The sequence below is a fragment of the Eschrichtius robustus genome, chromosome 5 (assembly GCF_028021215.1).
Source record: "Eschrichtius robustus isolate mEscRob2 chromosome 5, mEscRob2.pri, whole genome shotgun sequence".
In the NCBI taxonomy this organism is placed as follows: domain Eukaryota; kingdom Metazoa; phylum Chordata; class Mammalia; order Artiodactyla; family Eschrichtiidae; genus Eschrichtius; species Eschrichtius robustus.
This window is the reverse complement of record NC_090828.1, coordinates 56,936,055-57,224,412: the sequence shown is the minus strand read 5'-3', so window position 1 is coordinate 57,224,412 and position 288,358 is coordinate 56,936,055. Positions and strand designations below refer to the sequence as shown.

The following is a 288,358-nucleotide window of genomic DNA, read 5'->3' as shown; positions in this document are numbered from 1 at the left end:
TATCAATAAGAAATACAAATAAAAAAGAACCCATCTTGTTATCCGTTTCATTATACTTGATTCCCTCCCCTTTTCCCTTTTGAAATTACAGCTGGTAAACAGATGGCAGGCACAACAGTTGCACAAATAAGCAGACGCACACACACACACACACACACACACACACACACACACACACACATGCTTCTAATGGGGAGACCTGTTTGTCGGGGTGTCCAGTGAGGACTCCTGGCTGAAGAGGACCCGGTTGTCAGTTCTGTCAGAGCTGTTGTGGAAAGGGAAGCGTTTGGGGATATATTAGTTCTGCATGTGTGTCCCACAGCAAACAGCCAGTTGGTAAGTCACACATCCTAGGTCCCAACATAGTGGAGCCTTTTCTCAGTTCCTGTGTTCTTGAATTTTTCTTCAAGTCCCTGGGAGACAGAAAAGGTCCTGAGGCATTTTGAGCAGGAGAGTGATATGATCAGATTTAAAACACTGTTCTGGCTGCAGTGAGGAGAAAGTACTTTGCAGGCACAGGGAGGAGGTGGGGAGAGATGGAGGAAGGAAGTGGGGAGTGGGGGACGGAGACGAAGCAGGAGATTAATAGCTGGTTCTTGCAGTGGTTCATGTGAGGGCGATAGAACCTGGGCTAGAGAAGTGCCCAGATTCCAGAAAAATGGAGTTGAATCACTAGGGCATGGTAACAAATTGGCAGTAGGAGTGAGGGAGAGGGAGGTATCAAGGAAAACTTGTAGGTTTCTGGCTTAAACATCTGGTTGGGTGGTGGAGCCATTTGCAGAAATGGGAAAGTTGGAGTAGGTAGAAATTTGTAGAGGTCCATTTCAGACTTGTTTGAGATGTCAGTAGAACATTCAGGTACAAATCTCAAATAGACCACCCCGAGCTCAGAAGAAAGGTGTGGAGGGCTGGAGACTAACATTTCAGGACACGTAATGTCTTTCAAAGCACCTATACAAAGTTTATCTCATTTAATCACATAACAATCCCTGTATGAAGTCAGCAGAGCAGATATTGTTGTCCTTTATTTCATAGGTGGGGAAACTGAAACAAAAAAGATGTTCAGAGACTTGGCCAAATTCATGTCTCCAAACCCAAAGGCATCCTCTGGGACATGGTCATTTGGTCCTGTTCGTCCATCTCAAAGCCTTCCTGAGTGTTTTATCCTGATTAAGGCTTGTTTTCTAATTTTCTACACATGGGCAAGAAGTAGGTTTTTTTCTCTATACAGAGAGTCCCAGACTCCACAAGTATTGACAGAACACATCAACTTCATTGATATCTCTTGTCTTGAGGTACAGTGATAAAAGAAAGAGGATGATCTCTGGTCAAAAGGGGAGTTTAGGGCCATGGTTCCCATCAATCCAGACAGAGTGGGCACAGCAGAAAGGGTGGTAGAGGTACAGCCTGTGGGTTCTGAAGAAAACTGGTCCTTCCATGTCTGGCCCAGTGGAGGGAGAGTTCTATCATCCATTGGGTCCCAGCAGGACAATATCTGCCCAGCAGACTAAGAGTCTGTCCTGCTTCCTTAGGCAGTCCTAGAGGGAAGGTCCTCAGGCCCACCATCTCACAGGGGAGATAACTTACTGAGTGTCTGGGCATCCAGGAGTTCCACTACCGAGGCACATCTAGCTAAAAGCCAGTCACATTTCAAACCTATCTTTGGTGCCTGTAAGACACCTCTGTTATAATCAAGGTGCAATAGCTTAGATTTTTGAGGGAACGTCTGGTGACCAAAGAAAGAGTCTCATAAAACTTTTGTTTGCTAAGTGAGACACCTGCCCCAGGGAGCTGTGTGTCTCAGGAACCACTACCAAGACTTCAGATTCTCTTTTCTCTACCAAAGCCCTCTAGCTTTTAAATACTTTTCTGTGTGTATTCAAATGCCCCATCCTCCTTTCAGCTGCAACATACCTTTTTCTCCTTTTATTAGCTTGACATTAAACATGTCTCCCCTCAGCTGCTACACACACTCTATTTTCAGTAGGAGAAGGTGGCGTGGTTGCACTTTGGGTTCATCTAACATCTTGAACTATTTTTCAGATGTTGTGGGTAAAGCCAAACCCTAAATAACTTTAGCCGAACACTTTCCCTTAATTTCTAGCCTCACATGTATTTAAAGGGAAATATATTCCACATGTTTCTGATTTCATTTATCCCTAATTCCTCAAGAGGTTCTTTTCTGAGACGTGGTTGAGGTCCCAGAAGCCTCATGAACACTTTTTCTCCCACTCAGTTAAACCCTCTTTCTCAGGCTTAGAAGACCACTTTGAACCAAGAGTCGGTAACTTAATCATCGAAGTTTCCTCCTGATATATGTCTGCTTCAGAAATTATGGTCAAAAAGTGTCCACAGTTCTCTTCCAATCTCCAATTTTCTAAGTCTTTGGTCTATGGATTTAGGGTTTTAAAAACTGCATATGCGCTGGAATGGCGAACCCGAAAAAAAAAACAAAACTGCATATGCATGGCAAGATTTTCTTTTGAGTTAAATTCTCTGATTTCAATCACCCAACAAAGACTTATTCAGTATCTCTTGGAGACCCATTGCTGAGAAAGGTCCTTGGGGGATGTGGCATGTTATAACATTAATTTTGAACGAGATGCCTTTCATGACATCTGGATGGTTAAGGGAGCGTGTCCCTGGCTACAGAGCAGGTGCGAGAACAAGAGGGCAAGTTAGAAGTCCTGAGACCAAGTGTGCGCGCAGGGGGTTTAGAGAGAGAGGAGGAGGAAGAGGAGAAGAAGGGGGCATGCTAGCGGGGCACCACGGGTTGGAAAGGAACCTCAGAGATGAAACCTAGGAGGGCACATCTGTGCTGTGTGGTGAGAGTGGGATCCTGGCACCCTGAATCCGGGCATCTGTCTTCAGAGATTATAGATCATTGTGGCAACAGGAAGTGTTCACTGATGGAAGTCATTTTTCAACCACAAGTTTATTCTCTCACCAAAGGAAAAAGTGGGTAGGGCATGTACTCAGAACTCACGTCCTCACAGGTCACTTGGGACTTGGGACATGCTCTGTGAAAAAGTAACAGGAACTAGTTTTTTTTTCTTTCAAAAATATATTTATAAAAGAACAAACAAACTCCAGCAACAGCACCAGGGCCACTAATGACCCAAACACCAGCTATTTCAAATGCACAAATACCTAAGAAGCTTGGGGGAAACAAGAGGAAATTCCAGCGAGAGAAAAGGAGAACACTTGACAATAGGTGGGGTTCATTTCCTCCCTGCGTGGAGTTTTCTCCAACCCTTGCTTCAAGGCTCAGTGTTTCTGGTATTACTAATTCACAGGAAAAGGTAATGAAGTAAGCCCAGCCTAGTCAGGACCGGAAGTGATTTAGAGCCTAAATGTAGGACAGAACTTCCAGGGAGTTTTCGCCCTGGCCCCGTTAGGCATCCCCAACACACTCTCTGGGGTTTGTTCTAACTGACTCAGGTGTGGTTTCATTGATGATATACAATAGATTAGTGTTTGGCAAAAGAATTACCACCTCAAGCTTGGGACAGCTGACTATAGATCAATTCCTTTCCCACAGCCAATTTCTGTTGAGCAAGATCATCTGAAGGCAGCTCTTGGCTCATGTATACCATTAGCAGGGTTAAATGAAGATTTAATGACCCAGGATTCAGCTGTTTAGTTTTCAGTACACCTATAATTTCCACCTGATCATTTTAAAGCACCTTACCTTGGAGGGAGCAGAGCATCTCGGACCTGTTTTTGTGGACACAGTTTGGGGACCCAAGGGCCAGTGATGGTGCCATCCTAGAGGAAGTGACCCAAGAGCTGATGAAGTGAAGGCGGCAGGGTTATTCCCACTCAGAATTTCCCCAGAATAGTGAGCGTGGACTTAGTGCTATTATTAAAGGTCTGTATTTCTCAGCCATTATCCTGGTCCCCCATGGTAGAAATGAGAGAGCCAGGACCTGCCACCTGTCCAAACCAAGAAAGTAAGTTCACAGCCAGAAGAGGTGAACTCTCTCAGCACTCCGTGTCCAGCTTGCTGGTTATTTCACTGCCTCAGCCTCGCCTTTTGGCTCCTGATATTCACAGAGCAAACCGATCTGCCTTCTTCTGCAGTTAACAGTCATCTTAGTAGAGGGTGACTGCTTTCTCCCATGTCCCCCCAACAATGATAGCATCCCTGTGAAAGCAGCCGGAGATGCTCCCCGCTCCCGCCCTCTCCTGGGGCCTCTGTGTAATGTTACTTGACTTATACATATTTTTTTTGGCTGTTGGTGATATTTATTTGAAAATTATTTCCAGATTATAATAAAGGCTGCCCTCTATTAAGGGAGTGCAGTTGGATCACTGACCATATTAAAATCCTCAAAACTGGGGACTATATATCAAAGCATCGAGGAAGCAGGGGTTTCAAAGGCTGGGGGGATGACACAGGGAACCCTACAACCCACACATAGTGTTCTTGGCTTAAAGGAACTGCTGAACCTTGGGAAAGATTTATACCACATTTATTCTGATGCCACAACATCACCAAGGATATAAACCAGTCACTGGCACTCTCTCAAAGAGTACATCATTGTAACTCGTTATAACAATACTGCTGTGATATGTGCTTGTAATATTTATAAAGGCTAAGCTATGAAAACAGTACATGCCAACTGTCAGCGGTGATGTATCATTTTGAAAAAAGAGAAGGTACATGACATAATGGTTTAAACGAACTCGGTAAAAATATGCTGCTCTGCTGAGGCCGCTTGGCCGTCTGGACCTCCGCTGTCAGGCATCGCTTTCCAGGATTCGCTGCAGCTTGGCCTCTGGGAGCCCTCTCCCTTTCCTGGAGCTCCGCTGGCTATTTTCAGAAATTCTGCAGTGTTCTTAGCAACTTTACCTGATCCTGTATCTGGTTCCTTAGTGCCTAGCGGAGTGCTTTGCTAAGAACACTTACGATTGATAGATGTGGGTGATTTCATGTTTATACAAAAGTAGGATACTTGTTGGCTGGTCAGAGGATTAGACAGATGGTTTTGCTTCCTTGTGGAAAGAAAAGTGACTGAGGCCATGTTGAAGGGGTGGTCACGGGGTCTAGCTGATGATTTGGCTCCTGACTTTGGGCCTGCTCTGTGAAGATGCTCATGGAGCATTTTAGAAACTGGTGTGATGTGCTGAAACTCCAGCCAGACGGCTGCTGGACAGTTGAAACCACAGCTGCAACCACGGAACATGGAAGAGAAGGAACATTTAATAGTCAACCCAGGCACCAACCGTGGGGGACTGACTTCTGAGGGGCAGGCAAGGTGCTTAGCCCATCAATTATTCTATCTGGTAAAAAGCCGAGATAGTTGGTAAAACCCCTCCTGTCCCTGCAGGAGAGAGGCAGGAGGAGACAGAGGGGGACATGGAGAGAGGAGAGGGTGACTGCTCTGTAAAGTACGCGCTCTGAACATGTGGACACAGACAGAACGTTTTGTAATTAGCAGATCAGCAATAAAACTTGGAAGGGAACTGTCCTTTAATGACGGTAGAAGGTGAGCAAGACAGACACGTTTCCTTCAGCCCGTCTGTGCTAAAGGTTCCCAACAGATTTGGAGGTAGTTGAGAGCCAAACCATGGGGACAACCCAGCTGAACATTACTTGGAGCTTTTATGTGCATTTATGAACACATGCATGTACGTGTAAATTACCTATTTAGCAAGCTCTGTATTGGTCATTCCATAATGAGAGTTTATTTGTCTCAATACTCCTTTATTCTTTTTGCTGTCCGTAAAAGTTTTGAGTTAAAAACGAATTCTGGAATTTTGAAGAAGTGATGCTTAAATGATTTGGAGTCAATAAACGTTTACAGTCACATGACTTTCCCCAGCTTTATAAACTGCTCCTCCGGAATGATGACGACCAGCCAGTCCTACTTTACAGTGCCAACCGGCCTTAGGTGTAGCAATCACACAAATGAGATGCAAATGTACGTAGAAGGGCAGTGAGGAAAAGAAATGGAGGAAGGGGAAAGAGCTAAAGAGGGGCCAGGAGGCCCAGGCCAGCAGAGGGGGGGGGGGGGGGGCTGTGGTCCGTGCGAGAACACGGCAGGGAGGGGAGGGAAATCACAGGAGGGAGATGGCTGACCTAGGGGATCAAGGTGCTCAGAGAACACATTTCACAGGCTTCTTCCGGAAGGGTTAGCCATGGTGAGAGCCGTGCGGGCTTCAGGCCGATCAGACGGCAATGCCCTGGTGGCCCTAGTTTCAGGAAGGTGTCATTCCACTACAAAGTCCCTGCAGAAGTTCCCACCCTTGCCAGAGGCCTCAGTAGGGAAGGCAGCTGGGATCCAGGCTCACAGAACTCTGCAAGTTAAGACGTTGTCTGGGAATGTCCATGTCTCTCTGGAGAAAGAAGGGTCCTGTTTCTCACGAAGTAATAATTCTTGGAAGCTGACTCGCTTTATCCATGCTCTATCAATCTGCCACCTTTTAGGAAAACTAAATCTAGTCCAAAAATTTTTATAACGCTCTTGGATAATCTGAAACCAAGTCGTATTTTATCAGACTCACATTGTCATAGTTCCAACAGAGAGGCGAAAGGGCTGCCTCCAAACGTGAAGTTTAAAAAAGAAGTCTGTGTTCCTCATTAGCTCCTCACAGACTTTAAATTTCACTGTTGGAACCATCTCAGCTTAAGAAAATGTTAGGTGAAACAGCCTTAATCACGGACATTCTCACAACTGTGATAATTTGACGTGCATACTGAGAAATGTTCTTGCTGCAAAGTTGGATTCGGATCTCTCTGTTGTCCCCAAACCCCCAAACTGAAACAACAAGGAGAAGAGGACAAAACGTGAATTAAAGAATTAGATGCTCTGAAAAATCAGCTACATCTTGCCAGGGTTTGGTACTGAATACCCAAGGATTCTAAAGTCTGAGTGATGATCCTTTCCTGAGTGGAAGAAAATGGTTTCCTGCTGAACAGCAGACTGTCTTGCTCATAGGTCTTCCTGGTTGATTTCCTCATCGGGTCTCAGAGGGGATATGTCTTCTCACGAAGGAGCATTAATTATTTTTATCAATAGATATGACCTCATATAACAGTAAATTATCAACATTAGAAATGCAAAATTTGGAAATGGAGATTTAGCTGGAGAAAATGCTGTGCTACCTCATTTTCTCCTTCTGAAACGTTGTCTTTCATGTTCTTCATTCCAGGACTGCATTGTACATTTAAATAAGGAAAGTTCCTCTGCAAATACCTAAATAGACATAACTTTTCTTCGAATTTTGGAGCTGGAAGACAACTTGATCCAACCTCTCAATTTTACTGACGAAGGAAAGAAGGCCAGGAAAAGACCACTTGACTCACGCATGCTCATATTTTAAAAATGAGTTATTTTAGGAGTTAAAGGGCTCATCTTCCACAATGAAATGCCATGAGCTAACCAAGCACCTGTTCTGTTTCCTGTTGTACCCTGGGTGGAGTTTAAAATTCAAAGCCGGTATTTAAACCCGCATGGCTACACTTCTATTGCTCTTCCTCTTCTTCTAGACTAAGGAAGTAGGTCTAAAGATGTTCCTTGTGACCTTTATTCCCAGGGTCACATTCAGTCTTTCCCTCTTGGTGGCATCGGCAAATGGGTCACAAGTCCACAGGAATACCAGACAGGCAGACTGGCTGAAATGGAGAAGGAAGAGTGACAAGGCGAGAAAGTGGCCATGGTCCCAGGAAGTGGTTCTGAGTTGCTAGCTGGAAAAGAACTTGTGTTTTTATCACTCTTCCCTGACCCTTACATCATAGAACCTCTTCTGGGAGAGCCTGACACTCCCCAGAGAAGCTGCTGTGACTCTGAGGGCCTCTTTGGCCCCCTTCTCTAGGAAGGAGGATCCCTGAGAAGACTGGGGCATCTCTTGTCCTGTTCCTTACACCTCTAAACCGATTCTGTCTTCTATGGAAAGATTTGTTCGCTCTTCTGTCTCCCCCACGAGCACCCAATGGCAGGTTCCCCCGAAGGACGCGTGCCTCTCCTTGGGGACAGCATTCGCCTTTGCACTCAGGAACTTGTTGGGTTGAGTCTTTTTTTTGTCTCTGTCCCCCTTGCCCTTCATCTGTTCTCTCTCCCACGCACACCGCTCCCCGGCCTTTAAGTCGTCCTCACGCTTTGTTTGGGCTGTTCCCGCCCGCGTCTGTCGGCGCCCGCGGGGTGTCTGTCCCTGTCCCCCCCGGGCGCGGGGCGGGGGCTGGCGGGACGCGAGCGCGTTGCGGGCCCTGCAGTGGCTTTTCGATCGGATCGTCGAAGGCCGGAGAGGCGGGGAGGGAGAGGCTTACGGCCCCAAGCACCCGCCGAAAAGCCTGACTGCGATCCCGGTCGCCGAGATGCCGGCTACTCCCACTGTCCCACTGCAAAGGGATGGATGACTCTTCGCGCCCCTCCCCGCAGCGGCCCCCGCAGCCCCCGCCAGGCGCCAGCCCAGGCGCACCCACACAAAGGCCGCTCTCCCGGCGCGCGGCGCGCCCCCTGGCGGCGGGTCCCCAGACAGCAGCCCCGGGCGCGCCCCGCCTCCCAGGACCTCCCGGCGGCCGCGCCGGAACGCGGGTCGTGAGGCAGAGGACGAGTCCCGAGCCTGGGGCTGCGCTTTCTCCCTCGGGCCCTCTCAGGCTGTGACCATTTTGACGTTCCTGTAATCCAGTCAGAAAAGGAGCCATTCACAAGACCAGATCTTTTCCTCCACGAAACAAAGAAGCAAGTGATTGTTCCCTCCACTTAGAGGGTGAGAAGGGGTTCAGAGTTCACACTTCCGTCCTTGGGTTTCGGCCCTAAGGATGGAGGCTGACTTCGTCAATTATTTGCTCCAGCTGGAAGCAGGGGCTCAAAGCAAAACCCTTGAAGAAAATTTTTCTGGGAATGTGTATGAACCTACTGGATTTGGGGACGGGTCCCAGTTATCAGAGTGGTCTGCGATAGCCACACACAAGAAGAACCCAAGAGATCATAAATGAAAACAAACAAACAAACAAAACCCCAAACAACAATAAAACCTACCATCCAGTAGCCCCTGTGAAAATACTGACCACTTTTATCAACTCAAATGTGGAGTCTCCTCCTGACTAGAAAGGGACAGCTCAGGGACCATTCAGAAATGGGCGGGAGCCAAATGTGGGTGTCAGTCTCTGCGGACATCTGATGTTACTTGGTTACTCCCCAAGCAACCATAGGCAGAGGAAGAACAGAACCTCCATCGGAGGGGTTCTGGCTTGTGAAAATAACTCAACTTGTTTGGGGGGTGAACTTGAAAGTGTGCAGCCCAGATGTAACGTTTAAGATCCATGCTGCCTGACACAGCTGTGCTCTCCAAGTTGCTTTTGGATTGAGTTGGGGCCACACCCACAGCTGCAGCCAAGCGGTGCTATCTGAAACTCCCCTAGGGCCAACTGCTGTGAAAAGAACAGTGTATTACACAAAATAAAACAAAATGCCAACTCATCTTCACAGTTTCATGGTCTGCCTTGGGGAAAAGAAAAGGAGTTTTAGTTTTCACCCCTTGTGCACCAAGTGCATTGTCCTGAGGCCAGTTCTGGAAAGCTCTGGAAAGTTCTCTGTTATGCTGTTGACTCACAATCTGACCGTGGACCTAACATTTAACTTGACCAGCCTCCACCTCTCTTTTTGGGAAATGGGGAGAATGATTGCCATTTACCTCACGGGGATGCTATAAAGGGCTCTGGTGATGAGACTAGATTCAAATGACATGCTCAATATAATCACTTCCTCCATCATTTTAAACAACGTAGCTGAGTTTGCGCCAAGTGTTTGCCCTGATAATAACTTTAGGAAGGTCATTCAACAGGATGTCTGGTTTTCAAGAGCAGGTTTTAAGAGAAAAGGATGTACCTGGAAGACTTTATAAGTATTGGAATATTGAGGTAAATGTTTTTCTACTCTCAATACAACACAGATAAGAGACAGTGAAAGAATCTTGTCAAATGAAGCATCAGAACAAGTGGACTAAAGATAAGTTCTCACCCCATAATATTTAGCATATGGGTTAAATGCTACTTCTTTAGTGTTAAGGGGAAAACAGCCCCCTTGTCCCTATATTATCTCTCAGGCCCTTGCTATACTGAATTAGACTCTTTGAACCTAGAAAAACAACTAATTTGTACTCTACAAAGGAGAATCCAGCCTGTGAGTGGGTATGAGAGTGTTTCTATGGTACTCAAACATCTGAAAGAAACATGAACTAATTTGATCAACCAGATGTTTTGTCTACACAATAGTAAGCATTAAGATGTTTCCCTGTATGTGGATACTTGGTGTCGTATAGATGAAACACTTGGATGGATAGTTGAGATTCTTTTCTCTTTTCCTTCAGATATGTATGATATACTGAAACAGGTGAAGAGGTATTCAGTTCAAAGTTCAGAGGGAGGAAACAAAGAAACAGGAGACAAGAAAGTAAATAAAAGCAACAAGGACTTCCTCTGTGGGATCACAGCCCTCTGGGTGCACAAGCAGAAGGCACCTTTGTATGAAGCAAAAGGCACTGTTTCCTTATGACAGCAACCCCATTCCAGGGTGTGTGACTTGGCTGTCAGAGTGTGGACTACCTCCGTTCTTCCCTCAGCGAGAAGCTTTTGTGCAGTGTGCTAACCATACAACTGTACGTGGGTGGCCCTGGAAAGTCATCAAAAGGAGTAGGAGAAATGTTCATAAGAAGGTAGAAATGGATATGAAGAAAGAGGGACAGAGTTTTACTTTGTTGACAGGCTTCCCCAAGGAATGTACACAATCCAGAGGATACTCCTGCTAATGTCTCTGTTTGGCCCAACCAGAAAAATATTTGCCTTTTTTCCCTCAAGTGTGAGTACCATCCATTTATTTATTTATATATTTAGTTTTTATTTTTAACTTAAGGAAAGGCTCACTGTTAATTCCAGTCATGTATTTACTGCCTTTTCTCTTTGGTGCTGTGTCTGTCAAGTTTTCACTTCCCTGGAATTGTGACTCTCCATCTCCGTTGTCCCCACCCTCCTCTCCCTTCTGTAACACAAATGGCTTTTAAAATTTTTGCTAGTTTAATTAGCGTGTGAATTCATTTTGATTGATGAATTGATGTGGCTTATTGGCATGAAGATTTTCCTTCCCTCCCAACACTGTATGTAATAGAAACGGCTTGTGTGAGGGTGACACCTTCTTTGATGCTGCAGACATTTTGTTTGATGCGGAAAGGCCAGCCATTCAGCTGTGATGCTCTGGTCTCGGGGGAGATAGTTTTTCACTGCTGCTGGTGGAGTGGGGGGAGGTCGGTGGGGAATAGGAGGAGAGAGCGGTCTGGAAAATTATGGCTGAGAAACAACATAGCTAAGGATTTAATGTTTATATTTTATTGGACTGATTTTGAAATAGTCATTGTTCACACCCTGGACCCAGGAGGGAAGGAGACCTTGACTTTCTGCCATCAGTAGTAAGGCATTGTGAATTAGTGCAGCCAGTTGAAAATGTCCACCTCTTGCCAAAGAATTAAGCTGAAATTAGCACACAGTTGGTAACAATTTGATTTCTGGTTTCGCTTTAATCAGTGAGGATTAATGGCTAAAATTTTTATTTCTAATCTCTCTTTAGCCTGACTAACAAAAGCTGTCACTTTCTTGAAAACTGCTAAATGAAGAGGGATTTATAAGCTCTCTGAGAGAATAAAAGCTAAAGTGCTAAGGCCCACTTATCAGACCATAAAATTTTCAAATTCCCCCAATAGTCCCTCATATACTGCTGGAAGAGCTGACTGCCGCTGGGTTCAGTAATGTTTATTGCTGGACAAAGGTGGTGGAAGGACTTGAGTGCATTCTTAATGGTTTCAAAACTCTAGATGAAATGCAATCATCTTCCTGGCGAAAATTAATATTACAGAACAGAGTAGGAAGTAGGATTTGAATTATGAGTATAGCATTGCCTAGCTTATATATATTTTTACCCCTTTTCCATTTCCTGTTGCCACCTGAGCTAGACCTTTCTATGACCTGCCAATTGATCCACAGCAAAGTTGTGAAACTGGTGAAATCTGTCCCCACCCTACCAAGGTTTTCTCTAAGTGTCCTTTGAACAGTTTCTCATTGACTCCCACCCCCAGGGAGTGGGCTAGAACCTTGGCCAGATGCTACAGCAGACATAGGAGGATGGACCTGCCTGCAGGAACCCACGGTGGCATCTGCTGCAGGGATGCTCTTGGGCATCAGCCTGCATCCTCTTCACAAGAAGCCGCCGGAAACATGCTTCCACGTCTCAGTTCCAGGAAGTGTGATTCTCCTGAACATCTGATTTGTTTTGGTCTTGTTGACATGCTGAATCTTAAAAATGACTCTGTTTCCCTTTTTATTTTGGCTTTTATGAAGCTTAGGAGTAAGTCTGTTAGCATATGGTCTACATTCCTCTCAGATAATGACTCTTGGAGTTAGTATATTCTTATCTAAAATTTTTATTCAGATTACTTCAATTTCTAAAAGTACTTTTCTATTAAATTACTGTAAGCCACCTCAAAGCTTGGTAGAAATGAGGCAGAGGATTAAAATAAGTAAAATAAAAATTAAAAAATGCCTAAACCTCTCACCATCACCCAACCAAACCCCTTTCATCCTGCTCCCGGTTTCACCAAAGTTTGAATTTTAAAAACTTTATTTCTTTTCCTCATCAAGAGTGCCCCTGGGGGCTTCCCTGGTGGTCCAGTTGTTAAGAATCCGCCTTCCATTGCAGGGGACGTGAGTTCGATCCCTGGTTGGGGAACTAAGATTCCACATGCCGCGGGACAACTAAGTCCGCTCACTGCACCTACTGAGCCCACGCACTGCAGAGCCTGTGCGCCACGACTAGAGAGAAGCCTGCGTGCCACAACGAAGATCCCATGTGCCGCAACTAAGACCCGATGGAGACAAATAAATAAATAAATAAATAAATAATTTAATTTAATTTAATTTAAAAAAAAGAGAGAAAAGTGCCCCTGAAATTTATTTTAATCTGGTTTCATCTGTATAAAAATGTTCTCAGTTGGAACTTGGCTGACTGTATCCCAAAAAGTAATTGTTTCTGGGTCTCCACCCTCAAAGGATGGCCTCAATCCTTCATGGGGGCACTTTGCTTTTGGAATTGAAAGAGATTAAAACCTAGGGAATTAGACATTCAGTTTACACTAATAGAGTCACTCAGCAAAGAGTGTAATAGGTGTTGTTAGAGAATGGTTGTGTTTGCCTTCCATGGTTTCTCCCTGGGTTTATGGTTTCAAGGAGCTGTTTATAATTAAAAGGAAAGCAGCTGCTGTAGCAGTTCACAGTGAGACAAAGAACCAGAAAGCAGTCCTTATTTCATTTCATTTTATTTTATTTCATTTCACAAAGACAGCACTTAGGCTTTGATTTTCACTGTTGTCCACTATCAGTTATTTGTTTCCCAGACATGCTCTAGATAGCTACAACCCATTTGTAAGTCACTTATTTTGTGCATTATGGTCTAGTGTCTGGCAAAGTATTTCCAAGTTGCCTATTATTGTAAAAGTTAAGAACTCTGACAGAGATATTAGGAATCATAATGATACAATATTTATGAGGCAGACTACCAGGTAATATCTAGTGATGGGAAAGAGCTGGCAAGCACTTTCAAAATAAGTTTGCTATTAGTCAGCCATTGTTAACTCATGTAGAGGTAGAAACAAGTCAGACGTCCAGGATTAATTTCTAAGCACTTGCTGTGCATCTTTGGGGAACACACCTAACCTTTCTGGATTCCAGAGTGCAAGGAGGACAGTTAAAATGACATGGGCATTTTAAGGTTGTTTAGTATTCTGAGTTAGAAAGGATAATTAACAGCAGATGGCAGATTCTTCTGCTGTTGACTGAGGTGCTAATAAGAATATTGCCCAGAGGGGAGGACCTTTCTTGAGTGGCCCACAGGATCCCCTGTTTCTCTTCCTTCTCTTTAAAAACATTAGCAAGTAAAAAAGGACAGGTCTGGACAGAAGGGAGGCATGGATTCCATCTTTTTCTTCCTCAATTTTCCCACCTCTCAACTACCACCTTTTATATGTGTTTTTTTTTGGGGGGGGCATTAGGGGTGAAAAATTTGGTTCCAATGCCCCCCACCTGTGTTATTTATTTATTTATTTATTTATTTATTTATTTATTTATTTATTTATATCATGGAAGACCCTGTAGAGAAGAACTTTGCAATAGTAAAATTTTGGCCTTCAAGGTGTGAAATCATGCCATAAAAACTGTAGAAATCTCCAAACTATAGCACTGTGACCATGGCCTCTGTGTGAATTTGATTCCTAGCTTTCAGGGTAAGGACTATCTCTTGCAAAATTTTGCCTATCCCTATCGTCCTCTCTGGTAAGTAGCAATATTTGTGTCGAGTATTGCAGCTTCCCGTTGCCTGAGAGTTCTGTCAAGAGGAAAAATGATAATTGTTATAACTGAAGTTATTGCATTTTTGTGACACTAGCAAAATTACTTGCAGAATAATCAAAACTAAGAAGGGAAAGAGATACTTTGCAGTCAGAGATCCCACCCAGCTCCACATAAAATTTTTCAATTGCAATGTGATGTCCTCATAGTAATTTGGCAGCAAAATCTCGATGAGATTTTTATGTTGCATTTTTCCCACACCGTGAACCCAGGGAACGCGGGGAGACTTCAACTTAAGTAAAAAGACTCCTCTACTCAGGCTCCATCCTCTCGCCCCTCCTCTTGCCCAGCGCTGCAGGCATCTAGTTTTATGTATTAAGGAACCCAGGAGACTCAGAGTTTCCAGTGAGGTTGCCTAGATGATAGATGTACAGAGACCACCCCTCTCCATTTCCCCCTTCTCCGTGCTGGGTTAATTCTGTCTCGGGGCACATGTGACTCTGCTAGTCGCTGAGACAAGCTGCAGGCCCCAGACACCCTAGCTTACTTCTGGACACACAGAAACAGTAGGGAGACAGGATGGCCCCTCAGCTTCCCTAGCCTCATCAGGAAGCATGCAGTGTATGGTGTGAGGTTTGAAGTGTGCTCTGGAAGAACTCAGGGCGAGGGCTAGTTACAACAGAGAGAGGAATTACACCACAGCTGGAAGCGGTCAAATGATTCTCTCCTGCAGATGTTGGCACAGGGTGCTGCCTGGATTCCTCTGATGGGAAGTGAGAATAGCACTAACCAACCAACATGTCCTGGAACCCACAGTCTCCTTTGATTTAACTTGAACACCTTGGGGATTTTTAGTTATGAAGATTTGTCCTTTCTACAGTTGACGATGGCCCCAGCCACCAAGGTCACTGGAGCATCTGAATCTATTTCCTGAGCACCATTGCATGGTAGTTGTGAACGTGGACTCAGAGCCAAACGTCACAAATGTGAGTTCTGGAACTGGGAGGTGAGGGCAAACTGTGTGGTGTGAGAGTGAGGGAGGAGTAGCTCCCCAAAAGAAAAACTGAGGTGTCCCAGAGAGGAAGGAGTAGCAGTTCTGGAGCAAGTTAGACCAGTTCTCCCACATTTTAGCCCTGTAGACCTGACCACATTCTAGAGCCTCAGTACACTTTAACCACTAAATAGGGTTAGTAGTATCTTTTGGCGTGTGTTCTTGAAAGGACTCAATGAGATTAAATTGTAAAACTGTGTGTAAAGTATCTGGGACATAGCAGGCTCATAAAAAGGAATTTGAAAACTTAGATCTAGCCTATCTATTGCTCTCTCTTTGTATTAGACATTCTCTAAGGTTCTTTGGACTTGGTTACTCTTTTTATCATTCCCTTAGCCTCTGAGTTTTCCTAAACTCAACATAAAGAACCCCTTCTAGTTACAGCTTTGAATCTGGCCTTCTGTATCCCCTGGGAATGAAACTATTTTTTGTATGTGTTTATCGTGGTGGTCATGATTATTAATTTGTCATCAAAAGAAAGTGTATCCTTAATCAGTTAGTTTCTGCATCTCATCTCACACATTTCTAAAATCAAAGCCCTGAAATGCAGAACTCAGCCTGCTGGTGAAGCAGGCTTTTTAGTTTGTGTATCTCATGCAAAAAATGTTCCCTGCGACCTGCCTCCCTAATAATTCTTGAGGGTTGAACTTATGCTCAGATAGTTACATCTGGTTCTACAGTTAACAAATGGGTCAGAAGGAAAAGAAGGAGTGAAAAAAACCATTCACCCCCCGCCCCCCCATTTTTTTCTCAGTGTGAAGTCATTTGCTTTTCTTTCTAGCCCATACCAAGTCTTCAGAAGTTGAGCCAGGCAGATGGTGAGGTTACAGCTTGGGCAAAATGTGTTCTAATGTTATCAGCTTTCAAGGAGCACATGGAGCATAGAGGAAAGATGGTTTGTGGTATTTTTGTTTATTAAATTTGATGGTTGGATTATGACATTTATATTTATTAAATGTACAGAATCTCATCCATCACTGTTGACAGTCAGAACATGTCCTCTGCGGTTGGCATAGCTTGTCTCTTCCGGCAAAGAGATCTAACATTTATTCTTATTTGGGAGACTAAGAAGAGGTGGAAAAAAAAGGAGATCCACTCTCAGTGCCACCACCCTGGGGAAATGGGAGTATGAGATAAGTGTGATTGTGTTTGATTCTGTCATGTTAAAAAACATTTTCCTTGTTTGGGTTGTGAGTCGGTTTGATGGTGCTGTGGAGGGAATACTCAGCGGCATGGGAGCAGTGTAGCCAATGAACCCAGCGCAGGAAAAATATATAGAAAGAGGGCTCTCAGCTTTGCCCCATTAAAATCCTGGCATTGGCTATTGTTGAAATAATGTCGCGATGGCTTTGTCTAGTGGCTAGAGCACTTCAGCAGCCAGGCGTCTTCTGTATGCTCTGGATTTTATTACCTACCAGATGTGGACCTCTTGGATGTTTTATTAGAGCACCAGGTGAGCTGATGAAAGGACAGCACTCCAACTGCCTTCCAAATGACGGCCGGGTTCACTTGAGCTTTGTTTACGTGTAAGGGGAGACAAGGGCTGGCAAGGCTTAGGGACAAGAAGGCACTATCCCCCATAAAGTTTCTCAGTGGATCTTAAGGTGAAAGAGACGGTATGCTTGCTTAAGGTTTACGGATCTTTTCCAGAGTATAACTTAAAGATGTTTTTATAGCCAATGTACAAATGAATGAACCCAAATGTGGCTGGGTTCAATCTCTCCAGCCACGTAAGATTCCAAAAATAAAAGGTTCGTGTTGGTTTGAGCAAACCCAGTACATTTGGAAACCAGTTAACCCAACGTATTGCCTGCACGGTCTGGAAACCTTTGAATTATAAGTATTTAAGTTACTAACCTGGAGAAGAGAGTAAGTTCTTTTCCTTCCCGCATCCCACCTCCCTGGCCTCCCTTTTAGGGCTAATGATGGGTTCTAACTTCAATCATTAGTGTCCTAGTTGACACTTTCTAAAGCAGCAGCCCACGTGCAGCTGCTGTGTCTAAGGAATGTTTCGAGCAGTACCGAGCATTTATGTAGGCTTCACACAGATTTTGACTGCCAGGTACTGCCTTCTTTTAGGTTTACTTAGGACGTGGGAAATAGTTTACAAGAGTCCCATATACTAACCTCATTCTTTTTTAAAATTGGGGCAATAACTGTGCATAGTACTATAAGTCATTAATCGAGCATCTTTTGGGTACAGCTCTAGTCTATGTATTATGAGGGCTATTAAACAAAGGTAAATGGCGGTTTATCTCTAGAGAGCTTAAACAAAACATACCAAAAGCCAGACCTCTATGAAGAGGCACAATTTCCTGCTAGATAGTGTGTGTGTGTGTGTGTGTGTGTGCATCAGATTACATAAATGGACTGTAAACATTTCCAGGGGCGGGAGAGAGTGCAGGTCCTGGGTGTTAACAAGGCAGAGGTCATGAGTGCACTCCCCACATGGTCCAGTTGGCTCTGCTCCATCCCACTGTCACAGAGGCCCCCTCGGAGGTAATCCACCCTGACTATTCCGTAGTTCACATGAGTGAAGCCAGGACTCATTTATGGCGGGGAGGATGGATACTCTTAAGTCTTCTTTGTCTCTTCTTGACTAAAAGCAATTCTATGCAAGATATTATAATTTTAATTCTACACACAATATAGTTACTGCAATTCTCATCTGCTACTTGAATGAATGAATATTTGTGAGCACATACTATATGCAAGACTATATATAATATATATATAATATATTATATATTATATATATTATATATATTTAAATATATGTATAATACATAAAAATATATAAAACTTATATTTTATATACATTATATATATATATTCCTCATTTGATTCTCACAACAACTTTCTGTGGTAGGGATTTAGGACCACCGTTTAACTGCTAAAAAATCTAAAGATCAGAGCCTGGTATGTAGTAGATGCTTAATAAATATGTGTTAATGACTAAATGAATGAAACTCAGATTAAAAATCTTGCTTTTGCTCATGGTCGTAAAGCAAGTAAGAGGCAATGCTTGGAACCCAATTCACGTGGCTCCAAAGCTTGCTCTTTTCTTAACAGTGCATGTGAGGTACAACACAGTTAAGTCACTGCCCATTCCTCAGGTGGGTGTGGTTCAGGAAAGAGTAGCACACCTGAGAAGATGTCTCCATCTCTGCACCTGAGGGCTGTGTTGCGGACACAGCCATAGTTGCGGATCTCCCAGCTTTTCCTTCTTTGTTCTTTGGAACCCCAGCTATGGAACAGAGAACAGAAGAGTATTGGGCTTGGAGCTGCTCATCTCCCTGGAAAGATGTGCAGCCAATGCAAGGTGAGAGGACCAGTGGTGCTGAGGGCGTGGCAGCAGAGGTAAGCCTCCTAGACCCAGAAGCAATCCTGAAATTTTTGATCTGTGTTTGCCTCTGGTAGTCACTAGACCCCTGAAAAACAGATTTCAGGGTTCCGTAGGTTGAAACAACCAATTCCACACTCAGGAGAGAACTGCTATTTTATTGCCCCAATTAACTGCTTTATTTGTTTATAAATTCTTCCCTTTTCTGTTTTATGATGCAGTTGTGGTGTGTTTAATGGAACTGAAAGATTAAAACTGGCAAGATGACTGCATGTTACGTTTCCAAAGCTAATAAATGGTTCGAATCCAGAATGTTTGTGGCCCTTTCCAAAAATATTTGGTTTCTCTAAAAAGCAACAGCTGTTGGGAAATGAATGGAAGTTTTTACTGTAGTGTGTATAGCATTCTATTTAATGCTTTTATTCCTTTGGGGAATTTGCCTGCCTGATAACAGATAAAACAACAGGGACTTAGTAAAATATAAAAACTCATGATGTTAAAATCAGCAAGTTGGATGTTAAATTTAAAGTCACACAAGAAAACCAAGAATCTCTTTCTAAAAATACTTCTTGCTGAGTGGAAATTTTTTGCTTCTGTGAAAATAGGTATAAGTTTAGAAAAAATCACTTTTCACTAATATTTCTATTGTATTTTTCAGTTTACAAAGCACACAGATATTTAAAATTTGGATTTCACTACAATTCTTGATATTCTAGAATGTGCATCCCATTGCTTTTTCTTAAAAAATAAATTTATTTATTTGTTTGTTTGTTTATTTTTGGCTGTGTTGGGTCTTTGTTGCTGCCCGCGGGCTTTCTCTAGTTGCGGCGAGCTGGAGCTACTCTTCGTTGTGGTGTGCGGGCTTTTCATTGCGGTGGCTTCTCTTGTTGCGGAGCACGGGATCTAGAGCGTGCACGGGCTTGGTAGTTGTGGAGTGTGGGCTCAGTAGTTGAGGCGCATGGGCTCTAGGGCACACAGGCTTCAGTAGTTGTGCCTCGCGGGCTCTAGAGCGCAGGCTCAGTAGCTGTGGCTCACGGGCCTAGTTGCTCCGCGGCATGTGGGATCTTCCCAGACCAGGGCTCGAACCCGTGTCCCCTGCATCGGCAGGCAGATTCTCAACCACTGCGCCACCAGGGAAGCCCCATCCCATTGCTTTTTAAAAACAAACACAACGGTATGAGGCTGGTGTCCCAAAGCCTGTCACCCCTGCTTTTGGCAAGCTGCTAAAATCCTAAGTCTGGAGTGGGACTCAGCAATCTGAGTTTTTAATAGTCCCTTAGGTGATTCTGACACAGGTGGTCTACAGACTTCATTTTGAGAATCCTGGACTAACAAGGCAGAAGGTTCACAGGAGACAATTATGGTTAGTTGACAGGCAGAGAAATCACAGTGCAACTCAGCTCTGGCCCCCGCCTCTGTGCTCTATTAAATGGACTTAATCTCACCCCTGAATTGCAGGTTTTGCCTCCACTTGTTGCTTCTGAGCCTCTGCAGGGTGGCTTCCCCCCACATCTGCACCGTCAGCTGATTAGCCCCTGCCTTGGCTCCCGATGGCATCAGCGGTCACCAGGGCAAGGGATAGACAAGATGTGCTCCAGTGGAAAGGGAGCTGGACTCTAAGTGAGGAAGTTTAGTGCTTTGAGTTTTATGTGTGAACCCTGCCACTCCTTTGCCATGTGAGAGATTGAAGGATTGGTGAGAAAAAAGAGGAAAAGAGAGAAATAAGAGTAAGATAATGAAATTCTATCTTTCCTTACTTTATGATTTCTACAGAGCTTTCTGTCCATCGAAGAGCTTCTAGAAAAAGATAGATGTGAGCTGAAAGGTCCTAAGCACGAAAGGGAGAGATGGAGGACAAATGGGGGAGTGGATGAAACCATAAGAGGCAAGGAAACATGCGTGGGTTACACAAAGTGGTGCGTCCCATCCTGAGAGTCTCCATGGCAGGGAGAGAAAATGGTGATGCCCTCAGCTCCCAGAGGAGAAAAATTGTAATATCAGATAATGGTAGATTGTCAGAAGTACAGGGAGTCTTCGGAACCGATTATGAAATGTGAGTCCAGAACTGTTTGGTCTGTAACAGTTTAACATTTTGCACAATTTTTATTATCATGGCAAATAAGAACCAAAAGCTACCGTATAACCTTGCTCCCACCCTCTCTCCGCTCCCCACTTGATTCATGCTATGCCTCCCAACACTGGTTTCTCTTAAAAAACCTTTCTAGTTGTTCTGGCATGAGTTAGAAAGCGGTGGGCTGGGCTCCAGGCCCTGTGCCCGCCTCCTGGGCTTGACTGCCAGCTTGCAGGGTGACTTTGGAAGGCTCGGCTCACCGCTTTGGGTTCCAGTTTCCTCATCTGTAAAAACAAGGGGCCGAGATGGTAATCTCTACACCCCTTCTATGTCTAACAGTCTGGATTCCCTTAACATATTCAGGGTACTTCCTAAAGAACTTGCTAACCTTTTCCTGAAAGACAAAATAAAAGGCCACTCTTTAGAGCAAGTGTGACTTTTATTAGACATAAGGATAATTTTCCTAACAGTAAATAGACTAAAAGGTTTGGTCTCTATTAGTCTGCAAGGGCTGCCGTAAAAAAGGTCCACTGAGTGGGTCGTTTAGACAGAAATTTCTTGTCTCATAATTCTGGAGGCTAGAAGTCCGAGGTCGAAGTGTCACAGGGTTGATTTCTTCTGAGGCCTCTCTCCTTGGTTTGGAGATGGCCGTCTGCCCACTATGTCTTCACATGGTCTTCCTCCTCTGTGTGTTTGTTTCCTAATCTTTTCTTATAAGAACACTAGACAGATTAGGACTCACTCTAATCACCTCATATGAATTTAGTTACCTCTTTAAAGATCCTTTCTCCAAATACAGTCACACTGTAGGTCCTGGGGTTAGGATTTCAATGTATGAATTTGGGGTGGGGCACAATTCAGCCTATAACAATCCCCAAGTCGGGCAGTCTTTTGGAGTGTGGAAAACATCTTATGCCTCAGCTTGCTTGGGCAAAGCGCCAGATTAGAGGAGCAAAGAGGAGGATTAGATGAACTCTTGAAGACCTCACCAGTTCTAGGGGTTTGTGATACTGTGTAAAGCTCCTCAAACCCAACATCTCATCGCCGGGAACATGAACAAGAAAGGGGTGCAAAGAGCAGAGCTGCAGGAAAATAAAAGAGCAAATGACTTGTACTTCAGGGAAAGCAAAGATGGAAAAGAACTCTGAAGCGAACTCTGAAGCATTTGCGTTTGGGGCAGTTTCATTACATCATAAGGGCAGAGGTACTTTATCACACAGCTATTTGTTTGATCTGTGCCTGAAGGTGAACTTTTAGAGAGGCTAAGAGTCTATTTCACATAAATCCCACTTTTAGCAAACGAAAGGCAGGATCCTGCAGAGGACAAAGGAAAAATTCATGATGCAATTCCACATATCCTCATGGGTGTCTTTTTATGGCTAAGAAGGGGGAAGAAGAATTCCTTTCCAATGTCACTGTGAAAGCATACTTACAGATTACTCTTTCTGATTATTTGGACAGTAAAAACAAGTAATGAGTCTCACACCACATACCTCTGGTTTTTATTGCCCCAACAACCTATTTGTCTTCTTAGGTACATTCTCAGCAACACCGAGTACTCAGAAGAGAATGAACGTGTAGGTTCTGGTGCTCAGGCCTGCATCCCTCCCTATGGCTTCTCATGGCCAACAGTCCACTGATGGTCAATCACCACCTTTGTTTTCCCTTTGGGAGAAGATGTACATGGTATTCACAGTGAATTACTCAGACTCTCAAGGCCAGCCACCAACATCTGCAGAAAATTATACATCTTCCTCCCTGCAATGAAATACATTTCTTTAGTAACTAAAATAGCCTTCTGTATCCAGCCTTACACACACACACACACACACACACACACACACACACACCCCAGTTTAGATGGTCATCTTTGACATTAGCTTATTTGTAGGTCATTAACTTCTGGAAACTATTTCTTAACCACATTTTCAGCTCACACTAGTGAGGAGTCACAGGCTTTATATTAGTTTTCTATCGCCGCTGTGACAAATTACCACAAACGTAGCAGCTTAAACAACACAAATTTATCTCCTTACAATTCTGTAGGTCATCAGTCCAACACAGGTCTCACTGGACTAAAATCAAGGTGTTGGCAGGGTTAGGGGAGAATCCTTCCCTCTCCTGCTTCTAGAGGCTGCCCGCATTTCTTGGCTCATACCTCCGCCTCCTCCCTCTTCAAAGCCAGAAAGGCTGTATCTCTCTGACTACTTCCTCTGTAGTCACACTTCCTTCTGCATCTCTGACTTCCTCTTCTACTTTTAAGGAGATTGGTTCCACCTTCATAATCCAGGGTACTCTCCCTATTTCAAGGTCCTTAACCTTAGTGACATTTGCAAAATCACTTTTGCCGACTAAGGTTACATATTCACAGGTTCTGGGGATTAGGATGTGGACATCTTGGAGGGCCATTATTCTGCCGACCAAAATTTAGCTACTCATTTTGATCTCTTCATTTGCAAAATCACAGAAAAAGATGCATGCCATTTCAAGGCAGAGATTCTTGTTCTGGAACAACCCAGTTTTCTTTTTCTGTCTCCTCAGGGTGCACTGGTGTTTCTTTTAAATCACAGGGAGATGAGGAGGGGCCTACATTTAGAGCCCACAGGGGAGGGGTGTAGGGTCTGTCAGGAGATCTCTTCCTGACCACCCAACCATGCAAACTAGTGGAAATCTTGATGCCACTTTGGTTAGTCATGACCTCTGTTGTAAACCAAACATGTAATATTTATATGCATTTATTTAGGCAAAGCCTTACCTGAGCCCCCTTGGCCTGCTATGACTGTTCAGGTGTCTCTCGGGTCTTGCATCACACAGTCAGAACTCCTCCCTCAGAACGCTCTTCGTGCTCCGTTGTGTTTGTCCGTGTTCTCATCTGTCGATGCAGGACAACTTGGAAGGTGAGAACCCTACCTTGTTTCTGTCGTGCTCCCAATACCTAGCACAAGGCCTGGCGCATGAGCAGTGTAATAAACACTTGTTGAATTAATGATAACTCTACATAAAAGCTCCTACTCATAGCTTTTCAAGCCCAACCTCTGAGGTAAGTGGGTGGCCTGGCAGACATACTAGAGATAGAGTAGGAATCTGAAGACAATGAATTTTTCCAGTTTTAATATTAGATGAAATTGGGGAAATTCAGGGAGTTGTTGTTGGTTCTTTTTTTAAATAAACTAATCAGGCAGAAAAATTATATATATTCAATAATTAAATTTCCAACACAATATTAAAACCTACCAATGGTGAACCAGGGATGTAATGAAGTATTCAGGAAAGCACTCTGATCTAGGAAACAGAATACTTGAGTTCTGTTTAAGTAGCTGGGTAATTTGGGACAAGTCAGTTGCTATTTCTGAGATCCTGTCCTTATCGCTAAATGATTCTATTTGACACTTAACATAGGCAATAGCCAAGGGCCTTCTCAAGGCTGAAATGCTGTCATTTCCATGGTCTTCTTATTCTAATGTGACGTGACTCAGTCTTTCTCAAAGTATAGAATGGGGAATGTGGATCACTGGGGGAATGTAACATGATTTTAGGGGGTACATGAATTAATATTTCTAATTTTAACAATTTACTGAATGGACTGAACATCATAAGGTACAATCAGGAAACAGCATTGTTTTGATTCCCTGCTGCCTTCCCACTTGCTCTGTCATATCTTCATCCTGCTTCTGGATAATATTCTAGGCCAGTTTCATAACTTTTCTAATCACTTTTGGGTAATTAGTTTTTCTCATTGACAGATGAAAAAAGTTTCATGTTCAGGTATTGAAAATAATAGTAAAATGAAAATCAAAATTTTAATCTTTTATCCAATTCAGAGTTTCTACCCTCTACCATCTGACCCCTGATACTGAAGACCAATGGTAGGAAAAGGGAGTGATATTTAATTTTGCTTTCCTTGCTTCACAGATTCCAATTCACTATGTTGCCTCTGGTTCTCCCAGAGTCAAAACCAGGAGGAAGATTAGAGGAAAACAGAAAGACTGGCTTGCCTGGAGCTGTTGTAAGCTTGTGGTCATTGCCTTCCTTGTGACAGAGGCTGGCTCTCTCTGGAAGTGTTTTTATGGTTCCTTTGGAGCTGCTTCCACCATTCTACTAAAGACCACTCCCCAATGAGCTAGTGGACTCTCTGACTTTGTATGATACCCCTTTGGATCCTATCTTTTGGCAGTTTATCTCCATCAGCCTTTTTCTGCTGGGGTTCTGACCCCAGCATATAGATCTTAGGCAGCATCCTTTCAAGATGGCACTAACCCCTCTATCTTCTGGGGCATCATCCATGTGGCTCATAGGAGCTCACATACCTTGCTCTGTCTGTCATTTACAGAAGTGCATCTTGTTCCACTGTCTTCCAAGGTTCTCGTTAAAAGTGAAAAGATGCTAATTTCTAAGTTATAAGAGAACAATCTGTTTATCAGGATGAGGAATTATCATAAAATATAAAATAAGTGCTAAATATGGCGGTCACATACAGAATTATAAAGACCTCTATAAATAATTTAACCATAGTTAAAAATAATTGATAAAAATGGTCTGTCTTTTTTCTTGATTACTTAAGGTAGTGTAAAACAACATATTGAAAATATCAAGGAAAGAATTAAAAGCATGGATTTCCATGAAAAAGAGGTTTTATAGATGAAAGAGCATTAAATTTAGAATAAAGACTTCCAACTCTGCAATTTACCTACAAATAGTATGATCTTGGGCAAGTTCCTTAGCCTCCCTGACCCTGTCTTTGTAGAATCGTCCCTCAGAACCATTCTGGAAGTGTTCAAGAATCAAGTAAGGTAATGTATGTGAAATGGAGAACAATCTAAAGAGCACTGTACAGTGCTTTATCAGTCAATACATACTAGCTATTGTTTTTAAATTTTTTCATTGAGGTGTAATATACCTACAATAAAATGTATCAATTTTAAGGTACAATTTGATGTGTTTTGACAAGTGTATATAGTCATATCACTGACACCACAGTGATGTTATAGAACATTTCCCTTACCTCAGAGTATTCTATTGTGCCTTGTTGCCAACAATTCCTTCCCATATCCCTGGTTTAATCTTTTGTAGAATTTTATATAAATGGAATCATGCAGTGTGTAGTCTTTTGTGTCTGGCTTCTTTCACTTGTCATAATGCTTTTAATATTCATCTGTGATGTTGCATTTATCAGTAGTTCCTTTTTATTGCTGACTAATATTTCATTTTGTGGATATACAGCATTTTGATTAGCCATTGACTAGTTGGTGGGCATTTGGTTGTTTCCAGTTTCTGGTTATTATGAACAAAGTTACTATTATCATTTGAGTATAAATCTTTGTATGGATATGTTTTCATTTTTGTTGGGTAAATACCTAAAAGTGAGGTTGCTGAGTTGTATAGTAAGTCCATGTTTAATTATTTAATAAGAAACTGCCAAATTGCTTTCCAAAGTGGCTGCATCATTTTGCATTTCCACTAGTCATGTATGAAATTCCCAGTTGTTCCACATCCTCAGTAACACTCAGTATTGTCAATCTTTGTAATTTTGTTAATCTAGTGAGTGTGAAGTGATATCTCATTGTTTTGATTTGCATTTCTCTAATGATGAATGATGTTCATCATATTTTCATATGACTATTTGTCATTTGTATACCTTCTTTGGTGAAGAATCTGTTCAAATCTTTGCCAGTTTTTAAAGTGGAGTTTGTTTTCTTATTAATTGAGGTGTAAGAGTTCTTTTATATGTTCTAGATAAATGCCCCTTATAGATATGTGTTTGCAAATATTTTCTCCTGGTCTGTCACTTGCCTTTTTATTTTCTTTGTAGTGTCTTTTGAAGTGTGAGAGTTTTTGTGTTGCTATCTCATAGAAACAAGATGTGTTCCTCCCCGCCAAATTTGATTTAGGTGTTGAGACTTTGATACAACACATGCACCAAGAAGGTATGAAAAGGTTTATTGCTCAACAATGAGACTTTCTGGGGCGAGCAGGGCAGGCCCCCTAAACAGGTCCAAAAACGGCTTGAGAAAGCAGGGAAAAGAGACTGGTTTTGTTTTTATTGTAGTTAGGGAATGGGGTTGGAGTGAGGGTTCCTGTGTATGAGAGCCAGGCCTTGCCTGTTTTGAACTTGGCAACAAAGGTGGGAGCACCTGGGCTTTTTTATCAGCTAGCCCAGATGTGGGGCAGAAGGGGAAGGTGGAATTGTGGGGTTTGAAAGATGTCAGCAGTAAAAATGAAACATCAAAATGTCAGGCTCCTTATTATGGTTTAAATTTTTGTAAAGACTAATTTATCATAGTTTTTCTTCTGTGGTTCATTTATTTTTGTGTTTCCTACGAAATATTTCCATAACTTAAATAAAAAGCTTTTTCCTATATTTTCTTTTAGAAGTTTTTATAGCTTTAGATATTTCATTTAAGTGATCCGTTTTGAGTTAACTTCTGTACATGGTGTGAGGTAAGGGTCTAGGATTTTTTTTCATATGATCAATTCTTCAACAACCTTTTTTATTGAAAAAGACTATCCTTTATCCCATTGAATTACCTTGGTACCTTTGTTGAAAATCAATAGGCTTTGGATATCAGGGTCTATTTCTGGACTCTCTATTCTATTTCATTGATCTATATGTCTCTATTCACTCCAATACCACACCATCTTTACTACTATAGTTTTATAAGTCTTGAAATTGGGTAGTGTAATTACTCCAAATTTGCTCTTCTTTTCCGAGTAACTCAACTGTCTAGATCTTCATGTGCACTTCCATATAAGTTTTAAAATCCATTTGTCAATTTCTACAAAAAAGCCTGTTGGGATTTGGTTGAAATTGCATTGAGTCAATAGATCAATCTAGGGAGAATTGACATCTTATCAGTATTGTGTCTTCTGATAAATGAACACAGTTCATTTCTCCATTTATCCAGGTCCACTTTTAATTTCTCTCAAAAATGTTTTGTGATTTTTGGTATACAGGTTTTATCCACATTGTATTAATTTTTCCCTAAGATTTTTTAAACTTTTGATGCTATTGTCAATAATGTATGTTTTTTTTCAGTTTCAGTTTCCAACTGTGGAATTTTTGTTTCCAGCCAAGATGCAGTAACAGGGGCTGGATATAGTCTCCCACTAAAACAACTAAAAAGCTGAACAAAATAGATAAAACAAAGGATTTCAAGTCATGGGACATCAGGCAATGAAAGGCAGTGATTTTTTAGTGATGGAAAAAAAAAAATGAGGCGAGCCCTATGATTGCCTAGCCTATCACCTGGAGAGTGTTTCCAGGCCACAGAAGAGAGGGCAGCCCTATGATTGCCTAGCCTATCACCTGGAGAGTGTTTCCAGGCCACAGAAGAGAGGGCAGCCCTATGATTGCCTAGCCTATCACCTGGAGAGTGTTTCCAGGCCACAGAAGAGAGGGCAGCCCTATGATTGCCTAGCCTATCACCTGGAGAGTGTTTCCAGGCCACAGAAGAGAGGGCAGCAACTCAGGCAGAGCCCAGCAGTCTCTGGAGCTGAGAAAATAGAGGTAGGCATTCAGGGAGGCCAAGCTGGCTAGAGTTTGCAGGTCAGGGTACTAGAGAGAATAGAACTGCACTGAGAGAGAATTCAGAGGTCTGCAGAGAGTCCCCCAAAGTCTTCAGCTGAGTATGGATCAGTGCATGCTGGAGAGGAAACTACCAGAAGCCAGGGAAAGAATCACTCAAAAAGTTTAGAGTGAACAATACTTAGAGCCCACACAGAGCCAAGAATAGTTATTGTTCCTACCAGTGACAGTAGAAAAACCTCAAAAAATTCATAAGCTTTAGGCTAAATGCTGCTTTGGTTCTAACTAACAAAGCTTAACAGCAAGACTCAAATGGATCAAGAGTAAGTGTTTCCAAGTAATGTAAGTGCACCCCATAACTAAACTCAAGAATATTTGGGAATACAAAATCCAGCACTCAAGAAGGTAAAATTCACATTGTCTGGCATCCAATAAAAAAAATTACTGGATATACAAAGAAGCAGAAAAGTGTGATCTATAATTCGGGGGAAATTTCATTCAATTGAAAATGACCCAGAAATGACTCAGATGATAGAATTAGTGGACAAGGACGTTAAGAGAATTCCTATAACTGTATTCCATATGTTTAAGAAACTAGAGGAAAGATGAAAAATGTTAGGTAGTGACATGAACAATATAAAAAAAGACCTAAATTGAACTTCTAGTGATGAAAACTATGATGTTTGGGTAAAGAAATGTATTGCATGGAATTAATGGCAGATTGAACACCAAAGAGGAAAAAAAAAATAGTAGATTTGAAGCAATAGAAACTATCCAAAATGAAACTCAGAGATTAAAAAAAAGACTGGGGATAAAAAGCCCCCAAACAAAAAGAGAGCATGCGTGAGCTATGAGTCCTAATATACGGCCTAAGATGTGTGTCATAGTTTCCTCGAAGGGGAGGGGAGAGAGGGGAGCATAAAAAGTATTTAAAGAAATAATGACTGAACAGATTTTCAAATTTGATGAAAATTATAATCATACAGATCCAGGAAGCTCAAAGCACCCCAAGAAACATGAATGAACCTCAAAATAATGCTGAGTGAAAGAAGCCAGACCAAAAAGAGTACATAGTCTATGATTTCATATATATGAAAATCTAGAAAATGCAAACCAATTTATAGTGACAGAAAACAGATGAGGGTGGAGAAAGGGCATGGAGGGGTGAGAGAGAGGGGTTACAAAGGGTCAAAGAAAACTTTTGAGGGTGATGGATAAGTTCATTTTCTTGATTGTGGTTATGGTTTCATGAGTGTATATATATGTAAAACTTACCAAATTGTACATTTAAATATATGCAGTTTATTATATGCCAACTGTACCTCAACAAAGCTGTTTAAAAGTTCCAATTGTTTGTTGTTAGTATATAGAAATATAATAGATTTTTTCATATGGACCCTGTATCCTGCAACTTTGCTAAACTCACTCGTTCTAATAATGCTTGTTATTGTTACTATTATTGTTGCTGTTGTGATTAAAATCATAAACATTATCACAGGAGACATTTAATCCACATGTCAGAGCTTTGCAAACTGTGAACCGCTCTATAAGTTATTTTATTAACTATAATAGAAAAATCTTTTTATTCTCATGGGTACCTAAGCAGAGGGGGTTTCTCCGTAGAAGATTAAGGCCTGGATATACTGAGATCCTAGCAGTCACATGAGAACAGTAATGCACACAGGACTCTAAATACCCAAGGGCCAGGCCATCATCCTTCTCTAACAATTGCAGGAAATGGACTCAGATCCCTTTTCCTTAGAGCTCGTGTGCCAGCTCCCCTGGTAGGGAAGCCCCTGCATCCTGTCTGCTCAGGATTTGATGGTTGGTGATAAAATAGGCCCGTGCTCTCCAAGAGCTGGGAACTGCTCAGAACAGAAGTATTTATGAGTTCCCTGGAAATGCCTGCTAAACGCACCCTGGAACCTGGCTGGAGAGCTTTCCCCTGCACAAGCATGCTTGCTGCTGCTCAGCTAGTGAGCTCTTGTCAACACCAGCAGAGCAGGGGAGAGAATTTTCTACAGAGTCCAGCTCATGTTCCTGGCTTGCTATCCATAGCCTTCTACAAAAGACCTTCTCCATCCACTGGCCCTGCCACTGCAGTTTTCCAGTTCCGTGCAACAGGAGTTAGTGTTAGAATAACAGATCCTATTTATGCTTTATGAGGAATTAATTATTCAACTCTGGTAAACTTATTAAAAGTTTACTGTGGGCTGCCAACAGCAGAGGATTATACTAGAGAGCAAATTGGATGTGCTGAAATCCATACATTTATATTCCATTGTTTTCCTAGCACTGTGAGCAAATATTATTTCATATGGACATCACATTTCTCTTTAGTCCTGTCAAACATCTGATGTGCACTCAAGTTTTTCCTTGCTCTATGGATGGCAGTGTGACAAGTTAGGCTTCCAGCTATTCCTCAGGGGCCTTAGCTAAATTCACATACCTCCAATTTCTCCTGCAGCTCTGATTTCCCCTCTTATGGAACTCATCTTTGCTCCAAATGTCTTCTTTAGCAACACAGAAACTTCAGCAATGGGTGAACACATTTTCTCCAAGTTCAGAAATTATTCAGACTTCAAGGTTTTTGGAATTTAAAGGGGATTCTTGGTTTCTGCATCAGGTCACCCATAACACAGTGCAACTTCTGTTTTAAAGTGGGATAAAAACCTTTTTAAGAAGCTTATTGAAATGGCTCAGAAGATTTTGTGGACATCAAATAGTTTTTAAAGGACAATATTTTGATGGTTTAATTATAAGGAAATAGGAAACATGCAGATTAAATTGACCCTAAAACACACATGGTTTTAAAAATTAAGGGCAAAGAATTCTGGCAAAATACATGTTTTGAATCTAAAACACATGAACAAAATCAAAAGGCCCAATGGATTCAGATTATAGCACTTGGACTAAGGTGATCTGCCATACAGAATCCTGAGGAGACCACAGGCCACTCTTTCGTGCTGTCTCTGACCTCCTTGTCACCTGGGATTCACTTTCACACCTCAGTTTTTGCCTCTGAAAATGAATAAAGATACTAAATCCCTCCTCTTGTCATTTCTTTTAGATTCTAAAATAAATTATATGCTCTTTGCATTCCAAGTATATAAAGTTTGTTTCTAAGCAGATCCATTTGTTACCTGAAGGAAGTGATGACTTTTACTCTGTTAAGCTTCTTAATTGTCAGGAAGTGGAGTGTCACTCTTGAGTCATGTAATTAAGAAACCCCAGTGTTTATATTTTCCTAAATACCTAAACAGGTATTTCTAACTTTTCTAGCCACAGAAACTTTTTTTTTTTAAAGCCATTCCTTACGTGCTCCCCCCAACTTTTTTTTTAAATTTTTTAATTTTTAAATTTTTATTTATTTATTTATTTTTGTCTGTGTTGGGTCTTCGTTTCTGTGCGAGGGCCTTCTCTAGTTGTGGCAAGCGGGGGCCACTCTTCATCGCGGTGCGCGGGCCTCTCACCATCGCGGCCTCTCTTGTTGCGGAGCACAGGCTCCAGACGCGCAGGCTCAGTAGTTGTGGCTCACGGGCCTAGTTGCTCCGCGGCACGTGGGATCTTCCCAGACCAGGGCTTGAACCCGTGTCCCTGCATTGGCAGGCGGATTCTCAACCACTGCACCACCAGGGAAGCCCTCACAGAAACTTTTAATCACCTATTAAATGGGTTACAGGGCACTTGCTTTGGAGATCTCCTCCAGAAGGTCTCCTTCTCTCCTAGTGATTCTTCTTCCGTGGAGCAGAGTTTAGGGATTCCCAGCAGACAACAAATTTGCTCCTGGTGCCTTGTTTTGGTGCATTTGGTAACTTGTGTGTGTATACTTGTCATTGTCTTTGAAACATTATTTGTGGGAGTCTTTGAGGCTTGTCATGGAGGCATATTCCTCTAGAGAGGTTTTGCTTCTGCCTGGCACTTGTGGGCATTACCACTCCTTGACAACCTTTCGTCAAATTCAGAGTTTGAGGTTCTCTGGAACCTCTAGGCAAGGCAAACCCAGCTGCAAATACACACGAGTGTTGACCTGTGGCTGTTATATCTCAGAGACAGATTTCTTTTTTTCCCCCCTCTTTCCTTCCCTTCTCCACCTATGGGTGTAGTGGAGGCTAGTTTACTTCTGGTTGACACATACTCTGAGGATGTTGTCTCTGGGGTCCATTTAATGTGGAGAAGGTTTTTTCTTAAGCTCCTCTCCTGCATTGGCCCTAAGCCTTGACCTCTGTACACCTCTGCATCAGACCAACAAAACTTAGCAAATACCTTCTGGATAAAAGCATCTGTGGTGCTCAGGTCTTGCTTTCTTCTCTAGCTTCCCTCTTTCCCTTAGATTTTGCCTGGTATTTCCTTACAGCCTTGTCAGCGTTTACCATACACTTATGAGACTTTTTGGTTAATATTTTATCCAATATTTTTAGTTGTTTTCTGCTGGAAATTTGGTCTGAAAAAAAAAACCCTATAGAACTTCCAGAAATAGAACTTCTCTAGATATAAAGTTGAGTTGAAAGTTTCCAAACATCTGATAGTCAACAGATGCTAGCTCAAGGATTTGCATTAAGTCAGGGCTTCAAGGCTTAGAACAAGGAGACCAGTTTCCACTTCTCCTGTACTAGCTGGCAATGCTTGTTCTACCATTTGGCATTTATGAAATCCTGTCTCAGAGATTTTATGAGAATCCTATTTATCTGAGCCCTATACCGGCCCTATACCACATATGGTGGTGGTAAATGGGAGTTCTTTTCATACAATTCTAAGGAATATGGGATGCGACCTATTTTATTTATTTATTTATTTAGGGTTTTTTTTGGCCATGCCGTGTGCGGCATGTGGGATCTTAGTTCCCCTACCAGGGGTCGAACCTGTGCCCGCTGCAGTGGAAGTGCAGAGTCTTAACCACTGGACGGCCAGGGAAGTCCCATCGCCTATATTAAAGGCTAAATTTAATTGGTGTGTCCTTCTGCTTGAGGAAAAAATTGATATGTGTTCTAAGTGAGTTATACGATGTCATAAATTTATCCTCAGTAGAAAGCAAACTGGAAGTTGAGAAAAATAGTCTCAACTCCCCCACTACAGCATTTCCCCACTTTGCCTGAGCTGGTGTTAAACTGGTTTCCATGCTCTATCTCTGTTATCAAAACAAAGAGGGTCCAGCCTGATGCAGAGTGATGCAGGCTCAAGCTCAAAGCCAACCACTGACTCCTTCAGGGTCAAAGGGTGGTCTGAAAGCTGAAAGCAGGAAGCAGAATGCAGTGCTCATGTCAGACCTTTCTGGAAGCAAGGACAGTTTGCTTGTGGCCTCATAGAGAGGAAAATTCGAGTGGAAAAGAAATGCTCTTCTGCACCTGATGATTCTGTTTCTGACAATAGGCTTCTCTCTTGGCTAACCCCTCATTATGCCTGGGCAACACCCCCGCACTCAGAGCAGCAGCAGGGCCTGGCAAACAAAGAAGTGTTTTGTAATAGGTGCTCAGTGGATTTTAAAGAATGAATGAAGGAATGAGTGAATGAACAAACGAACAGAATGTCCTTTTCTTCCAGGTTGGCAATGTTCCTTCTGTTCTTCAGAGAGCGTTTGTCACCCTATAGCTCTGTGAAGTGCTTCTTGACTTACTGGAAATAAATGGTACTTTCTTCACAATTGATGCCCTATCGCAGTAGTTTTTCAAAGTGTGGCCCACAGACCACCTATATCCAAATTACCAGGAGTGTTGGTCAAAATTGCTAACTTCTGGGCCCCATTCCACAACTACTGAATCATAATTTCTGGGGATGGGCTCAGGAATCTGCCCTTTTAACACAACCCCAGATGATTCTTTTGTACAAAGGAGTTTGAGACGTGTTGTATTATGTGGACATTATCATCACATCAATAAACATTTATTAAGCAAACACTCTGTGGATTGCATATTTTAGTCTCCACTCTATGAAAATGACCTGTAGGAAGTCTGTAATCTGTTTTTATGTATTTTATGAGGTTGTTTGAGTCTTTCCAATGTTGGATGCATCTATTTGCCTTATCACCACAATCATCTTTATTAAAAAAATCCATACACATAGTGTGCCATGATGAGGTTTCTATAGAATGAGAAAATATTTCCCTCTAGACTCTAGACAGTTAAAATCTGAACTATGACGTACCATCGAAGACGTACAGTGCAGAACTTAAAGAGTTAGAGAGGAAGGGTGTTCCTTTCAGTTTTCTACAATTTGGAAATTCCTCCAGTCTTGAAATAGTAATTCATTTAAGCAAGTTTGTCTTATCTTTGTCCAATATGGCTTCATATAATTTCCTAATCAGCATTCCTTTCATGAAATGACGCGGGATGAGTCCAGAGTATTTGGCTTGGCTAATTTTCTCTTTGTTAAGGAAAACCCCATGGCTGTAAAAGAAACTGTGTGTTTTTTCTTTCATTTTTTTGAAAGAAAAAATGAATTTCTCAAAATAAGTCCATGTTCCTAAAAAGTAAGCTTGCATAAAAATTGTTCTTTTTGCCAAGTTCAGGAGATTTCTAATGCAGGATAGAAAGGATCAGGTAACACGCTGAAGAGAGAGATTTCCATAGTTAACTCTGCTGCATGTGAACAGAAAGCCTCTCCCCTCTCTAAGTGACATCCTGTGTAAAAGAAATGTGGATTAAAAACACAATGACTTAGGGCACTACATCCTTTGTTGCAGACAGTAGGGAGGTAATTGATCAGTTGCTTTTTTATACAATGAGGCAAATCTCAGCTGAATCGCAAACCTCATGCTAAGAGCAACAAAAATATAAAGCGGTACTCGTTTGCAGACCCTGGCGAAGAAACATGTTGCAGCAGATTTACTCTTTCCTTTATAAAGGCCTCAGATTAGAAATCAGATGAATTGGTAGGTTTTGAGGCCTCATTCGTCATGTGTGGTACTGGCTTGCCAAAGCGAACTGCGTTGCTGCGTAAACACGAGGTCTCCAGGAAAACGGGGTTCTGACACGGGCACACCCAGACCGACCTGGGGACACGCTTGAAGCATGCTTTGCCAAAGAAAAGGAACTGATTAAAAGAAAGGCTGCCAGGAGCCTTGTGAAGAAGAGAGTGTAGAGACATTAAGCCTTCTGGATCGTCTGAGGTTCTGCCACGCTCAGATGAGAAACACGCTGCTCCCTAGGCGGTTGGTACTGTGAAGGAGAGTTCATTACACTTATAAAGATAAAAGCCAATTTTATGACAGCTGAAAGGATTAAAATAAAACATAATATCCTTCAGTTTATGAAGATGCATTGGTGGCCCATTGTCTGGGGTCACCCAGAATCTTGTACCCAGCTATGAGCAATAAGTTTAAATTGTCCAAAAAGAAGACAACATTTTTTTAGAAGATTTGGTTGATTTAGTGATTATTTAATAATTGTGCATTGCAGTAATTACAAAGAGTTTGATTTAGCTTCAACTCTCACCTCTCCAGAGGCAAATAGAGGATAGGTTTTTAATTATTTTAAAATGAAATCTCTGGAGCAATTTACGCGCCCTGTACATTTTAACCAATGAAAGGGAAAATCCAAGGCATTTTCTGCTGCAAGCTTCAATTGTGTAAAGGCAAAAGGGGCTAGGAGTTGTATATAACATGGGTGAGCACAGAGTGTGTACTCAAACCAACCAGGAGTCGATAGGAGACGGGTTCCATTGATTAGGTCTGTTCTCTCACCTGCAGGCATCTGGGGGTTGAAAACTTGAAACATTAAAAAGTCCATCCACCAGCTGGATTCAGCTGCGTGAATATTGTTGCCAGTTCATCTGCAAAACACACAATCTACCTCACTTCTAAAAAAGGGCAAGAAGAGAATCCTTAAACGGGGTAAAACAAATCTCACCATAGATTCAAAAAGGCCAAATCGGTCTTGTTTTTCTCTCTTATCTTTTCCTCCCGGCCCATCTTATGTAAAGATGTTGCCCCTGGTTTATGTCTTTTATATCCTCCTTCATCTAGTGGAATTTGTGCTGTGTTTTAAGAGCTCTTCCGAACCATAAGTAGCATATTAATTAATTATTGGGTTAGTGAAACAAATTGCACATCAGTGTATTTTAGAATTATTCTCCGATTAGATTTGGTTTATTGAGTTAGAGGAGAAGGAGAATGGGATTTCTGGTTAGACTAGAGGGAGCAGCATGCAGGGTTATGTTCTGAATTGAGAAACATTTTGCGCTTTCTGATTAAATAAAATCAAGCAGTGTATGTATGTGCAGCAGCTGGAAGAGGATAAGGGGAGGGTGATTCCGAGAATCAGATACCATATTCCTTCTTTGGAAGATTTCTGCAACTTTCGGAAAGTCTGTAGCTCATGTACAAGGCTGAAATACTGTCTGGGGAAGATATGCTGAAAGAGGAGAGAAAAGGAGTTGACATGTTGCTGGCATGGGGTCAGTAATGCACGGGGTCAGGAATTTAGAGTATTTCAGATGGCATAACAATTTGGGGCCTGGGATATAAAGGAAGGGAAACAGAAATCACAATGGACATTATGTCCAAACTGTCACATGCCACAGAGATCCCATTCAAGAAAAACTTTCCTTCAACATTTGGAAGTAGTACCCCACTTTCATGATTCCCGGTGTTACGTACTCCTGAAATATTTAGTTACTCATTTTGGGCCCTTTTCACTTACAAACTTTTCTTCCCTACATCAGGGATCCCTCCTCAGACAAGGTCCTCTACAGTCCCTGTACAATGTTGTACAGAGGGCATTTGTCAATGCCTTATATAATCTGGCCACTGGCTCCTTTCAAATCACCTTCCCTGTGTTGCCCCCAGAAGCCTCTTCGCAGCCACTCTGGTTTGTTCTCTGAAGATTCCAAATGCCTCCCTGGGCATTTGCTCAGAGCGCAGCTCACTTTCTGCTTCTCCTCTCCACTTACCCAGATTCTACCCAGCCTTGGAGGTCCAGACAAACGCTACTTCTCTCAGGAAGCACACCCCTCCCCTCGCTTTCTCAACCCCTGGAGCCCGTGATGCTTCTTTCTGAGCCGTTAGCTTGGCAATTTGCTGAGTGCCATCATATAGATCACGGGTCCCCAATCCCCGGGTCGCGGACCGCTACTGGTCCTCGGCCTGTTAGGAACCGGCAGCACAGCAGGAGGTGAGCGGCAGGCGAGCCAGCAAAGCTCCATCTGCCGCTCCCCATCCATCGCTCGCATTACCACCTGAACCGTCATCCCCTCCCCCCGCCAGTCCGTGGAAAAACTGTCTGCCACGAAACCGGTCCCTGGTGCCAAAAAGGTTGGGGACCGCTGATATAGGTCATTGTCTTATATTGTTATTGACATCTCAAGGCTCTACTACGCTTTGTCGGTCTTCCTTGACTATTAGTTTCTTGAGCGGAGGGGTTGGGGAATCTAGGACAGTACCCTCTACGTAGTTTGCATCCAAAAAGTGTACAGTGAGGAATTTGTAAACAGCAACAACAAAAAAGTACTGAGAAATGTTTCTTTCATTCCTTCCTATTAATATTAGATCTATTAAATTTAATTCATTAGATACTTAACTAAAAAACGAAAATTATTAGCATTTAAAAACGCATTTAATTTCTATTAAGGAGGCTTTAAGACACATGGACTATTTTATTTCTTGGCATAATACTTGTATTTTCTCATAAAATGAAATAGAATGATATTACTTTAAAGAAATGACATATTTCGTCACATTCTTGTGTCTGTCATTTTCCCTGTTACCTTCTTATTATTGGAGAATAGCAGATGAACTTGCCATGTGGCAAAAAATAAGAAAGGAATGGAGAGACAGATATCACCTTGGCTTTCTGATGCTTTCCTCTGAGAACTGCCCCATGTTTGACCTCATTTCTTCAATCCACACCCACCCACTGCTTCTGTTCTTCTTTTACAGGTTGGGGCTGGGCACGAGTGCAGTGTGATGCTTCATTAAATTACTGACCTGTTGGAATGGGCAGAGCACATCTAGAGGGAGCTAAGTGGTTAATTGCAATTCATGGACCCAGCCAAACTAAAATGCAGCTTGTTCACCAAACCATCCCCCTCCCCCTCCCTTTTCTCTGGATCAATCCCAGCCCTAATTAAAATGTAATATTCTCCTTATGTGACTCTTTGGAAAAGTTTGTGGAATGACCACATAATACAGAGCAGGTTTTCCAGATGTTCCCTGTCTTGGCTGGTATTCACATGCACAGCATCTCCACCCCCAAATTTCTCCACTCTGCACTTACCATATGACCTCCTCTCCCTTCCCACTTCTCCTTTGCTGTCCCTGATATGCTGTGCGTAACTTCCTGAGTCTGATTGCTGGGCCTTCAGTGTATAAGAACCATTACTGAAGTGCAGTGGGCCAAGAAAAAAGTAGTACTTGCCTCCACGGAGCACTTTTATGCTATTTACAATGGAAAAAACAACTTTGAACTGCTTCCAAAACAACCGGCATTAAAATCACTTCTGTTTGCAGTTGAGATGGATTTTGCAGTTGAGATGGATTTTGCAGTAACCTTTCCAAACCTGCTTCCTCTGAATGTTTTTCAGTCCATAGAGTGGCTTTCTCAGTGAGAATTTAAAATGGTGCCCCTATAAACACTTGGCCTACACCTCAAAAGGTCATTTTCCAACACTCACTCACGAGTGCACGTGAAGTCAGGGCCTGCAGCCACAAGATCTCCATGAAGGTTGTATAGGCACGGTGATGTTATGAAACACTGTTCCAAACTGCGAATTAATAAGATTGACCACTATGACACAGCCATCAGGTTTCAGCACATTTTTGATAATGTGATCACTTAGCATAGTTATCTGAGTTCAGCTTCCCATGCCTCTCCCCACACATATTTTCCACATCCCTTCAGCCTTTTGATCCGTGTTCCTTAGCTCTTATGAGAATTTCTCAATGAGAGGTTGCACTACGGCAACCTGTAAGCAAAATCCATGTTCAAAATAATCTATAGATTTTTCAAAATTTATGAATTAGTAGCTAATGTTTTCAAGTTGCAAGATTTCACTCACATATTTGGACTCCTGGCCTCGAGAGAGAGAGAGACAGAGAGACAGAGAGAGAGAGAATTTAGACGTAGCACTGTTCTGTTGGAACTGAGTCCAGTGGCTGCTTGCTTCATGGGGGGAAGGAACCATCCGCTTGTTGGACCTTCTGATTCCAGGCATGATTTCCCATCACCTACCTGGCATTTGACTTTAACATTTTGAGTCATAACTATTTCAGTTCAAATATTTTATAGACAGAAATTCAGCCAAGTAAGACATGTTTGAAGCCAGATGTTGTTAGTTAGCTTAAAAAAAAAAATCTAAGTTCTTCCTCCTGGGTAATATGTCTCATTTATCTATATTCTTGACACTGGTTTCCCAAGTAAACTGAGGTCTCTCACACAGCATACCCTAGTGGTTAATAGCAAGGGCTTTGGAGTCATGTAGCCTTGACTACTTTCTAGCTGCATGGTGCTGGGAAATTGCTTAAACTCTTTGTGCTTCAGTTTTCCTATCTCTAAAATAGAAATACACCTTAAGCCAGTGGTTCTCAACGGTAGTGTGCATCAGAGTCACCTGGAGAGCTTGTTAGATCATGGCGGGCTGGTCCTATCTCCAGTCTCTGATTCAGTAGGTCTGGGATGGGGCCTGAGAATCTGTAACATCTCTAACAAGTTCCCTGCCGCTGCTCCAGCACCCACACTTTTAGAACGACTGCCTAATCCCCTAGGTGAAGATTAAAAGTGATAATTGTAAACAGAAATATAGATCAATGGAACAGGATAGAAAGCCCAGAGATAAACCCATGCACATATGGTCACCTTATTTTTGATAAAGGAGGCAAGAATATGCAATGGAGAAAAGACAGCCTCTTCAATAAGTGGTGCTGGGAAAACTGGACAGCTACATGTAAAAGAGTGAAATTAGAACACTCCCTAACACCATACACACAAATAAACTCAGAATGGATTAAAGACCTAAATGTAAGGCCAGACACTATCAAACTCTTAGAGGAAAACATAGGCAGAACACTCTATGACATAAACCACAGCAAGATCCTTTTTGACCCTCCTCCTAGAGAAATGGAAATAAAAACAAAAATAAACAAATGGGACCTAATGAAACTTCAAAGCTTTTGCACAGCAAAGGAAAATATAAACAAGACAAAAAGACAACCCTCAGAATGGGAGAAAATATTTGCAAATGAAGCAACTGACAAAGGATTAATCTCCAAAATATACAAGCAGCTCATGCAGCTCAATACCAAAAAAACAAACAACCCAATCCAAAAATGGGCAGAAAACCTAAATAGACATTTCTCCAGAGAAGATATACAGACTGCCAACAAACACATGAAAGGATGCTCAACATCACTAATCATTAGAGAAATGCAAATCAAAACTACAATGAAGTATCGCCTCACACCGGTCAGAATGGCCATCATCAAAAAATCTACAAACAGTAAATGCTGGAGAGGGTGTGGAGAAAAGGGAACCCTCTTGCACTGTTGGTGGAAATGTAAATTGATACAGCCACTACGGAGAACAGGATGGAGGTTCCTTAAAAAGCTAAAAATAGAACTACCATACAACCCAGCAATCCCACTACTGGGCATATACCCTGAGAAAACCATAATCCAAAAAGAGTCATGTACCACAATGTTCATTGCAGCACTATTTACAATAGCCAGGACATGGAAGCAACCTAAGTGTCCATCGACAGATGAATGCATAAAGAAGATGTGGCACATATATGCAATGGAATATTACTCAGCCATAAAAAGAAACGAAATTGAGTTACTTGTAGTGAGGTGGATGGACCTAGAGACTGTCATACAGAGTGAAGTAAGTCAGAAAGAGAAAAACAAATACCATATGCTAACACATGTATATGGAATCTAAAAAACAAAATTGGCTCTGAAGAACCTAGGGGCAGGACAGGAATAAAGACGCAGACGTAGAGAATGGACTTGAGGACACGGGGAGGGGGAAGGGTAAGCTGGGACGAAGTGAGAGAATGCATGGACATATATACACTACCAAATATAAAATAGGTATCTAGTGGGAAGCAGCCGCATAGCACAGGGAGATCAGCTGGGTGCTTTGTGACCACCTAGAGGGGTGGGATAGGGAGGGTGGGAGGGAGACACAAGAGGGAGGAGATATGGGGATATATGTATATGTATAGCTGATTCACTTTGTTATAAAGCAGAAACTAACACACCATTGTAAAGCAATTATACTCCAATAAAGATGTTAAAAAAATAATAAAAAAATTTTTTAAAGTGATAATTGTGCAAAACACAGGGTTTAGTGAGTTAGTCATTTGACTGAAATAAAAAGTTATATTTAATTTGTTAGAGGTTCAATGTTTTAACTCTATGCAAAACCTGATGAATCATTGCATTTTGATAAACAGTATAGATTAATGGCGATTCCACATATAACTATACTATTTCATTTCTGAAACCTTTTTATCTTCATACTGCAAAAGGGAAAATCCACACCTTAACCTCATTTTGGTCTTAACCTGGGTTTGTCTCTTGTTCTTCCCCCACTGTAAGGGAAGGATTAATAGATTTGCCCAAAGCATTGAAAGGAAAGGTGAGCAAGAAAGGAATTATCTTAGATTGCCATGAATAAGTCACATTCTCTTCTCCTGTTGGCCCCTGCTTGTTCTGTGCCCTCCTGGAAGCTAGACACAGCAATGGAGGAATCATCTCTCACCTGCATGGAACACAAAGCAATCGTGGCCCACCAGCTGTGTGCTCCTTCCCCTTTCCCTTCTTTGCCTCAGTGATGAGCAGTGAGAAGTGATATGACTTCACATCAGACTTGGGACGCATGGGAGTGAGTTCCATGCAGACTTAAAATCACTGGACAAACACTTTCCCCCCTCCCTCCCCTCCTTCCCTCCCTCCTTTCCTTCCTTCCTTCCCTTCCTCTCTCTCCCCCTTCTTCCTCTCTCCTTTTTTCCTATACTTTGATATTAAATATCATAGGAGTATAGTATGTATTTTGCAGTACTGGCAACTGACACCTATTAAAAAGAGACTCTAGAACTCAATCCATCTTTCCTGATTCTAAAAGAAATAAGTTCTAGTATGGTGATCGGACATATTCCACTCACAAAAATAGCTCTGATGCATATGCAACAAATAGAAGCTGTATAAATAACACCTGGAGTGTAATGCATTATACCTAATTAAAAATTTAAGGACTCCTAATTTTTAAAAAGTTTGACCTATACACTGTACTCCACTTCCTCCTGTGGTAGACCATGTGGGATTTTAATACCCCTTCATTTGGGAGAAATGGGAATGAGTATGAAGGGCAGGGGTTTTGGAGAGGCACTAGGGAATCTTTCCCTAAGGGTCCGGCTTGTTGTATTGTGAATGCTGTTATCCAGGAAGTCTGTGGAACCCCCTTTTCTGAAGATTTTAGGGAATGTTCTAAGTGCAGTTCTCCCCAGAGGCAGCAGACTGGACTGAACGACCTCAAGAGGCTCCTTTCCAGACTGCGATTTTGTGAATATTTTTGTCGTACAAACTATGCCTTGTGTCCTAGCACTCCAGATGCTTATAAAGCACCATGTGTCCTCCACTGCAGGCTGACTGCAGTTCCTAAAAGGAACAATTCCAATAAAACACCCACTCCAGAGAGGCAGAGACCATCGAGTCAAAAATGGCTGTGACTTAGCGTAACCTTTTAGGTAGAAGCTCTCGACTGGTGTTGAAATTTAATACTGCGTTATAATTCAGGATGCTAAATCAGTGTATAAAAAGGGATCAATACCCAGTAAAACTGCAAGCAAGGCTGGCATAGACCACACTTCATTTCCCTCTAAACCCTCCCAACTTGTCTCCAGCTCTGCTTGACACTGTGTCATTTGACATTACTTAGTCCATAAAACTTATAGTGGGCAACAGTAAGACTGGGCAGTTACTGTGGCATAAAATGGGAGAAAAAAGTTACCAGACCATCAAATGTGGACATTGTTTTCTAGCCAAATGCTTTAGTAATGATAAATCAGCGGTCCCAGATTAACACAGATGTGATGAAACGTCTACTCCATTGATCAGTTTTCATTATGAACTATACTTACAGGCTCGATCTGAAAAGACTCAATTATTCCATAAACTACTTCCAATCTGTGAATAAAGTTTCATTTGTGAAATAGAAATAGGAGGCATTTTAGGAACATTTCAATACATTTCATCTGCAGATTTTTCTTAAGTAGACCCAGTTGGGTTGGAAGTCTTAGAAAAATAGATTGAGTTTCCCTGGTGCCATTTACAAGATAGGCCAGAAAGGAAGCCACAAGAAGCACTTTGCTGCTGAGATTTTGAGGATCTTCCATCCTATAGCTTATTTGACATCATCAGATGATGCTGAGTATTAGGAAAGCATAGAAGAATGGAGAGGAATTGAAACTGCAGAAACAAGGGCATATTTGTATCAAAAAACTGGAAGGAAGAGAAAGAATTCTCCCCTTCAAGGCACCATTCACCCCCCTTTCTTCCTGCCTATGAGCCAAGTTAATGAACAGCTCTTTACAAGATGTGGAAGCTTAGAATTGCATTGCTTTAAAGTATGAGGGCTTCAGTGTTCTGGCCTAAGAGCCAGCAAGTATCTTTTTCAACTTGAGATCTGGCAGATCTCTCAAGTTCTAAACTAACTGATCAAAAAAATTCTCTTCTTATTTCAGGTCTTTCCAAGGAAAGAAAGAAATGCAGTCCAACAGTGACAGTGCTGGTAATGGAGAAACACACCCAAGCCCCAATTATAACCTAATTCCAGGAGACTTTTCCTGTATCTTGTAATGATATTTCAAGGTATGTGTTTGACTTGTAGTGGACTCAACTGTACGTAATGAGTCATGGAAGAATAGGATTTTATTTGTTCTTAGAATTAGGTTGAAGCATCTTCCCTACCCTCCACTCCTTCACTCTGAGACATACCCAGGCCCTCTCTACCCTCACCCCAATGTTACCTCAAAGCACCCTTCCCTTAGGAGCAATGTGTGGTGAGTATTCAGCACACCTCCCACTGCTTTGTATCATCTGGGCTTTTGGACAACCCTCCAGACGTAGTTCTGGGTCTTTCTCATGAAGCAGTAGCAGCCTTGCAAGAGTTTTGCCAGGAAAAAAGAAAAACGAACTGGACTTCACAATCAACCAGATAACAAGCGTGAACAGACCCGTTCTCAGACCAAATCAACATTTCTACTCCCGTCCTGACAACTATAAATTCAGAAGTCGTCACCACATAAAGTACCTCATGCACAAATACTTGAACTCTGACTTCCTTTCAACAGCCTTAATGGTACTGCTCACCATATCATTTTAACGTGCTCCGGTGTTGTAATGTCATAAATGACAGTCTCAACTACAATCGTAGCCCCAGTTGCCAAGCCTAACTCTACAACAGCTCTGTCATATAACATGTGGCTCTGATGGGGTACACACAAGGGACCTCCCCTCAAGCCCTCTGCTCTCCCAGGCCTTTCCTTCTCTATTAGAATAAGGAAGCCTGCAATCCACCACTGAAAAGCACAGACACGAAAATAATTAACCATCTCTTCTGTTCAGCTGTAACTTATATTCCCTATGAGGAGGAAAATGGAGGAAAAAAAAATTCAAGGCCCAGAGACCCACGTTTCATTTGGAACACTAGGGGTTCTTGGTGAAGATCATTAAAGTGTGGTTTGAAATATTTTCCTTTTCTCATCAAGTCACTAGCCCTGTAATTGATGTCATAAAAAATATCTGTGTTCAGTTGCAGTGGGTTTCTCGGGTCCTTTCAAGTTATCAATTATTTACTTCCCAATGAAATGAAAAAGTGCTGTAAGCCAGGTCCTGAAATGCCACCAAGGAGTCTGAGGGTGGCATTGTTAATCTTGAGCATTGCACCCACGAAGGGGGCGTTAGTACTCTATTTGGGAAGTTCATTTCTCCTTCTCTGTCATACATTATCTGCGTGGGTTTTATTGCTTCTCCTCATAAATAGTCTCATTGGGCTTTTTGTTTGTTTGTTCACACCCTCCACAATTTATACTCTTAAGGATGAAAGGAAAATCACCAGCTCCTTCAGCCAACACAGACTCCTTTCCTCTGTATATCTGGGGCTTTAACCATTTCTTCCTGTATTCCCGTAGCACCCAGGGAGTTTTCTTCACTTACCAAAGTTCACACGGTCCAGATTTGACAGAAAATTGTGTTAGGGAATGGCAGGATTTCATTGGTGTTCAGAGCCTTTCCCTTCTATTATTTCCTCCTGCTTTAATTTCCCCTCCCCAAACTTTCTTCCCCCACTCATGCGGCAGAGTAACTCCAGCAGGACCAGATCTCATACTATTACTTGTCCTTGCGGAAAGCAGCAGAAAATGTTTGGTGATAAGTCTTAAGACCCAAACTTGGCCATCATTCCTTTAGCGATATATAAAGGCATCTTGGCTAACATACAATCCTCACATATTCTGCTAAAGAACTTTATGGGTATGGCTGGTAAAATGTGATACTACATCTTTTGCCAATTGGTTATTTTCAGGCTTCTTTGGGATTGTCCTTTAATAGGCCTCACTGTCACAACTGGAGACACTTGATGGAATCAGAGTTTCTTCTAAACCTTAGAGTGCAATAGGCTTGCGCTTTTCCATCATTCCAAGGGCAGATTCAAATCTACACAAATCTGTTCCTAATCAACCCATTTCTCTGATCTACAGAGCATAGTTTGTTACAAATGAGGTGGCAGGCAAAAGCCCCAACGTTTTTGAGAGTGGCAGCAAAGTTCTTTCTAGGACTGAGGAAGGCATATATATTATTATTCCCCATGTAGTCAAAAGGGAAGTTTTGAAGATATACAGGGCCATGCTGGTTAGACAGGACTGCAGCTACGGTCCTTTTTAACGCTGCAGTTGTGTGTTCTATATTTACCGTTCCCCAGATAGTTAACCATCTAAACTGGCAGGGCGGGGCTGGGTGTGGACAAATTCTGCCAACATCCGGATCCTGAAAACCTCAGCAACTTGATTAACTTTGGAGACTTACAGTCCCATTTGCCAACCAGCATTATGCCATCCAGAGCTTCACAACACACTGTAACAATAGAGCTAACTAATAGTCCTCTCTCCTTCATTTATTGAAAAGAAAACACTGTTCAGAACATAAGATAATATGTTTATTTAATGCAACTTTAAGGGAAGAGAGAGGGACATTTTTGCAAAGTGATTAAAAGCAACTTATAAAAGTAGGTGCCTGGGATGAAGGACCCAGTGGTGGTGGTGACTTGCGCTCAAAGGTCCAGTGTCCTGTAGGATGGGGGGGCATCCTGTGGCTGAGAATTCTGTGTTTCCTGTTCAGAGGAAGCAGAAGGGAGCTGGAAAAGAGGGAGTGGGGGAAGGAGCAGGTGGGTAGGGGCGGGGGAAAGAAATCCTCTCTAAGCTTTCCCTTGATCTTAACCAGGGGCCAACACTTGACAGTTCTTTTAATAGAATGTGGTTCTGTCAAGGACAAAGCAAGTGCAGCTTAAAGAAGCCGCTGCACCTGATTTCAAAGCTGAAAGAGAATAGGGGTTGCTTATGTGGAGAAACCACTCAAAATGTTCTGAAATGTGGGAAGGGAGGGGCGTGAATTTATAAGGAAGAAAATAGGTGCAAATACACCCCCATTAACCTGATTTGTTCTTAGTGCTACAGGATCTGTATTTTCTATCATAGGTCACGATGAATGCTTTCTTTTAGGTCAAGCTTAATGTTTTTCAAAGCGCGTTCATACACATTGTGTCCCTTGTTCCTCGGGTAGGTGGCCTGACTGGTGTCCTCTTTCCCAGTTTATGGCTAAAAGGGGTAAGTGAGTTGCCTTAGGTCACACAGTCCCAACCTGGAAAGAGATCTCTTGGCTCCTGTTTGCAGCTGCTCAGACTTTGCAGACCCCTCCATCCTCCCTTGCTCAGCAGGGCTCCGTGCTGGTCCCTGTTCTCGGTGGCAACTTGGTAAGCGCTGACTGATGAATTAATTGGCAATGGTGATAATGACTGCTCTCAAGTACCTACAACAAAAGTTGTTGTTTTCCTCAGGGATCTGCCCAGCGCTGATGTACCTAGGGTTGGCATTAGAAAAATAATGAACAATATCAGTGGATATTAGTGACTGAGGAAGCAGACTCCGATTTAGCTCTAGACACCACACTGAGATTCACACAATTAGAAGTTTATAGTCAAGGGTGGGATGATACAGTCCATTAATATTTCTAACAGTTACACAGCTCCATTTGGACCAGGCTCAGCTCTTATAAAACGCGCATTCATTACACTGACTCAGACAGGAGCCAGGGGAACGTATTCAAGGGCAGTGCCACTATTTGCAAGCATACTTGAAGAACTATTTTGGTATCCTAAAGTTGAAATGGAAGTTGGGCAAGTTCGCCGGAAAGTCAGTCCTTGTCCTTTGCTTGCCTTGTTCCTTGCTCCCTGACCTGCTTGTCTTGCCCACGTGGGCTGAAGATTCAAACACAACGAGAAGGAAAGCATCTAGAATCATCTGCTCAGAGAACATGGCTGAGGATTTCACGAAAGTGGATCTGAGATAGGAATTATCCTGTCTGGGACACAGTGGCATAGGCAGCCAGTGTAATTATGGTTACTCAGAGGATGAATTGAGTAATTTGGTCTTTCAAATTCCCTTTGGAGTTTGAAATATCCAGATGGACTATATTAAACAAACCAGCATCCAGTTTTAGAATCTCCAGACTTAGAATAATGAGAAACCTGTTCCACTTACAGCCTTTCTATTACAAAGAAGTACTTCTTGGTACTAAGAACTTCTTGAATATAATTTCATTCCTTATCCCCAATTTTTCTTTTCCAGTGGAGAAACTATGAGAAAGGTAAAATAACTCATCCAAAGTCACACAGCTATGAAGTGAGGGGGCAAGCTTTCCTAAAGGCCATACTCTGAAATCTACCTTGGAGCTCTAGGAGACATCGTGCTATAAGCTATGATGAGTCATTTCAGCCTGGAGATTCAGGGAGAGGAGGGGAGTGAGGGGGGCAAAATGGGGCAGCTGGAAGATGAAGATGATAACATTCACCTATGTCACCATTGGCTGGGACTGGCTGTGCAGTCGGGCTGAGGGGTAACATGGTTCTCTGATGCTTGGGGATGAGAATCAGGACCATTTGAGGAGACCAGTTAGCAAGTAAGCATCTTGATAACTGCTTAAAAATGCATGTGAAGCTGGAATATATACAAGCTCTAGAAGAGCGTGTAGATGTGCTGTAGGACTGGCCAGGCCTAAGCATTAATACTACCCTGCAGTGGTTTTCAATGACCATGGCATTCTGATGCATGCAGTACTGGTCTTGCCAACTAAAGCCACTTTCAAGAGCTTTTCTATTCTCTTCTTGTGTTTCCATAAGCTATAACCACTGTAGTCAATATTTTCTACCAATACATTCTAATCATTGAACACTGAGCCTGGTCTGAGAAGTTGGTTCCTGGAATCCCTAACAGTGATGAAGACAGTTCTTGATCATCTGCATATGGATTGTCCAAGGCCATTTTTTACTGCCGGGCTGATTTCTCCCTGCCACACAGACCCTTCCGAGACAGTTCCTCTCACACTCTGTCACTGGGTGCTCAGGGAGGGCACATTAATTTTAATATTGGCTTTAGTCAAACCTCATTAGGAAGGTCAATATACTGCCCCAGCCCCATTAAATAATATGTTTGAAACACTGAATAAATAACACTTAGATTATCCATAGTTTTGGATCATCAAGGCAGATTTTTCCTTCCAGTATTGCAGCTAATTTAAGACTGCAAGGAAGGAGTTTTAAACATTGCTTTTGGCTTAAGCCCAACAATGTTGCAACGTGATATTTAGAGCTCATGAATCAAGAGACAAACATGTATGGCCAGGTGTGGTTTGACATAAAAATTTCTGTGAGACAGTTGGTCTCTCTGTATGATAAATGGTCAAAAATCCCATTCGTTTCTAATGTCTGTGCTTTAAAAGTTAAGGTAAATATACAGAAGCCTTCCTTTTCTTTGCTTGGCATTTATCTTCTCAAGTGTGGAGGTCCATTTGATTAATGTCTAGTCATTTAAGGGAAAAGATGTCTTCTTTAAGTTGCATGAAATGTGAAATGATTAGGTCATGCTTCTGGGGAGCTTTTATGTTCAGTTACTTAAACTTTTTTAAAAACTTAAGAAAAATTTTTGTGTGTGTTATGTCTGCTCCAAGGAGACCCTCGTAACTTAACAGATGAGTTTGTTTCCTGATGTTGATTCTTCTTTAGCACAAGTCTCCATCTGCTGGCAGTGCTGGCTTTGAAATCTGGCAGTGCCCAAGCCTTTGTGGGTAAGGGTCTCATCTGGTGGGCACCCATACACCAACTGATCACTCATTCATACCTTCATTATGAAATTCTGAAAGAAAAATGTCCATTCTAATTTGAAAATTACATTCCACGTCGTTGGCCATTTATAGCATCAAGGCTATTGCTTTCCATTATATTATGATCTAGTTTGGGTTTTGATTTTTGTTGTGTGTGTGCTGTCGTTTTCCCCTAGTGGACTAACATAGTTTCAAACATTGTATAAATAGCCCAGTTCCATTTGCTAGTTTCCACAATTCTTTAAAATCAAGATACCGGATAGAATAACGTTTTGATGGCTAGAGTCTATTATCAGCATATGACACAAGCCTGGTTTTTGAAAAGGCATAAATCAGATAACAGTTCCAGTGATGCTGCACTCTTTTGATTTTTCAAAGCTTTCTGTCAAGGCTGCCTTTCCCTGCATCTTTTGATAATAAGAGAATTAGATCACTGGCGTCATCACAAGATGCATCTGGCAGCAGCTTTTCTTCATCATTATCGTTACCAGGGGTTGTGGTGTTGGATTTCTTTCAGTTCCATTTGTTTTATGTCTGTATGTTTCTCAGTTCTCACAGCCTCTGTGTGTGTGTGTGTGTGTGTGTGTGTGTGTGTGTGTGTGTGGTGTAAGGAGACAGAGAGACAGACTGAGAGAGATGAGGAGAGAACTGAAAGAAGTTGGGAAAGGAACAGGCAGCAGTGTGCCAAGGATTCCTTCCTGCTCTACTCATATCCCGATTCTTTTTTTTTTTTTTTAATTAATTTATTTATTTATTTATTTATTTTTGGCTGTGTTGGGTCTTCGTTTCTGTGCGAGGGCTTTCTCCAGTTGCGGCGAGCGGGGGCCACTCTTCATCGCGGTGCGCGGGCTTCTTACTGTCGCGGCCTCTCCCGTTGTGGAGCACAAGCTCCAGACGCGCAGGCTCAGTAGTTGTGGCTCACGGGCTTAGTTGCTCCGTGGCATGTGGGATCTTCCCAGACCAGGGCTCGAACCCGTGTCCCCTGCATTGACAGGCAGATTCTTAACCACTGCGCCACCAGGGAAGCCCCCGATTCTTTATGTAGTAAGAATAATTGCCTACCAGGCCTAATTAGCCACTCCTGGCCTTACAATTCTTAGCAGAGGGACACTGAGGTTTCCTCTGGAACCATTCCTGGTTTTTCTATTCCCTCACTCGCCACCTAATCACCCTCTTTAAGGGTCAGAGGCTTTGGCACGTGTGGCATTAACAGATACACACTACTATATATAAAGTAGATAAACAACAAGGACCTGCTGTATAGCACAGGGAACTATAGTCAATATCTTATAATAACCTATAATGGAAAAGAATCTGAAAAAGAATATATATGTATGTATATATATATAATATGTATAACTGAATCACTGTGCTGTACACCTGAAACTAGCACAGCATTGTAAATCAACTATACTCCAATATATGGCCCCACCAGAATGTGTAGCATGCAGGGGGCTGAGTATGTAGTTTCCCTTAAGAAAAACAGGGGACTGCCAACAAAAGAAAGGGGAAGGGATGCTGGACTGCCAAAAAGAGCTCCTCACCAACCCCTACTGTGCTTGGCCACAGACTGAATAGAACTAGTTGGTTATTTTTTCACTTTGGCAGCAGATAAATGGCAAAGAAGATGCTAGGAGGATATGGCATCTTGAAGGAAAGCAAAGACACAGATTTTCTCAATTCTTGGTGACATGTCACAATAACTCCATTAAGTGTTGTTCACCTACTTTATATCTTTAGGCTTGATTCCTGTGTTGAAAATATTGCTTCAGTTTCTAAGAGTTTGCCTGCTACATTTGCTAGGTCTAAAATTCATAGCTGTAGTGTAATATCTGCAGATGCATAGAAACTGGGTGCCGCTGCATAATAGGTGAGTTGCTTGTGACAGGTCACTTAACTCTTTTTCTCATTTTATCAAGTTTTCTCTTTTGTAAATTTTCTCATTAGCATAAAATTAGCATAAAACTCTCTATTTCCGGATTGTTGTGAAGATTAGAGGGGATATATGTATATGTATAGCTGATTCACCTTGTTATAAAGCAGAAACTAACACACCATTGTAAAGCAATTATACTCCAATAAAGATGTTAAAAATAAATAAATTTTAAAAATGAGATTGTAAATGAAGTCCCTTCCTTTACATGTAGTAGATGCTCAGTAAATTGTAGCTATTATTACCATTATGTAGTTATAGAAAACTCTTCCCTACTCTTCTTTGTCTCTCAATTCTGTTGCCCTTAGGCCCTTGTCAACGCTCAACCTCCTACATTTAGGCAAAAGCAGCCTAAACAATGAGATAATTCATCTCAATAATAACTTGAGATCAAAAGAGAAGGTGGGAGTAGGACAATTGTAAAATTAATAAATTCAGCAATTGATTGATGTCATCAAGTCCCCAGCCTCTTTCTTTTGCTCTGCCATTCTCAATGTGTTGGCTTTGTTCCTAGGGTGTGTCCTCTCATAGTTACAAAGTGGCTGCTCCAGCTCCAGCTATCATGTTCCAGCACAACAGCAGCAGGACAAGAGGGAAAGTTTCTTCTCGTGTATTTCTTTTTGTCAAGCAGTAAAATTTTTCCAGAACTCCTGGCCCTGGTGAGACTTTTTCCTTGGGTTCCATCTGGCAGCCACCCCACAGCTCTGAGATCTCCTCTTAGGACAGCCAGTGTTCCCCAGTCTCCAGTTCTCCTCTCCTTCCCGAGCACATAGCTGAGCTATTCTTCCCGCCCCCTGAGAGCTAAGTGAAACCCTGAGACAGAGTTCTGGCTGATGGAATGTGGGCAGAAGCTACATTGGCTACCACCAGGCCTGGCCTTAAAACCTTCTGTCAACCTTCCAGGCTCTCCCCCTCACTGTCCTTGGGGCTGAGAGTGAGATTCTCTGAGAGCCTAGAAGATGGAAGATCCTCGTGAAGGAAGGGGCCTGGACCCTTGACTCACTGCATAGAAGAGGTGGCCCCAGGAGCACTTCCCAGGCAGGGATGTTCACATGGGCCCAGGGTGAGCAAGCGCCTGAGACTTGTAACAGCTGCTAGCATCACACCCTGACTTATTTATTATTATTATTTTTACAAGAGCAATTCTGGTTCTAGTAGTTTTCAAAAGTATGTTTTGATTTACAAGAAAAACTCTAGGAAGTTGCTATCTTTGAAAAGAGAATACATTTGAACAAAGCACTGATAACATCTTCAGAGATAGTATCCAACATTCTGCAGGGTGGTCAATTTTCAGGAGAATATACATTTCCAGTAAAAATCAGGACACTTGCTTTAGCCTCAATTTTGGGAAGAAATTATTATAAGTGGTTCTGTTCCTGCATTAGTGAAATCCCTTATTCCCATCGTGTGCTTGTCATCTAACTGCTCATTTGCAGGTATTCAACATTTCCAATAAGAGTATTCCCTTACCTGCTTTTAAATCATTACTGTTTTTATAGCGGCTTCATTATTTCTTAATTGTCCTAATTTTCTTTCTTACCCATTCTTGTTAAAAGCTGATTAAAATTTGAATAATTTCAGCATTCTGGAAACAAAACGAATTTCAGGTTTACATTCATTTGTCAGTGAAAGCCAGAAAAGGAAGTCAGGGAGGACAATTCCAGATTAACCTCAACTGAATTTGATAAGGCCTTTGTGCACATCCTCATGGCACTCAGAATTTGGTCATGTTAGGGCCAGAAGGGATCTCAGTGATCATTCAGTCCGCACCCCTCAGTTGCTGATGAGGCAACTAAGATCTACAGAGGGCTGCACAGTTAGATAATGTTGAAGGTAGAGTTAGTCCAGGTCCAACAATTTCCATGAAATGAGCTGTGTGGAATTAAACCAGTGCGTTTGAGTGAGGTTTCCCCCTCCCCTGGATTGTCATCTGTCTCTTTGGCTTCCTCCTCTGCCCCTAACCCAGGGTCTACAAGGTAAAGGCACTAACAAGACACCACTGGCTTACCAGTAGGCTGATGTATAGAGGCTTCTGCCAAAACAGTGAGTCCAAATAAACTTTTCACAAAAGACTCTTTTATTCCCACCCCCTCTGTTTTCTGTTCCTGAGTTCACTGCTGTCCTTGCTTGAATTGTCTTAGGGTAAAACAAGACAGGAAGGGATCTTCTATTCCCTACAATTAATGAGATACCCTCTTCCGTAACATTCTTCGAATCCATTAGGAGAGTCACTACCATCCACGATACGTTTTTAGGCATATGAACATTTCTTCCCTCAGCTTGGGAATATTGAACTCTTTATCCCCTGTGACTTTGAGCTAAACTCCTCACCTTTCTGACCCTTAGTTTCTCATCAGTAAAGTTAGGGGTTGGTTCAGACTGCCATTGTCACTTCCATTTGGAATTAATTGATCAATCAATTCAACAGTATTTGACAGCCATAATGGAAAGCTTTGGGATTAAAAAAAGAAAAAGAAATCTCTTCTGCCCTTGAGAAGCTCCTAATCTGGCTTGAAGTCTATGGTTTTTCTAGATGGGGTAAAGGAAATGGATGGGTAAGTGGTTCCCTGGGGAAGATCTGGTTCTCAGAATCACACCGGAAATGTGGAATCCAGGGATATCTCCTGAATCTGGCTGGATTTTTAAGCCTTTATTGACACTTCTCTTTTTATCATTATCGTAGATCATGTTCTTGAGACTTGAATTCTCTCACCTGTGTTAAAAATCTTTCTCTTTATCTTTCATCTGTTCCATGTTCTCCTTTTCAGTTTTCTTTTGAGAATGTCAACATTTAATAATTAGGTTTTAGATTCTTTGCACAGGTCACCCTTTGATGCACTTATCCTTGCCTCCAATTCCTCCTACGCAGAACTTTGGCTTATATTTTTATTTTACAAAGCAGTTCTTTCTTAATATGTTGTTATAAAACTGTACCCAATTGATCAAAGGAGAGGATTTCCTTCTCTCTGCTTTGCTTCCACTTTAAAATTCTGGATATTTGTCAATCATATCAGACAGTGGTCAGAGGAAACTTGAAGGAACGGTGGAAACAACCCAGGGAAGCCTGCCTATCAAAAGCTTCCTGGAAGTTTGTGCTTGGTCTGCAGACATGGAACCTCTATGATCCATTGTGTTCCCTCATCTCAGACTGCTCTGATGCTCTGAAAATCCAAAACATGTCCACCAGCTGGTCTCCATTCCTGTCTTCTCTTTTCTGCATTTGCTGTTGGCAGTGGACACATCAGAGATTACCTGTGTCAATTTGGACTTCAGTTTCTTAATTGAGTCAAATCATCTTAGCCTGGACATGGTTTTTCCCCCATATGAGCATTATAATCCTTCATGGTACCTTTCTACCTGCAGCTGACTCTGGCACATGGACTTAGCAAGTGAAGGGTCTTGGTTCATCTGGGGCACAGATGAGAGCTCTTCTATGACATCTGCCAGAACAACAGACTCAGGCTTTATATTCACTGGCCTACTACAGTGCGTGTTGATTATTTTGGAGCGTATTAGTCAGGACCGTCTCAGTTACAAGGAAAAGAAAACCCACCTCTAAGCTGACTTAGGTTAAAAAAATAATTTAGGAGATCATATAATCATCATCATCATCATCATCATCATAATCATCATCATCATCTAGGCACATTTTAGGCATGGCTGGATCCTGGAGTTCAAATATATTTGGACTCAGTCTCACTCTTACTTACTTTCCCGTTTGTTGGCTTCACGCTTAGATGGATTCTTTTCTTTCGATGTCCCCCAGCAACTTCAGACTTATGTCCTCCTGGGTTCATGTTCAACTCAGCAAAGAGCTTCTGGGCCTGGTTATGACTGGTCAAGATAGAGTCATGTGCCTATCCTTGAGCCAATCATTGTTGCCAGGGGGAGGGAATACGTTCATGATAAATGCTTGGATTACACGTCTACTTCAGTAGTGGCAGTATGCCAATCTCAGGTGCCCTGAGATTAGCGGAAGATGGTTTCCTCCCAGAAATTAAAGGTATGGTTATCAGAAAAAGGGAAAGGAGATTTTGGGCAGGCCAGAACACCAGAGGTCCACTGCATGTGGACACTGCCTGATAACCTGTGTGTTTGATTCATCTCTTTTTCTTTTTTAAGATTATAGTTTGAGCTTATAGTCTCATAAACTTTCCTCTTGCTGTTTTTCTAGTTGCTCATTTTTCTGTTCTAACTCTAAAGCCTGATGCAATGAAGGGTTCCTCATCTTTTTAGTACTTCAGCTTATACTTTCAAAAATCAGAGGTGGCTTATGTTATTTCCATTCTGTGACTCAAAGGGAAAATAATCACCATTGTGCAAGGTTTCAACTCTTTCTCCAATCTAGCATGCACATGGCATGACTTCAGAGGGTTCATTGGTGATGAACACGATATTACATTATATAATACATGTGGCAAAGAGCATATTTTGTACTGTAATTTCATAAACTTTTTTTCCTAACTAATCGATTAATTTATTCTTTGTTCATTTGGGGCTTTTAACATTTAAAGCCTCAGAAAAAGTAGGCATTCCACATCATAAAATTAGCAAGTTTGGTGAAATATGAAAAAAATTTCATTCCCACTTGCAGTTGTCTAGATAATCCACAGGTATACATGAGCTACTGCTAACTATATTTGTTTATTTACTTGATTTATGGGATGGGGTCAATGCAGAAAAACTTCAGAGCCTACATACAGTAAAGTATGTGCCTGCGTTAATCTTCTGGTTCACAGTATCAGGTTTCTGTACTTCAAAATCCCCTTAGTACATCTTTGACACTCAATGTATATTCATTAATAGTGACTCTTCCCTGGAATTTCACATAAACACCAAACAAAAAGAGCAACAGAGAGGGGCAAAACAACCCTATAGAAATATCTTAGAGTATTTGTATTCTTTTCGATCCTTCTCGAGAAGTCAAATGGAGGTGAGTAGGCCTGTCATTCCTTTCCTCTTAAGAGACACAATGGTTCATAAGACCTTATAATTTGGTAAGATTCTAGGTATGGTTTCTAACTGTTACTGATCTTACCATGTCTAATCAAGGATTAACTTTCTAGTTCCAGATTTAGAATCTGAAACAGGTTTTTCTCCTCTTTACCCCAAGCCACAGACTCACAGACATGATAAAGCTCAAAGCGAGTTTTAATGCCACACCCTTCCCTTCCATGACCCAGTGGACAAAGTGGAGAATTCATATTCAAAGAGAAATGTGAAGGATTTCTCACCATCTAGGCAGAGTACCATGAATCTTGATGAGTTATACCCACTGCATGGGTGTCTCCAGAGAAACCAGGCCTTTCCTTTTACGGTCTAGGATGGAAGAACACTTTGGATCTCAGAAGGTGTGACAGTAGCAACATGGGCAGTGCATGTACTGCTTTTGCCTCCTGCCATCCCAGAGATAGCCACCAGTTCCTCTTTTATGGAATCAGCCAGGTGTAGTGCTGACTTATAAAGAGAGGTCAGTCTTTCAGGGCCTAGGCTGCCTAGGCACAAATAGCTATCAAACCCTCTTAAGGAAGAGGGCTAAAACCCCATCACTTGCACACATTGCAAACATAGCATGGTGCATTGCCATATTAAAATTAGGTTGCATCCACCAGTTTTATATTTAAGACCTATGGGATTTAACTAATTTAGAAGACAATCTTATAACTAAAGGAAAAGTCTCATTACAAATGGCCTTCGCTTGGCAGCTTCAAGTCCCTTAAAGGGGATTGTTCTTACCAAGATAGTCTCTTAGACTGAAAAAAAAGAGATCAGTGTTACAAATGTCTCACCCCCGATTCTTTGATTCTATTTCATCAGTTACAGCATTGATATGACAATACTTACCACCAAATGTATTTAAACTCGCAGAAACACTCTGACAACAAATTAAACAATTCCCTAGGTTCCCTGAGTTCTTTGGCATTTCCCTAAAAAGCACCCAGAAATGAAACAATGTCTGAACAGATATAAATTGTACATATCTCCTCTTTGATTGAAAGGACAAGTGAAAAAGGCTTGGAAATACAGAGTATGGCCAAAAGCAGCATCTACTAATCTTTGGGGTATGTTTCTAGGCAACCAGCTTTGCATGATACAGAGATCATTAAATCTGTTCCATTATTTCGCCTACTGTTCCCATGGGGTTCAAAGATGTCAAAACATTCCAAACATTTTCCTTTACCCTAATTAATAGGAACTGAGGACATTTAGGATGCAGGTACATTGCTGGTGTAACTTCACTTAAAATGGCAATCTTACACATTTTTGGCTTAACTAAGAAATTGGCATCGTTGTACAAATGCTATTATCCTATGTCTCTCACGTTCCTGGAGTCTCCAATTGTGTGTGAATGGGTATGCGTGTATGTGTTTTAATTTCAGTCTGGCATTAGAATTCTCTTAGCTCATGATTACAAACTATGAACATCCCTTCCGTGTGGATATTATTTTTTGCCAAGTAGCACAGGTTGTCACACTGACCAGGGACTTCCCCCAGGTGACCTCTGCATCCCTTCATTTAAGTGGCTGACAATTATGAATTCTGGCTTTAGAATGATAAGAATTCCCATCGCAGGACCCAGACCTCTTTTGGCTGAAATTTTGATTTCACACGATTTCTGTTGGAATGCAGGCAGATGTCAGTCTTGTGCATCAGAGGTCTGATGAGTCCAGAAATTCCTTGTATTTCATTGTTTTGGACTCTGATTTACTGCTCTCGGTGGGCCAGCTGTCCAGTGCCCACAGTAAGTAAATGCACATTCTCCCATTTCCCTGGAATACAGTCTGTTGTAATTCCTGGACGTTTTAAATAAGAGACTAGCTATCGCCAGCCAAGGAGAATTTAAGCTGTGGGACAGGATGACCTCTTGAAGTTTCTTCCAACTCTGTGTCTCCTTGATTCTGATTTTCTCTCTGGAACGCAAATATTAATGTTTTACCAGGTTCCATGCTTCTTGGCTTTTTCACCTTTTGTATTTCAAGTGTCTATTGATCGTGCAGTAGTTGCACACTATTCCTTTGTTCTTTACATCTTTATTGATGCAAAGCAGTGCCAGAAACTGCTTTTTAACAGTTATTCAATCCCTGATGCCCTTCATGTATCAGATTTGGGATTTCATTTCTTAGAACTACTGGGCTGGCTACACAATTAATTTCTTCTTATTAATAAGCCATTAGACTCACTTGACCAACCATCAACAGCTGAAGAAAAGCACTTCTCCCCCTCCTTTGCCCATATCTCGTTTTCTTTTGATGTTGAAGCTGTTCTCCTGTGTAATGGGAGATGAGCTGGAGGATCTGGAGGTCTCTGACTCGTTTAAAGTGACAGGAAATGTTATCTCCTGATAATAACCAGGTTTCTGTGGCCATCACTATGACCTTTATCCCTTCACCATCAGAGGGATCCCAGAAGGCAACTGACACTTAACTCTGGGTAATCACATGGCTATTAAAAAAAGGGTGTGTGTGTGTGTGTGTGTGTGTGTGTGTAAATATTCGGCCACTGGCACCAGCAATCTATGTTCAGGAGGACCCATAGCATACAGGGGAGCAGGGCCAGCTCTGTGGATAGCTAGATGTTGGTTTGAAATCCAGCTCCACCACTTACTAAGTTTGTAAGACCTTGGACGAGTTACTTCTCCTCTCTAAGTCTCATTTTCTTCTTCTAAAAAATGGGGTCATAGTACACCAACCCAGCTTGATTGTTTTGAGAATTAAACAAGGTGCTTGCATGTAGAATACATTCCATAAGAATTAGCTATAATTGCTCTCTCTAGCCCACAGCCCACTGACTTATGTTCAGCAAGAGATCTGCATGGCGTAATGGGCAACGAATGTGCTTTAGAGTCATTCCGACCGGGTATGATCCCAAACTGTGCCATTTACTCTGTGACCTTACTCTCTGATCCTTATTTTCCCTTCTGAGGGCTGGCGTGAGGAAGAAAATGAGGTAATAAGTTGTGCCTGGCATGCAGCAGGCTCTCAAAAAACACGGGTTTCTTGACTAGAAACCATCAGGGCCCTTTAGACCTCCCTCTTACGAGAACATGGAGCCTGGTCCAGCCCCAGGCTGATTCACAGCCCCTCGCTGTGACTGCAGGCTCCACATATGCTCCACGAAGGTGGGTGTCCTGCTCAGGCTGGGGTGTGTCTCTGCATCTGTTCTGTGTCAATGGTCCTCACGCTGTCAGGAGTACAGTCCTCTTGGCCCCTCCCACTACAGGCCCACAAGGCTTTACCCAGATCCCTGGGGCCAGATGTGTTTCAGAATGCAGAATTTTCCATATTTCAGGAAGATCACTCAGTGCTGTCTGTTGATAGTGCTTAACACTCCAGTGGGGTCCAGGCGGCCCTCAGTAATCATGAACATTTCTGCAGTGAAACGAATGACTATTCACCTTGAAGTGAAATAATTGTGAATACTTTCACATATTTTCAGATCAGGTTTTGCAGTCAAATGTGTTCAGGTCAAGTTAGAATTAACTGCCAAACGAGTTAGCTCAATTTTCAGAGCTTTTTCAAATTTGGGATTGCCGATCAGAGATCGTGGACCTATAGAAACCCTGGAGCTAGAATCGACTCCTCATTCTTTGTTTGTTTCTGTCCCTCTGATGTCTAAGCCATTTCCAAGTATTCCATTCCCCTTGGCTATAAATATCCTTTCTAATGTGTGCCAAGCTACAGAATTCTCACTTTAAAACCATTTCTTGAGAACTTTCCCCTTGGTAGGTACATTCCATTCTCTAGTTAACTGCCCTCATCTTTTATTACTCCTTTTCCCACCAAGTCTGAACTTGCATCTATACTATGAATAGATTTATATTTCTGGCCTTGGGTGAAATAATGCTTCCTTCATCTGTCCTTAGTGGACACATTTGCTTTTCCCTGTCCCCTTATAACGGATGGCCCACAGAACGGGCATCCTTTTATCTCACTCCTTAATCACTTGCTGTTCACAACAGGAGATTTCCGTGGGTTACCTGGATGCTGATAGGAGAACAAAGAGGGTCAGACAGCAAACCCCAGCTGAAGCTTTAGTCACTTCCATGGCCATCGACTTCACTCCTACCTGTGTTCAACCTTCTTACAAAAGGGATTGAGGGAAAGAGGGTGGATAAATCAACGTCTACATTTATCATCATTGGCATCAAAGCCATTCAGACTCTTCTACCATCAAAGGTGAACATCATCTTCAAAAGACAATGAGGGGACTTCCCTGGTGGCGCAGTGGTTAAGACTCCACGCTCCCAACGCAGGGGGCCTGGGTTCGATCCCTGGTCAGGGAACTAGATCCCACATGCATGCCACAACTAAGAGTTCACATGCCACAACTAAGAAGCCCGTGTGCTGCAACTAAGGACCCTGCCTGCCGCAACTAAGACCCGGTGTAACCAAATAAATAAATAAATAAATAAATAAATAAATAAATAAAAGAGTGAACAAAAATTAATGTTAAAAAAAAAAAGACAATGAAGAACCTACATTAGTGCCCTGAGTAGTGTTACTCTTGATGGTAATAGTGATCTTTATAGAAAAGACTGTAGCGAGGGGAGCTGCTGACCACTACTAATGAATAATAGTGACCGGGTGGGGAGTAGCTGGCAAGGAAATGAGGAGTGGACCATACTTGCTGGCTCCATTTCTCACATGCCAGCCGCTCTTCCACTCAGTCTAATTTGGCTTCTCTCATCTTTGGAAAGAGTTCTCCCCAAAGTCACCAGTGGCCTCCATATGGCTAAATTTACAGGATATTTTTCAGTCCACATTTAACTTAGACTCTCAGAAGTATTTTATGCCATAAGCCAGCCCCTCCAACTTGAAATACTTTCTTCCTGTCGCTTCCATGATACCCCACTCTCCTAGTTTTCTTCTTCATCTTTTACCTTTTCTATTCAGCCTCCTTCCCAGGCTCATCCTTTTCTACCTGATCAAGAAATATTGGTGTTCACAAGGCCCCCTTACTTTTCCCTCAGTAATTTCCCCCAGGTGATCTTTCTTTTCTATATTCAGATGACTGACAAATTTATATTTCCAGTCCAGATTCCTCTTTTCAGCTCCAGACTTGCATATCCAGCTACCTCCTTCAGATCTCTTCATGGGTGTCAACATATCCAAAATGGAGCTCATGACCTCCCCTCCCAAACCTGGTGTTTTTTCTCTCTTCTCTCTCTCCTCTCTGGAAATAGCATCATTATTTATGCTCTTTTGCAGGTCAGACACCTAGGGGTTATGCTGGAGCCCTCTCCCTTCCGCATCCCCTATATCCATCGACCACTAACTCCTGCTGGCTTTACCTCTCAGGCAGCTTTCCTGCTCAATCTATTTCTTTACCTCTACCACTACAATGCTAGTCCAGACTTCCATTATCTCTCACTAAGAACTGAGGTTCCAGTGCTATGGAGGGGAGGAAAGAATGGAAGTTGCAAAGGAAACCAACACTGTCCTTTGCTGGTAGGATAAGTATAAGAGTCAATAAAACGGTACATTTCTCAAGTCTGCATCTTATTGTTTAATACTAGACCATTTAGAAGACCAAGGAAGGGTCTCACCTCTTCAAGGCTTTCGGCAAAGGAGTTCCTAAGTCCTGTGTCTAACAGACCACAGTGGTGGTGGCCCCCTGTCTGTGGGGGAAAGGAACAAGGGCAGCATAATCCACTCTCGAAGCCCCCTTGCCCTCGTTTCTTGAGTCATATAATGGCTCAGGTTAGAGAATTCCCTCAGTTCCTTTGTGATTCAGCCCTGCTCTGGCGGGGGAGGGGACGTTTGGACAAGTTCACCAGCTCTCCTTTCCTGATACTCCCCTGACAGCTGCCCAGCAACAGATATTGCTGGCCCTGGAAGCAGACTTGCAGGAGGAGCTCAACCCAAGCCTGCACTAATCTACCTCCAAGGAGTCTGACTAGAACTGAACTGGTCTCGGTGGTTTCGTCACTTATCCTCGTCACCTACTGAATTTGATGCTTATGACACATCCAAAGTCTCACCTCAGAGAACAGTCTCAGGGTCAGTCTCACGATAAGTCTCCTAGACAGAAACAAAATGCAAGGGCAATTCCAAACAGTGTCTCCCAACTCCCAGCTCTGCTCCTTTGCTAGTCTTTCCCATTTCTGGAAACATCATCTGGGCACTAGTTGTTCATGCCTTGAACCAGAGAGTTATCCTTAGCACAGTGTTCTCTGTAAGCACCTCCCTCCTCATTTATTGAATCACCAAGTCCTTTAGTTTCTACCTACAAAGTACACCCAGAGTCTTTTTACTTCTGTCTACCTTCACAGGCACCACCCTAGTTGAAGCCATCGCCTTCTTGTCCCTTGTCTACAGGGACAGCCTCCTAGCTAGTCTTTCTGCATCAACTCTCCACCTCCCCCCTCATTTATTCTCTAAACAGAAGCTCCAGTGAATTATATTGTGGTCCCTCTCCCTTTGATAGCCGTGCTCAAATTTCATTTACTTCTTTCAGTACTTTGAACATCAGCATCCTCTTTTCTGCTTCAGGGCATTTGCATGTACAGTTTTCTCTGTCCAGAACTTTCTTTCCATCATCTGGCTAATTTTTTGCTCATTTCTAAGGCTCAGATTAAATGTCATTTCCTTGGCTTCCCAGAATAAATTGAATTCCTCTCACACTAATTCAAATTATCCATTAACTTTTTAATTTCATTTGTTATAATTAATAATCCTACACTTATTTTGATGATTAATTTTTATATTTAATTGAATTGTCTGTCACCCCAACTAGACCATAAGCTTCAGTAGGGCAGGGACCACATCTGAGCTGAACACCAGTGTAGACTGATACCCAGTAATATCTTTGACACAGAGTAGGAGCTCGTGTTAGCTCAGGATCCCATAACAAATTACCATAGACTGGATGGTTTAAACAATGGAAATTTAGCTCTCACAATTCTGGAGGCTAAAAGTTCCAGATCAGCGTCCATTTCTGGTGAGGATCTCTTCCTGGCTTGCAGAAGGCCACCTTCTCGTTGTGTCTTCACATGATTTCTCCTCGAAGTATGTGTGGAGAGATAGAGGGAGATCTTATAAGGCCACCAATCTTATCCTATTAGGACCCTATTATGACCTCATTTAACTTTACCTCCTAAAAGACCTATCTCCAGATACAGTTATATTGGGGATTAGGTCTTCAATGTATGAATTTTAGGGGAGGGGCACAATTCAGTCTATATCAGAGTCCAACAATATTTGTTGAAAATATGAATATAAAAAACAGTCATTAATGAAAAAATACTTCCAATAGATTAACAGTTGGTCGCTTGTTGTAGTTAGGTTTCATAAATATGGAAGAATTAATTTTTATGAAACTTTGGCATTCGAGTGCAATTCCCTTAATAAACATCCGTGTTTTACTTTTTTATTTTTCCTTAACCACGGTAGTTTCCCTGGTAATAATGTATAATTGGTATCTGGATATGTACGTGGCAAAGTAAAAGAGAAAACATTTTCCAAAAATCTATCAGAACTTACGGGGGATTTTGAAAGTGAAGTTTCTTTGGTCACTTGAATTGAAGATGGTTTAATCCTAAAGCCCCTTTAATTCTGGTTGTGTAACTAGCTTCCTGGGCAAATCATTGTCAGTGACATGACCCTGGCTCATTAGAAGCACAACAGGAATGAGAAATCTGACAGATGATCTCATTGTTCAGGCTTAGAGTCTGTCGTAAAAGTAATACAAGAAGAAACTCCACAAAATCTTTTGACTGTGCTCTGATATTCGTTTTTAATATCCAGAGCAAATGCTTCCTTTGGGTTTATTTCTTGGGACTGCTGTTCCTGTTTGTTTTTGTTTATTTGGGGGGGGGAGTTATCTACTAATAGTTGTGGCTCCATTCCAACTAAGGAAACTGGCCTCCTCACATCCATTAATGACAAGTTGCCATACTGTTGCTGAACCAGAAGACTATCCATTAGAATCAGTGCTTCTACCAGGGTTATTAGGGAGCACAGTTGTGTTTTCTTTGTCTTTTCCCCTACCCTGAGTCAGTGCCCAAAATCCGTTTTTTGTAGCTTCAGCTATTTTGAGTGTAATTGCACAACTGGCTTGAACTTATTTTGGCAAAAGCTTTGTGTGTAGATGCATCATGGGCATGAAAAACCTTCTGGAAAAGATGTATTTTCTTTTTAAAAAAATTTTTTTTATTGGAGGATAATTGCTTTACAATGTTGTGTTAGTTTCTGCTGTACAATGAAGTGAATCAGCTATATGTATACCTAAATCCCCTCCCTCTTGGACTTCCCTCCCTCCCCAGATCTAGGTCATCCCAGAGCACCGAGTTGAGATTCCTGTGCTTTATAGCATGTTCCCTATTTTACGCATGGTAGTGTTTATATGTGAATCCTAATCTCCCAATTTGTCCCACACTCCCCTTCCCCCTCTGTGGCCACATGTCCGTACTCTACATCTACGTGTGTTTTCATACAAAAGTACCATTACTTGCCCTTTCTGTAAGTCAATCTCATGTACATCACAATGAAAGGATGGTGTGTAGTCTCATACAGCTAGTGGACCCTGACTATACATTATGTGGACATGTGAACATAAGTGGTCAAGAAAGGTGTGTCAAGGGCTTGCTTGCTTCAGGTAGTGTTTGGAGCTGTCAGCACAAGAGGCATGACTCAAGGGCTAGCACATCTTACTCCAGCATGTGTATCCTTTGGTGTAGCACATTCGTCAGAATGTAGAGAGTGGAGAAGTCCCACTGTGCAAACATTTTGTGGGTCTCAGGGTTTAGTATCTTGACTTCGGTGGAAACATTTCACAGGTCACAAATGGGCAAAGGTCTAGTAAGGAGAGACTGGGTGATGCGGGTCAGACCTCCAAGTTTTGGTCCTGATTTTGTTGCTGCCTTGCTGAGTGACCAAAGAGGCAGACTGCCACTTACAGGCTCTGTGACCTTGGGCAAGCTACCCGACCTTTCTGCCTCAGTTTCCTCATCTATCATGGGAATAAAATAGTACCTATTTCATAGCGTGGTTTGACGATTAAATGAGTTAATACCAAGAAAACACTGAGAGTAATACCTAGCATGTGGTTAGCACTCAACATTAGTTGCTTACCTCTTACTTTCTTCATTTTTTTCATTAATTGAATGATTAGCCCACTAACTTGCCTCCAGTGAATGTAGTTCAGAATAAACCACTAACACTGCCCTGAGAAACGTCTAAAGCAGAGGACAGAAACGATCATTTCGTGCATCAATTTATAACATAAATGAACAAGGAAATATTTTCAAGTATGAAAAGTTGGGGGCCATGAGGTTCAACTTCTCTCTCCCCCCAACCCCTTTTAAAAAATTCTCCTCTGGACGCTCATTAGGGGTTTCTACCCCTCATTTGGGCTCTCCCCTCCAATCTACCTTCCACTTCAGCTCCTTGGTTTTCTTAAACTTTTTTTCCGCCCTTCGGAAAGTGAAAGAATAACAGCTCCAGCTAGGGACGCTTGCTTGAAATAGCACTGACACACAGCAGCTTCCTTCTCAGGTCTCTGCCAATGAGCCCAGCCGCCGCAAATGCTGGATACGCCGCTGGGTCCCCGGAAACCGGCCCCTGACCCTGCGGCCTGGCGGCAGGCCCGGGATGTTCTAGAAGGAAAAAAGACGATCCCCCTCCCGAGACCAGCCAGGCACCACCCATCTTGCTATCCTTGGAGCTTTTGCCAAGCACAACACCAGGAAAATCTCTTTTTCATTGTTTGCTTTTCCACGGGCTTTGAACAATTTCCCATTTCTTATAGTGAAGTCCAGAATTAAATTGGACTTCGGCTGACGGTTGCTGGAAAATAAATCCCATTCAGCTTCCTAAGGCTCTTCCTACTGGCTTTGTTTGCAGCCTCACGGATGATGTTTCTGACGTGTTTCGAGAGCTCCTTCCTCAAATCCCCTTCACACACGTGCTGACCCTCTGCTTTGTGACATAATTATTCATCTAATTTCTTCAGCACCAGGCAGACATCGTTGAGGAATGCCTCCCTCTCTGAACGTGAAGTAATTGACGTTTTTCTGTTTCCCTGCTACGTGGTTAGGCAATTATTAAAATGGACTGGTCTTTAATAATCTATTTTTGTTGGGTATTATAGCCCCATCTCCTAAGGTGGTATGATGGCCCCTGAGTATGCAAACACTCCAAGAGCTGTATCTTCATACTTCTCTATTTCCTTTCCACGTCACCCCTCTGAACACAGAAAGGGAGAATGGCAATAATGTGAGAATTTTATGTTCCAGAAAAAAAAAAAAAAATCTCACAACCCCCCAAAATCCTCTGAGATTGCTTTCAATTTCCCCTCCCCCTCCTTACCGCTCACGCAACCACCAACAGTGACACCTAGTGGTCAAATATAAACCAGTCCTTTCATCCCAAGTTAAGCAGCTTTTTACAGAAAATAAAATTTCCTTTAGGGGCAAATAAAGATAATTTACATCTTTTTTTGAATGCACAGAAAGATATATTATTCATAATGCGTAGATAAAATATATTATTTGGGGTACGGGGCAAGTGCGTAATTTTTTCTTATGAACATATTGGAGCTCTAAATCTATTTTCTTTAGTTTTGCAGGCTTGTGCTTGGTTTCTTAGGTAATGGTCACTTTGATTTTATTATAATTTTAAAAGTTGGCAGCTGCTCAGCAATATTTTAAATTTCAACACCTATAATGTATATTTAAAGGTAAAATATTTAAAAATGAGTGATATTACAAATCAGCCATTTGCATAAATCTGTCTCAAACTCTTGGAACCACATTTACAGGCAAAAATAGTTTCCATTTTAATGATAGTATTCTCCAGGAAGAGGTGCGACTCTTTCTCTTAAGAATTTTTCCAAAAAATGAGGAAACATAAAAACATCTACATTTTTAATGAAATCTTCCAGAGGTTACAAAAATATGGGGAAACCGTGAATCCTTTTTAAAAACCTGTTTATTTATTTGTTTGTTTGTTTATTAATTTATAATACAATTTTGAAAGGTTACTTTCCATTTAGTCATTACAAAATATTGGTTGTATTCCCCATGTTGTACAACACGTCCTTGAGCATGTCTTACAACCAGTAGTTTGTACCTCCCACTCCTCCACCCCTAACTTACCCCTCCTCCCCCCACTGGTAATCATTACTTTGTTCTCTATATCTGTGAGTCTACTTCTTTTTTGTTATATTCACTAGTTTGTTGTATTTTTTAGATTCCAAATATAAAATATCATACAGTATTTGTCTTTCTCTGTTGGCTTATTTCACTTAGCATTATGCCCTCCAAGTCCATCCATTGTGCTACAAATGGCAAAATTGTGTTCTTTTTTATGGCTGAGTAGTATTCCACTGTGTGTGTGTGTGTGTGTGTGTGTGTGTGTGTGTGTGTGTGTGTGTGTATACCACATCTTCTTTATCAATTCATCTGTTGATGGACACTTAGGTTTTTTCCATATCTTGGCAATTGTAAATAATGCTGCTATGAACATCAGGGTGCATGTATCTTTTTGAATTAGTGTTTTTGTTTTTTTCAGATATATACCTAGGAGTGGAATTGCTGGGTCATATGGTAGTTCTATTTTTAGTTTTTTGAGAAACCTCCATACTGTTTTCCACAGTGGCTGCACCAATTCATGTTCCCACCAACAGTGTACAAGGGTTCCCTTTTCTCCACATCCTTGCCAACATTTGTTATTTGAAAAAGCTTTTTATTTTTAAATAATTATAAATTCACAGGAAGTTGCAAAAATAGTACAGAGAGGTCCTCTGTACCTTCATCCAGTTTCCCCCAATGGTAACATCTTACCTAACTATAATACAATGTCAAAACCAAGAAATTGACGTTGGTACACTCTACAGAATTTATTTAGATTTCATCTGTTTTACTTGCACTCAGTTATATATATGTGTGAAGTTCTATGCAATTTTGTCACATGTACAAAATGCATGAACCATCACTGCAATCAAGATACAGAACTGTCCCATCACCACAAGAATGCCTCATGCTACCCCTTTATAATATTAAAATAAATTACTGAGCCCAGACACCTTGTCTATGGGAAGAAGAAGGCATATATATATATCATCATCATCATCATCACATGCATTTATTGAAATCTATGCCCTGGTTGTGTTGTTTTATATGAATTATTTCATTTAGTTTTTGCAATAATCTTATGAGGTAAATACTATTTAATTTTTTGAAACAACTGCATTCATTTAAAAGGACACCAAGGGTAAAATTAAACAAAGAAAACTGACAATTCACCTGATGTCTTGTCTTCTAACACACCAGATAGAGTTTGCCCCACGCCCAGTTTTAAATTTGATATAGATTCAATTCATTAAATATTGAGCATTGAGCTAGGTGATGAAGGGATTACAGGTGCTGACAAAGTGCACTGCTCAGTGCCAGTCCTCGCTTTCCCAGGGTCGGGTCTTCTCTTGACCCCTCCAATTACCAAGGCCAGCCTGAGCTCTCCAGAGCTCCAAGGACAAAATTTGTTCCTCTTGAATGGCTAGGCAAGAGTCACTTCTGACAGGGATAGGAGGGCTTGGTTCTTTCAGTTCTTCCTTACTAGTTTTGTTTTTGAGATTTTACTTCTTCAAAATCCATACAGCTATGACATGTTGGGGAAAATGACATGGTAAAATACCAACATGATTTGAATTAGCCACTCTGGAGTAAGGAAAGCTAAAAGGTAATTTAATGGTTGTTTTCATCGGTCCAAGCAGGCCATTTGAGAATAGAGGGTACCTAGAAGAACACTAGACTGGGAGTCAGAGCTTCTCCCTAGTGTTGGCTTTGCCACTACCTCGCTTGTGATATGTGGACTTCCAAGGGTCTTAGATTTCTCAAATAAAGACAAGGGGGTTCAGCAGATGATGGCTGCTATGGATGGAATATTTGTATCTCCCAAATTCATATTTTGAAACCCTAATACGCCATGTGATGGTATTTGGAGGTGGGGTTTTGAGCGGTGATTAAGTCATGAGGGTGGAGCCCTCATGCATGGGATTAGTGCCCTTATGAGAGAGACCTCAGAGAGCTCTCACCCCTTCCACCCTGTGAGGACAGTGAAAAGACAGTTGTTTATGAACAAGGAAGCAGGTTTTCACCAGACACCAAATCTGCTGGTGCCTGGATCTTGGACTTCTCAGCGTCCAGGACAATGAGAATAAATATTTGTGGTTTAAACCACACAGTCTATGGTATATTTTTTTTTTTTTTTTAGAGCAGTCCAAATGGACTAAGACAATGGCCAAGGTCCTTTCCAGTGCTATCTTTATAAAGTAAATATTAAAAGGGTTTCTTGATGGGACAGGCTTCTAATTATTGGGTAGGTGATAAAAGTTAATTAGAAATACTCCATATTGCTTAAAATAGACTTCCAGCTCAAAATGGATGCTTTAGAAGCTGTGAAATCTTGTAAATATGACTTTTAGGGTCTTTATTCAGACTTTCTCATGGAATTCACTTTCAATCTTGAAAATTTAATAAAATCTAGTTATTAGTACATAATGTGAAAATGCCTGGCACTATTCTACTACAACACTTATGGTGAGCAGAAATCTCAGTGATGAAGAAATTGTGATGCCAAATTCCTGATTTAAATATGTCTATTTCCAGCTGCGTGATCTTTGGTAAATCTCTTGACCTTCATGAGTCACATTTCTCCTCAGGTTGCTGTTTATATACTGAAATTTTCTTAGGTATCTTTCAGGAAACTTACTGGAGAAAGCTGAAGATACAGGAAAGCACTTTGTAGTCTATGTCAAGTAAGGTACCACCCCAATACTATATATTAGGGAAAAATAACTCAGACATGTGATTTATTACACACACAAAAGAAAAATAATCTTTAATGACTTTGAAATAATTATCTCTATCCACTGAAACATAGCACTTACTTTTAAATATTAGGATTGGTAGTACCCTACTTTTGGACTTAATACATTTCCAAAAACATGCATGAAATTTAAGAGTGTATAGGTAGAACAACAGATTTCATATTTTAAGGGAGGGGACTGTCCATTTCCAGAAGGTTAATAATTTTAATTGATTTAGTTCATCGTCAACATATTTTTATTGAGCGTATAGTATGTGCAAGAAACTGTTCTAGGCAGGGAACAAAACACATGAAAAAATCTCTGCCTGGATGGCCGTACGTTATGAGGAATGAGTGGAGGAGACAGAAATAGACAAAGTAAAAGATCAGAGTATTTAATTCATGAGAAGGTGATACATGAGAGAAATAAGCTTTGGAGGAGGAAGCATGTATGTTTGTGAAGGATACTAATGGATGTAGTGTCCCCCAGGAAGGCCTCTGTGAAGGGAACCTATGTGTGAGAGCCTGGAAGGCAGAGACGGCTGGCGGATCTCAGTCACCTAATATGCAACTTCATTTCCGTACCAAGAAAGTTCCATCCTGAGAAAGTCCATAGAACTGGACTCAGGAGATGGTACAAATCCTAAGTGTGCTTTTTCACACCATGCCAAAGCTGGTCGGCCAAGGGAGGTTGCTAAAATGGATTTCTCTTGTGAGCAGCAATGGTAGATGCCACAGACCAAGGAATCCATAAAGTCTTATAACTTAGTTAGCAAGGGATTTTTGCAACGTTGGGGGGAATCGAATATTCACTAACTCAGCAATTACCTTCCTCTTAGCTAGCTGGTTTGCTTGCTTGCCTGTTGGCAGATACGCTCACCATTCTCAGTAAATGTCCCCATAGTTCTCTGTCAGGCAGTGGGTCCGTGGTGCCTTCTGTTGCTCCCATCAGCCGTCTCTCCTCAATTTCACTAGGTGTTGGGTTTCCAGGGCTGAATGACTGACCTATCAATGTTAAGAGGGAAAATGTATTATTAGAACTCTGGTTACTTTCTTGTCTTCTTTCCCATATTGCAGAGTCAAATAGTAATACCATTTTGCAGTGCAAGACATAAAAATATTAAATGGCATGAAAGTTCAGCCGGTAAGAGCCATAATCACAGTACTGAATGGTTAGCTCCAGGTATAACATTTTAGAAATATGAGGTCTGCTTATCCACCCTCAACACCTGGGAGCCTAGCCAACGGCACAGAATGATTTAGTCCCTGAATTTGCTCTCCTGCTTAATGTCATAGCCAGGACCAGCATTCTGCAAAGGCAATCTTGTGGTTTTTAGCATGCAGAGAATATATCTCCCTAACCTACTTCCTGAGGCCACTCATTTCATTCCCTAATTACCTAATATTAAAAAAAAAAAATGTCCCCAGAGGGGGAAAAACGGCTTAAAATCATACTTATGTGTAAACGACTGATATTAGGTAAGAGCAGATTGTGCTGGGAAGGAAGGCTAGACGACGGCTCAGTGAGGGCGGGAAGGAAGAGGCTCAGAAGACGGACGCTGGGGCATGGGACACAAACAGTGGCGGGAGGAGGGACAGCACCGCCTCCTTCACTGCTTTGCCCCGTGCCAGCTCTGTTTATGCAAGACAGGAAGGGACTGTAATTAGAGGGAGAAGGTGGCAGATTTGGGAAGGGAATGTGCTGGGGTGGGGAGCAACTTCAGATCAGCTCCGTCCCCTGAAAGCCTCCCAGAGTTTGTAAGCCCCTCGGGGCACCTCAGGGCCGCATAGATAGCAGAGTCAGCGCAGGGTGTGCCCGGAAAGGGGGAGGGGGAAGGCAGGGACCCAGCCAGGCTCTTCAGTGCGTCTGACCATTGGATAAGCAGCGCGAGTTTGCCTGCTAGAGGGACCGAGGGGCGCTGAGCAGGGTCTCACCCAAGCGAACCCAGCTGGCCCCGAGGTCCTGGGTGAGGGGAAGCGGGGGCGGGCGTTTGCTCAAGGCGGCTGCGAAGAGTGCCCTCAGGAGTGTAATCTAGGAGAACGCAGTCAGGGTGAGATGGATTCGGTGTTGTCAAGGTCAAAGAAGGAGGCTAAAAACGGGATGGAGCAGGGGCAAGGCGGAGTCTGGGTAAGACTTCAGAGCTAAAGTTGGTTACAGGAGACCTTGTGAACAGGCTCTGTGGGGAGTCAGGAGGGGGACAGAGTGAGTACCAACACCTCTCCCAAAGCCTCTTCCACAGCGCGCTCGTCCAGTGAGATGAGCTTCTCCAGAAAATGCTCCCGTGCTCCCCCACCAAAAGGAAACTCAGAAGACGGCACACTACACTCTTCTTACAGATTCATTAGCCTACTAAGTGGTTCGAGAAGTCCTACAACAAACAGACCTGTTCAGCTTTACTTAACCCATAATTTTCCCAATTAATTTGACCTTGGACCTTATTCTTACATTATACCTAATCCATTCCTAGAAACACACTTTGAGAAACACCCTTTTTTAGCGCTTTCTCCCAGGCCAGTTACATTGACCACCCACCTGAAGTCTTCCTGGCCACCAGTGTGGTGCCCTACAGAGTCCTTGCTAGGAAGCAGAGGCCTCCTCACCTCCTGATCCCCCATCCACAGGAGGCATGGCCACCGTTCACATCCTCTCCCTGTGCTGTCCCTGAGAACATTTGGCATCTGTTGAAATGTAGCTCAGAGAACATCAACAACTTGCTATATTGACTTGAAAACTTTTTGACTATGCTGTAGGAGCAGCTTTCATGCACTGGGAAGAGTATTTTTCTGCTAGCTGGAGAGAAATACCCTTTTCTCCCTACGTCCCTCCCTGTACTTGTCAAATCTGGAGGTTTGTTAATTATTATTATTTTTATTTTTTTCTGTGATGCTACTTCAAGGCACAGCTGTCAGTTAGCAGCACTTTATTATAAGCCAGTGCTGGCTAACAGACCATGAACCATTGATAGCTAATATCCTTAGTTACACCTCACCCCTACTGAATAAGGAAGCCAAATTGCTAAATTTGTTTTTCCAAAGGACATTGATTAAAAGAGTTGACAAAGCCACTTGGAAGTGAAATTTCCAACTGTCTAAAATGAAAAACTTTCTTGATCTTCGTGTCTTAGGCTGGGGAGAAGGTTTATTTTCCTACTACGTGAAGATAATGGATTTTGCCTTTTCTGGGAATTCTTCATCGAAGAATATGTTGAATACTCAAACAATGGCAGTCTAAATTGTTCTGCAGTGACACTAACTAACTGGAACTAATTCAGAAATGTGCACGGAGCATGATGAGGATAACTTGGTATGTGGGGAAGAAGCAGCACACCTGCCTCCATCATCGCTTATCCTAGGACAGGAGCTGGCTGGGCCAAAGCTGCCCAGAAAATATAGACATTGTTATAAGTTATATCCAGCTTTTTCTTTTCTTTCATTCTTCCTTTCTTTCAAAGAGACTTTTTGTCAGAAAATGTAAAAGCTCAAATACTTTTTACTCATTTTCTTGCTGAGAGCTGCAGTCATAACCAGCAGCAACCGCCAGTAATTAATCATAGCTCTGGAGATGGGAGCACACGTTTAAAGACATCTTCAACCCACTGAAACACGTTGTGGGTTTAAAATTCTGCCATAGAGCAGAATCTCTGGAATGAAGCTGTACATTCTTTCTGATCTTAATGTACCTACTGAGTGTGGCCAAAGGCAGCTCTTGGAAAGTCATCAGGGATGGAAGAATTCCTCCTAAGGGATCCAAGGCAGTCAAGCATCTCTCGACCACACTGGAGACCAGCTGCAAGATGGGCAGAGACAAGCATGTGACACTGGGCAAAATATTAGGTGAGTGTTTTGGTAACGCTCTTTTGTTGCAATGAACAGAGACTCTCAAGTTACGGGAGTGATTTATCACAAGGATACTTGTGGAACAGCATTGGAAATAGACAGTGCTCAGGGCCCAAAACAGTTCTAGAAACCACCTATGCTCTCTGTTGCTCTCAGAGCCACAGGGATGCCTCTGTGGGTTTATCTGCTTGTGTTTGTCATCCGCTCCATTCTACCCTCTCTGTGGACTGGCTTCCATTTCTTGCTCATAACATCCCCCTCCTTATGACTTCACAGGCACAGTTTCCCTCTTGTTTCACCCTCGCTTTAATTCATCCTTTTTGAACTTCAGCTCTTATTACTGACTCATTCTTTTGGCATTTTCCTAGTCCATATTCCCAAGAGAGCAAAGTTAATTGGTCCAGATTATAGTTATGGCCAGGCCACATCACTGGTTGCTGGCCAGCCTGCGGGTGGCCTGCCTTTGGGTCAGGTGCTTACCCTTGGTCTCATCCACTAGGACAGGTGGAGTAGCATTACATTGTTTAACACAAGCTCCTCTAGATCTGTCCCTTTCGCGGGGGCTGTGATTGGACAAGCACAGCGATCGACATCTGAGGTCACTATTGTATTCCTATTCCATAATTAATGAAGTCTCTCAGAGCAGCCCATGCTGTTCTCATGCACCAGCCCACACAGCTACCAGGTGTCAGTTGTACTTCTAAATAAGTCTCTAATCTGTTCAGGTTTTCCCATCCTCACTGTCACTACCCTTGTCCAGGTCATACTTACTCCCACCTGATTTCTCCATAACTCTCTGCTAACACTGCAATGCTCCTCCAATCTTGCATCCATCTTTCTACAATTCAAATCTGATCACACCACACCCTGCTTATAACATTCAATGGCTCCCCATTGCCCAAAGGGTAAAGTCTAAGTCCTTGGTGTGGTTTAGAAGGTTTAAAGTGCTCCATGACTTGCTCTCCACAAACGTCCTCCTACATCATTTCTTCCATCCCCATCCCTACTTTGCTGTCTACCCTCCGGCTTCCTCAACTCAACTCCTGCCTTTTTCTCTCACCTGCTGTGTTCTCTCTTGCCTTGGAGGCTTTGTACCTGCTTTTTTTCCCTTTGCCCATCCTCAGTTCTTCTCCTTCTCAGCTGAAACTTCACTTCCTCTGACTTTTCCTGACTCCCTAGACTATGTAGTGAGGACGGAAAATACATCTGCTATGTTTGCAGTTACCCACCAGCCCCTGGCCCTGGAATTTCTGGTGCTGGAATAAACATTTCTTGTGAGTGGGGGGCTCACAAGAGCCCAGAACTCCAAGAAGCTATCATTTCTGGGTGGAACTCAAAAGTGAAAGGTAAAGAGTGATTTGAGAAAGGAAGAGGGAAAGAGAGTGAAGTGAAATAGAGAAGGACATGGTATAAGAGTTTTTAAAAACACATGGAGTATAGATGGACCTCTGAAGGAAGAAAAAAGATCTATGGACTTTGATTACTGAAAGAAATATGCAGCCCCCAGAGAGCTGGCCGAGATCAAAGGACTTTGCCGAGGGATCCATGTCAAGGATATCTAGCCATTAACAATAAGCAGGATTTAGTCTCTGGATTAATTTCTTTAGCAGAGAGAAGTTCAACTTCCTTCTAAAGCATTTGGAATAGCTGTGGTGCTTCGGATGGGATATGGACCTGGACATCTGTTTCCTGGGGTTTCCTGGGACAGTCTGCATTCTAAGATGTGGCCTACGGCTTCCTGTGTGTTCCCAGGGTCCAGAGCTTTCTAGTGCTTCCTCATAAAGACTCTCAGAGGTTTGCAGAACAGTCTCTTTGCCCTTTAAGACACCTGGGCTAGGCTCTGCCCGCTGTGTCCTGCTCACCCCCACCCCAGGAACTAGAGGGAGAAGGAAGAGCTGGACAAGCCTGACATGCTTCGATGAAGGGTCGTGCTTGTCTCTCTCTGACGGCAGCCTTCTCTAGGAGGGGCCTGGAGGCAAGCAGCCAGAGTTGTTATTTCTACTCTATTGGCATCGGGTAGATATTACGTTTTTTACAATAGTTGCCAGAAGCATGCAAGTGACACCATTCCCCACATCTTTTAAAGTGAGAGGCTAAATTCTTGAGGTGGCAAAATACACTGGAAGCCAAGAGGAGAACAGCCACCTCATGGTGTTCAGCAAGTGGGAGATGGAGCAGGAAAGGGAGAGGGCAAAGGACGAGTCGGTCACTCGGCATCCAGAAACTCATTCTCCTTAGGCACAGATTAGCCACAGCCTCTCATGGAATCAGTTTCCTGCCAGTAGCGGATGGTAACGGAGGAGAGCACAGGAACCCAGGATGGAGAGGATGAGTGAAGTCTACCGGCACTGCAATAACCCGAGGTCTCATCTCCTTTGACCGGGTTCAAAGAAGGAAGAAATTGCTCCTGGCGGCTCATGGCGGCGTCCTGGTATGAATGAGAAAGGTCTGTAGATCACACCTGCACAACCATATCCATCCAGACGTCCAGCCATCCGTAAGACTTGGACCAAGCAACGTTGGTGGGAAGAAGCCCTTCCCCTCACGTCCAAAGGCAGTGGGTGGCCCTATCGCCAAAGCAGAGATCTTAGTTATCTCTTGACAGTTCAGTCTGAAGAGATGTGGGATCTCAACTGCCTGGCCATACAGTCTGAGACTCATACAGTTAAATATTAGCTGCATCATTTAAGTGGTTTTTTTTTTTTTTCCTTTTTCTCCCTCTGCAAAAAGCAAGCAAGTGAACAAAACCAAAGCCAAACAAAAAAGCCCTAAACAAGCTGGGTTACCTTGGTCAAGGCACATAACCTCTCTGAGCTTGTTTTTTTCAGTTGCAAAATGAGGGGATTGAACCGGCTGAAAAGTCCCCTCCATGTCTAAAGTCTATGATATTTCATACAAAATAGTCAGAGACCATAGGAAAGAGGAGGAAACACATTCTTTTCCCTGATGGGCCATCAAATAAGAAGAGTAATGTGTATTTGGGTGCAGGGTTCACAATAAGCCTGACTTACAGACGTAAGATGCTTAATTAAATGATGGCCTCCCCAAGGTCACAGCTTCCTTCCTGTTGGTGTGTCTCTCCGCTCAGCGCCTGGTGCTGCATAATGCTATGCAAAGCATGGGCTCCCTGACAGCTGTTGACTTAACTCCTAACAGACTTTGTTTATCTCCAAGGTGGATCCTAGACATGCACCTAAGGCCCTAGTGGGCGGAGGCACAGGATTGCCGCACAGATTTGCATTTGTTCTTTTCTCCTCACCACTGTTTAGACCAGCGTGGCTGGTGGGAGCGAGATTTATGAAGAGCCGCTCTCGTTTTGGCTGCGTGGCTTCCTTGCTCACAGTTGGGCCGCCTTGGGAAGTTGATTTTTGTTCTTCTGCCCTTTGTTGCCCTGCTCCCTATTTCTGATTTCTTTTTTTCAGAGGCTGACGCAGTTATTTCCACCCAGAGTGCTTGGCTCCACACTCCAGCTCTGGGCTCCGTAACCCATGGCAACAAGAGAAGGGAAGCAGGTGATCACACACCACAAACACGTATTATCCTCTCTCCCCCGTCTCTGGCTCTGGCAGTGTGGGGCACACAAAGGGAGGAGTCTCAACTGGCCGCAGTGCCAATTAGAGACACAGGCCTCACGGCTGGTGCTGAACGCTCGGGGCTTCCGGGTCACGGTGCAGCAGCTGCTGGGGAGCAAAGCGGCCTCTCCTTCTGCTTGCTCCAGCTCCTCGTATTTCTCCAGGGCAGCAAAGTAAAATCTGACCTTGCACACGCAGTTAGAAGTGCCTTCACGATAGTCCATCCCCCGCTAGCCTAGCCGGAAACCCTCTTTTATATTACCGTGGAGATTGGCAGAATTATGCTTATAAAGTGAGAAGAAATTTCTTTCCACGTGGTTTGCTAAATGGAAATCATAATTAAGTCGTTTAACATCTAAACTCTCACCCCCTCTCATATTTTTGAGTTCTAGGAAGCTTCAGCCCAATTCAATGATTTTTTGTTTCTGGCCACATCTCCTAGTTGGGTTGACCTAAGGATTGAAAGAGTCAAGTGATTGACCTGTGCTCAAGTGGTAAAAATCCCCTTTCTGTTCAGGGACTAGCAATACATGGTAGACCCATTCTTAGGAGACTTCGTCAGGACTAGTCATTGTAGGTTAATAAAGAAGTCATTTGAAGCAAGGCATTGTAAAAAGTGATACATACAAACTCATGTAACATTTTATTTTCACTTAAAACTTACAAATATATATTAATCTCCCATTCTTTTTTTTTTTTAAAGATTTGATGAAAGTTCATAATAATGCAATTGACAAGAAAATTAGTTATCTCCCATTAGAATTAGAATTAGAATCTCCCATTCTTTTGATGAGGAACCAAGATCTGGTGCTTGGAGGCCAAGTCAACTTTCTTGTATAAGCTGTACCTATGATGCATCACCTACAGCTTCCAGTGTTAGTTTCTTAGCGCTGTAAGAATTTAAAGACACTTGAAAAGCAATCTGAGCCCAGAATCTGTCTAGATTTTTACGGTTTCCTCCAATATTTTATAACAGTGTCATTCCAACCTCATTTAAAGGCAGAATAACTTGCCTATTCCTTCCAAGTAATTCCACTTATTTTTCAAGGAAAAATTTTCTTTACTTTTGCATTCATAGTGCACTGGTTTACATATTATTCAATAAGATGATGAATTACAAAAACAAATGGCAACTGGCAAGAGCTGGGTTGCGAATAAACCCAAGTGCTCTCGATAAGTTGGATACCCAACTGGTGGGAGGAGAGGTGTGTAGGTGCTTGAGAGAGGGGCACCCAGCATCAAAGGAAAACTGGGAACTTGTAGCCATTCCAGCACGTGACAGCTGAATGTGATTTACTAATATTAGAAATACCAGAATGTGATCTCTTATCCTAGAAAGCTAATATTGGCATGCAACGAGGCAGCTCCTTTCACCAGTCTCTTCCACGCACATGCTCTTGAACCTGTATCTTCATCCCTAAGATCAGCTCTTTGTATTTAACATTTGGACACCTCCACCTGTCCTACTTGCTCTTAAAATTCAGCATGTCTGAAAACAAGTCTTTCTCTTAAGATGGGATAGAACTGGTTTTGCTAGTAGGAGAACCCTTTCATCAAAGGAAAACTTAAGCCAGGTTGAAGCCAAGATGGGACCCAGGGGCCCAAACTCTCTCAGGTCCCTCCAGGAGATCCCAAGGAGCTTCTGAGGATCTGTAGAATTCTTCAGGACACAAATGGAAAACATCTGGAATAGGGAGCCCGATGGAGCTGAGCTCAAATCCTCACTGTTCTACATGCTATCTGTGTGACTGTGGGCAGGTTGGTCATTATCGGAGTCCCAGTTTCCTCAGAAGTAAAGCAGGAATAATATTGTTTCTAATAAAAATTGTTTGTGTATGATGCAATGGTGCATGCAAAGCACTTGACGTGCTGGGACGATCAGCAGTGTCTTCAAACCAGTTCCTTTTCTGAAAGGTTGAAAACTCAGTTGCCACTAGCTCTTCCTTCCTCTTAAACCAACCCACTCCTAGTGCATCACCCAGTCGTTTGGGGAGTTCTGCATTTTCTAGCCCTTTATCATTTAATCCTCACCATAGCTTCCATTTCATTCCCATGTCACCAGCTTAGTTCATGCCTCCATTCTCCCCTAACTTCCTGCTGGTCTGTACCCACAAATTCAACCTACACATGGATGACCAATGACCTTGAATCACAGAACTGATTGGGCAGATCATGCTGAGACCCCCTCAGTGGTGCCCAGTGTCTACCACATAAAGTCTGCGTGGCTGAGCTGGGTACCCAAAGTGTTCCAAGCTCTAGACTGTTTTCTTTTCCAGGCTTATCTTTGACTGCTTCTCCACCAACATCCCATGCAGCCCAAGCGACTCCTCTCTGTTCTTCAAATATTAGAATCTCATTTTCACCAAGTCCATGCCTCTGTCCCTCCCTTTCCTCCGCCTCCAAAGTTCCCCCTCCACACCTCTGGCTGCGTGTAAGTCCTACCACGATTTCAAGCTGAAGTGACACTCTTTATATATTATTATTTCATCTTTCCTGTCTTAAACACCCTCCCCTGACCTCATCCCCCAAAGTTTATACCCATTTCCTGTTTTATTATTATTTGTACATTTACCATTCTCCCATTTGTGAGACTGTCTTCCCCATGAAACTGACTCAGACCTTGCCATTGTAAGCTTCAGGAAATGTGTCTCAGGTGAATATTTTTTGATAGATAAAAATCCCAGTGTAATAGATAAGATCAAGAAGACGAAACAAAGACAAAAATAGATACCAAGCCTTACTGTGGGTTCATAGTGTACTATCTCCTCAGCGGCCTCGCAAAAGACAGCATCGCTACCCTTGAAGTCTCGGTTTTCCTCCCAGAAGGTTGCACAAATAGACAAGGACAGAGATTAATCCAAAGGAAACAGGGTTTTCCTTGACTCTATGTTTTATCGTTACATGTTTATTCATTGTTTTTTAGAGAGAGAAAAGAAAACGTCTGTAAATTACTCCATTACTGTAACAAAGGGAAACCCACATATTCTTACAAGCTCCTCCTGCTGCCGTTTTATTTTCTATCTGCCAAGCTCATAGTGGGGTATCATTGGCCATGATTTTCTGAATGCTCAACTTATAAGAAATTCCTGTAATTATAAGAAATTATGACCCCGATATCAATTTCTGCCTTGTCCACAACAAAATCCTTTCCCTTTTTCACTACAACAAATCTAAAACTTCATACAATATTATTCCATATTATAACCACGAAAAACAGGGAAATTTACAGTGAATAGTACAGGGAGAACTCACTTGGCGTCACAAACTGAGGAAACCCAAATGTCCCTTATCCTTTTGTATTAAGCTGGACAGACTGGCTGACGGAGGTATGGGGCCCTGGGCTCTGACCGCTTGAGGAAGCCACCATTAGCAAACAGACATCTGCTAGCTTCCCTCTGCGATCCCTGCCAGCTGTAGCTGAGGCACAGTAAATTACTCTGCTAATTCTATTGGCTCATTCCTGCATTTCTCAAATGCATAATACTGACTTGTGCTGGGTAACCTGGGCCTGCAAATGGACAAAGCCTGCTATTTTTAACACCAGAAGAAGCTGTGGTATGAGGAACTGTTGCTGAAGTTGAAAGATACCCAGTGACAAGGATTGGAAGGAAAGCTGAGACTGAAAACAATGCTCCAGTTCATTGAAAGGGTCCCCTTTAATGTTAAAACAGTGGGAATCGTATAGAAAAAAGAGGACCCTTTTAGTCATCTTATTGGAAGTCAGGGTGATTTTTTCTTTTAATTAATTAATTTATTTTTGGCTGCATTGGGTCTTCGTTGCTGCGTGCAGGCTTTCTCTAGTTGCGGCGAGAGGGGGCTACTCTTGGTTGCGGTGCACGGGCTTCTCATTGTGGTGGCTTCTCTTATTGCGGAGCACGGGCTCTAGGCGCGCGGGCTTCAGTAGTCGTGGCTCATGGGCTGTAGAGCGCAGGCTCAGTAGTTGTGGCACACGGGCTTAGTTGCTCCGTGGCATTTGGGATCTTCGCGGACCAGGGCTTGAATCCGTGTCCCCTGCATTGGCAGGCGGATTCTTAACCACTGAGCCACCAGGGAAGCCCCAGAGTGAATTTTGACCCATTTTGAAGGATAATGGGAATGAGTTGGAGGATGTAATGAAGAAATATAATCTGACTGATTATTTGATGTGGAAATTCTACTAAAAAAAAAGTCCTCTATATCATGCCTATTCTTAAGCTGTTCTTGGTTTTCAGAAGCACTAGGGTGTACTAGCGAGACGTCAGATCCCAGAATTCCTTCCTACTCAGTAGTGTGAATTTGGTGGGGTTGAACTTGTTTCCTCATCTCTACCTGGCCGTGATACTCCTGCAGACCTGTAAGAATGGAATGAAATATTACTTGGAAACCACTTATCAGAGCCTCGGGCTCATCATCAGACTCACTCTCAGGGCTCAGCATTCCTCAGCCAGAACGCTTATTTATCAGTAGTGGATTCACTCTGCAGGCTGATTTGAGAAAAGCAGAGCGGGTGTTGAGGTCAGGACTCTACTGAGAAAAAACCACCCACTAGCGCCCTCCAGAGTTTTCCCAGCACCTACTTCTCTGGTTGGACCAGGTGTGAGAAAGCTTACCCTGAAAGAAACTAACCCAAACTCTAAGGTCGATGGGAATAATACCATCAGGAATTCAGGAGTTATCAAATTGCTTATGAAGTGTGAGGGGCTTGACATAAACTCCCCACCCACCCTACTTCACAATTTAACAGCTATTGAATTTCAAAGAATTATTCTCTGTGTCTTCCTGGTTATTTTAAATTCTACTGTCCTTGGCAGAGTGAGGTGTGGGAACAAGATTCGGGATATCTTTCAAAGATGAAGCTGACATTAATTCAAAGCAGATGTTCTGGTGGGATGTTCTCACCTATAATGGACAGCTGGCTTGTGTTAGGTGTGGCTTTTCTGGAAGGTGCCCAGAAGCCCAGAACATTTAAAATCTTGGGGCATCTCAAAAGGTTCATTAAAACCCAAAAAATGTCCCTCCTTTCTGAGTTCTAAACTATCGACTTTAAAAATAAATGTATGAGGAATCACCTCTACATTAGGTGGGGACAAAGCCCTGTGCAAGGCACTTTATGTAGGTCACTCATCTAATCCACACAAATCCACACAACGCTCCAAGAATAGACACCAGATGCCTGTTATCTAGGTGGGGACACTACAGGAGAGATAAAAGCATGTAACTTTCCTAAGGGTTCACGGCCAGTAAAGTGGTGGTGGAACTGAGATAGATTCCATACATGTCCCATTTGACTCCAAAAACTATCCTAAATTGTCTACATTGCAACACGTATTACAATACATGAACCACATGAAATTGATAAAGTTCAAACAATTCTGGCCCACAAAATGGCAGATTCATATGGTTCAAACAAATGCTTCATTTGACCCACAACATATATTTCATTTGAACTATAGACTTAATCCAAACTTTTTATATTGATGTCATAAAATTATTCAAAAAGGAATGCAAGTGAATGTGATTGTATTTGAAGACTAATTCAATTCCTCTAATTTTTCTGTGGCAAAGTACCAGAGGAACCTGACTGATCCGACCTTAATGATTCATACATTACTTGACATTTTTCTAATAATTTTGAAATTAATCTTTGTATTTTTTATCAGCTTTATTTTATTCTGACCAACTGAGCTTATAATTGTGTTTCCCTCTCCTTGGCCGCCGATCTTCACTCATTTTGCCATTATGACTTTTGTATTATTTCTCAGTTCTTTCCGTGCCCAGTTCTGCAATATTGCCAGAGTAATTATTGCTCTTTATACCTTCCAAACAGGAGTGTAATTTTTAAAAAAAACCATAAATTATATGAAACTGCATTAGATTCTCTGGGATCTAGAAAATATTCTCAAAAAGGACAAAACCCACCAAAATATATACCTAAGGTGCATATAGTTGACATTTTCCTAGAAAACCCTTTATGATAGCATGAAAATGTATATTTTACATTTATATGTAATATATACATATAGAGATGAATGTTTGGAAATATAAACATTTTGCACAATAATATTTATTATCTGTATTTCAGATTTACAGTTGATTAATATGTGGGTTTTGTAAGCTTTTCTCCCTTCCTCCCCCATAACTCTGTATCTATCATTACGATCAGACCGTCCTTTTTTACGGAATTCCACCCTTTCTCTGCCCCCATAAACGTCCATAAACCTTTTGCCCTTGTTTTAAACGAACTCTTTTGAAAAACTATTTTCTCAACTTGTCTTTGTTTTCAGCGAACTCTTTTGAAAGACTCTTTTCTCAGCTTACAGTTATTAAGACATTAATACGATGAATCCAGTTATCTTTTTTCCAGTTCACCCCAGGAGAACGTTGGTGAAATAACACTCTTAATTGATTTAGCCCTTTTTACTTTTGGAGAGATCTTCCACTGTCATTAGCATTTGACGTGAATGTTACATGTATAGTACCTATGTCTCTGTAGATGCTTTTTTAATTAGAAAAATTGTGTGGGTATTCAGCAATGTCTGAGTTAAACTGTCTAGATTTTTGATTTGGAGGTAATTATCCAGTTCGGGGATCTTTCCTAGTTTTCAGACTTTGAACCTGCTCATGTGAACGTTCTATGTTATGTTTTGCTTGTTAATAACAGCACAGCAGGACCTAGTAAGTCTTCCCCACTGTTTAGGTATTTAGATACTTTGGAACTAAACTTGCTCTGACTAATGTGGACATTTTCCTGTCCTGACAAGGACCCGTGCTACTGCTGTGCTGACCACATTGTCAAGAATGCTTACACCGGGAGCTGTCACTTTCTAAGGGCGCTGGCAAAGCGGGGATGATTTCAGGTGGTCTTCCTCAAGATCATTGAGATTTAGATATTTGCAAAGATCACCCAGAGACAACTTTTTTTTTTTTTTTTTTTAAAGCCAACGTCCTAGATGACAGAGTGGTAGCCAGAGAACTCTTAAAATCACCACAACTGCTGAGACCATTTTCACATCCTGTTTTTGTCTTTCTGCTCCAGCAGCTGCCCCAGTAGTTCCCAGGCACGTTCCTGCAGGCTTATTGCAGGATGCCACAGCAATTTCCTTATTTTGTGCTGATGTTTTTATTAGGTTGTGGACAATGTGCACACAGGTTTGTGAAGGGTTAACACTCAGCTGTGCTGTTGATGTGCCCTTAGTCACAATATGTTTCCTTTGAAGCAAGGGTGCAGTGTTTCAAAAGACAATCACTATAATTCCATGCAGATTTTCCTGATTAATGAATAGGACTTTTCAATTGAATCTTTAAATGAGTTAGAACAGTATAAGAAATGGATGTCATCCTTAAATTTTTTTTTCAAAAGGCAATTCAAATTTGAAAAAAACTTGGGCAGTGTATACATCTCTGATTTATTGCCATATGTGTTTTTGAGTCATAAAGCTGCTGTAAAAGTTATACAGCGCTTGCAAAAAAAACTGTGTGGTCTCTTTGTGAAGCCAAGTGAAATAAAATATAAAGTTTGTGATACATTAAATCACAAACATAAATACATACTTTATGGCCAGCTGTTATTTCTAAATGTGCACATTTCAAAATAGAAACACTTATCCAACATTCTGATTAGCAATTTCCCAGTTCCAAGAAGCCAGATTGCATTTAAGATGCAAAAGATTAAAATGCCTAAGTAGATACAGTTAAATGCTTTTATATGGTTTAGGTCTTATAGTCCCTCCCAACCCTGTGGACTCAAGGGCTGGATCTCCTTTGATGTGGATTTGTGTTTTCAGCACATGCTTTCATTGGAACTGAATCTGCATCTCAGACATCCAGAGAAATGTTCTGCACATGAACGGAGGCCACGTGACCCCACGCTACTTCTCACTGTGTGTTCAGGTTCTTAGAGACAGTGAACTGCTTTTTATTGTCATATCAAAAATATCCAACCTTAATTTTGGCTAAAAATCGTCTCAGTTGCTAATGTTCCATCTCCCAGTGATTCTACTCCTCCCCGGCATAAAAATTGGTCAAGGAGAACATGCAAGATTATGTTGACTCTAAAATGCAATTCCCCGGGGAGACCTCATTTGCTCGTCATGTAGCATCTATGTCTCTGTAGGTAGAGCAGAATTTTTAAATGCCTCTAGCCCTTTAGGATACACTGGCAATTGGCGGTTCAAAAGTTCATATGATGCCATATGTCCTAATAATGTTTATCTACATCTAAAACAATACAGGACTGTCAAATAAAATCCTGCATGCAAACAAATGATGGAATGCAGGGGGACCCTCTGCTCTAGCCTTTTCTTCTTTGTCCGACAAGCTAATGTAATAAGGCCAATAATACAAGGTTGTGTACTAGGCCTAAAGCCTGTGACAGATAAAAAAGAAATGTTGGAAACCAATGAAGCTTTTGCACAATTAGATTTTTTGAGGCTGTGCTGTAAGGATTGCCCAGAGCCTGTTCAGTCCTGATTGATGGTAAAATCATAACTATATCATATTAGCTGTAGAGTTCACTGACAGGTTACTACAGATTAATATTGCCACTGCTGTTCACTTACCATCAAACCAGGGGAAATATGAATTGAGCTGTTCTTCTAACAAACCCTGCATATTAAAAGGTAAGGTGTCCTACTGAACAATCTCCCCTGTCACTGAGGAGAGACACAAACAATGTCTATTTGAGAGATATGCAGATACGTTGCAGCATACTAATTAGTTCTGCTAGGAGAGCCCTATCACAGCCGGCTGGCTAACGATCCTTCATGTGAGCTTGTCCCTTCAGAGCTCTTGGTTATAGGACTGCAAACGACACCCTAAAACGTGGAGCTGCAAACCTCGGTGATTTAAATGCAGGCTGCCAGGCAAATTGCAGTGACATAAATTTGGCCCATGTGTTTTGCATCATGTGAATACGAATCAGGGAAGCCATCCATGGAACCGAGTTTTGTTTGCATCGGTCTCGGGAGGTTTGGTGGACTGTTTTCAGAGATGCCACCCACAGCAAGGTCACCCATCTTTTGCTTTACTTTGAAAATGTTGAAAATGCAAGAAATATACATGTGCTGATGATAATGACATCCTAAAATGAAAGCATTTCATCCTTTTACCACCCCAAACCCAGGGTAAGAAGTCAACTGTGAAACAAAAACAGGGTTCACTCTACAGTGTGTGAAATGAGAGGGTTGGGCCTGATTTGATGTCAGTAAGGAACCACTGGAGTAAGAGAGAGACTTACCTGCCTGCTGTGCTAACAAGAGCCCCAGCCTGGAATCAGGCAGGAGACAGATGCCTTTGGCCCCTCAGTCAAGTTGCTTGTACTCTCGTGATTCCGAATGTTGTATCTGCAAAGTGAAGGGCTGGACTAGGTAATCGCCAAGGTCCCTTCAGCTCTTTTATCCCACTCTGCAGGCCCCAGCTTCTTATATCCTGGGCCACGTCTCCTTACAGACGACTCTTGGACTTTGGTATCAGCCTCCCCGAGGAGCTCGTTAAAGATGCTGAATCTGGGCCCCACCCACGTGGTTTGGGCTCACAGTGAAGTTTAAGTCATGAGGGATGGCAGTGGCTTGGCTGAAGTCACCGTAGATCTTACTGTTGTTTTGCAGAGAATGTGCAAAGAGCTGGAGAGTCAGCCAGAGCCTGGAGAAGAAGATAATAGTATCTTTTTATTTTTAAAGAGAAAATGGTGGTGACCTTGACAACCATAAACTATAAGCTTCATCAACAATGTTAATGGACAGATGACAGACTGGGAGAAGATATTTGCAATGCTTAAAACTGACTCTGAAAAAAAAGTGACACTGGATTAATACCTGGAATATACAGAAGACCCCTGCAAACTGACCAAAGTAGTTAGGAAACCCCATAGACAAATGCACAAAGGTTATGAAGAGGCAATTCACAGGAGAGGAAGCTCAAGTGATGAACTGGTATCAGAAGGGTTACCCCAAATCACTGGTAATCAGACAGCAGAGACCACTTTAGACACATCAGAATGTCGAAATGAGAAAGCTGGAAAATGCCAGGTGTTTGCAAGAATATGGGGTGATGGGAGCTCTATTTGATTGCTGGGGGAAGAGTAAATGACTATAGTCATTTCGGAAGGCGATCTGATAATCTTAGTGAGATTAAGTAAAGTGTGTGTGACAAGAGGTCCCCATGTACCCAGGATAGCAGGGAAAACCCATGCCCCTTTTTCACTTCCCAAAATATTCCTCTTAGGAAAGACAATAAATTATGTAGTCGCAAGCCCACTGCTGAAGATGTATCCCAGAGAACTTTCCCAATGGCACCATGTACGGGGATATCTTTTTAGTGATGTTTGTGGTGATTGGGAGTTGGAACTAACATGGGTGCCCTTTGCTAGGGTGATGCATAAGTAAGTTGGGTGTTTGCATTCTGTGGAATACTATGCAGCAAACAGAGGCAATATTTTAGATGTCTATGGCTATGTGCTGGGGATAAATTTTAAAAGCAAAATTATGCGTGAAAAAGTAAGAAAGAGTGAGATTTAAAGCATAATGCCATTTGTCCAAATTTTAAAAACAAATTCAAATTTGTTAAATACAATACAGCACTAGATATACAAAGGTATATGCACATATCAACAACATGAGAATGCCTATGTGGGGGTGAGAGGAAGGGCGATAAGGATTCTGGGGTAAGGAGGAGAAAATTATGAAATAAGAGAAGCATCTTGCTGGGGGCTTCCCTGGTGGCGCAGTGGTTGAGAATCTGCCTGCCAATGCAGGGGACACGGGTTCAAGCCCTGGTCTGGGAAGATCCCACATGCCGCGGAGCAACTAAGCCCGTGAGCCACAACTGCTGAGCCTGCGCGTCTGGAGCCTGTGCTCCGCAACGGGAGAGGCCACGACAGTGAGAGGCCCGCGCACCGCGATGAAGAGTGGCACCCGCTTGCCACAACTAGAGAAAGCCCTCGCACAGAAACGAAGAACCAACACAGCCAAAAATAAATAAATTAATTAATTAATTAAAAAAAAAAAAGAGAAGCATCTTGCTGGAATGATGAGATGGTGGGCTACAAAATGAGGTGTGGGATTACTACAGACCTCTGCCTTTGAGGTCAAAAATGAAGGATAAGTATAGGGAGGGTGGGAGGGAGACGCAAGAGGGAGGGGATATGGGGATAAATGTATATGTATAGCTGACTCACTTTGTTATACAGCAGAAACTAACACACCATTGTAAAGCAATTATACTCCAATAAAGATGTTACCAAAAAAATGAAGGATAAAGTAGTGACTATAATTTTCGTTTGACTCTGAGAATGTAACGCAAATATTTGCCTTCAAATCAAGTATGATTGTTAGCAAGAAGCCATAGTTCACAGATCAGAAAGCATTTGAGCCTGTCCCATACAACCTAGTCACCAGGAAGGTGGAAACTGTGATCCAGGCAATTTCACTATCTAATAATCTACTCACTGACAATAGAGCCTCTGGCATTGTTATCAATGAGTGACTCAGATTTCGCAGCAAGGAGTGTAGCAAATGGCATTTGCAAGGTACATACTTTGTAATTCTCCCCTACAACTTTCAGTGGTTCCCTATTTCCTTTAATATAAAGCTGGATCTCCTGACCTTGGCAGTAAAGACCTTCTGCCATCTAACATCAAACTACCTCTCCCATTTTATTTCCTGATTTCTCTACATTGATCCTTTACTGTCCTGAAACAGTCCTTCTGCTTCTGTCATTGCTCACACCATCTGTCCTGCCCGGCACGCCCTTCTATTCCTCTTCTTGTCTAAATCTTTATCCACTTTCAGGACTAGTTTGAGGTACAGTTCTTCTGTAGAGCTTTCCTTTACCATCTCAGACCCAAGTGACCTTGACATTCTCCTTCATGCAGCTGTTACAGTGCCTGCTGCTTGGAATCGTAAGTATCTTTTCATACCCGTGTTTTCTCTGCAGGGACACTGTTACACACTCTCAACTCTAGCTTACAGATAGTCTTAAGCTTTTTATAAAGTACTAACAAATAAACATTTATTGACCCCTTGTTTGGATGCTGAGGGAGGATACAGCTATCCTTAGGATACTGTCCCTGACTTTGAAGGAGCTGATAGTCCAAGGAGGAGGCATGTCAATCACCAGAGAGAATTAGGAAGTGAAAGATGTCAGGAGGTATGTTAAGGGATGGGCTGGGGTTGGGGAGAGTGATGCAGGGATGCTGGGTGTGAATCCCAGCAGCCTCCCACTTCAGACTGGACCTTAGCCTTCTGTATATGCTGCCTTCAGGCCAGGCCTGGCATGTTAGGTCAGGGCAAAGGAAAGTTAGACAGATAGAAATTCTTCAGGAAGGTCTGCTGGTGATCTTGATTAGAAGATCATGAAGTAATCCCCACTACAGAGCCAATACTCCTCTTCTGTCTGGTGTATTCAAGGGGTAAAATAATTATTGAATGAATCTGAACTTTGCACAGGGAAATGTTTACAGATAACTGAAAACAAGGATTGGTGTCCTTAGCTAGTTCAGGACAGCAGCCCTGCTCTTCATGACAGCCAAATTTCTCACTGGGTTGTGTGGCTACATGAGATAGGAAGGCACTGAGTATTAGACCCACTGAAGAATGAATGAGCTAAATAGTGAAGGTATCTAATGATCTCATATATAAAGATGTTTGGGATAGATGGTCCCACAGATGATTTAGTGCCTTAATCATATTATTGAGGACCGGATTCTTCTTCCATTTCTACCTGCGTTGAGGACCCAGGGTCTTCCGTTTCAATCTGCTGTGTTCAGCATGTTTTCTTTTCATCCTGCCTCTTGAACATCATATGGCCACCATAGCTCCAGACAGCATACCTTTGCAAAGCTGTGCTCAAAGGCAGGGTGTAAGCAAGCTTCTCTCAAGATCCCCCCCTCCCCCGTTTGTCAGAGAAGGACCTATTTCCCAGAAGCTCTAGCAGATTCTCCCTTACATCTCATTGGCCAGGATGGGGCCACATGGCCAGAACTAGCCACAGAGAGGTATCCAGCAGGTTTAGCACTGGTATTGGAGGCAGGCTTTGCTAGCACGGAGGAAAGGGGAGGGATTGGTGGTAAAGTAGGCAGCCAAAAAGGTTTTCCACAGGCCACGCATGTATTGGGTATCAAAGAAACTCTCAACCTTTTCTGAAAGTTCGTGCCTCCACCTTGTGGAATAAAATCATGTTCATGAGGGGCAGGTTCTTAGGACTATCACACCTGGAGTCAAGCCTCCTTTCTTTGCTGGAAGGTGGGGATCTTTTCTTCCATTTAGTTCGTTCATTCATTTATTTGTCCAACTAATTCATCCTGTTTATTGAGCATCTAGGAGATGTTTTTAATTTTTTTTTTTTTTTATGCCACAGACTCCTTTGGCAGCCAGATGAAACCTACGGATGACTTCTCAGAATGATGTTTTAAAAAGCATTTTAAAATACACAGAATTACAAAGGAAACCAAGTAAATTGAAATACAGTTTACCTTTGCACCCTGTGGCTGGATCCTATGCTCATGCTAAGACATAAAATAACAGGAATTAAGGGGGACCTTGCCCTCCTGGAGCTTAGAGCCTAGTGGAGGAGACAGCAAAGCAAAAGGCGATTTGAAACTCTGATAGGAGGGTATAGGGCGTTATGGAGCACACACGAAGGGACCCAGCTTAATCAGGGATGGGGTTGGAGGAAAAGAGAAAGATTCCTGGGTATGTAAGAAGAGATTCAAAGGAAGTAATCAGGAAAGAGGTAGTGGGAAGATAATTGTAGTGAGAAAGAAAAGTGAGTGAAAGACGTGTAGATGAGAGATCGCATGGAAGCTCTGGAGAATAGTTATTAGTTCAGTATTTCTGGAAGATAGAGGTCAAAGGGGGTAGGTAGACAGTTCTTGGGAACTGGGCAGAGATGAGCTCATGACAAAACACCCCTGAGAGAGTCTGACGCTGTGTGGGCTGAATGCGTTTATTGTATGAGGCAGCTTTGACCAGCAAAGACGTGTGGCCAGACTGCAGTGACCTTGTTGGGTTTTTGCTCACTGTAGAATCAGCAGTACCCAGCACAGTGCGGCATCACATAATCGTTAAATGAAAGGAACGCTAGCCCTGTGGGCTTCTAATTTCTTGTCCCACGTGTTACACTCTATTTGATGAGGACTCCCAGCTGCATATGAGACCGCACTCCGTCAGCTTCTAAAGCAGTCTTCTACAACGCTCATCCCCCTCCACCACCATGTTCCTGGCTAAGAGAGTGGCTACCCTACCCTTCCATCTGCTGCCAAAAAAAGTCAAATTCTTGGGTGTATCTGTGGGGATTAAGACCAAGAGGTGTAGATGGAGCTGGAGTAGTGAGGGCTCGCCCAGGACCAAGTGGGGGAGTGAGTGTCAGCACTTGCTCCCAGCCAGCCCATCACACAATTGAGAGCTCTCGCCTCACTATCACCCAGGCTCCACAGCGCCATCCAGCGACTTGCTCCTTTGGACCAGCCTTTGGTCCTCTTGTTTCCTATGAAGGTACCAGAGCCATGCTCTAAATTTCTAAGATTTTATTCATCCCTGCTACTGACAATCCCCACCAACAAATCCAAGAGTTCACAATAATGTGACTTGTGACTTTCACATTATCATACATCTGTCTTTCAATTGTTCTGGGAATGAAATAAGGATGAATAGAGCACCAAATGGGAAACAGGGGACCTGGATACTCCCTGAGAAGAGGTAATGACTAGTGAGACATTATAGCTGGAAGAGAGCTTGGAATGTAGCTAGTACAACCCTTTCTCCTCACGGAGGCCCATTTTATAGTTGAAATGAGAGAGCTAAACTTGTGTCAACTGTGGCCCTGATTAGGGCTGTAGAAGATAAGTTGTGTAACTTCTCAGAACTTAGCACCCTCATCTCCCAGATGAGTAGTTTGGAATATATCTTTGAAAGTCCAGGCTAAGCATAAATTCTGTGGTTTTGAATTACACCAAACTCTTTCCCTGGACATGAGTCTAATTCTCACTAAAAATGTAACCTTCTTATTTATTTCTAAGAGGGATTGACATATAGCCGAAATTTTTAAATTGCCCCACTTTTTCTCATATGGACACTATTTTTTTATGATTACCTTATGATTCATGAGTCAATTTGCCACACAAATCTCAGATGATGTGAGTGAATTATTCACATCCTGTAATAGAAACATAGTAGATTTTCATTTCCCATGTCAGTTAAAATATCTCCTAGATTCTATGTTTGCATTAAAAAAAAATCTAGTGCACATGCACATTTTCTCTGTTTTGGAGTATGCTTGAGAACTTTGCACTGTGAGAAATGTGTTTGAGTGAAATTAACTATACTGGGTAAAATTCATTTAACCTGGCATTCTCTGTTCCAGAAGGTAAGAAATGGCATTTTGCATGATGGGAAGATCCCGATGTCAGTAGCCTCCTGGTTTAGTTTTATTGGAGCCTCATTACTAAAATGAGAGATAACCTATCTGACAACCAGATAAAGTTTGCAAAGCGCTTAAGACCTCTACAGGATGATTTGAAGAGAAAAAGATAATAATCCACTTGGATTTTTCTCTGATAACATGGTGGATTGTCCTGGTGACATAATTTATAAGCCCTTTTCTTTGTCCACAATGGGCTCTTAGGACCTGAGGCTGTGTTTCCCTAGTACTGTACTCATTTTTGACACGTATCAGGCACTGACCATGACCTAGATTTTGAACACAATATCAAGGAGGGCAAATTGGACCACCAAAGTTCTTCTGCTTCATTTTTCTTCTGATAAATGCCACAGCGCATCACATAAACGTCTACAAAGAGAGACATAAAGGAGTCTTTAAAGCAAAAGGACTTTTTGAAAACTTTGTCCAAGAATTCGTGCAGATGGACACAGAATGCAAGCAAGGTGGGCTGGTCTTTTGTAGGACAGATTATAAAATATCAGTGGGAAAATGTATACAGTATATTGTAACTACACAAGAAGGGGTCGTATAGAGAAAGTCAGACACATAAATATGGGTTTCCAAAATATAAAGGTCATTGAGTAAAACAGTGCAAAAATTCTGGAAGCTTCTAATTAAGTTTTTGACTGTAGAATTTGCCTTTGCCTAGACTGAAAAGCCCAGCTGTCTTACAATAGGGTCTTTCGCCTCCTAAGAACACAATGTGTGTCTTAAAGAGCAAGTCTGTTTTCAAGGCTACATCTCTTGGTTGTCTTGGTTTTTAATAAAAGATTTTCTGGAGTTATTCATTCTTTTTTGCACAGCATTTATTTCTTTTATTGTTTTTTAACCTAGCATTAAATTCTTATGGTTTTAATTTTTTGATGCATTACATTTAATTGGAGTACAGGACTTCCATTTTGAGGTTTTGGTATTTAAAAATATCATTGGTCTTTAAACTGAAAGGTTTGATGGAATATTAAATTTGATGAATCAGAGCAAGCGCCTGTTTTTGTTAGCTTTTATAGGCCACATTCAAGCATTCATTAATAAAGTCACACTACATTGCTTTGAGTAGGTCCTAAAAGGTTAACAACTTGATGCAGGCTTGTGTTCTTAAGCTCTACCTTTTGAGGGTGGCATGTGTGGAACTTAGTTCACGTTGAAACTGGAATACAAAAGAGAGATTTTATTTTCTATCTCAAAGTCCCGGAATTTCTCGCTCCTCTTTCCCTTTTCCTTTTCTTTTCTTTAACCATCACCAAAAATCTTGCTCACTCAGGTGTACATGTGTTGAAACCTGTGGTTTGTTAGCTGTAGGATGACCCTCCAGGGGCCATGACATCACAGGAGAACGTCACCGTCCTGGCTGCTCCCCCAGTGACCTTCAAGCAGGGAGAAGCCAACTTGATTATGAATCACCCATTTTGGAACAAGAGTTGTTATTTGAGAAGTATATTGTTAACTGTTTGATTTTCTTTCCCTTGGAGACTCTGTTTTGGAAGAAAAGATTTAGAATTATTTGCAATCTCCAAACAAGAATAACTTATACATACACCTATTACAATATCATGTATCCAGAAGATACTGGATATGTGTTTGTTGACTGACTGGATAACCACCAGATTTGAGTCAGGGACCCGCATCCTCCTATTCTGTGACTAGGAGCACTTGGAGCAATTATTGCATTTGAATTGTTTATCCCAGAGTATTTCTGAGTCAAGCTTTTATTTTATGTAACAGAAACAGCATCAGATTAAACTAGATGGAAATTGTGTGGCTGCTTTAAAAAAATTGTCAAACTGTGCAGTTCCTTAAGATTAAGTAAAGGCTCATAGACCCTTCATGACAATTCATGAGATCTGTGTCTTTCTCAGGAGAAACTTCCTTGCCAAAGTCGTGTGTGAGGGTAAATTTTTCTGAGAAGGAGACTTGTGCAGTGCCTTGATTCTGCTGGGAATTGTTAGTAGAATAAATGACTCCAATTGGTTTTGTGTGGGAGACAAGTCAAAGCATTTCCATGAGGTTGCAGGGCTGATGTGCAATAGTTTAACCATTTCCTGAGCAACTAGAACCTGCTTGATTGGATGGATGATAGTTCCCGTGTTAGTCATTATGCAGAGAAAAAGAACAGTTCATATAAAAGAGGCCACCAAGGGTTATATGGCTGCAATTGTTTCCAGGCTGAAACAACTTTGTATCTGTTTATTATTGTCAGTATCTTGTTTATTGTTCTTTCAGAATCAATAAAAGCTAAACTCCCTCTACGGTTTTACTACTAAACTCTCCTGAAAGGATGTGTAGTACTGAAAGTCGAGAATGCCAGAACAGGGAAGGAGGCGGACCTAACGATGCATCAGAGTTAAATCCACTTTACTTAACCTTTTCTGAGAAGAAGTTGCTTCACTAATGTAAAACATATGGAAAGATTCTTGTTTTGTTGTTGTTGTTTTTAATATGTGAGGTAAGGATTTTTCTTAAGAAGCATAAAAGAACAAACATGTAGTAGAGATATTTTTCTTCTGATTAAAAAAGGCTGTTTTTAGCAGCCTTGTTACCCTCAACTTTTCCACACTTTTACAAGATCTAGCTGACAATCATGGCCATGTCAATCAATAAATATAAAGACTGAATAGTACTTTTTATATTTATTGAAAGGTAGTTTTATTAAAACTAGTTTAACAAGCATCATTATTTGCATTTTTTTCTCTCCTCTGTATCATATTGTCCATTCATATCTATTTAAGTCATGAATGCAATAGACACTATTCAAGTATCTAATGCATCTCAATGACTAGTGTCCACAGAAATAACCTTCCCCAGGTTTAGGGTCCAAGGCTGAAACCAGGACCCTGTAGAACCTGTGGTGTGCTGGTAAATGTTTAACAACCAGCCCCTGGGGTGGTAGAAGAGGAAGCATTTGCCAGTGACCAAGGTGTAAATACTTCTGCCATGAGTTGGGAAGAGAGACACATGATTGACTTTTGCCAGCCAGTTATAAGTTGGCTTCCACACATTCTTGCAGCCCCCTTCAAGTTACATGACTATGATTCTATGATTATTTAACAGATTGGAAAAGAAGAGCTCCATTGGTTTAAAAATTTTTTTTTACCCAAAAGCTATGAAAACTATTGTGTCTCAGGCCCCTAGGTTTCAATATGGGCTGAACTTACCCAAGCACTGCAAGAAGCTCTTGGTTAAAATCACTTTGTTTAACAAAATGTAGTAGGAAACAAAATTTCCTACATGAAGAAAAATAGAATGGTAGACTATAATGGCGATCTAGCTCTGTCATTTTAAAAAGTTTATTTTTTAAGGTATGGTCTCAATGTTGAAATCTGAACCTCTATAGAATGAAGCAGCTTTGAAGGACCCATTTATAGGCGTAATTACAAATGGGGGGGGGTGACACTGAAATCTCTAGATCTTTTATACTGAAACAGGGAAAATAGGGTCCATCATATATATGTATATGGTTAATCATATCTCTAAGGTGCTTTAAAGAAAATTATGTGGGACGCGCTTATCGTTTCCAGCTGTTTAGGAGAAACGCCTGCATTGCGAGCCGCCCAGTTTTGAAGATAATGGATTTACGCCTTGCAGGAAATCAAATGTGTGAGCACTTGGACCAGAATGTGTTACGTATTATGTTGCTATTTCTCCCCCTTCTTCCCCATGTTAGGTCACGTCTCAAATATGAACGTCATCCAGAGGTTACCCAGGTGATCCCGGGGCATCCCGAGTGTGCAGCTGTGCAGGGCTTGAACTTGAAGGGCAGATGGCATCTTTTATACCTTGGGCTGGCCAGGGCTCAGCTTCTGACATTTCTGTCTACAGACGACAAAAGGCTTTCACTGAAAGCTGCTTTCTGATGCGTGCTTAAAACCAAGTTGAACACATTAAAAGGGAGAAGAGGCAAGAACCTACGCACTGTGCTCTGTATTTTTTTATGAGAGTAGATGAAAGGGAAATAGATTTTTACAAATCTTTATGCCCTCTCCCTAAAAAATTGGATTTGATATTCATTTCAGGTTAATTATAATTGTCCATTCATTCCAAGATATAGTTACTTTATGTTCCCTATTATATTTCCTTTAAAAAATAAAGGAAAATAAAATGTTTAAAATAAAATGTTTCACACAAATTATATTTAGCTGAGTTCACTCTCCCTTTTGATTTGAATAATACCATGATTCTTGCAAGCCCAACTCTTCCCTTAAATGAAATTTACTGTCACTAGGGTATGGTATGTTTTCGTGGGCTCCCCTCTATTTTTTTTCCTTTTTCAACTAAAATATTTTTTCAGACCTCCTTCTCTATAATGTTACCAAGATTCTTTGAAGTATTATCTGATTTCAGAACTAAGGCTTAATCACTCCTCTTCAGGAGACTTAAAATAACTCTTATCCTTCTAATTTAGTACTTCAGTCCACCATGTACCCACTTCTGTCCCCTTGACCCAGCACGGTTCTGAAAAGCACAAGGCAAAATTTCTGCAATTCAGCTGTTGATCTGAATACACAGAGCCTACCTGCTTGAATTGGAAAAAAAAAAAAAAAAAGCTAACATTTATTGAGTGGTTTTAATGCCCCAGGCATTGTTCTAAATGCTCCATGGGCATTCCTCACTTAATCTTCACAATAACCTAGAGGAGACAGGCCATATTATTATCATGCCCATTTTCCAGATGAGGAAGGTAAGGCACAAAGAGGTCATTGAACTTCTTATAAGGTCACAGGACACGTCAGTAGAACCAGGATTCTAATTCAGGCAGTCTGACTTGAGAGTTCACATTTTTGTCCACTATGCCATGTTCATGGAGTGGTCTTACAACCTGTTTTGAAACTGTATTCAAGGCTGTGTGTGGAGTGGAAAGAACACAGCACTAACTAAGGCCAGAAGATGGGCTCTCAATGCAATTTTGTCATGAATTAGTTGTGCAAACTTGGGCAAGCTGATCTCTCTGGAAAAAGGTAGGCAGAAATTTATTACATTAAGTCCTTTTATAAGCACCTTATTCATTTTAAATAAATACTATGGCTTTCAGTAGGAGGCCATTTAAGCAGAGTCATAAAGACAGAGTTTCTTGGGTCAGTCTGTGCAGTTGACACAGGGCTCCAGGGAGGACGTCCTGGCTTGAGTCCCTTCTCTATCTCTTACCAGATGTGAGATGGTGGCAAGTTAGTTGTCCTGCCGGAGCCTCCATTCATTCATCTGTAACGTGCAAATAATAAAAGGTGTCCACCTCAGGAGGTCACTGAGGGTAGATCAATAGTGCTTTTAAAGCATTTAGCGCAGCATTATATATGCTTCTCTCTGTGATCCTATGAGGTTACTGTTATTAGCCCCATTATACAGATGAATAAACTGAGGCCTAGAGAAGTTGCATAACTTGTCCAAGGATATTTATCTTGGAAGTGATAGAGTCAGGATTCTAACCTAGGTAGATGTGTATTTAAACAAACACCATCTTTCATCTTTCTCCCAGGACAGGCAATTCTATATGTTATCTATTACCTGAACTAACAGTCCCTTTCCCAGTGTATACTCCACTTTCCCACAGTTCAGCAGCTAAAAGGTTTGACTGGGACCTGCAAAAGATTTCCAGGATCCTGCCCCAGAACCAGACCCACAATCCATTCTGATTGGTCAAGGCCTGCCTCTGTTCTGATTGGTCAGTGCTGCGTGTGCATGTGCAACACCATCACCATCACCATCACCATCACCATCACCATCACCAAGCCCGCGTTTCCTTTTCTGGAAAACAAAGAGGGTAAGCTGGAATGCCCTCCCAAGATTCCTTCTAAATTTTAAGTTCTGCAGGCTTCATGGGCATCCACCCTCCCAGGCCTATTCCACTTCCCACGTGCCCACATAGATAAACTTGTTTTACTAAGAGCTAATTTCCAATTTAGCATACAATATTGAGAACTAAAGTTTCACAAAGCAACTACTGCTCAGAATGGCCTTAGGACATATTGAAATTTGCTCGTGTCATATGTCAAGTAACTAAGAAAATTAAATGCAGTACCCAGGAAAGTAGAACATGGCCAGACAGGAATAATGAGTGTGTTTAGGACACAAGTTGAAACACAAGAGATTTAGCACCCAAATTTCACTATAGGTTACATGTGAATTTATTAAAGGCTTCAGAACTCTCTAAACTTTGCACTACTGTGCGCCAGCCAGAGAGGGAGGCAAAGCCATTTGTGACCTGTAGTGGTTGCATCTGTTCCTCTGAAGATGCCTTTTCTTCTTAACTGAGAGCTAGGATATGGAATTTTCAGAATAGTAGGATTCCTATATTTTGATACTTGCCTGATTTGTCAAAGCCCCAAAGACACCTCGTCACTAATTGATTCTAACAGACTTTGGTCTGTTTGGGCTCCACTTTGTCAGAGAACACTGGCAAGAAAAGTTACCAGTTGGCACCTCTGTGTGGAAATCTGCTCAGGAAACTTCTTTAGCTTTCAATTTTCATATGATGCTGATCTGAAGACAAGGCTCTTTTGTAAAATGCTCTAGATTCCTACTTATTCCCACTGCTGTCTCTTCCACACTGAACATCTCTGAGGTTTTGAGCTGCCCTATTTCTTTGTGAGGTGGGTCTGTACCCACAGAGGAGCAATGCCCAGGTTTCCCCTCATGACCTGAATCATTTATTTCTAGCTGAAGCTCTCTCCTTAACTCACCATTGTCTGGTTTTTCAATAATCCTGCTCTTCCCTTTGTGCTGCGTGTGCTGGGGCTGGTGTGTATGTGGTGGGGGAGATTACTCAGAGAGGACTATCTTGAGCATTTGTCCTTTGTGATAAGCTTAAGATTCCCATCTTGACTGAAGTTTTCCGGTTTTTAAAACTCATCTTTAATCTTGCAATGCTTGATAAAGATAACAAAATAATATATGTCGATAAATAAATGCTAATACATGCTGCAAATACAAAAGCAATTTCTTCTGCAATTGATAATGCATGAAAATGTGCAATAATAGTGTTTAATTTGCACTAGTAGCTGAGAACCCTGAATCCTTCATTACAAACCTAAATCTGATTTTTGTTTGTGACCAGCATGAGCGCTGACCTCTGCCCTTTGAATGATCTTTCCGTCTCCCAGAAAGTTCATGAGAAGGTCATGGAGCTGCACTGACTTCCTCTGTGTGTGCATGGACGTGTCTTTGCTATTGATCTGGGAAAAGACCTTGCTTTGTCCATTCAGTGGTTTTGTTCACTTTATTTTTAACGGAAACCTGATCAGTAATTATAGAATTTTTCCACCGGAATTCACACCTGACTAAGTGCAGAAAGCCAACCTCTTTTCATGCTGGTTATTTAGCCTGTGTTTTACCTTGGCCATAACTCCCAATTAAATGCATTTCTTGAACCCTTAAGAAAGCAAAATATGGCACTTACTGGTCACAAGTTCAAAGCAGGAGAGAGAGGGGGGCAATGGCTTAATAGCTGGAAATAAAAACACCAGTGAATTTTTCTTATGGATTCCTTCATGTCAAATTCATACCATGAGTGACTCTGATTTTTCCCTTTAGATCATCTTGGCATGATCGAGGAGCAAAAATAAAAATGATTTCTAGTATATTCTTGAAGTGATTCTTTCTTTTGATGCCGCCTGTCAACGTAAAAAGGGTTATAAATCTCCGGAAACCTGCTTTACAAACACCATCAACAGTGTAAGCACCAGTTTTCAAATTAGACTGCAGTAACTGGTACACTTGGAGAGTTTTAAATCTCCACTAGAAAACTATTGCTGTTTACAAACAACAAGCATTGTACTGAAATGGTGAAAAATGCACGTGCATCATATTTAGAATGATCGTGGAGGGGGATATAACAATACTTTTCAAGACTGTAAGCAATACGTATATTCCTCTCTTGTGCTATTTATCTTGTAGATACACAGCGCTGGACGTTCTTGGCTGCCAGCTGTTAGGTTAGCATTGAGAAGGAAAGATCCCGAGGTTTGTCACTGCTGTATATCACTGCAGCTGTGCCCTTTGATTACACTGGGGCACCACCAGTCATTAATAACAGGGCAAGCTTTTTGTCTGGCAAATGCATCGCTGTACAGTCCTCCTTTCTTAACACCTAGGCATCTTGGTGTGGTTGCAAAGGTAAATTAAAGATGAAGATTGCTTATTTTACAGCCACACTTGTAAATAGAGGTGGCCTTTCCAGAGCCATTCCAGAAAAGATATTTTTTCCCGGTCCTATAAACTTGATACATTTTCATATTTTGCATTTGCTCAAGGGAACCCAGTTGTTAAGTCTCACTCGAACAAATAATATGAGCACAATGAAATTACGATTTTAATTCCATCACTGTCACACTCATTTAGTTACCAGAGAGTTACAGAACAAGCTAACATCCAAGACAACAATTGCTGTACAGATTTAAAGAGCCAAGTGTGTTTATGGTTGACGATTTCTTGAAGAGCACAAAGTGAATAGAATTTGCAAGGCAGGATGCTTTCCAACGTGGAAAAAACCCAACACAGTCAGATGTGATGCTCGTTGAATGTGTTGTCTGAAAGGTCAACACCGGCAGCCAGTTTTCCAGGAAGCGGTGCTTTCCCAACAAGTCACCCCAAAGTTAACTATTTGCAAGGGAGTTCACTCACATTAAAGCAACTCACAGGAAGTGGATTTATAGATGCCACCTCCCTGTGTGAAATGTTATGACTTTTTAAATGCGAGTACAATAATCATGTCAATTTACCTCTGTTTCATTTCTAGTGCCACTAGAGTCCATTAGGATGCATCATTCCTTGACTAGAGTATTACAATAACCTCTTCTGTTGTTTTCTTACCTCCAGTCCAGCTTCCTTTAATTCAGAGATTTTCAAAGGAGGAGATTTTCACGACCCATTAGTGGGTGGTGAAATCAATTTAGTGTTCCCCCATTAACATTAAAAAAAAAAAAGAAAGAAAGAGAACAGAACGGGACAAAGCATATTGCAGCACATTGCAGAAAGTAAGGGCAAGCGTTATTGCCTGGCTCTCTTCTTCAGCCGTGTGTGCGTGCGTGTGTGCGTGTGTGTGTGTGTGTGCATGTGTGTGTGTGTGTGTGTGTGACTGCATACTCTTACTCTCATTGGTTCCAGATGTAAAATGTACTTCTGTAGGTCCTGATAAAAAAGTTTGAAAACCTCTGCTCTCATCCATGCGTCCCAAAGTGTAAAATGTTTCCAGGCAATTTGGGCTCCTGATATTGGATCATGTGATGAGAATATTATTGCTGTTTCGTTCCTTATCCAGTCTATCTAACTGGGTCAAGAAGAACATCTCACGTTGCTGCTAGGATATACTTAACACTCACTGACACTTTCTAAACTACTTTTTGTTCCTGTTGTTTATAATAAAATTAGAACAGTTCTCAGGCTCAACACTTTTGATAAGAAAACTATCTGGATCAAATATTATAATATTGGTTCGTTGATATTGCATCTACTGCGTTCATTTTTAAGGCAAATGACACTGACTTTCCATTTATGCTTGTGATATAAAGTTTCTTTTAAAATAATTCTAAGAAAAAAAGACATCCAGTTTAAAGAAAAATGTTAAGGAATTTAGAGTACAGGAGGAACATGGTTAGGGCAAAAATTATGATTAGCATATGCAAATCTCTAAAATTTTTGCTGAAGTTGGGACAACACTATTAATCAATTTTTTAAACTATTGTCAGAATAATCTTTCTAAAATCAAATCAAATCCCATCATTTCCTCTACGTAAAATTCTTCAGCACTGTTCCGCTGTCTACAGGATCTACGCCTGCCTCCTTTCCAAACTCATCTCCTTCCACAGCTCCACTCACAGCCAAGCTGAATAATTTGTTCTGTTTCACCTCTGTGCCTCTGCTCATCCTGCACCTTCCTTGGGAATGCCAGCCACTTCCCCCCACCACAAGCTCCTCCTCACCCCTTAAGGCTCAGCTCAAATGTGAAAACTCCAGTCCCTCCCAAGCAGCCGGGCACTCTAGTCTCCATTCTCACATAGCAGCTTATTCGTACCACCGCGATACCATTTATTACAACAAGTTTTTTTGTTTTTTTGTTTTTTTTACATTTTTACTTACTCTAAAGCACAAAGAGCTTTACTCATCTTTGTCTCTTAAGCATCTAAGATAGTTCTTGGTGCATATGCATGGTAGGCACACATGAGCATTTGAGAATGAGTTAATTCCTCATAATGAAGATGTACTTGGCCCAAGAGCAGCACCAGACATAATTTAGGAGCAGATTATAAACCCTGAGTTTGCTTTGTCAGTATAGGAGGCCAAAGGGGATTTGAAATCAGTAACAACAGCAACAGTTATAATAGTATTAACCAACATGGCCCTCTACGTGCATTATCTCATTCAGTCCTTATAACAACCCTATGAGGGAGGGACTCTGGTCGTCCTCAGTGTGGAAACAAGAGGCTCAGCAAGGCTAAGTCACTTGTCCAAGGTCAACAGCTGTTCAGTGGTGGATTTGGGATCCAGATCCAGGGCTATCTGTCCCCAGAGCCTGTCCCCAGCCACCAGACTGCATACCAAGGGTGGATCAATTGCCTTTTACTCTCTAGGGAGGGTGGGATTGGTATGGAGAAACTGCTTCCCTGGACCCCTGTTGGGTCCAGCTGCCCCTGCGCCTGCTGAGAACAGACTGCCATCTTTGCCCCCATCACTGTTCTGTCTCCCAGGCTTCTCTAACACTCTGCCTCCCTGGCTCCTGGCTCTTTAGCGGTTCCCCAAACTTGATTCTGCCCCACTGGCCTGACTTCAGGCTTCTCTCATAACTGCCTGGTCCACAAAGCAGCATCCTGTCCTGGTTGAGAGCAGGACTCTGCTGCCAGACCGCTCGGCTGTACAACTCAGCTGTTCGACTTCAGGCAAATAGCTTAACCTCTCTATCTTCTCAGGAGTAAACGAGTTATTATCTTAAAAGTGCTTAGAACCATGCCTGGCACATAGTAAATATTATGAGTGTGTATTAAATAAAGTGCAAACCTTCTGGCTCTTGCCGTTTCCTACTGTTTCAGGTCAACATTTTGCTTGATTGAGTCCCATTAAATCCTCACTCCTTTTAGATGTTCCATAGAGGCTGTCACTCTCTTGAAGATCTTTGTCAGAATGCTGACTATCATCTGACATGTTATAATTTCTTTCATCCCTAGACAATCCCTGCTTTAGGGTTGGGACTGTGCTAAGTGCAACAAGAGAAGAACGGATGAAAAATGCAGGCTATGTCCTCAGGGAGCTTAAGGTTGGTCAAAACCAAAACAAAAAGCATTGTCCCTGCCATGTGGCTTGCTGGGAGTCCCCAGTGGGGAAGAGAGAACAAGTTTGGGCAAGTGGGATGGATTAGGCACTAAGGGGGCACAGGAGGCCTGCAGTTTGGCCCCTTCCTGGGGGACTTCAGCGGTTTAGTCTGCGCAATGTAAGAGGGGCAGATATGACCAGGGGTCTGAGCTAAATCGGGTAGGATGGGGCAGGGCTTGGCAATGGGGACTCCTGGAGGGGACAGTTCTTGGGGTCAGGAAAGATGCTTTAGGGTCAATCACAGAGGTCTGCTGAGGTCAGGGAAAGGCCAGTGTTTACCCGGCATCTCTCCTGCTTATTCATTGATGTGATGGCTAATTTTATGTGTGAACTTGGCTGGGTCTCAGTATGCCCAGATATCTAGTTAAACATTTCTGGTGCGTCTGTGAGGGTATTTCCAGAAGACATGAGCATCTGAATCCATAAACTGAGTAAAGCAGGTTCCCCTCTTTAATGTGGACGGGTCTCATCCAACCTATTGAGGGACTGAATAGAATAAAAAGAGGGAAGAAGGAAAAATGCACTCTCTCTGCCTGACTGTTTGAGCTGGGACATCAGCCTTCTGCCTTCAGTCTGGGACTTACACTCTTGAAAAATCCCTCCAGTTCTCAGACCTTTATATTTGGACTAGAGCGTATATCATTGATTCTCCTGGTTCTCAGGCCTTGGGACTCAGACTAGAACTACACCACTGGCTCTCCTGGGTCTCCAGCTTGCAGAAGGCAGATTGGGGGACCTCTGAGCCTCCATAATTGTGTAAGTCAATTATACATATATGTATGTATATATATCCTACTAGTTCTGTTTCTCTGGAGAACCCTGGCCAATACAGTTAGTGTTCTGCCTGCTTGGTGCCCATGCTGTACTGAAGGCAATGGCAGGAAGGAGGGAGAGGTTGAGGGTCCTGCTCAGTCAGCAATCAACCCTGGGCTGTGATCCTTGCAAAGACCTTGAATAGAAACCGAATACCAGGGCAGAAGGCCTGTCAGAGAACCCATCACACACAATGGTATTTGGAGGAGCCTGAGATTCCATTCACTCAGAGTCCTAACAAGATTAGGCCTCCAACCAGCTCTGGGTCAGGCTCCTACTTGCCTCCATGTATGAAGGAGACCTGGTTCTTATTGATCCCCTCTGTGATCAGGCTGGGCCTAAGGAGGGCACAGAGCAGGTAAGGGCCTTTGCAGGCCTATCAGGGAGAAGCAGTATGTTCCCAAATAGCCTTCATGGTCAAATTCTAGATGAAAGCAGTATAAGCTTTCCAAACCCAAAGGTCTACAGGTTTTAGCAGTGATTTCTTCTTTGTTGGCCGTGATCACAGACAATGTGGCAATAAGCTAGGCCTAGTGAGACATTAGTATTGGTATGATTTCGCAGATGGGGATGGGACAGGAACACAATTCCTGTGGATGGAAAGGAGGGAGCAAAGATACAGGGATGAGGAGGTAAAAGATGAAGGTGAGATATATTTAGAAGAATTTAGGTTTACAAGTTGGGAAAATTAGCCAGTAAAATGGGCACCGTCCCTAGAATAATCACATTAATGTTCTCATTCTGAAGGTAATGTGGACCTGTTCATAATCTCTAGAGAAATTCACTGCTTAAGTATCCCTTTTCAACACCAACCCTCTGTCAGTTACTGAGATTCTGTGTGTCATTGGTCCCCAATAGGGAGGAGGAGGTGTGTTAGTGGTGGGGACAGATATCTGAACTAATGAGGGAGGATTTTATTGTGAAAAGACCATTACTCCATCCCAGTGCTCGATGACAATTTCTGCTCCCAAGAAGAACAACAACTAGATTCTAGAGCTCAGTTTTGGCCAAACATGGGGTTGCATTCGATGATGCCTAAGATCTTTTCTGGGTTCAGAGTCCAGGATTACTTTCTCAAGGCTTGCTCATGCTGACAACATCATCTCGGAGTATGTACTATTTTAAAAAGTTAGACATACTTTGGTTTATCCAGAAGAGGTACTGCTTTTTCCATCTCGAAATAAAATATTGGTATTAGCTATCTTGGGAATGAATACAAGTCGCTCCAATAACTGTGTGTTGCATACTTACTGTGTAGAGGAAGACCATGTATCCAGAAAGCAGAAGATAGAAATGAGGGTGATGCCGTCCTTTACCTCAAGGAAATCACAATCTAGTAGTAGTAAAGCCTAAGCACGCAAATAGGCAAGGCAGGGGCAGTGTAACACAATGGTTGAGAGGGTGGACTCTAGCCAGTGGCTTGCTGGTAAACGTTGAACGATTGGTGATCTGGAACAAAATGAGGGCTGTGCTGGTTTGTAGATCATGTCTGTTTATGTGGTGTAGATACTCTCACTATAGCCTATTTTCAGCTGTCAGTATGACATCACTGAAGGCAGAGTCGGAAAGAGATGCTAACAGTGGGCTCTCTCGCTGGTACGAGGCTGCGCCAGCATAGCACCAGCTCTGGAGATGATTCACCTGGTCTTGAGTCTCAGCTCTGTCCCGTGCTAGTTGTGGTGGTGGTTTTGCAACTCCCTTAGGCTTCAGCATCTTCATCTGGAAAGTGGGATCATAGTAGTACTTAGAGAGTTATTTGAGGGTTCCTTAAGATGAGCCATGTAAAGCATTTAGAACAGTGGCCGGTGCATGATCTCAATAAGTGTGAACTGTAATTATTATCATTAAATACAAAGAGGATGGAGAGATGGCTGTCTAGCTGGAATACAGTGGTTACCTATAAAGGGGCAGGGAGATTACATGCTTAAGAATTAGGCTGGGACGCATTGGGGGGGTCTTGAATGCCAGGAGAAGATCAGACTTCCCTTCGGGGCAGTGGGAATTTAGATGCAGTGCCTGTTTAGATGCGGAAGAGTGACATGAGGCCAGGTATTCCTAACAAAACTACTCAAAAATAAGGTGGCATGAATGTCCACATGAAGTGAGGTGACTGCTTCAAGTCACCGCTTGGGAATACATGCTTATTCTATCATTAAAAACAAGTCTTGAATGGCTTCAGTCAAGTCTGCACACAACTAAAGAACATCAAGGCCGACTCTTGGGTTCCGTTTCTTGTCCGGTACTCCACCTGGAAACACAACTGGGCCAATGAAAGTTTTCAAATGGGAATATCTTCTGTAATCTTGAACTCACACCAATGCAATTTCGTTTCTGGTAGATGTTACAGAGATGTATGATCTCACTCAGTGGGGTCCACAGTTCACAGAATCACTAATACAAAATAAACGGCTGCCCTTTAGAAATGACTTGCAAATAGAACTTCAAGTATTATAGGGTAGGAAAACAGTGTTACTTTCTACAGAGCTGATTGAGGGAAAAAAATTGCTCGGTTGGTATCGTTTTCCAGAATGTCACCTCTTTAGAAAACACTTTGTTTTAAAATGGTTCATTTGCTCTGGATCTAATTTCTATTATTTCAGGCTTTGTTTTGTAAACCATGTTCAAAGAGCCAAGTTTTGTTTAACAGTTTACAAATTGCCCGAAATCACACGATTTTTAAAAGAGCCTTAACATCTGTGTACTGCTTACCAGTTAAAAAAAATACACTCACATACATTGTCTCATTTTCTCCTCAGAGAGTAGCCCTGTGAGATGGAAATCACAGGGTTTTAGCGGTGGAAGGATCTGTGAGATCAGGTTAAAGACTCTCATTCTTCATTCATTTATTCAACAAATATTTGTTATATGTGGACTTAACTGAAACTATGCCAGAATTACCCTTGGTGAATAAGAGAGAGGACGGTTCCTGTTCTCAAAAAATTTACATTCTCAATGGGAGGCAGACAATAAGCAAATAGATAAATTATCAAGATGATTAAAGATTGTGGTATGCGCTCCAAAGGGAACGGACAGGGTTTATAGAATAGAGAGGGTTTAGGTGGAAAATTGTATTTAGATATCACTGTTAGGAAGTGCCATTTGAACTGAGACTTGAAGTGTGAGAAGGAGCCAGTCATTGAAGACCTTGGGGTGGAGCGTTCCGGACAGAACTGTACGAGTCAAGGCCTACAGTGACTCGATGTGGTTAAGGGAACAAAGGAGGCCTGTGTGGCTGAGTGAGGTGGGCATAGGGGGAGAGGCAAGCAGGAGACATAGGCAAGGACCAGATCCTGAGGACTTTGGGTTTCAACCCAAGCCACTGAAGCATTTGAAACAGTGGTGAGATATGTGTCCGCTGGGTAGAGAATGGACTTGTAGAGCTACCAGGAGTGTAAGCAGTCAGACCAGTTAGAGGAGAAATAACAGAGTTGGAACTGAATCAGTTCCAGAACCCAGGTTTCCTGCCTCAAGATCCGGTGTTCTTGTCATTTTACAAGTAAGGAAATGTCCAAGGGTCTTTAATTACTGTTTATACAGGAGCATCTGGAAAGTTTATCATCTTCCCAGTCTTCAGAAAAAATATTATTACGGAAAACTTTTAAGTGTATGTGTGCGTGTGTGTGTGGGTGGGCGTGTGTGTGTTAGAAAAATTGAGAGCAGTCTTAAAGTTTGCATCGCCTCTAACTCACATCAACAAGCAAATACGGCAGACTTACCAGGTATATGGGTGTGGCAACACACCCTGCTGTCTACCTGGTCTCCATTCTTTTCCTTTCTCCTTGCCCACAGACCCCTTATTTTGTTCTTGATGGCACTGTGCCCAGATAACACATCTGTTTCCCAGTCTCCTTTGGTCCAAACCAGGTTACTCTTAGTAGAATTACTTAGTAAAGTAATTCTTAGTAAAATTACTCTTACTTCAAAGTAGAATTTTGCTGAGGATTTGTAGGAGAGTTTTCTTTTCCTGATAAAGGCTCCACTTCTTCCTACATCCTTGCCATTTTCTCCTTCCTCATGTGAAACCAGGAGAATGAAAGCCACATGTTAAAATGGCAGAGCAAGAAGCTAGAGGGATGGTTTAAAAGCTGCTGTACCAACTGTGCACACATTACTCGTGAACTTTGTGGTATATGAGAAAATATTGGTTAAGCCACTGTATTTGGATTTCTGTTAAATGCAGCTGAACACATCTGAACTAATCCACTGGCCCGGAGGGAGACAGAGATAAATTAATACCCAGTGGCTCCAATCCAACATAAACAGTTCATGAAAATATGAGATTGGATGTTGACAAGTGCTAGCATCACGCAAAGTAAGAGCTGTGGATTTCCTTAAACAAAAGAGGTATTTTTCTAAATAAAGAAATAGTAATACTTTCTTCAGAAGGAGTTAAGCCATCAGCTTTTATGATAAATTTCCCACACATGTAGGACTAAGAATCAAGGAGCTCTGGGACCATGAGCATTTGAATTACACCAGAAGAGGGGGCCCTGGAGGATGTCCAATTAACCTGCAGTCAATCACCTGCAGATTAACTTAAAGAGATGTCAAGAGGTCTAGGTGAGTTAGAGCCTCTTTTGCAGGCTGTGAGTCTCCCTAAGGTGGCTCTGGATTCAGCTCAAGGGGCTCTTGGTCTCTCTTTTTGGATTAGATTCACAGCACGTCTTCATCCCAGGCTTCTTACACCCAAGATGATAATGGGCCTCTGAAGGTCACCCCATTCTCCATCTAGGCTCTCCATGGCTAACCAAAGTGGATGTAAGTGAGCACTTGTGGTGTCATTTCTTTCCATGACTACCTGAAAACACTGCCTGGCCCCAACCGAGTCTCCTGACAGCTTATTCAAAGGCACTATTTGGGTCAAGGAGCAAAGAAATGTACTCATATTCTCAATTTCCCACATTGGATTTGCTCTTAGAATATACATTTTCTCTCTTACACATAGACACACCAGGACATTGGACTATGAACTTGAGGACAAAGTCTATTTGTAGCGATACTATATGATTTCAAGGTCCAGTCCAGCATAAAGTACTAGGTGCTATTCCATAATGTTCATTGTATATCTGACTCATAGACTCGGATAGAGTTCTTTCACCTTCCATAGAAAAGGTTGGATAGCAAGTTAATTGAGTTTATAGGGACAAGAGGAACCCCAGGCTATTTATCCCCCTAAAAGTGCCCCAAATGCATGCCCACTGGACACGCGCATGAGCCGTCTAACCCTAGACTACACTGAGCAATCCACATGGGCGTCATCCTTAACAACAAGCTGTGACACGGAGAAGCGTTTTCACTTTCTAGACTTGTGCTTCTTGTGCTAACCACCCATCAATCCGTCTACACAGCCCACATTTATTGTGTTCTGATTTCAGCTATTCTAAAATCCTTTTAGGTGGCAAGGTATCTGGGAAAATAAAACATTGGGGACGTTACAAAGGAAGCCTGGTCCTACAACAGCCTTGCGGACCAGACTATTATTCTAAGAGACCCGCCATGGGAGGGGGGGGGGCTTGACTGCTTCCCTAGGGGTTACATGCTGAGTGATGTGAGCACCCTTACGTGTTTCAGTGGTTACAATATCCCCTCGTAAGTGACTTACACTTTGGTATTAAAAACGTTATTTGTATGAGACATGAAAACTGGTCATGGCTCACGTTTGGGGAATACAGCCACTGAGGTAATTTATTTTTCTTTAAAAGATGCATCTTAACGTATTTCTTGACACGCCTTGGCCTCTTGTCCAAATGGTGTCTTGGGGAACCCTGGCTTTGTGGTCATTACAGGTTCTGGGGCGGGGGGGACTTGCAGTGATTTTTTAGCTGGGGTAGGGGGAGAAGAGGAAGAGATCGGTGAGTTTGTTATCAGGCAGCAGGGATATACTTTTCAAAAACGCACAGCAACTTGAAAGTTTGGTTTCCCATCACCATTTATACTCCTGAGGAATAGACTCATTTCTCACTCTGCAGCAGCGTTTCGTGACATTTGGATTTACAACGTTCAACTTGAAGTCTCTAGCCCCTTGCAGTCTGTCAAAAACAGCTTCTCTGTCCATTTATTTTTGTCTTCCACACCCAGTCTGAATATCTTTTGTAAATTTATACTTGACAACCCTCGTATTTCAGTAGCTGGCTTCGGTTTCACAATCTACCTTGCTTGCTCAGTTACATTAGCTGAAACAACAAATTTAATCCGTGATGTCAATAGTAAATTATAGCAGAGAGGTAATATATGTCTGACATCATAAAGGTCAAGGCCATGGTAAAAACACTGCAAATTCTGGAGCCATTTTGTTTGAGCAAGCGGTGGGCTCTTGCTAAACAGTAACATTATGAAAATAAGATTAGCACTAAAAGCTGCATTTGGCTAATCTTATTTTTTTTTAATATCTTCTTTTTGAAATGGAAAATTTCTCAAAGCAGAAAGCTCTTCTACTCTATCCTGTGCTGTAGATTTTGCTCCCATGGACATTGGCTGTGTAATTATATTTTATATTTGGTAGTGGATAAATAATTAAAACGAGAATTACTTTCCTGAAAAGATTCATTTAGAGCACACGTTTTCTATTACCATAGCTGTAGGGTAGGGGAGGGGACATCGCCTCCCACCTACCTAAACTACCTTGCCATTAAAGTATCTAAATTACCTCCGTGAATTCTGAGCACAGAAGTGGTTGATGAATTGCTTTTGCATAAATGCGCTTTCCCTTTGCTAGAATCTAATTTTACGAAACACACTCATGTGTGTGTGCGCACGCACACACACACTCACCAAGAGACACACATATACCAAAGCAACCACTGAACCCTCTCAAGAAGAAAAATTGAAGGCCGGAATTTTCTCTATATAATGAAGTTTTTTTTTCAACGTTGCCAGCAATAAAAGCATCTCTGAGGAAAGCCCAAATGGTTTCATCTCCTGTAGGGAAGAGCAGTTCATGAATCATTCCATGCAAAAGTGTTTCATTCTTTTAACTGGTTCTATCAATTGTACTGGCTGATTTTTTTTTAAGTATCAAAATTTGATTCTGGCTTAAACTCACTTATTACAAATAGGAAAAAAATCTTCTGCAGAGTGAACCAAAAAGTCATTCTGTGGATGAGTCTGAGAATCCCGTCCCTTCTGTAGCTCTAATGTTTTTAAATGGTTTTATCTGTCATGGGCAGCCCCAGTGACTACGGACGCTTCTTAAGCAGCTGACAGCTCTCACTTGGCTCAGAAGTATTTTCATTTGTTAATTAGAAGCATTTATTTTAGTGTCCATGTGTGCTTGCTGCGTGTGTTAGAATGCAGTTATCTGAGCCCCAAGTCTCCGCGTGGTGGAATAATGAGGTGCTAGGTATTATCTCCTGGCAGAGTCATTTGCTGTCTGTGTCAGTGGGAATGGAGAAAATGTCTTCAGCTCCTGTTGCACTCAGTGATAACCAGGCTTTCCTGTGGGTGTTGGAGCAATGGCTCTAAGAATCTGAAGAAGACAAACAGGCTGGACAGAAAGGATCTGGCCTCCAGTGAGGTCTGTAGATGCCCAGCCTCTCCCCTAGTCGGGCCTCTCCAATTTGCCTGCCTCTATGACTGCATGGAGTGATGAGCGTGGCCTTGGCGCAAAGGGGAGAGCGAGCGTGGTGGGCAAGATGGCGAAATCACGCACTTCTCGTCGTTTCTCTGCCTCACTTAATCACTTACTTACCATGAGCAAGCTGAAAAAACTCATCCCTCAAAATGACCCTGGACTGTATAAATACATGACTCCAGTTCACAGTAGCGCTTTGAAGAAAGAAAATGACTCCTGGATACTAAGGTTATTGTGATTAATTACTGTCTGTTTTTATTTCCAAGATTTCTTTAATTTTCTCATTGATACCCATAAATGTACTAGAGAACATGCACGAGATAAAATTCCTGCCTTCAAAAACCTTAACATTTAAAATCATAACAAAAATACGTAGTCCTCTCAGTAGTCTCTCTAGGTCTCACTGCTCCAGGGAGGATGGGGGCATGGGGAACACGCGTGCATCCTTCACGACGGGCTTTAGTAACAGTCCCTCACGGGGCACAGCCATACACTGGCAGCACTACCAGCCCTGACTTACACTGACCTATACATTGTTTCACGATTGCCAGTGCGTGTTATGTACATTGCCTTATATCATCAGCAAGGGATTGTGATATTCTTTCCTTCATAATCCAATAGAAAGATGATTTACTTTCTCTAATTCTTTTCCTTTTTTTAAAAAAACATCTTTATTGGAGTATAACTGCTTTACAATGTTGTGTTAGTTTCTGCTGTATAACAAAGTGAATCAGCTATATGTATGTGTATATATATATATATATATATATATATATATATATATATATCCATATCCCCTCCCTCTGAGTCTCCCTCCCACCCTCCCTATCCCACCCCTCTAGGTGGTCACAAAGCACTGAGCTGATCTCCCTGTGCTATGCAGCTGCTTCCCACTAGCTATCTGTTTTACCTTTGGTAGTGTATGTATGTCAATGCCACTCTCTCACTTCATCCCAGCTTACCCTTCCCCCTCCCCATGTCCTCAAGTCCATTCTCTACGTCTGCGTCTTTATTCCTGTACTGGCCCTAGGTTCTTCATAACAATTTTTTTTTTTTTTTTTAGATTCCATATATATGTGTTAGCATACGGTATTTGTTCTTCTCTTTCTGACTTACTTCACTTTGTATGACAGACTCTAGGTCCATCCACCTCACTACAAATAACTCAATTTCATTTCTTTTAATGGCTGAGCAACATTCCATTGTATATATGTGCCACATCTTCTTTATCTATTCATCTGTCAATGGACACTTAGGTTGCTTCCAAGTCCTGGCTACTGTAAATAGTGCTGCAGTGAACATTGTGGTACATGACTCTTTTTGAATTATGATTTTCTCAGGGTATGTGCCCAGTAGTGGAATTGCTGGCTCGTACGGTAGTTCTATTTTTAGTTTTTTAAGGAACCTCCATACTGTTCTCCATAGTGGCTGTGTCAATTTACATTCCCACCAACAGTGCAAGAGGGTTCCCTTTTCTCCACACCCTCTCCAGCATTTATTGTCTGTAGATTTTTTGATGATGGCCATTCTGACTGGTGTGAGGTGATACCTCATTGTGGTTTCAATGTGCGTTTCTCTAATGACTAGTGATGTTGAGCATACTTTCATGTGTTTGCTCGCAATCTGTATATCTTCTTTGGAGAAATGTCTATTTAGGTCTTCTGCCCATTTTTGGATTGGGTTGTTTGTTTTTTTGGTATTGAGCTGCATGAGCTGCTTGTATATTTTGGAGATTAATCCTTTGTCAGTTGCTTCATTGGCAAATATTTTCTCCCATTCTGAAGGTTGTCTTTTTGTCTTGTTTATGGTTTCCTTTGCTGTGCAAAAGCTTTGAAGTTTCATTAGGTCCCATTTGTTTATTTTTGTTTTTATTTCCATGTCTCTAGGAGGAGGGTCAAAAAGGATCTTGCTGTGATTTATGTCATAGAGTGTTCTGCCTATGCTTTCCTCTAAGAGTTTTATAGTTTCTGGCCTTACATTTAGGATTTTAATCCATTTTGAGTTTATTTTTGTGTATGGTGTTAGGGAGTGTTCTAATTTCATTCTTTTACATGTAGCTGTCCAGTTTTCCCAGCACCACATATTGAAGAGATGGTCTTTTCTCCATTGTATATTCTTGCCTCTTTTATCAAAGATAAGGTGAACACATGTGCGTGAGTTTATCTCTGGGCTTTCTATCCTGTTCCATTGACCTATATTTCTGTTTTTGTGCCAGTACCATACTGTCTTTATCACTGTAGCTTTGTAGTAGAGTCTGAAGTCAGGGAGCCTGATTCCTCCAGCTCCATTTTTCTTTCTCAAGATTGCTTTGGCGATTCGGGGTCTTTTTTGTTTCCATACAAATTGTGAAAATTTTTGTTCTAGTTCTGTGAAAAATGTCACTGGTAGTTTGATAGGGATTGCACTGGATATGTAGATTGCTTTGGGTAGTATTGTCATTTTCACAATATTGATTCTTCCACTCCAAGAACATGGTATATCTCTCCATCTGTTTGTATCATCTTTAATTTCTTTCATCAGTGTCTTATAGCTTTCTGCACGCAGGTTTTTTGTCTCCTTAGTTAGGTTTATTCCTAGGTATTTTATTCTTTTTTTGCAATGGTAAATGAGAGTGTTTCCTTAATTTCTCTTTCAGATTTTTCATCATTAGTGTGTAGGAATGCAAGAGATTTCTGTGCATTAATTTTGTATCCTGCTACTTTACTGAATTCATTGATTAGCTCTAGTAATTTTCTGGTAGCATCTTTAGGATTCTCTATGTATAGTATCATATCATCTGTAAACATACTTTCTCTAATTTTTGTTATAAAATAAAACAATATCCTACAAGCCAGGTTTTGATAATTTCTGATATCAAGTATTTTGTTTTCTACTTTAATCCAAGAGTGAATTTTGTCTCCTGAACGAATAAGTGAATTGTAGCTGGTACTGTGATCTGCACACCTGAAATTAAGGGACTTCCTGTTCACTCTGAGAGTGAATAGAAGCCTGGGAAAACTTGCCCTCCTAGTTTGGCCTTAAAGACATGGAATCTTGACCTCTGGGTTCTGTGGCTGCTACTCTGGCTAAGTGTTAACAATAACTAACAATTGTTGAGCATCTTCCATGTCTGAGGAACTGTGTTTGACACTTCACTTGCTGGACCTCATCTGGTACTTGTAACACTTGAGTTAGGTATTGTTCTCTCATTTTGCAAGAGAGAAAACTTAGACTTAGCCAGGTTAGGTAACCTTTCAAGTCTATGCACACAATAGGTTGTGTGCTAGACTATGGACTAATCTCCTTTGGGTCAGGTGCCCACTCCTGCTCCAAAAATCCATTCACAGATGCCACCCTGACAATCTCCATATGCCACCACCCTAACCACTACCCGATCCTGCCTCATTGCAGGTTCTTGTTACAGAGTTCCCTCGTGTGGCTGATTCTCTCGGTCCTCGAGTAACAACTTCCCTTAGAATTCAGAAAGCAGTGGTTTACTGGCCTCACCTCACCACCCCAAGCAAGCCTCTTAGCTGCTGCCCTCGGTAGGGGAACTGGGAACATGACGGATGATGGCCATCTGCTCCAGGAATAAACAAACTCTTCATTATTCCATTAGCTATTTTCCATTTCCTGCTAAGCCTAACAATTTATTAGTGCTATTTAGGTTAATGTATTGCTGCTTTATTTTACGTATTTACTTTATATTCTTTACATAATGACATATTTAGGTGTTCAGATCCTCTGCATGGTTTTTTGAAGACAGAACTGGATCAGTTTGAGAGGACGTCTCTCCCAGCACTGGTAAAACCACCACTAATTCCTCTTTATGGAGCCCTTTTTCTCTAAGGGGCAGAAAAGAGATTATCTCATGGCCACTGTGAATCAAGTAGGTTTGAAATGTCATGCTGCACCACGAGGGCACGTGTACCCTTGCCTCTCAGTCTCTTACTCGGAAGGTAAAGCTTGCAGGATTTACTGAAAGCAGCACTAGATGAGAGCCCAGGAACCCCAATTTCCATCCCTCTCCTGTGTAGGGGTTTTGTGAAAATCAGAAAAGCCATGTGAGTGGTTTCTGTGCAGCTGTTCTGACTATAAGGAAGAGACTCTCACTTTTTAACAGAAAAGGTATTTACTGCAAGATCCCACATGGACTGGAATTGGGAGGGGAAAGCAGAGTCCCAGGGGATGGAGGGCACTGTAGGGTCCCTTCTGGCCATTCCTCTCTCACTCTGTCTCTCACACAAAAGTCACAGGGTCTTTACCACATGGTATCTGTTATCTGTGACCTCGCTGTCCTCTGGGCACCTCACTGCTCTCTCCACGCTGACTGGCTTCTTCCTTCCTCATCCTCCAGGGTTTAGAATATGGTGACGCAGAAGGTAAATATGGCCTGAAGATGTGCTTTATTTCACCAGCTCAATGTTTAGACCAAATTTTGAATTTGAATGTTTCTTGGCAAAGCATGTATTATTATTATCATATAGTTGCAAATTTGCACATTTACTTTATTCAGATGAAGGCATTTGAGTTTGTGACCACTGTTCTATATAGGTTTATATATATATATTACATATTTTCTGTACTTCCTTCTGCTTATTTGTATCTTTACTATCTCTTTTTTTTAAACATCTTTATTGGAGTAAAATTGCTTTACAATGGTGTGTTAGTTTCTGCTTTATAACAAAGTGAATCAGCTATACATATACATATATCTACATATCTCCTCCCTCTTGCGTCTCCCTCCCACCCTCCCTATCCCACCCCTCTAGGTTGGTCACAAAGCACCCAACTGATCTCCCTGTGCTATATGGCTGCTTCCCACTAGCTATCTGTTTTACATTTGGAAGTGTATATAAGTCCATGCCACTCTCTCAGTTCGTCCCAGCTTACCCTTCCCCCTCCCCGTGTCCTCAAGTCCATTCTCTACGTCTGTGTCTTTATTCCTGTCCTGCCCCTAGGTTCTTCAGAACAATTTTTTTTTTTTTTTTAGATTCCATATATATGTGTTAGCACCCGGTATTTGTTTTTCTCTTTCTGACTTACTTCACTTTGTATGACAGACTCTAGGTCCATCCCCCTCACTACAAATAACTCAATTTCGTTTCTTTTTATGGCTGAGTAATATTCCATTGTCTATATGTGCCACATCTTCTTTATGCATTCATCTGTCAATGGGCACTTAGGTTGCTTCCATGTCCTGGCTATTGTAAATAGAGCTGCAGTGAACATTGTGGTACATGACTCTTTTTGGATTATGGTTTTCTCAGGGTATATGCCCAGTAGTGGGATTGCTGGCTCGTATGGTAGTTCTATTGTTAGTTTTTTAAGGAACCTCCATAACTTTGGTTTTCTATGACTCTTCATGCCCTCAACCCTCATTCGAATAATATGCTCTGCAACTTTTTTTCCAAGCTTTTACTGCTAACCCTCATTTGATCTGTTTATCTCCATTTACATTCTTGAGAAAGACCCTTCCTATACCATACTACCTTAATAGGGTTAGGGTTAGGGTTAGGATTAGGGTCAATCCAAGTTACCTCTACTGATATGTTTATTGCAAGTGAGAAAGTACTTTGTAACTTGTACAATGGTATACAAATGTCAGGTGTCCATTATTATTATTGTTATTGTGTGGCAGTATATAGTAGGGTCATACAGATAGATCTAACTATCAAAAGAATTCTCTCCTGGTGCATGTGATGATTTATTGCCTTGGAGTTTATCCAAAGACCTTAGCTAAGAAACACAGCAGTTAAGCTGTGGACCAATTTTCTTTCTCATGTGAACATACACATGGGTCTTCTCTAAGCAACTGTGAGGGAATAATTTCATATTCAGACAAATGGCTCAGATTCTTCGTGAGTGGTGTAGTCTATAGACACGTCAAGGCACCCTGCGGAGACCTGGGCATGAACAGGTCATTCAGGGGTACCTTGAAAATAGTTTTTCATTTTTGGATACCACAAAGCCATCAGTGTTGAAAAATGTTGTGTGGTCATTACTCATGCTTATGAACTTGGCCCTTTCCTCATCTTTGATATACCCACCCACTCTAATACCATGGTAATTTACCTGTTTCACTCTGCTCCAACCTCTCCTGCTCACAGAGTCTCCAATTAAAAGTAAAACACAGAAGACGAAATAAGGGAAGGTAGAAGCTCTTCTGTTTCCTGCAAGCTTTGGGCACTAAGGCTGGATATCTCTCTCAATATCTTCTTTCATAAAGAGATAAAGACAACCATTATCAGAGAAGCCAAACTACTAGATTGAAAGATTTTGTAAATATTTAGACTTAACTAATAAATTAGCATGTGTTTACAAAGAACATAGTCTTGGAGATCTCATAACTAGAACTAATTAAGGTTGGTAATTAACTTTGGAAAGAACCCCAAAGCAAAGCAAACAGACAAATAAACTCTTAGTCTAGAAGTTGCAAGATTTTGAAAATGCCTATGACTCAGTCAAGTATCTCTTAAGTATCTCTTTCTATTAGGAACACTGGAAACCTGACAGGCTATATCCTAGCCCATGTGCTGTCTGTTTTGGCCCACTTCATAGGGATGTCATGAAGATAATCATAGATGTGAAGACACCTCAAGCATTTAGGAAAAGAGGTGCTATATACACCCAAGGTATTATTAGCATTATTCCCGTTACCTGTTGTGGCGGGCCTTCTTCTTCAAGGATGCCGCAGCATAAGAGTCATTTGTAAAAAGCCCAAGAAGTAAAAACAAACAACAAAACAAGACAAACAAAGCAAACAGCAACTCCCTTGACAATCCAGGGGTGCCCAGCCGAGCATCCTTTAAAATGAGTATGGAAGATCTGCCCTCAGGAAGGCTGCAGAGGGCTGAGCACAGAGCTGGAGAGCAGAATTGCAAGGGGACCACATCGCAGCTCAGGACGGTGTGTGTGTGGGGGGGTGTCAATCAAACCCTTCTGGTACCCACAAAATGATTCAAAGAGCCCTAATGTGAGAAGTACTGATTCTCCATGGATGCTGAGAGTTGTAAGATGATACTGCCAGCTGAACTGTTGCAGCTCTTCAGATGGCAATGTCTTTATGCCAACGTCTCCCCCTCTCTCTCTGCCTCTCTCTCTCTTTCCCCCTTTTCTTCTTTTCTCTTTCTCTCCTCTCCCTTCCCCCTCCTTCTTTCTGTCATATCACATTCGTGTCTTCAGCTGAATTCGTCATCTAGTAAGATCTAATTTTTACATGATTGGCTGCCAGGCCAGTGTTTTTACCTGGTACAATAGATTGTTTGTTTCTCCCCAAAACTCCTATGTTAAAACCTAATCCTCGATGTGATGGTATTTGGAGGTGGGGCCTTTGGGGGTGATTAGGTCATGAGGTGGTGCCCTCATGAATGGGATTCATGCCCTTGTGAAAAAGGCCCCAGAGGGCACTCTCATGCCTTCCACCCTGTGAGGCCACTGAGAAGTCAGCCCTCTGTGAACTAGGAAGTGGGCTCTCACCAGATACCAAATCTGTCAGCACCTTGATCTTGGACTTCCTAGCCTCCAGGACTATGAGAAATAAATGTTTGTTGTTTAATCCACACAGTCTATGGTATTTTTTAAAATAACTGCCTGAACTAAGACACTACCCAAAAGCAGAGTCTGAGACAAAAATATGTGTGCAGGTGGTGTCATTGGAGGTGATTCCAGGGACCAGAGGTGGACCAGGGAGCAGGAAATGGAGAGGGAGGAAAAAACATTCAAAGATGCCTTGTGAAGTTGGGTCCTGTAGCAGGCAACTGGGACTGCATCTTACTAGGGCCATCTGAGGCCATAGAATGCTTGTCAGAATTGCTCTCAATAAAAAGCATTGACGGCAAAATGCATTTATCCATCAGCTGTCATCCCTGGTTGGTTAGGGATTACTCCAGCTGCTATGGCATGTAACCTGAGCAGTCTTCTCAAGGTGTTGTTCCTAAGAATCTCAGGGCAGAGAGGTAAGCTCTTTAAATGAGGTGCTGTTAGCAGAAGTGGCCTGCAGACGCTCTAGGGACATGTGCTGCTGCAGTGGCTGGTAACAGAGGTGAGGCTGGCAGGATATGAGATGATCCCAAGGGACTCTGACGCACCAGGCCTTCCTCTGCCTGCTTTTGTGTAATTGACTTATGTTATTTTAATAGAGGAATTGATATTTATTCCTCTTAAATTTCATAATATTGATTTTTGCCCAGCAATTTCGCCTAGAGAATATTTTAAGTATACTGCTTCCTTCACTTATAATTGTGCCAAGCCTGGCCAGTTTTGGTGGCCAGTTAGGTGGATGAGAGCTTTGGGTGTGGAGTCAGGTAGCCTGGACTCAAATCCCAGCTCCACCACTAAGTAGCAGTGTGAATTTGCAGAAGTTACGTAACTTTTCCCAGCTATAAATTGGGGATAATTACGGTACCTACATCACAGAATTATTGTTCTGAAGATTAAACAAAACAATCAGTGTAAAACAATTAGCCCAGCGTGTGGATTATACAAAGTAAACACTTCATAAATATAAACGATTTTTTGAGTCTGATGAGTATAATTTCACACCTTCATCTAAGTCATTGGTAAAATTATTGAATAGAAAATATTAAAATGAAGACCTCAACAGCAATTTTCCTGAACCTTCCCTTTAGGTTAACATGAATCCATGGGATCATAAAATCTCAGCTTTTAGAGTCCAACCATCCATCTTATGCTTGAGTCCATCATGAGAGATGATTTCAATTGCTTGATGAATTAAAGGAATGCTACATCTATTGGGTTGGACAAAAAGTTCCTTCAGTTTTTAAATAAAAATAAAAGACACATTTCTCACTTTCACTAAGAACTTTATTGAACAACGTATTCACTGTTTTGTTCCACTACCTTCTGCCATTTTTCAGGCAACTTCATAATTCCAGATTCCCAAAACTTTTTATCTTTTTGAGCAAAGAACTCTTCCAGGTGCCTTTTACAGCCTTCCAGGGAATTGAAATTTTTTCCATTAAGAGAATTATGTAAATACCGAAATAAATGGAAATCTGAAGGTGCAATGTCTGGTGAATACAGTGGATGAATCAGAACTTCCCGGCCAAGCCGTAACAGTTTTTGCCTGGTCATCAAAGAAACATGCGGTCTTGTGTTATCCTGATGGAAGATTATACGTTTTCTGTTGACTAATTCTGGACGCTTTTCGTTGAGCGCTGCTTTCAGTTGGTCTAATTGGGAGCAGTACTTTTTGGCATTAATTGTTTGGTTTTCCAGAAGGAGCTCATAATAGAGGACTCCCAATCACACCATATACACAGCATCACCTTCCTTGGATGAAGACCGGCTTTTGGTGTGGTTGGTGTTGGTTCATTTCGCTTGCCCCACGATCTCTTCCGCTCCACGTTATTGTACAGTATCCATTTTTCATCTCCTGTCACAATTTGTTTTTAAAAACGGAACTTTTTTTACGTTTAAGTAGAGAATCGCATGTGGAAATATGGTCAAGAAGGTTTTTTCACTTAACTTATGTGGAACCCGAACCTCAAAGTGATTAACATAACCAAGCTGGTGCAAATGATTTTCACTACTTGATTTGGATATTTTGAGTATGTCGGCTATCTCCCACACGGTATAACGTTGATTGTTCTTAATTAATGTCTTGATTTGATCGCTATCGACTTCAACTGGTCTACCCGACCGTGGAACACCGTCCAGAGAGAAATCTCCAGCATGAAATTTCGCAAACCACTTTTGACACATTAGATAGGTCACAGCACCTTCTCCATACACTGCACAAGTCTTTTTTTGCGTTTCAGTTGTGTTTTTACCTTTCTTGAAATAATAAAGCATAAAATGCCGAAATGTTGCTTTTTTCCTCCATCTTCAATATTGAAATGGTTACACAAAAATTCACCAATTTTGATGGTTTTTTAAATGCACGCTGGTATGACAGCTGTCACAATACAAGCTAACAAAATGGTTTAGAATGAAGTTAAGGACAACTAAGTGCTACTAGAGCCGTCTTATGGAAAAAATTGAACGAACATTTTGGCCAACCCAATACAGAGCAGTGCTACTCAAAGTGTGCTCCATGGGCCCAGTGCTGGTTCATCAACTATTACTGGTCCACAATGAGATATGTACATAAATTGAGAGTGAGTGGACACAAATTTTTTTTTTAGAAGTTTGACATTGCCTTGACATCCAAATGCATGGTCAATGGACTCATTTCATTGAACAGCATACAGATCGGATCAAGGAGTATTGAACTTGTGAGGTGAGTGTATAAAGTGAACAGTAGGACCATATTAAACGTGATATTTTAAGGTTAATTTGTCAACTGTAACCCAAAAGTTTTAAAGACAGAATCCTTGTCTTTCATAAAAAATTAATTTAAATTTAACTATAACTTTACAGAATAAATAGCTGGAACTGGTTACTGATAAAGAATTGAAAAATTTTGCAAATAGAGTATCATTTGCTTCATTTTGGAAAATGTTAAAAATGAATATCCTGTTTTGTCCTTGTTGCCATGAATACATCTTTACAAGACAGGTTTCTCTATTTTAAGTATTATTAAAACATAGAAACAGTTTTGATATACATTTTCTGTTATGAGTAGTATTGTCATCAATCTATCCTAGATCAGATAAGCTAAGAAGCAAGAAGCAAACTCATCCATCACATTAAAATTAAATATTGATATACAAATTGTTCATTAAAAGCATGAATATAGGTGTTTAGTATGGGAATTTATTCCACTTATAATCTCATGTTATGATGGCAGAATTATAAAAATTATGAATGTAACAACAATTTTCTCTATTATTCACCCCATAGATATTTTCAGTGAACAACTTATATAGTTTTAAAAAGTTCAGTTTCTTCCCTATGCTATGTTTGTTTTGATACTATTTTTTGAAATGTAATTTAATGTCTATTCAATAATTTAATATTAAAAATGGAGGGCAAGGGACAGGCCTTGAGGGTGGTTGGAAGATGGGGGCTTGGAGGTGTTTTTCTGAGTGGGAGTGACCTGGTCGGAGTGGGGGAGGAGGGCAGTGAGTGTCTGGGAGGACTGGTGAGGGGCGGGGTGGCAGGGCACACTGAAGTCTGTAAGCAGGTACAGAAGGGAGAGTAGAGAGAGGTGTGATTTGAAAATTAAAAACAAAAAAATTTAAAACACACAAAATAAACAAAAGGGAGGCTCGTATTTTGTATTTCTTTGTTTTTCATGTTTTTTTTTTTAACTGGTAATTAATTTTTATTGGTTTTACAAAAGTTACCAATCTCTTGGAAATTTTATAAAATTTGAGCTTTTTCAATAGTTTGGGAAGCACTGCTCTATGCTATTCACTTGATTTACCAACCCTTAAAAAAAAAAAATGAATAGCGCCTATGAAACTGACTAATATAACCCCTATAAGATTTTATCATCTATGAAACAACTGCAATTATATATGCCACACAAGACTTTGTAAGGCTGAATTATTGCATATGAACTGGCTTTGAAGATAGTTTAAAAAATAACCACCAGTTCTTACATTTACAACAATTTCTGCCAATCTCATCCACATCACAGAATGTCAGAAGTAGAAGGTATCATCCAAAATGTCATCTTTCAAATGATGATGACTGAGACCACAATAAGCATCCACACTCAGAGAATGATGAGAAGCTGTAGAGGCGGGGAAGAGAGGACAGGAGCACATGAAGGGCATCACTCTGGATGAGTTTCGTTTTTTGGTATAATTTTTCTTGCTGAGCCCATAACGTGGACAATGTTGCCTGGCAGCTCTAAAACTGGAATAGAGCGATCATTCATTAACCATTTAGCAATCCTGGAGTGTATTCTAGGACTACTAAGATTTGAAGAAGTTAAAACAAAAGCATAGAAGGAAGTCAACAACAATAACAAAACCCAGTGTATGATATTTTTAGAAAAATAGAGGGCTAAATACATTCTTTTTTTTTTTTTTTAAATAAATTTATTTATTTATTTATTTTTGGCTGTGTTGGGTCTTCGTTTCTGTGCGAGGGCTCTCTCTAGTTGCGGCAAGTGGGGGCCACTCTTCATTGCGGTGCGCGGGCCTCTCACTATCGCGGCCTCTGTTGTTGCGGAGCACAGGCTCCAGTCGCGCAGGCTCAGTAGTTGTGGCTCACGGGCCCAGCCGCTCCGCGGCATGTGGGATCTTCCCAGACCAGGGCTCGAACCCGTGTCCCCTGCATTGGCAGGCAGATTCTCAACCACTGCGCCACCAGGGAAGCCCCCTAAATACATTCATTTTTATTGAGACATAATTCATATATCGTAAAATTTACCCATTTAAAATATACAATTTAACGGTTTTTGGTGTATTCATAGAGTTGTGCAACCACCCCACTATCTAAGTTTGGAATGTTTTACATTCACTTTTATGTAAATACTAATCATGCATGTGCATATTTATACATGTACACACACACCCATATATATGTACACCCATGACTAGTATTTGTATATATAATACATACATATATATGTATGTGTATATATATGTGTGAGTGTGCCTATACATATACTCTAAGTTATTACTGAATTAAAAAAATAAATCTGTGGTCACCTTAGAGGATTAAGATTGCCTAACTAAAGGAGATTAGCTTCCTGCCACTTCTCTGTTTATTGCTCCAGAGAGCAGTTGAAGGAGTTGCCCAGGGCTGTATGCCCCCAGCCTCCCCTTAGAGGCCAGCTTGAGTAAGCATGCTGCTCTGTCCTTCCCCTGACCCCCATCCTGACCGTAAGTGACACTGGGCCCTTCGGGGCAGGTGTGGGCCCATAGCTGTGCCTTGCAGCCCGAGTCAGAGGTGTTGCTGGTTTTTCAATGTTGACTCTAGTCTGGTTGAAAATACCAATGCATTTTTGAAGTGGCTTCAGAACGTCAGATAATGATCTTACTTCCCACTAATCTGGATTAGGTTCAAACTGGATGACTACAGAGGAGAAGATCCTTGTATTCCCCCTTCGCTGTCGTTTATTTCAAATCTTTAGATTCTTGACCTACTTCCAGCTTCCAAACATGGTTTGTCCCTCTGGTCTCCCCCTCCTCGCAATTCTCACCCTTTTCTTGGACTCTTTAGGAAATCTGATTGCCGCTTTTGAAAGGATATCTGGGATAACCGTGTTCTGATGAACTGTTATTATTTTAGTCTCCAGACATTCAGCCAACTAAGTATTTTCTTAAATGCAAACAACACATCCTTTCCAAAGTGTACCACTCCAGGGCATCCCAACCACCAATCACAGCCCCGTGTTCTTGGATAAAAACAATAAGTATGTTCGTCTGGGAGGAGGGAAGAAAATGAAAATGTTACTTTATTGGAAAACCCAAATGATTTAAAAATAAATACAAGGAAAATATAGCCCCCTAACGTAAACCTGACAGTGAAAGGCAAACATCACAAAAACGTGGTCTCTGTTTCAGGTGTTCTGGAAACAAACTCGCTTTTAGGGTTTAGGGCGCCACACTAAACATCGACAGAATGAAGGGACGAATCTTGCACTTGAAGGATTATGTAGCACTTTCCTTCTTTTCTCAAACAACCTTTCCTATCTTGCAGAAGTTTGGAGGCTGTAATTTTGGTTCCCATAAACAGTGGTTTCACCAACATGTATTTCAATGGTACAAAATTTGAAAACATTAGACAAAAACCACTCTGGTTTACCTTTTCATTGTCTGTGAGGGAACTGATGGTGAAAACAAATGGTCTGTGTAAAGAATTTTAATTACACAAAGTCACAACCTAATCAGAGCTCTTCCATATTTTCTGAGCGTTCACCATGTACCAGCACTGGGCCAGGAACACCACGGGCCCTGTGCTCACAGGGTGTACATCCCAGAGTGGAGACAGTTAATGAGTAGCTGTGATAAAGCCTAGGAATGATCTGCTGGGGAAGAACCTGGCTCTGGCAGAGTTCATGGCAGGGGGACTGCCACAGGAGGTAACATCCTTGTGGCAAGTAGAAATCACAGGCTTCTTACAAGCAGAATGAGTTTAGCTTCACTACTTAATACTTGGATCGGCAGACACTAATAGGGTATACAAACCTGCTCCCCTGTTCCACTCAAGTTAGAAGCAGTTTCCCAAACCCAGGAAACCACCAAAATAACATTGCTTGCCTCAATGTATTTGAAAGGGGTTTTTCAATAATAAAGGCTATCAACTGCATATTTTCTGAACAGGAGCAAAGTAGCCATCTTTTTCATTTTTCTCTTTTCTTCTAACATGCCAGCATCTGTTTCTGCTCTGTTTGCGAAAGTTTTCATTAGAAAAAGGACAATATATACAACTTCTCTATGATTAAAACATATTGCCTTTTGTGAGTGATGAATTCAGACAAGTAAAATATCTCTGTCTTTATTTTCCATCATAGTTGGTCATAAATCCTGCAAGCTAGAAGTGATAATGTGCTCTGGCTTCATGTAATTGTGCTGGCTGGAGCTCTGCGTGCTTATGTCTCCAGTTTTATTGTGTCGGGAAGACAGACAACTCTTCCAAGTTGCTGATGGAGATGTTGGAGGTGGCCCAGCTCTCAAGGGTGATGATATTTGGATTGCTTTCTCTAAGGGATTGCTTTCCTCTAGCCAGTGAATTCTCTCATGGCTCTGTCCATCCTTTAGAAAACCATGAAGAAAGGAGAAATATTTCCACTCTTTACCACTTAATGGGATGGCAGGCGTGCTGAGCTTGAGAGCTTAAAAGAAAATGAGTAACACTAAATGCATTCAGATTAATTCAATCACCCCTTCCTTCCTTCCTTCCTTCCTTCCTTCCTTCCTTCCTTCCTTCCTTCCTTCCTCCATTCCACATGCATTTATTAAATAGCTTACATGCCTCACACTATCCTGGGTGTCATGAAAGTCCTGAAGGAGTTTGTGGTCTGGCATGGAAGAACAACTATAATGGGAAATTTGGGAAAGAGTGTCAGCTTTGGCAAGTATATGTATTAGGGTAACATTAGCTGCTGTAACAATAAACTTAAAAAAAATTGGCTTAACACAATAGAAGTTTATTTCTCACTCAGATAACAATCCAAAGCAGATGTTCCTTAGCTGTGGGATAAAGGATTCAGGTTTCTGTCTTGAGGCTCAGCCTTGCCCTAGGTCTTCAGAATCACTTCCAGCCCTCAGAGAGAGTGAAGAAGCACATCTCCTTCTTAGAAACACTACTTTTTCTCACCTTCCATTGGTGAGAACTTGTCACGTGACCTCAGCTAGATGCAAAGGACACTGGGATGAACAGTTCCAGCCGGGCAACTGCATTTCCACAGTATGGAAGGAAACAAAAAGTTGAGTGCACAGTTAGCCACAAGGAGAACAAGGAATAAATTCTCTTTTTATGAACACTTGATCTTCTGTTGATAATGGAACACTTTGGAAAATTTTGGTGGGCCTACTTTCTAGCATAAGCTAGAAAAAGGACAAGGAGATCTGAAGAGCTAAAGGTGGAGATACAAGCAGGTCTGAGGTCTTTTACTCAAGAAAGAAAACATGATAAAGTTAATGCCATTTCCTTAGGAAGAAGGGGAAGCTTTCTTTTTCAAATCCCCCATCACAGTGTGATATGGCTCATTTTCTTTCTTTCCTTTTTTTTTTTTTTTTCCTTGAAGGGATCATAAAAATTAAGTCTAAAACAAATGCAATTCTTCAGATAGCAGGTTTGCTTGCCCTTGGAGATACTTAATTTACAAAAGTTCTCTTTAATGGGTGTCATCTTACAGTCAGGGAAATGAGCCACTCACTACCTTTGGAAGTCAGGTTTGTTAGCTTTTTAGCCTGAATCCCCTCCATTTTTCTCACAGCGTCAGTGAGCACAGTTTCTTTTTATCCTAATGTGGTGGGGATAAAATGAAAGGGAATTTTCTTTAATTCAATAGTGAAACTTTCCAGTTGTGAAGCACTTTGAAATACAGACTAATTAATAAACACAACTCTCTTCTAAAGCAGTGAGGATTGCGGTTCTCATTTTTCACAGCTGAGAAGGCTGCAGTTAAAATAGTTGGCCCCAGGCTGTGCACCTTGTCGTAAGAAGAACTTCAAGGCACCAGCCTGCATTCTCGCAGGATGGCATGCAGCCTCTCTAGAGAATAGTCAGTTTTTATATGGGTTGTAGCTAACAGCGACTTCCTCAGAGACTCCACGGTGCCCCTGGCACCGGCTATGCAATTAGCAGTGTTCTTGTCACAAACTGTGAGTGACCCACTAAAGAGAAAGAAGAAAAAGTGACTCACTGGATGGTCCTATAGCTCATGAACACGTCTAGAGACTGAAGAAATCTTTTGCAATCATCAGCTCTGTGCTAAACTGAGACTCGGAAAGATGAGAAGTGTTTGTTCATGTCTTCAAGGTACTAAGGCCTTGGGGCCAGAATTATTATTGCCATTGCATAGACAGAGGAATTCAGAGCCTGAGATCGCTTGCCATTCCAGTAGTGAATCTTTAGCAGGACTTTCTTCCTAATATCATTCTTCTGTCTCAGTTCACAGAACGATAATACGCTGTATACAAATAGCAGTGCGACTGTTTTGTTCATTGCAGCACTATTTATAATAGCCAGGACATGGAACCAACCTAAATGCCCATCAACAGATGAATGGATAAAGAAGATGTGGCACATGTATGCAATGGAATACTACTCAGCCATAAAAAGAAATGAAATTGAGTTATTTGTACTGAGATGGATGGACCTAGAGTCTGTCATACAGAGTGAAGTAAGTCAGAAAGAGAAAAACAAATACCGTATGCTAACACATATATATGGAATCTAAAACAAAAATGGTACTGATGAACCTACTTGCAGGGCAGGAATAAAGAGGTAGACATATAAAATGGACCTGAGGACATGGTGTGGGAGGGCGAAGCTGGGGCGAAGGGAGAGTAGCATCGACATACATACACTACCGAATGTAAAATAGTTGGCTGGTGGGAAGCAGCAGCATAGCACATGGAGATGAGCTCCGTGCTTTGCGATTACCTAGAGGGGTGGGATAGGGAGGATGGGAGGGAGGCTCAAGAGAGAGGGGATATGGGGACATGTGTATTTATATGGCTGATTCACTTTGTTGTGCAACAGAAACTAACACAGTGCTGTGAAGTAATTATACTCCAATAAAGATCTATTAAAAAAAAAAAGAAAGAAAGAAATTAGCATGACTGACGGCATGTGCGAAGGTTTGCCTTGATGACATCTTTTGTGATGGAATAATTGGTTCTGCAAACTAGCCCTCGTGGTAATGGAATCTATAACCAACCTGAGCTTTGGCTACCCCAACTAAAACAGTTATATTTCTAAGACTGTATCACAGTTTGGTTATGAGGTATAGAGGCCTCTCATAAACTGTTGGCTGTCAAGTCTAAGAGAAATACTTAGGACAGAATATAGATCTCTGTAGAAACTTTGTCTCTCCCTTCTTGAAGAGATGTATCTAATTTATATAAGTGAGGCAATTAATAGTCATGAATAAACCCAGCCAGGACACTTTGGTTTCATTTTCATTTGTGACCACAGTGAGATTCGATGTCGTAAAACTACACTGTTCAATATGGGAGCCACCAGCAACCTGTGGCTACTACGAATTGAAATGTTCTCTAAGTGTAAAATACAAGCTTGATTTTAAAATCTTTGTTTTTAGTCAACTTTATTGAGATACAACTTATGCACAAGAAAATGCATCAATTTTAATTTCACAGTTCAGTGAGTTTATAAATAAATAAATACAATAAAAATCAGAATATAGAACATGTTCACCATCCCCAAAGCGTACCCAGTTCCATTCACTCCCCACCCTCCCATCTCAGACGACGTAGGCCTCAGACAACCACTGAGGATTTTTAAATCTTAATGTGAAAACAAGATAGCAAAACATCTCATTGTTTATACTGACTGCATGTGGAAATGATAATATTTTGGATATACTGGGTTAAAAACAACGTATTATTAAAGTTAATTTCGCCTGTTTCTTTTCACGTTTATAATATGGTCACTAGAAAATTTACAATGCCACATGTGGGTCACAACTCTCTATTGGAAAGTGCTTTGATAGGCTGCCATCTCTCTAAGCGTCTCCCAACTCTGAAAGCTTATTCAGTCACGGAGTCCCCCAGACAGCCAGAAGCCTCCGCTGTTAGCCACAGCTTCCTTCAGAATCAACAGGAAGACATCAGAATGTGTCCTGACTTTTGAATTTGTCTTCCTTACTTTCCTTTACTTTTTTTTGGCAGTGCCACAAGGCTTGCAGGATTATAGCTCTCCGACCAGGGATGGAACCCAGGGCCCCAGCAGTGAGAGCAGGGAGTGCTGACCACTGGACTGCCAGGGAAATTTCCTGTCCTTCTTATTTTCTAATATTAGAAAAGATCTGAGAGAGAAAGCTTTTCACATCTTCCTCCCTTGGCTAACTCCTACACATCCTTCAAGACCCACTCCAGGGACTTCCCTGGTGGTCCAGTGGTTAAGACTTCGCCTTCCAAGGCAGGGGGTGCCGGTTGGATCGCTGGTCGGGGAGCTAAGATCCCACATGCCTCATGGTCAAAAAAAACATAAAACAGAAGCAATATTGTAACAAATTCAATAAAGACTTTAAAAAAAAATGGTCCACATAAAAAAAAAAATCAAGGACCCACTCCACATCCCTGCCTCTTGAACGCCTTCCCTCACCACCTCCTCCCCTGTTCTGTCCCAGTCTAGTGGCCTGATGCTGAGTTAAGGGCTCCTGTTCCGTGCTACCATAGCCAGACCGTCATCACCAGCTTGCCTCTACCCCGTTTTCTATAAATTCCTTGAGCTCAGATATTGTCTTTCATTTTTATATTTCCAGTATCTAGTACAGTGCCTGGAAACATTATACAAATATTTGTTGAATAATTGCTTAACTGAAGAATGAGTGAATAAAAGAATTCTTTAGTTGACATTGTTATTTCAGAATTATTAATAATAGTAGCTTACATTTGATTGGCACTTTACAAAAGTTATGTTAGTCAATCCCCACAAAAGTATTTGGGGGAGAATCCTTCCTCATTAGAATTATTACATTTTATTAACCACGATTCTTCATAATGAGTGCCCCCTCATGTCAGGAGTGCCCTGAAAATGATATTGATGAATACAGATTGCTGTGTGAAAATTATAAAGTAACAATTTATTTTTATTTGTATAGCATAAACAACTAAGCTGATGACAGAGAGGATATTGGTGATAGACATGAGGCACTTGTTGGGAGTGGAGAAGGTGCCAACAGAAAAATGAATCTGTTGTATTTGGGGTGTCATATAATTTATTGTCCAAACTCAAACCCTGTGAGAGTTAATTGGAGTGCTATAATACTTAATCTGGCACAAAAGGCATAAAGTGGACTGTTAAGGACAAATCAGGATATATGTCCACCCTAGTTATATTAAATAAGAACCATTTATCAAGGTAAGTGGCCTGTGGTACAGAGAGGATGGATGGGTCGTCCACACATGACGGGGAGGAAGGACCTTCATTCTGAATGGAAGACCTGAGCGTTGACAGCCCATGGCCTGACTATACCATCTGTACATAGGTGGTATATACATACATATAAGAGCAGCTGAGACGTTTCCGCAGGTCCACTCCGGATGAAGCAACTTCGTGGGTTCTGTAAGTAGAAGTCCTATCACCTGCTCATCAGCTCACAAAGCCACAACACTGCTTGGAAGGAAAGGACAGCTTTTCTGACCAGGGCTTACTGAGCCAAACACCTTCCGCTTGCCTTCATGCTCCTCATCGAAGGGGTTGGAAGGAGGGTGGGGCTATCATGCTGCCACTTAGTAATGCCACACGCCTCTGTCATTGTTTTCAACTTGTTCCCACTAGCCTTGGAGAAAAACTAAAAGCTCTGTTCTCTTGACAAGTGTTTTCCATTCAAACCACCACATATACTGTTATTATATTTGCTGGAGAGATGAAGACATTGAGGCATAGAGATGTCATGAAATCTGCCCGTAGGGAGAATCACAAAGGAGACTTCTGAGTCCCAGTCGGGGGTACTTCCCACTCTAACACACTGCTTCATGGAAACACCCTAAGAAGATGGCACTACCTCAATTTAATTTGCAGATAAACTTGAAATGTTCAAATGAAAAAAGTGTGCTGTTTCCTCTTTGTTTCCTGCAGGCGTGGTCCCTTCGTGCCATTCCTGAGGCTGGTTCTCTTTGCATAGATGTGACTCTGCACCTCGTAACCACAGCAAGTCTAGCAGATGTCTTGCTGCAAGCTCCGTGGACACCGACCAGCATTATTTAAGTTTTCATTCAAAGTCTCCTTTAGGGTGACTTCTGGGCACCTGAAGTGCTCTTTCAAGAAGATCAACAAATGGCTGAAGACAGAATTTTCAGCCAGAGGAAAGAATTATTACCTTACCATCAGTCTAATGAAAACAGCAGTGAAATACCAGCCTGCACTAGATAAACAGCGCACGAAGCCATCCATCACACTCAGCCGTGCTGAGCAGAACACCCTAACCGATGTCACCCGACTTCCCACTTCACTCGCATCTGAGAGCTGGGACCTTTTCTCACACGTTTCTGTCTGAATAAAGACAGAAATAAAGACAGGGATCCTTTAGGCCATTCCATCTCCTAATCTATTCCCCTTTCTCTCTAGTCACAGACAGCAACGGCTTCTCAGGGGCCCACTTCCCATTTGCATGCTCTAAGCTGGGGTCCCCTCCAGGACCCAGTTGATACAACGGGTCTAGTCTGCACCTCCAATGGCAGTTTTCTTTCTCGGGCCCATCTGGTTCATAATTAGTGTACCTAATCATTCGATACAGGTGCCTGCCCGCTATGCAGCAGTCACTCTGGGTAGAGAGATGCCAGGTCCCCTCTTCTAGGAGCTCACAGTCTGGGGGAGAAGACAGAAATCTTGAAGGTTTAGACTTTCTTTTGCTTTTTACATATATCATCACTCGTTTTGCCTCAACAATCTCATGCAAGGGAGAGGAGGCACTATTAAACTCACCTGCAAGAAGCGGAAGCTCTGACTTACATGTGGTGTCACCCAAAGTCATAGATAGAAGAAAACTAGGACTCTGAATAACATTTCAATGTGTCATCAAACTTCAGCTTACCAACCCCAGCTCAGTGATCTCCCCCACCATGTGAGACTGCTTTGGTTTCGTTTTCAGATTTCCCCTTTTCTTCCAGAAATCTGAAAATCCAATCTTTTGTAGCATCTACCGAGTCAGCCCTGACGGAAGGGCCTCCGCCCCACGGTAACTCCGCTGTTATTTTTTCCCAGAAGTTAATGATTTGATAGTTTTAGGGAATCCTGGTAACTTCTAAAATACATACTTAAATTCGGTAGCAGCTTTTGAGTGTGGCTATTCCTAAACTCAAGTCTGTGGCAAGTACAAAGAATATGGCTCCTGGTTCAAAACGCAAGTATGTTTTGTTCAGGATTCTCTTTCCATGGGGTCCTGAGTTTTCAGTGTGCCCAAAGATCTGGTTCTTCCAGCAGTAGTGGTCCTGGCAAGAAAAGCATCATTCCTACTGGAAATTGTGCAGTAAGTAGATAGAACCAGGTGGTGGTGAATCCTTTTAAGTCAACCAAACAGAAAGACCCAGTGAGAGCAGTATCAGTGTTGTAACAAGTAACAGTCACGAGTCACTGCCTGAGCCTGGGCAGCAGCCCACAGAGCTCACGGGTGGCTCCGGAGCATACAAGCCGTCCTTGATATTCAGTTCCTTGTTTCTTCTATTGCCCATGGCTTGCACCAGAAAATGCATTTTGCTAGCATTGCCATGTTTGTGTGCCCAATGTCACCAAGTCAAATTTAAATGTTGCTTTTTCACTTTTTAGGTCTGTTTATTGGAAAGCATGAAGCGTGTTTTTACAGAAAAAAATCTAACAAATTTTTATTTTATTTATTTATTTAATAAGTTTATTTTATTTTATTTATTTTTGGCTGCGTTGGGTCTTTGTTGCTGCGCGCGGGCTTTCTCTAGTTGCGGCGAGCGGGAGCTACTCTTCATTGTGGTGCACAGGCTTCTCATTGCGGTGGCTTCTTTTGTTGCGGAGCATGGGCTCTGAGGCATGCAGGCTCAGTAGTCGTGGCACACAGGCTTAGTTGCTCTGCGGCATGTGGGATCTTCACGGACCAAGGATCGAACCCGTGTCCCCTGCATTGGCAGGCAGTTTCTTAACCACTGAGCCACCTGGAAAGTCCCCAGATTTTTAAATATATATAAATAAATTCAAAAGTGTTTACTTGTTCAAACACAACTGTATGTGTTTGGTCTGTAGGGCCATGGCCAGAGAGCTGATCTCTTATGTTCCCAACTCAATATCACTCACAAATATTTGGTCTTGTAAGAGAAAAGATGTGACAACCTAAATAACCATATCCTTACCTGTGTTCTTTTCATCTTTCAGGAAAAAAAATATCCATTATGACCTTCATTGCCTGGGTAATGATGTTGATATCACAGACTCACTACTAGGGAGTAAAATTCTTAAAGCAGGGACTGTAATTATACCCTCTTTGGGTTTTGCGAGATGAGTGACACTTGTGAGTGGCTGCTGTGAATGCTAGACTGGATCTTTGCTCTACAGTGAATAAAAGAAAGAAAAGTACGTTTCATTAACAATGGCCTTTTGAGGAACATGTTAAAGAGCTCTAGTACATTGGAAAATGTGTTGATGTCTGTTGATCTCTGAAATAAGAATCATAATAGAAACAAAATTTAATGTTAAATATTTGTGGAGTGCTTATGATGTTACAGGCACTAAGCATATGTTACCTTGTATTATATAATACTTACGGTAATCCCATAATGTTTTAGTAACCCCAATATGCAAATGAAGAAATTGAGGCATAGAGCCCAGCCTATTTCTATTTTCTATATTCTACATTCTAATAAGTGTCAAAGTTGTTATTTGGGCCAAGTCTTTTTAGAGTATTCAGAGATGGTCATACTCTAGTTAACTCACAAGAAACTGGTGCCTAAATGAAAATGTCGACTATCTGTGGAGGATATCCCTTCTCAGAGGGCACAATACATTTTCTCCTATCCATGACAACACTTGCCTGGTATCACAAGATCTGTGAAGCTGCATCATTATTCAGAAATCTTCAAAGGGATTGTGAATAGTGTTGGAAGATGTTCAATGCAGACCATGGTAAGGACATTAACTCTCTCTCTCTCTCTCTCTCTTTCTGTCTCACAATCACACACATATACACACACACACATGCACACACAATCTCTGATGACTGGAGCTATTCCCCTCTTCACCCCATCATCCTCTCTTTCCTGGGGCTGTTCTGGACAATTCACAAAACTCTGCCTCTGATTATTTATTTTGTGCCCTGGTACACCTCATCTGAGGGCATATTCTTTCTTCAGTTTGGGTCCTGCTGTATTCCCACTTACCCACAGTAGGTATGTTTTTCAAATCAGTTCCTTGTTTGGTATGCTATGACCTAAAAAAAAAAAGAACCTTGGGGAGGTGATGGAGGTTCATGGTTTTTTAAAAAACGTTTGAGAGAAATGCAAGTGCAAACAAAGTGAAATGGGCATTGTGACTACGAAAGATTGTCCCAAACTGATTTGAGAAGCATCTTGCAGGGCTTGTGCTCCTCAGGATGCTGGGCTATCCTTCTATTTCCCCTAAAATCACTTTTCCCAAAGGGTAATGACACCCTTTGTCTCCTTCACTTATGCATTTATTTAAGTAGCTTAATGCTTAGAGGTCAACCACTTGCCCTCTTTCTAAGCTTCTGAGAGACACCTTGCTGTCACCCCACCCCCTCCACCAAGTACCATCTATCGCCTCTAACATTTACACATAGTGGATGAATAAACTTTTAAGCAATAAGTTCATTTTACTGGAATCTTGTCTAACCATATTAGCATCTCACCCACAGTGGCTGCTCCATAAAATGTCAACTGAGAAGAATTGCTAGAGTTTGGGACTTCTCTTCGGTGGTTATGAAAACTGGAAGTAATCCAGCTGTCGAGTCAAAGACAAACCTCACCTGTGCTGTTTCAGATCCATCATGGGTAGGAAATGGAGAGATAAGGTTACACCCAGGGAGGTGCTGAAACATGGGAAATCGAACCAAGCCAAGTTAATTAAAGCACGTTAGTTAAAGTAGAGCTCTGCTGAGCAGGGCTTACCAACCAGGGACCTGTGACTCCCCAGATGCGTGCAGTTCAAGATCAAACCCAGCCAGCCTTTGGCCATGGCTGAGAGGCACTCGAGCCCCATTTGAAGCACAGCCTGAACTTTGCTGGCACCGGCCCAAATGCCTACGATGGACTTTGATCTTGTAGCTCTAAGTGCCATGGGATTTCAGACCATACTGAAGCTCAACTACCTTCACGAACAAGGACAAAAGGTGGAGATGGGAGAAAAGCAAGGAAGGTCCCCAAGTTCAATCACATGCCAAGGAGATAGTGCTGTGTTGAGAAGCAGCCAATGCCTCACACACCGTGCTTCCAGCCTCGGGTCAGAACAGAGGCACGCATATCTCCTGCACAGATATTTTTGTCTTTTCACATATCCCGCTTCTTATGAAGTTCTGGTGCATTAATAGCTTTTGCATGATAATGTTTCTTTCTCTAGTGCGTTTATACTCTCCACGCCATGTCACGTGCTGTGCAGTCAGAGAATTTTCATGTGGCTTAGATTCTGGACAAACGTTATAAAGGTTTGTTTTTCTTTGTTGTGATGGAACTGAAACCAAGCCCTGGGTTTGGAAAGCTGTTCTCATGAGGAGAGTTGGCTGGTCTCGAAAAAGATGTGGTATGTGTCCAGCCCTCATTTCTCGCGTACCTTTTCCTTAGGAAGCTCTGTTCTTGGGGTCGGCTTGGCTGGCAGCCAAGTGTTGAGAGAAGGAAAGCTGCTGTGTGTTGGGAGCTGACAGAGCCGGCGGGTGGGGAGCCGGCGGGCGTGCTGAGTGATGATCTGCACCACAGGCCCAGCCCAGATGTCCCATACAGAGGGATGTGTGTGACCCACAAGTCATGAACTCGGGAGACTGTAGCTATGGGGAAGTCATTCAAAGCAGGAATTCCTTCTGCTTGCACCCCTTCTTTCGGAGGGTCTGAACTTTTCCCTGTGCACGGAGTATTTCATTAGTTATGATGCTGAGTGTCACCTGGAGAAATTGTTACGTGAATTGCTAATGATACCAGGAGTGGCCAAAGAAGCAAGCCCCAAAGAACTGAATCAAAACAAGAACAAAACCACAGCTATTTTCTCTATTGTTGCAATTAGATAATTGTGCACTCTCCTGCCTTGTCCTCTGAAGGTGGATTCTAAAATGAAAACCTTGGTCACTGAAGTTACGTACATTCATGTTCTTTCACCTCCACACATGAACCTCCTGCAAAGAACTGAGTTGGGGTCATGTGCTTACTATGTGACACGTGGTCCTTCTGCATTTTGCATAAGATCCAGGGGCCAGAGGAGGGGGCTTGATTGTGTTGGTGTCCTCTCACTCAGCAAGCTAATGATAGCAGGGCTTTTTTCCATGTGGAATTACTGGCATTACTTTACATCATTAAAACTGTCATTTAAAATAGTCTTTAAAGCAGAAAAAAGACAGAGCCTAGTCTCTGTCTTTGGGTCTTCTAGTCCAAAGTGCACCTATTAAATAATAACAAACAGCAGTCTTACACCCATTTACTTCTGTGCATGATTAGTGTCCTTCCCTCACTGTCCCCTCATGCTCGGACCACACATCCTCCCTCTCTCCTCCTCACTCTCTGCACTCCAGCCCACCGGCCTCCAGATGCTCCCGAGGTGCCCCAGTCTGGCCTTTGCACCTGCTGCTTCCTCAGTCTGCCTGCTCTTCCCCAGAGTCTGCATGGTGTAGCCCCTCATTCCCTCCAGGTCTTTGTTCAATCGTCTCCGTCTGTCTTAGTGAGGCACTCTTCCCTGGCCACCCTGCCTAAAGCTTCTCCTACCAGACATTTTCTGTCTTCCTTCCTAGCTTTATTTTTCTCCTAAGCATTTACTGCTATACTATAAATATATACACCCTATATATTTTATTTTTAGGTAGTTTCGTGTTTGTCTCCCCAAGCGGACTGTTAAGGACAGACCGTTGTTTGTTTTGCTTCCTGTTGTATTAGGGCCTGGGACTTAATAGGAATTCTTGAATGAATGAATGAATGAATGAATGAATGGGCTAGGCTCTGTGCTGGCCACTCATGGTCAAGCCAAACATGGTTCCTCATTGCAAGGAGTGTCTAGTCTTGCGGGAAAGACAGTTATTAAGTAAGAAATTCAAATGAAACATGCTTCCTGCAGGGAGGCTTCCTGCAGGAAGCCATGAGGGTGAGCGGTGGACGAGCCCAACCTGGTCTCCCTGCAGAGATGGTGTTTAAGCTGAGACCTGAGCTTACAGGAAGGACAGGAGACAAGAGAGAATACAGACAGTTCCAGGCAGCTGAAGCCAGGTTGTGAGAAGTGAGACGGGTCCAGAGGGGCAATGAAGCTCAAGGGATGGGCAGGGTTGGGGGTCAGGGGTGGTCATAAAGACTGAGCAATACGGACCCAGGCAGGGGTTCTGAGCAGGGAAATGACATGATCCAGAACAGCATTTTAAACAGATCAGAGAGAAGCAAGATGAAAAGCTACAATGAAGCAGATCTCAGTGTGTGCAGACTGTCAAATCTGTCCCTGGGAGAACTAGATGACTCTGAACAAACAAAAGTAGTCAGCACAGAGGGTACGAACGGAATGATTTCTTGGGATCTTTACAGTTCTAGGAACAGACTGAACTCATTCCCACTTCAGCGTTTCCACCCACCATGTGCCCCTCACTGGAAACGTTCCTTTCATCTGTCCAAAACTACCTACCCTTCCCGAGCACGGCTGTAGCCCACCTCTTCTGGAGAACCCGTTTGGAGCTCTTTCTGTCCTCATTGATATTTCTTTCCTTTGATCTCCTAAAGTGCTAAGGTACACATCACACAATTTAGATCTTAATGGCCTACTTTCTTGAATAAACGGATACGTTATGACCCCAAGTAGAATGTCCTCTCTTTGCAAACAAGGATCCCCACATCCCACCCACCTAGAAAAAGGATGAGACACACTAGGGTCTTCCAAAAATATACCAATTGATCGAGGTCCAGATTATTGACTATACTTTGGCATTTTGTAATCTTAGAATGATGCTTTAAAGAGTCTCACTTTACATATGAGGACCTCTAGGCATATGTATGACAGCAGGAAAAACCAGGGGGAAGAACTAGGCTTTTGCGTCATTATCCAGCTATAATTTAGTGGAGTGAATTCTAGCCAAAAAAAAAAAAAAAAAGGCTGGTAAGTCCTCTAAGTTGGTGGCAAGGCACTTGTAAAGAGCAAAAGTAGAATGTCCAAAATTTAAAGGCAAATCTCAAATTAGGCAGTTGCCACAAGGATATCCAGTAGGACCTAAAAACTAAATTCAGTAAGTTTGGCCAACTGTATAAACAACCAAAACCCTCAGGATGATCAGTATTTATATCCAAGTTAATGAAGTGAAATATGCAGGAACAGTTCTTTTTGGGGGGTAAGATATCACAGCATTTCTTTTGGTTGTTTGGTACTGATTCAATAATGATTACTTCATTCAGCTCTCAAGGACCAGTGAATGGATCAACACAAAATAGTGTGGTATTTCTTGACTCCAGTTCAAAAATTGCAGTATGTTGCAGTAAACTCTCTTTTGGTGAAGATATGAGGTTGTTTTCCTTAAGCCTTGTTGAGACAGACAATAAATGGGCCTCACACTGCTGATCTATATCAAGCAGTTTGTCAGACGGTTACAATACGCTCAGACATAAAAGTTACTACAGGTCCTCTGTTGCTCAAACTATGCTGCAATTATCCAAAGTTTGTTTTATGTACCAGTTACAACATGATGGGGATGTCAATGACACAGCTCTAGTTACAGGTGTGTCAGCATTTCTATTCTAGGTGCTTATGTTCAAGAGTTTATAACTTGGCCATAAATAGATAACTAATGAGAGCATACTGTATAGCACAGGGAACTCTACTTAATGCACTGTGGTGACCTGAATGGGAGGGAAGTCCAAAAGGGAGGGATTCTACATATATATATATATATACACACACATATATATATATATATATATATATATATATATATATATATATATATATATATATATATAAAATGTATGGCTGATTCATTTTGCTGTACAGTAGAAATTAACACAACATTGTAAAGCAACTATACTCCAGTAAAAATTAATTTAAAAACAACTAATCATGGAATGAATCTTGGCATACAAAAGCCACTTCCCAGAAAAAGTTTTTTTAAATACAAATTAGGAAAAAAGCTCCACATGTTCTGTCATTCTTACATTACCTACAGGCCCCCAAATGAATTAGGAAATCCTTTTCCCTCATTTCTTTTTTTTCTTTCTCCAAGTAAATTATGGACTTCAGGGCCTTTGGGTCAATTTTTGACCTAATTGTCTAGTAAAGGTTATCATTTGGAGTGAAAAGTATTAAGTTCTTTTTTTGTTATGCAAAGATATTTTCCTGCAGGTTGTGAAAGGAGGAGGGAAGCTTGGCTAATATTGAAACCTCAAATCTGAGTTCAGGGCTGTATTTCTGAGTGTAAACAAGACGCTAGTATTACAAATGTGCATTTCGATGCTCTCTCTCTCTCTTTTTGAAAGATCTTTAAAATTTTAGGTAATGAAAAACTGTGAGATCAAAGATTCAGTCTTGTTTTTCTAGCAACTCCAGTAACAGATATTTGCTGCGAACTGTGTTCCAGATACTTTATGAATATTAGGCCATTCAATACTCAGACTAATGCTGCAAAGAGGCATGACTGCCTTCATTTTATAAACGAGGAAACCAAGGCTCAGACTAGTTAAGTAACTTTCCAGAGGTCACACAGTGCAGTGGGAGCAAAAACCCTGGCCCACGGGTAGAGGCTCAATCTTTGGGTATTCTATACAGTCATAACAGAGGCAAGTCATGCTAGAAAGTACCAATGCTTCAGTGGAACGAACTACTTACAGTTAAATATATACTCTAAAGGGCTTAATTCTAACATACAATGTGTTTGAATGGCAACATGTAGGACTCTGCAGGGCTGGGTCTAAGTAACGTGTGGACATAGGCAGGCTCTCCAATTAGCATGCCCATTTTTGCCCATGTCGTGGAAATTTGGCAATTTCCCCAGTCATTTTCAATACATTAAAAAAGTTTATTATGATCAAAAACCGATCATGAGGGCTGTAAGTAGCCTTGACTCAAAGCTAGACATTCTCTTGCTCTCAAAGAAGACTTCCATCTTGGGCTTGGCCAAAGCGGGGCTAAGTGTGATGGGTTAGCCCCGAATGGGGCTTCATATTTGGGTTTCGTATGTAAAGCTGAATGTGTCCTCACACAGCTGCTAGTTATTAAAGCTTTGTTTTGATCAGATCTACTCCTGATACTTAGTAGTCAAAAGCCCAATTCACTATTTTTTCACCGGTTTCGGAAAGTACTTTTCCTTCTCATGGTTTGTGATTTTACTTGGAGGAGAAAGGAAGAAAAAAAAAATAAAAGCAAGAGAAGAAAAGGGAACAAGAGGGAAAGAGGAGATGTGATCTGTATGAAAAGCATTTTTAAAACAACCATTGATCAAAAGGGATCTCAGACACACAAAATCTGTTAACCATCTTTCATCTTTTTTACAGTGTATCTATTTTTATCCTAAGCTCGACAGGCAAATACCAAGTCAGCTTCACTATTTGGCATGGAGCCTGCTGTAATACTGATGATGTAATATCAGTCGTGATTATGTTACCCTGTTATCACTGTGAATATTATTTTATAAGCTTTAATAAGTTGCTTGAGCATTTAAGATGGTTTCAAAGTCTAAATTCATATTCATGCCAAATATGTAGGACATATTTTTCATAATTGTTCTTGTCCCTTGGGTCAGTAATACAGTTTATAATCATCATAAAATTTCATTCTTAATTCCTTTTAATTTATCAGAGGAAAATATGGATGGTTATTACCCAATTAAAATACTCCTGATGCTTTTAAGGTAGACATTATGGGGTTTTTGGAGTTTCACTGAAGACAATTAAAAAAAGAAAGAGCAGCTGTGTGACTTCAAAGCATTTTAAGTGCTCCAAGTTTGCAGAAATATTCAGCTGTTCAGTACCCTGTTTCCACCTGTCCTGTTCTCACATCATCTGTGATGTAACCAAGGAAAAATTGGAACATTTTACCCATGCAAAAGGTGCAGGCGTGTGTGACTAAAGATAGAATTTTCATCTGGTAGCTACAGAATCCGTTCTGATACTACACATCCTTGGCCTATAGTTGCCAAGGGCAAGGACCAGGAAGATGATCAGTGAAAAACTCACAAAAACCAGACAAATGCATAAATCTGAGTCTACCTCCTTAGTTGAACGGAGTGCCACTTGCTTTGTGAGAGACACAGAGGTGTGCCCTTCAGACGGATGCTTTGTGAAGGTGATGTTTTTTCCAGATGGTTCCCATGCTACTAGCCAGAAAGCAACCCAGCAGGGCAGCTCAGTTACAATGGCTACAATTTCTTCCAGAGGAATTAACTGGGTTAAAGTGATAGCCACAAAAAGACAATGCCTAGTCATCAGAATTTCGTTCTAATTTATTATGAAACAATCATACAGAATTTAGCCTCGTACCCCTTCCTTTGACAGGCTCAATTTCTGTTTCCTTTCTTCTGTTTGATCATGACCTTATTTGATCATGAACTTAAACCAGAACAGTGTTGAAATCTATTTTAATTTCCTCCCCCTCGCTTACCAGAATACCTTAATTTCATGCACACCTGAGTCCAGTTCTCCAAGGAGAAAGCCCCCAAATTCACAAACTTCTAAATGTTTACTTAATATTAAGAAGAAAATGCTCTTGGGGAGAGGGGTACTGTGAAGATGCCTTATTTTCGCCCAGGCTTTCAAACAATTAGGGAACCGCTCTAACAAAGAACAAGTTGAGTCTTGGCAGTGGTGGATTGGTGGATATGCTCAAGGTAAACAGAGTCATGTAAATATATGAAAATAGCTTTCACTTGCCGGTTGTGTTGTAGTTCACAAAGAGGTCTGGAGTGTGTTGCCTTATTTGGTAAAAATAAGCATCCCTCCAGCTCCTAGAATCAATTCACAGTTGTCTCCTAACTCATTGGTCTTTTGTGAATGACATTTTCTTATTAAACAGGCACATTTTCACTAGAAATATTGGATCTAGTCCAGTAGGGTCCCTATCAGAAAAGGTGATGAAATACTGGGCACTCTTAAGTAAAAAGAATACCTTTTTTAAAAGGACATTTAAATGTAGGTCATTACTTAGGTGGGTCTCACCCACCATGGCACATTTGACCCCAGTTGCGTTCTGCTCTAGCATGAGACTAATGCCTGAGCACTAGTTACTCCAGTTCTCAAAAGCTATGAATTTTGATCTATAGCTCCTCATTATGAAAGCTTACCTCTTTATGGCTCCACCCAGATGAGTGCACTGCTCTGGGCTTTTCTTGTCGGCTTCGACCTGGAATATGGGATCTGCAGGCGCTGACTTGGAAAGCCCCACACCTGCAGGTATCACTGCCTTTAGTGAGCTGGGACAGTCTAGCCAGAGAACATGGAGTCACTTCGTCTTTCAAAGTAGGACGGGAGCCCCAACTTTTAAAGAGGCTATGCAAACAGGTGACAAACTGCTGTACTTCGAAGACAGGAAATCCCTTCAAACGTTAAATTGTAAGGACAGAAAATGACCTACATTCAGGAAAATGCGGAGCCAGGAATTCAACATCATGTTTGTTCCAGTCTAGTGAAGCGTGTTTGGTGGATATTAACTGGTCCTGAGGATTCCTACTCTAAGTAGGCGGCAGCCTTTGCCACCAGAAACCCACATTTTCAAGATCTTATTTTAAAAAGTCACTTGCGTTCACAGCAGATTGAAGTTACTGCGTAAAAACTCTCTCTGGGCCAGTTTTCACCCTTAAAATTAGTCTGGTTTAAAATTACAAATTACTCAGCATGTTTAAGAAACTCTGTGAAAATGTTTTAACGTCTTCCTAAACATCAAAACTAAGGGAAGGCATCAGCCTACGGCGCAGCCTTTGAAAATGAGCAGATGTATTGTTTCAAGTTTGACAGACAGCCTGGAAGCTCCCCAATGTCAAACCACAGGATTCCCCAATAGTTCTTCCCAGCTCAGAATGCAAAGTCTAGATGGATTTCTTGCCAGCCCCCAAAGTACTTTGGGCTGTGGATCTAGCAGTTTGAATCGTGAGTATAAGTACTAAATTCTTGCCCAATTCGCTCAGAATAAAAGGAGGGCCAGGGACAGCTGAAGGGGACAGAGATATGGTGAATGCTGTTTTCTCACGGCAGGGCCTCTGTCGTTCCCCCAGTACTCGGAAGAATTACTGAACAAATGTGCAAGCAGGAAGGAAACGGGTGGGTGAAAGTCAGCCCCATCTCAGAACACAAAAGTTGTCCTTCTGTGTTTACATTTTCAAAAAGCAAAAATCCAAAAAAGGTTGACATTGGAAAGTTCCTGGGGAACCAAAAAGTTTAACCTACATTCCATAGTTGTGTCATCTTAAGCCTCTCTGAGCAAGGAGGTCAAAGTTAACTCTGCTTCCCCGCTTACAAAACAAGTCAACTTATTTTGTGTGTATAGCTATAAACTGTGTGCAAGTTTCCTAAGTCGGGCACTCGGGATGAATTATGAATGGAATTAGCCAGCTTGACTTGGAATTTCCTCACTTTTACAGGTCTTTAAACAAGATTTGTATACATTCATGTGTAATCAATGGGACCAACACATGAAATGATCCTTAACGTAAAACACTGTTTTAGAGTGATTTTGCAGTTAAGGAAACTTAAATATGAACTTCTAATGTGGAAAAGGTAGTTTTTACATGCTGCTTTAAAACTCATCTGGAAAACTGATGAGCTGGCCGCAGTATTTCTGTCAGAAACTGAAATTAAGTTTATATTTTAAATGCTCTCTTTGTTTCATGAAGCCAATCTGCTTCTCATATCCTTAGCCTTAGTCACCTTAAAAATACATAAATTTGGTATCTGGTTATTGAGTTTTTAAGTTGCCGAGTAGAATAATTTAGATATTCATAAATACAGAGCATAAGGAAATCCTTCCTGAGTGCAAAACTACCTTTAAAATGATCATCTAAATGAGTGAATGATACAAGTACACCTCCTGATTTAATGTTGACTATTAGCTATTTCTTATCTTAATATATATTCTTCCATATTAAACTTGCAATGTCTTAAAATTTCCCTATAAACCGGCATGTCCAAATTGATTTCAATAACAGTTTGTGTACATAAAAACTATGAGATCAGGATCAATGTCAAGTTTTGGAGAGAAAAATGAACTTGGATTGTTTCTTACTCCAAGGCACATGTTCAAATTTATCCCATATACATGTAAAAGAACATTAAAATATTTCTCAACTGTTCATGCAGAAAGTAAAACACAACACATTCCAATAATACTTTTATCATATAGATAATATAACAAAATACTTGGAACAGTTAAAAGAGAGGCACTCATTGAAGTACACATAAAAATTTCAAAGATTAAAAAGCAGTTGGAAAAAATACTTCCTAGTCACTTAGAATTTAATTACTTGCACATTTTAATGGTCTTGTATATTTTGGTAGTAAAATGTTCTTACAAACTTCTAGCCATTTCAAGTACCTCAAACATATAAAGAACTGGGAATATTCTTTTTTCTTCATAATACATTCAAAAGTATCCACCATCTTGACAGAACTGTTATTATAGTAATAATTTTCTTATACCTCATTTTAATATTTCTACAGAATGGAAAACTCTGATTTTTCTTTGGAAGGGGGGAATAGTGGGAGAACCCTTTTAAAACATGTTTTAATATTCATTTAAAATGTATTCATTCCCAAGTTTCTTTACAAAAACCTTTGATATTACAATTTTATCTAGATTACATTTATAGTTTTGGACTAAACCAAACTCCTTGAATAGGGTTGCGCTAATCTTGGTTAACGTTTTTTTAAAAATTACTGACAGTGATCATACATCTACCTGAAGAGAGTTAAAAATACTAATCCTGATGCTTTCAATAGTTATGAAAATATTTTTTTATGAAGGACAGATGAACTTCAATATGAAATGTGATCCCAGAACAAAATAATACAAGCATAAAGTTTCCTTTTGAATTTCATAAATCAACGAAGAAATCATGAAATTTTAAATACAAAACTTTCCGTCTGAACTCTTAAGAAAATCCTATGTGGTAAAATATTTGTCTCTATATTTGTTCCTTAAACCTACTTGCCCTTCATTTTTCAAAGGAGCACTGACCAACCACATTCACAATTGCCCTCTGCAGGGAATGGCTCAGAGTCACCGCCATGTCATCTGTCCCTTCCCCGAGGCAGCCACGGTTGAGTCAAAAAGAAATTTTATTACTTATATCCATTCTTTTTAATTCTGTTTTTATTAGTTCTCAAAGTCTTTCATAGCAAATGTCAAATCATATTTAAATTGTTTTGCTTAACTCCATGCTCCACACCACGCTATTTCAAATTCAACACTTTGCAAATGACAATAAACAGGGTTGTTTAAAAAACTGTTAAAGAACACTTTTTTCATATAACTTATGACAAACAAATGTAAAACATGGGGCTATAATTCCCACTATAAGTTAATTATAGTTATTTTAGGCTAGAAGTGTCAAGCGAACGTTGCTTATCAAAAGATCCTCGGGTCCTCCATTTGCCTTGGACATTACCTGGCCACATAAAAATCAAATGCTCTTGCCAACTGGAAAATTAAAAATACAAGGCATCCTCCTCCGAGTAACCCGCACAAGCCTCGATAGCAAACTAAAGCAGCTTAGGTGGTAACTTTAACTTACCTCTTCTGGGCTTTAGCAAGGGGTTACTGAAAAATATTTACTTCCTGGCAGAACGTAGCTCATTCTTAAATGAAGCTTAAAACCTTAGACATCCCTGAGGAAAAATGATGCCACGAAATGTGTCACTGCCCATTTATTTCCTATTTCACTAACATAATTAATACACTCCTGATACTGACTCCTCAGACGGCAGCGTTTGCATCATTTTGGACTGCAAAACAAGACGTGGCCCGTTGGTTATCTCTAGCTAAAAAACACCCGTCTTTCATTGGGCACCGTCACCGACATCTTTCTCCCTCGAAGACAAATACTTTGCAGATCTCGCACCCTCCTTACAAACCTGCGCGGGGCTTTCGGGGGGAGGGGGAGGCAAGACTTTGGTGGGAGCTGCTTCTCTTCAGCAGAGCGAGGGCTGACTGTAAAGGCGCAGGCTGGGCGCTCGAACAATTTCCTGCTGAGTCCAGATTCCCCTCGGAGCAGCGTGGAGAGGAAGTCGGACTTCTTTTCCAGGCGGAGCCTCCACGTTGGACTTGGGGAGCCTGCGGCCGGGGGCCCCGGGCCGGGTCCCTGCTGTAGGCCGGCGGCCCAGCGCAACCAGGAGGGCCGGGGAGAGGGCTCCCGGGAGCGGCGGGCCACGCTGGACTCCGGAGACGGGGCTGCGAGGGGAACTCGCTCCCAGCGCCGCGGACTCCAACCCCGGGGATGCACTTGAACCGGCGGCGGGGCCAGCCGCCCGCCGCGGTCCGAGCGCACCCGCGTCCCGGGCGGAGCCGGACGTGGGCCTCGCGCGCTCCTCGGCCTCGGTCGAGGGAAAGGCCAGGCCCGCGGCGCGGCGCTGGGGGCCCCACCCGGTCCCCCGGGGTTAGTACCGCCGCGGGCAGCGCATCCCACGCCGGGACCTCGAGTCTGAAAGCGGAGACCGAGAGCCGCCTGCGGCAAAGCTCGCCTTACACTTCATTTTACGATTTGGAGTAAATGTCACAGGAGAAGGGGAAAGAAAAAAAAAAAAAAAAACCCTGTAAATTCGAGTTCGAGGGGGGCGAGGGCCCGGCTTGCGCGCGGCTCCGGGCGGCGCGGCGGCGCGGCGGCGCGGCGGCTGGGGGGTGGAGTGCCCCGGCGGGGATTCCCGGTCTCGCAGCGCACCCTAGTGGCCGCCCTGCCCCTCGCCCGCTCCCCGCGAAGCTCGCTGCGTCTCCCCGAGCTCATTACAATCCGCAATATATTATTTCTCCCGAAGTATTGACAACGTGTGAGACTCCAGTAACCCCGGAGCTCTTGTCTGTAATCAGCACATTTATTCACATTGAGGGAGAAGAATCCGAATTAAATCCCCGTGACCCAGATTGGGTTACAGTGTTATTCTCCCTGGATCCTCTTTTAAATCCACTCCACACCGCTTGTCCGTCTATTACATGCTAATTTAATTTTACTGTGGACGATATTTTCAGCATTTGCTGAGGACAGTAAATTTTGTAGTTTATGTTATTTCACTTTTTATGACTTTTTAACACTTAATAAAATTTTATTAGAGCACTTTTGTGTTTACAAGGCCACAAAACTCTTGGCAGGTTGTCAGAAGTCCTTTTTATTATGATCCTACTGATATACTGCGAGTAATGAAATAATCATGTCCAGAAATGTATCAAAGGCCAGAGGGATTATCCCACTTAATAGCTCCACAGATGCGCCCAGAAGAATGCGGACACGGGCAGGACTGGCTGAGAGGCGGCGGGAGGAAGGAGGCAGCCCCCGCGTCTGTCTTTACCATTTGCCTAAGAGGCTACATGCAGGGTCATGTGACTTTCCGCGGTCTCAATAAAAAAAAAAAAAAAAAAAGAATTTATTCTATTGCAAAATGTGCTTTTCTTTTTATTCTCCTTGTGTGGGCATTTAAGGCTGTTCTAGTGGCAGTGGGGCTGGCTCAGCATATCCGTGTCACTTTCTTCTCATTTCTAAGTGTACTTTTGTGGCATTTAAGCAGCCGATGGTGACATTGGTGTTGATCGGTGCGACTTCTCCAGCCCACACCGAGAGAAGGCACGGGGAGAGCCCCAGGAGGGCTCGAGGTGTTTGAAGGAACTCCCCCTTCTGCCAAACAGCACCTTTTACTGTTGCTTTTTGTTTTGTTTCGCAAAACAGGGGAATAGTGCCTTGCGGACTCTGCTTTCTGCCTTGTACCAAAGAACCACAGTATGGTGCTTTTATTTTATGTTGATTTTTTGGGTAAGACTTGCTCTGAGGACAATACTGCAACTCTTTTTTTTCTTTTAAAGAACCATTTCCTTTTCTTTTAAATATATACGTGTTCATTTAACACACTGGTGTTAAGTTCATTCTTGCCGCAAAAGAAGGCCATTGTACTTCCTGACCCCAAAAGCAAGGTGGGTGGCTTTGCTTTATAATTACAGATTCTGTCTCCAGCTTCATATTTCTCTTTCTCCGTTATTTGCTAAGTGGTGTGCCAAAGTGATCAAAGAGATGAGGAATGGAACCATAAATGGAGTGATTTTGAAATTACTGTTGCTGTATCCAGAGCATGTGTTCTTCTAAACTTTGGCTTTGAGGGACTTTGGCAGTATTTTTAACAAGTGTGTGTGTGCGCGTGTGTTTCATGTTCCAACACGTCACGTTTGGTTTTTGGAGTCTGTCATTGTTTAAAACAACCCCTGGGAAGCGTGCCCCTCTCTCTGGATTGCCTCTACCACACCCATGTGTGTACTCTCGGGTTCCAATGTGTATAAGGCTGCTCACGAAGGCTCTTTGATTTCAACGTCAAGGGAGCAATTTTGTTCTTTGTATGTCATTTGCTAACCATGGGCAAAACTTAGTGCCCGGTCTAATAATCTACTGTGTGTACAGGATGGTCTAGGTTCTAAAAAGAGCATCTGAAGGCTAACACCCAACCGTTAAGAAAAATTTATGTCCTGAGACTATTTGGGCAGCCCTTTTTCTCTTTTTACAGTGTTTTCCATTTGCAAATATGAGGCAGTTTTTCCTTTTTTCTCTTGTTCAAATGATTTCTCTAACGTAGCTGAAGAGCTCGGAAAGAAAGTGACCTTACGCTGGAAGTAAACACCCTTCCTTCATCCTGGTTGTTATTGATGATTCGTATTCTTTGCCTTTTACCGCAAGAGACACAGACTGGACAGAGAAAAGGATTCAGATTTTAGCATTACAAATTTCAGAGCATTGTACTCAAGGGCATTTATGCCCAAGTGCAGGAATCAAGAGGAGCATATTAATTTTAATTCTGCTATAAAGTGACAGTTTGATTTTATAAGTAATTTCTGTCTAGGACAATTTAAATAATACTTCAAAGGCTGTAAAAGCCTTCAAGTTAGAAATCTGTTTTATTAGATTATGAAGCAAACCTCTGCTAAGGTAGGTATTTTTAATGCAGCGAAGTGTGTTTGTAATTCTTTTTCTAAAGAGCAGGAGATTGCCTTAAATATGATAACTGATGACACACGGCTTGGTCAATGGAGGGCCTAACTAGTGTCCACAGGGATTGTACAGCCCCTTTTAAAGTATTCAGAGCTGAAAGGAAAGAGTAAAGCCTCAATCCTATCACCTAGGGAGTCCATCTTCGAAAAGAGGAGTAAACGAACCAAGCCAGAGGCGTGAAATGGTCCCCTCATGTGACCAAGTGCTGTCAGAAAGCAGGAAGGCATGGGGGTCAAGAGGACAGACCCTAGAACCACTTTGCTTGGGTCTGATTTCATTCTGCTGCGTAGCCCCTGTGTGGCCTTGGACAAGTTATTTAACCTCCCTGTGCTTAGTTTCTTCATCTGTAAAATGGGACTAATGCTAGTACCTCCTTCCTAGCTTTGTTGAAGGGTTAAAAGAGTTAGTTAATGTGAAATGCTTAAAACAAACCCCGAATGCTACTTAAGCCCCAGGAAGACTGACGGATCCATCACCTAGCACACGCCTGGCACGTAGTAGACGTCAATGAATATTTGCTGGATGAGTGTTGACTGTTATTTCATTGAGTGCCCTGGCTGCGCAGGTGTGACCCAGGGGGGCAGTTAACTAAGGCAGTGTCAGCCTCAGGTCTGCACTTGACTCTACTGAGAATGGACAGCACTCCAGGAAAAGGTGTGTTCAACTGCTCTTTTACTTTTTCTGTGGGTTTCTATTTCGCCTCTTGATTAGCAATTGGGGTATAAAGTTTCTGAGGAAAGAGGGAGTTCAAATTTTGGGAGGGGGCCCCCATACTCAGCACAGTGCTTTGTATAGAAGTAACAGATAATTGATAAAATAATCTAATATAGGAACACATATCAAAGCACCCAGATGTATTATCATCTGTTATTCAATAAACAGTAGTTACAGGCACTGTGGTAAACTCTTTGATACATGATTTCACTTCATCCTCACACTGACCTTCATACAGGTAGTTATCATAATCCCTGTTCTACAGGTGAGAAATAGGAAGCTCCGAGAAGTCGAGTGACTTTCCCAAGGTCACACAGCTAGTAAATGACAGATCTGGAAGCTTAACCCAGGTCTGTGGGAATGTAAAATTTACGCAGTTAGTCAACCACTGTTCTATGCTGCCTCCCAATCTGTTTGGTTTTATAGAACCCCTAATCAGTTTGGTCATTTATGATTATTGTGTAAACCGTCATGAAAATGGAAATGATGAAGGCTGGGACCCAGGCCCATTAGTCTTGACTCATCTGTGTCTTGTGCAGTGATTTGAATGCCTGCGGGGCTCAGGGGAGTGAGACACAGGCCTGCTTCCCAGGGCCTTGCCTACCTCAGTTCCTTCCACAGCTACAAGCAGATGTTTGAAAAGAGCCAGAGAAGAAGTCAGGGTTACTCTTTTCCCCCTTTGGAAAAATATGATTAAGCTGAATTTACCTGAAGTATTAAAACAACAGGTGAATGGAGTTGCATGGCAGGCAATTAAAAACTAAAACAGCAGAACTCAGACAAGTGGGTGGCAGAGCACTTTTTCCTTTTCATCAAAAGTTCTTTACGGGCTTTAAAGATATTCATTCTCCCGAGACAGTTGACAGGTGTCCTGACCATTTCAGGGAATAAAGAACAAACCGAGACAATAAGGAAAGCCTTGATCCACATACAAGGTTACTTAATGGCAAGCAAAGGGAAGTGCAGGAGTGTTCTGCTTTAACCACATGACTAATTCTGCACCCTTGAAACACATGTGTGTAGAACCCCAAAAGAGGTCATCAAAGAGCTCATGAGAGAGAGATGTTCTAGGGAATATTTAACACCCCCTTAGTAAAAGTACATCCAAAGCTAGATTTCAAAAGTGGATGATGAAAAGATGAAAGCCGATAGCAGCTGCCTGTTAAACCCTATACTTTTCTTGAGAAGGAACGGCTCAATCTTGGGTTGGTGAGATTCCACCACCACCAGAATGGTTAGAATGCATCTTTGACTCGTGCGTGACTTTATTGCTGGGAGAAGGGGAGGGAAAGTGGGAGGAAACGAGGTTTCTCCGAGGCGCGCATGACTCTGCAGAGCCCAAGCTCCCTCCCTGCATGAACAGAGAGGCTGCAGGCTCATGAGCCCGGATTCACTGCTGGGTACTCAAGACCAAGCACCGATGGTGTTGCGGGGCAAGAGTTCTGGGTTGAGCAGTCCTCTGAGCACTCAACTCACCTTTCTAACTCGGGCTTCTCCTTTTTGAAAGAGAAAAGTAATCGGAATCTTAACTCACATGTATAGAGTTTTGGGAATTAAGCCTATATTTAGAGTTGGTTTTGAACACTTCACTATGAAGTCTGAATATATTTTTTAAAAAATAGATGAGTACCGTATTGTGTCTTGCTGAATATTTGATAAGAACAAGAGAAAACTAAAAAGGCAACATCATCTGCTGAATTTAACCTCACTAACATAAAAATGTAGCACTATGGACAATAGAACTGAAGTTGGAAATCTCTGGAAAGAGAGAATTGATGATACTCGAGCCATTTGGCAGCAGATATAATTTTAAGCCATCAAAACTTTTAAGGATCTTGAGTCATTTTCTTCAAATTTGACTTGCCTTTCTGCAGCTGTGAATTTGCCATGTTAAAGTTTATTGCTATAACCGAATGATAGTGCATCTTTTTTGAAAAGGTCAGTACTTTTTGATTATTTGATGGAAAGAAGTATACTTTTTCCTTCTTATGTATCTTTCAAACCAACTGCTCTGATATAAATAAAATCTTGAAAAAACGTATCCACCCTTTTTAAGCTAAGAGCAAACGTTCTTCTCCCTGAAAATTATGTGATTGCTGAAAGCGTGTTATGAACGAAATGGTTCTCAGCTCTAACCCAGTCAGCTAGCCTGCAGATCAGACCTTATTCCTAAAGTTTGGGAATTGAGAATGAATGCAATGATCAGCAATGCCAAAATGCAAAACCCAAGGCAACAAAGCAGCGAGCCCTGGCAGGCTGTGAGGACAGGAAGCCGCTGGAATCTGGTTGCTAGGAGACACTAGTCTTCCTTTCGCTGGCGGCAGGAAGGTGTCCTTGAGCATGGCTTCCCCTGTGGTTGGCTTTGGACAAGCCGTGAATCAGTCTGTCCTTGCTAGTGCCACCCTCCCAACAGGATCTACCAGCCCACGGTGCAGGTGACATGGAGGGGCAATGATGGGTTCTGTTCCCTCAGAAAGTTTCTCACACACGCCCTCCCTTTCTGATGGACTCCGTTGAAATCAATAAGCATTTCATATGTCTACTTTGGGTTATGAGGATATGGCAAAAGTAGATCCCTGTATGGTGCTTACACCTGTGAGAATTTTGCAACATAAAATTACACGAAACAGCCTACAGGTGCTATAGGAAAAAAGAGGGATAGGATATTAGTTAATAGGAATAGAGATTTCCTAGGAGAGGGAACTGGAGCTGGGAGACTTGGTTAGGGAAGGATGGCTCTGGCAGGAGAACAGCAGGTTGACCTCGGAGAGCTCTCTCGGGGGTGGGAGCTGCAGAGGCCAGTGAACCTTGTCTTTCTTGCTCGCAGAAGCATCCGCAGCACCTAGGACAGTGCTTGGCAGAGGGTACGGCCTCAGTGTTCAAGCGCTGACTGTGTGCAGGAGAACGAAGGGGCTGGGACATGAGTGGTGGGAGCCTGGGGCTTGCTGTTGGTGTTCCAGGGAAAAGCCCCTTGAAAGAATGTTAATGAAGAAGGCTGGTGTTACTGTATCAGAGTGTCTGCACCAGGAAGTGGTGAGAAATGAGGTTGGCCAGGGAAGGGGCAGCCCACTTACAAAGGCTCTTCAAAACTCAACGGAGAATGGCTTAAAAAATTAGGGCCCTACTGGGAGATTCTGAGCCTGGTAGAGATGAGAGTTTTGTGGTTTACAAGTGCTCTTTCAAATGCATTATTTTTCAAATACCTGCAGTTTATTCTATGCTAGTTATAACTCAGTGAAGCTATTGAAAATACATGACCTCATTAGCTGCTTGGTATTTGGGGAAATGCACCTGATCGTTATTTCATTTCACAGAGGAGGAAACTGAGAGGGGCCCAGAGAGGCTCATGGCTTGCCTGAGCTCAGATGTTTCAGAGGACAAGCCAAGACTTCTGGGTCTTCTGCCTCATCACACCTCATTGGCTCCTTTCTGGGAGCAGTTCTCTGCTGAGGCTGGCCTGTGTTGGGGGAAGCCAGCTGGGGGGTGATGACAAATGGCTGTTTATGAGGTGACCATGGTGCTGCTCTGGGGATTGGAAAGGAAGGCAGGAGAGCAGGTTTCTCTCTCTCCTTCGCCCTGTGCTTCGCTAACTTTGCCTTTCCTCCCCCATTCTCCCTCCCTCCCTGCCAGCGTCCCAACCTCTGAGGACATTCCTGCTAAGCATCGTGTATGTGGGCTCCGGGACTGCCACAGCGGCAGCTTTCAGGCAATACTGTACTGTCCAGGGAGGAAAGGGCAACCTCCCCCCAGCCCTGGTTTTATTGAGATAGAATCGATATATGACATTGTCTAAGTTTAAGATATACAATATAATGCAAATTGCATGTTTGCAAAATTTGCATATTGCAAAACAATTACCACAGTAAGATTTGTTAACATTCATCACCTCATGTAGTTCCAGTTTGTTTCCCTTGTGATGAGAACTTTTAAGAAACTGAGTAGCTCTTAGCTACTTTCCAGTATACAATACAGTATTGTTAAGTATAGTCACCATGCTGCACATTACATCCCTAGAATTTATGGATCTTAGAACTGCAGATTTGTACCTTTTGACCACCTTCACCTAATTCCCCACCCACCACCTCCTGCCTCTGGTAGCCACAAATCTGATCTCTGTGTCCATGAGTTTGTTATTTTTTAGATTCCACATATAAGTGAGATCATACAGTTACCGTCTTTCTCTGACTTATTTCGCACAGCATAATGCCCTCAAGAGCAACACCTTTTGGATCTGAAACATGACTTCTGTGGCACCTCTTGAAGAGGTCTGATGTAAAAGAGAACACGAAGGATGAGATTTGGATCTCGTCAAATATTAACTAACATTTGGACTGCACTTGTGAGTGTTGCATTTAAATATGCATTTAAAAAACCATCTTAATGGGATTCCAGACCTGGTCTCAAAAATATTCACCCAACTCTCACATGTGTGAGTGAAAATCACCTAGATTTTGACTTGAAAATATAATGGGCTCAAATATAAGCAATTAGACCATGGGAGAGAGGCCATCTAATCCTGTGGGCTTTGGGGGCAGATGACTGAAGTTGGAATGGTAGTAAATTCTACCATTTACTAGGTGTTACTTAACCTCTTGGAGCCTCAGTTTCTTCATCTGTAAAATGGGAATAATGAGTCCTATTTAACAGGTTTGTGTGGCAATTAAATAACAAACTGAATATAAGGAATTGAGTGCCAGCGATCGCCTTGTGGATGGTCGTCCCCACTGTCACCATCACCAGCTCATCATCTTCATCAGCTGAGTTACCAAAGACACTCCTTCCTAGCCCGTGGCATTAGAGAAAAGCAGCCTTGCTTCCTTTAGCTTTTGGACTCTCTCAAGGCTGAAGTTTATGTTCATAATGCTACAATTTCAATCAGTTTTACCCTTATAACCGCCTTCGGCAGCCTTTTTTCCCCCTACCAACTTGCCTATCTAGATCTATTCAACAAATGACACTGAAGAGCTTCTTAGTACATGTTTGTTGAGTGAATGTATGAAATGAATCACATCACATCCAGTGAGGACTCTTTTTTTGTGAAGGGTGATGGTGGTGGTTGGTAAGTAGTGTTGATAAACAGGAGTGACTTGGTACAGGGGTTTCTGTGGGGTCAGGTCCTAGGCCTTCAACTCAGTCATTCAGAAATTCCTATTCATTGTACTGCAAAGCAACCAGTTGGAAATGGAAAATTCAGTTAACTTGTTCTTTTATGGAAAACATCCAGGTTGGCAGGATTTTCTTCTCTGATGTCCTGTCCCCAGCCCTGCAGGGCCCTGGCTAGACTGACTCAGTGTTCCAACCAGCCTTACCTGAAGCTCCTGTGACACAGCCTCCAGCTCAGTGCGTCTTCCAGCCCCAAAGCACTCAGTCAGCTGCTTGGGAAAGAGCTGGCTTGACCATCTCCAGCCCCTCCATTGAGTCTTCTTGTTCTTTTTTGCATCATGAGTATAGACAAGGTGTAGAATGGCACTATTAAGCAGCTGAATACAAGGCAAATGGGAATAGGATTTTTTGAAAAAGACAGCAAGGAGATCAAGAAGTCTGCCAGAGTGAAAAGCAGTTTGAGGCCAGCAAGACATATCTTCCAGAGGGGTATTACACTAATACCTGGAAACAAGAGGTCTCTTCTTAATAATAGAGTCAAACAGAGATATCCCACCCTTTAGTGTTTTAGTCATACTTTGAAGGGAAAAAAAAATTTTTTTTAAATATTAGGCCTGTATTTTCCTCTATTACCAGAAGCACTTCTTCAGATTCTACCAGGAACGCCAGTGCTAATAGTCATCTTGAACAGGTTCTAAGATCCTGGCAACCTCACTTAACTTTAGCTGCACCATCACCTGAAACTCAGATTGCCATGGCAACACCTATTTTCAGGCTGATGCTGAAGCCAGTTGCTGCCACTGGGTTTGTCTTGAGCCATCTTACCTGGGAATCTGGCTTTACATTTCTTTGCAATGAGCTCAGCCCAAGGGTCTCATCCTAAAGGAATGTCAGACCTGTATCTGAGAAACACTTTTCTTTTAGACTCATTTGCCCACCCATGCAACCATCCATCCATCCATCCATCCATCCCACTCTTTAACAAATATTTTCACACAGACTATAGATTCCAAAATGTAGGTACCTTGTCTGTCTTCTTGACTACTTTATCTCCAAAACAGCCCATGTCTGGTATAGCATAACCACTGAAAGAATATTTGTTCAATAAATGATCAGTTATCAAATGCCCACTATGTATTGGAACTGGGGCTATCGATATGACAAAACACAGTTCCTGCCTTCTTGGTATTCACAATTCTTTTTCAGCCTGGCTTTGTACCTCATCAGAAAAATAGATTTCAAGGCTGCTAATGCTCTTTTTATATTCAATTGACTGGCCGTTTCAATAATTGACTGTGTAATGCACTAAAACACATGCAAAATTCCCTTCAGAGACAAATGAGGAAAAAAAATAACCAGCTTCACGTCAGACAGAGTCTCATCATTTCTTCCTAAAGTGCACAGCACCTCGTCACTAATGGCTGTAGGAGACTTTGGGGACACTGATCCTTATGACTACACCATTTCCTACAGCTCTTGTTAGTTCCTAAAACCATCTGTAAGAAGTTACTGTATTTGGCTTTCTTTTTTTTTTTTTTTTTTAAAGCATTTTTCTTCTGCACCTACTTTGTAATAGCACATGTCAGTTTTCATTTTTTATTATTATTCATTTTATTTTTTTTGGCTGTGTTGGGTCTTCGTTTCTGTGCGAGGGCTTTCTCTAGTTGTGGCGAGTGGGGGCCACTTTTCATTGCAGTGCGCGGGCCTCTCACTATCGCGGCCTCTCGTTGCGGAGCACAGGCTCCAGACGCGCAGGCTCAGTAGTTGTGGCTCACGGGCCCAGTTGCTCCGCGGCATGTGGGATCTTCCCAGACCAGGGCTCGAACCCGTGTACCCTGCATTGGCAAGCAGATTCTCAACCACTGTGCCACCAGGGAAGCTCCGTATTTGGCTTTCTTAAGCCGTATTTTAAAAGCAAGACATTTAATTAGTGCTTGTTAAGATGTTGTGAGTGCTCTGGCCACTTCTCTCACCCCTGCTGTTTCTTCTTGGTCAGCATATTTTCTGGAAGTGTTGTTTCAGGGAAAGGCAATAGCATGAGATGCTTCTCTGTTTGGAGAGCTGCTTGGGTGTGTCCCCGTGAAGCCTGTCTGGGATGGAGACCCAGGACCCTGTCAGACTGGCAGTGCAGAAAGGGCCTCCGTGTTCTCAGCAGCTACTTTGAAAGACCTCTGGCTTTGACTTTTTTATTGAGAAAGCTGAGACCTCAAAATGGGTTTGGACCCAGGAGCCCTAGAGAAGAACGTCACAAAAGGGAAATGTGTTTGAAATATTAAGTCTAAACACGTTTGTAAAAATTTCATGAAAGAGGAGTTTGCTTGAAAAGACATAATTTTCATTTACTCTAAGAGATGTTATGAAACCTGCAAAACCATTCATGGCACTGAAAAATCCACCGATACTAAAATAATAAATATGTTGAATATGGTTCTATTATTTTTGCAAATACCATGAATTTAATTCAATTAATTAATTTAATTAAAAATTCAAACCGTTTTTACAAAATTTTACTGAGTTTTCCCCAGAATCCTTTATCTATATTCAGATTAGAATGGCTTGACATCTGTAGCAGTTTATGAATCACAAATGCATGTCAAATCTAGTTCTAAAAAAAAAGTATTTCAAGACAATACAATATGGAATTTGTGAAAATGAAGAAATATGTGTATCTAGATAGGTTAAGAAACGTTATATAATCTACTAAGAGAATTTACTTATATCCCCCCTCTCCCATCCCAAACATATATTTAAGGAACACAAAGTTTTATGCTGGTTATTGCCTAAATGATAATTAAAATAAATTCCTATTCTCTTTGAATTGTAATGTGCTCTTTTAAGGTAACCCTTAATTAAAGAGGAAGTCCAATAAATGTAATATACACTTAGCCAAATTATTAAATCTCCATATTCCCTAAGTAATTTCTATTGGAATCCCTTTTGCCCCCGTAACTGAAACATTTAAATACACTAAAGGCTTCAGTGAAGGATTAGCATTTGGCACTGGGTGTAAAAACATTTCCCATGGGGCCCTCAACCACTAACAAGCTTTTTGTTTGGGAAAGGGGGCAGGAAGGGGGGGAGAGGGGAAGATAGGGGAGAAGTTGGCCAACTCTTGATATCTGAAATCTTGATCAGCCACGGCATCGTTTTGGTTTGTGTTGATGATTTGTGGTATTGGTGTTTATCTGTATATCATTCCCTGTTTGGATGAAGAGGACCCAAGACCATTTGCAGCCTTGATGGGTATTAGAGCAGCCTGGCCAGACATCTGGCTGTCAGTTATAATTGCATCCCTGCCCCTGAAGTTGTTGCTGGATACTCCTGATTCCCTTTGAACGTACTACTGTGATACACCAGTTTCAGGCCATTGATGTGATCGAGAGTCAATTCCTGGCTTTACTCTAGTTGGAAACAAGATTTATGAAATGAGGAGGGGTATCCATTTTGCTGGAAGGGTGGCTGTTTTCGTCGGCATTGGGTTTAATGATACAGTGGTTTCCTCTGCACCCTGTACAACTCACTCTTTGGACACGGAGAGAAATAGTGCATCAGAAAATTATTTTCATGGTGTTGCCATGTTTACCGTTTCCTGTTGTCTTTGCCTGAAAGTGTTTTTAACAAAAATTAGGGTTGAGCGTAAAAACATTTGAGCCAGGGGATGAAAGGAGTTGTTATTATGTTTCCTTTCCAGGTTAATGTGGTTGCCTTTAATTTAAGCACTATAGACTTAGGACAGGCTATGACACCAATTAAAAACATGAAACTTAATTTTTGGACTAAACAATCACATACTCTTTCTTCTGATATCTGGTTGAGGGTTACTGACATGACATTTATTTCTCAACCACAGTCCTAAATTTATTGAATTGGCTTTATGTACGGTACATGGGGCAACTAACATTAGTGCATGTAAAAGTCTAGCAACGCCTCCAAAATTGTAAAGCAGCTATTATAAAGGGAACATACCCTTCCTGGTGACTGTCAGCACAAGGTCAAGAATACATGCAAGCTGGTTCCATGAGCCCCAGACCTACTCATCTTGGTTGGAGGAAGATTTTAATTTAAGATCTAAATTTCAAAACAAATCAATTGATTTTATCTCATAAAGTACAGCAGGGAAAAAAATTTAACTAATAACCTCTCCTTAGCCTTAAATTTAAATTGCATTTTTCACAAGAGTTTTAGTATTTATTGAAACCAACTGTAAATATTGATCACAACATACTACATTATGAATCATTAAAAATATGAAAAGTAGTGTGCTGTATTTGGGTGACAATATGTTTAAATGATAAAACTGAATATTTGTGTTTAATTTCAACGCAAAAAATAATTAAAGGCACACAAACATAATGAGCCCGGTCAGCTTCCTCAGCCTTTCACTTGGGTACCTTGTTTCACTCTAGCTAATGATCCTATGAAAAAAGTATTAGTGGTTTCAGTTCAGCCCCTGGTGGTCTATGTCACATATTACATAACCTGCTGGTGGGTCCTCCAGGGCTATATTTTATTTATAAACAGTAGCTTTTTATTTTTCTCTCTGTGGAGGGAGGAGGGGGTTATGGAGAGAGAGGGTGTCCCGTTTTAATCTACTTATTATGCACTTGAAAATAGTGGAAAGATTTATAAAAAGAAGTCAAGTTAAATTCAGTAAGACCTTTTGATGCGTTCAAATTCGAACCTACAACTCTACACCAAGTGCTCAAGTCAAGTCATTATGTTTGAAAGAAAAAAGTCACTCGTGACTTTGACTCCATGTGGAAAATTACCAAACACTGCCGTTTTTCTAACCATGAAAATCCTCATTTCCCATGTGCAGTTGGTTAGCTCCTTACCGCGTCCCCAAGGAGCCTATGTGAGTCTGAAGCACTGCAGAAAAATGAGAATTTCCACACTTAAACGCAGCCAAAGAAGCATTTTTAATGATTAAAAATAAGAACAGAAGTGAAAGAGGAAGGGATCTTGGGTCCTTGTTTTGTTCTGTTTTTTTTTTTTTTGCCTCCCATAAAAAAATGCGAGCGTGGGGTCTCCCAGGTGAGAGTCAAATGTGGGCCTGCTTTTAATTTTTACAGGACATTTTTAAAAAAAAAAAGAAGGGAAAAAACCCCCAACTCTCTTAAATTTCCTCACTCGCAGTTGCACGCCGTGAATGCTAAAACGAAAGGAGGCGTCAGGGCCAAATTCACCGTACAGCTTTTGTGAACTGTTAGAAGCAGTTCTCAGGATCTGGGCTTTTATTCAGGTTTGCTAAAATAAGTGCATTTTTGATGAGTTCTTTCCATCCTTCAGTTGAATGTACACAGCCGATGCTTCCAGCATTACACATACACACACGCACAAGTTTTATACACTTAAAGAAAATGAGAATCTTTAGCCCCTTAGTAGCTACATTTTAAAAAGCAGCTAGATATTTGGATCAGAGAGTAGAATACTTTCAAAGACGACTCTCGTGGGCACAACGTGTTAACTGTTTTCTGTGCCACCATTTCATTGTGTGAGAGCGGACAGCAAAATGGTGGTTCCAGCATTTTGTTGTATGAGGGCTTCTTTGCAGACAGCCTCCCATCTCGGCTCCCAGAACCAGTTCACATACGAGAGAAAAGCCAGATTTCTCAGGCCCAGGGACGGATTCAATAAAGCATATACACAGATCTTCCTCCACTCACTGCTTTGCAGATGCTCAAGGAAAATTTTAGATACATATGATACAAAGAGAGTAAATCCTGATTAAAATAAAGAATGCAACAGAAATGATATTTCAGTTACACACGTAACTCCATGATGTTGGTAAATGCAGATGTTATGAATAGACTGTCCAACGTCACAGTTAGTAATCTACCTTAAGGAAAGATCCAAGACAGTGTTAGCATAGAGAATGTGAGGTTTTACTTGTGAATAAATGAGCTTTCCAGATCAAGGTTGAGGTCATTGGCAAGTGAGTTTAGGTGAGCTCATTCCACAGTTATTTGCACATGCAAATCAGGCTTCTAAATTTTTCTTATCTTACTGCCTTTTGTTCATGAGAAGCTCTTTGATTAATTTCTTAAAATAAAAATATTAAAATTGAACAATGTAATAATTGAACTTTGCTACTAGTATTCATTTTGAACTAGCTCCTAAATAGAACCAAAGGTAAGATAGATTTTGACTTACCTTTCACTGGACCTCAAATCGAAGAGAGATAAATTTGACCGAGAGAAGAATCTGACATTGCCCCTTACTGCCTACGGCTGAATCACCACTCTCTTTTGTCTGAAGGAAAACATTTTCTTCTCTATGAGGTGTATATTTTTAAGACTGAAGAAAACAGAGGCTCACAGCATAGAGTATTTTTTTGCCATTTGAATGAAGTTTCCAAACATTTGAGATTATAAAAACGATGGTGCTACGTAAAATAGACCTGCAACACTGTTCATGGTACACACAACAATATTATTTTCTTTGGTGTGCAGGAATTGTAAATAGGAACGTGCGTAAAGCTATTAAATCTAGCAGCAAGAGGACTCTTAACGGCAAGGTTTGTTATACCAATGCCTGAAAAAGCTTTACTTTTTTAAAATCTGTGGGCGTTAAATTTTCATGCTTGCCACAATATGTTAACTCCGGAGCTATTTATCTGGTAGCATCTTGGAGAAAAAGGAAATGGGCAGATGTCCATAAACAAATGGCTCCACCTGGTGGTAAAGAGAAGGTATGAACTGTTGATGAGGAGAATTAATGCTGTAAAGGGCAAACAGATGCAAGAGCAGCATCTACTCTGTGTGTGTGTGTGTGTTTCTGGTAATAAATATGTTTGAAGGAAGGATAATGACACAATTCCCCAAATTTGGATTTCAATGTTGATATAGCTTTATAGGTATCATCATTTATTTCTTTCAAATTCGATCCTCCCAATACATTTACAAATTATTTGATTCCAAATGCATCCGTAAGAACAGACATTAACATGTGACCCTGACACATACGACGCACAATAGAAGGCAAACTATCCAGATCATCTGATCGTCTTACTTTTAAGTAAAATACCAACCAGTAGACAAATTTAAACAAAGAAAGCATTTGTTCCAACCCAAGGGTGTTCTTTGGGTAACTTTGTGGCTTACCTCATTAGGAAGGACTGGAGAGGATGTAGTGCAGAATTCAGTCTGGGGAGGGAAGAAATAATTTCAAATACGTGACTAAGAAACAGAAAATTACTCATTTTAAAATGGCATTTGTGGCTGAAATGTTGAAGAATCTGAATCTACATACTGTGACTCTTCCACCTTTTCAAACTCTAAAATTAGACCAGGAATTACACATACCAAATGCTATGCAAAATGTAAAGGAGGCACACCGTTTATGGCTCTCGACGTGAGATGGAAATTAAATCTTCAGCCTCCAATAAAATTGTATTTCTGTAATAAAACTGCTGCACCTTGACACTAGACTACATTGAATCCCAAATTAAACACCCCATTTACTGTACTGTAACAAGCAAAAGAGTTTGCTACACTGAACGATATTACAGATAGAGAAAGGTATTATATTTTGCTTTACCATCTAGGTAGAGTCCACTCAAAACAGGCTCATTCCCCACCCCTTCTTTCTTAGAACACAATGTATTTTGATGAGGGAAAAATATAAGGTTTGTCTTTCATTGCTAAAATGTCTGTTTCTTCCTTAATTATACAAACCTGCATAGGTGGGTAGGTCTAAAAAAGTCCGTCAAGTAGGATATTTACTACAAAAATGTCCTACTGCATTTCATGGATAACTCAGTCCCATAAGCAGAAACAGCCGGTGTGCTGCTAAGGGCTAGGTGCATTTCTTTATGCATTGTGTATAATGGAGATGCTTTTCCCTAGAACGTCCAGGCACTGTTCATTCCGTATCCACTTCTGCAGCGCACACGTGCTGCTACAGAATAAACGAAGGTTTTAAACTTAGGATTTGTTCTTACAGGTTGTGTATTTATCTCACGCAGTGTTGACTTAGAAGAATTAGACTGGATATTGTTTTAAGATGGTAGGTCGATCTTTTTTTTTCCCTCCAGGCCAACACGGCCGTCCAGCATTTGTGAAGGGGCTTTATGAGAAGTTAAAACCTACAGAGGGTGAAGAATAGAGAACGATGAATAGTAATGTTGCTTCATCTTACCAACTAAAGTGCAGGCGAGCAGGGCGGGATGCTGTGTGTGTCTCGGTGTCTCTGCCATCCTCCGGCCGGCCCCGCGGAGCCCCCCTCTAGTGGACGGAAGGGGAAATTGCCTCTCTCCATTGAATAAATACCTCCCCTCCCCCTCTCTCAGGAGATGGTGGATATTATTAACCTTCAAGCACGGTACGGCGAGATGAATGTTAATCGTGAAGGGATTTCTAATCACGTTTAATGGTGTAGGACAGAGAGAAGTTGTGTTAGCAGTTTTAATCCTGCTAGAAATGCTAATTTTTACGTTTCGTATGATCGGTGAGGATAATACGAAAACGGCAACAGCTATGTTTCCATTCGGAAGTTGTTGCCTGTAATTTTGAGGCAAGTATGGAGGAAAGGGACAGAGTCTTTAGTGCGAATGACTTGTCAAGAGGCTAATTTCTTGGGAGACATTAGAGATTTGAGGCTTGATGTTTACTCAGTTCAAGAAAAGAGAATTCTCTGCTGGGAGAAAATCTCTGAGTATGAGAAGCCGTGGGGAGAAGTTTTGGACCTGCGAACATCACGTGTCTACACAAAAGGATGCAGAGGTTACGGCGTTGAGTACTGACATTTGGAGCACTTCCATCTTTTATGTTTCCCTCTATCGTTCATTGCCATTTTTGCCGACATGTAAAGGTAACTTTTTTTAAAGCAGATATTTCACCCTGACTTAGGAAAGAGAAAGAGCACTTAGGAGTACTAGATGAGCAGGGAGTCCCCATTTTTGTCGTCCTCGCCTCTGTCTCTCTCGTTGACTCGAGAGACATCACCTGTGCTCTCCTGTAAGGATGCCCTACTGTGCCCAGCGCCGATGCTCCCACTCCGGCAAAGCTGGCATCTCCTGTACCTCCGTGGTCTGTCCTGGTCCCTGGCTATTAGAGCTGCAGTTCTTACAGGGCAGATATGCACATGGAAGTGAGGGCTTTAGATGTCATATGAGCACTATCTTCAGTGCATACTTTTACTTGACTTTGATTACCCTAAATTGTATGGCTCAAGCCTAAACTACTCTAGTACTGTCATAATGTCACCCACCAATAAACTGGAAAGCCTTTTGCTGCAGTACAGTTTACCAGTTCAGTGTGGGCCTTGAACAGTTTCCTCATTTTCACAGTTTACATGTTTAGTCTAAATTTAGAAAACATCTAAGTGATAAATACAAATGATCAAAAGATAATTCATGAAGGCTATGCACCTACGTGGACATGGTCCATTTTAACTGTGTTGTGCCAGCCTGCAATATGTGGCTATTGTCATCATTTATCATTATCATTTTTTACAGACTCCTTAAAAAATGATTCAATGTAGAGGAGATAAAAATGATTCCCCGGTGTGAACATAAGATGCAAAATCAGTGACCAACATTATTTTCCCATCAATAATGATAACTGTACTAATTAGTCCAGGCATCACACCTGTGCAAAAACCCTTATCCCTATTTTACAGATGAAGTAACTGAGACACCAAAGGTTAACTGCTCGCCCAAAGCCATGCGGCAACTCTGTCAGTACCACGATTTAAATCTCCCACTCTTGCTTCCTTGGCAATAGAGCAATTATAACTGTCTTCAAAGGAGGGAAACTTATTGCTTTTATCACAGGAGATAGGCATTGATGAACAACAGCATAAAGAGGTCGCATATTATTTCTTTTAAAATTGTAGAATCTTTCTTGTATTAGTGGAGTTTTTTTACTGTGTTTTCTAGGTTGGAGTTACTTTAGTGTCTAAAATTCCACATTGTATACTTTTAGCAAAATCAATAGTCACCCATTCAAATGAGGAGATGGTAATTAGAGATGGGACAGACCCCCAATATATCCTTCGTTTGAAGATAGAGTAAATTCAGAGAGATCATCTACTTCTTTTCATTTTCTTTCCCAGAAGAATATGTGTTTTTTCCCTACACGAATGTTTCAGTGAACACTGCAGCTGTGCAGCAAGAGGCAGTTTTGCATGCATATAGTCTGAGAACAATGTGGAGTATTTATCCCTTGGGATAAAAAAACCCCCAGCAACAACAAACTTGAAAACAGATGGTTCTGATACAGTCTGATAAGAATGTAAACAGGAAAATATCTTTGTTGACTTATTTCTTAGTAATCGGTAATAATTGTTATTGTCTGGAGATGAATTACAGTCTTGATTTCGCAAGCATGGCCACCAACAGCCTCTGAAAAGTGAAACTAAATTTCTGATATTGGTGAGGAATTATTGACTCCCGCTGAAGCCTCCTCATTAACATTCTCCTTGATTGATATGTAAGAATGAAAACTTTAGAGAGGACCATTTCTGCATTCCTAATTGTTTCTTTTGTCATCTTGTGATTTAGAGATATTAAAGCCCTTACGGTCTATCCATGAACGGGTATATTTGAAAAATAACTTAAAATTTCTCTACAGCTTAGAGCACTAACATTCTCCTTCCTCCCTCCCTCCCTCCCTCCCTCCCTTCCTTCTTTCCTCCCTTCTTCCCTCCTTCATTCTCTCCCTCCCTCCATTCCTTCTTGTCTTTTCTTTTTATGATCTTATTATTTTAGATGATAAAACCTTCTCCCTTTAGAGTCTGGTATTTCTTTGAACTCATTATATTTCTTTGTCAAAGACTTTACTTAGACTGAGTGTTTAGATTAAATAAACGTTTAATAAATGCTTCCTATTTGCTAGGCACTGGGGATACAAAGGTGAATCAGACAGACTTTCTTCTTTTATAGGACTCATAGTTTAGATGGAGAGGCAGGTACATAAACAAATAACTCTCCCTCAATTTGTGACGAAGTGGCCAAAGTGGCATGGAGAGGAGTGGGGAAAAGGATTCACTCCTTGGGAGAATGGGGAGCTTTACAAAGGAGATATTAGATCAGGCCTTAAATATTGCTGTGTCGAATCCTGGCTGCAGAGAGCCACAGGCTATGAAATCCTGAATGAATACTGAACATTCAAATTGCCGACCAGTTCTTTGGATCAGGTCATTGGAAACCATTAGTTGTTTGGGCAATGTGTAAGATCATGGGATCCTGCCACTATCCAGAAGTTTTGAGAGATATTCTTCTTTTAAAATATAATACTTGGGGCTTCCCTGGTGGCGCAGTGGTTGAGAATCTGCCTGCCAATGCAGGGGACACGGGTTCGAGCCCTGGTCTGGGAGGATCCCACATGCCGCGGAGCAGCTGGGCCCATGAGCCACAATTACTGAGCCTGCGCGTCTGGAGCCTGTGCTCCGCTACAAGAGAGGCCGCGATAGTGAGAGGCCCGCGCGCCGCGATGAAGAGTCGCCCCCACTTGCGGCAACTAGAGAAAGCCCTCGCGCAGAAACGAAGACCCAACACAGCCATAAATAAATAAACAAACAAACAAACAAACAAACCCAAAGTTTACAAAAAATAATAATAAAATAAAATATAATACTTGCAATGGAAAACTTAAGTTGTATTCCTCCATGATGTTATACCATTGGAAAGAATAATCCCTTCTTTAATATGCAATTCAGCCATCTGAAAATATTTTGTTAGCAAAGTAAACGAATACAGGTAGTCTATGCAGTATATCCCAGAAACCCTTGGCACTTCTTTTTTTTTAACAATGTTCAACAAATATTTAGTAAGTATTTCTATGTGCCATATACTGTGCTAGGCATGTGGATTAAGAGAACAAATAATATATGTAACCTCTCTTTGTGAAATCTGATGGGAAAGGACAATGTCAAACAGATAACTACCCAAATTATTTATTAATTAAAATGTGACAACTGCTATCATATGTGATAAATGCTGTTGTTAAGTCTACCCAGCTTGTTCTGGTGACAGCAACTTGATTTTATTTTTTGAGAACTACCCTTCACCATCGCATGCAACCTTGACGGGACTGTCAATCAAGTGTCCTACTCCTAGCTTGTGATCCAAGGTAGGCTGATCAGGCGCTCTTCCCCAGGAATGAGCAGGATCTGTCTCTAGTTTCATAGTCTAATATCTTGAAAGTCTGTAGTTGATTCATCCCTAGCTTCTTCTTTGGTTTTGAGAGTGACCCTATATCCTTCCAACAAATTTGTTAAGTTAATCAGCTTCCACTGCTTGCAACCAGTAATAGTATTTATAGAACTGCCTCAAAATCCAGTATTCAAATAAGAAGTAAACTAAGTTGTGGCATGATTTTGAGGGTTTGATGGAGTTTAAGAATAGAGAATCCATTTGACTGTGATGCTTAGGACACTCTATTTTGAATAGCATGATTTTGGTGACATAGGATTAATTTGTTTTCTGGTGTCTGCAATAAATGCTATTTCTATGCTAATAATATCAGAATTCATAATAATATTTATAAAACAGTATAAATATTATAAACTTTGACAGTCTAAAAGCTATACTCTGACAGAAGTCTGGAGGTGGAGGGCTGTGTTAACTTTCTTATCTGAGAGTGCTAAGGTCAATAAATATTTTCTAAAGCTGCTAGATCCAGAAGTGGAGGGATAATTGTAAGTTATACATACGGATAAGTTATACCCAGTCTACCCAACTGAAGAACTAAAAAATCATGAATTAACCTGAACTGGGGAGAAGATAGAGAAGGAATGAGTGAAAATTTTCATCATTCATGTAGAGAAGTCAATAGCTACTGAGTGTCTAAGGTTGAAAAATCAAAACAGGTAGATGTAGACATATTATTTATTTAGAGCTCAAGTAGAAACCGCTGGAAGAACTAAAATCTAAATTTATTAACAGTGACTGCCTTTGGGGAGTACTTGGTGGTGGGAGAAAGGGCTAGATAGAGAGCGTATTTCGACATGAACTTGGCTGGAGGAGATCCAGCATTCCAGAAATACATGAGTCATTAACCTAGTGATGGCATTAAGAAAGAAATACTATCCTGAGCTGTATTAAGACAAGCATCATTTGTAGCCAGGAAGTAATCCTTGTGTAAATTCATTGTAGGTCAGGCTCTCATTTGAACATTACACTTTAGGTCTGTAACTTAAAACGTATGTATGAAAATGGCATAGAATTCACGTATAGAAAGAAGACAACGATGACAGGGATTGGAGGCTATGTACACAAGAAAGGAGGTGGGTTATTTATCCTGGAGAAGAGAAGGCTGAAGGCAGACAAAATTAACAACCTCTGGGCAGTGAGGTGGAGCTGTGGAGAACTCTAGCCAGCCTTCTCCCTCTCACTGGATGCAGCAGAAGAACGGGAGTTTGAGTTGACAGCATCAGGAGAGAGTCTGTTTTTAGACACAAGAAAGACTTTGTGATCTGTGAGTATGACTGAACTGCAGAACGGGCTGTCCCAAAAACTTTCGGAGTACTTTGAAAAGAAGATAGAAGCATTCATTTTTAAAATAAGGGCTTGTACCAGATTTTGGTTTCCTTTGGTGATGCAGCAAGCACATTTTACAGTCTGATGTCTGTGAATTTACATACAGAGAAAGGTTAATGATAAAGCGCTCTAAATAGTCCTACCTTGGCTGTGATTCCCAGGTAATATCTCACTAGGGGAAAAAAATCAATATTCACAATTTTTCTCTGAAGTACTATGCTAACTCCTGGTTCCTTTAAAATGTATATGCACACACATATACATATTACTTTATATATCATGTTTTAAAAGAAATGTGTATATTCTTAGGAGTGGTAGTTATCAAATTCAATGTTTGAACTATTATTAAAATATTCATAGTTTATTTTTCTAACAATAAAAGTAATAGATTTTTAATGCTAACAAACTTTGAAAGCACAGAAAGCACAAAAAAATACAACATTTTTTCCATTAAAAACTGAGCAAGCAAACAAAAAACATACACAAAACAGCCCTACCATCTCCTGACTGCTGCCTAGGTGGTCCAGCTGGGTTTCTCTGGTCGGAGTCTGCTCACTCAGGCTTGTCTTTCAAGAATGAGTTAGGAGTGCATGATGAGCTGCATCTTCATCCTTTCTCCTCACTGCAACTGGATCTCATTTCCCATCCTCTGCTCTGTCTGTTGACACAACAAGTAGAAATGTGGGAATGGAGCATTGATTTACCTGGCACCTAAATCAGGGCTGCTCCCTTTCCAAAGCTGGTTGTCTAATCTGTGTGTAGGTAGCTGTGGCCCTGGCAAGACCTTCAAACGACCAGCTGAGCGTTGGTTCAGCCACTTGTATTTAACACCTGAATGGGAGTCTTCAACTTTGGACTTTGGGTCTGAAGAGGAAGCCTGTCTATCTGGGGCTCATGCTTGCTTGCGATTTGGTGTAGAGGGGCAGGAAGCAGGAGTGGAGGAAAGGACTACTGGTTCTTTAAGCGGTGGCTGCCCCAGCAGGATTCCAGAGCTAAAAGAGGTTTGAAAATTGCAGACCATGCTGGTCGCAGGGACAGAGGTGTGACCTTATTGGCCTGATCTTTCTAGTCACGCATACCGCTTAAGTTATGTATTTGGTCTCCTTTCAGGGCAGTCCTCACCCTGCCCATCACCTCTCTCCAATCTTCATGAACTCTCGAGTCAGAAAGATACTCTGGTTTCTCTTGATTTCCCCTGGAAAAAACACACTGCTTTCTCTCTACCTCTCTTATCTATAAAATGGCTGTATGGAACATGCAAGAGCTGGGGTCCTCCTTCATTCAGCTGCAACTCCAACATGCTTAAATCTTTAACCTTTTCCTGCACACTTAACTCTACGCTCGTTGCAATGTTTGGACCCACATCTGCCCTGAGCACACACACACGGACACCATGTGATCGCTCTCAGGCGCTGCATAATGAACTCAAGGCATTTCAGAGCTAGAAGGAAGGGCTGAGGAATTTCTAAGCTTTTAATTTGCATATGAAAAATCAAGACCTAGAGAGACTGGATATCTTGCCCAAGACCACACAGCTGCTTAACGGCAGATCTAAGACTAGAACCCAGGTTGTTTATTTCCTAGGATTTTGCTGCTTCCTCCAGAAAGTACCGTCAGCGAAGACAAGGGCAACTCTCTGCTCTCATCAGCCCTGCCGGTTCCATCCTGCTCTGGAGTTGGCAGGGGCATGGAAGCCTTCTCTGGGTGGCCACTGGTCCCTAAAAACTAGTATTTAAGAAAAGTCATTATTATTAGATATTCTCTGTAACTTAGTATGGTTATTTTCCTGAACAGATCTATAGCATTCATATTTATATAATAACCAGAGGTTTATATAAAAAGATCTATGCAAACAAAAGTTTACTTTTTAAAAAAAAAATGACACCAATGAATTCTTTGTCTTTCTCATTTTAGTCTCTTAAAATCTCAGAGAGCTAATGATTCTTGCCCTTTTGTTCATCAGTTTCCTTATCCCTAAAATAAAGCAATATGAAATAGTCTCTAAGATCTTTTCAGAACCTCAAGAACTTGGATCTCTGGATTCGGATTTTCTGAAGAGTTAAGATTTGGGGACTTTACCTTTGTTATGAATACTTCATAATGAAGCCTTTCTAAAATGTATGATCCCTCGCCTGCTGTTGTACAGAGTGTAGACTTTGAATCTCCCCTTGGTGAGCCAGGATCAGGTGTGTGAGAGCACACACGCGGCTGAGTTACACCAACAACGGTGTCCTCAGAACCTACAACAACCTTCAGACCACTGGCTTTTTGAGTTCTTTTGTCAGAAGTGATATAATTTCTGAAAAACGGAAAAACAACAGGAAGAGAAGTGAAAAGGCTCAAAGGCTACTAATGAATGGGGAAATTGGCCAATGGCAGAAAGCCGAGTGCCTTTTGACCTCCAAAATGTTTTCATTATTTTTTTCTATCATCTCTTGCATTGACACTTAGCTCCTGAGAAACTTCTTCACAGGCTGTTCTAGGTCTAACATTTGACTGGATCAGCCATAAGGAATGCAAAGGGGCAGACTTATGTGAGGCTTTGGGGGTGGCATCAATCAAGAGAATTGGGGGGTGCTGTCAGGGTTAAGAAGAAGCACCTAAAGGTGAACCATTTGTTGTCCCGGGTTTTTGACAGCACAGTTCATTCACGTAGAAGTGTATACATGGTATAATTAGTAAGACTCTGAGCTCATAAATTTCCTCTGACATGAACAGTAGGTTCTAATCTCTTTCACTATAGGAGCTACATGACTTTCTTCCACCATTCCTGGTGTCACTTGTGTGAGAAAATGGCTTTCATGCCCTCTGTTTAACTGGCCGGAGGGGAAGGAGGAAGGAAGGTGGGCACTGAGGACCAGGACAGCAGAATATTACCCTCTAGTCACGTCCCGAATCCGTCCTCAACACAGCCAAGCCATGCATTCTAGTTATCGTCACAACTGACATCAGCTCCAGTTATAGAAGCTTGAGAATATTAAAAAATATTCTTTATTCTCAAGATTGCATAGATAGCAGGGATATATATATATATCTCCCTCCTTGATTTTGGAGTCAGAATTTAGAGCCCCTCACTATGAGGAGGCTAACCTTAAGTTGAACAGTTTGAATTTTATTATTAAGTTTTATTCAGGCTGCAGATGTTTTCATTAACAAGAGCCTAAAGGTGACTTCCTCAGCCAAAGCTGGACACACTGCTCCTCCCTCTGCCCCAGCGGTCTCATTGCAATGGTCACTTGTGGTCTAGTTTACTTAAGAGCTGGAAAACCAGTAAAGTTGGTGCTGAATGCTAAGGCTCATCCAAAAAATTTGAAAAGAATAATGAGATAAAAAGCCTATAGAGAAAGGCAGGAGCATTCCAGCTAAGCTGTTGTATTTTGGAAAAACCTTTTAACCTCTCTGGGGCTTGTTTTCTGTGTCTGTAAAAGAAGGAGCTTGAACTCTATGATTCTAAGCACCTGGGCATTAGGTGTATTGACTACCATGTCTGGGGCACAAATGCATTTTTGGAGCAGTTCTGAATTTTTCAGAAATTGTTTGAATAAGAGATTGATAGAGAAGGTGACTTCTGCTTGTCAACTCTCAAAAGGTGTATTGACCTTTGTCACTGCCGGGTACCTGATTAGTGCATCAGAGAGCGCGAGCGCCGTCCTGGCTTTGCCATGGAATCAGACCCACTCTGGGGCCTGGTCCCCGTTATACCACAGAAATGGTAAGGGAGTAGGGCAGCACGTTTGCCAAAGGGAACCTGTGACAGTTATAGCTCATTGTAAATGTTTAAACAAGAGTAGATGGTATTAATGTGGAGAGAGAATGAATTTAAAGGGATAGAATGTACTAGAGAAACAGCGAAGGGTGGAGGAGGGTCAAGGGATTGGGCCAAAAGGGTATCACCCTGTGGCCCTTAGAGACATTTTGTAGAGCTTGGGGATGCAGGTTGGAGGTTATCCATGTGTCTGTGCTACTAGCATGTACACATTTGGTGCAAATGTCAGTAGTAGATTTGCTTTATAATCAAGGGAGCAATTTGCAATTTATCACTAATAAAGAATATGAATCATTTATTAAAGACTGATGTGCATTGTGAGTGGCATTTATTACAAATAAATAAATAGCATAGCGGTCTTAGAATAAATGAGCAATTATCAATTTAAAAATTGAGCTAGCCTGAAATTGCTGAAAAGATGCAAGCACTGTAGTCTCTTCTATGTGGAAATATCTCTGTATTTACAGATTGATATACTTCCATATACTTCTAGTTATACTAATATTAATGTCTAAAAACTTGAACATTTCAAAAGTTGAACAATTTTACAGAGACCTCTGTCAAGATATGAAGTATTACTGGTTAACAGGGGAATATATACTTCTTTTATGTCATTTGAAATGTATTACAACAATTATTAAATAAGTATCCAGATTTATATCTGTCTTTAAACCTCAAGCTAAAAATCCTCAAGAAGCATAAACAAAATGCCCTCAATCACGAAAAGGATTGCTTAGCAGTCTAAGAAAAATATAATTAAAGAGGCCGATTTTAGGCATCTATGCAATTATTTTAAGATATGTTTAGAATTTGCATTTAGCGGCAGGATTGGGTTATTAACCATACAACTTATCACCCTTAGTAATCATATTAACAGAAATAAAATGTCCAGAAACTAGGAATTTGATTAGTAATCCACATTTTATACTAATTATGGGAGGCACATTATAGATTATAAATACATAAGATAAAAATCCCAGGTTACTGAGTGCAAAAAATAAACTTTCACATATTTTGACAAGCATTGCCTGGTCTGAACTATTTATAATACTTTAGAGTGTACTAGCGCTTTTTTTGTAATGTAAAAAGTAATAGAATCTTAGTAATATGAGGTGTCACTAGAGATATTTGCTATTAAATTGTTGCTGAGTGTGCTGAGGTTTGGGGTAGAACTATCGAGTTTGCAGATTAGCAAAGCAGGTTCTGGCAATGTTTTAAAATTGAGTCAGTGATGCTTTAAAATAAGGCATATTTTAAGGATTCACAATAAGAATTTAAAAATAGATGAAAAGGGCTTCCCTGGTGGTGCAGTGGTTAAGAATCCTCCTGCCAATGCAGGGGACTCGGGCTCGAGCCCTGGTCCGGGAAGATCCCACATGCCGCGGAGCAACTAAGCCCGTGCGCCACAACTACTGAGCCTGCGCTCCAGAGCCCACGAGCCATAACTACCAAAGCCCGCGGGCCTAGAGCCCGTGCTCCGCAACAAGAGAAGCCACCACAATGAGAAGCCCACGCACCACAACGAAGGGTAGCCCCCGCTAGCTGCAACTAGAGAAAGCTGGAGTGCAGCAACAAAGATCCAACTCAGCCAAAAATAAATAAAAAAATAAATTTATTTTTTTTTAAAAAAGAAAAATAGATGAAAAGATTGGTTTCTTATCCTCAAGCGTTCTATGTTAATTAGTGCTTTTATGTAAACTAATTTTATGGCTGTCTACAGGTTTCAGCACACACAAGCAGAGGTGTGAGAGTGAGGCAAAGTTCACGAGAGACTAATTGAAAATGAGGTGTGACATTAATTTTAAACAAGTATTTTCCCATTTTGCTTCTGCTTTCCTTTTATTTTTAAAATTCTCCCCCTTTCAACCATTATCAGCGCAAACCCAGAATGGCCCGATTATGTGCAATTAGCCTCTTGTCTGTTTCTGATTCTAAATTTGGTATACTTTAGATTCCACCCTGAATTTTGCCAGTGGGAGTCCTCTTCTCTCCAGGGCACTGTGAGGTTTGGGGGACACCAAAAAAAATACACTACACTCATCTCTTCACCACTTGCCATGGGGAAGCTTGAATTTGTGTCCTTATTTCTTTTTGCTTTGAGCAGAGTTGCCCAACATAATAAAGCTGCTTGATGAAGGCAGAACAGTTAAGTTGACTGTCTTCTCCCTGTCCACCAGTTTAAAAATGAAAAGGTCAGTGGTATGGCAAGAGAGGAATTCTTTACAGTTGCCAAATAATGGTTTTAATTATTTTTAATTGCCTATGTGCCACCCTAGAAGTACCAATGGTGAGGAGATAGTTACGGGAAGTTTCCTAGTGGAAATCCTAGTAGTTTGGCAGCAATTGTTTTCAACAGTCATGTTCAATTTATTTTGAAACAATTGCTTAAACCAGAATTAGCTAGTTATTTAGTCACATATAAGGTAGTTAGCTTGTATGATATGATTAACCAAAGTAATTTGTAATTAACTATCATGAAATATCTGCACTGGAAAAACAAGTCTTTCATAAATTTTACTAATTTTCATGCTACTAGTAGTTATACCTATTAGAGGCCTATATTATACCCATCAGAGAGCCTTTATTTACTATTTTATTTATTTATTTATTTATTTATGGCTGCATTGGGTCTTCGTTGCTGCACGTGGGCTTTCTCTAGTTGCGGCGAGCGGGGGCTACTCTTTGTTGCGGTGAGCGGGCTTCTCATTGCAGTGGCTTCTCTTGCTGTGCAGCACGGGCTCTAGGCGCATGGGCTTCAGTAGTTGTGGCACACGGGCTCAGTAGTTGTGGTTCACGGGCTCTGGAGCGCAGGCTCAGTAGTTGTGGCGCACGGGCTTAGTTGCTCCGCGGCATGTGGGATCTTCCTGGACCAGGGCTCGAACCCGTGTCCCCTGCATTGGCAGGTGGATTCTTAACCACTGCACCACCAGGGAAGTCCCCTTTATTTACTAACATTAATTGTTGTTAATTAATTCAATCATAGAATTCCAAGGATCCTGAGATGTTATTTTATCTAGCTTCTTACCTTTAGAGATTAGGCTAAAGCTCTGCCTCTTCCTTGAAAATGATTCTTTCTGCCCCAAACCTTGGCAAAGCCTTCCTTCCTTTGAATTCTCTATAGTATCCATGCTGGACTTTGTCACTTAGCATGGGTTGCCCTGTGTTGCAATTTATACATGTGTCCTATCTCCTGAACTGGAGTCAGACCCTTCAAGGCAAAGGCTGGATTTAGACATTTTGGTCCACTTCCCCCAATTCTGGGGCTGTGGTCTACCATAGAAGATCATCGTTATGCACTGAGGGTGATGATGTAAATTAATCTTGAAAACCATGCTAGTCCTTAACAATCCTCTCCTGATACTTGATCAATGACTTGAATTAGAAAATGTTAGAGATGCTTGGGACCTTGGAGACAGTCTGGTCTAATCTTTGTTTTGCATATAATGAAACTGAGTAAGGCCCAAAGAGGAAAAGTCACTTGCCTAAGACTTATTGCTAGATAATGACAGAATTTGGATCAGAATTCTAATTTCATTGTCTCCAAATCCAAAACTCTCTTTTTAGCATGCCATCTGATGTCAACATCCGTGTACATGCCCCTCCTTAGGTTTGCTCATCGGAATGAATGAATGAATGGATCCTTATAAATGTCTGAGGTGCCAGCCCTTTGTTCTTTCCTTATGTGTTCATCGACTGGCAGCAGCTTCTAATGCTACAGATGTGTTCTGATATCAGCCAGTGACTCTGGAAGAGAATTTACAGTATCCGGGTATTCTACATTCTCTTGAACATGTGATTTTTTTCCCCCTCTGAATTCTATGTTTTTTTTAGGTTGCTTATAGAAGATCAAAGTGGAAGGTTTGGGAAGTAAGTCTTTATCATTCACTACTGTTCCAAATTGGGAAAACCAAGTCAGTGAATTGTTCATCTGGTTTGGAAAGACCATTCAAGCATTCTCAGACATGTAGCTAAGCAAGTCTGGAGCTCTCTGACATTACATAATTTCTCTGCTAAACCAAAGTTCTCATTGAGTTTGCTATATAACAATATGTTACGTTGGATTAGCTCAATATTGGCTCAAAGCTCAGTGTCATCATTTGTCCACCCTCACGGCATTTCCCCAGATAGGGAAGCTGACTGGTTTTTCCATCACTGCTGGGAGAGTTTTCGGTTTACAAGTACCATAGAGTTTTCATTTGTGGCAGATGTTACCTTGTTTCCAATTTTTGTTCAAGTTGTTTTAAGGAAAAGCACCACCTATTTTCTCTGACCAACTTAAAAAAAAAAAAAGATGAAAAGATCTTCTCCACACGAATAATAGCAAAAAGCACATGACAATCTAAGCTTTTGAACTCTCAGACAGCTGGGGTGCCCAGAATTGGCGTAATTTTTTCTTTAATGACTTCAGAGCCCCATGTGTGTGCGATCAGAGTAGACTGTGTCGCTCTGATCTTAAACAGCCCTGCTGTCACATGAGGAGTTTTTCATTTCTTGACTAAATAGACTCTCTGGTTTGAAATTAGCATCCCATCATGAAAAACAGGCCAGTGTACAGGGAAGTTGGCTGAGGCCTTTGCTGTCATTTGAAACAAGTACTGCTTCTGCTTCTCCTAACCCCAGTGCATCAGGATGCTATGTGGATGTGGGGACCCAGTGATTCTGAAGTCTCTCCAAGAAAGGAGAATCCAACAAAGCATTTAGGAGTGAAATATTTGTTTAAAATGTAGCCCAGGTCGGTGTGGGAATGAATTAGAAACACACTGTGAAAACTTCACCTATGGTCAGTGCCATACCCAGGAAGTTGCAGACATCGGGAGCAGAGCATGGGCTGGTGTCAACACCTTTGTTGCATGAAAGTGAGTCACTGCGATTTGTGGTTGTAGGTTCCACGTACTTTCACCACCAAGTTCTAAGTGGCCCACTGGTTACCTTAACCTTGGCATTTCATGAACTAGCAAGGTTTCCAAAAATAATTTGAGGACTAACAGAGAATTGCCAACTCCCTCCCACCCCCAGTCCAGTAAAGACATTGAACACACCCAGTCTCCTTTTATCTTTGTTTCATATAAAAAGGGAAACTTTAGTACTGTAATATGAAAGGACCATGATCTAAGATTGAAGTCCTTCAAATTGAACAAATTTAATTTTAGGAAAGAGTCCCCACATTGCATCTCTTAAAAAGAAGTCCTCTCATTTTGCTGCGGGCCTCTGAAAACATTTGCACGGCCCTCCCTCTGCGAAAACACTGCTGTACACTGAGCATCGTCATGAAACTCTCACTGCTTATGACCATGGCACAGCTTTGCTCCTGGCTCAGACTAACTTTCTGTGTGCTTGATAACCGTATTTAAATTCTGGTTGAATGTCTCTTCGTACCGGCTGGAGCCTTGTTCACTAGTTTTGGTGGGTGCTGCTGGAATTATAATTTTTTCATTCACAAATATATGCTAGTGTTCTAATTCAGAGTAATGCTTGCAAAGATCCAGCTTCTGACTCAACACCCAATTCCATATTGCAGGAGTGGAATCCTGGATGGCCCCCATGTTTCCAGAAGCTCCGTCTTCCTTCCAGTGCACAAAAGTTTCTAAAGGCTTACAGCTAGGCTGGCATATTGAGGCGTCACCAAAAACTCTCTACAAGGAATTAGGTACCTGGGCTGTAATTTGATGTTCTGATGCTAACTAGCGAGATGATCCTGAAAAAAAAAATCATTTAAACTCTCTGGATCAGTTTTCTAGTATATAAGATGGAGATAACACCACTGGCCACACTCTGGAAACTGTAATTTACTAGATACTCTCAGAACCTCAATGTTCTTAATCTAAATTGAGTGAATGTGTGTGACTAGATGATTAAGGTCTTTTTTTGCTTAAAAGGTTGCTAGCATTTGCTAGTGGAATTTACCACACACCAAACATTCATTGAAAGCATAATATGGGTCAAGTTCCGTGCGGTGTCTCAAGACACAGGAAAATCCTGCATTATTATTATTTTTTAGGTTGTGTTTAGAAGGCCATGCTTCCCTCATTTGTAGTTCATTTCTTTATTCATTTGTTCATTCACTCATTTGTTTAGTTAACAAACATGGACAGACTCAGGCCATGTGCTGGAGAGAAAAAAATAAGCTTGCTGCCCTCAAGGAGCTTGAAACTCCTTTTCAAGAGTCTGTTATTAAAAAAGAAAAAAATTTATTTTATATATATGTCCTTTTTGTGCCATGAGGCACAAAAGGCACATTATATAGAACACAAGCAAAAATTGTGACATGAGCATGTGTCTATTGGTCCTGAATATAAGCTTATTGGAGAACAATTCTCTCTCTGCTCACTATCACTCTGCCTTCTAAACCTGGTTTTTGATAAAGTTAGGCAGAAGTTGTTCAATCGGATAAAATTAGATAAAACATCACTCTGACAATGAAGTTCAAATAACAGAATCTAATGTAATTTAGGGGCATCAAAAACCAAAGAACATTTAAAGTATGCCCAGCCCGTGGAATCAATTCAGTTGATCAATGCAGTTAGTTCACCAAAATGATTATTCAGCATAGACTTCCTCTCAAAATAACCCACCAACTAACAACAACAATAAATAGAAAGAAGAGAAGAAAAGAAGAAAAATCCCCTTAAGGACATAAGTTTTTCTAATTTGCTTTCTGCAGTGATAAAATTAAGTAAACACTTACCAAATAGCTACATTACTTTGCACTGTATAGACCCAGGCTTTGATTGCCAGGTAAAATTTCTCGTAGTTCATTAGGCTAAGAAATTACTCCTGCTTTGAACTCAATAGTGTGTATTCAAAGTCTTACTTAGTTAAATTCAATTGTTTGCAAACTTAAAATTGAAAGGCTTTGTATGTTACCCTTTTCATTTAGGAGTGATTTCAAAGGAACATTACTCACTGGATAACTTTCTGTCCACAATTCCAAACCAAAATCATAGGAGTCTTCAGGCAACTCTGACACTACCAAACCCTTGACATTGTACTGCCTCATAATGGACACTAAATAAATATTCATTTAACGAATGAATATAGAAAATCAGTTAATGAATTAAATTAACGATCATATCATCTTGCATTTGTGTACTGCTTTACGATCTGTAAAGTGCTTTCACATTTATCCTCTTAGTGACACTTTGAATAAAGAAGAAATTAACTCAGCATGTTGGATTCTATTTTAAAGCTTTGAAGTTAACAAATATGTCCTTAGCCTGAAGTGAAAACTATAGTAGAAATGTGCTAAGAAGTGTGAATAATTAGAAGAACAAAATAAAATGGAAACAATAAAATGTACATAAAAAGCTTAATAAACAAAATAAAAATAAACTAGGAAGGAAAACTATGGTTTAAAAGATTATGCTACTATTATTTTTATACAATCTGGGGCAGAGTTGACCCCTAAGCCAGAATTCCACATCCAAGTAATGTTTTTTGTTACATGTATGAATGAGTGTGTGTGCATACACATACACAGGCATGTATATTGTAGCTTCCCTATTCTTCCTAGAAATATAACAGAAAAACTAAAGAATCACAAAATTTTACACCAGAACTTCACTGCAGGCAGCCAAGATTGCAGCCATTCATGCAGCCGGACAGTAGAGTCTTTTTTTTTTCCTAGTTGGAGCCATGACCTTGATCTAGCTGCATGTCAGTAACAATAGTGATGACCAATGCTCTCAGATAATCATCTAAGGACCCCCAAATTGGCCCTATTATGCAACCCTCTTTCCTTCATAAGGCTGTGGATGACAGAAAGGCTTCTTTGAGGAATGAGAGGCCAAAAAAAAAAGAAAAAACCCCACAGATGGCAGGTCACTTCAACTTCCTGGACACTCCAGCTTTCATTTTTGTCCCAAGAGCTCGGACATCAGTCCTAATCTTAAATTGCTGTGCATTCTAAGACATCTCCCAGAGAAGAGCATTTCACCTGTATGAGCTGAGAGATGCTACCTGCACCATGATGAACGTTAAGTTAGTAGTAAGTAAACCACTAAATTCTTTGGGGTTTGTTGTTGCTGTTATTGTGTTATTTACTTCTTTTCTTGGACCGTTTTATTCATTAAACATACTTCCAGTAAAATGGAGTTCTAATTAATTCACAGGAAGGTTAAAAAAAAGTGTGCATATAAAATGCATTAAGTCCGTGAAAAGATGTGTTCCCAACTGTGTGCATGGGCCTTTTTTAGTCCTGCCTCAGATTCCCTGAGTGTGAGTTTCCCAGCTCACAACCCTGAAGTGTCCCCAGGCCACAATCAGGCTCCTCAGGATCTTATTCTCTCCAAGTTAAATACAAAAGAGATTAAAAGAAGAAACGAAAAAGAGAACTAGAAGCCTGGCGGTAGTTGGAAAAAAACATCTGGGCTTCCCAGAGACCTGAGTTTATCAAGATGCTCATGAAAACTTATAAAGAAAGCCATTCGAAAGCTCACATCCAGGGGGACTGTGATGGAACAGGAGAAGCGTTTAGAATCAGAGGACCTGGGTTTCGGGTTCGTGTTCTGCCACCTCATAGCAGCTGAATATCTTTAGGCAAATCACTTTATCCCCCTGAGCCTCAGTTTCCTCATCTGTAAAATAGGGACACTGATTCCATGTCACAGTTTTTGTGAAGATATGATGAATAACTACATGAAAAGTCTTCATAAACTATAAAATGATGTCAAAAGATTTTTATAACAAATTTTTTTTATAAAAGTAATACATGTTCATTGTGGAAAATTTGACAATTATATGAGCTGTACTGACAATATGACTGAGGGACTTGGGAGATTAAGTGCAGACCCTGGTAAGTCTGAAGCATCAGTCCTATATTATTGGGGTTTGCCTCCCTGCATGTTCAAAAACTCTGCCTGGGAGCGCGGGGTGGCTGCACGCTGCCCATAATGCCCAAACCCTTAGGGCCGCTTAAAGAGTTTCCACCAAAAGATTCCTCAGAAGTAACCAACCAGCAAAACTTCAGGTGCTCATAGAATCTGTCACATGTCCCAAGACCCGTGGGACGGGGATCAGGGGGCAGAGCTCTAATCCCGATCCTCTGTTAACTCTTCACTTTCCTGGGCCTCAGTTTTCTCATTTGGAAAATGATCTATTGGAAGTGATATTCTTTGAAGTAGATTCCAGGTATGGTTTTTATGAGTCTTTGCTCAATCTGTTGTTTTGGTGGACTCTTCAAGCACCAATAGGGACCAATCGGGAAGGTGAGACCTGCTCGATGTCAGCTCAGGGCACTTCCCCCAATATTTCCGGGTGCCTTCAGGAATCTTGAACAGCACTGTCACGCCATATCACCCATAAGATGGGGGGAAGGGACCCAGTCAACAAAAATTCTGAGGAGCAGTTTATTGCTCAGTTTAAAATGTCTCCATTTCCCTCTTGTTTTCTTTGGGTGAATGAATAAAACCTCAAATATGGCTAGAAAGTCAGAAATGTGTATCGGTTATAGATTTTTTTTCCCCAAAGGGTAAGAAGTAGGTAGCTCAAATGGAAAAGATGGGACTAAATGAGAGGGTGAAAGAGAAGCAGCTGTTGAGAAGAACCAGAATTCTTCTTGCCTCTAAAGGAAATAATAATATATTACAGGGCATTTAAATGCTGCTCCAGACGGTGGATTGCAGTCTTGATTGAGCCCTCAGATTGTTCTGGAATGAAAAGTTCTGACAGTTCTTAAACGTGTTTAAACGTTGGCATACAGATTTAATGTTGGGGTTCTTTCTTTGACCTGAAATCACCACCAGCCTCTACCCTGATTAAAGCAGTTTTATGGGGGATTTGGACCTTGCTAGAGTTTGCCCATTTAAGACAGTTTACTAAAAAGTTGGGTCAGATCTTATAAGAACACAGTAAAAAACAGAGCCCTTTTTAATCTTTTAAACTTGTCATCAAGAATATCTGCTGTCACTGTTGGTGGGAGTGTAAATTGATGCAGCCACTGTGGAGAACAGTATGGAGGTTCCTTAAAAAACTAAAAATAGAACTACCATATGACTCAGCAATCCCACTACTGGGCATATACCCTGAGAAAACCATAATCCAAAAAGAGTCATGTACCACAATGTTCATTGCAGCTCTATTTACAATAGCCAGGACATGGAAGCAACCTAAGTGTCCATCGACAGGTGAATGGATAAAGAAGATGTGGTACATATAGACAATGGAATATTACTCAGCCATGAAAAGAAACGAAATTGAGTTATTTGTAGTGAGGTGGATGGACCTAGAGTCTGTCATACAGAGTGAAGTAAGTCAGAAAGAGAAAAACAAATACCGTATGCTAACACATATATATGGAATCTAAAAAAAAAAAAGGTTCTGAAGAACCTAGGGGCAGGACAGGAATAAAGATGCAGACGTAGAGAATGGACTTGAGGACATGGGGAGGGGGAAGGGTAAGCTGGGATGAAGTGAGAGAGTGGCATGGACATATATACACTACCAAATGTAAAATAGATAGCTAGTTGGAAGCAGCCACATAGCACAGGGAGATCAGCTCGGTGCTTTGTGACCACCTAGAGGGGTGGGATAGGGAGGGTGGGAGGGAGACCTAGAGGGGTGGGATAGGGAGGGGTGGGTGGGATAGGGAGGGTGGGAGGGAGGGGTGGGAGGGGTGGGATAGGGAGGGTGGGAGGGGATATGGGGATAAATGTATATGTATAGCTGATTCACTTTGTTATACAGCAGAAACTAACATACCATTGTAAAGCAATTATACTCCAATAAAGATGTTAAAAAAAAAAGAATATCTGCTGTCAGAATGTTGTGTTAAATATTAAAATGTGGTCTCTCAGTAAAATGGTTTTGCTTTCACTTTAGTGTGGCAGCAGTACGCATTAAGCCCTGAAAGGCCTGAGGGCCAAAAAACAAGTGATAATTTAAAATGAATTCTTAAAAGCATTATAACTTTAAAAAGTAGGTTTTTAGAACATAATGAAATGTAAGTTGAGAAGGTAACTTGCCAAAGTGACACTGCTCTTGTAATATTACTGGAATAGTCTTTCTGAACCAGTAATACAGTACTTTTTAAAAAAAAATTAAAGGGAGGCTGATATACTGACATTAAATTCCATGCAAATATTCTGGTTATTTAGTAGTAATTTATCGTAGTTTTACTGAAATTTTCTCCTCTTAGTTCTTAAAAGGCTTTACAGTCTCAATTAGCACTTTGGCTCCTAATAATCAATATTGATTTTACTTTATTCGTTTTGGATTTTTAAAATTTTACCTAGAATTCAACTCTTAATTGTTTTTAAAGTAACATAGCTCATTAAAAAAAATCAGACTGATTGGGAGATGTTCATTGCCATCTGGAAAATGACAAGTTTCCATTTATTTGAGGTGGGTTCTTTATCGGAAAAGAAATGACAGTTCTGGGTAATATGGATTTGGAATTGTTGACAAAATATTAAACAAGAAAATGTGCAACATTTTCCAATATCTTCTCAGAATTAGGTAGCAGTGGTTATTTTGACTCATATTGCGGATTCTGGTTTCAGCCTGGCTATTTCTCTCTGTATTTTAGTAACTTGGTGTGTCCAGGAGCTGCTTCTCCTGCTCACCAACTACGTTAATTGTACGGGGCACGATGCCAGCCGGAGACCACCGAGGCGGCCCTGATGTGTTAGGAGACGTCCTCCGGAGACAATGGACAGTTAGGGATGATTCCTGTTCCCTCCAGGTGCTGTGTGACAGGGAACTGGAATTACTCATTTTTTACATCAATGGCCTTCCTCCTCATATTCCAAGCTTTCTCTGATAACGTGCCACACATTACATCTGGAACACAAACACTTCACCAAAACCCTTCAATTAAATCCTGCAAATTGTTTTGTTTAAACGTTTCCTGTGATCTTTTATGTGGCGTTCAATTTCATCTTCTTTTGAAATTTAAAAGATGACTTTTAGGGTTGTGTTTAGCATTTGGTGACACTAGCAGAAAATTAAAAGTGTTTCTGAGGTCTACCTTTACCAGTCACACATTTCACAAACACTGGAGCTACCTGGGGTTGGCCGGGAAATGTCTGCTGCCATATTAGTGATGTGATAATGGGCTTCACATATCACCTGGACATTAATAGAATGAAATCACTTACCGCTTCTGAAAGCAGCTTTGTTCTCAGCTGGTGTCCTGAAGGCACTGTACAAGCACAATGGACTTTCTAGCGCAGAGGTGAAAGTCAGAAATACCTAAAGTCATCTTTATTGCCAGTGTGTATTGAGGTGTGTGTGTGCGTGTGCACGCCCGTGCACATGTATTGTTCATCTTTGTCTAACGGGTCCACTGATATTTGATGGAAATGACCAAAATTCAGCTAGTTGCATAAAGTATTTTTGGGTCTCCAATCTGCTCTGCTCTATGACATGCCAAACTTCTAATGACTGGGACCTCTAACTCAGCTGCAATGGCCCATCAAAGGTGCAACTTTATTCTCTCATAACAGCCTTGTAATGTGATCAACAGACATATCTGCAAACTTTTCCCTGAGCTGTGCAGATGTGGCCGTAAAAGAGGCACGTATGCCATTGTGTATTTCCTACTTTCCTCCAAAATTGAATTTGGTTTCTGATTATGGCAGGGAGGCTGCCTGCCATATAAAATTTCCTACACGTGCACACCCTCTTAAAAGAAAGCCCAATCTATGAAAATCTGGAACTAAGGAGAATGATTCAGGGCTATTATTAATTTTATAAGGCTCCCTTTACTTTGTAAAGGTATTTGCCAAAGAAGTCAATAAATAAAAGGTTTCTCTAGTACATTTACGATATTCTTTGATTAATCAAAAGTAGATGTATAGATATTTTTCAGATAGACACCTGTCAGGTAAATTATAACATGGACATTATTAAATAATTAGCTTCATGATTTTTTTGGTTAGGAAAACTGTAAACCATGAACTGACTTGCTGAATATGTTTACTTTAAGATTGAGCATATATATTTTACCTTAAAAAAATCAGGCCTTGAATTATTGTTCCTCAAAATAAAATGCATGGTTTCTAAAACTTAGTTTTGAGTTTTTAACCTATTTCTCCTCTGAGGAATATGGGCTTGTGAACAGCATACATTCTTCATACCACATTCAAAGTCTAATCTGTTTTTTTCTAGCAATCGCATGGATAGGTGTAAACAGATAAATAGTCACCATACACCATTGACTGCCATGGCTCATTTTTCATCTTTTGAAATAAAAGCCCAAGAGAATTTTTGTCAGAATAAATTGGAGATAAAAAAAAGTTCTCTTCTGAAGTGGATACTTTGAGCACAGCAGATGTGTAGGGAATTTTCTTTTGCCTTTGACTCCTTTTAAGACCTAATTGTACAAAATTAGAATTTCGGTTACTATAAACAGTGTATACCGGATCCTGGATTAAAGAACTGCTTTTGAGCCAGAGCTGAAGTTGTTTTAGCTTTTGTAATTTCAGATATATTATCTGGTGTAACACTAAATTTAGACATTATAAATTAGTTGACTTTTCCCTTAATCAGCCACAGTTACATTCCTATATAAAAGCTGAAAACATGAACACTCATATTTCCCTCTAAAGGAGTCTAATTACATTATGATCTGAAATAATATCTCCTTAATGATTCTTCGAACAACATGGCCTATATTTTCTTTCTCCATGCAGACCCTTCACAAATAACACAGTCTACATCAAGACAAACAGTACTTTTAGCATGTTTTGCAATATGGAAACAGGCGGGTTAGAAAAAGCAAATGAACCAAACCTCTATATTCGTAACAAGCTTCTAGACCACTTTAGTGCAGAATTCACAATAGATATGTACATTTTTCATTGGAGGATTTTAATATTTTTTTTCATACGATGCCATCCATCAAATTTCCAAAGAAGGCAAATAACTCACAGGGAAGAATCTGAAAAAGCCCAGAAATACTAAGCAATGTATGGTGACAACATGAGAATAAAATACAAAATGAATTATAACAATACTAACAACTAATAAAGAAACACGAGCCAAAATTGTGGTCATATTAAAAATGAGCCTTCTTATTTAAGGTGAAAAAAAATACCCTATCAATTCTGATCCACTTCCCATATTTAGAACAAAATAAAACAATGTTTGTTTAAAACAAAATAAAACAAGGCTTCCAGCAAATCCCTCAAGACATTTTAAATCCTACATAAGATACGCTGGAATTAAAGAGCATTACACGGACTTCTGCACGGCACGGCCACAAATTTATTACCCATCGAGTTATAAGGAACGGCTTCCCCTCTAGTTCAGGGTTTGTTTTTTTCCCCACAGTCAATGTTTAACCCACCTGAACAGTTTAGTGAGGCCAGATGTGTCGGTTTTACCTTTCCAAGGGAATTCTGTTTAGAGAACTACATTGCAGCATGATGACAAGCACTGCTCTCTAATACAAGTTTCTTGCTTTTCCAAAATCCAATTCTGTGCTATATTTATTCATTTCTTGAAGGACTCCTTGACTTCACATACATACATACATACATACATACATACATACATACATACATACATACATAAATAGAAAATCTTTATACGTGCTCCATGCCGTGGACCCATGGGCATAAATAATCTGATGTGAATTCAAATACACATCCTTTTCCCATTTGTTTCCATTCTCGGTGCCAACTTTGGCTCAGTAAACAACGACCTTCAGCTTAGTATGAAGGAAGCATCCAGTACCTAATGCATGGAGCGGTGCCCCTTCAAAGAAGGAAACCCTTCAGAATAGCCAAGGATGAGAAGAAAACAGAAGCTCAGGAGAGCGGGAGACTTAAGGAAGTAGTTTCAATTTCACCTGAGGTGACAGCAATACCTCTGGCTGAGTCAGGGAAATGTTCTCAACCACAGTTTTGCTGATCACTTTGAAAAACATGGCCCAGGAATAAGCCTAGAAGATATTCATGAAACCGGAGTTGAAATGGTCATAGTATTGAGCATGGCCTGAGGTCTCCTGATTCCTCCCTTATTGCACAGATTCCTCAGCTTCTCCAGCAGGAAAAGGGAGGCATTAAGCCTTTCCACGTTTCCTAAAAGCATGTTTCAAGGATTAAAGAATCCAAAGGATCAAATTGCTATTTATCTAGGACTCCTTCTAACCAGTGGGGCATCATGAGATACCCTGAAAGAGCTGATTTACTGAATCCCCAATTGAATTGGCCTTAGAGAGTTAATACAACATCCACGGTGACAAATTTACTCACTACCAATGAATTGCATTAGTTCCATTATTTGTAAAGCACTTTTCCATCTGGGAAGAAAGGTGCAGCATAAATCCCATTCTTTTCAGTAGCATGGCTGGAAGGCATCAACCTTTTATGAGCCAGGAAAGTCAGGACTTTTCTTCTATTAATTTGCTAAGTATTCTCTGCCCCCATGAGTTTTAACACGTTGAAAATATGGCAGATGGCAGAGGACAAGGACAAGGAAAAAAAGAAGGCCTTTTGTCCCATCGGGCTGTATCACCTTTTTAATTCTGTGGAAGCTTGTTTCACAGGATTTGGGGCTGACTTTGGCTCAAAATGGGCCCTGAGTTAACGACTGGGAGACTCACTTTAGTTGAGACTTACTTCCAGGTAAGTCTTGAAATTTGAGCATCTTAAAATTTTAGTCAATTTAGCATGGTCTCAGGAGTTCCAAAATCTGACGTGCCCTATTCCTAAGCATTTCCAGAGGGGCAGTATTATATAATTTCAGGAATATATACTTGGGAGCCCAGTGATCTGAGATCAAGCCCTAGTGCCACCGTTGCTCACTGTTTGACTTTGGTCAAATTAATTTCACCTCTGTGAGTTTCAGTGACATCCTCCAAAAATGGGAATAAGAATAGAAGCAAGTTAGAGTGTTATGGTAAGACTAAGTATGATAATGCATGTAAACCTCCTAGCATGGTGCTTGGTACATTGAAAACCATCACTAAATGTTTGCTCTTGTTATCATTAGATGGGACTTTTCAGATGTGTGACCCAAAGTTTCTGCTTGGCTGAAGATGGTGCCCTTAGTGGTCTGGAACAGTAGACACTGGTAGAGATTTTTTCTGGCTCCTGTCAACACATCCTGTCCATTAATTTTGAAGTTCCTGTTCTAGATACTAACCTGGATTTCTTCATCCTTTCATTCAGAAGGTGCTGAGTTAGGGCCTCTGTGGGCAGCTTGTACCAGTCCTTTGAAGAGAGAGCTCTTATCTTTTGGTAAGGTGAAAATACATGGAATTACTTTATTAACAACATGAAGCCTATCTGCACATACAGATGAGCTGGTTTTGAATTTTATGCAATTTGATTCTTTGATAATAGCTAACACTTACCGAAGGCTCACCAAGGGCCAAGCACTGGGCTAAGGACTTTCTGTAAATTATCCTCACAAGGATCCTAAAAGGCAGACTCCATTATTATTCTAAACTTTGAACCCAAGGATTCGAATTCAGAGTCTATACCCTTAACTACTACCTTAAACTACCATCCTAAGATGGGATTGATTGCAAACCCATTTTTAAAAAGTTCTAGATGTTCGTCCAGTACAGTCTGTCCTCTTTGAAGACTGAATCCTAATTCCTTGCCATCAGGCAAACACAGCTGCATTGCATTTATTAGCAACCATAATCCTTCACACTTTTATTTGCCATTTCCAGTTGACAGAGTGGTGTTACATGCTTTGTTATTCAGACCTCCTGTTTTACCAAAAAGATTGCATTTATGTAATCCTCACCAGGAGGTTATTCTTACCCCCTGTTTGCTGCTCAGGAAGCTGAACCTTGGAGAGAGCGCAGGACTAGACCACGGCCACCACACTGATGAACGATCCATGTATAGTTGAAACCGGATTTTTTGATCCAAATAAATAATGAAGTTATTGTTAGTCTTGTAAAATTGGAATAATGCATTCTACACATCCAAAGGAAAAGTGACTTTAACCCCGGTGGGTGAACCATTGCAACCTTCCTCCATAGCTAGCTCATTTCTGGCTCAGTCACATCACTGAGCCCCTCCCAAGGGCTCGGCATAATCCTACACAGAGCCTGACCACAAGGAACCTATTTGAGAGGGCACATTAGAATGTTCAATCAAAGATATAATAATAATAATAATAATAATAATGGCCATAAAGGAGGGATTAGAGTCAGGGGATTGAGGGGTCTTTACCAGGGTCTTGCAGCCCTGACAAAGGAGGGGGCTACCTTAGCAGGGGAGGGAGTTCATGCCAAAGAAGCACTAAGCTGGTTTACTCAGCAGAGAGCTGGTTAGATAACTGGGAGGCTAAAAAGCTCAATCTGGCACAAAAATGAAAAATGTCTTTGTCTATTCATTTTATCTTTCCTACCAGTTGTTTTGTTCTCACGGATAACGGTATGAAATATTCTATGAACTCAGATGAAAGGTTCATACACCAAATGCAAAATCTGAAGTTCATATTTTCAGTTATTTCATATTTTGCATTTCATTCATTTAAAAATGATTTCATGCAGTTCAGCTACTGCATTGAAACATCTCCTTGTAACACACTTAGGCAGTTTCCCTTTAAGAAAAGATGCTGGTCCTCTTTTTCAGATGGTCATTCAGTGATACAAACCTGTAGGACTGAGATAAATTGCTCCTGGAAACATTTTCCTCTTGGAAAATCACAGATGAGACTAAATGAGACATTTTATATATATAGTAGCAAACAGTCATAGGTACATTTCATTTTGAAAGTCCCATCTGTCTTGCAACCTAAACAGGTTTTGACACTGCAGAGTGATTGCAGCACTTCAGGAGGTAGGAAAAGCCAGTGATACAGAACGGGATGCTGAAGAATTTACTACAATTTTACCGTTTGGGTGTTTTAAAAAATCAAAAATATAATTAGAACTGTAATTATGTCTCTTGACACATGTGACCACTCTATTTCACAAGGTATAACTTGAATACTCCAGCCCAGCATTTAAATATAAATGCAGCTTTTATAACAAAAGAGAACCAGCAAAGCTTCTTGCTAGGATTAGAGTTTTAATTGATACCATTATAGCTAGAAGTTTGAACATGATGGGAATAATGACTCTGGTGTTTTTCGGCACCTTATTATTCATTTTACATCTTTATGTCAGCTATGTGCTCAAGTCCACAGAGTCTGTAATATTTAAATTAATAATGTAAATTTAACTATTGCCATTAAAGCAAAGAGCTAATTAGGTCCCTGCTTGCCGACTGGCAGGATGATGCAATGAGTAAAATGGTTTGAGCCGAGAGCTAAAGCTGCCAGGAAAATGTGAACTGAGTTCACTTGAGATTAAACAACCTCTAAGACACCAACGGAGGGGAAAATACAAAGTGTCTGGTCTCATTTTCTAAAAAAAGAAAAAAATCCATGAAGAGACACAAATATAGCTCATCAAGCAGCTCAGAGCAAGCTTTCTGAGAGGTGATGCAATGATCTTGTGCTTTTCATTCTGTGGTTCTTCTTCCATGCACGGGTTGGAGATGCAGTTTTCCTCGGGCCTCAGAATGTTGGCCTTCTTCCATAGTTTTCACATTCTAAGCAAGAGAGGCCAAGAAGCTGAACTTTACCTGTTTTATAAACACCTCTTCTAAAACAGCAGAAATGGAGAGGAGAGGCAAACGAATGCTTATTTCCAATTCAGCTAAAGAGAGTCTGTCCTGGAAGTTGCAGAAGTGGAAAAATGGTACAGAAAGGCATAAGCACATACTCTATTTAATAGAGTGAGCCTTTATGATTGTCTGGAACAAAGCAAGGGCTTCCTCACCCTGGGTTTTCCTCTTGACAAGAGGATCAGCTCACTCAGGGCTGCAGACTGGCTCAGCGGGAATGCCTCCAGAAGTGTAGGGCAGCCCGCTGTTCCCTCCTCTATCTGGGCTCCGACTCGACTGGGGACTATCTGAACACCTGATGGGAAGCCAGATTGATCCGGTCGTCCTGCCTGAAGGTACAATGGAGCAGGAACTGGGTGTGAGGGAGGAAAAGGGGACTTGGCTCAACATGCTTTTTAAAAATAAGCTTTGAATGTAATAAAAGATGCAGATTATGTTCATCAAGGGAGAGTTCCATATGTTACGTGAAAAGGCTCTTTTTAAGAACAATGCTCTTCCTCTAAGGAAACCGATATTTGCCCCATGTAATTTCATCAAATGACAGTTCATACATCTGTGTTGATGGATCCATTTGTTAGGAGTACTTTCTCATAGCAAATGTACTCATGTTCTTCTATATTCTTAGCCTTCTCCTTCCCTTTTTCTCCATTTCTAAAGTGTCATAGCCTGATTCCCCAAGGAAGTCTGGTGGTCCATCACTGCAGAAGGCTCTCCTCATAGTGAAGACCGATACTGAAGAATTCCATTTACCAAAAGCATTGTTCACCTTTATCATCTCCAGCTTGGCGAGGAACTGGAACTGTAAGTGACAGATGGAAAAGGAGTTTTAATTACTAAAAGGCTATGCTGGCTAAAGGTGCTGGCCAAATGGTTCTTCTGGAACTTGTCTACACAGCATCAACAGTTTCTGTTTTAGACCAAAAACTGCTTTTTATATTTAAAAAATTAGATTAACATCCCAAGAGGCAACGCTGTATAGTGGTTTGTAAAACTAACTGCCGCTATGTCCTGAGGCATGATGTCATCTAATCCTTAGGATGATTTCCTGACTGGCTTTGAAGTCAGGCAGATTAGTTGCGCTGCTTTAGAACTTAGTTTTCTTGTCTGTAAAATGGGGTAATGATACCTCATGAGATTTGGGGGAAGATAAAATGAAATCATGCGTGTAAATTGACTAAAACACAGCCTGTAGCCTTCAGTAAACTGTGCCTATCCTAAAGACTTATCAGGAAGCGTGATGTTGTCATCCCTGTGCTGCTGGGGTTTGGCAGCTACACTCAAAGAGCCACCCAGCCATTATGTTCATCTTTGAAGAGTGGAATTGGCTGGCTATTTTGAAAACCACTTTCAAAGGGAAGCTGTATTAGAAAGAATCCATTAAGCTTCTTCTTTCAAACCTTCCTCCCAGTGAAAGCCACTGCAGAATCCCTCTGAAAATTCCCAGTGGATCCTCAGAATTGAGTTACTAATAGTCCATTGATTGGATACACTAGTATGAATTTAACCAGAACTCTATGGGTAGATATTTAGGTTGTTGTCAATTTTAAAATACTTTAAACAGTCCTGCGGTTAACATAGTTACATTTATACTCCACCACCCCACCTGCCCACATTGCAGATGATTTCCTCAGAAGGGATTCTCAGAAATAAGACAGATGACTGGGTTTTAAAAAGTAAGTATTTTAATGGATCTTGATATATGTTGTCAAATTGCTTTCCCATTGATAGTACACTGTGTGAATAGAGTTTTACCAAACTCTAGCATAAACTTGTTGTGGTGGAAGTCTTGACTTAGGCTGCTTCTTTAGATGACATGTGCTTACACTAAAATGCGCTAATTGTATAGAAATTAGTATCCCATTCCTAGGTTTGAGTCACTGAATGGCAGGCTGTCTGAATACCTATTGCTACCACACCAGCTCTCTCTCTCTCACACACACACACACACACACACACACACTCTCTCTCTCTCTCTCACACACACACATGGTTATTAAGCTCCATGGCTGAACTAGAGTCTTGAGGAACTGGTAGAAGCCTAGATGGGGATGATAATGTTCCCTCCTCCTTCCAATCTAAATAGCTGGGTTTGGGAGCCCACAGAAAGCCTCCTCAGAACCACCTGATTGATTGGGGGTCTGGGGAAAGGTGTCCATTTTGTTGCTCTTGTTGTTTCCAAAACCCGGCTAAAAGACCTGACTAGGTACACACGAAGTGTATTATAGAAGCAGCCTGTTATTCCTGAGGTTACTGCGATCCTCTCCAAGGCCTTGCGAATCATCGGTGAAAAACACAGCCTACTTTCAAAGAATTCAAATGGCTCACCTTCAAAGAGCGGCTTCATTTAGAGCCACCTGGCGCCACTGCCTCTGCCTCCTGTCTGGAGAGAGAAGGGCAGCCGCTGCTCACCACCAGCTCCTGCCCTCCTAACCCGTTGCTTATTACATCAAGGTAGGAAAGTTTTCTGTGTATAACTTGTGAAGTTCCCTTAAGCAGACAGTGCTACATATATGTGAAATGCTGTTATTAATAATAAAGTTCGGCACACCTAAGAATGCTGTAGAAGTAAAGTAATGAGATTCTATTTTTAGGCAGACTGGGGAATAACATGCAAGTATGATAAGGCTGTGATTTAAAGCTTACTTTAACCTTCCATTGCTCTAAAGAGTACGTTTTCCGGGCCGCCTACACAGCAGTCGGCCGCCCTGAGCTCTATTAACGTTAACGGTGGAGGTGAGCTTGGAGCCACCAGGCCCGGCTAAAAATAGGCTTTGGTCCTTCTCAGACGGAGCGTACCTCACACACAACTTGCTGTCACAACATCTAGATGGGCCTCTTCAGTCACCTCGCAAACCTTCATCACTACCTTGGAAACGATTAGAAAAGCTTCTAGAATGTGTTTTGAAATTCTTATACATCTATAATTATGTGCAGGTATAGGACGTGTTTGGGAGACTCCGTTATGTTTATTTTCAGATGTAAAGATACTTAACAGAGGCCCAGGTTGGAAGGGATTCACAGCTAGTCAAGAAGTCCCATTCCTCAGGGGAAAAAAAATGATTAGCTTTTCCTCCATTAGTGTTCAGGTCAATGCTTTGTCAATAACAGTAACTCTTCTTCACCAACTTAGTGCAGCCTATAAAGATCCTTATGACCCATAATTACAGATGCAGATTTATGTCAAAATGCATATATAAATCTCTGGTTCTGGCTATGGGTCACCTCTTATCAGAAAAAAGATTTGTGTAAGGAGACACTCTCCTTGATCCCTATGGATATTTTTTCTTTCCGATTTGGGGGCAGAATTATAAGGGTTTGCTACCAATGACACAAATATGACCCAAGGCACATTCCAGATTCACAGCTGGAGGGGGTGAGGAGCTGGTTGGTTTCGATGGTGGGTAGTGGGGGAGGGGGAGGTAGCCATGGAAATATACTTTCTGGGAATATTGCTTTCTGGCTAAATCAAGACCGCCTTTTCAACACCTGCAGGCCAGCCACCATAAATCAGAGCAAAGATGATTATCTGAACAGAGGGAGATGGGTTTTAAAATGACTGGACCTCCTGAGGCTGAAGTCTAGCGCTTGATTCAGGGATACAGGGAAGTCTTAGACCTGATGGCTTATCAAATTCCATGGAAGCCTGAGTGGGCAAAGGAGATGCCAGGTTGGCCTTGCTCAGGATTCTCACAGGCTAGGATTTGTTTTGCGATGCATTTCCTGCTAGCAAATCTGAGTTTTGAACCATCATCTGATCATCTCCAGGGAACAATCTCCCTGATGGAAGGACTTCCTCAGCACCCATGAAGGATGGGAGAGGTGCATCCACCCTCTCTGTGTGAACAGGTAACTGCTGAAAAATTGCTGGAGCTTCTATATAGTTGCTGTCCGAATGCTGGATCTGGGAGGTTATTAAAGAGTGTGCCCGGAAATCCCATTTTTTTCCTACCTGCAGATCTCAACTCTGTACACCTAGACAATAGGTGTTTAACTCTCAGACAGTGTTCATAAAAATACATAGAAACTTAAACACCTACCTACCCTATGACAAATCAATTCCACTTCTGGGAGTACACCCAGAAGAAACAAGTGCACATGTCTACAAGAAGACTTGCACAAGGAAATGCATTACAGCTTTCTTCATGACAGCCCAGACAACCCAAATGTCCATCAACAGGTGAATGGATAAATAAACTGTCTTATATCCCTGCATTCAGCAATAAAAAGGAATGAGTTACTGATACCGACACAACAAAGATGAATCTAAAAACGTCACACTAAGTGAAAGAAGCCAGACACAAGAGTCCATAATGTGTGATTCCATTGATACGAGTTTCAAGGACAGGCAAAACTAGTCTACAGAAATCGAATCAGAATTCCAGCTGCTTCAGTGGGAAGAGGGTTACTGACTAGAAAGGCGCACAGGGAACACTCTAGGTGACGAAAATGTTTTATATCCTAATCTGGGCAGTGGTTAACATGGCATATAATATGTAAAAAAAAATCATCGGGCTGTATATTTACTTAAGATTTGTGCATTTTACTGTCTGTAAATTATAGCTTAATAAATGAAAAATTTAAAAAGCTCTCTGGAAAACATACATGGGGAAAAGCTCACTTTGTAAGAATGATCATGAACAGACAAAGATAAAATCATGAAGATAATCTAAAGAGTAAATGGAAAGAACATGAGCCTTTCACTTCTCACTTTTATCACAGGACATGAAAACGCTGGGACTTAGGAAACTAAAATCATTGTATGATATGCTTAGGAATTCACTGAGCGTTCTTTAACGGTTTATTTTCAGAATGATCCTGTTAAATTAGGAAGTGCTTCATTTGCAGGTTTCTCCTTAGGAAATGGTGTTGTTTAAACATAAACAGTCGGGAAATAGATATTTTAGGTGGATTCATCACTTGTCTTAGCAAGAGATCAATTAGCTAATGATACCGTTGGCCTCAAGCATTCTTCAGTAAAATGTATTTCATTCTCCTGAATATTTAGATTAATTAAGATATGAGGCTACGGTGTTTTTATGACAAAAAAATTGATATTAAATACACATTTCCCATTTTTCACGCAGTACACCTCAGTTCTTTTGTATTTGTCTTATGATAAAGACTTTCAATTGTTAAAGGAAGTCTTTGGGGTACTTGCTTTCCTGTGTCACTAATGAAACAAAGAAGGCTTATTTTTTTAAGAACGATCATGACAGAACTTCCACATGGCGTCTGCTACTCATTGTTCAGTTGATATTTCCATTTCTGGAATTCTAAAGTTTGTCTGAAATTGTTAGTGACATTTATAAAATGCTTGTAGAATTTTAAAATGGACCCTAGAGATCACCAAGTCCTTCCCCCTCATTTAAGATGAGGAAACTGAAATCAGGAAAGGTTAAGTGACTTGCCCAGGGTTCGACTTCTTTGGCTGACTTTTGTGTAGAGTTGGAATGCCTTCCTTGAACTCCATGACAGCAGATTCTATGATTGAAGAGATATCGCAGCTGTATCATTGGTGAACATGTGCACATTTTATAAAATGAGGAATTCAGTTAAAGGTTGTCTTCAGGACCTAGAATATTTCACAGTCCTGGAAATACTGTTCCCAACCTCTAGACAGTTTGCCCACAGTGAAGCTCGTATAACCAACATTAGGCTAAGCCTGTCTATCTCCCTTACCTGTATTATCGCATTTAGAACCCTGTGAATCAATATAATGTAAAAAATATGGTTTAGGGGCTGCATTGCCAGGGTTCACTTCTGATTTCACTACTTATGAGCTGTGTGGCAGTGTAACTTGCACTCAAATCTCAGATTCCTAATCTGGCAAATGGGGATAATAATAGTATCTTATGTCATTTTTTTAAGGTTCAAATTAAATAAGTCAAGTCAGCCTGGTCCTTAATAAATATTCAATAAATGTTAGCTAATAGATCATTTTGGAACTTCCAAGAAGAAAATTATACCCCAATTTATTTTGTTTGATTTTCCCACTTCCACCTTCTTGCATATACAATTCTGTGCCCTGAATACTCTCCTCTCTCCTCCTTTTTCAGGCTCCTCTTAGTTCTAGCTCCCTCTATCATTACCCACCTGGTCCTCCACACACCCTGATGCACCTGATTTCCCATGCACAGCTCACAGTATACATTTTAGCACTTGACTCTTGGTCTTATAATGCTCTTTTAATTATTTCATCTGATGTAAGTTACATAATGTATTTCTTCTGCATCTTTAACAGGACCTAGCATAGTGAAGGGCAAGTAGCAAATGCTTGAAAATCATTGTATCAAAGAATTAAAATAGAAAACCTTCAAAATATTAAGCCTTGATTCCAGTGATGGCTGGTGAACTATTTTAATGGAGATCGTCTATAAAATCTATTTTATAATCTTTTAAAAATAGTTTATATAATAAGAGCATTGTAGCCAGAAACAAAAACACCACAGACAAACCAAAATAACACATCAAACAAACAAACAAAAATAAACCGTGCCTGGAGTGGAATTATGACGTTTGCTATAACACAGATTCTGAAAATCTGGTGTTTCCTTTTTAGTTCTGTAATAGTGCATGCAATCTAGTATGAAGACCAAAGTCCTATTTTTGATTTATGTATCAAATAATGACACAAGGCCACAAAGAACAAACGAAACCGTATCACCAGCTTATGTTCACGGTCATACTCTTTTTAAATACCAGGAAGTAACAGGGCCATCAAGAATATACCACAGTAACACTAGTAATACAAAGAACAAGTAATAAGATGTATTCAACATGTATCAAGTTTAAATATGTTTACAGCAATAGTGTAAAGGAAAATAAAAGTAAAAGATTGAAAAAGTAAAAAAAAAAAAGAGAATATACCACAGCAATGATAAGACTTATGGTTAACATTTCACATATTTTTTAAAATTAATTAATTTATTTTTTGGCTGTGTTGGGTCTTCGTTGCTGCGTGCGGGCTTCTCATTGCAGTGGCTTCTCTTGTTGCGGAGCATGGGCTCTAGGCACGCGGGCTTCAGTAGTTGTGGCACGTGGGCTCAACAGTTGTGGCTTGCAGGCTCTAGAGCGCAGGCTCAGTAGTTGTGGTGCACGGGCTTAGTTGCTCCATGGCATGGGGGATCTTCCTGGACCAGGGCTCGAATCCCTGTCCGCTGCATTGGCAGGCGGATTCTCAACCACTGCGCCACCAGGAAGTCCGACATTTTACATATTTACATATATATTTTTATGTATCTCATGAATAGAGACTGCCTTGTCAAAAGCTTTCAAAAAAGCACCCCCAAATACTTGGGCTTTATAGTGATACTGTACTAGAATACTTTCATTCCCTTTTTAATGCTATGATTTAAAAAATTTCACAAAAGTTCTTTCTCAAGTACCCTTAAGAATGTAGGGCTTCCCTGGTGGCGCAGTGGTTAAGAATCCACCTGCCAATGCAGGAGACACGGGTTCGAGCCCTGGTCCAGGAAGATCCCACATGCCACAGAGCAACGAAGCCCGTGCACCACGGCTGCTGAGCCTGCACTCTGGAGCCTGCGAGCCACAACTGCTGAGACTGCATGCCTGGAGCCCGTGCTCCGCAACAAGAGAGGCCACCGCAATGAGAAGCCCATGCACTGCAACGAAGAGTGGCCCCCGCCCACTGCAACTAAAGAAAGCCCGAGCGCAGCAACGAAGACCAAACGCAGCCAAAAAAGAGAAAAACAAATAACGTATGCAGCCAAAAATAAAATTAAAAAAAAAAAAAGAAAGCATAACCTTTAAAAAAAAAAAAGAATGTAGAATTGTTTGGACACTTGCCATTTACACCAAAACTTTAACCTTTTCAAGGCCTTATTCCAATTTTGTGATTTACATAAACAGTAAATATTTTTTTTCCTGTTGACAAATTCATTGCTAACTTAAGCATCAGAATTTTACTTTTTATGTAATTCCTAGGTACTGGCCAAGATATCCTAAGCGCCAGAAGAAGCAAAGCCAGGGAATACGTAATTCCTCCACTTTCTGTTGCAAAGTGATTGTGCTTGACAGGAACGAGGCTTGTTGGGACACCACTTGCCAAAGAGTTTTGCTTACCTAGTTTTCTGACTCAGGGTGCCCGTGTACACCTGCAGTTGTTAGAATAATGCACTCACACTTACACAACCACACAACTGTAAAAATATACAGGGTGTTTATGGTATTATCGTCTAATTTTTCTTCATTCATCCATCCATCCAACAAGTGTTGAATATTTACTCTGTACCCAGCAGAAAAGAAAACACAAATACGCCTGTCTTCATGGATCCTAATTCTAAGACCTTCTTTGAACCTCTCAGACCTTGGTCCTTTGCCTCAATTCCACCATTAGGTTTTGACAACAGTAGTAAATAATTCTATGCATTCATGTGGTCAGTAAGGATTTTCATTTCAGAATTATTTGTTTTATGCTATATGAACATATATGTCTCGTTCTTAAAATATAACCCAAATATATATTAATTAATTTAAAAAATCTGATATCATTTCTTTCTTTAGAGCCTTTGCAGTGGATGTGTTTTCTTAATAAAGTGTGTCATGGGAGCATTTTTTTTAATGAAGAAAATTGGAATTATTTCAATGGAGCTTATGTGCCTGAGTGTCTGTAATGCTTGGACAATTAGTTAATTGATGGGCCCATTAACGTTTTGCAGAGGCTAGTTTTGTTTGTGGTAAATTGCCTTTTACTTTTTTCACCTTCAAAAATAGAATCAATTTATTGTGTTATTTGGCTTATTCTCTTTGATATTATAATGTATGCTAATAATAGTATTTGGAGTCTGGTGGTCATAGCCTGGATTTACATGTTCAAATGATGGGTATAATGTCAAGATCACAGCTACTTTTGATTCTCAGCAAAGACGGTTAACAGAGTATGTGATTCAGTTTGCACACCAAAATTGGTAGCAACCTATACTGTGCTCAGTGGAGTAGAATTCAGGACCTCCTAAGATGTTAATTTTTCCTTTAGGTGATGGTGATTTGATGAAGTATTAGGAAAGGTGGGCATAGTGATTAAGTAGGATTTCTCTGCCCCATAGAAACTATTTTCAGAATTGTTAATGATTTGTACATCCCTATGACCCCAGTGAGATTACCAGGAAATGGAGAAATCAATGCTAATTGACTAGGTTCAAAAAAACAGGGAAACACACAAGCCCTTTTCTGTTTTAAAGGGCAGTTTTTTTAAGCACTACATATGACTGCCCCACATCATCCCACACTACAGAGAAAGTCAGTTGTTTGTATCCTATATATGCATTCCAGGATAGAGAGCTATGTAGGAATGTAATTTGAAGCAAAGAGCAGTTGAGAAGTTATGAATTGCAATTATGAATGGAAGCTATGGATTGCAGCCCAAAATCAGTTGGGTCCATATCTATGAATCTGAAATAGAGTTTTGGAATATGCCTCTGTTTTCTAAACATTTCCAAAGAATTTCTTTCAGTTCTTGGAAGTCATAAGAAGATGAGTCCCTTTATTGGTTATAGGACCGAACTAAATGAAAATTATAAAATAAAATAACTGAAAAAAACCCCCCAGTAGCATTTATATTTTGTTTGTCATTTGTCAAACATATGCAAAGTACAGAAAGTGTTTTATTTCACTTTTATCTTAACCCTATGAGATTAGCGTACTTTAGTATCCCTTGAACAGCTGAGGAAACTGAGGCATGGAGAGATCAAAAGCCTTCCTAAGCTCACATAGCTAGTATTTGGGTGGGGGTCCCATAGCCCATGCCTTCTTGAACCATCTTTTTACGATGCCTGTCAAGTTTTGGCAAGAGAAAACAAAATTCTGTATTCTTTTTTATCTCATGCTGTTTATTCAAAGGTCAAATTCACATCTTTTCCAGATGGACATTTTGTGGTTCTTTGTGGAGGATGGTTCATGATACTTCTCAAAGACCTCTTTGACTTAGGGGCTTATTTCCAACTTCAAAATTGCTGGATCTGAGCAGCTTAAAATTATCTGGTGCTTACTTGCAACCTTTTTAGTAAATGCCCTTCTCGCTTAGAGTGGCTTTGGTATTTCATATTTAGTGAAAGTGTCTGCTACCTGCCCTTGGAAAATATCTTGGTTTTATGTCTCCCAGACTGCTTGTTGCTGAAGGCAAAATGAGGAATGGAGAGTGGTGGAATTTCACTGTGCTATAGAAATTAGGTGCGACTACTACATTAAAAGCAACAGCAGGTGCTATAAATCTGAACTTTGTTTTGGGGAAGAAAAGAATAAAAGTAAAACATGTGAATGGATAGGCTACTAAATTGCCAAGTTGAAGACAGTTTTTCTAAAGAAACAATTAAGCCTTTCTACAAAGAAATCATGTTTTATCTTGGCTTGCACTTAAAATGCAGATTTCTAAATAATTAATCATTCATTCAATTTCTACAAAGCCATTTCATCTCTTTCAGGATGCTTCTCTTTTTCCAATATTTAAAAAATATTTTCTTTTTATTTAAAGCAATTCATATTTATTGTAGAACATCTAGAAATATATGAATAACCCAGAATATCACAATACAGAGATATATGCTGTTAACATTTTAGTATAGATTCTTCCAATATTTATTTTACACACACACACACACACACTTTTTAATGTAATCCTTTCTTGTCACATAATATATCACAGAATCTTTCCATCTTTTTTTTTTTTTTTGCACTTATCAAAGACTATCTGGAACAATTCATTTAATATCATTATAATGAAGAGGGTGAGCATCTTTACCTTCTGGTTTCATAAAGATTATCAAAAAGGCAAACATAAGGTCAATGTTAACAAGAGTCATTCGTTCATTCATTCATTCACTCAGAGATTACTCCTACTTTCCCTTAGTTTCTCTACCTTTCTCTCTCCCTCCTCTCTGCCTCCTTCCCTTTCCTCTTTTCTCCCTCCCTTCCTCCCTCCCTCCCTCCCTTTCTTCCAGATCATATTATTTGAGTGCCTTCTATCTGCTGGGTCCTATAGGTACAAAGCTCTACCTTTTGAGGAACTCACAGTGTGGTTTTAAGAGAAACTGACTTGATCATTTTAAAGTTCAACTGTTTTTATTCTACGGCCTCTCAAAAAGGGGATTAAAAAATATCATTGGGATTGTTTTGACCTGGCAGTCTCTAAGCCCCAATGTATTCTTTGAGATATTAGCAAGGAGAGAACAATTTCTTTAAGATGGATTTTTAAAGTACTGATTTCTATTATGAGTTTAGTGGGAACTGAAGTGAGATTATTCTGCTTGGTATGCAGGAGTCTTAGGCAACATCTCTCCCTAGAGGCACACTGTGGACTTCCGACATACCAACCTCCAGTTTGTTATTGAATGTTTGAGGACTTCTTTAACTCTCCCTGTATGTTTGGGGCTTTGAAGTAGCTGTTCCACCACAGGAAGAAAAGAGCTGTGGTGTAAACTGTAATTTCCAAAAACCAATCTGTATACTGGGTTGTACTATCTGCCTAAGAATTAATTCAACAACTATTTTTTGCACCCTTACCAAATGCCTTTACTGTGGGGAACTTGCAGAATCTTTCCATCTTATTAAATATTCTTTGATAGCATCATTTTTAATGGTGATTGTATCATATATTAACCAAAACATTATGCTGGAAATTTAAATTGTTTCTAGTTTTACACCATTATAAATAATGCTGCAATGAACACACTTGTAGCTAACTCTTGGTGCATATATATTTATGATTATTTTTCTTAGGATAAATTCCTATAACTGGACTTGTTGACACCAAGTATTTGGGAAATAACACTGCCCAATTGCTCCTCCTGAAAGGTACCAATTTACAGTCACACAATATGGCATTTCTGATCTTTCTTTTGTGTAGTTTTGGTGAGCTCACTCTTCTTCCTTCCTTCCTTCTTTCCTTCCTTCCTTCCTTTTTTCTCTTTCTTTCTTTCTTTTTCTTTCTTTCTTTCTTTCCAGCAAAACAGGGCCCCTCTTTGTCCGTATGTCCAGTGGACAATGGATGAGCTGAGACAGTTGTTGGTCAATCACCTGTCCATTCATTTCCATCTCTATCTCAGGCTTCATATTTGCTCTATCGCACTTTGGTAAGGTTGTCGCAAAGGAGAGAGAAATGGCAGGGGAGCAGGGTGAGGAAAGAAGCAAACACACTATCCTAATCCTGAGTCTTTAGGATACAGTGCTTTCCATGGACAGACTTATGACAGAGGGGGAAAAATGATGCTCCTTATTTTTATTCATCTTCCGTAGAAATTAGCATTTGGAACACTATATTAGAGGGTGTGAAAGGAAACTAACAAATAAAAAATCCTGTTGGGTTGTTTCTTAGTTCTGCCCTGCTCAGTGTGTCCTTTCCATGGTGGCTTGGAGTTCCCCCTTAGCAAGATTCTGCTCCTCATCTGTGGTCAACAGTGGCTTGCTCTAGTAAGCTAGAATGACTGTGGTCCTTAAAACCACAGAGAAATTCTTTTTAAATTGAGTTGGACTCCTGGAAGGATGATACCTGCCCTCAACTCTTAAAGGACTACTTCATCTTTAAGCAGAGATTTGAAAAAATCAAATCCCAGCTTTTTATTTTTAGAAAACACTTGGAATGATCATTTTTTCTTTCCTACATATATTGTACATGAACAAAATAGGGAAACATAAACTCGTAGGAATCTATCTGAAATATAGTAAAAAATCACTTATTCAAATAAGATGAATTTATTTTGGATTAAAATAGTGTTGGTTAATAGCACCAGCCCTCTTTATCCAATTATGTCTGCATAATAAACCATAGGGCCAACTGCTTTAATTCTTTGTAATTTACCGGTAGACTCACATGGAGCAGAAATACTGTTTTCCTTTCTTTTCTTCTTGTGAACAAGCAAAACAAGTTATTTAGTGTGAAAAATCTTGGAGATTAAGTCAGTTGAAGCTGATGTGGTCCACTGACCACAAAGAAGAAAGTGGAGCTCTGATAATAAAACATCTAGCAAACAGATATAGTTACAGTAAAATACATTTCATAACCCAAACGTGAACCTAAATGTTGGCTATATGCCTCCAACTTGGTTGACAGAAATGGGCTTAGTCCAAGGCATATGTAAACTGGAGATGTCACACATTAATCCTAGAGACAACTGAAAGCCATTTAGCCCATGGATTGACTGTAAGGTGCAAAAATTGGATTGGCTTGATGGGCATTCCAAACTCAATTATTCAAAGCAAGGTTTTCTTCTATTACATTTATTCTTTATAAAATAAATTGGTCCCACTAAATTATCCTGTGTTTTAAATGTAACCTTTTGCCCAAACCCCTTAGTTCAAAATAGTCCATTTACTGCATGTCATATACCTCTTCTTAATCTAGACAAATACAGCTGTTTCAGATTCCATACGAAGATCTATTAATATGTATTTTTAGTATTTTGACTTGTTCACCATAATTAGCCCTGATGTGTTCCCAACTCAATAGTCTTCACTGATGGTGTATTTATAGTGATGGGAGAACTTTATCAAAACATCAAACCCAGCACCCATGCTCCTGGGAGAAAAGAAGACTTTGGAGCTGCAAAATACACTCTGAGGATGAGTTTGTTAATATCACCAGCATAGTATTACAGACTGTAACCAGGCCAATGAACAACATCACTCATTTGGAGTTAGAAGTGTTTTTTTTTTCTAAAGACCCAAATCATTTATTTTGGTCTGAGAAGCAGGAAGAGGAAGCAGTGACTTAGAATAGGTAACAGACTTGTGTATTTGAGAACAGTAGCCAGTGAGAGCCAAAGTAACATATGGATACCCAAAGGAAGCATCTTCCCAAACAAGGAAATGCAAAGTTCTCATTTGCTGTATCTCAAGGAATGATGGAAAGAAAGCACTTTAACCTTCTTTGACTGAACTAAGCTTCTCTGGCTTCTTGAAATAATAGTAAATGCTTCCATACTCTGTCTTGAGACGAAACCTCTAATTAAGTCAAGCCCAAGAAAGAGAATCATGCAAAGCCATGGTTCTCAGACTCTGACACCATTAAAGCTCCAGGAGTTTGGCTGAAGTATCTTGGGAGGTCTGGGGCAGGGTTACTCTTGCTTCACCCAGAACAGACCTGCTTTTATCTGAGCTCTACCTTAGATCTCTTTCTCAGTACACGCTTAAAGAAAGGCTTCCTTAGCAATAGTAACAGTGACAACAATAACAGCAACAGAAAAGTACTATGATTTAATAATTATTTAATAATGATTAAATTATAACCAGAATCTTAACTCAGCCATAGACAGCAGCATTGAAAGATGTTCTAATGCTTTTACAGACCATTATTTGAAAGAGAGATTAGAGTAGCCTTGAACCCAGCACAAAATACATGCTCAATAAATGTTTGTGGAATGACTGAATTAGTGAATAAAAGAGAGAGGGAAGAGAGTTGCACCAGTGGTTTAAAGACCTAGATTCAAATCCTGATTTCTTGAGGGATCTTGGTTTCCTCTCTGGACCCCTGTTTCTCAAACTGATCAGTTTTGAGATCCCGTACAGTTCTGCCTGGAATTATGACCAGAATGTATGCTGTGTTGTAAAGGAATTGGAAAGGGAAAGAGCAGTTAGCAAAGCTAAAGGTCAGGCAGGTCAATAAAGATCAAGCCACCAACAGCATCTATAGCTTGCCTGGAAGGCTGAATATCACTTTGCTGTTCTGTTCACAGCAATTTCACACACATCCTCAGAATACCTTCAGCCCTATTTTATAAATGACAAAACTGAGATTTGGCAAGGCAAGTGATTTTCTTAATGTCACCCAAGTGGCGGAGCTGACATTGGAAGCTGAGTCTTCAGACTTCATCACCCTGTGGACTCAAATATATAAAAAAAGCTTTTATAACCTGGTCACCCAGGTGAGAGGGAAACATAAAGTGGCAGAAGGATTCCACAGAATTGGGGTGGCCTACTTCTTCTCTGCAGAGAAGGAAGCCCATAACCTAAATCTCATAATTTCCGATCCAGAATTTCAGGCATGAAACTTTATGGCCTCTTGAAAGGTGAATGAGTAGGTTTGATTCATTGGAAGTCAGAACAGCTTTTTAAACATTTGAGAATCAAGATAGGTAGTTAGTCTGCCTTATAAAATTTTCTTATGGATGTCACCATCAGATAAATTTATCCTAGCTTAGTACACTGGGAAGCTTATTCAAATCTATCACATTTTCACATTCAGTCATTGTTAGCTGAGGGTTTTAGCAGTAATCCTAGCTGCATCTTAATTCATGTGATCTTGGAAAGTAGCGATTTGTTTTGCTATCGCCAAATTTCATCCATTTAAAATAGGTCACCAAGATGTCACATTTTATGAGGTTATTTATACTACCTCCCTCTTTTTGGGCTGCAGCTTTGCAGGTTATTTTTCTTCTGTGTATTAATGAGAGGAGTTCAGAGTACTGAATTTTGTTTATTGAAGAAATTGACAGCTGTGACTCCTGAGTAAATAAAAAATAGAAAATGTGAAATAATGCAATACCTTATCTGGCCAAGAAAAGGAAAATTCTAATTTTATATTAATTCTGAAAATCTTAAAGTGAAAAATGCTCTTTATTTCCTAGTTTATTTGTAAATTGATATAATCTATACATGTAACTTTCAAAAAAAAATCACCCAATAATACTTTAATAATCCTTTAAAAGTATGTGTATCTGTATGTGCACATAAATATGCATACATATTCCACACACATTCTAACATAAAAATAAATTATTGATGACTTAGAAAAGATCTTGTCCAGTAACTACAATTCTAGACATATGAACACGATAACTTTCTGCATATTAAAGGTAGTTAACAAATAGCAATGATATGTCCATTAACAAACTAATAACTCTAAGTTCTAACTTGTCCTAATTATTTCTAATAATCTCTGTGGAGACTAATATCTCAAAAAGTATGTATGTGTTGATGATAGAAAGCAGGTTGAAAAGTACTGATTTATTACAACCCTTCATTAAGGTTAAAAGCATTCCAGTGAGATGAAGACATCTGCCTTGTATTTTCACATTGCAGAAGAAAAGTTAAGGACAGGAAGAACAAAAAAGAAGGAAAACAGTGTTTCAAGCTGAATTCAAGCCAGCTTTGAAGAAAACAATGCTAGCTTCATATCTTCAAAAGTTTTCAAGAAAGAAACTTCCCCATGCCATGACTATTGTTTATTACAAAGCTACCGAATATATTTCATACTGTATATTAACAATAAAAATTATGCTATATGCCCCTGGGTTATTTTTCAAATTTTTATATGCAGTTAATCAACACATGTATATTTCAATTGTCTTTTCTTTCTTTAAAAAGTTAACAAGAAGGCTACTACCAGAAAGAATTAAGATATGTTAATTATGCAATGTATTGGAACAAGATTTTTTAAACAGGCCATTTCTTTCCTTTTCTGTTAGAGGTGGGACTGGGTGAGGTTGGTAATTATAGGGTTTAGTGAATAGCCACTTGATATCTTGGAAATCAAAGGAAAGGGCCACTGGAGAGAGGCTGAACTTAGCTGTTGGAGGATTTTTATCTCTCTAAATGAGTGCTAATGACAGGAACCATATGTGTTACATACTATAGCTGAGGAAGAGAACATGGGTGGTTTTCCAAGGAGCTGTGACCTGCCTGCATATGCATGTCTACCTGGGAGCTCATGTACAAATCTGATGTATTTATGAATATTCAATAAACACTTAGAGCCACATGTAAGTCTGAGGGCTATGTGTTTCTCTCATTCGAATGTCTATGTGTGAATATTCAGGTTGATTTTGCCTTAGAATTAAAATCAATCTTTGTATTTTGCGGTGTTTCTCACTACACAAAAACATCCATGAAAGTGTAAGGCTCCCTTTGAAATGACAGAAGAAAGATTCATTAGTTCCTAATTAAGCTTGTATTTAGCTCACTTGAAAATAAGAAACAGCTTAAGCAGGGCTGATGATCACTGAAAACATTTCACTTAAGTGAATGAGTTTACTTCATATTGTAGTGTCAGAGTTCTTGAATGGCAGATATTTTCCCAGGAAAAGCAGATGGAAGAGTCATTTTAATTCATGTTTTTGTGGCATATCTTTTTCCATTTATTATTTTGCTTTTTCCATTTATTATTTATATGTGACATATCCTTTTACTTTTAATCTACCTCTATCATTACGTGTGAAGTGAGTTTCTTGTAGAAAGCATATAGTGGAGGGACATGATTTTTTAAAACTTCATTCTGATAATCTCTGTTTTTTTTTTTTTAAATTAGGACACAGTCAATATTTCAGTACACTAACATTATTATTATTTTTTTAAAAGACAATCAGATGTTTATTTATTTATTTATTTATTTATTTATTTATTTATAGCTGTGTTGGGTCTTCGTTTCTGTGCGAGAGCTCTCTCTAGTTGTGGCAAGCGGGGGCCACGCTTCATCACGGTGCGCGGGCCTCTCTCCATCGTGGCCTCTCCCGCTGCGGAGCACAGGCTCCAGACGCGCAGGCTCAGCAACTGTGGCTCACGGGCCCAGCTGCTCCGCAGCACGTGGGATCCTCCCAGACCAGGGCTCGAACCCGCGTCCCCTGCATTGGCAGGCAGACTCTCAACCACTGCGCCACCAGGGAAGCCCCTCTGTTTTTTGAATGATGTGTGTAGACTGTTTATATTTAATGTAATTATTGATATATTTAGATTTAGGTCTATCATTTTATTTTTTATTATCTTTTTTTGTTTTGGGGGGTTTTTTTAAAAGATTTTTTTGATGTGGACCATTTTTAAAGTCTTTACTGAATTTGTCACAATATTGCTTCTGTTTTATGTTTTGGCCCTTTGGCCGCAAGCCATGTGGGATCCTAGCTCCCTGACCAGGGATTGAACCTGCACCCCCTGCATTGGACCACTGGACCACCAGGGAAGTCCCTATTATCTGTTTTTAATTCATCTGTTTCCCCTTTCTTGTCTTCTTTTGGATTATTTGAACCATTTTTTAGTATCCCATCTTAATTCATTGTGTTTTTAACTATATCTCTTTGTATAGATTTTTAGTGGTTACTCTAAGGATTGCAGTATATACACTTAACTTTTCATAATCTTCTTGGACTCAATACTTTACCATTTCAAGTGGAAAGTAGAAAACTTACCACCATATTGATCCTTTTATATTCCCCCCTAGATGTTATAGTTGTCATATATTACATCTACACACATTGAAAAGTCTATCAGACAATGCTATAATTTTTCCTTTCAACCATCAAACATTTTTTAAAGAACTCAAGAGGAGAATAGTCTATTATATTCACCCAGATATGCATCATTTCTGTTGTATCTCATTCCTGATGTTGCAAGTTTCCTTCTAATATCATTTCCCTTCTTTCTGAAAAACGTCCTTTAGCAATAAATTATCTTAGTTTACCTTCATCTAAGAATGTTTATTTCACCTTCATCCTAAAGGATATTTTCTCTAGATACAGAATTCTGTGTTGATAGTTCTTTTCTTTCAGCACTTGAAAACTATTATTCCACTTCCCACTTGTCTCCATGACTTTTGATGAGAAAGCTGCAGTAATCAGAATCCTTATTCTCCTATAGATAATATGCTGTCTTTCTCTGTTTACTCTCAAGATTTTTTCTTTGCTTTGAGTTTCCAGCAGTTTGATTATGATGTATCTAGGCATGGATTTCTTTGAGTTTGTCCTTTGGGGAATTCACTGTTTTTATTTTTTTCACTGAGCTTCTTGAATCTTTAGGTTTATATCTTTCACCAACTTTGGGAAGTTTTCAGTCATTATTTCTTCAATTCTTGTTGTTGTTGTTTTTAATTTTTATTTTTTAATTTTAAAAATAATTTTTATTGGAGTATAGTTGATTTACAATGTTGTGTTAGTTTGTGCTATATAGCAAGGGTGAATCTGTTATACATATACATATATCCATTCTTTTTTAGATTCTTTTCCCACATAGGCCATTACAGAGTATTGAGTAGTGTTCCCTGTGCTATACAGTAGGTTCTCATTAGATATCTATTTTATGCTGTTGCTGTTTTTAGTACCACACTCTTTAGCCTCTTCTTCTGAGACTCAATTGGCATAAATATTAAGCCTTTTATTATTTTCCTACTGATACCTACGTCTCTGTTAATTTTTTCAATCTTATTTTCTCTTTGTTGTTGGGTTTGCATAATTTCTATCGATCAAATTTACATTCACAGACTCTTTCCTTTGTCATCTCCATTCTGCTATTGAGCCCATCCAGTGTGTTTTTTATTTCAGTTGCTGTATTTTTAGTGCTGAAATTTTCATTGGGTTCTTTTTAAAATTTTCTGTTTTTCTCTGAGACTTTCTATTTTTCTAATTGCTTTAAGAGAGTTTGTCATTGCCTGTTTCAACATTTAAATAATGCCTGCTTTAAATTCTATTAGATAATGTGAATGTGTTATTTTGATATTTGTTGACTGTCTTTTCCCATGAGAATTGCATTTTCCTGGTTCTTCCTATGGTAAGTAATTTTAGATTACATCCTGAAAATTTCGAATATTATATTATGAGACTCTGGGTCTTGTTTAAAACCTACAGAAAATATTGGTATTTTTGTTTCAGCAGGCAATTAGCCAAATTATGTTCAGGTTGCAAGTTCCAACTTGCTTTTTCTGGATTATGGTCCCCATCACATTTCAGTTTTTAAGGCCCAATGCTATTTAGATCTGTCTCATGTGTGCACCAGCCAGTGGTAAGTCTGAGACCTGGATAGGAGTCTATCTATTCACTTTTCAAAGTCTTGTATATGCTGATTAGGATGAGATCCATTATGTGCAAATCTTAGTGTCTTGGAGTCAATAAATAACTTTACTTGGTTGCAGTCATGAACTCCTCCCTTTCCACAAACTCCTTAGTGCTTTCTGGCTTCCTGGGACCCGCTCTTTTGAGGCCCTCAGTCAGAAATGTGGGCTCTGCCATGTACTTTTGCAGCTGTGCCTCCCTCCAGGACCATGCAACAGGGAAAAACTAATGGTAAACTCACAGCAGTTCAGTGGTACTTTGAAGTTTGGTCTTCTTCTCCAATTTGCTATTTATTATTTACTTTTCAGCATCCTCAGATAACTACTCCACACATTCTGTCCAGGTTTTATAGCTGCATTCAGGGAGAAAGTAGGGAGGAGTCTGTTTTCTCCATCTTACCCATAACCTAAATCTTGAGAGTGACATTTTTAAATGACACATTTTATTACAATAAACTTGTCAATTAAATTTTCAGGTGTAGTGTCAATAATTGAGGACGTTCAATTTAAAAGGAAGTTTTCAGACATTTAAGTCTTAAATCCCCTAATGTTTTAAAGAATGGCATGCTTAGGTAATGAACTGGGAAATAGCTATGACAAAATCAATAGAGTGTCATATGACAAGATAGGCATGAGAACATAGATTCATTCATATGTCTGCATAAGATACATATGCAACCCTAAAATTTGCTCATTCTGATTTTGGTGGCTTGTCTACATGGTGTTTCCATAATGTATCATAATACAGTATCATAACGTGGGGCATTTTTAGCTCACAAATAATTTTTTTGTTTTTGTTTGTGCATATGTGTGCACATGGACACACACACATAAACAGAGCTTTGTTCTCAAAAATAATCTGTTTGCAATTGGCTTTCCCTAGAACAGTGGTTCTCAAACTTGAATATGCTCCACCCACAGAGTTTTTGGTTCAGTATTTCTGGGATGAGGTCCAAGAATTTGCATTTCTAACAAGACAATGCCAGATGATGCCATTGCTGCTGGTTTCAGGAGCACTCTTTGAGAACTGCTACCATAAAGAGATGAACAGAACCCACCATAACTTTATGTGGCCCATCAACAGGGATGAATTGATGATTAAATTGCAGCTTGTGACTTCCTATTAACTTTGTGAGATTTACCAAGAATAAATTCATTTTGGCCTTGAGTTGACTTCTTGTCACAATGACTCAAAATTTTCAGTGTTGATGAAAACATAAATATTTCAGTCATTTCAATTGCTGATATAAATAAATATACACGCAAATGCATACATAGTCTATTTATAATATTAATATTGCAAATTGAACTGAGAATCATTCATTCAATCAAATCAATTACTTGGTTTATCCAATGTCAAAAACTTTAAAAAATTAATTACCGTAATTGCTACTCATACAAACTTAAGTTTAACTCACTTTTAATCTAGAGCTGGAGTTGGCTTATGGGCCAAATCTGCCCCATGGCCTGTTTTTGTATGGCCAGTAAGTTAAGAATGGCTTTTACATTTTTAAAATGCCATTTAAATAAAGAGGAAGAAGAAGAATATACCATAAAAACTGTACACAGCCCACAAAATCTAGAATGTTTGACTCTCTACAGAGAAAGTTTACTCACTGATCTAGAGCACTGTCTGGGTTAATTCGAGGTAGTGCATCAAGAGATGGTACAGTGGAGTGATTAAAAACATAGTTTTTGTTGTCAGATTGCCCTCGTTCAAATCCTGCCTCTACTAACCACTTTATGTAGCCTTGTACCAATTAACACAGGATTTCTGTGCATCAGTATCCACATCTACAAAATGCAGATGATGAAAGGACTTAACTCATAGGGCTACTGTTGATTTAATGACTTTATACATATAAAGCCCTTAAAATAGCATCTGGCACATACATGGTCAGCACAAGATAGATAATAGCTACTATTATCTACTTGACAGAATACTGTGCAAACATTAAAAGCGATATTTATTCTAAGTATTCATAAAAACATATGTAAATGTCTCCATTTAATATTAAGTGAAAAAAGCAAAGCACAGAATGTCCTGCAACAATTTGTAGAAGAAGTAAAGCATAATAAGTATGCACTGGGAAAAACAACACAGGAAGGAAATACTCCAAGTTACTAGCAGTGTTCCCAACTTTTTACCCCACTTATTAGCAATGAGACTATGAATGGCTTTCCTCTTTCTACTTTTCTGCGTTTCCCAGTTTTTCTAAAATGCACTATGAATCTCAGCTTAATGGCTGTACCTCAGAAGCAGCTTATGCCCCTGCCAAGGTGCTTATCCTCAAGATAAGATAATGAGGCTGCAGCGGTCACTATAATTCTGCCAGTATTTATTTTGGTCTTTGTAAGTCAGGCTGTTCACATTCTTTGTACATAGTTGTATTTAATTAGGACTTAGAGTTAGCCATAAAATGTGCATTAATTATCTGTTATTTCATAAATGATGGCCAAAATAACAACCCTTGATAGGAACAGTTTGGGGGTAAGCACCATTTGGTCTGTTCATCTTCCAAGACTCCCTGCCCCAAGCAAGAGATTTCTATTTGTTATCTCCTTTTATCCTGGAGAATTACTAATCCTTCACTACCATATTAAGTACCAATTAAGCAGAGATTTGTCATTCTTGCTCGAGAACATTGAGCTGGGCTGTGGCTGCATATTTCACAGACTTATGACAGAAATTATTTTAATTAGACTGCTGCTAGCAGCATTTAAAATAGTCTGTATGGTCAGAGAGAGGAAGAATGACTCCTCAGTCAGATAATTTACTTATTTTTCTTTTTCACTCACCATAAATCTTAGGATTGCGGTTATTAAGGCTTTGGAGGGGGAAGGGGATAGTCAGGGAAAGAACTTAGCGTAACTTTATCTTACTTTAAATACCAGGAAGAAAAATCTCCCACAGCTTTACTGAAAAAGACACTCTTAAAAGAAAAATGTGTTCAAGCAAAAACTGACACCAACAGGATATTTTTTACATTAAACATGTTAAACAGCAAAGCGTGTTTAAACAATTAAAAGGATCCATGCACCTTTCCTATATAACTAAAGTGGTTGTAACCTTTCCTGTTCATCTTTGTAATGCCCCCAAAATGAAGTCATTATTTGGCAATTATTAGGTTAATCTCACACTGAAAAGCAAACTAAATAAGTAACAACTAAACTGATCTCCACATTTAGTAGACCTTAATTAACACAAACATAAAGTTTTACAATTTTAAAAGAATAATTTTATTTTATGAACCTCTAAGATGAGAAATTTGATGAGTATATTTTTTTCTCCCTCAAAAAATTTCAAATACGGATTTCTCCTCCCACCCCACCCCCAAATTTTGATCACTACTCAGTTAATTGGAATATTAGTCAGAATGTCTTATTTCTAAACATTCTGATTTGATTAATCAGATAAAACATATTTGAGTACATATCCTGAAAATATGCTATAATTTTTAACCATAAAAATGCATATTTTTCCTTTGTGTTCCTCACTCACACATATGGCCCAATCTTCCCTCCATCAAGCAGCCACAACCCCATCATTTTATCTTCAATTGGAGTGTTAATGCTTTATGGCTTACTTGACAGGTTTCCACATGAAAGCCAACTCGCATTCAAAATACACGATGAATCCAAAGATTGTACGTATCACAGGTTCTTGAAGAACAAATTAAATTCTGTATGCCCACCATTTATCATTGAAAATAAAAAACATACGTATCACATGATCCAATTTTAATGGAAAGATTGGAAGAATAGATAGAGCTGCACTGGATGTAATGCCACAAGAGAGTTGCCCATGGACACCCCAAAACCTCAGTAAGTCATGAATGGGCTTACAAGTTCCCTTCAGTCTGGCTGGCTACTACACTATTTTCACTAGTCCTTGAAAAAAGTGTCTTTTAAAGAGAAGACTCGAAAACATGATTGCATTTCTCAATGGAGAGCTTTAGAAATGGTAGCCTATGTAACTCTGTTGGAGAACTTATGTTTTAAAAAAATGAGGTTAGAGCTGCTATGGAATTGTGGGAACTCAAAGATGACTAGAAGTGAATGGAAAGGGTTAGGGAAGAAGGGATTGTGGCCACACCCACTGGAGCACTGCAGATGGTTACTCATGTCATCCTGTGATGGTTCCATGAGCTGTGTCTGCGACTGATGCAGTGAGAAGATGGGCATGTGGCCATAGAGAGATGATGAGGGAAGTGAAACCTGGGCTCTTCCTTGGAACAATTATTGGCTAGGAATTAATAGTAATTGGTATGGTAATTAAGTCATAGTCTTTTTTTTGACTTCCTGACTCCTCCAAGCCAATTCTTAAAGTTTTATTTTCTTTCAAATAACTTTGAATGGTGTTCATTCCATACTATGTATGACAATTTTAGTGTTACAAATATGGCAAAATTACATTGGTTAACATAGAAGTTCCAAATGTGTGCTTGTAAGTTCATGTGTTGGTAATACCCAGTGAAGGAAGGGTGTGAACTTGCAGTCCCAAGATGAACTTCTGACATGGTTTAAACCCAGCCATTCTCTTCTCCTTGCTGATATATGTTTTTGTTTTTGTTTTTAACATCTATATTGGAGTATAATTGCTTTACAATGGTGTGTTAGTTTCTGCTGTATAACAAAGTGAATCAGCTGTACATATACATATATCCCCATATCCCCTCCCTCTTGCATCTCCCTCCCACCCTCCCTGTCCCACGCCTCTAGTTGGTCACAAAGCACGGAGCTGATCTCCCTGTGCTATGTGGCTGCTTCCCACTAGCTATCTATTTTACATTTGGTAGTGTATATATGTCCATGCCACTCTCTCACTTCATCCCAGCTTACCCTTCCCCCTCCCCGGGTCCTCAGGTCCATTCTCTACATCTGCATTTTTATTCCTGTCCTGCCCCTAGGTTCTTCAGAACCATTTTTTTTTTTTTTAGATTCCATATATATGTGTTAGCATACTGTATTTGTTTTTCTCTTTCTGACTTACTTCACTCTGTATGACAGACTCTGACTCCATCCACCTCACTACAAATAACTCAATTTCGTTTCTTTTTATGGCTGAGTAATATTCCATTGTATATATGTGCCACATCTTCTTTATCCGTTCATCTGTCAATGGACACTTAGGTTGCTTCCATGCCTGGCTGTTGTAAATAGTGCTGCAATGAACATGATATATGTTTTTATCTGGTGTCTTCTTCTAAAACAGACCAATTCTATCTGTACTGAGGTGGTCATATTTCTTGATGATCTACCCAACTGTATAGGAAACAACTTAGCAACTGCAGCATCTCACCCTCTGCTCCAGCACTTACTTTCATCATGTGTAGAGTCACATGACCCTTGAAACTAAAGAACCAACCATAGATGGTAAAAAACATTTTCTCGGGTGCATTATCACCAAAAAGTCAGGAACGAACCATTAGGTTTCTCCTGAATTAATATCAGGTTAATAGCATCTAAATGTTGAGGCTGAGCCTCTAGGCTAGTGGTTCTCAAAGTGTGGCTCCTAAACAGCAGCATCAGCACCAACTGGAAACTTGTTAGAAACACACATTCTTAGCCTTCGCCCCACACCTGGTGAACCAGGAACTCCGGGGGGATTGGGCCCAGCAAACCATCACTTTATAAGCCCTCCAGGTGATCCTGATGCTAAAACCTGAGCCCCTTTGCTATGGGCCGCCTGGACTACACATTGGGATGATGTGGGAGCTTTAAAAATTCCTGATGCCTGTACCACTAGAGCTTCTGATTTAATTGATCTGGATGTGGCCCTGGAATATGTATTTTATAAAAGCTCTTTGGGTGATTCAAATATGCAGTGAGGGTTGAAAATCACTATAATAGACCAGACAAACCATGTCTCCTGTTTCATCCATCTCTTGGCAACACTCATCTACCGCCTAGGCACATACCTCTCCACAAGTTGGAAAACTACTTTGTCCTTCTGAATTGCCCTGCCTGTCAAAGTTTCATTCCCTATCTATGAGCAATGTTTGTTTTTTTCTCATTGTGTTAGCCCTTTTGCTTTAAAAAAAGTTTATTGTTTCTGTTGTAATCATACACTTAGTATCTTTAAGATTCTCAGTGCTTTTGTGGTTATCAACTGTAAGGGATTAATAATGTTCCATTAATGATTACCAAATGACTCAAAACAAAGTACAGACGCCAGACAGAACTTTTCCTGTCATCTTTTGGTGGCAGGCATATTGACCCACTTCTGCTTTGGAGGATCATTTTGTTCTCATCTCTAAAATTTTCCATTTGACAAGTTACTTTTCATGATTCATTTCTACATTTTCATTGGGAATTAAATTTAGGCAGGACTACCATAAATTTAGGCAGATCTACCCACACAGACCAATTCTCACCATAAAGCACCCCCCCCCCAACTCATTTGGTACTTATACCAACATCACACTTATTCATTGATCTATTTAGCAGATATTCATTGAGGAGATACCATGCACTGAATTAAATATTTAAGTACAGTACTGTATTACTCATGCCACTAACTAGTTTGACAGATATTGGAAAACAGCTACCCATTATATAAGCCAGTCTGGTGGAAACTGCATCGAGGGAGAGTTGCCCATAAGTCTCTTACTACTTAGTGATGTTAGTAGGTGGTGTTGGCCCCCAAGAGAGTGGCAGTATATGGGGGCACAGCCTGAAGGTACCTTGTGGTTTTCAGTGCCACAAAACTGGGCATATAGCCTCTGATATATCGCCCCAACTCAATTCATCAGATATTTATTGAAAATCTACCAAATAATTATTAAGCATCTTCTGTGCAGAAGACATGATACCTTTTCCAAGTTGCCATAGGAAACAGCTGTTACTGATGCTTTACTACAGACAGGCATTAGTGGCCCCATCGAGGTCTGAGCTAAAGCATTCCAGTTTCCTGGATAGCCATACCTGCTTGACCATGCCTGGATTATTTGATGGGGGGTAGGGTGCTGAGTTCCCTGTGAATAAATGCATTGTCTATTGTATCCAGGTTGCACTCTGTGTGGAATAAAGAAATGGAGACTTTTTTTTTATGAAAGGAGTTATTCACTTACGAATGGTCCAATGAGATTTGGGGAGTGTCTGCTTTCTGACTCCTTTCTGGTGGAAAGTCAAGAAAATGCACGTGGGAAGATTACAGTTTGAATTAATATTCGGACTCACTTCAGCACCTTGACACCCCTCCACCCAGAACCCACTGGTTGTTCAGCGAAGGGGGTACCTCGGCCCTCTTGGGAGGTTAGGATCCACTCAGTGGTTTTGACCCATTTCTCAGCTTTTGGAGGTTACAACAGCTTGTGTTTGGTGTCCAGAGTTTCCAGCCCCCTCCGACCCCCCCAAACCACTGAGCAAGTAATACAACTTGAATGTGGGGCGTGTGGCCAACGCTGAGCTGGGGAGGGAGGGGTGGAGTCGTGGGGATGTGGCCAGGAGGAAATAAGAGCAAATTCCTCCAAAACGATCTGACAGGAAATGACAGAGTGTCAGGCTCCCACCACCCTGCTCGGCCTCCCCTCGCAGAGGGAGCCTCCAAGAGGGAGAAGTCCTTCCTAATCACAGAGCAGTGCCAGAGCGCAGTAGGTGAGGATGATGAAATAATAAAGCATTTCCCGTGTGTGTTTTTCATTAGGCCTGTTTTGTTTTTCTTCCAAGTGCTGGGGAAACAGAACAGAAGCCCCGCTTCCAGCGGCACCACAGCGGCCGCCTCCCATGAGAGTAGCAGCTGCGCAAATAGGAGGAGAGCTCTCGGTGGAACTGGTTCTAACACCTTCGTAATGGAAATAATGATTTGTAAAGCCCTCTTTATACCCTTTGCTACATAATTAGTAGCCCAAAGAGAAAAAGATTAAAAACGCTGTTCCTACTCCCCCAGCATTTTTGAAAATTTGGCAAAACATTAGATGTTCCATTCTGAGAGCCAAACAGGGTAGAGGTCTCTGTATGGACCTGCCTTGGCTGGTCTGGCTGGCCCTTGAATCACTCAACACTTATTACAAAGAAATTTACTGGCTTGATGTCAATTAGGGAGAATTTTTTAGCAGACATACCCAATGGGACCTCCCTCTCACCCAATTTGGTAGTTTTTGTAAGAAAATATCGAAATACCCTTAATCCAAGCTAACTTAACGTTAGATACCACAAGCTGTGGCAGCCTCCTTTATGGTGTGCTTGTTAGTGTGTGTGTGTGTGTGTGTGTGTGTGTTCAGGGCTAGGGCTGAGCAACAATTTTTACCCATCTCTCAGAGAAGATAATTAAGAGGGTGCTCAAAAGGAGGTTGTCTGGAAAGTTCTCTCCAGGCCTAAGAAATAACCAATCCAAAATGCCTGTTGTTAAATGGGTCATAAAAGCCCTGGGAAATCAATACTTGACTTTCTGTTTCAGGAACGGTGGCTGCTACATGCAGTTTTAGATCAATCTGCTATCATCATGGTGCCCCGAGACCCAAATAATTCCTGCATTAACTCTGGACACTCTGAAGGTGGAAATCTCACTTATCTTTTTAGAAGTAATTGCCGCCCCCCCCTAATTCCATCCCAGCACTGGACAGCCCATGTAAAATAAACCGTGGTATAAATAAAATAAGGAATCATTTTATTAAAGATCTAAGAGAAGTGCTCAGGTGACCTGAAAATGTAATTAAACCTCTAAATAAGCAGATTACTGGCTGAAAATGAGATTGATAGATGAACCCCTTCAGCTAAAAAGGATTGCTTAATGGACTGAACAACAATCTTGGACTCTCTCCACCTTGGAATCGCAGGTCCAGAATTGGGCAGGCTCCACGCCACCACTTCCCCTCCTAAGACAAATGAAGCTCCACGAGGCTGCTGTGAGGGGAGCCCAGAGGTGAGACCCCTGGCTGCATATGGTTGCGCAGATGTGCGACCCACCTCATAAAAATAGCCAAAGACGCCCAGAGCACTGTTTCTGGGGGCTCCTCCTGGCTTACCATCCAAAAGGCCTGAGGAGCTTGCTAGTCTCAAAAGGTTAAATTTATTTCTGGCTTTTTGAAAAGAAGATATTAATGGCAAAATGAAGAGCTGAAAGTGAAGTTAAAAGCCTCAGTAGGACAAAATAAGCTAAAATAATGAAAAATTACCTCCTATAATTGTACTCCTACCATAGGGAGAGAGAGAGAGAGAGAGAGAGAGAGAGAGAGAGAGAGAGAGAATTCTTTCTTCCTCATTGGCAAGCAGGACAAACTTTCTAACTCTGAGCTTCTTAACCTTTTATTCTGAAGGTGGTCTTGGTGTGAAGTTTTGGTAGCATAAATTTTGTCCCCAATTCTATGAAGTTGATATATTCCAAGTTTAAATATTTGGAACATTTTAGATTTATGATCTTGGTTTTCTGTTTTGTTTAACTTATAAACTGAAATTAAATGAGCCATTCCTCGTAGCACTTTGTGACACTTCTAGAAATTGGCAATGTCAAAACATAATGTCTTTTCTTTGAAAGTGATAGGAGTTCTGTAACCTACGTGATCCATGCAATTTATCATAAGGTAGAAGCAGCAGCCCTGACTCTGAAGCAGATGGACCAAATTGCCGCTATTCGCTGCTACTGGTCGTCTAAGCCTCTTTGCCCTCAGGACTAAAGATCAGTCCTTAAGCTGACATCTCATTGGTAAACTCACTCCCAGTGTGACTGGGTCTACAACATTTACTGTCAACCCAAAGAAGATAGGCTAATGGATACCCCTTGATGAAACCCAATTTTACAACCTAGTTTTGCAGAACAAAGCATCACTGTCTCTCCAACTGTGAAAGGTAGAATTCTGTCCTCTTCTCACTTTTGGAAGAGGGCAAGGGTAGAGTCCTTATCCCTATCTGAATTCATGAAAGACACATCCTGGAGGTCATGACCACTCATGGAGTTTATCTAGTGAATAAACTGCAACTTACTTCTTGGTGATGATACATGATGTGAAAAAACTAAATCGAAGACATGCAGGCCATTTTATAGTCACAGACTCAACCTGCAAGAGAGCAAAGGATTACTTTGATTCTAAATGTCAATTCATCCTCCAATTTATCCAGAGCTCATCATCAGTTAAATTAGTATTTCCCAGAGCACCCCAACCTCTTTTGATTGGAGAAACTCACCCCTTCATTTGGCTCCCCAGAGACCCATTTATCATTTTGGTTCTACGTTCTTTATCTTATTTCATTATGAACTCTGGGAGAATGACTTGGTTCTAGAATCGACTTAAGAATGATCAAATTCCAGATTGGGTACAGGAGTCTGTGGTCTTAACTTCAATAAGTATCCCGGACCATCTATGGAATGTACCCTTCTCCCTGATATTTGTTTCGATGTAGACCCAGCAGGGCTGGGGGATAAAGTTAACCTTAAAAAAAAAGACCTGTAGAGACCAAGAACTGGACAAGTGAGAGTCTGTGGTTTCCTATGAATTCATTTCATTGCCAGTCAAAATGAAGTCCTTAAAGTGAAGAGCCTGTCTAAATGCTGCAGAGATCTTTTGCAATATTCCTTAGTTATTATCAAATGCATGTAATCATAGAAAATAGGCCAGAGACAAGTAAAATCTGGAAAAAGAGTGATTCCTTATACCTTCATTTTCTTAATTTTTTTTCTTTGTTTTTTTTGTTTTTTTGGCCACGCTGTGCGGCTTGTGGGATCTTAGCTCCCTGACCAGGGATTGAACCCAGGCCCTTGGCAGTGAAAGCACAGAGTCCTAACCACTGGACCGCCAGGGAACCCCCCCCCTCCCCCGCTTGATCTTATTTCTTAAAATTTAGCAAATAATGAACTCAATATCGTGAGCACGTGAACAACTTGGCATTTTGGCACTTACAATTACATGCTGTTCTCTTACAGGGGTGTTCACACATGGAGTAGTGTGTGTGAAAGGGTGCAGCTTGACTCAGAGTTTAGTTGAGATCTTTGATTGCGCCTATGACATAAGGCTTATGTGTTGACTAGATTGACTTTTCAAGTGCCTGAGAGGTGATAGTATAGTGGTCCAGCCCACAGACCCTGGAGCTGGACAGCCTGGGCCTAAGTCCCAGCTCTACTGCTTATTAGCTGGTGTATCCTTGGAAAGGTATGTAACCTTTCTGTGCCTCAGTTTTCTCCTCTGTTAAAGAGGATTAATAATAGTGTTACCTCATAAAGTTGTAAGGATTAAAAGAGTTAATGTAGATCATGAGCTGAGCTTGTTATTTGGCAAATAGGAAGTGTGTTTATGTAAGCATCAGCTGTTACTATCACTATCTCAATCTGCTAGGCTCCGTTCTCCAAAGCTAAGGCCTCCTGTAGGTGGAGTTCAGGAGAGGTCCTCTCCAGCAACCATGGTTATGATAGCACCAAGTGAGACTTCTGAATATTCCTCTTGACATGAATTCCCTGCCCACAGTCCCTTCCTCTTAGTAGCAGTTCAGTTCAGCTTCTGAAAAGTTCTCAGTTCTTCCCTATCTGGCCAAGATCCTCTCACCTTCTCCCCACTCTCTGCTCTTTTGGTTTTCTGCAGAAAGCTTCATGTTCACACATATGCAGAGCCAGTAAGCCTCTCAGTTTCTCCAGGTCTGCGTCTCTACCTATCATCCCACATATCCATTACTCCTGGTACAAGAGGATCCTCCTTGGGAGGCAGGAGAGGATAAAGACCGTGAATAATTATACTTTTAATATTTTTATCTCTATCAGAGTAAATAACTTTCTAAAATACATGAATATGATCCTGTGAAGCTTTCTAATCTGAAAGTGATGCTGAGAGTCTAGTCATTGGCATATATTGCTGTGGCAAATTTATTTTTTCAAAATATACTGTTTGCTGTCAAGCCCACTGGCAGCATGATAAAATCATTACTTTATTATTATTTGTTGTTTTTAAATTACTATAGCAATCTACAATTAAGAAACCTACCGAAGCCTACATTTCTCTTTTCCTGAACCATCAGAAGGGATTGAAATTAATTTTAAATCATTTCTTAAAAAGGACATTCAGTGTTTCCTTGTTATTCACTACTTGGTTGATAAAGACAAATTCTATTTTGAAATATTATGTGACATTACTTGGTACTGTTTTCCTATAAAGAAAAAAAGTGCGCCTATTTTTCCGTTTAATGAACTAAGATAACTGAAGGCTACGGCACTCAATACATCTTGTGGCTTTTATGATATTGTCCAATTTTTGCATGATTCATAATTTACAACTCAAATGGAGAAGGCAAGGGTGGGCATGCATGGAAACTGCAAATCTGTTGGGTAGTACTTTTGAGTGTGGAGGCTTGATAATAATTAAGATGAGAGGTTGCAAGCTCTTCTCCAAGTGTGCATCAAACTGGCAGCAAAGACAAGTTTGCTCCACCTCCATCACTACTGAAGAGGAAAAGCCTACAAAAGACTCTAAGGCTGGCAGAGTTGGCATTTGCTGCCCTCTCCCCACTGCTTCCTTTTAATTCCCACCCTTCTCTAAATGGCAGCCCAGAATCCTGTCTCCCATCTCTTCCCTGGCCCCTTTTCTCATAATGGCTGTGATGTCTAGCCACCCACCAAATATTTGTTCTCCCCCTTTCACAGTGCCCTGAGAAGTGACTGCCTGGTGTCTACATTTCCCAGCCCCACTTGCATCTGGGCAGAGCCATGGACTAGTTCTTACCAATGATCTGTTTGCAGTAGGCGTGTCTATTCTTGGCCAGAGTGTTTAAGAAGCTTTCTTCAACTGAAATCAGAGGACTTGAGCTTTTAGGATGCTAGAGCCACAATGTGGAAGGAGTCTGGGTCTCTGAAGTTCCGCTGGAGTAAGGATGTCCACTCACCAAGACGCCTGTCTTATATATCACATGATTAAGATATAAGAAGCTATTATCTTAAATCACTGAAATTTTATAGTTTGTCTAAATAGCAGGCATTACCCTAGCCTAGATAATAAATTCTGGTCCCTAATTCATTCTCAGTTGGCTGAACACTAATGCCCAGAGGTAAGTCAGGAGATTATGATCAAGCTTCCTCCTGCCAGAAGGATTTGTATTTTACTTGAGGCAACTGCCTACCCTTCTCCCCGGCAAAGAACACCATGTGCATGGCTGTACGCACTCAGCCCATGGGGTTGACCCCCCCCCCCCACCCACCATCATGACAAGGAGAAAGTAGTGCTGTTTGGAGTCAGAGTTCCTGGGTCTGAGTTCTAATAATTTAGTGCTTAGCTGGTCCTGAGCAGGTCACTTAACTTTCTGATCAGGAAAATGGGGGAGGGGATATATTGTCATGTTTAAGAAGTTGCGATCTCACAGTCCCCAATTTGTGATCTACAAGATCTTGGCAAATTCCTTGCCCTTTTCAAGCCTTGGTTTTCTCATCTGCAAAACGCAGATAAGAACACTTTCCTCACAGGTTTGTTGACTCATTCATTCATTCACTCATTCATTTATCCATTCATTCAAAAAGTATTTACTGAGAACCTGCTTTGTGCCAAACACAACTCTCAGTGTGTTTACAGGGGATACAGCTGTGAACAAGACAAGGTCCTGTTTTGTATTTGAGGGGACATGGAGGGTAGTAAACAATAGACCTCTATTCAGCTAGTGTGGCAAGGATGAAACAGGCTGATATCTATAAATTGCTTCTGCAGTGCCTGATACATAGTAAACACTAAGAAATGGGAGCTATTATTAATATTAGCTATAAATATGAAAATGCATAAAATAGTAATTGCAATAGCATCTAATAGGGCTATTGCGAGGATTAGATGAAACGTGTATTTATGAGTTATTTATTATTATCTAATTACTTGATGATTAACTGAAGCAAATATAAAAAAGAATACATTAAGGTCCCGCTCACCATTTCTGTGAGGTTGGGATATTTTCTGTCAGCAGAAGCTGTTTGCATCTTGAGAGCAGAGAAACGAGTCACAATCCCCCCAATCCTCCCATGCTAATCTAAGTAATCTTACTGAACAGCCTTGCGGGGGGATATATCTGACCTCCAGCAGAGATCGTTAGCTTCGGTTAAGTTGAATGAGAGAGACCAGGACCCTCAAATGGCCTCCACATTCTGTCATTGGCAAAAAGGAGACCTGTCCCTGGACCCTAAACGGAGGCTCTGACCTGGCTTGTACCAGTGTCCATCTGTTGGAGAGCGTCCCTCAAAACCCTGGTGTGGAAAAACTCTGTGCACTGGCCCTGAGTAAAAATTCATTTGAAATGTGTGTACAGGAAGAGAAGTGTGTGAGAACATGCAGGTAAAAATACGTGCAAGGCACACTCTGTTTTTAAAATTCTTATTGTGCTATTTTCCTAAAAACAGGTAAGCAGAGCACACTTTAGCTAATGGTTTGAGTTGCATAAGTAGGGTGACCATAAATTTTATCATCCAATCTGGGACACTTTTGAGAGTGAAAGGAGATAGTATTAATAATTATAAGCAGCACAGCAGGAGTAAATCAGTACTGTTCTAGGGGGCAAAACACTACACATGTTCACCTTGGGCACAGATTGTTAGGAATATTGTTTTTATTTATTTTAATGCTCATGTTTCTTTTGGAGGACAGGACCGTGTTTATAAAAATGTCTCAGAAGTAACAACAGGCTAGTATTCCTCTGTAACGGTGACAGCAATATACCAAATATTTTGGATCGTCTCTGCATTATGTGAAAGCACTTGTACCAGGCCTTATGGGGGCTATGAAGTTGTCCAAGACATGACCCCAGGCCTCAAGGAACTTGTCATTTAGGAGACGAGAGAAGCCGTGTACGGTCAAGCTGGACAAAGGCTCATAGACGAAAAGCCCTGCTGGGATTAGGGAGTGACGAGCAGCTGAGTGCTGTTGGGTGGAAGTGTTTGTGGATGAGAATGAAGGTGGAGATATGGGTCAGGCCAGATGGTGGGGAGTTGTGAATGCCACAGCTTTGCACGTGGAGGATTTGGATTGCTTCCTGTCCCTGCGATCTCAGAGGATGGGTGAGGAAAGTTCTGCTACACGGCCCAGGGCAGGTCTTATGCCTAAGCAGACTATGTGGCCAAGTTTTCAGGAGGGTACCCATCCTGGTAGCACTGAAGATAATTTTCAGTCCAGACATGACATTAAAAGCAGATCCTTTTTCCTCTAAATGAGTTGGCTTTTACATAAGGATGCAAACATGGTGAGCGGGGAAAACTACAAGAGAGACTTTTGATGCTTTGGATCCTCCAAAGACCTAGTGGAGAAGAAGGGGAGGTTCTAACCTGAGAGGGGAGTGAATGGTCATGGGTTATAATTTCTCACCACCAGCACAGGGATGAGCACATAATGTTGGCATAGAAGGGGCATGAACAGAATATTCCCAGTAGGGTCCCCTGGAAACTGCACTGGATGAAGTACAGATCTTTTCATCTGAGAGGAACTGAAAGGGCATCCTGTTGCCTTGGGCTATTCCAGAATGGTGGCTATGCCACCCTCTCTCTTATGGGACTGGCTGTGGGTGGTCCTAACTCTTATCTGGAGGAGCCAGGTGTCTTAGTTTGGTTGTCCTGGAAACAGACTTGGAAATGGTGATTTGCATGCAGGAAGTTTATTGGGCTGTTCCCTAGATAGATGCCTGTGACGGAGCAAGAGCAGCAGGCTGGGGTGGAGGGAGGGGTTGAACAGCGATATAGTCATGACCAAGTCCTCAGTGGTTTCCATGGGGAGCTCTGGGCTGGGATGGACCTTCAAAGTTGTCCCAAGACGGGCTTCCCTGGTGGCGCAGTGGTTGAGAATCTGCCTGCCAATACGGGGGACACGGGTTCGAGCCCTGGTCTGGGAAGATCCTACATGCCGTGCAGCGACTAGGCCCGTGAGCCACAATTGCTGAGCCTGCGCGTCTGGAGCCTGTGCTCCGCAACAAGAGAGGCCGCGATAGTGAGAGGCCCGCGCACCGCGATGAAGAGTGGCCCCCGCTTGCCGCAACTACAGAGAGCCCTCGCACAGAAACGAAGACCCAACACAGCCATAAATAAATAAAATTTAAAAAAACAAAACAAAGTTGTCCCAAGTTAAGGAAAGGGGGTCAAGACTTCGGATGCCCCCTCCTTACCTCCATAGACCAATCAGGAATACAGGATATCCCAGAAAGGAAGTTTGACCTTGGATAAGGTGACTCTCTTCAGGAGAAGGACTCAGCTGAGAGCTGGCAGCTGCCAAACTCCCAGAGTTTGAGGGAATGAGTCCTGAAGTACTGTCCTGAAGGGGGAATCTGGGCCAGCTACCATGGCATACTCTACACGGTTGGTTCTTGAACTTTGACATGGTACATCAGAGTCATCTGGAGGGCTTGTTAAAATGCAGATTCCTGGGCTCCATCCCTAGAATTTCTGATCCATTAAGTCTGGAGTGGGGCCCAAGAATTTACATTGCTAGCGAGTTCCCTGGCAATGCTGGCTTGGAACCCCACTTTGAGAACCACTGCACTACATCAGTCATTCAGGGACTCCTGCTCAGGCACAGATAGCTCATCAATACTTTTAAAACATGTAGCGAACAGCCACTCAAGTGGGCACATTTCAGAACTGAATCAGGTGGTTTTGATTATCTGTAACATCTCGGTTTTCTACTCGTTTAGGTAACAGTTTGGTGACCAAATAAAAAAGTCCTGTTGCAACAAGACATGTATTTGGAGGGCTCTAGGTCTTCATGTCGTGCATCTCCATTCTCTATAGACCAGCAGTTGCTATTTGAAATTGTCATTAGCAACTCATTCCTCTACTTCAAGAAAATAGACAGAACCTATCTGCCTACCTTACAAGACTTCTCCCCAAAGTCGTGCCTGTGCTACCTCCATCCATTCTTCTGGAGGTCCACTCCTCTTGCCCCTGCTGTCACCATGTAGTCCAGTTCAGAGGGATCGAGCCCTCGCTAAGCTCTAGCCACCACAGCTGGTTGAAGGGTGAACAGGGGGCCCAACTGGACCCCCCTGAGTCCTTCCCCAGGATTTCTATTTGGAGCTGAGAGATAAGAGCCCCTTCCTCTCTGGAAATGAGGATATGAGCCTGTAGGTGCCAGTGACCATGGCTTTTGTGCAGTGAGGAAGCCTATAGGCAGAGGAAGGAGATGAGACCAATTGATAGAAATAGAGATGAGAGGCAATTGTCCTTAGCTACATCCCTGCCCTTCTTGATTACAGAAGCCAATAAATGCCCCCTTTCCTTAGCTAATTCAAGTTAGGTTGCTGCCACTTGCAATCAAAGGAGTCCTGTCTAATGCTCCCTTTAAATGCAAATGCCATGGGAAGGAGAATACATGGACCCAATCCTAACAACTTAACTGTCAAGGGCAGAGTAGCTAGAATAGCCCTTGGTCAGGCCTGGGGAACACCTGCAGCAGGAACCCTTCGGAGCTAAGTTTGCTCAGAGACCACTGGGGAGTGGGATGGGGGTGAGATGGGAGGCAAATAGGCCACAGTGAATGCTCACTATGTACCAGGTGTCTTGCTACATGTGTAACATGCTTTATTCCATTTAGTCTGGCATGATAGGTAACATAGATAGCATGGTAGATAAGACAGATACCTCACTAGGTACAGAGAGGTTAAGTGCATTTCCCAAGGGCACAAAACTAGTAAGTGACAAAGCCATGATTCAAACAAAACCTCTTTCTGGTTGCAAGCAGTATGGACTTAACCAGTGCCTTATATATTACCTGTTCCAAAAGCAGAGGCTACAACAGAGGAAGGTGCGGGTTATAGTGGCAAGAAGGGAACATTTACCCATTTCACAGCTTTGTTAAAGATTATCCCAGAGACTGAGGTCTGGGACCCTTCCAGTGATCCAAGAGCAATGTTGAGGGATCCAGGTACATTTCTTAAATGTCATAAAATCCAGGAATCCAAGCTTAACCCTGAAGAACATTAGAGCAAAGCATATCATATTGAGGCTATATTTATATTGAAATTTCCATTTATATTCTTTTGAGCAGTTCATCCAGAGGTGAAATGATGGATTTCATCGTTTTGTTGTTTGTTACCAAGATGTCCCACACTCCATGGTCAAGATACTCTACAGAACTCTTTCACTCAAACATCGTCAATTCATGCTACATTAACTTGAGCTCTTTCTCTAATTCAGACAATGTCTATGTAATACTTATTTAGCAAAAGGTTTGAAATTTCTTATTTTATCAATTCCTGGATCTTCCTCTCAAGTAGAGAATGTAGTCTAAGAAAAGTATAGCTTTTACAAACAGGGACTCAGAAACGATGAACTTCTTCATGACACTTTCACCAATGCATCCAGTAACCAAGTCTTGAATATTAGAAAAGTTTTATGTTTAGGAGGCACTAATATATAGGACAGGCTGTGAATAGTAACTTTTTCATGAATGCTCCTCATTTAATCTATTAATACTCATTTATGTATTCATTTATAGTATAGACAACACTTAAAAATATAAAACTCCATTTTTTTGAAAAGCATTCTGCAATTGAAGCTTTTCTCTAAGTCACAAAAGCCTTTCCACCATCTTTGAATCTGCCGGGCTTCACTCTTTGTTACCAATGTATTGAAATCAATTGGATGGTTTAGAAATAAGTCTTGCCTGAATTATCTAGACAAGTGGTTCCCTAATTTGCCTCATCATAAGATTTACCTCTGAGACTCTGATTCAGCAGGTCTTGATTAGAACCTGAGAAGTATTTTCAACAAGTATCCCAGGGGATTCTAACATAGGCAGTCCATGGGCTATGCTTTGAGAAACACAGAATTAGATGATACCAAAGTTCTTTATTTCCCTTTGACATGAGTGTGAACTAGGTCCAAAGAATGTAGTGCAGATAAAAGTACGTATTTATATTACCCCATATGTGAAGATATGTGTGGTTGACATGTAGCATATACTATGGTTAGAGACTTAGAGAAGAATTCTTTTGTAAAAAGGTACAATTCCTTTATACAGAGAGAATTTATGGTGATTTTTCTCATTCTTACTCATTTCTTTCAAGGTAAGATTTAATCTTCCATGACAATCATTTCATCAAGTGACACACACACACACACAAACACATAATTTTCCTTTGAAAAATTCAATATACAGTTCACCTCTGGGGCCTTTTCTTTGCAGTGGAATGATTTGTATAATTTCACACCTTAGTTGCATTCTTTGAATTCTTATTGATAATTGTGTGTGATTTGTTACAAAGGCAAACACACATTGATAGGAACACTGAGTTGTGTAAAACATAAACAAAGTAAAACAATCGTCTATCTCTGCTACCTTGTCTGCAAACACATTTTATATACCACTTCTTTATATACCACTTCTTCTTCATTTTATATACCACTTTGAAAATGAAACTAGGTTTTAATCAATTATTCAGTCATTTTGAGACAGATTTGAATGTGGCCTTTCTTCAATTTATTAATTTTGAAATTATAATGCCAATTAAATAAAAATATTTTAAAAGACCACTGCCTCTTGCTCTCTAATTTTCATAGTACACAATTGCTATAGGAGAAGGTTATTAATGCCTCTTTGCCAATTCATAAACTTGCTCATTTTTCCCTGACAGCCAATAACCTCTTGGTTTCTAACAAAAGTTTAATGAACAAATTTGGGAGGACTGTGCTTTTCTAAGATGAAAGGTTTACAAAATACACCACAAGACATTTACTAGGAAGCAATACATATTATCATTAGTAATTAAAACTACATTATCCTTGTCGAAATGAATGAAAAAGTGAGTCATATGGTGTGGTACTCTTGTATTTTACCATGTTTGTTTCTCATCTGCCTATCGGGATGTTTCATGGGGTCTCCCACTGCAGTTTCCACATAACCTGGTAGCAGTATTAGAGAGCAACATGAAAAAGTATGATAAATTCTTCCCTTATTTATGCACCAGGGACCCACTGTGCAAAATCTCATAATCTGAGGTGGGTGTCCCCATTGTCATTAGTGAATAAGCAAAGTTCTGCTTTCCTTATCACTTTAGAAAAATGTTCGAATTTCTACTCTCTGCTTTCTTTCTCCTTCAATTTTTGTTGCACCTATATCTCTCCATCGTTCATGAGATGTTTTTCCTGAAAGAGATGGTGATATAATGGAGGCAAAGAATATGGTACGTAGTCTTTCCTTTCTATAATCATGCTTCCTATTTATTCAACCAATACTTATTGAGTATCTACCATGTGCCAAATGCTGGGTAGACAGGAGAGAGAGAAGATTAAAAGCAATAAGATAGTTCCCACCCTCCAGGAATTCACAGTCTACTTAAAAGACCAACACATACACAAATTTATTAAAATAGAATGTGGCAAAGGCAATGATATATACATGCGGCCCATACATAGGACACACCCTGTGACACACAGGCATGACAGTGCTAAAGTAGTGCACGGAGTTGGGGGGGGTGTCTAACTCAAAAGATGTCCATGCCTAAAACTTCATGGTGTTACAGCCATTGAGTTGGGACTTGAAGTACAAGCAGAGAATAAAGAATAGAGTACATTCCAAGGCGAGGGAATCTGAAAAAGCATGGCTTATGGGGTTGGGCTGAGGTAGGCCCAGTGGCCAAATGTAAGGGGGATGGGGAAGGGAGTGACCATGCTGCAGAATGGGAAAAGCTCCATGTTATGCACTGAACTGTGTCCCCCCAACATTCACGGGTTGACATCCCTACCCCTACTGTGACTGTATTTGGAGACAGGGATTTTATGTAGGTAATTAAAGTTAAACGAGGTCTTAAAGATGGGGCTCTCATCCAATAGGGCTGGTGTCCTTATAAGAAGATGAAGAAACACCAGAGGTCTCTCTCCATGAGTACACAAAGCAGAGGTCTTGTGAGCCCACAGTGAGATGGCAACCACCTACTAGTCAAGAGGAGAGGCCTCAGAATGAAACCAACCTTACCATCACCTTGATCTTGGACGTCCCAACCTCCAGAATTGTGAGAAAATTAATTTCTGTAGCTTAAGCTACCCAGTCTATGGTATTTTGTTATGGCAGCCTGAGCAGACTTGTACACTCTGTGAGGTGGGATTAAAAGGGCTTTGCCTGCAGTGCTAAGGAGTTTGGACTAGAGGTGATAGATGGCTACTTAGCAGAGCAATGTCATGATCAGATTTGGGCTTTTGGAAGACTGCTGTGTCGCAGTGGGAAGGGCAGGTGCGGGAAGACAGATTGAGGCCATAAAACATGCAAGGAACAAAAGCAGCAGGACCGATCAAAGAGCCCTGTCCCAGGAGCTGGCGGGGAGGGTGGGGCCGTATATTAGTCCAGCTCTTCCACAACCAGCTACTTGGCCTTGGGGCAGTCGCGTCACCTTTCTGGGCCCCTGCTTCCACTTGTGTAAAATGAAGAGAGTTGACTCAAGGGTCGTCACTATCTGCCTCCTACTAGATATCTTTCTTTGAAAACTCTCTTCCCCTCCCCACACTGTGTTTGGACCTCATGACCCTGCCTCACAGGCTAGAGCAGAGTGGATCAAAGTGATCACCTGACTCAGACTGGATCAGTCCGGCTCCTTCTTTCAAAACTTTGGGCTGAGAGTCAGTCTGGGAATTGGGAACCGAGTCACATTAACAGCAAGAGAAAGATTTTGAAATCCTACTCCTGCATCCCCAGAGCGTTCCCTGTTCTCCTTCTTTCTGAAACTTGATTGTTCAACTTTTTCTTGGTCCTCCTTGAGTTCTTGCCTCCGTATATTAATACTTAAAGTACTTTTTTTCCTTAGGCTAGATTATCAGTTTCCATTACTTATAACCAAAAATGTATCATCCAAACTACTCCCTGATCTAGCTTTTCCTGAGCCTGAGACAAGGACATGACACACACTTGTAGCTGGTCTAGGGCCAGCCACATCCAGTCCAGGAAGGTGGAGTGGTTGTTGGGTTATTATAAGATCCTCAGTCCTCCTGTAAGATTTCTCCACTCATCTGCTGATGTGTCTGAAATTTCCATAGTCATGTCTATGGATAAGAATGTCTCTACAGGGTCAGTGTCAAAAACAGTCTTGGATAATCTGATTCACTAGTTATTCATCTCTTGGTAGCTGTAGATATTTTTGAAGGGGAAGATTTTGAGGATGGAGAGAGTTAGAAAATATCTGGATCAAAAACAGGGCAAGGATGAGATTCCAGGGCTGCTGGTGATAGTTATGAAGTCCAAATGACCCTAGAGGTGGGGAAGGCCACACCACCATTTTATTGTGGGTCAACCTTGGGCCTGTGAGGGGTTCTGTGAGTGTCTGGCTTGGGTCTTCTTCATGGTCTCCATGTCCTATCCAATTCGTATGAGTAGGGGGCCCTTCTAGAAAGCCTAACTGAGCAGGTTCCAGGCAGGGTTTTGGCAAGAGCATGTGCTTGAGTCCCCAGTGCTGGTTCTACCACTTACTGACCCTAAGGCTTTAACCAAGCCACTTAACCTCCTGAATTCAGTTCCATTTCTTACAGGCTGTGAGCAGAAATTAAGTAGAGGCCATATAGAAAGATGTTTAGTAAATGTTCACAATGAAAGAAAAGAAAGATATCTGTAGCTACCAAATTGAAATCTTTCTCACAGGCAAAACCCTTCATCAAGATGCTGTTAAATAAGTGCAAATTAAGGAGTTTGTATAGCGTAGATTTGTTAGATTTTATGTTTTGCTCCAAACTGTGATTTCAAGAATTCATCTGAGAATAGGCATATCTCAGAAAAGCTTTTGTACTGCTACCCTATCATTTTTATATCTCTGCCTACTGCCATTTTATTGGTTATTTAAGCAAAGTGGCTGTGGCTCGAAACTCAGAGCATGTGCTAGAATTCATCACCTGCTGTGTGCTTTGAAGCAGATGGTTGACCTCTCTGTGCTGTAGCTTCTTCTTCATGTCTGAAAACAGAGTCAAGGCTGCTGCACTATCTTATGGGTTCTCCATGGGAAATAAGTAATAAAAGTGATACCTAAGCACTCTACTGTCAATCAAGTGATAAGTAATTCAGTTCTAGATTTTTAACCATACAGTGTTTTTAACCAACCTGAGAAACAGACACTCACCTCCTCACTCGAGCTGATTAAAAATGTGCCAACAGAATGGAAAAGTGTGCTGATTCTGTTCATTTCTCTCATTAACTTGGTTCCACAAGGAAGACACTGGGTTGTTTACAAACGTGTGAGATCGTTTGAATGATATAGATACTTCCCTTCATTTAAAGAGGGTACTGTGCACAGTGGATAAAGTCATGTTCAGCCTGGTGCTTTTCATCTACACTTTTGTATAATTTTTAGGTGTTTAAGGGAGAACTCATTGACAAAAACAGGAATCATTTTATTTGCAAAGTGTGGTCGCACGCTGGCACTACTGCTGTCCAATGCTCGCCAGCACCCCAGTACCCCAGCACCCCAGTACTCTCTCAGTTGCGTCAACAAAGTCCTGTCCATCCAGAGCCTCAAAGGCTTCCCCCTGGCGTTGTGTTGCTCAGAAACACTGTGGTAACAACCATCCAGCCTCTTCAGGGATGCTGAGTTGGCCACAGGTCTTTATCAAAACCTCGAGCACACCCAGCAGCCATCCTCCGGTGTTTGTATTCACAGAGGTGGCTATTGACCCTGGGCAGTGCTTCATGTGTCCTCCTTAGAAAAGAGTGACAGCCCTGAGTAACTCATACCATGTCAGGATACAGAGGCAGAGTTAGGATCCAGTACTTCTGTGTCTCTGTTGATGTAATAAAGATCCTAGAGTCTAGTAGAAAGAGTTGGGCTCACTTCTCACATGGACCTGATTGAAAATCCTAACTCAGTCACTAACTCCACTTTCACTCCATGACTGTGAGCAAATTGTTCAATCTTTCTGAGCCTCAGTTTCCTCACCAGTAAGATAGATAATTCAAAACAGGGTAGTAATAAATACATCGCCTGGCTCAAGTTAAGGGACTCAACAAATGTTCATTTCCTCATTAATTATAAAGCCATTAGATTTAGTCAGAGTTAGGTGCAGTTGCTAAGTTAGTTCTTTCCATGAAGCAAGTGACATTAACCACAGTAAAATGTTCTTCTTTATTGACTGGACAGAGATTCACTAACCTAGACAATGAAAGCACATTTGGGGGATGATCCTTGCCAAGTCCACTTTGATGTTTTTGTTATAAAAGAGCAAAGCCAGATGGAAGTGATAAAATGGCTAAGCTGGGTGCAAAAATATGAGACAGAGGTATGTTTTCCCCCACTGAAATATTCTGCACCCTCCCCAGGTTACAGGAGAAGAGTGCTTCTACTCAAAGTCTACAGATCACAGAGCCCCTAGCCAGACCCCAAAAGTCCTTCAGCAAAATCTGCCTTTGAGTTAAAAGTAGAAATAGATTCTGAGCATCTGCTTTGGAGGCCTCAGATAACACCCTTGCTTATCAAGCCTTGATCAGAGAGGATGCCAGAAACACATGGAAAGATCTCACCCCTCTGACCTTTCCACCATAATATTTGGAAACGAGAGGACTGAGGGCACTTTAGGAGGGGCCTGGAAGAGCGGTTATGGTGCCTAAGCTTAGTTCCACACACATTTATCAAACCCATCCCTAGTGCCAGACGTGGCAGGAGCCAGGGTGGAATTAGGAACATCACAGAGACCAGAAGGCACTTAGCCTCTGCAGTCAGAATTGTTCCAGGGTACCAGCACCTTGGTAAATTCACATCAGACATTTGATTTCACGGTATGTTCTCTCTATATGTTGCAAAACTGGTCCAGCAAAAATACAGGCATTATTAATTTTTGTTGTTTTCTATGCACTGTGAACTTTCGCAGTGTTCTAGACGTTCCACAGAACATAATCACCATACTTTCAAATTCAGTATTGCATCAGATCTGAGACCTCAGTTGCCCAGTTTAATAATAGTCTAAAGTATGTGATAAATAATGCTGCAGAAGATGATACATGGTAGAAATTTGTAATATCTGAATCGAGGGACTGATTTGAGGAGTAAATGGAACGATTCGTGAAAAGCACCTGATTTAGTGCCCAGCCCATTGTGGGTCCCTTGATTCACATCGGGCATCACCAAGATTTGTATCAAATCAGCAAATGGTTGCTCCAAACAAGCCTGCAAGATCACGAATATAGTTAGGCAATAATTGATAAACTTACTCAATCATTGGGTTGGAAGGGATTTTGAAAGTTCATCCAACCTCTCCTTAGAGCCAACCAAAATCTCTCAGCCTTACTTGTAAACCTAGTTTTCTTGCCCTGTCTAAACACGTCTAGGATGAATCAACTTTTGATTGTATTCTTCATGAGTGCCTAAAATCAGAATTACACCTAGCACTATTGGTTTATTTATTTATTTTTCAAATAAGCTACATGTGCTCGCCAGGGAAAGATGTTTTTCCTCTAACTTCACAGGCAAACTTCAAACAGAAAGTGTCTTTATGGAAAGACTGGCCAGATGCAGGTATATATCTCTGGGAGTTGTCCTGGTTTCTTTTCAAATTAGGCAATGAATATACTTCTTGACATGCACACACAAGATTTGTGGCAAAAACACCTTTCTTTCATGTAACTGATTTTCCTTTAATCCCAACCTTAATGTAGATCATTCTGGATGCATAATCTCCAGTGGGCTTTGAACTAGCGAACGCTAACTTTGAATAATGAAGAAAGAAATGACAGTTTACTTTATAGCTTGGTTTAGGAGACATGGGGTTGAGGGGCAATGGCGGTATAACTATTCACCTTTCACCTGGCACAAGCAGGTAAAGTGCTGAAAGGAAGTGATTAGGAAGACGTGACAATAAGTTAAAACCCTGAGGCTGAGTGTTCCTGATGCATTTGCATTCCTTGGTTTGTAAGGCCCTGTTTAAAGTAAAAAAAAAAGTCACCAAGACAGGAAAACTGCTGTAGTTAGATCACAGCACACTGAGTTGCAAACCTTTTAATGAAAGACATAATTCTTGGGTTGTCTATGTCATACTATAGTCTCATGCAAAACACTTGAATGCCTGGTATAAATAACTTTAGACTTTCTTAGCATGTATTGCATTTATTTTTTAATATTATAATACCTCTATTTTATATTGATTTTTCTTGTCTCCTTATTCTTTTTAAAATTTATTTATTTATTTTATTTTTTGGCTGTGTTGGGTCTTCGTTTCTGTGCGAGAGCTTTCTCTAGTTGCGGCAAGCGGGGGCCACTCTTCATCACGATGCGCGGGCCTCTCACTATCGCGGCCTCTCTTGTTGCGGAGCACAGGCTCCAGACGCCCAGGCTCAGTAGTTGTGGCTCACAGGCCCAGTTGCTCCACGGCATGTGGGATCTTCCCAGGCCAGGGCTCGAACCCGTGTCCCCTGCATTGGCAGGCAGATTCTCAACCACTGTGCCACCAGGGAAGCCGTGTATTGCATTTTTTAATCATGGGTGTTCAGTTCGATTTTCTATTTGGAGTCCAGGAGAGCAATATCCAAATGAAGCCAGAGGAGTTCCCCTCCTGCAGCCTCGCCTTCTCTGGTCCTGCTCTCCTCCTTGCCCCCTTCTTTTCCTCCTCACCTCTCCTCTCCCCACCCCATACCCACACCTCTAGGACAACTACAGTTCCTGGTACATCCTCGGTTAGAGGCTATAATCTGGTGCTTGGTCAGAAAAGTTAACAAATGCACCCTTTCCCTGGACGGGGCATTACATCATCAGAAATGCTGCAGCTCACCCTGCACCAGGTCTATCTGCAGAGAGATGAAGCTTGCCCCTCAGAGCTCTACCCTCTTCACGGCAGGGTATGTTAGAATGGTCACAAAGAATCTCCGCATACCCATCTACCTTCGGAGAAGACACAGCTGCAGGAATTTTTAAATACTCACGCAAAATGCCAGGGTGCAGAGTAGGTGCACAGAATGTACTGCCTGCCTGACTCTGCACTGCTGCCGTGGTCGTCTCTCTAAAACACCAGTTAGACCAAACCTTTTCTCGGCGTGTACCCCCCATCTTCCACTTCTCCTTCTAAGGCAGAATTAATCATTCATATATACCCCTACAGCACTGTCCATATACCTTCATTATAGCAAGTGACACAGCGAACTGTAGTTGGTGGACAACATCTTCCTTGACAATCTCTAAGCACTTCTGGGGCCCAGATTCATTCGCCTAAGAATCCCAGGGCATAGCACAGTGCTGGTATGTAATAGTAGGTGCTCAAAGTTTGCTGGATAAATAAATGATATGTCTTACGGAGAAAGATGTCAGATTTATACACTGCCATTTAAATCATGTATATTTTCGTTTCACGGTCTCCAAATTGTGTAATGAATGTAGGAAATACCCTGTGTCTGGAAAATATGTAATGATAGTAAAACATTGCCATGTTTATCCATTTTTAATTCAGGAGATTGGCAACATGGCTGTAGTTGAGATTTTGGGAGGGAGGGAGTGAACATTTAATATATCCTCTGCAGTATTCCCCTTTTTTCCCTAATGGAAAAAAGTGCAGCTTTTACTTATTTATCTATAACATTTTCAGGGCTCTATTTTTTCAGCTGGTTTTTCCTATTCAGGTTCAGCGTCTAAACAGGGGGCTGGCCCAAGGTTAGCTAAGCACCGGATGAGATGAGTGTTGGCATCTGTCCCTGTGACTATTGATTCTGGGGCTCTGCCAGGTCCCTGGGGATTGGAAAGATTCCCTATCTGAGGCTACTTGGCTCCTGAAACCCTTTCTCCAGTCCTTGCCAACTAAAACACAGTAGGAGCAAATGTTGTATGGCAACTGGGTATAAACACAACAGTTGGAATGCTTCAGAAAGAAGTCTGGATTTCCTGGTTAAGTGTATTCAATGTTAAAACAACAATAACAGTGTTAAAAACACATTTGGGGATTGTTAGAATGCCTTACCCACTGATTCTCATTATTACTCTTACAGACCCATTGGATGCACTGATGTCTCTGAGAAATATTTCCTCAGGGATTATCTTAGAAGCTATGTCTAAGCTTACCTTACACAGACGAGGTAAGGTGAAGATTAAAGCAGCCCTCCAAGTAAGGTAAATGCAATGTTTGTTAAACCAACACCTTACCTCATATTACTTGGAATAGTGAAAGGAGAGTAGAGACATGGGTTCTACTTTTGGCTGTGACTCTTCAAGCTCTGAAGTCTCGGGTACATCATGCATCTGGCTCTCAGCTTCCTTATCTGCAAAGTGGGTAGGTTGCTCATAGAGATCTCTGAAGTTATTGAAGCTTGGTGAGCATTGTTGCTCTCAGAAATTGAGCAAATGTCCTTAGCCCAGCATGGTTTATGTTTGAGTAGAGAGTGAAGGCTCTTAGTTTTTAAATTGAGGCGTTGGCACAAGGACAGAGAATCTCATGAATTTTGTACCCAGGGACTACCTAGTGGGGAAGAACCCCTAGTATGGGTTGAATTACATCCCCTCAAAAAAGATGTTGAAGTTCTAACCCTCAATCTGAGAAATGTCACCTTATTTGGAAATAGGGCCTTTGCAGATTTAAGCGACTTAAGATGAGGTCATTAGGGTGCGCCCTAACACAGGAAGACCGGCGTCCTCATAACATGGAGAAATTTGGACACAGACAGATACAGAGCGAAGATGTGGGAAAAGACACAGGGAGAGCACTATGTGAAGATGGGGGCAGAGATTATGCTGCCCGAGCCAAGGAACGTCTGGGACCATCGGAAGCTGGAAGATCCCTGCCCTACAGGTTTCAGAGGGCACGTGGCCCTGCCAACACTTTGACCTCAGACTTCCAGCCTCCAGAACTGGCAGCCGTGGCGGTACTTTGCTATAGCAGCCCTAGGAAACGAATAGGCTCGCCTCAAATCTCCTGAGCCCGGGCTCCACCTGGCTTCTTTGCATGAGGGAGTGGATATCTTGCCCTGTGCGTGTGTGTGTGTGTGTGTGTGTGTGTGTTATTGGACGTTTACCAGATGAAAGAATGGACAAAAGACGAGAAGAGAAGGGGAGAAAAAGGGAAAGAAGAAAAATTAAATGGTAACTTGTTTTGAAAATGGAGACGGCTGGGATCAGGGCTGATATTTAAGTGGTACACACAGGCACAGCCTAACAGCTAAAGTATTTCTGTGTAAATAGCCATTGCCCAAACCCCCTGGGTGGGCCATTGCCAGGTTGCCACCTGGTTGCTCTGTCCCTTCCCGGGGGCCCCTCCAGGATTTCCCCTCAGAGTCCAACAAGTGAAGGATTGACTCCTGGCCTGCAGGGGTCTCTGGATTCTGCCCCAGAGCTACCTCTGCCACACACCCTTCTGACTGGTCAGTACCAGTTGGTAATAATATTTCTGATTGAGAGCCTTGTACATTTGAGTTGCGGCACTGGGCTCCTGCAAATGATGGGAGAACATGCAATGAAAGGAGGTGAAACCAGAGGCTGCTGGAAGGAGGTGAAGAGAAACAGACATATAAGAGGTCAGAGCAGTAGGAGGAAAAACAGAGCCAGGTAAAGAGGGTTTAGGGTATTTGTCAATTTGTGGCCCGCAGATTTACGTGTGACCTACCAGGAATATATTACGTCAGAGTTTTATATAGTAAAAGAGGCTGAGGAAGTTCATTATTAAACTTCTAAAGAGAAGTTAAAGCTTTAAATTTCACTTTCAGAGATGCAGAAGGCTGGACCTTCAAAGCTGCATTATGATTTGGAGTCTCAGACTCGAAACTGGACTCTGGGTTTCCAAGGCTCTGAAGGATTCACCCACTTTTTGTACAGTGACCACTGGGCCATGCTTTGCCAAGGATTAACACTCCAGGCTATACCCATCTCTTAAGTTACAACATCTCTACTGAGTCAGGCAATTAGAAAGGAAATGTTTATTGAATTTGACAAATAATTCACTTTGGAAGTATAATCACAGTAAGAACAGACTGAGAGTTAAGTATGGAGAAAAAATAAGAAATGAGAAGTGATTTCCACTGTATTCCACTCACCTATCTCATCTTATAAAACAGAATAGGTGAAAGGGAAAATTGGAATTTTAATAAAAATGAAAGGTTGTAAGGTCTGTGATGACTCAAAGAGTAACAGTAAGAAGTTGTGTAATAATATTATTACCTATATAAATGCATTGAATGCAAGGTTGCAAAGATATCAGCTTCTCCCAAGTTGGCTGTTGGGTTCTGAGATGCACAAGTTCTACCCAATTCCTGTTTCATGTGGTGTAACAAGTTACAGTGTTGGGTTTTATTTGTCTCTGTATTTGGTATAACCTTAAAAATATTCAAAGAGCTTTCTTAAATAAAGTGAGGTCTGCATTTTTTCAGGAAAAAAAAAAAAAAAAACAGAGCCAGGAAGAGGGGGCCACTACAATTGTTTACTGTACCATTGAGATATTACTTCACCTAAACATGTCTCTGGACTGCAGGTTCTTTTCCTAGCAACCCACTACTGATGCAGGAGGAGGAGAGAGGGGAGGAAGAAGGCACAGACGAGAAAGGCAGGGAAGGGCCAGATGCTCACAGAGACACAGCTGAGGTGAGACTGGCCGGGACCTGACCTTAAACTTGCCCACTGGGCCAGCATGGATGCTGGGCAAGTCCCCACCTGTTGTTTATGCTAATGGTGGAGGTTCAGGTGGGCTGGCAACACTCAGAAACAGGAAACTCTATGTCAGTCAGTCAAGCTGGCAGTGGGGTGGGAAGAGGCAGCGCTCACAACAGCAATAACCCTTTCACCTCTCTATATGCCTCCCCTCACAAGGCCTCTAAGAAGTAGACATTATCATTAATTCTCATTTTACAGGTGGGGAACCTGAAATGCAGCAAAGTTAAATAATTTACCCAAAAGCCTATGGCCAGTAAGGAATGGAGCCAAGATTCAAACCCAGGTATATTTGTCTCCAACACTTGGACCCTTAGCCACTGGTCCATCAGCCTCCTGTAGAGAGGTTGTCTGGCCATGTGTAATTCAGAAGCTGCTCAGATCTAAGAGTGTATCACACGTATCATCACCAATCTGAATGTCCAACCAAGTAAAATCTTTTGACTAAGTCAAGATGACGCATGTTCAGATGAAAATCCTCTAATAATGAACATTAATGGGTTGTCTTCCCACATTGTCAGAGACTTCTGTCCAAGTGACATCATTTAATACGTACTGGACATCCATCATGAGTTGAGCAGAGGCTGCACTATGGTCACACACTGGAAATTCTCAGTTTTCTATGCTGGAAACAAAATAGGAAATATTCTCCATGGTCAAGCAGTGATCTTGAGAGATTAGATGTTATTCCTATTCTAACCCCATCCGTACACTGATGGGATATAAAGGAGAATTTCCCAGATACAATTCAGATTTATGGGTAACATAAATCCAATTATTCTTAAATAAGATTTGCCTTTATCATCTGGCTGGCTCTGGAGCAATCTTAATTCTTTATCTATGTTTACCCCGTCAGCCCCATTTGGTAAACACCATCCAAGCATGCTCTCAAATACACCACCCTTTAGAAATCAATGTAAATGTAATTCTACCAACCTCAACAAAGCTAATAAGATCTGAAAGGTCATCATGGTACTAGACATGCTATGAATAATACCTGTGAATGCAGCTCAAACATGACAATGCAGATTCAAACATGACAATGAAGGTCCTGGGGAAAACCAGCTATTTAATTTTCTTGTATACTCTAGTATGTTCTCAAGCACCTTTAAATTTGGGAATGGTTCTCAGGCTCTTTGTGTTATTACTGTATGCATTCTTGGAGCCTACAGAAGGAAAAGAAACTATAAAAGCAGAGGAACTTGATTTCACTGCTAAGTCCGGTATGGTCTCACTCAAAATTTTGTCATAGAAAGACCCTAAATCATCAATGTACATGTGTTACCTATTTCCTTTAAACTCACCTCAGCAAAGTCCATAAGGCAAGGCAAGCTTGGTGAATAAAAGGCCAGGTGGCTGGAACTGAGCAGATGAGGACAAGATAAAGTCACATTTAAGAATGTGCTTCTAAAACTGGAGTAAAGAGTTTGCATTTTGTTCTAAGAGCAATGAGATACTATCAGAGGGCTCTAAGCAAGGATGTAATATGACCTGACTTATGTTTCCAAAGGATAACTGTGGGTTTTTTGTGACTTGAGCAGATGAGAAGTAGGGAAATGATCAGGACTAAACAGTAGCAGAGATGGACACAAGTCCAGATTTGGAATGTGCTTTAGAGATGGAGTCCACAGGGCTTATTAATTTGCTGGATGTTCGGAATAAAAGACAGAGAAAATGATGCTAATATATTTCGCTTGAGCAACTGAATGGATTGTGGTGCATTTTAATGAGATGGGAAAGATTTGTGGACAAACAAATTTGGGGATGTGTAAATCACAAGTTTTCTTTCATTAAGATACCCACAGGATAATCATGTGAAGATTTTACTAGGCAGTTTGCCATACAAGTCCTTGAATCTTTGTTAAAAACTAGTCTCATTCCTCATGCAATACAATCAGCTCTAGTCAAGACACATTTTCTATTTGGTAAATTTCCTCAGCCACTTCCTTGTGGACTTTTTTAGCTTTGCTTCCTGCTATTTCCCACTCAAGCATTCACCAAATATTTTCTAGTATTCGTTACGTGAATGAGGACAATGCTGGCCTCTAACGTACTGCAGGCATAGTGGCTCTCTATGAATGTTTCTAGAATAGTTGAATGAATGAATGAATACAGTGCTCAGGTTCTCTTGAGGCTTAAGTCTTCAAGGAGTGAATAGTCTAGGACAGGGAATAATAAATATATACTTTAATAAATAAAATACAAGGTAAAAAGTGGTGAGTTGAACAGGAAAGGTACGAATAAAGGATTGCGGGAGTTCAGAAGAAGATACGGAATTCAGGAAATGTGGTATATTCACATGACGGAATACCATTCAGTAATGACAATGAAGAAACTATATGCAACAACATGAATAAATTTCACCAACATAATATTGAGCAGAATAAACCACACAGGAGAATACACACTGTCTGATTCCATTTGTCTAAAGTTCAAGAAAGGCAGAACTAACCTCTGGTGTTAGAAGTCAGGGTAGAGGTTACCTGTGTTGGGGTTGTGACTGGTAGGGAGCAGGAGGGGAATTCTGAGATTCTGGTTACATTGTTTCTTGGGTTTTATTTATGTGAATGTGTTCACTTCATAAAAATTTACCCATCTGTACACTTAGGATCTGTGCACCATTTTAATGTATCATATGTCAAGAACTGTGATGGGTCTGAGATCTGTCCTCGTTGCAAGCCTGCCACGGTTTCGTGGATGCTGGCGGGAGACCTGATATCCCTGGGTCAGAGACAAAGGAATTGATTACTCACAGCCCGGCCAGCAGCATGAACTTTGTGTTTGCTCTGGTTTCCCTTGCTCCCCCGGCTCAAAGTTGCCCAGGGGAGGTTCAGATGGATGCTACACACACAATGGGTTTGTGTCAGCTGAGGAACCCCAAGCTTATGGAACCCAAATCTTTCATACAGTATGGAATACAAGCAAACCTGCCCCACGTTTGGCATGGAGGGAGACAATATCTTCATTATGGTAGATAGTACACAAGCCTGTCCTCCACTTGGGAGGGAGACACTATCTTCCAAGGCTGTTCTCTCCATAATCATCCTTGCAAAGATAGTCGAGAACAAAAGCTATTGGTGCCTCTCTACTCATAAGATAGGCAGAAACGTGAGACCCCCCCCCCCCAGAGCGTTATCTCGCAACATGGCATACTTCAACAAAAAGCTTACATTTAAAATTATGTGGTATTTTAGCTAGGTCTTCTTTGAGCAGGATCAGATTGAGGGGAAATAAGTTTTGTGTAAGGAACAGGGAGCAGCTGAGCTTGAGTAGAGCATAGGTTTTCCCTACCTCAGAAGTCTTCCAACATAGGATGGTGAGTAAAATGAAATTCAAATGGCCAATTTTACTGTCTTTTTTACTGCTCAGATAAAGATTTGTAGAAGGGGAGGAAATCACATTAAAGAGTAAAACAAGATTTTGAGGAATCATCTGCAGATCTGACGTATCCCTTCCCTCCCCCCACAACTGTGCAAGAGTTTGGATTATGTAGAGCTGAGATTTACAAAATATTTCCCTCATAATATGTGCATAGTTCAGTAGATTTTATTTTGAAAATAAACTAAGAAATATAGAAAATAATAAACTCAAATGCCCTTAAAAGTTTTTTATTTCCATAATTGAAAATTTTAAACCAAAATTATATTGGTCCTAATTAACTTCACTTTGAAAGACAAATCTCCAAATTTCTCATCTTATTTACAATAAATCTAGATGAGCCAATAGTGTTTAAGCACGAATGTGATATACCTAATGCTTAATATTTTCTTAACATTTTCTGCCTGAAACATTTATTTTTATGTTACCTAGGTAAGAGTGTGGGTGTGAATATTAAAATCCCATAACCATATTTTGGTGCTGATGCTGCATTTTCTCGTTTTATGGTCTATCTTGAGCTGTTTGATTGAACGGCAGTCTGCTGTTTAATCAAGAGCCATGTGTTATTCTATATAAGTGTACTGTATTATAAAAGCGAATGTAAAATTAATTTCAGGATATGTATGTTTAATTACATAGCCTCATGTTACATATCTGAATCAAATTGTGCATTGCCTCTTAAAAGCTTGAAAAAGTTTGGAGTTAATTTAAGCAATGAATCTTGAGATCTTTTTAAGGAGGTTCTTCTCAGATCATAACTCAGTTCTTGAAGTTGGGTCCTATGTGGTTTTTCCAATTTAGCCACTTGGGTGGGGAAGTAAAGTATGTAACATTTATTGAACATTTGTTTAGCACCAGGCTGTGCAAGTAGATGGTTTTCAGATATCACCTCATTTTAAAGCCTAACAAAATTCCATGAGTGTAATTATTCCCATTTTATACATGAACAAACAAATCAATAGTAAATTACTGGAGGTCACACCATGAGTAAGTGGTGGAACCAGGATTTGAATCCAGAGCTGTCTGTCTCCACAGTAAAACTACTTTTTAAACATAGGACTTGCATATGGGTAGGAAAAAAAAAAAAAAGACTAGAATGATCAATATATACTACTATTGTAAGCAGTGGTGGGATTAGAGGTAATTTTAATTCTTCATTTTTGTCATTCTGTATTTTCTGAATTTCTGATGATGTACAAGTATATGTATTTATTTAAATGTAGTATAAGACCTGAATTGACCTTGAGAAGTCATTCAGGTTGACACTATTAATGGCAAGGGCTCCCATGGGCTCTATCCTTATAATGTCTCTTTACAAGGGAAATTTGAGTCTGGTAGTCTTCTGAAAGCCCAAGCTCTAAGGTTGTTGCTGGGGACCGGATAATCATGGGCTGTGAGTATGCCTCCCACAGAGACCTTAAAGGTCAAGTTTGGTCTGAAAGATAACCAATTCGGGGTTCCACTCCAAGCTGGAGCAATTTTAGTGGGTGGACCTTAGATGGCTTGATTATTACTAGGTCATGTAAGCAAAATCATGGAGTCACTTCACTTACCTCTCTAATAAAGTATGGTGTTACTGCTTGCTGAATAATTAGCCCTTTAGAATGTAAATTGGTACCGCCACTATGGAAAATAGCATGGAGGTTCCTCAAAAAACTAAAAACAGAGTTGCCATATGATCCTGTAATTCCATTCCTGGGCAAATATCCAGAGAAAACTATAATTTGAAAAGATACATGCACCCCAATGTTCATTGCAGCACTATTCACAATAGCCAAGACATGGGAACAACCTAAAAGTCCATCAACAGATGAATAGATAAAAAAGACGTGGTAGGTATATACAATGGAATACTACTCAGCCGTAAAAAAAAGAATGAAATAATGCCATTTTCAGCAACATGGATGGACCTAGAGATTATCATACTAAGTGAAGTAAATCAGAAAAAGACAAATACCATATGATATCACTCATATGTGGAATCTAAAATGTGATACAAATGAACCTATCTACGAAACAGAAACAGACTCACAGACATAGAGAATAGACTTACGGTTGCCACGGGGGATGGGGAGTGGGGGAGGGATGGATTGGGAGTTTGGGATTAGCAGTTGTAAACTATTATATAGAGAATGGATAAACAACAAGGTCCTACTGTATAGCACAGAGAACTATATTCAATATCCTATGACAAACCATAATGGAAAAGAATATGAAAAAGAATGTATACATATGTATAACTGAATCACTTTGCTGTACAGCAGAAATTAATACAACGTTGTCAATCAACTATACTTCAATAAAATAAATTTATTGTCAATCAACTATACTTCAGTAAAATAAATTTCCTCCTTTTGGATCATGGTGTCATTCCCTGCAGCTGCCAGGAGTGCTGTCTGCTGGCGGCTCAGGGTTGAGACTCTCCTCAGGAATTGCCCTGACCAAAGGAAGCTGCCTTACCCAAGGTTACCTGTCTTCCTTGGAGACAACCCACATCTAATGCCTGGACTATAAGTGGGTACAAAGCCCAGCATCCTTGCCTCAATTCGGGGGGCGTCTCTGAATCAGGCCATCCTAGCTCCAGACCTCCGTAAAGGCTCATCTGAGACTCCTGTTGCAACCTCATCACAGCTCAACTTCCCCTTCTGCCCAGTCCTCCTTCCCTTACTCCCTTACAGGTGTGGCTCTCGAGCTCTCACCAATGAGCCCTCTCCATGTAAGTTGCTGTCTCTGAGTCTCTTTCTCAGAGAACCGTACCTAAGACTCACCTACATTTCCTATGGCCTCCACTCCACCATTCTCCCCAAGGTGAGCTATGGAAAGAGGAGCATCCAAAGGTGACTAACACAGTTATGCTACCAGGCAGATCCCTGGGTGGATCGCTTTTCTTCTTGGAGGGATTGAGCATCACACAGACTCCCACAGCAAGTCTGCTCAGAAAGGGTCTCTAAATCCTGCTCTTTAAGCTCTGGAGTCAAGAGCTATACTCCCTGTCAGCTTCTTACTGCCAACAGTCTCTATGGGGTGTGAATAAAGTGAGCACTGGTGTCAACCCAAGCTCAAAGACAGACTGACTGGGAGCTTCCCTGGTGGCGCAGTGGTTGGGAGTCTGCCTGCCAGTGCGGGGTACATGGGTTCGAGCCCTGGTCTGGGAGGATCCCGCGTGCTGCGGAGCAGCTAGGCCCGTGCACCGCATCTGCTGGGCCTGCGCTCTAGAGCCCGCGAGCCACAGCTGCTGAGCCTGCGTGCTGCAGCTGCTGAAGCCCGTGCGCCTGGAGCCCGTGCTCCGCTGCGGGAGAGGCCACCGCGGTGAGAGGCCCGCGCATTGCACCGAGGAGTGGCCCCCGCTTGCCGCAGCTAGAGGGAGCCCGCGTGAGGCAGCAAGGACCCAACGCAGCCAAGGATAAATAAATTAAGTAGGCAAATGAATGGATAAAGAAAAAAAAAAAAAAGACTGACTGACTTCCTGGACTTTGGAAGCCGTGGTGTGCACTGACCAGTCAGAGCTGAGAGTGTCCTGCAGTAGCAGTGGTAAAACTCAGGTCTCTAGTTTAGGATGCAGCAAAGATGCCACTTTGTAGGTGACCCTCTGTGATCCAACACCTGACTCTTGGGCTGGGCATCCCTGTTAATCACATATGAGGAATAACGGAGTTGAAATAGACACTGCCTGCTCTGGCTTTTGTGACTGTGTGACTTTGCATCCTTTCTTGGATTTGCAAACACTACCATGAAGCCCACAAAAGCCAACGAAGTTAGATAAGATAGCCTCAGAGGACAGCACAAAGAAATGTGCTATCTCTTTGTAGCAACACTCTTTATGAAAAATATACTTGAACAGCTTGCAGCATTGTCCGACTTGGTCAATAAAGACTTCGGGATTTAGTCTCCCACATAGGGAAGCGTTCCCTTTAACATCAGAGTGAGCTATTTTCCCCAGTACCACAATGATTGTTACACAGTTTGTAGACCCTCGAGAACTCTCTCTAGATGGGATCTGCCAACCACCATCCACACAAATGCAAACGATTGCTTGACTTCAGTGGAAAAAGACTCCAGGAGAGAAATCTTTACGTTATCATCGTGAATGCTGGGGGTCTCTATCCTGATAAACTTGTTTCTCTACTCCTCAGAATTTCCTCACTTTAGTATTCAAAAAGAATTTACAGTATGAAATAATTTCATTCGACCAGTACATTAATTTAATTTCATGGAGATAAAACTTGCAGCAACCTCCTCTGGTTCAGCAGGATGCAGTGCTGCTCAAGACCAGATCACTAAAATATTTTTTTAATGATCTAAATAGTCAACCAGTAACCCTTACTGTTAACATTATGTTTGTCAGAACTGAAACAAAACTATAAAACTTAACAGGTTGCTGTCTTGCTTTGACTACTATTTTAAGGCTGATGCGCAGGAGGCAGGTAAATCATTAGTAATTAATAAGTGGGCAACAAAGAGAAGATATTCAAGTTCAACATCTTTCCAAAGACCAAGAATTTGATGATGAGTGGCTGAATGTGGATTATATATCCACCATAGAAAGGAAAACAGTCTCTTCAAGATGGAATGTATTTTCCAAAACTGAATAGATCTGTGCCTCAAGTAGTTCCATCAGACAAATTGTGCCCTAAATCTTCTTTGAACTGCTGGGCTTTAATCAAATTTAGATATAAAAGGTTTCATTTTACATAACCTATATTTAAAGCTTCTATTGAGTCTTCAAAATGATTTGCTGCAGTGCATGTGTTTTTGGTGTGAGTCCAAGTTCTTAACCTGTCTAGACTTTCAGTGATAAAAGTTCATATGAACTTAAATAATATGCCAGCATTGAACGCTTTCAGGCTACTTATTGATATTCTCCTTGTCTCCAGTATATTCAGATAAGATGAACTGAATCTTTAGAAAAACTGACATTAATTGGTCTGATTCCCTACATCAATACCTCCATCAATTTTAAATATCCTTCAGTATTCTGTATATGTTGGAATCTGAGATAATGAAATGTTTATGTCAAGATAGCATGGGCTCTGATGTGGTAAAGATATAACCCTGGAGTCCCAGTTACTTAACACAATAACGGTTTATTTCTTATTCCTGCTAAGTCCTAATGTTAGTCAGCTAACTCTTCAGGGGAGCTGCCCTCCTTGCTGTGACACAGAGATCCAGGCTGTTTGTATCATATGGATCCTCCATCTCAGTACATGCCCTTCTTTGTATAATGGCAGGAGAAAGGAGAGTCAGAGCATTGCACACTGATTCCTGAATGCTTCAGCCCAGGAGTGCCTCTTGTTCATGGCCCATTGCCCAGATGCAATCACACAGGATGGGGACACATGGATATTCAGTGAACAGCACCTGCCTGATTCAGGGACTTTTCAGCATTCTGAGGGAGTGTTGCAAACTTATTGCATCTGATTCTGTGAAAATACAGGCTCTTTCAATGTTACTATTTTTTTTAAAAGCTCCTGTTTAATGGGACATATTTAAATGTATCCATGACATCCATGCTTATGATTAGACATATAAAAGCAGAATATAACTCATAAAATAATTCCTTCTCCCTCATTTTTTATAAGTTATTCTTGTTGTATGGATATTAAGATTACTTTTTGGTAAAGGTATTGTTTAACTGTTTGGGTGATAAAGGTCAAAGACACACCGCATGTAGGCAGGAAGTAGGGTTTCACTTGAGTAAGAGGCTTTTCATGGTGCCAAGCATAAGATTCTAGGAATATTCTGAAGAAGAAGCAAACCTCTCCCCTCCAAAGGGAATCCAGGGTTGAGAGGCATTTTGCTCAGGGAGGCAGCAGAATTCTCTTCTCGAAGTGGGTGAGACTATCAAGAGATAATCTCTTGTGTGGGGAGGAAGGACAATACCCAGACTAAGGCCTGGGGAGCAATGCTCCTAGACAAGGGCTTGGCTTACCTTTGAGACAACTTTTAGAAAGGAAGCAGGAAATCTTGTTAATTTAGATGGAGATTGGAATAAAGGAAATGGGAAGACCCCCCAGTGGAAGGCTATACTCTGGAAGACAAAGGCAGTGTGCAAGTGGTTGAGCCTGGCTGTAATGATACTTCAGGGGGTAGGAGGAGTAGGAGATGAGGCTGGGGAAATGGACAGAGTGGCCAGATCTTAGATTTGCTTCCAGAGTCAACGTAGAGTCATCGTGGGATTCATTTCAGGACAATACATTATTAGATTTTCATCTTAGAAACCTCACCGGGGAAGCGATTGCAGTCCAGAGATGATGATTTGGGAATTATGGCAGTGGTGAGGATAGTGATCAAATACTTGGCAATAGGCTCTACAGTACTTGGTGAGCTATTGATAGTGGGGTAGAGAGTTGTAAGTGAATGGTGATGACTTCCAGGTTTCAGGCTTGGGGGATGGTGATAATGGGGCCATATTCACTGGGAGAGAGCAAGAGAAGGCTGAGTGTGGAGGAGGCAATGGGGCTGTACTGTGCACGGTGAAGTTGAGCTATTTGTGGCATAGAACAGGCACTCAATAACTACTAAATATGTGAATTCCTTACTCCTTCAGAAAGAAAAGCAATGACTATTTCCCAATATCTGGGCCCCACACAGAAAGAGTGTATCTGTTAGAATTAAGATAATAGAGGATCAATTTTTTTTAAAAACATCTTTATGGGAGTATAATTGCTTTACAATGGTGTGTTAGTTTCTGCTTTATAACAAAGTGAATCAGTTATACATATACATATGTCCCCATATCTCTTCCCTCTTGTGACTCCCTCCCTCCCACCCTCCCTATCCCACCCCTCTAGGTGGTCACAAAGCACCGAGCTGATCTCCCTGTGCTTTGTGGCTGCTTCCCACTAGCTATCTATTTTACGTTTGGTAGTGTTTATATGTATATGCCACTCTCTCACTTTGTCCCAGCTTACCCTTCCCCCTCCCCGTATCCTCAAGTCCATTCTCTAATAGGTCTGTGTCTTTATTCCTGTCTTGCCCCTGGGTTCTTCATGACCACTTTTTTTTTTTTTTTTTTTTTTTTAGAGTCCATATATATGTGTTAGCATACGGTATTTGTTTTTCTCTTTCTGACTTACTTCACTCTGTATGACAGACTCTAGGTCCATCCACCTCATTACAAATAACTCAATTTTGTTTCTTTTAATGGCTGAGTAATATTCCATTGTATATGTGCCACATCTTCTTTATCCATTCATCTGTTGATGGACACTTAGGTTGCTTCCATGTCCTGACTATTGTAAATAGAGCTGCAATGAACATTTTGGTACATGACTCTTTTTGAATTATCGTTTTCTCAGGGTATATGCCCAGTAGTGGGATTGCTGGGTCGTACGGTAGTTCTTATTTTTAGTTTTTTAAGGAACCTCCATACTGTTCCCCACAGTGGCTGTATCAATTTACATTCCCACCAACAGTGCAAGAGGGTTCCCTTTTCTCCACACCCTCTCCAGCATTTACTGTTTGTAGATTTTTTGATGATGGCCATTCGGACCGGTGTGAGATGATATGTCATTGTAGTTTTCATTAGCATTTCTCTAATGATTAATGATGTTGAGCATTCTTTCATGTGTTTGTTGGCAATCTGTATATCTTCTTTGGAGAAATGTCTATTTAGGTCTTCTGCCCATTTTTGGATTGGGTTGTTTGTTTTTTTGATATTGAGCTTCATGAGCTGCTTGTAAATTTTGGAGATTAATCCTTTGTCAGTTGCTTCATTTGCAAATATTTTCTCCCATTCTGAAGGTTGTCTTTTCGTCTTGTTTATGGTTTCCTTTGCTGTGCAAAAGCTTTGAAGTTTCATTAGGTCCCATTTGTTTATTTTTGTTTTAATTTCCATTTCTCTAGGAGGTGGGTCAAAAAGGATCTTGCTGTGATTTATGTCATAGAGTGTTCTGCTTATGTTTTCCTCTAAGACTTTGATAGTGTCTGGCCTTACATTTAGGGCTTTAATCCATTTTGAGTTTATTTTTCTGTATGGTGTTAAGGAGTGTTCTAATTTCATTCTTTTACATGTAGCTGTCCAGTTTTCCCAGCACCACTTATTGAAGAGGCTGTTTTTCTCCACTGTATATTCTTGCCTCCTTTATCAAGGATAAGGTGACCATATGTGCATGGGTTTATCTCTGGGCTTTCTATCCTGTTCCATTGATCTATGTTTCTGTTTTTGTGCCAGTACAATACTGTCTTGATTACTGTAGCTTTGTAGTATAGTCTGAAGTCAGGGAGCCTGATTCCTCCAGCTCCGTTTTTCTTTCTCAAGATTGCTTTGGCGATTCGGGGTCTTTTTTGTTTCCATACAAATTGTGAAATTTTTTGTTCTAGTTCTGTGAAAACTGCCAGTGGTAGTTTGATAGGGTTTGCATTGAATCTGTAGATTACTTTGGGTAGTATAGTCATTTTCACAATGTTGATTCTTCCAATCCAAGAACATGGTATATCTCTCCATCTATTTGTATCATCATTAATTTCTTTCATCAGTGTCTTATAATTTTCTGCATACAGGTCTTTTGTATCCTTAGGTAGGTTTATTCCCAGGTATTTTATTCTTTTTGTTGCAATGGTAAATGGGAGTGTTTTCTTAATTTCTCTTTCAGATTTTTTATCATTAGTGTTTAGGAATTCAAGAGATTTCTGTGCATTAATTTTGTATGTTGCAACTTTACCAAATTCATTGCTTAGCTCTAGTAGTTTGCTGGTAGCATCTTTGGGATTCTCTATGTATAGTATCATGTCATCTGCAAACAGTGACAGCTTTACTTCTTCTTTTCCGATTTGGATTCCTTCTTCTTCTCTGATTGCTGTGGCTAAAACTTCCAAAACTATGTTGAATAACAGTGGTGAGAGTGGGCAACCTTGTCTTGTTCCTGACCTTAGTGGAAATGGTTTCAGTTTTTCACCATTGAGGATGATGTTGGCTGTGGGTTTGTCATATATGGCTTTTATTATGTTGAGGAAAGTTCCCTCTATGCCTACTTTCTGGAGGGTTTTTATCATAAATGGGTGTTGAATTTTGTTGAAAGCTTTCTCTGCATCTATTGAGATGATCATATGGTTTTTCTCCTTCAGTTTGTTAATATGGTGTATCACATTGATTGATTTGCGTATATTGAAGAATCCTTGCATTCCTGGGATAAACCCCACTTGATCATGGTGTATGATTCTTTTAATGTGCTGTTGGATCCTGTTTGCTAGTATTTTGTTGAGGATTTTTGCATCTATGTTCATCAGTGATGTTGGCCTGTATTTTTCTTTCTTTGTGACATCTTTGCCTGGTTTTGGTATCAGGGTGATGGTGGCCTCATAGAATGAGTTTGGGAGTGTTCCTCCCTATGCTATATTCTGGAAGAGTTTGAGAAGGATAGGTGTTAGCTCTTCTCTAAATGTTAGATAGAATTCGCCTGTGAAGCCATCTGGTCCTGGGCTTTTGTTTGTTGGAAGATTTTTAATCACAGTTTCAATTTCAGTGCTTGTGATTGGTCTGTTCATGTTTTCTGTTTCTTCCTGGTTTAGTCTCGGAAGGTTGTGCATTTCTAAGAATTTGTCCATTTCTTCCAGGTTGTACATTTTATTGGCATATAGTTGCTTGTAGTAATCTCTCATGATCCTTTGTATTTCTGCAGTGTCAGTTGTTATTTCCCCTTTTTCATTTCTAATTCTATTGATTTGAGTCTTCACCCTTTTTTTCTTGATAAGTCTGGCTAATGGTTTATCAATTTTGTTTATCTTCTCAAAGAACCAGCTTTTAGTTTTATTGATCTTTGCTATCGTTTCCTTCATTTTTATTTTTTCATTTATTTCTGACCTGATCTTTATGATTTCTTTCCTTCTGCTAACTTTGGGGTTTTTTTGTTCTTCTTTCTCTAATTGCTTTAGGTGTAAGGTTAGGTTGTTTATTTGAGATGTTTCTTTTTTCTTAAGGTAGGATTGCATTGCTATAAAATTCCCTCTTAGAACTGATTTTGCTGCATCCCATAGGTTTTGGGTCATCGTGTTTTCATTGTCATTTGTTTCTAGGTATTTTTCGATTTCCTCTTTGATTTCTTCAGTGATCTCTTGGTTATTAAGTAGTGTATTGTTTAGCCTCCATGTGTTTGTATTTTTTACAGATATTTCCCGTAATTGATATCTGGTCTCATAGCGTGGTGGTCGGAAATGATACTTGATATGATTTCAATTTTCTTAAATTTACCAAGGCTTGATTTGTGACCCAAAATATGATGTATCCTGAAGAATGTTCCATGAGCACTTGAGAAGAACGTGTATTCTGTTGTTTTTGGATGGAATGTCCTATAAATACCAATTAAGTCCATCTTGTTTAATGTATCATTTAAAGCTTGTGTTTCCTTATATATTTTCATTTTGGATGATCTGTCCATTGGTGAAAGGGGGGTGTTAAAGTCCCCTACTATGACTGTGTTACTGTTGAGTTCCCCTTTTATGGTTGTTAGTATTTGCCTTATGTATTGAGGTACTCCTATGTTGGGTGCATAAATATTTACAATTGTTATATCTTCTTCTTGGATCGATGCCTTGATCATTATGTAGTGTCCTTCTTTGTCTCTTGTAATAGTCTTTATTTTAAAGTCTATTTTGTCTGATATGAGAATTTCTACTCCAGCTTTCTTCTGATTTCCATTTGCATGGAATATCTTTTTCCATCCCCTCAACTTTCAGTCTGTATGTGTCCCTAGGTCTGAGGTGGGTCTCTTGTAGACAGCGTATATATGGGTCTTGTTTTTGTATCCATTCAGCCAGTCTATGTCTTTTGGTTGGTGCATTTAATCCATTTACATTTAAGGTAATTATCGATATGTATGTTCCTATTACCATTTTCTTAATTGTTTTGGGTTTGTTACTGTAGGTCTTTTCCTTCTCTTGTGTTTCCTGCCTAGAGAAGTTCCTTTAGCATTTGTTGTAAAGCTGGTTTGGTGGTGCTGAATTCTCTTAGCTTTTGCTTGTCTGTAAAGGTTTTAATTTCTCCGTCAAATCTGAATGAGATCCTTCCTGAGTAGAGTAATCTTGGTTGTAGGTTTTTCTCCTTCATCACTTTAAATGTGTCCTGCCACTCCCTTCTGGCTTGCAGAGTTTCTGCTGAAAGATCAGCTGTTAACCTTATGGGGATTCTCTTGTGTGTTATTTGTTGTTTTCCCTTGCTGCTTTTAATATTTTTTCTTTGTATTTAATTTTTGATAGTTTGATTAATATGTGTCTTGGTTTGTTTCTCCTTTGATTTATCCTGTATGGGACTCTCTGTGCTTCCTGGACTTGATTAACTGTTTCCTTTCCCATATTAGGGAAGTTTTCAACTATAATCTCTTCAGATATTTTCTCAGTCCCTTTCTTTTTCTCTTCTTCTTCTGGGACCCCTATAATTCGAATGTTGGTGTGTTGAATGTTGTCCCAGTAGTCTCTGAGACTGTCCTCAATTCTTTTCATTCTTTTTTCGTTATTCTGCTCTGCAGTAGTTATTTCCACTATGTTATCTTCCAGGTCACTTATCCGTTCTTCTGCCTCAGTTATTCTGCTATTGATCCCTTCTAGAGAATTTTTAATTTCATTTATTGTGTTGTTCATCACTGTTTGTTTGCTCTTTAGTTCTTCTAGGTCCTTGTAAAACGTTTCTTGTATTTTCTCCATTCTATTTCCAAGATTTTGGATCTTTACTATCATTACGCTGAATTCTTTTTCAGGTAGACTGCCTATTTCCTCTTCATTTGTTAGGTCTGGTGGGTTTTTGCCTTGCTCCTTCATCTGCTGTGTGTTTCTCTGTCTTCTCATGTTGCTTAACTTACTGTGTTTGGGGTCTCCTTTTTGCAGGCCGCAGGTTCCTAATTCCCGTTGTTTTTGGTGTCTGTCCCCCGTGGGTAAGGTTGGTTCAGTGGGTTGTGTAGGCTTCCTGGTGGAGGGGACTTGTGCCTGTGTTCTGGTGGATAAGGCTGGATCTTGTCTTTCTGGTGGGCAGGTCCACGTCTGGTGGTGTGTTTTGGGGTGTCTGTGGCCTTATGATGATTTTAGGCAGCCTCTCTGCTCATGGGTGGGGTTGTGTTCCTGTCTTGCTAGTTGTTTGGCATAGGGTGTCCTGTTCTGGAGCTTGCTGGTCGGTGAGTGGAGCTGGGTCTTGGCGTTGAGATGGCGATCTCTGGGAGATTTTTGCCGTTTGATATTACGTGGAGCTGAGAGGTCTCTTGTGGACCAGTGTCCTGAACTTGGCTCTCCCACCTCAGAGGCACAGCCCTGATGCCTGGCTGGAGCACCAAGAGCCTGTCATCCACATGGCTCAGAATAAAAGGGAGAAAGAAAAAGAAAGAAAGAAGAAGATAAAATAAAATAAAGTAAAATAAAATAAAATAAAGTTATTAAAATAAAAATATTTAAAAAAAATTTTAAGTAATAAAAAATTTTTTTAAATAGAAAGAAAGAAGAGAGTAACAAAACCAAAAAACAAATCCAGCAATGATAACAAGCGCTAAAAACTATACTAAAAAAAAAAAAAAAAACCGGACAGACAGAACCCTAGGACAAATGGTAAAAGCAAAGCTATACAGCCAAAATCACACACAGAAGCATACACATACACAGTCACAAAAAGAGAAAAAGGGAAAAAAATGTATACATCGTTGCTCCCAAAGTCCACCTCCTCAATTTGGGATGATTCATTGTCTATTCAGGTATTCCACAGATGCAGGGTACATCTAGTGGATTGTGGAGATTTAATCCACCGCTCCTGAGGCTGCTGGGAGAAATTTCCCTTTCTCTTCTTTGTTCACACAGCTCCTGGGGTTCAGCTTTGGATTTGGACTCGCCTCTGCATGTAGGTTGCCTGAGGGCGTCTGTTCTTCACTCACACAGGACGGGGTTAAAGGAGCAGCTGATTCGGGGGCTCTGGCTCAGTCAGGCCAGAGGGAGGGAGGGGTATGGAGTTCGGGGCGAGCCTGCGGCGGCAGAGGCCAGCGTGACGTTGCACCAGCCTGAGGCATGCCGTGCGTTCTCCTGGGGAAGTTGTCCCTGGATCACGGGACCCTGGCAGTGGTGGGCTGCACAGGGTCCCAGGAGGGGAGGTGTGGATAGTGACCTGTGCTTGCACACAGGCTTCTTGGTGGCTGCAGCAGCAGCCTTAGCGTCTCATAAGGCTCAATTTTTATTCAAAGTTGTCCTCCACTAAGAGTCAGAGGTACTCATTATTACTCAGGTCTTGATACAGTGTTCTGGCCTTTGGGTTAGACCTCCTGGTTCTGACTGCTTGAAACATAGGCAAGTTTCCTAGATCTTCTGGACTCTGTGCCTACACCAGCATCTACCAGCTGGTTTTGGCACCCACAACACCCACCCAATGAGCAAGTCGTCTTCTCCCTGGCCTCAGCCAGCTTCCCATCTGTTCCACCTAAGATCTTGCAGCGCTGACAGTCATCTGACTGTCTTCCTATAGCAATGATACAGACACTGCCTCTGGGCATTCCTAGGTGATCACTGTGTAGCTGCAAATCACTCATACTAAAGTAATGTTCATCAACCACACTAGGACTATCAAAATAAATTATTGTTCTCCTCCCCCAAACTTCACAGACACCCCAAATTCAGTGCTTGGTATATGAAAAGTATTTATTCAATACTGAGTGACTGAATGGACAATGAATAAATTCAAAAGGGGGCTATCAGAAAAATATACCTCTTACTAATCTGTCGACACACCTTGTGCTCACACACTTGTGATTTCTCAATAGCCCTCACGCCAGGGATGCATATACCTTATCACACATATAGCGGTGAACACAATTTTCACTAATAACTGACTGGAAATAGCTAAACTCATCCTACATCTACAGCTTAAGAGTTCCACATACACGTATCAAAGGAGAGGAGTAGGTAGGTCAACAGCCTTTGTGACACAACCTCCTGAAAGAAGTATAATAAAGCATCTTTTTACAGAGATGGCAAACACGGCAGGTAAAGGAGTCACACATTTTTAATTGGAGACATTCAGATTTGCCCTTAATTTAATTCAGCAGCCCAGCAGCCATGATTAGATTTGCATCATGATGTATCTTCAACACTATCTATTTTCATAAATGAGAACTTTCCTGAATATGGTTCTGATGGATCCTGACATTTTAAAATATGTCCTATTGTCCTTTTCTGTGCAGTAGACCAAGCATAGAGTGTTCACTCCTATATCACTGTCACTGTACTATCAGACCAGACGGCTACTTCATCACAGAATCAAGAGTTAGGGATAATTTATGCTATTCCTTGCTCTAGAATGTGAAAACAGAAAGCATTTGCTGCACTCAACCCAGCAGTAACAGCCTTGTCAGAGGGCATTTGGTGCTATGGCTGCACTGCCTTCAGGAATGAGATTTCATTCCGTGGAGTCCTAAGCTCTCAGGTTGCAGAGAAAATTGTTGAAGCATGTGAGTTGATGCTTCATCCAGTAACCAAATTAAGGCTAGAGTGCCTCTTTGTTAAGGAAAACAAAATGCAATAAAACAGTTCTAAAATGGGAAAGATTATATCTGGACCCTCCATTGTTTCATAGTCAAGGATTTCTCCCCTTCATAGGAAAAAAAAATACGAATGTTGGCTTAATATTCAGAGCAGTTGTTTTTGTGTCTGTGAACATTATGTGTTAGAAACGGAAGAGCTATTTATCCTCAGCCTGCTGAAGAGAACAGTGGAAATTTCTCTTTATTGGTCTATAAATAAGCCAAGTCTGAACACACCCTTTATTGGGAGAAGAGCCACGGCTGCTCACCTCACAAGCCAACAGGCTCGTCAGGATTCCCTCATTTGATATTGCCATGAGCACGCCGAGGAAGACACAGACAAAAGATTGTCCTCTCAAACTATCAAACTTATTTAACCCGAGAGCAACTAGTATTCCCTAGGTGAAAGAAAGATGCATATAAAATCATAAACATTTATGGCTAACAGGTGTTATTGTTTAGGAAAAGCTTGGTGAATCAGTGACGTGTCATTTAACACAAGCTCAGAAGTGATAAATCAAATGGCCGTCGGTTCCTTTCTTTTATAATCACATATTATCAACAAAGATATGTAGGGCTTTGGAGCTTTGTCTACATAGTACCAAAATCAACTGGTTAATTCAGAAGAAAAAAAAAAAAAAAAAAACTCCCCCCAAATATCAGTTAAGATGCCTGTTTGAATTATACAGACAGAAGATCGGGTTGCATTAATTTTTTTATATATCAATTATTTGTGGTTGTGAACATGTAAAAAAGCCACTGAAAATGTCTCAATTATATGGGCAATATAATCCATCCTTTCTATTTGAATCTGTTTAATTTGTTCATGTGTATTAACTTTTTCAGATTAGATATCCTGTGAAAACAGACAGCTCCACTAGGGGAATTTAGTTGTGCAGGCAAAATTAAAAGGCTATCAGTGTGAAAAGTGAGAACAGACAGAAAGCTTAACAAATTGGAAAGAACAACAGGCAGCTAGCAATAATCGTGTTCCTTTTCCAAGGAAGGAACTGTGTCTGCCTGTTCTCTGTACATGATTTGAGGCTTATACCCATATTAATGATAATACCTCTTCCATCAATATCTTGGATTATTACCAGTGTCTGGGAGAAATCTTTTTGGCTGCTGCAGTTCATTGAGAATTAATTGATATGACACGCTTACTCTACATGAGCTTGGAAAAAAGTCTATCGAGTGATTTAATTCACTTTATGTTAATTATAAATTATGCCAGGAAACACTATTAAGGGTGGACTTGTTTCCAGCTCTTGGACTGTACATGTGAGCAGTTTGTACTTCCGACATTCTGGATACCCTGACTTTGGCTGGCTAACACCTTAGGAAAGGCATTAATTTGGCATTCCCACCAATATTTGTGATGTGGCATGTTCTTAAACCAATTAGGCCAGAAGGAGGCAGCAAAACAGCCCACTTATCTTTATTTGTAATTTAAGCAACAGGATGAGAGACAACCTCCAAATTGGATAATTAAAAATATTTACCCACACTCTGTATGTTTTAAATAACCTAAGTGTTTCATAAAACTGGAAAGGAAGGGGGTGGGGTGACCGGCTGACAAACCAAATGGAAAATGAAAGATGACTTTGGAAAGAGAATGTAAAGAGTTACTGGCCGCATCCTAGAGAACTCTTTATTTTCATTTCCTGTTCGATGTTGCTGATGAGTAGATTCCTCGCGATTCTCCCTCTCGGTGAGCACGCACTAGTACTTTTATTAAAAGAAGTCCACCAGAATGCGGGTAGTTGTTATGCAGGAGTGGTAACTCACATAATGGGGGATGGCATTTCTTTCCACTTGTGCTGCTCCGCTGGTTCTAATAGCAACCTGGAGTTCAATTTCCTCCTCAAGAACATTGCATTTCATGTGGAATGTCAATTATTAAAATGCAGTGTCCCGTGTCTTACTTCTCACTAGATGAATTCATTTGCAAAATTTGCTAATTTATGCAAATGATCCTTAACCTGTAACTGCCTGGAATCTATTTTACCGTTTCTGGCTTTTGGCAGCCTGGAGTGTAGGTGCAGGAAGGAAATCCATTAATACAGAACTTGTCAGTTCTGTCATCATTATATTGGTGATTGAGTTGTTACTGCCCACCCCCCCCCAAAAAAACCCACCATCACCAATAACAACAGATAAAAATGTGTTATTAAGTGGAAGCCAGCTGACAGCCGGAGCTGAGAAATCTAGAGATTAAATGAAAGATAAACTAGGATGAGAGGATCTGGTACCTGCATGTCTTGACACCCTGAGTAATGTTAGAAGCTAATCGTCTCCTTTTTGGGAGAAACTAACTGGTTAATAACCCAAGGAGGGCCTATCAGCTACTGACTAAGACAGATACAGATAGTAGCCAGGTAAGAAATTTCTTCCTGAGAGTAAAAACTGAACTGGCCTGGGTTTTAGTAAATACAAAGCACAATTTTTAATTTTGGGCCATGGTTGCATGTAAGACAAGGCAGCAGAAAAGGGATGTTTGTCAAGAAGGGGCTCGCTGCATATGTGTGTGTGTGCACGGGTCTGCGCATGTGTACGCGTTCAGATCTGGGGGTACAAGTGGACCTGCCTGATGTTTCTGTGTCAGAATGTGTGTTCCCACAGGTACCGCATACATCAGATCTTGAGGCGTTACTCCGGACGAGTTGGAGTTCGTACGTTCGTACATCAATGGTACCATATTTTAATCAACTGTTCTGAAAAGACATGCTGCAATTTTGCCCCCACTGGCCCTGATGGTTACACAGTCTCTTTTTATAAACAGTGTTGCAAAAGAGCTTTCTGCAAACCTCAGAGTTGCTTTTCCTTTTTTTTTTTTTTTTTTTTTGAGGTCATGGAAAGGATTCAGATTCCCGGCCTGGCATCTGAATCCACAGGAAATGGGATATACATCACGTCGTTTTTATTGTGTTCTTCATTCTGGTAAGTTTCCAAAGGCCACTGCGTTCAGCAGTTGAGCAAGCTGGATTGGATCAGCCAGGGAGACTTGACCAGGGAAGCAGACGGTCACAGTGTTTGTGTGTGTGCGTGTGTGTGTGGGATAAGCATAGGTGAGCTCTAGTCTGGACACCCTCCCTGGGCGACTGATGCAGAATCTACCCATCAAGCAGTGCCTCCATCCCAGACTCCTTCATCGCACAGACCACTTTCCACTGTCCTCCATGATTTCTTTTGCTTGGCCTTTGACTTACCTGAATCCATGCTACATGTACATGGCCACAAGCTGTCCTTGTAACCTGCTCTTCCGACTGCTGGGTTGTATTTTCCTCTTTCAAGTGTACCAATAGTTGCAAAGTGGATGGGGGCATTTGCTGTGGATATTGGAATGGATTCTTTCAGCTCCACAAGGGATTTCAATTAAAGAGAAAAAAGAGAATCTGCCCTTGGTAAAATGGACAATTACCACTTGAAGGAACCTGTCCTCACTCTAGAAGGATAATATGAGAGGACACATTTAATCACTCACTTTGCTCCTGTTTCTTTCAGAATCATGTCTCTTTAAATCTACTGAGGGAGATATTCCTTCTGGCCCACAGGATGCCAAAATGACTTGATGATTTATTTATGCAGCACTTGGCAGCCCATAGTCCAGATTGTGGCTGAAGCTGAATTTTATGAGCCTTCCCCTAGTGAGTATACTTTAACATTGTATTAAAAATATATTTTTTGAAAACCTCAGTCATGTTTGGCTCAGCCTCGGGCCCTGAGAAAGACAGTGACAGAAGTGAGGAATTAATATTGCTAAGGACTTAGCTAGTGAAATTTTTATTGTAGGAGATTAGAAAAGTGTAAAGTTTTTATTTGGGAAAGGGAAAAATGGTATTAAGACCTAAATGCTTTAGTGATATCGAATGTGACCTTTTCTATTTATAGCAATTCATCTGGTCAGTAAACAATTTATTGGGCTTTTACTATGTTCCAGGAAGTATTCTAGGCCTAGAGGACTGTGGCGAAAAAGACAAGCACTGCCTCTTCTCTTCTGGAACAGACATATCAGAGAAAGGAGATGGATAATAAACAGGTAAATAAATACTATAGGTGAACAGAATGGTTTCAAATCACAATAACAGTAAGTCCCATATAATAAAGAGGAACTTTGAGCTGAGACTTGGCCTGGGGTGCAGAGAATTTCTACATTCGCCCAAGAAGACAGCTTCTGTAATGTCAAATCAGAAAAGTAGAAGATCTGACAAAATAATTTCCTGGACAGTTTTGCTTCTTCGAAATCTAGCTCAAAATAAAAATATATTGTTAAACTCAAATGAAAGGGTTTAGACTTTGAAGAAACCAAGATGGTCAAGCAGCATGGTTCTAGAAGTAGCTTTGTAGTTTAGCATCGTGGATTTAAGTTCAAAGATGTAGTTTGGCTCTTATTGCTGATACTGTGGAGACAGATTTCACGTCACTTAAATTACTACTGAAAAGTGAAGGCCAAAGGAAAGCCTGGGATTGTGTCTAAGTCTAGGCCAGAAGATATCAGGGGTCTTCTTATTTTTAAAAACCTTAGCCAAGAACAATCACTAAAGCTGAGACTCAGATGTGAGCAATTATAATCTAGACCTTTGCTTCTTAGGAACTGCTGGCCAAGGAATGAAAAATCAGTAAACTCACTGAAATCATATTAGTATCTCTTTAGTAAACAAAGATCTTTTCTCAGAACAAAATTTCAAGGGATTCATCACTCATAAAGGAATAGATATAATTATTACCATGTAACATTAATTGTCAAAAGCATTTTAATTAATTTATTGGGTACTAATAATGTATAAGGATACTGCATAGAACATGCAATTAGATGCTTTTCTGCCTATTAAATGTCTAATCATAATTTAACAGATAGACACAGTTCGACATTCTTAAGCTGAAGTGAATCTATCACCAGCAAATTGCTAGTGATCATCTTTAGAGAAAAAAATCGTTATTGTAACTTCTCCACAATGTAGTCTTCAATGCCTGTGCCAGTCCATTGAGATTGCTTTATGAGAAACTTATGTGTATGTCAGTGTATGTTTCACTGAAGGTACTCAAGCATACACTTGAGTTAGGATTACAGTAATTTTGTTGTCCAAAGTATCAAGGGAGAGAAGGTTTGATCTAATAGGAGTCCCTCCGGAACTGTCATGTACACAACTACGTGCTATAATGAGCTGACTGTTAGGGAAACCTTGGGTATGGTCAGGCTCCATATTCTTCAGAATGTGGAAGGATCCTCCTGCTCTATTCCAGTCAGGGCTCATGGTGCTTCTTGAGGTGACAATAACAGATAAATTCTGGACTCCACTCAGGCCATAACTCACAACCTGAAGCAAACTTGGATAGTCTGGTTCATCTACTTTCCAGGGGAGTTCCTCAATTGGTTAAATGTCTGGATCTCCTGGGACTTTATAAAAAATGTTCTCACAGAGAGCCAAAACCCTTTGGTTCTTTCTCTACCTCTTGGTACTATACTGAATCAATCTCACCCCTCTTCTACATGATGGCTGGCTTCTTTGGTTATTCTAGAAAATTCTAAGTCAAAGCTCTAGTGAGGCTAACACTCTTAAGCAAGGGATACCATAGTACTGATGGAAAGGTATAGCTTTAGAGTCAGCTAGAACTGAAGTTGAATGTCACACTTCCTGTGTGAACTTGGGCAGATATACACTACTCCTTGAGCCTGAGTTTCCTTATTTGTAAAATGGGAATGATCATACCTACTTTACAGGACGTTGGGAGGATTAAATGAGAAAACAGCCCAAAACCAAGCATCTAGTAGTTGCTCAAAACTGCAAGCCCCCTTACCTTTCGACTCTCAAGTACCTTGCCTTATAAATATACCTCCATCTCATACATCATTTCACGTCACAGGTATTCAAAGTGGATTTTATGCCTCAGTTTCATCTGGCTGCATATTTCATCTGAAATTTCTAAGTACTTCACTGGTATAGTGAAGTCCTCTAACGTCTAGAGTCGTTGTATAAATGGAAAAGGGTAGAACAGTATTAATTTCCTTCGAATAGGGTTTAAGCTTAACTCACCTTATACTGCATATAGCATAATGGGGAATGCGGCCACCATGTATTATCCTCCAAGGCGATATTAAATTCCATTTTGCAGTTAGGACTTAGGATCTTTGTCATAGTAAAGTCACATTTCAAAAAGTAAAAAATGTGGACCAACATTTGCTGAGTTATGTTCTCAGTACCAAGGGAACCAATCAAGTTGATTTAATTAATTCATTAATTTCCCATCAAGGGCAGCCTTGTCACTTTCACAGGGCAGGGATTTGGGCCCTTTTAATTAATGTGACTTCTTAGATGCAAGGTTCTGGATAGAATCTGTGAGTCTTATGGCACAGCCTATTTTCCTCACAGTTAACTAGACAGGATCAGTGTTGTTACTTCAAGAGTTATACAATGGAATGGGGGGAGTTATAGGTAATCCCTTCTTCTGAACTAGCTTGAAATAAAAATTAAATGGGCCTTGAGCGTTTGTGAATTGCAGTGTTTCATTGGGGCCATGGAACACTAAGTGAGGCTCAGAAACAGGGTGTTAATTCAGGCCTAATCATTTAATTCCACTCTGTTATGTGCCGTATTTATTGCCCTCCTGGATCTGTTTTCTATGGCCTGATAAAGAGACAGTGATTCTCTGAAGCTCAGTCAGGGACCATTTTATTTATATCGTTAGTTAGTCCAATAAAAGCACTGGCTTCAGATTCCTGCTGTTACTTTCTGTTTTGTAGCCCTGTCGTTAACTATGAAAATGCTGATGGGGTTTTCATCTTTTGGGCTGGAGTCGCTTTGCAGTTGAATGAGGGACTTGTAAGGAGAGGGGATGGTCCGGACCATATTGATAGTAGAAAAGTCCAGTTTGGTGTAACCAGATAGATATGCAAATTGACTGGGAGTCAACTCAGGTTTTAGCAGCAAATGTGAACTTGCCTTTGTTAAATGTGTTGGTGTGAACATTTGATCGACATTTTTTAGCGTGAACTTAGACCTGTTTAGGCTGTGATTCTGTTTGTGAACCAGACAGGTTTAAATTTTTTTTTAATCAAAAACTTGTTGTAATTCTCTCCAAAGTGAAAACAGTTCTAATTTCACACAAAAGGAAATGGAATGTAGCTCTATCTAAAGTTGTTTGCATATATCGAGCAAAGAAGAAGTGATGAAAAACAAACAAAAAATGCAATAGATCACACTTCAGATTCTCTTTTCTAAAAATAGTTTTAACTGTATAGTTCAAGTGATTAATTGATTGTTTTCCTAACAGTCTGTAAAGTGCAGTAAAGAGGCCCAGAATGAGGAAATGATGGTGGAAACAGATTTATAGAGGTCACTTGAATTAATGATATGGCAATCCAATGATAACACAGGTGCATTAACGTAACATACTGTGTAATTACCAGTGTTTCCAATGGAGTTAATGTGTAGTTATGCATGTAATAATAGACATTATTTCATAGTAGATACGCAATTAGCTTGTGTCATTGGTGTGTAGTGCACAAATGAAGCAAATCATTATTGTTGCTTCAACGCTAAAAGCTGAGAACATTTCGAGGACCAAGGGGCCTCTCGATCAGACAGATCATCTTTTTAAGTTTGTCTAAAGCATACATTCAGCAATGAAATGTGAAAAGTACTAATAGTCAACGGTTTCTGTACCTATGCCGATATTTAGATGTTTGGAGCAGTTAGCACTGAAGAAAGTTGTATTTGAGGAATGTGGTTGAAATAACATGAGCAGATGTGCTTGGAAGTGTAAATATAAATAACCAAAAGTTATTATATTCTCATTGAAAGATAAGAAATAAATATTCATTCATTTTGCCAACAAGGATTTGTTTACCATTTTCTATGGGAGAAAGACAGCTAAAGATTTAGGTCATACCTCCAAGCACCAGGTGGAACCTGATGATTCCAGAAATCCTGCCAGTTCCAATATGGTAGAAGGAGGTGGCAGAAATTTCCACAACCCAAAAAGCCATCTGAGGGGGATACAATGAACAATCTGTCAAATTCTCTTAAATACAGAGAGATATACCCTTGAATTGTGAAACATCTTTTTTAGAGTATTTGCTAAGTCCTCATGGATGGGGTGGGGGAGACAGGAGGGCTGTGCTGTGTACAGGGACATCTGACATGGTAACAGCACTTAGTGCTTTAGAATTTATGAATCACTTTCTTATGAATGATCACATTTGATGTTCAAAACAAACTTGTGGAGCAGGTAGGCGAGGTATCCCATTTCACAGATGTGGTAACTGAGTCTCATAGAGCTCATATGGCTGGCCCAAGGTCAGCTGTGGAGAAGATGGTAGAGTCAGGCCTTCTCATCTTTAATCCAGTACAATTCCACTGAATCAAGATTGAGAGGAGCTGTGTAAAAGGCTAATAAATGGCCCCAGTCATGTCCCTGCCCATTCTAAAACTTTTCATCTTCTGTGGTAAATGTTAAATTGTGGATTTTAGAGAGGAAAGGAGCTTAGATAGTCAAAAAAAGATTTCAAAGAAGATGTGGGGAGTGCATGGGAGGGGGTCTGAAGAGAATGGTAGAGACGCTGGAGGCTGATGGAATGGAAGATGCTGGATGGAGGGTGCAGCATCCTGGGGGTCAGAGGATGTGGCAGCCGTGGAGGGTTTGCAAAAGGAAGCAATAGGAAATGTGTACTGAACGGTAGGCAGTACCCAAATGACAGAGTCCTTGAATGCAAGCTCGAGAGTTTGTTTGGAAGAATGTGAGGAACCACTGAAAGTTTTGAGTAGGAGAATGATGTCATAAAAATGACCTATATGGGGATTAGCCTAGTGGTACTCAAGAATAAGTAGCTATTGCTGGCAAAGTCACAGCTATGAGACCACAGCAGTTGTCCAAACATGACTAAGAAACTAATACTGCTCAAGAGGGTATACAATCACAAGGATTTAATAATTCTCCGGTGAATTAGAAAAACAATTTTCAAATGTTCTGAAGTATTTAAATAAATCAGTCACAGCTGCTCCCCATTCTTGAGAAGTAACTCCAAATTAAGCTCTGCTTTCAGAAGACATGAAAAGCAAAATTAGGCAATCATCTAAAATCTGGGACAATACCCTATACTTAATAAGTGCTCAATAAATTTTTCTTATAATTTTGATGAAAATAGTATCCAATTCAATCAAGAAAAATCATATTTCTCTAGATGGCCAGCTTTTTAAGATATCGATATTTTTGTTAAAATATGACTTATAAAGCTGCTTTAACTTTTCTATGTATTTTAAATGTACAGATGTAGATAAAATGAATACTAAATTTGGAGGCAAATAGAGAACCTTTTTTTCTTTATGAGCTGAGTGACACTGAATAGGACAGTAGTAGGAAAAAGAAATAAACTTAACGTTTTGAATTCAATCTAGAATCTTTATTTTTTTTGTTTAAGATTTTTTTTTGATGTGGACCATTTTTAAAGTCTTTACTGAATTTGTTACACTATTGCTTCTGTTTTCTGTTTTGGTTTTTGGACCCTGAGGCATGTGGGATCTTAGCTCCCCGACCAGGGATCGAACCCGCACCCACTGCACTGGAAGGCAAAGTCTTAACCACTGGACCACCAAGGAAGTCCCTCGAATCTGTATTACAGAGAATTCCATAAAACTTTGGTATTTGCTAAGGGACACAATTTCAATTAATTGAACCACATGGCCTTAAGATCAGTAAATTCTATTATTCCTAGAAAGCCTTGGACTAAATTATGGACTAAGATAAATTAGTTTTTGGAGATACCTGATTCTTCTGTATAAATAGTCACACTGGCTGGATACACTTGATGAGCAGGTTCTGTAACATCTCTGGGTCTCCGTTTTCTCATCTGGGAAATGGGGATGATAATAGTAGTGGCAGTGCTTTCTCTCACAGATAAACTATACAAATGTTAGCCACTTTTCTGAATCTTTCCCTGATCCCTTCTGTGTGCTCCCTGCACCCTGTCACGACCTGTGCCCTCATGATATCTTCTGGGCAACACTTCATTCTCCCCTCACCCATAGGAAAGGTTACCTGTCCTGAGTTCCAGCTCATCCTACTCAGTACACTGATTTTGGTTACTTGATAATCTGCTGCAGGCCAAGATGTTAATGAATGTGAATATATCCATTTACCAGCCATTCCTGACACCTTGTTTGCATTTTGTCAGGGCTTAAAAGCCTTAAGCCAAACAATGAAAATGGTATTAATTTTAGTTTCTTCAATTGGCTAATGAGGAAGCTTCTGGAGGGGAGAGATGGAAGGAGGGCCTAAATCTGGCTACACATAAGGCAGACTCTGGGGAGAGCCTGGCTTCGGGGCGGTCCCTTAGTGGCTCCATAATCAACACCCAATATTGTGGCTGTTCCAGCCATAAGCCTATTTCCCGTCCAGGTCGGTCCCGTGCGCCAGGAAGAGTTTTCTAGTTAATATAATGTGCTGCCATCCCTTTCACCTTTAGAAAACATGAAGGATGCCCTTGCTGAGTTCAGCATCTACGCTTCCTGTAGGTTTTACGGCAAGGGGCTGCGTCCCGGTGTCCCATGTTCCAGCTACAGTAAGGGCCCAGTGGGTCTTCCTCCTGCGTTTACAAAAAGGGGCCTTTAACCCACAGCCATGCTCCCAGTTGCTGGAGAAATGCGGCCCTGCATCCCTGAACGACAGGCTCTTTCCACTCAAACCAATTGTGGCACTTGCTTCCTTCGGCCCTGGAGCCTACCTACAGCTGTGTTTACTGACGTGCGACTGTAATTTGCTACAGCATGCCAGAGTATTAATAGACAATTATTTATTGCAAATCTGGACCATTTATACTGTTTACTGGCTGACACAATGTAAAATTTTGATCCAAGTGTTAATGTGTCCATGACATTGCATAATTCTGTTCCATGCCATGGTTTTTTCTCTTCTAAATGAATCGAATTTGCAGTACAAGGAAATGGCATTTTTAATGGATGGGTGATTTACAGCCTCAAACTTATAAGGCTATTATTTGTGTAAGTAAGGGAGAGTTGACTAATTGCAATAACACAGCAAATTAGACAAATTTAGGATTGTACTGGGAATAAATTCATGGGGAGAAAATGAAAATAACTCACAAAGTTCTTAAAGGGTAACTGAATAAATCTCACTTTAGCTGTACAGGGCGATTGTATTTTGGGGGGAGATCAGGCACCTTTGAGGCCAAACAGACTTATAAATATTCAATTGAGTAGAACATAGATAAAAATTACCTCTTCATAAAGAACCATATGTGTAGGAGAGAGCACTTCCAATTCTCCAAATGTTTACTGAAATTGCCCACACAAATGTTTTCAGCAGTTGGGTGAAAACAAAGAGCTTTATAGTTATGCGCTATTTTCATGAAAAAGACACCAATTTTAGCATATTTACCTTCTATTTGTTGAGCATGCAACACAATGCCAAGGAAGAATGATTTCCTAATGGAGATCTTCATGATTTTTCAAAATAAAACTTGCGCATCAGCAAAAATAATATTTCTTTCTTTCCGAGGTATTCCACTTAGGTTGTTTATATTGATTCCTGTTATTCTGTTACTTCTGCCCACAGAGAGATTGTTAAGATAAAAAGCGCCTCAATGCAGCTCTAATTAAATCTCTGAGAACTAAACTGTGATGCCTAAACACAAGGATAGTCAAAATGAAGATTCCTTCAGTATTTTAGTCCAGGTGGCTCCCACAAATTAATGAAGAGAGAAAACAGATGTGGGGGGCTCTAAGAATAACGATAAAATATGTGTGTGTCCTTCCAAATTACATACAAAATGGCCTTCTCTTCTCCAGAAGGCAAGATCCTCCCTCTCCCCGGCCTTACTCATCACTTCCTTGGTTTCCCTTCCTGCCTCCAGTCTTATCCCCTTCCTTTCTGTTCTCCACAATCTAGCTGCTCATCTTGCTAAACTGTATGCCTGTCTTGCTTCTCCCCTGCTAAAAACCGTCCCCAGAATGGCCAGGATAAAGAACAAGCGCTTTAGCGTGGGGCACTTGGTCCTTCTGAACCTCTACACCACCCCTCCTGCTGGTCCCCCTCTGCCCCTGCCTTCCCCTCCCACAGCAGCCCCCTCACCCTACATGTGAACAGTAAGCTCCAGATGACTTGGAATTCTTGGAACAGGCCATCCACATGCTTATCTCTGACTGGGGGGGCCTTTGCACATCGCTGTTTGTTCCCTCTGCTTGTGATGTCCTCCCTACTCTGCCTGGCTCTTACGCTGCAGAAGTGGGTTCAGATGACATCTCTGGGAAACCTTTGCTGAGCCCTCCAGCTAGACGTCTGCCCCTGCTTCCCCTATTAGAGCACATCCACACCCAGGTGAGAGCCTTGCTTCTTTAACCGCCTTCTCCGCTGGGCTGGAAGCTCCTGGAGGGCATGGCTTGTCCTCTTTACTGGACTTGGCCACAGAGTAAACACCCAGTAAATATATGAGGAATAAATGAAATACCTATTGAATATCTACTTTGCCTCAGGCACTTAACAAGGCCTATGAAGAATGTAACAAATGGTCTGCACATGCTCCCCTCTCCCAAATAGAGTAGCTTATAATTAAGTAAGGGTGATATAAGAAGATCAGGGCTTCCCTGGTGGCTCAGTGGGTGAGAATCTGCCTGCCAATGCAGGGGACATGGGTTTGAGCCCTGGTCTGGGAAGATCCCACATGCCACGGAGCAACTAGGCCCGTGAGCCACAACTACTGAGCCTGCGCGACTGGAGCCTGTGCTCCGCAACAAGAGAGGCCGCGATAGTGAGAGGCCCGCGCACCGCGATGAAGAGTGGCCCCCGCTTGCCACAACTAGAGAAAGCCCTCGCACAGAAACGAAGACCCAACACAGCCAAAAATAAATAAATAAATTAATTAATTAATTAATTAAAAACAAAAGAAGATCAGAAATAACAAAGCAGAATTTGATAAGGACCACAGTACAGGCAAAACTTGCTACAGGGTTTCAGAACAGTGAGATTCATTCTTTAAAAATCATTATCTATGTGACTATTAAAAATCCTCCTCCTCCTCCATCCCATCTATTCAGTCAGTCACTAAAGATTGATGTTATTTGTATGAGTTGACTGATTCTACCCTCTCTTCATGGCTACTAACACCACCAGGTTTACGCCATCATAGCTCACCTGTACCACGGCAACAGCTCTACTGGTCTCTTGCTCCCAGCTTTCTCCTCTTCAAATCCAACCTCCACACAGCACTGGAGAAAGGGCCTATTTAAAACAAAAACCGGCAATCAACTGCTTGTAGTTCCTACACACATAACACGCTGTGTGTTCCCTGTGTCTGCAATGCTATTCTGACCCACTACATTTTCTTTCCCACTCCTCCTTTAAAACCCAGTTCAGGTTGTTTAATGGGCACAGAGTTTCTGTTTGTCATGATGAGAAAGTTCTGGAAATAGTGATGATGGTTGTACAACATTGTGAAGTATTTAATGCCACTGAATTGTATACTCAAAACTGGTTAAAATGGTAAATTTTATGTTATGTATATTACACCACAATTAAAAAAGAGGATAGTGACTATTAAAAAAAAAATCATTATCTTCTCTTTGCTTCTCTCTCATGTTCTCTGAGATCAAGCAGACCAGGAATTAAATCCTCATTCAACAACTTATTAACAATGTGATGTTAGATGGTTTACTTTACCTGAGCCTCAATTTCCTCATCTGCAAAATGAAGACAATATTATTTACGTTACAGGGTGCTGTGACGATTAAGAGAGGGCTAGTGCCCAGAAAAGGCTCAGCAAATGGTGCTGGGAATATTTCAAGAGGATGTGCTACTTGTTTTCTCAGGCCTGCTCTACTGTACTTCAGGCTTTATTATTCAGCATCTCATATTTTACCTGTTGGGGTAGGAGCCTTATCTGCTTATTGGCATATAGCCCATAGCTCATTTTCAAATTTGGACACAATATACTCAGCTCCTTTCAAAACTGATTGTAAATTAATACTTGGAAGGGCTGCCTTACTACTAATAGGCTTTCATTTGGGATTTTTGAAATTTTAACGACTCAGGAACAGAAATCATAGCTTACACTCTGCAGGTAGTCAAAGACTTTTTGTTGAATTTGATTGGAGAACTTAAAAATCTGAATTATTTGTTCAGCACATATTTACTAAGTTCTTGGACAGACCTTCTTGCTGTATCCATCTTTCCTTCCACGGACTTTTATCTAGAATGGAGAAATGTCAGGGGGAAATGGAAAGCAGTTAGCAACTGCAGCAAGGTAGACAACAGTGATGTAATGACCGGTTGAAATTGAATCAGACTTTAATATTAATTGTAGTGTCCGTGTCGGATTGAAGGACCAAACACCACTGCTGTAATTTACATGGTAAAGGAAGCCAAGACTACTGGCCACCATATTAATAGTAGACCCAGGGCTATACAGTGATCAAGAATTTGGGTTGCAAAATTAGACAGGCCTACACAGCTGTGTGACTGTACAAATTACCTGATCTTTTTAAACTCCAGATTCTTCAGCCATTTCATAGGGATTGTAAAACCTACTTTGGGAGATTACTTTGTGACTTAATTGAGACAATGCATATAAAACACTTAACACAGTAAGAACTCAATGCATGGATATTTTTATTACCATTTTGAATATAAGTCATGGAATCTGTGGCATTTTGAAATACCTTAAGTTAAGGATGCCTGTTTGAGAGAGATTTTTACATTACTCTTACTCAACTGAATGCCCAGCCTATAATTATTAGACAGTGCAACCTTGTCTTCCTCCAGACTGCCAAAGAATGAGGCAGGTGTTAAACACACATGGAAGAGAAAAGATCAATAGACCCCAAGGTCCTAAATAAGTCAATGCAAATAGAAATTTTGCATTACTTGTTGAATATACTCAGCTACCACCTTCAGTACATGTGACATTGCTGAGTCTTGCTTTCTTTGCCATCATGCAAGATTAGAATGTGGAAATATTAAAGAAATTAAAAAGGAAAGAAACATTTTTTAAGCTTTATCTCAGAGAAGCCTGGAGAGCAGTTTGGCTCAGGCCTCTGCATTCAGGAAGAGCCTTCAGTTAGTCTTTGAACATCTTTTCTAATCTGTAACCACCCACAAAGACACACTGACAGAGTTAAAGAAAACACACGTCAGACAAAATTCAACCTGGGTCCCCATGTTGGATCACAAGGCTTGCAACAACTATTAAGGAATATTATTTACATGTTATTTAAATACGTTTAGAACAACAGTTATCTTGTCTGAAATATTTTGTGGTAAAGGCATGAAATCTGTTTATTAATTGAAAATATATGCCACAAGCTTTGTAACCCTGTTTAGATGTTTCTTCACTTCGTAATACTTAGAACCTCTAAAAACAGAAGTAGCCTGGGCCACTACCTTGACATGTAAGGGGTCACGCCCTTCCTAACGCACGCATCTGATTAATGCCTGATTCTGATCAACAGGGGGAAACTACCCCTTTCCCTATTAAACGTATCTATTTTACTTTCACATCACATCCAAGAAGAGAAGCCATAAACAGGAATATATTGGTTAAGAGCCAGTTTTTAATCGTGTCTAATGGAAGAATTCCTTGGGAGTTGCATAGGGCTGTTCATCACTGATGAATATCAAGAGGAATTCAGATTTTATATTATTTGTTCTAAACCAGAACATTTTACTTATTGTTCATAATACACGTTGAAAGCAGACACCAAAATGGCTCATTTGGAGCCTTTCTGTGCTCACCCGCTAATGCACATTAACGCCAGTACACATTCCGTATTACAGATCCATAAAATGCATTTGCATAATATTGAAATTATAATCCCAAATGTGTAGTAAAAACCTTTATGAAAAATTGTTACTGCTCAGCTACTATACAGTGGCTAATTTTTAATCTTCAGCCTCTCAGCTGCAAGTAAGGATGGGGTATTCTTTAAATAAAAACCTCAAGAGTAGGAGCCTGGAACTGAGGCCTCCTTTCTTTTAAGTATGATATTTTTAGGCGGAGGAATATTATCTCTACCATGTTAAACAGTTGCCTGCACAGTGATTCTGGCCTTTTGTGGACTGGTGTCTTGACTTTTTAGATTTGGTTGAGAAGTATCGCTGACTTACCAGCCTAGTGTCCGCCATGGGATTAGGGTCTCTCTCGTGACCCCACTAGAGGGTCTCTGCCTCATCCATGAAGGAGCCGGCTGGGAAAGAGTCAGAGTGGCTGAGGTGGCAAGTATTTTGGCAGAGAACCCACTGGCCATGGTCTTTTGATCCAGTCTCTGTGCTCAGCACTGTGGCAGACTCTTGATTAGATTATAACAAAGAGCCTTCGTATTAATTCAGTGAGGTGGATATATATCCCTTATGATGAAACAGCCTAGAATGGTTGCACACTTTCATCTCTCATCTCTCAGAGGTAGGCCCATACCTGTTAACTACCATATTCCAACTGCTGCACTCAACTGTAGTGTTAAGTACAGATGCTTGATTCTTCCTTCAAGTGATTCCACAACTGTGTTTTCAAATAATTTTCGGAGAGTTCTAGCTGAGACTTTCCAGAATTAATGTTGCTGAGTTACATTTCTACCGGGCTTTATCGACACAGACCTTAATAAAGGGAACCCCAACGGTTGGGCTGAATACTCACCTTGTGCCTAGTGGGGCCTGGTCAGAGTGTTTCCTCTACGGAAGTGGTCATCTCTTGGCCATTGGCCCCTCTAGCCTTTTCCCATGGTCCTAGCAGAAGTTTAGCCCTCTGTGCAACCTCAGGAAGCTCTACTCAATTCATGTTTATATGGCAACCAAATTGTGAAGCAAGGACATGTTCTCTAGTGTCCTCTCACCAGGCTCTGCCACCTTCTTCCTCTTCTCTCTCTTCTGAAATTTAAAGCTGCAGGAAGGAGAAGAGAAAACCAGAGTCAAACAGGCCTGTCCTCACTGGATGCCACCTTATACTAGGGGCTTCCTGACAAAGATGGAGGGAGAACAGAAATGACACAGAATAAATCTCCTACTTTATTTGGGGGATTTTAGCTTGGAAAAAAGGTTTTCTTATTTCCCTAGTCATTTATTTTGGTTTATTTAATTTTAATAAGTATACAATGCAAATCCAAAAGGTATAAGAGTTCAAAAGTTATTTTTTATACTGTGAAAAGTCTCTTTTCTACTTCTTAAAACCAACAGGAGCATATTATACATGATATTCTAATCTTTTCATTTATTAGTATCTTTGAGATCCTTTTTACAGGGACATATAGAGCTGCCTCTTTCTTTTAACACATATGTGCCTTAACTTATTTAATCAGTCTTCTTTTGATGGATATTTAAGTTGTTCCCCATTATTTGCTATTACAAACACTGCTGCGGTAAATCACTAATTCGTAGGTCCTTTTGAAACGTGTGACTAGCTCTGTAAGATAAAGTCCTGGAAATGTAATTGTAGGAACAGAGAGATATACACTTTAATTTTGGTGGATTTTGAAAAACTATCCACCATGGAGACTGCACCAATTTACAGTCCCCTCTTCCCCAACCCACCAACACCACATGAGAATTCTTTAGCTTAACATTTTCTATCAGGAGGGTCTGGTAAGCGATGACTAGGAACTGAGGGAAGATGGCTTCAGGGGAAGGCTGTATAGAGGCCTGGCTTGGTGGATGGCAGCTGGACTGTAGCCTGTTCCTAGGCATGTGACAAAATGAGAAAGACTGGGAAACTCTTGATGAGCCCATTCTATTCATTTCAAACTAGGCTGAAATAAACCCAAACATATGGGTCTCCTGTCTGCTGCTAAAAATCTCCAGGAGGTAAATTCCACAGCCTTCTTGGGTAAACTATTTGGACTTCTCACAACTCTTCTGAAAGTCAGGACATTTTTCTTTATGTGTAATATAAATCTTTCCTGCACTCATCCACTTGTGAAAAACGTGTGCTAACATTTCCCCAAAGCAATGCAAGTTCAACTAGCTAGACAACACGATGCTATAATTTCATGGCTAGAGTATGTATCCTCCTTTTTTTAAAAATAGCATACATCCCCTAAATCATTTTAGAAATCTTTAATGCATACACAAGGGATAGCATGAGTGTTTTCTTTTAAATCTGTTTCTAACCTGGCTATGGACTTTATAGAGACTGTGTGTATGTGTGTGTGCATTTAAAATTTTGCTATGCCCTCTTGTTTTATTCTTCTTATATATTATAATCATAGAATTATCTTACTTTCTCGTTAGATGCTGATTAATATATAGCTTTCTTAATAACACTTCTGACATCACTTCTGCTGAATGAGAAAATGTCGCTGTAACTGAGAGGTTTGTAGGTTATTTCTGAGTGTGTCTTTCTTCCTCTGTTGAGATACAATAACTATTTCAGGAACATTTGGCATCCAAAAAATCTCAGCATTGTGCAAATTAAAACATCTGCTTATACTCTGACACCCTCATTCTTCAAAGGTTAGTTGGATTTGCGGTTGCTTTGTTCAACAAGACTGCTCTTAGAGCCCAAGGATGCACATTTAATTATTGGGAAGATATGTTTGACAGAGCTGTGGGGGGAAAATCACCCTTCATATTCGGACCAGCATTAACATTTTTATAGAATGAGATTACCTGAGAGTCAAAGAAGGGGGTAACTCCAGGAAAATAAATACGAATCTATTTGGTCACTGGTCTTCTTCTGTTGATTTACAAGACTCCAGCCAACGACTCTTTGCTCCATTGCGTAGAACTCATCAGTTTGCTCTCAAGCTGGCATTGCTGATTTCTGCTGAGGTTAAAGACAGCAAGGTAAACTCTGCTTCCAACAATAAATAACAGAGGGAGTTATTCTTTTTCACTCAAACAGGCTTTAGATCGCAGCAGACAGCTACAACCAGGTGCATTTAGCTACATTTGTCATTGCCACGAATGCAAAACATGTAAAGCATCTGCTGCAAATGGGTCTCTAGCCAGCCCTTTTCCACCTTAAATATTCTTCCAACCCCAACTGTGGTTGAGCCGCGGTCACCCAACACCAGCAGGAAGGGCCAAGGTGCCTGTAGTAACAGCAGCATATCCTGACTGGTTTGTTGATTTACACAGGTCACTGGTGCCAGCTAGCAGATTGTACACTGGAAGTCTTTCTGTGTCTCCGGCCAAAGACTGGTAATCTCCCTGGGCAATGCCGAGATAACACACGTCAAGAGGCAGCAGTGGCTGGTAAGCCAACTCATCACTCACCTCACCCTACCGTCCCGCCTGGCCTGCTCTTGCTGCAGCCTTTTCATTGCCATTCCAGAAGCTGACAGACCTTAGCTGTTGGACTGGGAGGGAAGGGAGAGAAGGGGGAATACAGAACACAGGCAGCAAGAGGGATTTGGTGAGTCAGGAACCAGCAGGTGAACAGTGACTCATTCGGAAACGTGCAGCTGGGTGTGTGTTATTTGCATATCAGGGACCCTTTGTTAAAGTGGCTTGCCCAGCTGTGTGGGTGCATCCGCATGAGGGCTGATGTGGGGTGGGAGATGAATTCTCAGGAGAGCGGAGTTACTTCCTATCTAATTTGTGCACAAGTTGGGGGAAGGCGCTCTCATCCGGGATCTGCTGCAGAAAAGCTTCGAGGTCCTGAGATTTATTTTCCTTCTGCCAAGTATATTATTTCCAAACTCACCTTTTCAAGATCTTGCAAATTCCCTTGAAAAATGATTTAACAATTTAATGAAAACAACAGTGAAACAAAAGCCATGTTGATGAGGAACAGAGGTAGGGTTGGGCTGGAAATGAGTGACGAACCTCATAATGAGGTGTGCAGCTTTGTATATTAAGCGATTTCTCTGAGGTACTTTTCCAGATGTGATGGAATACATTTATTTTTGTGCTCATCTGAACTGAAATAATACAAATGAGATACTAAAAAGATATGATTACGTGCAGAAGTAGGTGAAGAATTTAGAATCCCAATTCCATAAGTTAACAGCTGTGCGTGAAGCAGTTCAAAACTGCTTTGAGCCTGCAGGTTGCCCGGGCACCTCTGTCAAGCTTGTATGGACCAATGATGATCAACGTGTGAATCCTGCATGTTGATAGTTCAAAGCGACTTTATTTCAGGCAAAAATAAATAGCTGGTAGTAAGAAGTCCTTCCCCACCTGAAAGCCTGCAGTACGGCTGAATACAGCCACTGCGGTAGTGCAATAAAACGGGATGAGTTTTAAACTACCAGATGGTACCCTGTACAGTGCCTGAAATAAAATGGAGACTTAGGGTGCCCTAAGGTGTGCACAGGAAAGGCAATTACATGAAATAAATGGGCCTCAGGCCTACAGGATGCTCAAGTATGCTACACAGGAGACAAATAGTACATCTGGTGAACAGATTTTATCACACACTGGAAAGCCATAAAGCATGCCGTCGAATATCAGATCCCCATCTCACAGTGACATTTTACCTGTGTTGGTATTCAGCGCTGTTTATGTTAAAAGGTGCTGTAATCTCAATGATGTGTTTTAAAAGCCTCCTTAACATTGTTTTCAACTACATACTATTTTTGTGGGGACAGATTGATACAACGCAATAAGATTTTGTGGACAAATAGCCACTCTGGTCTCAGGGGATCCTGTTTTTATTTCATTTATCTCATTGCTGATGTGATTTTAGTAATAGGATTATACTTGTCAGCACTCCCTGTTTGGGAAAATGCCAGCGTATTTTTAATGCTAGTTCCCACATCTCCATTTCATTGTCTGTCACCGCACTAGTTCCCCTCCACACCCCATCCCCTTTTCCTTAACGTCAAAGAAAAAGCAATTTTAGGTGGTGAGGGTTTGCAAGGAGAATTCACTGGCCCAAAACCATTTCTTATTTCTTCTCCACAAATGCAAATCTGTTTTCTGTTTGAAAATTGTGTGTTCCTTTTCTATTGTAAAAAAAAAAATACTGAGGAACCCGTAACATTCATTATTGTTTTAAGAGTTGCTGTAATAAAATCCTCTCAGTACTTAAAGATAGTTTTAGTACCCCTCCTAGGATTCATTCTAGCTTTGATAATTGGGTAATTGCATCCCCTCCCCCACCAAGAAATATTTTCACCCAATTAAGTTTAAAACTATAATAAATTTTAAAGAATTATAGGCTAAAAATTCATACCCTAGAACCAGTATTAAGTAGGAATATTAATCTTAAGCCGTGGAGCGGTGCAGCCTGTTTATGTGCTTCTCTGCCTTCTGTGCAGTGTCCTAGCTCCTGAGAGCTGCCACTGGCAGTGTGGCTTCCCTGAGTGCTGGGCATGAGCTGCAGGGACCCAGAAACTAGTGCCCTTCACTGCCTGTACGATCCCTTGACTTCCACGTTCCAGTCCTTCTTTGTTTCCAGATAGCATTATTCAACCCTTCACCCATTCATTCATTCATTCATTCCTGTCCTGTAGCTTCTAATTGAGCGGTAAGGCCCAAGCCTGGAGCTGAGGCTGGGCGTGGAAGGCGCACAGGATCCACAGGCTTCGTGCAGGGCTCACACTCGACTCCATCCCATCTGCTCCACAAACCAATGTGTCCAGATCAACTTTCCAGGGCTGTATTACAAGGGAAACCCTCTGTTGCATATACTCTCAATGCTAAAGGGCAACCTAGTGACCCAGGGCACTAACCACATCATTCGCATGTGTAGTAAATGGGGAGCAGCACCCAGAAGGCAGCCCAGGAGTTCACATTTTAAGCTCCAGCCCACCAGAGACACACAAACCACCTGTTCCCTCCTTAACAAAATAGAAGTGCAGTCACAGCCCCCAAAGCCAGTAGCTTTTGGCAACAGTAACGCTTGGGGCCCTGGAGCCAGCAGCAGGGACAAGAGGACACCACTGGCACAGCCGAAGGCAAGGTCTGGGAGAAAGGAAAAGAGCAGGAGAGACTTAGTGCAGCCACAGCAGGAGAGAGTGAGGCAGGGAACTGATTACCAGGGGAAGAAAGAGAACCAAAAGGAGAAACTCAGTAGGCCCAGCTGGCGGAGAGGAGAGACCAGATCCTGGACTCTGGGGACAGGCAAACCGTGAGAGTGTTGTCGGGCTCCTGTCTTCCCTCCACCATCACTTGCTTCAGACCTGCTGATTCCTTCCATCCACTCAGCCCCCTCCTCCTAAGCCACAGGTTCTAACACGCCGCCCCCAAATGCCCAGATGTGCTCTTCCCTGGTCCCCGCTGCTTCCTCTGTTAGCCATCTCTGTCCCGTTCCCACTTACTATGACGCAGGGAAAGCACATGGTGACACTGGATGCCCAGGTAATTGTACTTCAAATGAAAAGTGGTGAGAGAACAATGGCCTTGAAAACACAAAAGCAGCGGTGCTAAATCTCCAGGCTAGCGTGATTTTAGGTGCTGAATTCTATTAAGGAAGACTATGCCAGTGACACAATTAAGTTGGTGGAAAAATTGTAAGATACGTAGAAAAACTTTAGCTTCTAAAGCCCTATATAAATTTCAAGAATTTCTGAGCACATCATCAGTGAAGTTGTTTCAAAATCAGGATTATAATACTTGAAAAAAAAAATCAGAATCTAGTAACCTTTGCTCTTCAAAACCCTTCTGATAGGTGGCGGGGTTGGTGGTGGCAATTGAGGTTTACAGGGAGGAAATATCCTAAATTTTGAAGTTCAACAGCTGAGCTGGGGCTAAAACCAATCTGATATTTAGCTCGTTACATCAAATGCAGAACTGATCATGATGATAGCAATAATACATGATGTTTTATTCACTTTCAAATACTTCAGTTGATTTCGAAAATTTCATTTGGGGAAATAAAAGTAAGACATTTAAGAATATAACCTATTTAAGCAAAGGGCAGGAAAAGATGACAGGAAAGAATGTGAAGGGAATCTCTTTTGTGTCTGGATTCAATTTTTACTGTATTCAGATTTTTCATCAGTTCTTGATAAGCAGTCCAGTTAATAAGTTGCAGGCAAGGGTTGCATCAAGGGGGATGATGTGGATAGTTGTACATTTCTAGGAGGCTGTGAAAGAAAAGTGTGAAAGAAAAGGCAGGTCTTGTTAGGAAGTATGTAAGTCTGTTTCAGTGCTGTTTCTCCAAGGGCAAGTTGGACCACAGGTGGCTGCTTGCTGCCTAACGCTCCTTGGTGTGTCCCCTGTCCTGAGGCAGGTTAGCTGAAGAAGGGATCAGACTAGAATTAGACAAGGTTGCAGGGAGCCCCTCCCCCCGACCTTGCAGCTGGAAGTCGCCTGAGCAGGTGCGGAGAAAGGTCATTTCCATGGCAGCTGTCACTGGGTGCTCTGCCAGGGAGGCTGGTTGGGACTTAGTGGACTGGGGGCAAGATGTCCGCATCTCTGTCCTGCGCTGCTGCACCAGCAATCAGTGAGTCGCCCCCGGCTTCACAGTGCAAGGCCTTCCAGCACGACAGACACAACAGGAGTGCGTGGTCCCATGCCTGCTGCTGTTGTTTTCTAGCTCTGTAAACTTGGGCAAGTTATTTCATCTAAAAGCCTCAGTTCTCCACTCTATAAAGTGGACATGAAAATAGTAGTACCTTCCTCATAAAACCATAATGAAGAATAAACGAGATAATCCAAATAAAATGCAAAGTCCATTGCCTGGCTCACAGTAAGAGCTCAACAGTTTTTAGCTATTCTTACAAATAATAACTCTGTAGACAAGGAGAAATGAATCAGAGGTGTAGAGAGAAGGAGATGGAAACGAGGCTTTCTTTGGGGCACTATAGAAATGCATCGGAAGGCACATAAGAGAAAAAAAGACTTGGAGGATGGCATAGTGGGGTAGAGGACATGCAGGTGGTGAGGAATAGAATTAGATTGGACTCCCTCTCCATCTGATGTTGCAGGGCTCCTTATCACTAAGGAGCCTTATCCAAGGAATGGGAATCCTTTGGGATAAATAGAGGAAAGCGGTGGATGTGGGAGAGTAAATCAGAAACTATGCTAGAAGCTGGTTTGTTGACAATAATAATTATATGGCAACTTACCCAGTAGTTGTTGGATGTGGTAAGAATTGGGCCATAGCTATCATGGTACATGTGGGTATAAAGGCAGGAGAAAGGGGGAGATGGTTCTTGAGGCTAACTGTTGACTGTTAGGAAGGAAACCAAAGTGAGGACAACTCCAGACTGTCTCACAGGGTTATTGCCAATGCTGTTAGAAGGTCCTTAGAGACCATAGGACCTGCAGAGTCTCAACAAGCAGATGAAGGTGATGCAAGTGGAAAGGTTTTGTGATTGCAGGAAATTGGTGACATTGAGGAAAAGGAGAGAATAAAAGGTTCTGAATGAATGTAAATGGTATTAGATGCTGACATTCAATTTTTTTAAGGTGACAGAGTAAAATGCGTTTTAATTTGCAGGGGAAATAAGAAATGTATTGAAAATATGAGACTTGAATTGACCTAGAGATAATTCCAAAATGTTCTGAAGATGAAAAGGATTGAAAAAATAGCTGATGTGTCAGAACGCATCAGCAGTAATACTGGATAAAGCAAAAATGAAACTAGTCTGTAGAAATATTTCGATGCCAATCCTATTAACTAAACAAATACGAGACTTGTAAGGCTTAGAGACCAGCAAAGACCTTGTTGGTTTGTTTGTTTATTTTTTACTGAAGTATAATTGACTTACAATGTTGTGTTAGTTTTAGGTGTACCACATAGTGATTCAATATTTTTACACATTATGAAATGACCACCATGATAAGTCTAGTTACCATCTACCACCATACAGAGTTATTAAAATATTACTGAGTATATTCCTTATGCTGTACGCTACATCCCCATGACTTATTTTATAACTGGAAGTTTATACCACTTAATCCCCTTCCCCTGTTTTGCCTATCCCCCCATCCCCCTCCCCTCTGGCAACCACCATCAAAGACCTTATTATATATATAGCTGCCTTTTCAGTGCTGGATAGGAGAATGAGAAATGGGATTTCTCTAGGCTATAGACAGAAGAGAAATAGGAAGAGAGAAGCTAGTAGTACATGAGAACAACCTCTGTAAATAAAAACTCCATTTTTGTATTTTTGTAATATCATTTTGTACAGACTTCTATTTTCTCACCACCCTTTCTCACCTTACTGTCTTAAATTCTGAGTTGTCTCTTTGACTCCATTAACTCTCCCCTTTCAAAGATCAATTGCCAAATTCACTTACTTGTGTCCAAATACTCATTTACTCAATGCATATTTACCAAGCATCAGCTACATTCAGAGCCCTCTGCTACATATTGAGTGATATGATCCCTGCCTTCAGAGAGCTTACAATCTGGATAAAAGGCAGCTGTACTCAGATAAATAAATATAGAACAAGACAGGAGATCAATATTATGAGTTCTATAAAGACAGTGTTTTGAGAATATGGTATATGAGGCAGGAGCTATGAATTTTCAGAGTTTAGGATTTTAACAATGAGAGCAGGGATGTGAGAGGGTGTTCAAGGATGTGAGAGGGACAGGAACGAGCCAAGATGTTTTCAGGAAATGACAGGAAGTGGGGCGGTCAGGAGAATGGAAGAAGCACCGTCCAACTGCGGAAGGCCCAGTTTGCCATACGATTGGTTCTACATCTTACAAAGATATTGCTCTCGGCAATGTGGGTGAACGGAGAGACAAATAGTCCTGGGGGGAGATAAGAATGGCCTGAATGGAGGCTGTAGCAGAGGGAATGGAAAGGAGGGGCTGGGTTTGAGACACTGTGGAGGTGGAATCAACAAGACAGAAAGACCTGTTGAGTGAGGGAGAGGTTGGAACACAAGATTCTCTTCAGAGTTCTCATTCTCTGTAACCTTTCTTTCCCCCATGACACTGTTCACTACTCCCGGCTTCTTGAAGCTCTCTTCTGTTTCATTTAATGAGGCAGCACTACCTTGCTTCTCCTTCTGGTCATGAGCAAAAACTTAATGACCTTCTGTAAGACATTTGGCTCTTCATTCCAACACTCATCTCTCTAAAAGATTAAGTGATTTATGTGACTCGGGTCAAGTTGGAGTTAAGTGGTAGATCTGAGACCCTAAGACTTATCTACCAGACTGAGTTCCAACCCCCCGGGGAGGAGAAAAGGGGAAGAGGTTTGGTTGCAGGTGTGTACAGATGTAAGCCTAGAGAATTGAAATGTTCCTAGGACTCTCTTGGCTGGGGAACTTAATGCTTCATACTGGCAGGCAAAAACAGTTTAAAGTTCATTCCCAAGATAGTGAGTTTTAAATAGATATATGATTTGGAATAGTCGACATATAAATCTTCTTCCCAGGCTTCAGCATGAAGCACAAGTTTGATCCAACAGACAGCAATGAGTCTTTAAGAGCTGTAATGGCCCATCATGTCAGAGGATATTTATGGATTTACAGAGTCTTCAGATATCTGGATCTTGTGCAAGCAAGATAAAAATCCCTCTGAATTTTTTTCACAAATAAATGAGTGCTTAGCTAGCTGTGTTTCTTAAATTAAATGACTCAGCCATTGTTCACTTGTAAAATACCCAAGGGTCCTTGTCTACATTTTGGAGGAATGTGCTGCTACATTTCTGTTGGAAGAAAAAAGCAGTTGGGGGCTGTAGGAAATCACTAACTTCTATTTTTGTTTTTCACACTGCTAACTTAATAAGAAATATGTTGCTGTGTACAAGTTTTCATGACAGGCATTTCTTAGGTCATATCTCCAGTGACAAACAGGGGTGACAGGAACAAAACAGTCCTGTATTAAAAAAAACTGATTTGGGACATAGGTCAATAATCTTAGGAACCATTTGGCTAGACTCTTTTTTTTTTTTTTTAACATCTTTATTGGAGTATAATTGCTTTACAATGGTGTGTTAGTTTCTGCTTTATAACAAAGTGAATCAGTTATACATATACATATGTTCCCATATCTCTTCCCTCTTGCGTCTCCCCACCCTCCCTATCCCACCCCTCTAGGTGGTCACAAACCACCGAGCTGATCTCCCTGTGCTATGCGACTGCTTCCCACTAGCTATCCATTTTACATTTAGTAGTGTATATATGTCCATGCCACTCTCTCACCCTGTCACATCTTACCCTTCCCCCTCCCCATATCCCCAAGATATACAAGCACACATTTAAAGAAAAGTAGATGGCTGGACATTAGAGGCACTGGGGCAGCAGAGATGAAGACTTGGTTCCAAAGGGAAAAAGGAATCAATTTTAAAATCTGAGTCCCAAGTCCCCTGTAGTGGATCTTCAGGGAGACTCCAGAATCAATGTTAGGGACTGAACAGCTTTTCAGGTATATGAAGCTATAAACATTTCCTTGGTTGTGAAAACATTTAATCTCCAGGCAAGGGGAGAAATTCATGTGTGTCTCCCCTTGAGATTTCTCTAATCCAGATCACTGGGTGAACACTTAGAGGGAGTGATGAAAAGTCTTCCTTGAGTTTTCCAACCTCTTGCTAGCACTGTCCTCT

At 41.1% G+C, this 288,358-nt stretch overlaps 1 protein-coding gene and 1 long non-coding RNA gene across 2 annotated transcripts; both read right to left on the bottom strand.

Annotated features, from left to right (window-relative positions):
• Positions 1 to 165,946: 165,946 nt before the first annotated feature.
• Positions 165,947 to 272,421, bottom strand: LOC137764628 (uncharacterized). Its single transcript, XM_068543682.1, has 6 exons — positions 272,358 to 272,421; positions 270,726 to 270,810; positions 268,854 to 268,950; positions 193,523 to 193,695; positions 193,087 to 193,191; positions 165,947 to 166,136 (listed from the first exon to the last, which is right to left on the bottom strand). Exons 1-6 carry the CDS (start codon positions 272,419 to 272,421, stop codon positions 165,947 to 165,949), a joined length of 714 nt encoding a protein of 237 aa, XP_068399783.1.
• Positions 272,422 to 274,058: 1,637 nt separating this feature from the next.
• Positions 274,059 to 279,725, bottom strand: LOC137764848 (uncharacterized). The gene is made up of 4 exons (XR_011074073.1): positions 279,567 to 279,725; positions 277,603 to 277,845; positions 275,026 to 275,163; positions 274,059 to 274,196 (listed from the first exon to the last, which is right to left on the bottom strand). It is a non-coding gene; the product is annotated as an uncharacterized lncRNA (long non-coding RNA).
• Between the last annotated feature and the right edge of the window lie 8,633 nt (positions 279,726 to 288,358).

Coding starts and splice junctions, on each gene's coding strand:
- LOC137764628 (XM_068543682.1), bottom strand. CDS start 272,421: ATGAAGATCTCCATTAGGAAATCATTCTTCCTTGGCATTGTGTTGCAT. Junction 193,192..193,522: donor GAGAAAAAGGGAAGGAGAAG/GCTAAGAATATA, acceptor GCTTCCCATCAG/GTGTTCAGATAGTCCCCAGT. Junction 166,137..193,086: donor GAGCCAGTCTGCAGCCCTGA/GTGAGCTGATCC, acceptor CTGCCCTGTAAG/AACTGCAGCTCTAATAGCCA.